The following is a 288,358-nucleotide window of genomic DNA, read 5'->3' on the forward strand; positions in this document are numbered from 1 at the left end:
CGTAGTGTCAACATGAGATGAATGCAGAGAGCTGGTGTGGTTATTCCAGCGGAAAGTACTGAACACTGTAGGGTGTAGGCGAAGAGTGGCGTGGGCAGAGCAAGTGACACCGGTATAAATCTGCCTGTGGCAACAGGCTTACCCAGCAGTCTTAACGCAGATTTCAACGGCCGCGGACCTAGACTTTCTCTCGCGCAGTGTTCGTGTGCTCAGCTGTAAATAATACAGTTATATGACATGAAAGGCAGGCTCAGATATCAGTTGCTCCCACTGGTCGCATGTTATGTTTCCTCCACACTCGGCGGCCGTTGTGGCCGAGTGGTTCTAGGCGCTTCAGTCCGGAACCGCATTGCTGCTACGGTCCGAATCCTGCCTCAGGCATGGATGTGTGTGATGACCTTAGGTTAGTTAGGTTTAAGTAATTCTAAGTCTAGGGGACTGATGACCTCAGATATTAAGTCCCATCGTGCTTAGAGCCATTTGAAGCACTTGAACCACCATACTCGACCTCTACGAGCAGTTCGGATTCTGTGCTCCATCCTAGATTAACTCGTGAGTTTCGCTCTCCCTTCTAGAATACAGCTCCTAGTTTCATGTCGACCTATCGTCGGCACATGTATTTTATTTTTGCACCGACAGTGACGATTCCCGGCGCTGTCACGCCTTTTTCGGATACTAAGCCTCATACTTTAACGCACGTCTTGCCATCATGTTCCTTTCTATTGTCTGTGTTTTCCATATGTCCCTTTTATTGCCGAATCTTTGAAGAACTTCACTCCGTATCATATCGGACATATATTTCACAAAGTCCATCAACAATGTTTTAGTTTAGTTCACTTTAGTTTTCCTGCAATAGTTTGGACACTTTCTAGCAGCATATGGGTTATGTAAGAATTTTTAGGAAAACCTATTTGAATGATTTGGCCAATGAATTCCTTAGTATATTCTCAGTTCGTTCTGGTTCTTAATTATAAACAACGAACCGCATAATGTAACGAGTTTTAACAAGTTCGTTCTCACTGCAGTTATGTTTAGCTTTTTTTGTATTGCTGTCAAACTTTTTTACGGCCTTCGTGGGTTGACACAGGTATAAACCTGCCTGTGGCAACAGGCTGACCCAGCAGTTTTGACGCAGAATCCAACGCCCGCGGAGCTAAACTTTCTCTCGCGCAGTGTTCGTGTGCTCAGCTGTAAATAATACAGTTATATGACATGAAAGACAGGCTCCGCAACACACCGTCATGTGGCTTGCGGAGTATGGATGTAGATGTAGATGTAGGTTGAAAATAATTGGGGGCAATTAACAAGTCGGTTTTTATTACACTACTGGCCATTAAATTTGCTACACCACGAAATTGACGTGCTACAGACGCGAAATTTAACCGACAGGAAGAAGATCCTGTGATATGCAAATTATTAGCTTTTCAGAGCATTCACACATGGTTGGCGCCGGTGGCGACACCCACAACATGCTGACAAGAGGAAAGTTTCCAGCCGATTTCTTATACACAAGCAACAGTTGACCGGCGTTGCCTGGTGACACGTTGTTATGATGCCTCGTGTAAGGAGGAGAAATGCGTACCATCACGTTTCCGACTTTGATAAAGGTCGGATTGTAGACTATCGCGATTGTGGTTTATCGTAGCGCGACATTCTTGCTCGCGTTGGTCGAGATCCAATGACTGTTAGCAGAATATGAAATCGGTGGGTCAGGAGGGTAATACGGAACGCCGTGCTGGAACCAAAAGACCTCGTATCACTAGCAGTCGAGATGACAGGCATCTTATCCTCATGGCTGTAAAGGATCGTGCAGCCACGTCTCGATTCCTGAGTCAACAGATGGGGGCGTTTTCAAGACAACAACCATCTACACGAACAGTTCGACGACGTTTGCAGAAGCATGGACTATCACCTCGGAGATCAAGGCTGCGGGTATCCTTGACGCTGCATCACAGATAGGAGTGCCTGCGATGGTGTACTCAACGACGAATCTGGGTGCACGAATGGCAAGTCATTTTTTCGGATGAATCCAGGATCTGTTTACAACATCATATGGTCGCATCCGTGTTTGGCGACATCGTGGTGAACGCACATTGGAAGCGTGTATTCGTCACTGGCCATACTGGCGTATCACTCGGCGCGATGGTATGGGATGCCATTGGTTACACGTCTCGGTTACCTCTTGTTCGCAATAGCGGCGCTTCGAACACTGGACGTTACATTTCAGATGTGTTTGACCCATGGTTCCACCCTTCATTCTATCCCTGGGAAGCCCTAAATTTCAGCAGGATAATGCATGACCGCATGTTGCAGGTCCTGTACGGGCCTTTCTGGATACAGTAAATGTCCGACTGCTGCCCTGTCCAGCACATTCTCCAGATGTCTCACCAATTGAAAACGTCTGGTCAATGGTGGCCGAGCAACTGGCTCGTCACAATAACCAGTCACTACTCTTGATGAACTGTGGTATCGTGTTGAAGCTGCATGGGCAGCTGTACCTGTACATTCCATCCAAGCTCTGTTTTACTCAATGCCCAGGCGTATCAAGGCCGTTGTTACGGCCAGAGGTGGCTGTTCAGGGTACTAATTTCTTACAGTCTATGCACCCAAATTGCGTGAAAATGTAATCACATGTCGGTTCTAGTATAATATATTTCTTCTTGGTGTAGCAATTTTAATGGGCAGTAGTTTACTTTTGCTTCAGTTTATTGTGTCACCAAACTTTCGTCAGTTAGTAAGGCTGTTTATCATATGGTCCTGTATGTCCTCATCGTCCCCTTTCACAAGTTTCCTCTTTTGGCTCCTTTCTTCTGCTTTTCCCGCATATCCCCCCTCTCCAATACCGTTCCGCTTTCCCCTTCCTAGCCCCCCCTCCCTTTTCTACCGGGAACTTTTCCATTCCTTGGCTCTTCCCTGGCAGGCAGCTAGTCTTTACCCGTTAGGGGTTCTAACATTTGGTTCAGTGTACGTGAGAACGTATCGCATTAAATTTAGTCCTTATTTATGAAGTGTCGTTTAAAATCATTTTTTGCACACATGATGTATTTCGAAAGGCCGTTGATGATTTTTCAGTGTCATAATATTTTCATTTCCTTCCACTCTATTTTATGGTCCGCAATGAAGAATGTTATGAATTACTACAGTAAACAACTTTCTTTTTGTACGCCATACGTGGCTCTGTTGCTGTTTACTTCTGTTTGATAAAGGTTTTGAAAAAAATTGTAAGGAGCTTAAGTTTGGAGGTTGACTTGTACCAATACTGTGTTAACTGCTTTATCCTTGATGATTGGAACTTGTAATAAAGACATTTTCTGCATACTGCTAGGGCACACCGTACCTAGTGTTTTCTTGCAGCAGCAGAGGATGCAGGCTACTAGTTATATGTTTGTTCTGTTACTATTCGTGGTTAAATTTGACTCTGTCGTATATATGATGCACATAATCTTCACATGGTTTATACGGTATTTCGTTTCGTCTGTCTGGTACTCATCATCCAGACCTAATATCGATGTAAACCCAACCTGACTGTAGCAGAAATGACTGCTACTCAGCCACATCCACATGCACGGTGTTGGTAGCATCAGTAAGCCTTTCGTCCATATAGGGAATGGGGACGGCCCGCGATATATTTGAATCTGATCGAGGGCACATTGTGATGGCCCGGAGGCTCAGTACCAGCATTTCAGTAACTGCACGACCTGTTGGGTGTTCGAGGGCACTCCTTTGGATGATGAGTACCAGACAGACGAAACGAAATACCGCATAAACCATGTGACGATTATGTGCATCGTATATATGACAGAGTCAATTTTAACCACGAATAGTAACAGAACAAACATATAACTAATAGTCTACATCCTCTGCTGCTGCAAAAAAACCCTAGGTACGGTGTGCCCTAGCAGTATGCAGAAAATGACCTTATTTCAAGTTCCAATCATCAATGATAAAGCAGTTAACACAGCATCGGTACAAGACATGTCTGCAGCACATGACGAAACCAAGATGAAAGCACGTCCAGACGTCGTGGAGTTGGGCGGCCGCCGCTTATTGCAGATGTCGGACGTCGTGGGTTGGGCAGACTGGAGAAAGAGGACAGGAGGTGAAATGTGGCAGAACTAATATCAGACTTCTATGCCGGGCAGAGTACATGTGTGGCTGAACACACAGTGCACCGAACACTCCTAACGATGGGTTTCTGATGGCCCTCCGCTGCCGACAACCCATGCCTATGCCAATTTTAACACCACGAGATCGACAACTAGGACTGAAAAGGGCACGTTACCATCGGCACTGAACGTTGGAACAAGGTCTTACGAATCACGATACCTTCTTCATCATGTCGATGAGAGGCGGAGAATCTGTCACCTTCGAGGGAAACGGCTCCTTAGCACCCGTACTGCGGAACGGAGACAAGTTGGTTGCAGCTCCATCATGCTCTGGGGAACATTGACGTGGGCATCCATGGGTCCAGTGCAGCTCGTGAAAGGCGTGACGGCCAAGAAGTATCGTACATTGGTTGCAGACCACGCACGCCCCTTCATGACGATCATGTTTCCCGACAGCAGCGGCATTATTCGTCAACACAATGCGCTTCGTGAAAAGACCAGGAGTGTGATGGAATGGTTCGAGGAAAACACTGGCGAGTTCCAGTTGAAGTGCACGCCCATCACTCGCCACGTCTGAACCCAATCGAACACTACTGGGATGTGATTGAACGTAGGGGGAAGTAGGTGACTTGTGTAAGTTTGCAGGTGGAGATAATCAACTACCAAATAATTATTAAAACTCATGGTGAACCTTTAGCTGTCTTTTATTTTGCACAATTCGCTACTAGTTTCGTTCAAATGACGATTATCAAGCTAAGCTGGCATAAACGGCAGAGTGTTATACCACAATTTGAACAAAAGAATTTTGTGCTTTTGAACCCACGACAGTACGTAATAATTTTTTTTACAATAATAACTGTGTACAATAGTTTTCGTGAAGAAGCAACGTCCACATCGACAGGTAGATGACTTGTGCGTGCAGATGTGGTGCCAATTCCCTCCAGCGACCTTCCAAGGCTTCACTGCTTCCATGCTATGACACGTAGCCGTTGTTATCTGTGCCAAAGGTGGACATACCATCTAGTAGGTACGTGGTCATTATGTTCCGGTTGATCAGGGTATATAAAGGTACGTAATGTTCTGTATGCTGCCATATGCATTCAAAAATTTTCTAACAGTTTATTCTCTCGCGCAGAATGATTTGAAAATTGATTCAAGTAACCTAAAAATAGTCATCAATTAAATAAAAAGTAAAGATTGCAACTTGAGTCGTTTTTCTGAAGTCTTGCTTCCATTATCAATAGCGTCAGAATTATCTTTCTCATGCAGTTGCCGTTACGAAAACGAAACTTATCTAACAGCTCCTCAGTTTTCTTTTCCATTCATCTGGGTATTATTTTTCTATATAAAAAGACTTGCACATGGCGTTTAGCCAAGCGAAATTATTACACTGAGCTGGCAGAAGTTGTGGGATACCGCCTCAATGGTGTCGGCCCTCCTTTTGTCATGCGTAGTAAAACTCGACGAACATGAAAGGTACTGGGGGTCACTTGCAGAAATACTGAATCATGCTGTCTCTTTAGACGCCCGTAATTGTGAAGGTATTGCCGCTGGCGGATTTTGTACACGAACTGACCTCGCCATCAGTATTCATGTCAGTCGATTTGGGCCATCCAAGCATTCACTAGAATTGTCCATAATGTTCCTCAGACCAATCGGTAACAGTGAGATGGCTCATTTTCATCCATAAAAATCCGATACAGTATATGAAGTGATCTCCAAGTAGCCGAACGTATTTGTTTACAGTCAATGATCGGATCACCTAGTATATTCCACATGAACACCGCCCACACAGCTATAGCGTCACCACCAGCTTGCACAGTGCATTGAAGACAGCCTGGGTCCAAGACATCGAAGATTCTGCGCCACGCTCGGACACTGCCAACTGAAATCGGGACTCAGCCTACCTACCAAGCTACAGTTTTCGTTTTCTAGAAAAAAATGGTTCAAATGGCTCTGATCACTATGGGACTTAACAGCTGTGGTCATCAGTCCCCTAGAACTTAGAACTAATTAAACCTAACTAACCTAAGGACATCACATACATCCATGCCCGAGGCAGGATTCGAACCTGCGACCGTAGCAGTCGCACAGCTCCTGACTGCGCGCCTAGAACCGTGAAACCACCGCGCTCGGCCGTTTTCTAGAGTCTAACCGGTATGATCAGAGTCCAGTAAAGGTGGCGATGTCATGCAAAGGCACTTGCTTCAGTCGTCTGCTGCCATAGTCCATTAACACCCGATTTCTTGCCACTGTCCTAAGAGATACGTTGTCCATACGGAATTCGATTCCTCGACTTCTCGGACTGCAGGAACGTGCTTTACTGCTAGACCTGACATTTTCTTGTGACCGACTTGGATGAATGAGATGTTGAAACGAATACGCGATGGTTCTCGTAGTTATCTGCGCTGCAAGGATTGTTGGAAAGTCTGATGATGAGTCTCGAGACTCATAGGCTCTACTCACCGATTAGAACAGTCCTTTGGAGCCACTTCCTCCTATAATTTCAGGAATTCAAAAGGCATGTTACTTAGCTGCAGATCTGCAAAAGCTCTGTTGTCCTGTAACTCAGGATCCCCTGTCTTCCTTATCATCTCCCTTTTCGTCTCTCACGTAGTCAGACAAATACTCCCCTGCAAATATTCCTTTCATGCACTCTTTCCTGCTGCCATGCTGTATCCAATCTCGTGTTTCATAGTTTTTCACCCAGCATGTTCATTCCTTGATTTGATGGGGCAATTTCTTCCGTGATATATCACGTATATGAAACAGAAAACAGTATTAACTTTAGGAGTGTGTGACAATAGTTAAGGATTTAATTTTTTAATTATAAAAGTGCGTATTAACTGCTTTGGTAGTTAGCGGGGAGGGAAGTTGTTGCTCATGGGTTTCTGGTACCCACAGCAGGCACCTACGAAACCGTAGAAGACACAGGTCACCTCCGTAGGCAGGTCATCACTCGAAAGTTTCGGAAAAGGCGATTTACCAGTACTCGACATCTGCCACAAAGTGGCGGCAGACATTATGGGATACGGTTGTCAGAATATTTGGGATTCGGAAAAAGGGATATTTTGTTGATTTGGCTTAAACTGGAGTGTTTGACGGGGTCAAACCGTGAAGGAGCAGAGAGCACAAGTTCTCCACATTCCAGCTTCAGGCGTCCGAGATTCAGCATTCTTTTGAGAGACAAGAGTCGAGAGTCAGCATCCGAAATTCGACATTCAACATTTGGCTCCAAGCATTCTGGTTAGGTTCTTGGAAGTGACGCAGGGCTTAGAGCCTTTTGAAGATTGTCTGGAGGACACCTTCTCATAAAGTTTTACTGACACAGGAGATTAGATGTGCCATGCTCTGCCAGATTTCATCACCACCTGTGACTTCGCCTACCTCGTCTCACACAACAGGTGTAAGTTTCGCATCGAAGTGATGTACGAGGATTGTACAGGATGATAAGCGCAATTTCTCGTATTGATTGCTCATTCATCTTTATGTGACCTCTGCTCTTTGAGGCTCTCATTCTTTTTATTCACAAAGCAATCATCACCGTCAAGTTAATTTCAAGATTTAAATTCAGTTAGCACACGTAGACACAATCCTTATCAATTTGTTTTATTGCGTTAGAGCATTTTCACTCCCTCAATTGCCAGTTACCCATTGATATGTGTGCACTCATTACTTTTAATGAGTTACTTGATTCTGTATTTGTTCTGAGAACTATTATCTGAACTCTTAATGTATGTGATTTATGACCCCTCGTTTGATTACAGTAGCTGTTGGTCCCCTCACTACTTAGAAATTTATTACTGTTTATCATGACACACAGCTACACTTCACATGCCAGGGCCACCCCTCCTTCCGTTTCCTTGCACACTGTCCATTTCCTAGTTCTGGACCATAGTGAGGGACTTGCACCTCGATCGGGGATACGCAGCCCTCGACAGCGACAATTTTGGTTGAATATAGCCTAACCCCTGTGGCGTCTTGAATAAAAAATGGCCAGCCTCCCAGGATCTAGCCAGTAAGTAATCTTTTGATTGATTCGGTAGGTAAATATGTTATATTCATCAAATTTTCCGCTGACATGCACGGAGTATCCCCTACAATGTCATGAGGTACATAAGTTTTCAGGTGATGATCACATTGACTAACAGTGTTCGTGAGCATAATTTAAATCTCTTGTATTAAACCAAGGGGCAATTAAATAGCTCATGGCATTGTTACGCAAAAGTAGGAAGTAATTAAATTTAAGCTGCTGAGCTCATTTTACAATTTATGTACTACTTGCAGTTTTGAATATCGGCGCTATTTGTGCAAGTTTTTGTTGTTCAGCATCGTTGATTTGCCAGTTCTGGAGGAGTTCTCTAGATATTTTGTGGTCAGTTTATTTGATAGGAAGATAGATTCGTAAGTAGATTTCAGGGGTTATAGTTGATCACAAATCAGAGTCAGACAAGACACTAGAGGGCTCTCTGAATTGATGGTCAATCCCGGTAAAAAAGGCATGGCAGTGGTCGGAGAGCAAGTCGCAATAGATGTGGAACCAGTTGTAACAAACCTTGTAGTAGAAGGCATATCGATGATGGAGAAAATTGTGAGAATACTCAGAACTTAGATACGATTATACCACACCCAGTGGACATGCCGGTCATAGTTATGGTATGTAATGAGGAGGAGGGTTGTGAGGTGACATCCATCACCGTCCCGTGAGAGAGACGTGTGACTTCACCAATTCTGTCCTGCTCAGAATTAGTGTTTGAAGGTGACGTTGGATCAGAAATCTCTACGAAGTTTCAAGCAGTTCAAGACTCCTCAGAACTGTTACAAAAGTAAATTGAAGAAGGCAATTCAAGATTAGATGCAAAGACAAAGGCTGGGTTTTCTGCCATCAAGCGATGCAAAAGTAAGTGAGGGAAACCGGGGAGACCGGGGAGAATTGGCAAATTCATGTGTATAGGCTTAATGACATAAATAAAATGCTAGGGCAATTCCCCATCCTCAAGAACCAAATGATGACCTGGCGCAAAGACAAGATGCAAGTGAAAGTCAGGTGAAAGAAACAGGGAAGTGGTTGGCAAGGCGGGAAGACAAGGTTCTTCAAAGGTGAGAACATATCGATCGTCAGTTGCGTGCAGCCAGTGAGAAATTAATTTCTCTAACCACGCTCTGGTCAGGAAATACATAAAGACCGGACATCGAAAGTGAAGGGAAACGAGTGTTACTCCGAAAGGCTAAGCTCCAGACGTGCAGGTACTTCTGACCTTCAAAGAACAGCAAGAGACCTTTAACGAACAGCAGAACGAGATGGATACACAATTAGCATCAGATATAGGAGCAGTACAGGTGTGAGGCAATGGAGGGGCGTGTTCTCTCATGAGTCCCAGCAACTGTGCATTAATTATGCGAGTGCGTTCAACAGAGATAGCACATGATGCACAGGGATCAGTAAATTGGTTCCCACTTTGTCAGAGGGAATCAAGGCTATCACTGGACAGTCGTCAGGCTTTGGTTGACAATAATTGTTAGCAAGCGTCGACCACGTGATTATGAACACTACTTAATAGCTCACAAATTTCAGACATTCGAAGATAACAGTATTTCGCCTCACCCCAAAACTTGGTTGGAACAATTTTATCGTTGTTTCTTGCCGTTGTGGTCGTTAATGCACTGGCTGCAATTTACTTGTGTTCTGTTAGAATCAGAAACCGCTGTGAGAATGCAGCCAGTTGTGCAGCAATATTCTACATGAAAATAGTTTCATGACGCCTTCCTCAGCATTTGCTGGTTGAAGGTAGTCCAAGAGACGGTAAGGATTGAAATTACTGTAGGGAGAGGTTTCGAAAGGTCTGGAACCCTATGGGTGCTGAAGTTCCTAGAACTACTGTTGAACAAGAACCAGTTTCTGAATTCATCACACAGTTCTGCTGAAATAATCTGCGTCTGTTACAAAAAGTTACCACAACATTTCCAACACTGGCGATCATATTGAGGTATTCAGATCCTCATGCAAGAACTGGAGTTCATGTAGTGGGGTGATCGTAGCTCGCAGCATCAGTATTAAAACAGGCACATTTCAGCAGGTCCTCAGAGATTGCATATACTGTTAGAAGGAATGAGCGGTCGTACATGAATGGAAAGGGGCAGCACAGCCTACAGCAAAATGATTGGAATGGGTTCCAACATCACAACAGGGACACACTGGATGAAAACAGAAGGGAGCTGCTGAGGCAGGGCAAAGAGATTGTGGAGAATCTGTCTCCTAATTCAAGATGTCAAGATCGAAACATCATGACAGTGTTCGGGGGAGGGGGGAGGGGGATTGAGGAGGTTAGAGGGCTTCAACAGGTCTAAGAGAATGTTTGCCTTTGGCTGACCTCAGGACGATAGAGGTAAATTTGTGGGAGTATGAAGATTTATGTGATATCCTATTAGAAGGAAAAGAAAGCACAACAATGTAACGAGTGCATCCTGGAGTGAATGTACTGATGAGAACAGTTCTCCCTGCGATTATTGATAGTGGTATCCAACTCTCGGCTATCAAGAAGGACAGAAGAAGTCGGTCTTTGCAGGCTAATAATAACTGGCCGATTTTGAACATTCATAAAACAAAAACACATAATGCATCTACTGGAAACTTTGTGGATGTAAGGCAACATGTTCAGCTTGGGTCTCTGTGGCAAGGGACGAAATTAGAATGCCATTTCTTGGTTGTATCGAAATTAGCCATTCCATTACTCTTTGGCATTAAGTTTTTAAGAGAGCATGATACATTCATGGATAACTGGGGCGGAAGACGCTTTTGTGAAAGCCAGGACATGAACACATTCAGTTTGAGGAACAAGTTCTATGGAAGGAAGTTAGTGTGCCTGTTTGATATTATATTATGACATGAAATAGCTACATGCTGAACCATGTGATCGATATGAAAATGGGAGAGAACTTCCGTCTGAAATATCAGGAGTTTCCATGGATGAAGTCAGGTAGAAGATGTGAGGAAAGGTCGCGGCAATACAGTTGCGGAGAAAAGGAAGAATTGATGGAGATTTTCAATGATCATTCATCTGTGTTATAACGAAGGTTTGGGGTTATTAGCGTTTTCTATAGAAACTGTAAGTGGTGGAACACCGTAGGAAATTTATTGCAAAAGGCTATAAGAAGTATTCGAGTGGCGGGCAAAAAAGTAAGGAGAGAGCTGATAAAATGGAAATTTCAGACATTATCAAGTAGGGAAATCGTGCTTATTACATCTCACAAGTGATCCACCAAGCTCAAGGGCTTGTATGCGAATTCTTTCTGCTTTAAAATAAAGGCCACTGTGTATTCAAGTTTTGTTTACACCAACGTTACTGAGATCGAGACCATAAAATTAGGTAAATAACGGAGTACACACCATTTTAGTAGCGTGAAACACTTTTGTCTTAGGCTTAAGCAACGAGCATTCCAAAATTAATTATATATGAATAAATACAAGTTCAGTGGTAAGAGAAGCTTGGTTCTGTGTCCCTTAGCATCTAGTGGTTTCTGAGCTCCGTAAATGTTGTGAATGGTGAATGTAGAAGGATGCAGCAAGTGGAGAATTGCCCCGAGTGTGAGGTATTGTAGAGTCTGTTGCCTGCTCGAATTATATAGTGAAAGTATGCTATAATGTGTCACTTTATGACTGTTTCAAATCACCATCTTTGCGGAGCCAGGCACCCTCCCATTCTTTTACATCGTATTCAGACTGTATATTACCTTTGGTTAATTCCTCATTAGTCCCAATGAATCTTCTCACGATGGTTTAAGATACCAAATCCAACAATTGGTATATCATTAGTAGTGAAGGTCATGTTACACATCTATGAGCAGAAACAAACACTATTTTTCCGCTGGGGATGCATGTACTTAACAAAAGATGTACTGGCTTCCGTCTGTTAACATGACTCAGATCCAGTCTATTCTATTGTTTCACGTACAGGTTTTTTACGTAATAAACGGTGGTGAAGAAGTGTATTCAGGGCTTTCGGGTTTTATGCAAGACGGCATTAAAGTGGACTGTGATGTTTTATAGCCATTAGGATATAGTGAAAAACAGAGCAAGCTGTACTTCACAGCATCGACGCTTGCGAAATCCTTAATGATTTGTAGTGCTATAATAATAATAATGTCGTATGGCTAGGGCCTCCCGTCGATTTGACGCCACTTCGGTGACTTGCGCGTCGATGGGGATGAAATGATGATATTTAACACAGCACAACACCGAGTCCCTGAGCGGCGAAAATCTCCGACCCAGCCGGGAATCGAACCCACGCCCTTAGGACAGACATTCTGTCGCGCTGACCACTCAGCTACCGGGGGCGGACTATGCTATGCTATTCCGTCTCCCAAAACATAATGGTAATACGCACAAAATACGTTCCATAATGTTACAACCAACGGTCATTGCTTAGAACCAGCATCTTACATATTTACTCAGACAGACAACCAATAACCACTGGCTTCTTCATAATACGTGGGTTTTCCGTTATTGTAGCACCAACGATGGTCTTTTGCTTGAAGAGAGGCCGTTTCTTCCATATATGCGATGTGGAACAGAAAGACTACACTCTGACATCCCGTGCTCTTTCCTGCAGTTTCAGCCATCGCGATGCTAGTCCAGTGTCATCATTTATGCTGTGTCTCGTTCGGTATTTCTCACTGTGCCATGAATTATGACTAGAAGAGTGCAGTAACACATAGGTCTGTCACTAGTGCATATTGGTCACCAATAAAAATCATGTGTGTAGAAAGCAATAGCTGTGAGCCGCGGGTGGTAGACGCGTGGTCTCAGGCGCCATGCCACGATTCACACGGCTCTCCCCGTCGGAGGTTCGAGTCCTCCCTCGTTCATGGGTGTCTGTATTGTCCTTAGCATAAGTTAGTAAGCCTAGGGACCGATGACTTCAGCAGTTTCGTCCCACAGGGGCATACCACAGATTTCCGAATTTTATGAGCATCAAAAACGTTTGGATTCTACCACTAAACTTCCAAATGCAAATTCATTTGAGCCAGAACAGCAACACGTAGGTATTGTGTTGCTGTTCTGTAATACTCAGAAATATTTACAGGTGAAATCGAAGGCCACAGACATTGATTTCACTCACATCCAGGCAGGCATGGAAAGAAAAACACATAACAGTATTGTCTTTTCTTAGCACGCGTTGTCTTTCTAGGCGGAAGATCCTAATAATGCACTCTTCTTACATGATGAAACGGTATGAGCCAGTAACTCACGTTTTTTTATACTTTCCGTCATTCAGCGTACAGTTCAGCGTAACTGTCTAGTGCAAATCAACACACGTTATGTTCACCGAAATGCATTGCATTTAGAGCCGAAGCACCCAGAAGCATTCTTACTGAATGTGAGTGACATTTCTTCTACTTAGACTGTTATTTATTTAACCCTTCATTTTTTCCGCAAACTGATTTGAGAAGCCACTGACTAGTAAGACGCTTAAAATTTGCCTAACGTCTACATTACCTCGATACGCGTTGGGTTACAAAGTGTTACCGTTTTTGATTTTTTCGCAGTTTTGATATTTGGTGTGTGCAAATAATGCTGGAAAGATTACATAAGTAACAGCCTAACTACAACAATGACACTTTCATTCAATAACCATTTGGCTGAGATAGCCTCTACAAAGCATATGTCTAGCACTTCCTCACTTCCACCTAATCGTAGAATTGTTACGAATCGAAACTCCTTGGTGCGTTGAGAATTCCGAACTACCTGTGTAACCACAACAAAGGTCAGCCCTCTTCGTAGTAACGTAGTATTGATTCAACTTCAGAATGCATTAGCTTGCAATTGTCAGTCATTGATGCAGATTGGAGAACCTATTTATTTGCAGTTACAAATACAAGTAGGCACTACAGTCATTCCATACAACAAACTGGAATTATCTGTGTAATTTAATACAGTAAATATATCTGCTACAATTAATATACCTGCCTCATACGAACTGGCACACAGAGGGGAATTTAGCACAATTTGTTTCAAGCTACAGAGTCCATATAAGACACAAAGCGGGTACAAGTAAGGACTTGCTTGTAACCTCTCCACAAAATAAATTCCGTTATCTCCCAACAGTAAAAACAGTATAATTATTTATTTCTTTCAGTGTAACCTCCAACAGAAAACTAATGTGACTAACATCTCAATGAAATTGCGACTCACTTATAACCTTTCAAAAAATGACCGTGAATTTAAACTGGTAAATTTTGGAAATATCTTACCTGAATTAGGTCGCCGAATAACGCGTATATATCTGCTCCTACAAGAAATTTTTTTTGCGCAGCTCAGTGCAATGCTGGCCGATAGATTTGTCTTATATAAAAGGAATGAACTGATTTTTCTTTTCAATAATCAGGATGACCAAGGATTGGAGAAATTTATGAATTCTTTAAATTGAAATGAATGATTGTCAAAAGTTACTTTTTATGAGAAAGACTATTATTAAGAGATTTTTTAAAGATTTACAGGGGACTTGATACAACAATACTACATATGCGCGAGGCTGCATTTACCTTATACACTCCTGGAAATTGAAATAAGAACACCGTGAATTCATTGTCCCAGGAAGGGGAAACTTTATTGGCACATTCCTGGGGTCAGATACATCACATGATCACACTGACAGAACCACAGGCACAAAGACACAGGCAACAGAGCATGCACAATGTCGGCACTAGTACAGTGTATATCCACCTTTCGCAGCAATGCAGGCTGCTATTCTCCCATGGAGACGGTCGTAGAGATGCTGGATGTAGTCCTGTGGAACGGCTTGCCATGCCATTTCCACCTGGCGCCTCAGTTGGACCAGCGTTCGTGGTGGACGTGCAGACCGCGTGAGACGACGCTTCATCCAGTCCCAAACATGCTCAATGGGGACAGATCCGGAGATCTTGCTGGCCAGGGTAGTTGACTTACACCTTCTAAAGCACGTTGGGTGGCACGGGATACATGCGGACGTGCATTGTCCTGTTGGAACAGCAAGTTCCCTTGCCGGTCTAGGAATGGTAGAACGATGGGTTCGATGACGGTTTGGATGTACCGTGCACTATTCAGTGTCCCCTCGACGATCACCAGAGGTGTACGGCCAGTGTAGGAGATCGCTCCCCACACCATGATGCCGGGTGTTGGACCTGTGTGCCTCGGTCTATGCAGTCCTGATTGTGGCGCTCACCTGCACGGCGCCAAACACGCATACGACCATCATTGGCACCAAGGCAGAAGTGACTCTCATCGCTGAAGACGACACGTCATCCATTCCTCCCTCCATTCACGCCTGTCACGACTCCACTGGAGGCGGGTTGCACGATGTTGGGGCGTGAGCGGAAGACGGCCTAACGGTGTGCGGGACCGTAGCCCAGCTTCATGGAAACGGTTGCGAATGGTCCTCGCCGATACCCCAGGAGCAACAGTGTCCCTAATTTGCTGGGAAATGGCGGTGCGGTCCCCTACGGCACTGCGTAGGATCCTACGGTCTTGGCGTGCATCCGTGCATCGCTGCGGTCCGGTCTCAGGTCGACGGGCACATGCACCTTCCGCCGACCACTGGCGACAACATCGATGTACTGTGGAGACCTCACGCCCCACGTGTTGAGCAATTCGGCAGTACGTCCACCCGGCCTCCCGCATGCCCACTATACGCCCTCGCTCTAAGTCCGTCAACTGCACATACGGTTCACGTCCACGCTATCGCGGCATGCTACCAGTGTTAAAGACTGCGATGGAGCTCCGTATGCCACGGCAAACTGGCTGACACTGACGGCGGCGGAGCACAAATGTTGCGCAGCTAGCGCCATTCGACGGCCAACACCGCGGTTCCTGGTGTGTCCGCTGTGCCGTGCGTGTGATCATTGCTTGTACAGCCCTCTCGCAGTGTCCGGAGCAAGTATGGTGGGTCTGACACACCGGTGTCAATGTGTTCTTTTTTCCATTTCCAGGAGTGTAGTATAACGCTCAGGCTCCGCCATCTCTCCACCACGACCGGCCCAGCCAACATGATACACCAGACTGCTCGCTAGCAACTACTTACTGCTACACAGTTCCTACTGCATACAACACTGCTCTCTGGTCTGAGATTCTCTTACAGCTTACATATCGCAGGCAGCGCGTGAGCAGTCCATCGAAATTACATCTGCTCGAGTGCGCTAGCAACGAATTTCTTAATCATGGAGTTCTTACACGCTTCTTGACTAACATGGACTCTAGTAAGTAACTGAGAATCATCATGTTTTTTCTGTATTTCCTCTGTAAGTATTTTGGGAAACTGAATTCCGCTTCAAAATGCAACAGTTACTTCCAGTATCGAAGATACTGTACCGTGAACAGCTGATGACATGTCACGTCATATAAACTTTTTAGTCCTCTGTTGTTCATCGTCGGCTGGTTTCCACGCGAAACAACTCACGTATCGGCAAATGAGTGACAGTAACAACGTTAAATTTAGCTGCAGTACGCTCGGCATTTATCAGCAGCTGGAACAGAATTATTCCGCTGAAACACGGAGTAAAGCAATCACCGCTGCTCAGCACTAGCGCTCTACGTCGCTGGTACATCAAAAACTGTAAAGTAGAGTTTTGTGGAAGCGAACTCCAGCTCTTCATTTGTTATTAAAAGGCCATGATGAAACAACGATGAGATGGATCACATCAGTTAATAATCAAGAAATAAAATCGTTAAAAACTTGCATTGTATTAGCTGTAACATGGCTTCGTTGCAGATATCGTATGTAATGACAGGTAATAAATGGTTGTACTAACTGTGTAATGATATTCAACAGCTGGATTAGCGTCTATGATGGTTTTAGGAACACTTAAATACTGCCATTAATAATCGTGTTTGACAATTGCAAAAAAATTATGTACTGCATGCCTGAATCAAGTGTTACATGCAGCATTCCGCTGACAGTTAAGGTCTAATCAACTTGTGTCACACATTTCTTAATAATTTTAATAATGTCTGTCATAACCGAGTTAGAACTCGGGAACTTGACTATCGTGGGAACTGCTCCCCAAACTATCCAGGAATGACATTAAACTACCTCACAGCTTCCCTTCCAAAGGTTTAATCTTGCGAGGGGTACACAACGATATCATTTTTCCTAACACTGGGACTTCAGAGTCGTACGGGAGACGTAAGGAGAAGTTCTGAATGTAATAGAAGGTGGTGGCACATATATGCTGTGAGAAGGATAAATTAATTTTTGCATAGCGAAGTTAATTACGAACATTACCCGAGAAATGCAAGGTCAGCGAGTCGAGCAGTAGCCTGTTAAACAGGTGCCGTCCATCGCAAACTCTAGCAACTGAGCGAGTTATTCATTCTCTCGTCCCGTATTTCTAGTTCAGATGAAATCACAGGAAGGGAAAAACCACAGTTTCATTTAATAAGGCTTAACCCAGGATATCACATTCTAAAATAAGTAATTCTTGCGCCGGCATGAATAATGATAGTAATTGTATAAAATCACATTAGAATTACTATGAAATACTATTGCCAATGGACTAAGATATCTTTATTGTTCATGCAGTAGAGGAACAAATTTGTGTCTTTGAAGTTACAGTCGTAGTTTCATAAAATTATTTTCTCACTGAGCGAAATGCTTCAAATCATTCTATTATTGTGATAACATGTGGATATCTCTAGATGCATATGATTTCTGAGCACTTACATTTTAATCAAATTCTCAATTGCTAACGTGTGTCTCCAGTTAATTTAAAAACTACTGGATGGTGAGGGAATAAACAGTTACAGGTGACAATCTGTCAAACGGTCTTTATTGACTGTAAAAGGTGAGTTTTCTGAGACGAGGAATGTGCTGGTTCTAATCGGATGTTGGTGTTTCAATGTAATGAATCCTCCGTCCAAACTAATTTCGTGGTCGTGACCTCACTCACATGACAGGAATATGAGATTTTAATCACCTTATGCTGTTGAGGTGCGCGAACATTTTGGCAGTTAGTGACGCTTATCCCTTGGAGGCAACTGAGGCAGTTGCCTTAAATTGCGATCTCGTGGGTTGGGATGCGCGCACATTGCCCTTTACAGCCTTTGAGCCATACAAGTCCTTCTCACTCTTAGTTCCAAGTACTATACAGCATCTATCTTTACTAGGAGCTTCAGTCGGGAACCGTGCGACTGCTACTGGTCGCAGGTTCGAATCCTGCCTCGGGCATGGATGCGTGTGCTGTCCTTAGGTTAGTAGCTCTAAGTTCTAGAGCATTGATGACCTCAGATTTTAGGTCCCGTAGTGCTCAGAGTCATATCTTTACTACATATAATAACACTGTGTCCATAAGTAAAATAAAAGATATATCTAGTAAATAAAGGTTGACTAAATACCACGGGACATTAGTCAGCTTCTGAGATTCTTGTAACTCTTCCTAACGAAGATATGACCAGCGACAGGTCGGTTTCGAACAGCTGCCAGTATTATTTATTCTGTAGTTAACCTCCTCTCAAGATCTGTTCAAAACTTAATAAAGCGTACCGCTCAAGCAAACATGACGTTATTAATAACGTAACAGAAAACTGACATCTCTCCTGCACTAGAACACCGCGCATGTGCCGATTTCTGTAGTTGACAATAGACAAACGGAAAATCAATGGATGTGCGCACTGGTCATTCACTGAATCACCTTCAGTTGAAGAATTGTGTGGGTACATTGTACATAATCGAAAATACAGATGATATTCATCTACGGTGAATGTGTAAGTCATCAGAACAGTGATGCCCGATGTGCATTTTCATAGTGTTTGCATCTTTTTAGTGCCATATGCTACATCTGGACGGTTACATTACCCTGAGTAACTACAATATGTGATAGTAAAGGAGAGCCGGCCGATATGGCTGAGCGGTTCTAGGCGCTTCAGACTGGAACCGCGCGAACGCTACGGTCGCAAGTACGTACCTGCCTCGGACATGGATGTGTGTGTGATGTACTCACGTTAGTTAGGTTTAAGTACTTCTAAGTTCTAGGGGGCCTGTTGACCTCAGATGTTAAATCCCATAGTGCTCAGAGCCATTTGAACCATTTTATCACATCGGATTCATTGATCGAACTCCAGCCGATAATGTCAGTTATTGATAAAACGTTATTTGGTGACCAAAAGATAAACTTTCTGTATGTTGGTCTTTTAACTATCTTGACGTGTCCGAACGCACTGAAACCGACTGTAAATAGGTGATCGTTTTTCATTGCGTTGCTTGCGAAGAGGAGCACAAACTCTTCTAGTAGAAGTCCTTTGAGCGATTGAAACCAAAGAAAGCGCATCAAAGTTTCAGACTGATTACAATCGATACATGAAACGAATTTGCAACTGAGAATATGGACTACCATCTGGTGTATAATGGAATGGCGACAATGAAAATTTGTGGCGGACCAGGACTTGAACGCGGATTTCCCGCTCATGGCGAGCCGTCACCCGGCCAAACCCAAACTTCCATATGTCGGCAACCACGCGTCTACAAGCTGCACTGATATATTCCTCGCGTATATCCTCGTACAAGGGAGAAAATTTAATTGAAAGTCGCTTGACCGCTGTTGGCGAGTAAACTCGATATTGCAGTGCCTGTGTTATTTAGAATAACGAAGCCACATTACGTCGTAACTCGGAACAACACAGGCACTGCAATATCGAATTGATTTACCGGCAAATGACAAGCGACTTTCAATTGAAATATGTCCCCCTTTCGAGGATATACACGCAGTGAAATATGAAACACGGAAGTTTGAATTTGGACGGGGACGATTCGGATAGCCTAATCTTAGGGCGACCGCTAGCGATAAGCGGGAAATCCGGGTTCGAGTCCTGACAGGGCACAACATTTCATTGTTTTCTTTCCATTAAACTGCTGGTGATAGTCCATAGCCACAACTGCAAATACTTTTCATGGGTTTCGTAGCGGATGTAGTCTCCGCAGTGCCAATTCCTTCGAACGTGCATGCGTATCTGAAGGAACTTTGCATCGTAATTCTAAATAACACAAGCACTGCGCTATCGTAATTACAGTCCTGTCCGTTCTGCATCCGGTTCACACACAACACGTAACTGACCCTGACTCTCCTTTACTAGCACACAATGTAGTTACCCAGTGTAACTTCTTAGACCGGCTCCCGATCAAACTTTTTTTTAGTCTTCAATCGTCAGTCTTATGGCTCGTTTGATGCGGCCTGCGACGGATTCCTTTTCTCTGCCAATCTCTTCATCTCAGGGCAGAGTACTAGTTGCACCCTTTGTCTTGAATTGTTTTTTTGCATGTAGTCCAAACTCTGCCAACCCTTTACGGTTTTCTACCTCTGCAGTTACCAGTAGTACCATAGGCGTTATTCCATGATGTCTTACCACGTATCCTGTCATCCTCTCTCTCCTCGTTCGTTACTTTATCGGTAAATCTAATTTTTAACGTATTTCTGCAGCACCACGTCTCAAATGCCTCGATTCTGCGTGCCCGCAGCACTTGAGACGTATGCAAATAGCACCAAGCACCATTCACTTACAAGTGGAGGCCACGACGTTTGAAAAACGAATTTATTCCGTACATTAGTAGTACTCCCCCCCCCCCCCCCCCCCATGAACCATGGACCTTGCCTTTGGTGGGGAGGCTTGCGTGCCTCAACGATACAGATAGCCGTACCGTAAGTGCAACCACAACGGAGAGGTACCTGTTGAGAGGACAGACAAACGTGTGGTTCCTGAGGAGGGGCAGTAGCCTTTTCAATAGTGACAGGAGCAACAGTCTGGATGATTGACTGACCTGGCCCTGTAACACTAACCAAAAAGGCCTTGCTGTTTCGGTACTGCGAACGGCTGAAAGCAAGGGGAAACTACAGCCTTAATTTTTCCCAAGGGCATGCAGCTTTACTGTATGATTAAATGATGATGGCGTCCTCTTGGGTAAAATATTCCGGAGGTAAAATAGTCCCCCATTCGAATCTCCGAGTGGGGACTACTAAGGAGGACGTCGTTATCAGGAGAAAGAAAACTGGCATTCTACGGATCGGAGAGTGGAATGTCAGATCCTTTAATCGGGCAGGTAGGTTAGAAAATTTAAAAAGGGAAATGGACAGCTGAAAGTTAGATATAGTGGGAATTAGTGAAGATCGGTGGCAAGAGGAACAAGACTTCTGGTCAGGTGAATACAGGGTTATAAATACAAAATCAGATGGGGGTAATGCAGGACTAGGTTTAGTAATGAATAAAAAAATAGGAGTACGGGTAAGCTACTACAAACAGCATAGTGAACGTATTATTGTGGACAAGATAGACACGAAGCCCATGCCTACTACAGTAATACAAGTTTATATGCCAACTAGCTCTGCAGATGACGAAGAAATTGAAGAAATGTATGATGAGATAAAAGAAATTATTCAGGTAGTGAAGGGAGACGAAAATTTGATAGTCGTGGGTGACTGGAATTCGACAGTAGGGAAAGGTAGAGAAGGAAACGTAGTAGGTGAATATGGATTGGGGCTAAGAAATGAAAGAGGAAGCCGTCAGGTAGAATTTTGCACAGAGCATAACTTAATCATAACTAACACTTGTTTCAAGAATAATAAAAGAAGGTTGTATAAATGGAAGAATCCTGGAGATACTAAAAGGTATCAGATTATATAATTGTAAGACAGAGATTTAGGAACCAGATTTTAAATTGTAGGGCATTTCCAGGGGCAGATGAGGACTCTCACCACAATCTATTGGTTATGAAGTGTAGATTAAAACTGAAGAAATTGCAAAAAGGTGGGAATTTAAGGAGATGGGACCTGGATAAACTGACTAAACCAGAGGTTGTACAGAGTTTCAGGGAGATCAAAAGGGAACAATTGACAGGAATGGGGGAAAGAAATACAGCAGAAGAAGAATGGGTAGCTCTGAGGGATGAAGTAGTGAAGGTAGCAGAGGATCAAGTTGGTAAAAAGACGAGGCCTAGTAGGAATCCTTGGGCAACAGAAGAAATATTGAATTTAATTGACGAAAGGAGAAAATATAAAAATGCAGTAAATGAAGCAGGCAAAAAGGGATACAAACATCTCAAAAATGAGATCGACAGGAAGTGCAAAACGGCTAAGCAGGGATGGCTAGAGGACAAATGTAAGGATGTATAGGTTTATGTCACTAGGCGTAAGATAGTTACAGCCTACAGGAAAATTAAAGAGACCCTTGGAGAAAAGAGAGCCACTTCTATGAATATCAAGAGCTCAGATGGAAACCCAGTTCTAAGCAAAGAGGGGAAAGCAGAAAGGTGGAAGGAGTATAAAGAGGGTCTATACAAGGGCGATGTACTTGAGGACAATATTATGGAAATGGAAGAGGATGTAGATTAAGATGAAATGGGAGATACAATACTGCGTGAAGAGTTTGACAGAGCACTGAAAGACCTGAGTCGAAACAAGGCTCCGGGAGTAGACAACATTCCATTAGAACTACTGACAGCCTTGGGACAGCCAGTCCGGATAAAACTCTACCATCAGGTGAGCAGGATGTACGAGACAGGTGAAATACCCTCAGACTTCAAGAAGAATATAATAATTCCAATCCCAAAGAAAGCAGGTGTTGACAGATGTGAAAGTTACAGAACTATAAATTTATTAAGTCACAACTGTAAAATACTAATGCGAATTCTTTACAGACGAGTGGAAAAACTGATAGAAGCCGACCTCTGGGAAGATCAATTTGGATTCCATAGAAATGTTGGAACACTTGAGGCAATACTGACCTTACGACGTATCTTAGAAGGAAGATTAAGGAAAGGCAAACCTACGTTTCTAGCATTTGTAGACTTATAGAAAGCTTTTGACAATGTTGACTGGAATACTCTCTTTCAATTTTTAAAGGTGGCAGGGGTAAAATACAGGGAGCGAAAGGCTATTTACACTTTGTACAGAAACCAGATGGCAGTTATAAGAGTCGAGGGGCATGAAACGGAAGCAGTGGTTGGGAAGGGAGTGAGACAGGGTTATTCAATCTGTATATTGATCAAGCAGTGAAGGAAACAAAAGAAAAATTTGGAGTAGATATTAAAATCCAGGGAGAAGAAATAAAAACTTTGAGGTTCACCGATGACATTGTAATTCTGTCAGAGACTGCAAAGGACTTGGAAGAGCAGTTGAACGGAATGGAAAGTGTCTTGAAAGGAGGGTATAAGATGAACATCAACAAAAGCAAAACGAGGATAATGGAATGTAGTCGAATTAAGTCGGGTGATGCTGAGGGAATTAGAGACACTTAAGGTAGTAAAGGAGTTTTGCTATTTGGGGAGAAAAATAACTGATGATGGTCGAAGTAGAGAGGATATAAAACGTAGACTGGCAATGGCAAGGAAAGCGTTTTAGAAGAAGAGAAATTTGTTAACATCAAGTATAGATTTAAGTGTCAGGAAGTCGTTTCTGAAAGTATTTGTATGGAGTGTAGCCATGTATGGAAGTGAAATATAGACAATAAATAGTATGGTCAAGAAGAGAATAGAAGCTTTTGAAATGTGGTGCTACAGAAGAATGTTGAAGATTAGGTGGGTAGATCGCGTAACTAATGAGGAGGTATTGAATAGGATTCGTTAGAAGAGAAGTTTGTGGCACAACTTGACTAGAAGAAGGGATCGTTTGGTAGGACATATCCTGAGGCATCAAGGGATCACAAATTTGGCATTGGAGGGCAGTGTGGAGGGAGACCAAGAGATGCATACACTAATCAGATTCAGAAGGATGTAGGTTGCAGTAGGTACTGGGAGATGAAGTAGCTTGCACAGGATAGATTAGCATGGAGAGCTGCATCAGACCAGTCTCAGGACTGAAGATCTCAACAACAACAACATTAGTAGTACTCCATGAGGACAACGAAATGTGTAAGCAGTAGCGCGTACTTTCCAAGCGTTGTTGAGAAGATCGAAAGATAATTTCGGTCGTCAAAAATATACCTGTGCGTGGCCATTTCTACTGTAAAGCGACAGCGGCCGAGAGGTTTCCAGTCCACTTGTAGCAGCGGTGGTCTTGCCTGTTAGCGCCCGAGTGTTTTCCTGTTTACCTCCCGCTGCGGCGAGTGTAACGCGTACGTGTCTCGGTAGTGCCATGGCACACTCGTACCTCACGTCCACAATTAAGATCACATTTCAAGCGGACTGTGCAAGACCTCTAGCACTTGAAATTGAACGTTTCATCCGAGAAGAACTGCATATTGCACCTCAAGACATAACAACTAGTGTCGTGTATATAAAACTGATCAAGAGGCGTACACTAATGTGTGTGCCGACCCACTCATGGATTTAAATTCAAGCATTCTGATGGACACATAGGGACAGTAACGATCGACCACGCTGGATCAGACACTCTGAGGATCTTCGAGCTGCCATTCGAAGTCCCGTCACATGTTGTGATGACAGCTTTCAAACCATAAGCCACCTGGCTGAAAAAAGGAATACGTTTGAGACATACCCCGACTTAAACGGAGTGCGACAAATTAAGATTGCACTGATAAAGCATGTGTCATCCTATCTAGTAATGAGAGGCTGCAGAGCCATCCTCATTTGTGATGGACAACCGCGTACTTGGGCCGGCTGTGCCCAGGAAGAACATGTCCGATCGGCCTGTATTCAACGCCGACTGACTCAGACACCGGTTGGTGAAGTTCCATCCCCAGCGACAACTACTTCATTTTCCATCACGTATGCAAAGGCCGCAACCGCAACCGCAACAGCTGTTCCTGCCCAGGATCGAAACACCATATTGCAGTCATGGTCAATGACAGTGTGGCGTACAATGTATCTCCCCCCACGACGTCATCGGCTGAATTACCTCAAGACGGTGATCAATTGTGCCACCAAGACGAGTCTAAAGGGAAGATGGAAGTAGAAACAGAAGTTGTCCCAACTTCTGCCTTCCAACCAATGTAGACCGCACCTTGACACAGAACAATATGTCTGTAAACAACAGTCCCCGCGAAAGCCCAAGAAACGGCGCTATACGGCATCCGATGATTGACTGTTTCAGATGTGTGACCTGGGCGAAGATCCGGCGTCGGATGACACACAGGGCTCTACCACCACGACCCGCCCATTCCGTCACGATGCTACGGTGAATACAGTTCCTGAGCCTCAGACTGTCAACACCACTTCTGCTACTGAACATGCGCCCGAGCGCTCTAATGACAGCACTAATCAACAGTTACCAATTGCTACATCTGATTCTTGGGCAGATGATGTCGAGGATGAACCACAGCGCCCAGGGGATGCAGAGGGCAGAGATGCTGCCTGGGCTCTACACAGCTCCGACCAGCCACAGTGCCGACGGCTGTATCGTCAGCCCCTGTGGGGCCGCCCCTGCCACCCACACATGACCTCCTAACACTTTGGGCCCAGAGCCTTTGCGCGCGAGTGTCTACCATAAAGACTGGCTGATTTTAACATATTTTAAACTATAACAACTCATGAAAGGTTTCAGTTATGGAAATAAAATTACTCTTATTGAAAAACATAGACTTTCTTGTTTAAAACCATACATAATACCCTTCTCTTGAATTAATACATACTTTTGACAGGCGTTATTATTCTAACATTGGTTCTGAAAAAAGGAAAAATTGGTGAAAGGTATATTCACTGTGTTTTCTAGAAGGAATTTTTTTTTTACAAAAAAATTGTAATTATGATGGATACAGTATGTCTTATCTACAGTAACCCCCTGTAACTAGTTTAGGATGCTATTTTGCTCTTCATGTGCTAAATTTTGAAGGACGGCATTTTGCAGAATGCTACTTTACATTCACTATACTGGTAGCTTGTGTCTTTTTGCCACACTTTTCCAGTCAGCTTTTTCCTCTCAGAGACACACTACACACTGTTTTTGTTTCTGTTTCTTACCTACTTCTGTCTCAATCTTTTCCAGGAAATTATTTCCAGTTGATAGCCTTGAGAGTCCATATGGACCAGGTCAGGGTTCAAGATCTTTGCTTTGTGCAAAATCTGCACAGATAACTGTCCTCAAGTGAGATGTTGTGAGGCGTTTTCCAGTAACCTTATTGTATCGTATGCAGGAATTTACAATCGCCATTAGTATAACATGGACTGCCAACTTTCTCCACAACTTCACAGTTCGATGTTCAAATGCGCCGCATGACAATAGCTGATCTGATAAGTCAACATCAAACTTGTTTTCATTGTAGTCCAATACACAGGCTGGTTTTGACTTCTCTCTTCCTCTCTTCCTCTCTGATCAGTGAAAGTGACCATCTCAGCAGTGTCCCTTGTACTTATCATATGCACATTTCTTTTGTCCTTCCAACACAGTGCTAACATATTTTCTTTACGCCTGAAAATAAGTTCACCTCGCTGAAGGTTCGGATCTTTTATAGCACGAGGCAATCCCTGCCGAGATTTTCTTGTTGTTCCCACAAGAGCAGTTTTTGCAGCTTCCAGTTCTGAAGCAAGTATTGGACTTCTGTAGAATCTGTCCTTAAACAAAGTGTAGCCTTTTCCTGACAGATTTGCAAGCAATGTCTTTACCAGAGTCACTGTGTCAGAACTTTCACCCCGCATAAACAGAGATATTCCAGATGTAACCTGTATCAGATTCGGATAACATGTACAGTTTCATGCAGTATTTATTTAGTTTTTGTGGCATACATACGACCTCGAAATTTACACATGCCTTCATCTATTGTAATTTTTTGAGATGTTGTATACGGATGCTGGAAATTAGCACACACATTATCTAGGAGGGGTCTCACCTTGTGCAGTAGGTCATAGCCAGTTTGTTCTTTCCTCTCAGATAAGGAATTATCACTAATGTTAAAGTTTCTCAAAATAGAAGGAAATCTGTCACGGCTCAAGGTGGTTGGACAGAAATTACATGACACAACAGTGTTCTTGGGCCAGTGCTCTCGTATACATGGCCTCACACTTGCACACATATGGGCTACAATTGCCAGAAACTTCCTTATTTCCAAAAGTGTAGCTCCTTTCCACTTTGATAATGAGCAGGTGAGTGAAAAGGAATTAGTGCTTCGTAATTTCCTGATGCATTGTTGAGCATACAGATTAGTTTGTTCCTCTATATGTTTTATCGTAATTTCTATCAGGAAAGATGAAAAAAAATTCTATAGGCCCACTGTTCAGGTCTAAACTGACAACACTGCATATTCCGGATTGTTCTGAGAATAGATCGATATCTGGTGCACGATCAGTAGTCGTCCAACCCTCCTCAGAATCGGTGCCACCCGCAGGTCTCGGCTTCATCCTCCCGTCAGTCTCGCTCGTTCTTCAGGCCTAATAGCGACGGGATTACTTGCTGCTGAAGTGCTTGGGCACCTGCTCTACTCTTCTGAATCTATCAGAAGAGTAGTATTTTTAAATAAAATCATAATTACGTACTGAGAGATTTTTCAGTGAAAATCTGAACAAAAATTATACATGTTTTGCTGTCTGAATTCTTTACCTGAACTGCCAGAAACTTCTTCTTGAACAGAGTCCATACCATCATCAGAGTCATTTACAATATCTTGTTCTGACAAATCACGTCACTTTCTACTAAATCACGATATAACACGCGAGCAATTTCTTCGTCCGTGAAGCCACGCTTCGCCATGTCGACGCTACTGAGAACGCGCGGGAAGAAATCGCCGCTCACAAGACCCGACAAATAAAAAGGGAAGCACACCCTTCCACAGCATGCCCGCACGATCTAGTGATCAATACTCGAACTACAGTCCATGCAGTCCCTCGCACACAAGCGGGAGCCGTTTTTTTTTCTGTCATCAGTCTACTGACTGGTTTGATGGGGGCGCCACGAATTCCTTTCCTGAGCTAACCTCTTCATCTCAGAGTAGCACTTGCAACCTACGTCCTCAATTATTTGCTTGACGTATTCCAATCTCTGTCTTCCTCTATAGTTTTTACCCTCTACAGTTCCCTCTAGTACCATGGAAGTCATTCCCTCATGTCTTAGCAGATGTCCTATCATCCTGTCCCTTCACCTTATCAGTGTTTTCCACATATTCCTTTCCTCTCCGATTCTGCGTAGAATCTCCTCATTCCTTACCTTATCAGTCCACCTAATTTTCAACATTCGTCTATAGCACCACATCTCAAATGCTTCGATTCTCTTCTGTTCCGGTTTTCCCACAGTCCATGTTTCACTACCATACAATGCTGTACTCCAGACAAACATCCTCAGAAATTTCTTCCTCAGATAAAGGCCGGTATTTGATATTAGTAGACTTCTCTTGGCCAGAAATGCCTTTTTGCCATAGCGAGTCTGCTTTTGATGTCCTCCTTGCTCCATCCGCCATTGGTTATTTTACTGCCTAGGTAGCACAATCCCTTAACTTCATTGACTTCGTGACCATCAATCCTGATGTTAAGTTTCTCGCTGTTCTCATTTCTACTACTGCTCATTACCTTCGTCTTTCTCCGATTTACTCTCAAACCATACTGTGTACTCATTAGGATGTTCATACCGTTCAGCAGATCATTTAATTCTTCTTCACTTTCACTCAGGATTGCAATGTCATCAGCGAATCGTATCATTGATATCCTTTCACCTTGTATTTTAATTCCACTCCTGAACCTTTCTTTTATTTCCATCATTGCTTCCTCGATGTACAGATTGAAGAGTAGGGACGAAAGGCTACAGCCTTGTCTTACTCCCTTCTTAATACGAACACTTCATTCTTGATTGTCCACTCTTATTAATCCCTCTTGGTTGTTGTACATATTGTATATGATCCGTCTCTCCCTATAGTTTACCCCTACTTTTTTCAGAATCTCGAACAGCTTGCACCATTTTATATTGTCGAACGCTTTTTCCAGGTCGACATATCCTATGAACGTGTCTTGATTTTTCTTTAGCCTTGCTTGCATTATTAGCCGTAACGTCAAAATTGCCTCTCTCGTGCCTTTACTTTTCCTAAAGCCAAACTGGTAGTCACCTAGCGCATTCTCAATTTTCTTTTCCATTCTTCTGTATATTATTCTTGAAAGCAGCTTCGATGCATGGGCTGCTAAGTTGATTGTGCGATAATTCTAGCACTTGTCAGCTCTTGCCGTCATCGGAATTGTGTGGATGATGCTTTTCCGACAGTCAGATAGTATGTCGCCAGACTCATATATGCTACACACCAACGTGAACAGTCGTTTTGTTGTCACTTCCCCTAATGATTTTAGAAATTCTGATGGAATGTTATCTATCCCTTCTGCCTTATTTGACCGTAAGTCCTCCAAAGCTCTTTTAAATTCCGATTCTAATACTGGATCCCCTATCTCTTCTAAATCTACTCCAGTTTCTTCTTCTATCACATCAGACAAATCTTCACCCTCATACAGGCTTTCAATGTATTCTTTCCACCTATCTGCTCTCTCCTCTGCATTTTACAGTGGAATTCCCGTTGCATTCTTAATGTTACCACCGTTGCTTTCAATGTCACCAAAGAAAGGAAGGGGAAGAACGAGAACACGCGCCGGTAAAATGACGGGCGCCGACTTTCTGGCAGGCCGCGCACGCACGTATTTTTACAGGCGTCGACGCCTAAGTGCTAAACAACCCGGATGCCGACCTGGCTGACCAAACATACCGTCTAGCAACGACTAACATCAGTAACATATGTGCCTAACATAACATAGCGATGCTACAGGATCTGCTCAATGCAGCAGACAACGACACTGCGCTCCTTCAAGAGGTGTATGTTTAAGACTTCAAGGAACCCTATGGCTACAAGACTTGGGTATCATATGCGTCGGCCAATGGCAGTGGTGTGACGATCCTCCTCCACGAAGGTATAACCGCAGAAGACTTCGAGAATGTCCGTGATGCTAGAGGCATGGCTCTTTACTATCCAAAGAGTGAAACATATTAACAACTATGCGCCGTCGGGGTCTGGTAAGCGTCGCGAACGTTCCATCTTTTTCGCTCATACAATCACGCCCCTCTTTCTAGGTCGTCAGGACGCCGTGATATTAGGAGGGAACATCAACTGTAGCCAAACCTAAGGATCAGTTACCACACCATTCTCCCTGCACAGAACTTGCGACAATTATAACTGATCTTCAAATGGTGGACTCGTGGGAACATGTTTGTGGCGATCGGCCCGGATTTACGCACTACACGAGTCATTCCCCCAGCCGCATCGACCGGACTTACATCTTTCGCCCCATAGCTGCAAGTACGAGAGCTGTTGAAGTTTGGCCCACAGCGTTTTCTGACCACGAGGCCTACATCTGCAACGTTACCCTCGGCCGCCTGAAGGTACGGCACAGCCGTGGTCTTTGAAAGTTGAACGTCGCCCACTTAGCCTCTCAGGAATGTCGGCGCCTTATACAGAACACTTTTGATTCCTGTAGTCGCCGGAGTGGCACCTACTCGTCTACTATGTCATGGTGGTTACTCTGCGCCAAACCAGCCCTCCGGAAGATCTTGATACCCTACGGTCAAGATGTAGCTGCATAGAAGAGACATACCATGGACTTTAATTATAGCATCTTAATGGAATGTACAACACTGCCGTCCTCACCTGCCAGGCAGGTGACGGTGAACTGTGCCAAGGCACAGATCCTCAGCTTTACACATTGTCACCTTGAGAGTTCGATCGTAAGAGTGCGCACTCAAGACAGAGTTGCTCAGGAGGAACCGTCCATGTACCACGTCATTGCCGAACGATGGCGCCGACGCAGGACACTGATCCAAGCAATCACGACGGAAGCCGGACGACGCCTTGATACCCAGCGGGATACAGGAGACGCCCTTCATGCTCAATACACTAGGTTGTACTCGGAACACCAACATCCCCCCCCCCCCCACAGGTGATCGCCGCAGTCTCTCAACTCACTTATGGCATGATCTCTCCGACAGCGGCAGCGGATTTGACTTCATATGTAACGGAGGAGGAAGTTATTGAAGCAATACAGGTAGGGGCTGCTCATAAGTCACCGGAACCTGATGGCCTTCCTCTGGAATTTTATCGCACATATCAGCAATTGCTGGCACCAGCATGGACTGCTATTTGCGGCAGTCTTATGTCTCTCACGGCGCAGGTCCCTGGGACATTCCTAGAAGGACTGATTGTGCTCATGCACAACCACCGAGGCGGATACAGGATCAGTGATTATCGCCCCTTGCCCTTACTCAACAGGGACATGAAGATTTTCACCCGGCTTCTGGCAGCAAAGCGATCGGTCCATTGAGTTATGTTGCAGAACCAGGCATCGTTAGAAGGTGAACAGAGTGTTCGTACTGCACTATGCCCATATCGAGATATGATGGCGCTAATCAACTATCGTCAAGTGCCAGGATTTTTGGCCTAACTCGACTGTAGCCAGGCCTTTGACAGAGTCGACCACACCTTTTTGATGGAGTTACTGCGACACATGGGGTAGCCGGACATCATACACTCCTGGAAATGGAAAAAAGAACACATTGACACCGGTGTGTCAGACCCACCATACTTGCTCCGGACACTGCGAGAGGGCTGTACAAGCAATGATCACACGCACGGCACAGCGGACACACCAGGAACCGCGGCGTTGGCCGTCGAATGGCGCTAGCTGCGCAACATTTGTGCTCCGCCGCCGTCAGTGTCAGCCAGTTTGCCGTGGCATACGGAGCTCCATCGCAGTCTTTAACACTGGTAGCATGCCGCGATAGCGTGGACGTGAACCGTATGTGCAGTTGACGGACTTTGAGCGAGGGCGTATAGTGGGCATGCGGGAGGCCGGGTAGACGTACCGCCGAATTGCTCAACACGTGGGGCGTTAGGTCTCCACAGTACATCGATGTTGTCGCCAGTGGTCGGCGGAAGGTGCACGTGCCCGTCGACCTGGAACCGGACCGCAGCGACGAAAGGATGCACGCCAAGACCGTAGGATCCTACGCAGTACCGTAGGGGACCGCACCGCCACTTCCCAGCAAATTAGGGATACTGTTGCTCCTGGGGTATCGGCGAGGACCATTCGCAACCGTCTCCATGAAGCTGGCCTACGGTCCCGCACACCGTTAGGCAGTCTTCCGCTTACGCCCCAACATCGTGCAGCCCGCACCAGTGGTGTCGCGACAGGCGTGAATGGAGGGACGAATGGAGACGTGTCTTCTTCAGCGATGAGAGTCGCTTCTGCCTTGGTGCCAATCATGGTCGTATGCGTGTTCGGCGCCGTGCAGGTGAGCGCCACAATCAGGACTGCATACGACCGAGGCACACAGGGCCAACACCCGGCATCATGGTGTGGGGAGCGATCTCCTACACTGGCCGTACACCTCTGGTGATCGTCGAGGGGACACTGAATAGTGCACGGTACATCCAAACCGTCATCGAACCCATCGTTCTACCATTCCTAGACCGGCAAGGGAACTTGCTGTTCCAACAGGACAATGCACGTCCGCATGTATCCCGTGCCACCCAACGTGCTCTACAAGGTGTAAGTCAACTACCCTGGCCAGCAAGATCTCCGGATCTGTCTCCCATTGAGCATGTTTGGGACTGGATGAAGCGTCGTCTCACGCGGTCTGCACGTCCAGCACGAACGCTGGTCCAACTGAGGCGCCAGGTGGAAATGGCATGGCAAACCGTTCCACAGGACTACATCCAGCATCTCTACGATCGTCTCCATGGGAGAATAGCAGCCTGCATTTTTGCGAAAGGTGGATATACACTGTACTAGCGCCGACATTGCGCATGCTCTGTTGCCTGTGTCTATGTGCCTGTGGTTCTGTCAGTGTGATCATGTGATGTATCTGACCCCAGGAATGTGTCAATAAAGTTTCCCCTTCTTGGGACAATGAATTCACGGTGTTCTTATTTCAATTTCCAGGAGTGCGGTAGTGATGCGTCTCCTACGCGGGGCGACGTCCAAGGTGTTATATAATGGCCGTCTCACGCCGCCGATACAGACCCAGCGCTCGGTGCGACAAGGCTGCCCTCTTTCGGCGATATTGTACGCCTGACTGTGATGTCCCTTGGTGGACATAATTTTTGCTGCACTGCCTATGCTGATGATCTGGTACTCCTTCTTCGCAATATGACAATATCCGTGCAGTACTGACGTGGGTGGAGACCTACGGTGCGGCATCAGGGAGCAATCTCAATGCCCACAAATCGCACGCCCTGTCTGTAGGCAGAGGTCTATCCGACGAAAGCGTCGCACCGCTACGAATCAGTGACACAATCCGCTGCCTTGGCATTGATTTCACGTCTGACATGAAGCCCTCGACAGCCCATCACTACAGGCGTTTATTGAATCAGATGAGAGCAGGAATAAATCTAGACCTCCTGCAACGGACGCAATATGCTAACGTCTATTTGGCGCCACGCATCTCCCATTTTGCACAGATACTCCCGATACCAACTACTCTGGTTCAACGCATGTTGGCGGTTTTGGGATCCTTTGTTAGTAGGGCATTCGTTACGAGTTCCAAACTGTCTCGAGGAGCGCAGGGGTTTAGGTCTTTGTCATGTTCAGAACAGAGCAAAGGGCCTGTTCGTCAGCTGTCACCTGCACCTGTTGCCACGTAGCCCGACATGCCTCACAAGTCTATTACTCGAGGCCTTAAACCTACATCACTCACACCCCCTGTAATGATATCGGACATTCCAATACCTTTCTTCTACATTATCCAGTTCTTGTTTGAATTAAGCTACATCCACACCGCTGCACTACCCACATGGTTGATGACGACGAAGGTGATATATACTGCCATCCAACTGAACAGGATGTAGAATGTGACTGAAAGCAAACACCCCACTACAAAGTCGTTTGATGTGTGGCAGCCTGTGCATACCACCACCCTTGACAATGTCGTGGAATCAGCGTGGTATATAACTGTTAATGGGAAGCAGTTGTGCCTGTCCTGATTACATCACATCCACATGGCCGCCTCACCCTTGTGTGCCACATGTCACATGACTGACACGGATGAACATCGTTTCGAATGCGAATTGGCAAAGGACGTTTGGTATTTGGTGCATCAGATATTGGCTTTTCTCACACGCATGACTCCCGACAGGACGACTACATGATCACTTGTTTTCCCAGATGGGATGTATTTTCCAAGAGCAAATACGAACTCTGTGACGTGGATTAGCGGCCACGCTGTTCACTACCTATTCGGCAATGGTGACAAGACAGTACCCGATTTTTGGTACTACCTCAACGAACGCCTTGTGCGATCGCCAAGAACCTAAATACCGACAATATTTTTCAGATTTTCTTTGGAGCTAATTTCATAACCCGGCTTGCAGCTGGATTATCCACGACATGAGAAGATAACCTTCGAACTTCTTTCCAGTTTCTCTTATTAATGAGATTGAACAAACAACGGAAACAACAAAGCAACCAGACGAAAGCCATCGGAAAATCCGCAACGGGCTATAGCATCGAGCCTCCTTCGGTCGCAACGGAACGACCTTTATTATTCTGATTATATCGCCGAAGAGGAACGGCATTCCTTTATCCATTTGGATAAAGAAAAAAATAATAAAAAGATAAATAACAAAAGTGGTCAAGATGACCAGCTGGGGAACTGCTGGCTGCGGTTCGATTGTCAGTCCTGCCAACACTCTTTTTCATTTTACTGTATTCTTCATGTCATGAACAGTAAAAAAAAAAGTTGTTAGCGTTCAAGCCCCGTAATCGCTGGATCAAGTCCCGTTCGTCAGCCTTTCCTTCTGTTTCTAACACAGTAATTTCCTTTGCTATTTATATTACAATTGATATAATTGGGAAAATACGTGAAATAGCGAGAACTTTTATAAAATTTACAATGTTATGTAGCAGTCCAAATTTTTACTATCACAAATAATATTATATTCATAACTATCTACTAGTAAACGACCAAACGTGTGAAGTGATGCTGAAAATGTATGCTTGTCCGTGACTTGAGAAATCCCTTATACCTGGAAGAAGCCCGAAATGACTTGTTACCTCCAGTTTTGACCGGCACAGACGGCTTTCGAAAGATGACAATTAATAGTCGCTTTCGACATTACGAATACAAGTTGCAGGATGGAAAGACAAAATTAAAAAGCACCAGCTGCTTTGAATAAATGCTATGTTTCCGCACACTCAAGGTCTTTTGAGGTTTTCCTTGGAGAAACAAACCTCGTTTCCATTTTCAAAAACGTATCTTTCAGACGATAATTTGGAAGCAAACCATGCATAACGCAGCCTGTCTCCATCCCCATGCCATTTGTGGAAAATCCAAAACTATCACATGCTTTTAGCGAACACAGGAACAAGCAAGTCGCGTAAGTGGCGTCCAGTAGAAAGACTTGCACCAGGCCACTGATCTACACGAAATTATTGCTATTATTGTTAATCATATACGTTATTAAGTTTCTACTGAACCCTCAGAACGGTACATACACTTGTTCGTCTTTTAGTTCCGCTTCATACTGACAAATAGACAGTAATTAAATTACAAACAGTGGAGGTCATATGATAAAACACGATTTAAATGAGTGGCCTAGAGTAGCGTACTCAATACATTTCCGTTTTCAGGTGGCGGCAGTTATTCCACTTGGAGTTCACCTAAACTAGACGAGAGGTATTCAGTGAATCTGGTACACGTTAGTATCTCGGCAACAGGTATATGAATTTGAGTATTAGATACATCTCGTACTAACAAGATGTTGCCTTTATAAAAATGTACTTCCCCTGCTGCTGTTGGCTAAGGCCGGCGGAGCACCAGCTAGTTGAGCGCAAACTACTTGTCTCGGGGAGCAAGTTACTCGTTTTTCTGCATGCTGGAGCTGCCTTCCAACTCGTTTTAATCTAATAATCGGAGTCTATATAAGCGGTGTCTGCTATTTTAGACACATGTGCACAATGAATGTGATACGTGCGTATCGATTGGAGCTGTCAATCGGCCGTGTAATTGTATCGATGAGACTAAAATCAGAGGTCGTACTCGTTCCGAGCATCAAAAAAAACCCTCTGCCGGTGCGCTTTAACAGTGAGCTATGCGGCGTCAGCGGGAGAGGTTCCCTGTAACGAGGTTTGATGGAATCACGTGCGGTGGACGCGGCCCCGACTCGGCAGTCGGAATTCGCCAGTTGTTTTGATGTACCGGAGAGCCTTCGTACCGGGACAATGAGCCGCCTGTATTCGACATGGAATGCACCACGAGAGTTTCCATCGTTACTGTGTTCTATCTGCCACGCTAACTGCATGTTGAAAATTTCGTTTGCTTGTGCTTTGAGAAATGTGGTGCGAGCTGTTTTTCATGCTCCGGTGTGTATTAACGTTCTTTCTGTTATGTGTTGTAGATACAGGAAGATTTATATGTAAGCAACGAAACGTCCTTAGTGTGGTGTTTGCCTAACGTTATCAGCTGATGGCTTGTGTTTACCGAGTGCTGGTTTCTTCGCTAACAGCAAAACGTGCTGGTGAACTATCTGCAACGGAATGGGTAATATAATTTCGGTTACCGAGTGCTGAAAAGGTGGCTATCGGCTCAAGGTACTCTGTGTGATCAGATATTCCTGTTCCATGTTTCCATGAATAATGTTTTAGGTTATACTCTGGGATGACAAGAGTAGGGGGACAGAGTATTTTCTGCGCCAAGTACCAGTATCCAAGATGGCGGCGATGACGTCATCCAAGATGGCTGCCGTAATGGCACCAGATGACGTCATCCAAGATATCGGATTTTGGCCTGAAGATAGGTGACTTGGACTACCTCCACTAACCTAAGTCATACGACTGCCACCCCTTCCTAGAAAATGGCGGGAAGAGGACTTGGCCTATTCTAGAAATAGGTCTTTATTTAGCATGCACTATTTATTTAAACTATTAGAGGCAGTACCACCAGCAAGTGTAGTCGCCATGGGGTCCAGAGTCCAACTGACTTGGTACACAGTACTGCCACCAGAGGGTGCTGTCGTCCATCCTGTAACATCATCCTAGATGGTGGTATGGGGAGGAAAAATGGCGGGAAATTGACTCAGCCTGCACTGGGATGCTGGAGAGAGGAAGAAGAGTGCTTTGTTTATTGACAAGCAATTTATTTAGGGATGGATTTTATGTCGTTGTTGTGGTCTTCAGTCCTGAGACTGGTTTCATGCAGCCCTCCATGCTACTATACCCTGTGCAAGCTTCTTCATCTCCCAGTACCTACTGCAACCTACATCCTTCTGAATCTGTTTAGTGTATTGATCTCTTGGTCTCCCTCTACGGTTTTTACCCTCCACGCTGCCATCCAATACTAAATTGGTGATCCCTTGATGCCTCAGAATATGCCCTACCAACCGGTCCCTTCTTCTAGTCAAGTGGTGTCACAAATTTCTCTTCTCCCTAATTCTATTCAATACCTCCTCAAAACTGCAGAAAGGTGGGAATTTAAGGAGATCGGACCTGGATAAACTGAAAGAACCAGAGGTTGTACAGAGTTTCAGGGAGAGCAGAAGGGAACAATTGCAGGAATGGGTGAAAGAAGTACAGTAGAAGAAGAATGGGTAGCTCTGGGGGATGAAGTAGTGAAGGCAGCAGAGAATGAAATAGTTAAAAAGATGAGGGCTAATAGAAATCCTTGCGCAACAGAATACATGTTGAATTTAATTGATAAAAGGAGAAAATATAAAAATGCAGTAAATGAAGCAGGCGAAAAGGAATACAAACGTCTCAAAAATAAGATCGACAGGAAGTGCTACATAGCTAACCAGGAAAGGCTAGAGGATAAATGTAAGGATGTAGAAGCTTATCTCACTAGGGGTCAGATAGATATGCCTACAGGAGAATTAAAGAGACCTTTGGAGAGAAGAGAACCACTTGTATGAATATCAAGAGCTCAGATGGAAACCCAGTTCTAAGCAAAGAAGGAAAAGCAGAAAGGGGGAAGGAGTATATAGAGGGTCTATACAAGATCGATGTACTTGAGGACAATATTATCAAAATGGAAGAGGATGTAGGGGAAGATGAAATGGGAGATACGATTCTGCGTGAGGAGTTTGACAGTCCACTGAAAGACCTGAGTCGAAACAAGGCCCCGGGAGTAGACATAACATTAGAGCTACTAACGGCCTTGAGAGAGCCAGTCCTGATAAAACTCTACCATCTGGTGAACAAGATATATGAGACGGGAGAAATACTCCCAGACTTCAAGAAGAATATAATAATTCCAATTCCAAAGAAATCAGTTGTTGACAGATGTGAAAATTACCGAACTATCTGTTTAATAAGTCAGAGTTGCAAAATACTAACGCAATTTCTTTGCAGACGAATGGAAAAACTGGTAGAAGCCGACCTCGGGGAAGATGAGTTTGGATTCCGTAGAAATATTGGAACACTTGAGGCAATATTGACCTCTCCCCAGTGTTATTCAATCTGTATGTTGAGCAAGCAGTAAAGGAATCAAAAGAAAAATTCGAAGTAGGTATTAAAATCCATGGAGAAGAAATAAAAACCTTAAGGTTCGCGGATGACATTGTAATTCTGTCAGAGACAGCATAGGACTTGGAAGAGCCGCTGAATGGAATGGGCAGAGTCTTGAAAGCAGGATATAAGATGAACATCAACAAAAAGCAAAACGAGGATAATGGAATGTAGTCGAATTAAGTCTGGTGATTCTGAGGGAATTAGATTAGGAAATGAGACACTTAAAGTAGTAAAGGAGTTTAGCTATCTGGGGAGCAAAATAACTGATGATGGTCGAAGTAGAGAGGTTATAAAATGTAGACTGGCAATGGAAAGGAAAGAGTTTCTGAAGAAGAGAAATTTGTTAACATCGAGTATAGATTTAAGTTTCGGGAAGTCGTTTCTATAAGTATATGTATGGCAGTGAAACATGGACGATAAATAGTATGGACAAGAAGAGAATAGAAGCTTTTGAAATGTGGTGCTACAGAAGAATGTTGAAGATCAGATGAGTAGATCACATAACTAATGAGGAGGTATTGAATGGAGTTGCGGAGATGAGGAGTGTGTGGCAGAACTTGACAAGAAGAAGGGACTGGTTGGTAGGACATGTTCTGAAGCGTCAAGGGATCACAAATTTATGATTACAGGGCAGCGTGGAGGGTAAAAATCGCTGATGAGGGAGACCAAGAGATGAATACACTAAGCAGATTCAGTAAGTACTGGGAGATGAAGAAGCTTGCACAGGATAGGGTAGCATGGACAGCTGCATCAAACTAGCCTCAGGACTGAATACCACAACAACAACACCTCCTTATTAGTTATGTGATCTACCCATCTAATATTCAGCATTCTTCTGTAGCACCACATTACGAAAGCTTCTATTCTCTTCTTGTCCAAACTATTTATCGCCCACGTTTCCCTTCCACACATGGCTACACTCCATACAAATACTTTCAGAAACTACTTCCTGACTCTTAAATCTATACTCGATGTTAACAAATTTCTCTTCTTCTGAAACAGTCTTCTTGCTATTCCCAGTCTACATTTGATATCAGCCATACTTCGACCTTCATTAGTTATTTTGCTCCCTACACAGCAAAACTCATTTACTACTTTAAGCGTCTCATTTCCTAATCTAATTCCCGCAGCACCACCCGATTTAATTCGACTACATTCCATTAACCTCTTTTCGCATTTGTTGATGTTCATCTTATATCCTCCTCTCAAGACACTATGCATGCCGTTTAGCTGCTCTTCCAGGTCCTTTGCTGCCTCTGACATTTATTACAATGATACACATGCTCCAACATGCTTGGGATCACACACGCAGCCTACAGACCTGCAAGCTACCTTTAAATTACCGAAATAATGCTTATATGACACACTGACAACATGCACACAACACTTAAATAGGTGTAAATAATGTAGTCTAGAAACATTCATTTCACAAAGAAATGCTATCGAACTATAATCAACCACAACTATCAGAGACTCTAAAGTGTGCACGTGCGTTGTAGGGCCAGCTGAACACCAGCCAGCGATGGAAGGCTAGCCATCTTCCAAAGGTATGTGAAGGTCATGTCTACAGATAGTTCTTGGAGCGTTATACAGACGTCACATCTGTATGTAAGCTACACTCTGCACCATGCACAAGTGTTCACCACCACTAGCGTGATCCCTCTCTCTACCTGTGGTCCAGCGATTTTCTGGTACCGCGCGCCGCGGAATTTGAACCCGCGCCAGACGTCATGGATGTCGAAGTCCCATAGAGGTCTCTGCACCATCGTGCCTTAAGCTGTGGCGGCGCTCGCCTCCTGGCCCACTTTCAGTGTGGGGGCGCCACAGTGGAACACGTGGTCCCAGCGGCCAATAGCGGCTCCCCCGATAGCGTACTTAAACGCCAGCCACTCGCTCAACCAGTCAGTCTAATCTCGCTTACGTCGGGTTACACCTCGCTTTGCGCTAGACCGCTTACTTCCTGGTTCGTGTACGAGTTTGTTTCCTTGTGACTCTGTTGTTCGGTCTTGCTGTATTCGTTCCATCCCAGGTCGGTCGTGTCCGTCCTCTTCCGTTGTGTTGTTGTTCGCGGACATCTCCACGGGTCCCGCCGCGCCTTCCGTCTTTGCTACCCCGTGATCGTCCTGGACGCAGTTACAACAGATCCACTGATGTGCAGACCATCAAACTACTGATAAATTACTGAAATAATGAATATGTAACACTCTTCCAACACGCACACAACGCTTAAACAGCAGGAAATAATGTAGTCCACAGACACTCATTGCACGTAAAAACGCATTCAGACTATCGTCAAAAATCAGACAATCAAATGGCGTGGGCACGTCGACGCCGCCGTGAGCCACCACTGGACGCAAGCCTGTGCGAGCCATCACTCTCACGCCGCTGTCACCTGCAGAAAGCAGGTGAAAGTTGTGTCTATTTTCGAGTATACAGTTGGAGTTATTCGAGTGCTATACTCACGCCGGTCCCATACACGGGATTCCTCTGGACAGCACATTAGTTTACTGTTGCTGACAGAATAGCAAAGGGTTCATTGTTCCTAGCAATCCTAACGGGACATGCGAACTGTGGTAACCGTACCCAGCGTGTGTGACACATCATCGCAAATTGTTCGTCCATCTGTCAATATGCAACCCAGAAACACTTCACCGCTAAAAGCTTTCGTCATGTCTGTGCATCATAAAAGCATTTTTGTTGTTTGGAAAGAGAGCACCGTCCAAGTGCAGACAGGGGGAAATCAGAACAATTATTCCAACATAATTTGAAGCACTGTCTTACAGAAGAGAAAAACAGAGCGAATATTCCGTATTCTACAGGTACAGGTTTGGAAATGTCCTAATTCCACAGCGACGGATGAGATGGCATTCCCATCAGAGATGGATGGTCTGCTTCAACTTGTCTTTGAACACTTGCTTCCTCAGAACTTTCTGTACATACCTTGCCTCCATCTTGTTCGAGTCATTTTGTAGACGTTCCTAGGTCCTGACACGAAGGTTGTCCTCTGAATGAATTGGGCGTTAAGACTGACTCATATCGAATGTACCTGCCACATTTCTGATGCCACAAGTGTGGAAGCACCGTCAGTTTTTTTTTCTTTCTGGAGACTAGACTTTCAGCGGCAAAACACTATTTTACACAGATCGCCATATTGCAATTTATACATGTGCCCTTATGCCAGCTGGAGTAACAAACTGATTTACATCGTGAAACGTCTAGTTTTCTGTGAGAGGCAATGGATCAGAACGTGTTAATGTCAGTTTGGAACCTGACAAAGACCTCGAAGTTGTGGCAGATAAACAAGATGTATGGCAGTGTACAAAGAGTGTTAGAGCAGAAAATAAAACAATGCTTCAACACAACGATACACGGTCGCAGGGATCGTCCCCATACGGTCATCCTCCCACAGTACATGTGATGAATCTTTAAACTAGTCTGTGCAGTTGATCAACACCGGTATATTTAATAGGATTGTCACATGTTCTCGATGCCGGCAGGCATGCGGTATTTGTTTTTGACATATGGGAGGAGACAGATGCAGTAAAAATCGAATGAAGTTACTCTTATAGTTAGTAATTTTTTTTCTAGTGAATGGAATAGAATAACGATGATAGAATGTTGGGGTGCTAGACGGGAGTGGGCCCTGAGGGACGTGGATCTATACTACCTGCTTGTAGTTTGGAGAAGAACCACAAGCCAGTTGCAAAATCCACATCCTTCCCCCAGTTTCCGTACTGTCTTTTATAATACCTCACGTTCCAGGAGCATGCTTCGTTTCCGTCGAATGGTCACAACATAGTTCTGCCACTGTGTCTCAGCTTCTACTGTTTCTACATGGGTTGCAGGATGTGGTAGATATACAGTAGCTGCAGGGATGGTAGTGTAGAGTCAGAGGGGGCAGTTGCAGGATGGGTAGGGGCTGCCTAAAATGAGGCGGGAATTTTACTGTAGCAGATAGGTACCAGAAAGCTCACTCTTTTCGAGATACGAGAGTGCTAAAAATATTATTCACTAGTGGCTGTAATCATTAAAAGACTTCTCCATAGGATCCAATGCAGGTATGTGCTTGAATGGGGGGACTCGATACCAAATCCCAGACCGCATTATAGCGTATAGCGTAGCACTAGAGACCTGAAAAACTAGTGTACATTTCTTATGACCTCAGTCATCACACCTTCTACTGTTTGTGATCCTTCCCAATCAACCATTGCTTATAGTCCAGTGGATATATCACTGACCCTCTGACATGCATCAAGGCAGAATACGTTACAAACACTGAAGAAATATCTTGTGATGGCGGCGTAAGGCAGTCCCAAATACCGGTTTCATACCATGCTCCTTACCTGAATCACTTTCAAAATTCAGCAATTTTATTACGAGGGCTCACCGTCGGTGACGTGTAACCGCACTGCTGATGTGATAATATACACTCCGGAGATCGCCTTTTATATTCAGTGTCATGGTATTTGCCTGGAAGAACCACATCATTCGTAGGTTATGCCATAAATGGATTTATAAATCCGGTATAGCTTTTAACTTGGATACTTGTGTGTACCTGTAGAACCAAGACCGCTTGTGATGGAAACATGATTGTATTTTTCCTTAACATACAGTATTAAATACGTATCACCAGCAATAGGGACTGCAAAATAGGTTCGCCTTATGCATCAGGCATATAAAGTATGTGTTTGTGTTCCAACATGCGAGAAGGAACTAACTATGTCCAGTCTTAAGGGAGGTTTGGATTTGATCTGAAGTACTGTATTAGCGTAGGGAAGAATATGTCAAGTCATAAGAATGGTATCGCTATTTCTATTTCGAGAACCACAGCCGTCAGCAGGGTGTATTTCGGATACTTTGCTCATTGTCGAATGTCGTTCAACTGAGGCCGCAATTGCAACGTTTAGTTGAAAGTAGAGAGATAAAATATATGTAAGGACTGGTTTTTTTCCTAAGACGATTCCGTCTATGCGCACTTGACAGGCAGCGCCGGTGACCTGTGGCAGGAATGACTCACGTTTCCGATTAGCTGCAGGAACCGTCTGAATGCAGAGACCTGTTGGAGTGTAGGAATGTAGCTGACTTAACTGTGTTGCCTTCTAGAAGGCAGAATAGTGAACTAATACTTACTAAGTGTTGGACAGCTTGTGTGATCGCGTCGAAATTGGAGAAGACTCAATATGGACGAGTGTTTAAGGTGGACCATTATTCCTTCCCATGTAAATTGTCCAGTTTCTGCACATTTCGCGCCTTTATTTAGTTGAGGGAGAATCGAATGTGGTGTGTGCATCGAGAAGGTGAAAAGACACGTTTGCTGGTTGTCTAGATATGAGAAAGATCTTATTTGACTTGCAATTGATTTGCAATCAGCTACATCGCTGACATCGGTATTCATGAGTGGAAATATCAGTTACCGCTAACTTTTTAGAGTTCTCACATAAAGGTATTCACTGACGAGATAAGTTTCAAGTTATTCAGAGGTTTACAGCACGCTCCACCTTGCTTAAGTTTTCTGTTTGTAAAGTAAAAATTTCCAGTCTGTATTTTTGGAATTATGTTGCACGAGCGATCAGTAAGATACTGCTGTGTGTTTGATATCGAGAAGTGCCGCGAAAATGGTATAATATTAAGGCAAACAATGCAGAAATACATGCGTTCTTGTAATCCCAGAGTCTGGAGATGGGTGTAAAAAAGCATGTGAGGAATCAGGTCCGAACCAGAGGTTTACAGAACGCTCCACCTCGCTTAAGTTTTCTGTTTGTAAAGTAATAATTTCCAGTCTGCATCTTTGGAATTATGTTGCACGAGCGATCAGTAAGATACTGCTGTGTGTGCCAAGGGGAAACCAGCCCAAATTTGTAGAACAATTCTAAGAGTGACATTGGTCCACTGAGGGCGCTTGGGTCATGTGTCAGGAGTGGATGACTTGTGTCCATTGGTTGCAGGAAAATATCTAGTGCTGCTAGGGTAAATATGGAGCTGTCTGTCTTCACAGTATATGTACGAATGATGTCAAAGGGGCGATTTTGTACGGCAAAGTATATGATCTGTATGTTTACTAACTCGACACGGTACAGGGTGATACATTGCTGGGTTGAAGATCGGTTTCACGCTCTAATATTCATGCTCCTGTCCTCAATGGGAGAGCAGTGTAATTGAGTAAGAATCTTTCTGGAATGAGATTTTCACTCTGCAGCTGAGTGTGCGCTGATATGAAACTTCCTGGCAGATTAAAACTATGTGCCCGACCGAGACTCGAACTCGGGACCTTTGCCTTTCCCGGGCAAGTGCTCTACCATCTGAGCTACCGAAGCACGACTCACGCCCGGTACTCACAGCTTTACTTCTGCCAGTATCCGTCTCCTACCTTCCAAACTTTACAGTTTCAAGAATCTTTCTGTATTTGATGATATGTATAGGCACTCTGCATTGTTAAATTGTCGGTGAAATATGGCGATCTGTGTAAAACAGTTTTTTGCCGCTGAAAGTCTCATCTGCAGACAGAAAGAAAAGGCAAACAGTGCTTCCACACTGGCTGCATCAGTAATTCGATAATGCCCGATTCATTCAGAAGACATCCTTTGTGTCAGGATATAGGAATGTCTATAAACTGATTAGGAACAAGATAGAGGCAAGTTACGTACAGAAAGTTCTGAGAAAGCAAGTGTTCAAAGACAAGTTGAAGCAGACCATCCATCTCTGGCGAGGATTCTGTCATTCATCCGCCACTGTGGCATTAGGACATCTCCAGACGAGTAGTTGTAGGATATGGAATATTCGCGCCATTTTTCTGTTGTGTAAGGCAGTTCTGTTCGCATAATTGTTCCGATTTCCCCCGTCTGCATTTAGACAGTGCTCTCTTTCCAAACAACAAGAATGCTTTTATGAATAACTTTCGTCAGCGTCAAAGGCATGATGAAGCCTTTTAGTGGTGAGAACGTTTAATGTTTCTGAGACATATATTGACTACAGAACAAACATTACACAGTGGTGTGTCGGTCATGCTGAGTATGCGAACATGGCTAGACAGAGATAGCATTTCCCGTTAGGATTGCTAGGAACAACGCACCCTGTGCTATTCTGTCAGCAACAGTAAACTAATGCGTGTCTCTTGAAGTTTTCCCGGCGTATCGAATATTCCACAAGATTTCGGGATTGCAGCCGGATCTCGTCGACTACTTTCCACGATAATTCGGCTGACAACCTTACAGCCATCTTCAGGAGAGTGTTTGACACTCGCCTGAAGATGGCTGTAAGGTTGTCAGCCGACATACCGTGGAAAGAAGTCAACGAGATCCGGCTGCAATCCCGAAATCTTGTGGAATAGTAAACTAATGTGCTGTCCGGAGGCGTCTCGTGTATGGGACTGGTGGGAGATGCCTTTGGAGTTTTGTGATGTCAGTATAACACTTAAAGAACTAACTGTAGACATGACTTTCATATGCCATCAGCAGTGGTGCGAGAGCAAATGGCTACCATTCTGGTACTGGCTTGTGTCCCACTGGCCCTGCAAACGGCATGCACGTCTTGGTGTGTCTGATAGTTGCAGCTGATTACAGTTCGAAAGGTTTTTTTTTGTGCAATCGATGTTTGTGGACTACACTATTTCCAGCTGTTTAAGCATTGTGAGCGTGTCGGTAGAGCGTTATATTTCGGTAATTTACGAGTAATCTGCAGTTCAGTATTCTGTGTGGCATGACCCCAAGCATGACAGAGCTTGTGTTTGGTATCAGTGTAATAAACAATCTATGTGAAATCCTTCCATAAATAAATTGCTCGAAAATAAATGAGGTACACTCCTTTCTCTCTCCAGCAGCCCAGCACAAGCTGAGTCGTTTTCTCATCCCTTTCCTCCTTAGACCACCATCTAGGATGATGTCACGGGAGCGATAACAGTGCCCTCTGGTGGCAGTACTGTGTAATATGTCAATTGGACTCCAGACGTTGCGGTGGACACACTGTTCCCACCATTTCCCACACCCCAGACAGCCATCTTGAATTGCATCACAGAATGGACGACAGCTTCCTGTGGTGGTGGTGGTACTGTGTACTAAGTCAGTTGGACTCCGAACCTCATGACGAGCACACTGTATCCTGCCATTTTCCCCCACCCCACACCACCATCTTTGATTACGTCACAGAAAGCTCAACAGTGGCCTCTGGTAGTAGTACTGTGTACTAGGTCAGCTCGACTCCAGAACCCCTGGCAACTACACTTGATAGTGGTACTGCCTCTAATTATTTAAATAAATACTACATGCAAAATAAAGACAGAGTCATCTTCCCGCCATTTTCTAGGAAGAGGTGGCGGTCGGATAGTTTAGGTTAATAAAGGCAGCCCAAATGACTTATTTTCCCGCCATTTTCTTAGGTCTGTAGAGTTAGCAATAGTGTGTAGCATTGTCGTGATGGAATTCGATCTTCCCGCCATTTTCAGGGGGAGGGGGGGTCTGATTAGTGGAGGTAGCCCAATTGACCTATTTTCCAGCCAAAATCCGCCATCTTTGATGATGTCATCAAATGACATCACGACCACCATCTTGGATGATATCATCACCGCCATCTTGGATAATGGTACTTGGTGCAGAACATGCTCTGTCCTCCTACTGATGAGTACATAAAGTTCAAATTTAAATGGTTAAATTTTAAGGGAATCGACAGTTGTCGGTTGTTCAATGTGTTTATTGATTTCAAACCGAAATTATCTTTACTCTTTTTACTCACATAACAACGCTGAAGGAAACTGGCCTACTAACCTGTAATTTATATTGGTTGGTAGCAGAGTTTGAATATTCACGTTGCGCCATAGATTCGGGCTGCTTTGGGGAATATTAAAGGACAGGTAGTACCCAAACTTTAAATCTTTTAGAGCCTGCATTTACAAATGTGTTTTTTTGTTGAACGTATCTTCCTTAAACGATGTTAATAAATGTTTTGTAGATCTATCGTCCAACGGCTTTCCATTCAAGGATCATCGTATTCAAGCTATACTGCTCTAAAGGCTGCAAAAGGTTAATTAGTTCCAAAGTAATTTCATCCACATTCACCAATCCGGACTCCCTGCCCCTTTCACACCTGTAATTTTTGCTAGATGGTTACATGCCTTGGTACTGAGCGTTCAAAGTTCCCTATTAGTTAAATACTTACGCTAGTTAAGTACTTCTATATTTTATGCATACTATAAGAAACTGTTACTGCCACTCGTGTGTTTTCAGTGTTCTCAACAATGACAACTAGGCCAGTACTCAGTTCGAAGTATTTATTCAAAGACAGCTTGCAGTGACAGCTCCGAATATGCGGAGGGGTGGAGGAGATGAGTGTGGTTGAATTGCGTCATCGGTTAAGTGGCGTGTTAGATAAACCGGTCACACGATCACAACTGAAGCCGTGGGAGAGGTGAGCACCGCTCGCACTATGTGTACTGTCCTGGTTAGTGTAGCTGGAGAGGGTGGTGAATTGTTAGAAGGCACTCAGCCATCTCGGTCTCAGTTACTGCGTCCACATGCGATGATGGACCACGTTGCCAACAGAGCTAGTGACCTTTGTCAGGTGTACAGAGATACCAGAGCAGTGTCACTGCAGTTATACAGGCCATGCACGGCGAAGTCATTTCTGCGCAAAGGCTATTAGCAACCTTGAAGTGGCGGGAAGGAAGCGAAGGTGATGGCGAGGTAACACTTACAGAGCAAGCAGTCGCCAATAGAGTAGATAATTCGTCAAGTCAATTTAATAAACTTCCGAACCCTATGCTGGCAGTAATTCAAGGTTATTAGTGTCCTATAGGTTAAAGACATTATACATATTAAAGAAGTGTTACGACCCATTCTTAGGTTGCAAAAATAAGCCCGTCTATTCAAGTATCAGATTAATTGGTTTAGCAAACGATTTATCCTTTAGCTGAGGGGTAAGTAAGAAGATTAGCTGTCTAAGTAATGATTGAAAAAGGGTCCCTTTTGTGTCTAAGAGGGCGTAGGTGGAAAGATATGGTTGGGGAATGCTTTTATAGGGTGCAGATTGAGAGAGATGGTTGAAGAATGCTGTATTAGGGTGCAGGATGAGCCTGAAGCATCAGCCGATTATGCTAAGCGAGAAAGAATGGCTATGTTAGCTTTATGTATGGATATTTATAGCAAGGGAACCTCCCCATCGCACCCCCCCCCATCAGATTTAGTTATAAGTTGGCACAGTGAATAGGTCTTGAAAACTAAACACAGATCAGTCGAGGAAGTAGGAAGAAGTTGTGTGGAACTATGAAAAAAATAAGCAAAATATACAAACTGAGTAGTCCATGCGCAAGATAGGCAACATCAAGGATAGTGTGAGCTCAGAAGCGTCGTGGTCCCGTAGTTAGCGCGAGCAGCTGCGGAACGCGAAGTTCTTGGTTCAAGTCTTCCCTCGAGTGAAAAGGTTAATTTTTTATTTTCAGATAATTATTAAAGTTCAGGCACTCACACACAATCAACTTCGCTCTCCAAAATTCCAGGACATGTTCAGATGTGCTTGGACATATGCAGTATTTGACTGTCTACACACGGAAAAATTTAAATACGTTAAAACATATGTTTTGACAGAGCACAGGGAAAACTGTGCAACTATGAAACTGTTGCATTCATTTGTTGTAGTTTATATGACAAACTCTTATGTTTTCATCACTTTTTTGGGAGTGATTATCACATCCACAAGAAAACCTAAATCGGCCAAGTGTATAAGTTAGGTCGGTCGACAACAGTCATCAGACGCACATGCCATCACCAGTGTCGTATAGAATGTATCAGACGTGTTTTCCTGTGGAAGAATCAGTTGACCTATGACCTTGGGATCAAATGTTTTCGGTTCCCATTCCAGAGGCACGTCCTTCCGTCTACTAATCCCACGTTATTGCGGTGCGGTCGAAAAACACAGACACTAAACTTTTTACAGTCAACAGACACGTCAGTGAACGAACTGACAGATCATAACTTTGCGAGAATAAAGAAAGTAAACTTTTCACTCAAGGGAAGACTTCAACCAAAGACCTCTCGTTCCGCAGCTGCTCACGCTAACCACGGGACCACGGCGCTTCTGAGCTCACATAATTATTGATGTTGCATATCTTGCGCATGGACTACTCAGTTTTTATATTTTGCATATTTTTTTCATAGTTCCACACAACTTCTTCCTGTTTTCTCGATTGATCTGTGTTCAGGTTTTCAAGGCCTATCCACTGTGTCAACTTATAACTAAATATGAGGGGGGGGGGGGGGGGATGGGGAAGTTCCCTTGTAAGGGGAGGCGGTGGTTATCACACTTCAAGGAATGCGTCTGCAAGATCGATCACAGGTCATGTTTACGGACCAACCTGAGACATTTGCTGACCTTTACCGTTTGATAGTCATTGTAGAAAAGTCAATTACAGCGATGAATTAAGGCAAAGTGTTTGCTCATCCGCAAAGATCAAGCAGGCTGATCGCAGTGGGAAACGAGGCGTATGTTTGCGGTGTGGGAGCGAGCGCTATTTTGTTAAGGGTTGTAAGGGACCTCATAGCAAACGGTACGGATAGCCGACACCACTCGTGAAGACAGAGGTCTCATTTGCCGCCTCGCGGTTGCCGTAAGATATTCGCAGTTAACACAGCTTCATTGCAACTTGTATCCGCCGCCGTGAGAACAGAACGGGTGTGCATACTGGTTGATTCCGATAGTTGTGTGTCATGGCTTGACTATGACTGGTAGGGTATTGCCGGCCTGCCGCCATTGCAAAATGGTAAGGAGGAGTTTCGTTCTATCGCAGGTGATGTGTTGGAGGTTCTAATGTCAGACCAAGGGCAAATTGAGGTTGTACAGTTTACGTGGCCATGGAAATTTTCGGTGGTTAACAACCTCATGGTGAATTGTGTTTGATTTTTTAGCTCACGTCACTGTGTTTTAGTGTTCTAAAGAAGAATTGCATTTTTAAATTTTGTCCTCAGGGCAAGGTAAAATTCTGTTGCCACTGGCTTTTCCCCAGTGATGGTCAAGCTGAGAGTTATGAGGGGAGACGGGATGTGAAACATTTGTCCGTGGGTAAGTCTAAGCGAATGTTCAATTTGTAGCAACAAATTCCTTAGGTTCTAACCGAGAAGTTGGGTGTAACGGACAAAATAAAATATATTTGACTGATCAGTTTCCAGTAGGGCAAGGCTACACTCCATACGAATACTTTCAGAAAAGACTTCCTCACACTTAAATCTATATTCGATGTTAACAAATTTCTCTTCTTCAGAAACGCTTTCCTTGCCATTGCCAGTCTACGTTTTATATCCTCTCTACTTCGAACATCATTAGTTATTTTACTTCCTAAATAGCAAAACTCTTTTACTACTTTAAGTGTCTCATTTCATAATCTAATTCCCTCAGCATTACCCGATTTAATTTGACTACATTCCATTATCCTCGTTTTGCTTTTGTTGATGTTCATCTTATATCCTCCTTTCAAGACACTGTCGATTCCGTTCAACTGCTCTTCCAAGTCCTTTGCCGTCTCTGACAGAATTGCAATGTCATCGGCGAACCTCAAAGTTTTTACGTCTTCTCCATGAATTTTAATACCTACTCCAAATTTTTCTTTTGTTTCATTTACTGCTTGCTCAATATATAGATTGAATAACATCGGGAAGACGCTACAACCCTGTCACACTCCTATCCCAACCACTACTTCCCTTTCATGCCCCTCAACTCTTATGACTGCCATCTGGTTTCTGTACAAATTGTAAATAGCCTTTCGCTCCCTGTATTTTACCCCTGCCACCTTTAGAATTTGAAAGAGAGTATTCCAGTCAACATTGTCAAAAGCTTTCTCTAAGTCTACAAATGCTAGAAACGTATATTTGCCTTTTCTTAATCTTCCTTCTAAGATACGTCGTAAGGTCAGTATTGCCTCGCGTGTTCCAGTGTTTCTACGGAATCCAAACTGATATTCCCCGAGGTCCTCATCTACCAGTTTTTCCATTCGTCTGTAAAGACTTCGCGTTAGTATTTTGCAGCTGTGACTTATTAAACTGATAGTTCGGTAATTTTCACATCTGTCAACACCTGCTTTCTTTGGGATTGGAATTATTATATTCTTCTTGAAGTCTGAGGGTATTTCGTCTGTCTCACACATCTTGCTCACCAGCTGGTAGAGTTTTGTCATGACTGGCTCTCCCAAGGCCGTCAGTAGTTCTAATGGAATGTTGTCTACTCCGGGGGCCTTGTTTCGACTCAGGTCTTTCAGTGCTCTGTCAAACTCTTCACGCAGTATCGTATCTCCCATTTCGTCTTCATCTACATCCTCTTCCATTTCCATAATATTGTCTTCAAGTACGTCGCCCTTGTATAAACCTTCTATATACTCCTTCCACCTTTCTGCCTTCCCTTCTTTGCTTAGAACTGGGTTGCCATCTGAGCTCTTGATATTCATACACGTGGTTCTCTTCTCTCCAAAGGTCTCTTTATTTTTCCTGTAGGCAGTATCTATCTTACCCCTAGTGAGACAAGCTTCTACATCCTTACATTTGTCCTCTAGCCATCCCTGCTTAGCCATTTTGCACTTCCTGTCGATCTCATTTTTGAGACGTTTGTATTCCTTTTTGCCTGCTTCATTTACTGTATTTTTATATTTTCTCCTTTCATCAATTAAATTCAATATTTCTTCTGTTACCCATGGATTTCTAGCAGCCCTCGTATTTTTACCTACTTTATCCTCTGCTGCCTTCACTACTTCATCCCACAGAGTTACCCATTCTTCTTCTACTGTGTTTCTTTCCCCCATTCCTGTCAATTGTTCCCTTATACTCTCCTTGAAACTCTGTACAACGTCTGGTTCTTTCAGCTTATCCAGATCTCATGTCCTTAAATTCCCTCTTTTTTGCAGTTTCTTCAGTTTTAACCTACAGGTCATAACCAATAGATTGTGGTCAGAGTTCACATCTGCCCCTGGAAATGACCTACAATTTAAAACCTGATTCCTAAATCTCTGTCTTACCATTATATAATCTATCTGATACCTTTTAGTATCTCCAGGATTCTTCCATGTATATAACCTTCTTTTATGATTCTTGATGGATGACAAAAATCCGGAATCGTGGTTGCCTGATGAGGAAGCAAGTGACAAAACTGTCCTCGATGTGGAAAGTCTGTCTCTAATAAGCCCTGCACACGCTGTAAGTGATAATGGTAGTAACAATGCAGAGAATGTTCCACATGGTCGACTGATTTACCCTATACCAGCGGGCCTCGTTCCTGGTACTGACTTGGCAGTCGCCTTCTACAGTATTTACAAGGGTTGTCCAGAAAGTAAGTCTGGTTGGTCGCGAAATGGAAACCACAGTGAAAACCAGAAACGTCTTATTTACAACAGTTAGGTACACCTTCAACCTACTTTCCTACATAGCCGCTCCAGCTTCGAGTTTCGTCGTAGTGTTGTATCAACTTTACAATATTCTCGTCATAAAATGCAGCCGCCTGTGATTTCAGTCAAATATCTGCACTGGTTTGCAGCTCATTGTCTGTGGGAAAATTTCGGCTTCATAACCACCGGTTCGTGAGAGCAGAGCCGAGAGTCGTGGGGGAGCAAATTACGGACTGCATTGTGGGTGATCAAACACTTCTCATCGGAAACGCTGAAGGAGCGTCTTCATTGCCCCTGCCGTGTACGGCCGAGAATTGGCACAATGAAGGACTTGCTCGACAGTTGCGTTATGTGGGTTGCATGACACAGGCGAAATCTCTTACCACATCCTCATACTTGGAGGGAGACGCTATTCCCTATGAATCGTTAAGTGCTCACTGTTCAATCAAAACTGAAAAGAGCGACGCGACACGATCGACCGGAATACTAGAGACACTGCCCAACACATCTGTCCGACAATTTACCGGATTTTCCCAGTGGTTACCCGAACACTTAGGGTGCGTCCTTCGTGATTTCCTTCTTCGTGAAATGACGCTGACTCAGACAAACGGCGAAACACTGTTGACAAAGATTGAATGCTGTTGCTGTTGTCGCCGGGAATGCAACCTAGCTGCCCACTGTCCGTTGCTCGCTGCCGTCTGCCTTTCCGTAAGTAAACAAGATGTCGTCAACCTCTCGATTCGAAAGCGGAACCATTGCATACAACGCTGTATCACATCCACTACAATGTGAAGCAGCGAGAGCGGTGAATCGCACACAAAGTTATCAATTACTATGGCAGGACAGAGCGCTAGAGCATGACTTGGGAGAAACAGTGCCACCGTCTAGGAAGAAACAAGCATACTGCAACTGAGGCTGCATGTTACCGTGCCTATTAGACCGCAGTCTCCGTAGCAAAGTATGTTGGAATAAATGGTCTCTAGCATGGGACCACTGCATTTCCGGACGTAGATTCAATAGACCTTTTTTGTTCTGTATCCTCTCATCTATTAATCTCTAGAGTTTGTACACGGCGGAAAAAGCTTACCCTGTATTTCTAGAGCGCTAGCAGATCCTGAATTGAGGTATTATTTGTACGAATTGAAGGCACTGGCTGTTATGTTTGCGTTAGAGTGGTTCAGATTACATCTGGAGCATCAAAAGTGTACGTTAAAAAGCAGTAATCAGGCACTTAGTTGGCTCCTGACATGGCCTCCTAAAACTGGCAGGATAGCTCGTTGGGCAGTATGTGTGTCAGACTTTCCATTTGACATAAAGTACATTAGAGGTACAAAGAACTGGGTGGCAAGTGAATTAAGCCATCTGTTTGAGCAAGGGGCCGAATAACTATCTCACGTCGATGTTGAGGCACTGGAAGCCATCGAGGATGAAGAAGATCTCCCTAGTTATGTGGCAGTGGCTAACTTAGCCGGAGCAGTGGCACTAGACGATAATTTTCCGGACATTGTGAAGGAACTCAAGGAAGGGCGACAGGTACAGGGATATTCTATCAAAACAGGGGCCTTGTGGTATCGAAACAGATATAACTGTAAGATCAGAATCTTTTTGATTCGCAGTGTGGCACTGGCGGTATTTAAATATTTCATTCAAACACTATCTGAAGTCCACCTGGGGGTGCATAAGATCAAAAGGTGAAAATCGGCGAACAATTGACGTGGTAGGGAATGATTACAGATATCAGGCAACTGGTGGGTGAACGCTAGCGGTATAAGCGGAGTAAGCACGACACGACCGTAAAAAAGAGACTGTTGCAGTCCACAAGGAAGTTCCATTCATTAAATAAGCTGTTTTTTTATTTTCTTGACTCCTTCCTGCGCAGCAGCAAAGGTGACAGAACTTTTTCTGGTGGTGGTGGACGCTTTCATGCGTTTTACGTTATTTATTCGGAGTAAAGGAACCACCACTGGAATAAGCGAGCGGCTGCTTTCACCGGTATTCGCAAATTTCGAGCGACCTCGAGTCCTGGTAAGTGACAATGCTAAGGGGTTTACTTCCATTGAATTCCTCAGATTTTGTTTTAATCAGGACGTTAAACAAGTGGGCACTTGAACATACCGTCCGAAGCCGTCGTTTTCTGAACATATTAATCGTAATCTGAAGTTGGTTCTCAATATGTATATCACTCCGGGAGTGTCTTTAGCCTTTAATATGGCCTGCCATGAGGCTCAAGACGTCGCCAATGCAGGGCCACATTAAAGAATATCATCCATCAAAGGGAGGCTCACAAGTACAATCCGGTAGACACGTAGTATCCTTGATGGTGGGTGACATGGTAATTGTCCGGAATGTCTGGAGCCAGAGCAAAAAGGAATAGGAGTTGACAGAAAACTTACTGATGCGGTATGTAGCTCCATATCCCTTTATCAGAGTTCTCTCCCCAGTCAATTTCTTGGTTAAGGACCTGCAGACACACGGGGCGCGTTAGAACTCATTTAAGTCAGATTAAGCTCAGTGGAAAGAAAAGGTGGGGGCGGTAAGGGAGTAATACCGGAAGTCCTTACACATTTACCCCCTCCCTTCCGGGCCCCGTCTCTGGGGAGGGGTGCGGGGGGAGGCTGATCCGAACGTATCGACTGGGGCTGTCAATCGGGCGTGTAGTTGTATCAACGCGGCTTTAAGTCAGAGATCGTACTCGTTCCGAGCGTAGGAAAAGACATCTGCCCGTCCGCTTTGAAGGAGGTTTGACGGAATCACTTGCGGTGGTCGCTGCCGCGCCTCGGCAGTCAGTATAAGGCAGTTGTTTAGCTGTACCGGAGAACGGAGAAAGCGGGACAGTCAGGCGCGTGTGTCCAACTGAGAGAGAACCACGAGTGTTTGAGTTGTTACTGTGTTCTGCTTCGATCCACTAAGTTAACTGCATGTTAAATATTTTGTTTGCTCGTGCTTTGAGAAGTGTGGCGGGTGCTGTCTTTCATTCTCCAGTGTGGGTTAACGTTCGTTCTATTACGTGATGTAGAAGCCGTAAGGTTTATATGTAACCAACTAACGTCCTGAGTGTCGTGCTTGCTTAACGTTATCAGCTGATCATTTGTGTTCACAGACAGTTTTCTACGCTGACTGCAAAACGCGCTGGTAAACCGTGTGGAACGGAATGTATAATATAATTTTGACTGCTGAGTGCTGAAAACGTGGCTGTAGGCTCGAGGATCACTAAGTGATCACGTATTCTTGTTTCATCATTTCCAATAACAAAGTTGTGGGCTATTCTCTTGGATGACAAGTACTAAAATCTCAAATTTAAGAAGTTAAATTTTAAAAGGAACAGACTGTTGTGTTATTTGCGTTCTTGAGCTCAAATTGAAAGATCATTCTCTTTAATGACAAAAAACATAAATTCTAGGGGCATCGACTGTTTTCGTATTGCTCAATGTGGTTGATAATTTCAAACTGACATTATCTTCTCCTTTTTCTTTCTTTTTTTGTGAGGTCCACCAGTTATGCTAAACACCATTTTTCTCAGTACGCAAACATATTTCGGCACCACTGTGACATCATCAGTGGCTTTTTGTTTTTATTTATTCTGCAATGTGAACATTTTTGTTAAATGATTTTAAAATTATGTGCATTTTTAGTTCAAACAATAGATCGTTTCTTTTTGTAAAATACCTTTCCATTTGGCGTTCATGAATTTTCTGGATCTCTTTTGTGTTAATTACTACAGGTAGCTTGACATCTGCAACCAAACGACGTTGATGAGGAAGTTTTTTGCTGGGAGTTAACCTATCTTCTAGAATGTAATTTAGTTTTTCGCGATGTTAGGTTGCGGGTGCCACTTCGCAAATTTGAATCTGTACCCTCCCCCCATGAACCACGGACTTTGCCGTTGGTGGGGAGGCTTGCGTGCCTCAGCGATACAGATGGCCGTGCCGTAGGTGCAACCACAACGGAGGGGTATCTGTTGAGAGGCCAGACAAACATGTGGTTCCTGAAGAGGGGCAGCAGCCTTTTCAGTAGTTGCACGGGCAGTCTTGATGATTGACTGATCTGGCCTTGCAACATTAACCAAAACGGCCTTGCTGTGCTGGTACTGCGAACGGCTGAAAGCAAGGGGGAACTACAGCCCTAATTTTTCACGAGGACATGCAGCTTTACTGTATGATTAAATGATTATGGCGTCCTCTTGGGTAAAATATTCCGGAGGTAAAATGGTACCCCATTCGGATCTCCGGGCGGGGACTACTCAGGAGGATGTCGTTATCAGGAGAAAGAAAACTGGCGTTCTACCGATCGGAGAGTGGAATGTCAGATCCCTTAATTGGGCAGGTAGGTTAAGAATTTGAAAAGGGAAATGGATAGGTTTAAGTTAGATATAGTGGGAATTAATGAAGTTCGATGGCAGGAGGAACAAGACTTTTGGTCAGGTGAATACAGGGTTATAAATACAAAATCAAATAGGGGTAATACAGGAGTAGGTTTAATAATGAATAAAATTTAGGAGTGCGGGTAAGCTACTACAAACAGCATAGTGAACCCATTATTGTGGCCAAGATAGGCACAAAGCCCATGCCTACTACAGTAGTACAAGTTTATATGCCAACTAGCTCTGCAGATGGTGAAGAAATTGATGAAATGTATGATGAGATAAAATAAATTATTCAGGTAGTGAAGGGAGACGAAAATTTAATAGTCATGGGTGACTGGAATTCGTCAGTAGGAAGAGGAAGTGAAGGAAACATAGTGGGTGAATATGTATTGGGGCTAAGAAATGAAAGAGGATGCCGTCTGGTAGAATTTTGCACAGATCATAACTTAATCATAACTAACACATGGTTCAAGAATCATAAAAGGAGGTTGTATACATGCAAGAATCCTGGAGATACTAAAAGCTATCAGATAGATTATATAAGGGTAAGACAGAGAGTTAGGAATCAGCTTTTAAATTGTAGGACATTTCCAGGGGCAGATGTGGACTCTGACAACAATCTATTGGTTATGAACTTTAGATAAAAACTGAAGAAACTGCAAAAAGTTGGGAATTTAAGGACATGGGATCAGGACAAGCTGAAAGAACCAGAGGTTGTACAGAGTTTCAAGGAGTGTATAAGGGAACAATTGACAGGAATGGGGGAAAGAAACACAGTAGAAGAAGAATGGGTAGCTCTGAGGGATGAGGTAGTGAAGGCAGCAGAGGATAAAGTAGGTAAAAATACGAGGGCTGCTAGAAATCCTGGGGTAACAGAAGAAATATTGAATTTAATTGATTAAAGGAGAAAATATATGAATGCAGTAAATGAAGCAGGCAAAAAGGAATATAAACGTCTCAAAAATGAGATCGACAGGAAGTGCAAAATGGCTAAGCAGGCATGGCTAGAGGACAAATGTAAGGATATAGAACTTATCTCACTAGGGGTAAGATAGATACTGCCTACAGGAAAATTAAAGAGACCTTTGGAGAGAAGAGAACCATGTGTATGAATATCAAGAGCTCAGATGGCAACCCAGTTCAAAGCAAAGAAGGGAAGGCAGGAAGGTGGAAGGAGTATATAGAGGGTTTATACAAGGGCGATGTACTTGAGGACAATACTATTGAAAGGGAAGAGGATGTAGATGAAGACGAAATTGGAGATAAGATACTGCGTGAAGAGTTTGACAGAGCGCGAATTCTTTACAGACGAATGGAAAAATTTGTAGATGCGGACCGCGGGGAAGATGAATTTGGATTCCGTAGAAATTTTGGAACACATGAGGCAATACTCACCTTACAACTTATCTTAGAAGAAAGATTAAGAAAAGGGAAACCTACGTTTCTAAACTTGGAGAAAGCTTTTGACAATGTTGACTGGAATACTCTCTTTCAAATTCTGATGGTGGCAGGGGTAAAGTACAGGAAGCGAAAGGCTATTTACAATTTGTACAGAAACCAGATGGCAGTCATAAGAGTCGAGGGGCATGGAAGGGAAGCAGTGGTTAGGATAGGAGTGAGACAGGGTTGTAGCGTCTTCCCTATGTTATTCAATCTGTATGTTGAGCAAGCAGTAAAGGAAACAAAACAAAAATTCACAGTAGGTATTAAAATTCATGGAGAAGAAGTAAAAACTTTGAGGTTCGCCGATGACATTGTAATTCTGTCAGAGACAGCAAAGGACCTGGAAGAGCAGTTATACGTAATGGACAGTGTCTTGAAAGGAGGATATAAGATGAACATCAACAAAAGCAAAACGAGGATAATGGAATGTAGTCAAATTAAATCGGGTAATGCTGAGGGAATTAGATTAGGAAATGAGACACTTAAAGTAGTAAAGGAGTTATGCTATTTAGGAAGTAAAATAACTGATGATGGTCGAAGTAGAGTGGATACAAAATGTAGACTGGCAATGGCAAGGAAAGTGTTTATGAAGAAGAGAAATTTGTTAACATCGAATATACACTCCTGGAAATGGAAAAAAGAACACATTGACACCGGTGTGTCAGACCCACCATACTTGCTCCGGACACTGCTAGAGTGCTGTACAAGCAATGATCACACGCACGGCACAGCGTACACACCAGGAACCGCGGTGTTGGCCGTCGAATGGCGCTAGCTGCGCAGCATTTGTGCACCGCCGCCGTCAGTGTCAGCCAGTTTGCTGTGGCATACGGAGCTCCATCGCAGTCTTTAACACTGGTAGCATGCCGCGGCAGTGTGGACGTGAACCGTATGTGCAGTTGACGGACTTTGAGCGAGGGCGTATAGTGGGCATGCGGGAGGCCGGGTGGACGTACCGCCGAATTGCTCAACACGTGGGGCTTGAGGTCTCCACAGTACATCGATGTTGTCGCCAGTGGTCGGCGGAAGGTGCACGTGCCCGTCGACCTGGGACCGGACCGCAGCGACGCACGGATGCACGCCAAGACCGTAGGATCCGACGCAGTGCCGTAGGGGACCGCACCGCCACTTCCCAGCAAATTAGGGACACTGTTGCTCCTGGGGTATCGGCGAGGACCATTCGCAACCGTCTCCATGAAGCTGGGCTACGGTCCCGCACACCGTTAGGCCGTCTTCCGCTCACGCCCCAACATCGTGCAGCCCGCCTCCAGTGGTGTCGCGACAGGCGTGAATGGAGGGACGAATGGAGACGTGTCGTCTTCAGCGATGAGAGTCGCTTCTGCCTTGGTGCCAATGATGGTCGATATGCGTGTTTGGCGCCGTGCAGGTGAGCGCCACAATAAGGACTGCATACGACCGAGGCACACAGGGCCAACACCCGGCATCATGGTGTGGAGAGCGATCTCCTACACTGGCCGTACACCTCTGGTGATCGTCGAGGGGACACTGAATAGTGCACGGTACATCCAAACCGTCATCGAACCCATCGTTCTACCATTCCTAGACCAGCAAGGGAACTTGCTGTTTCAACAGGACAATGCACGTCCGCATGTATCCCGTGCCACCCAACGTGCTCTAGAAGGTGTAAGTCAACTACCCTGGCCAGCAAGATCTGCGGATCTGTCCCCCATTGAGCATATTTGGGACTGGATGAAGCGTCGTCTCACGCGGTCTTCACGTCCAGTACGAATGCTGGTCCAACTGAGGCGCCAGGTGAAAATGGCATGGCAAGCCGTTCGACAGGACTACATCCAGCATCTCTACGATCGTCTCCATGGGGGAATAGCAGCCTGCATTGCTGCGAAAGGTGGATATACACTGCACTAGTGCCCTCATTGTGCATGCTCTGTTGCCTGTGTCTATGTGCCTGTGGTTCTGTCAGTGTGATCATGTGATGTATCTGACCCCAGGAATGTGTCAATAAAGTTTCCCCTTCCTGGGACAATCAATTCACGGTGTTCTTATTTCAATTTCCAGGAGTGTAGATTTAAGTGTGAGGAAGTCTTTTCTGAAAGTATTTGTATGGAGTGTAGCCATGTATGGAAGTGAAACACGGACGATAACTAGTTTGGACAAGAAGAGATTAGAAGCTTTTGAAATGTGGTGCTACAGAAGAATGCTGACGATAAGGTGGATAGATCACGTTACTAATGAGGAGGTATTGAATAGGATTGGGGAGAAGAGAAGTTTGTGGCACAACTTGACTAGAAGAAGGAATCGGTTGGTAGGACATTTTTTGAGGCATCAAGGGATCACAAATTTAGCATTGGAGGGCAGCGTGGAGGGTAAAAATCGTAGAGGGAGACCAAGAGATGAATACACTAAGCAGATTCAGAAGTATGTAGGTTGCAGTAGGTACTGGGAGATGAAGAAGCTTGCACAGGACAGAGTAGCATGGAGAGCTGCATCAAACCAGTCTCAGGACTGAAGACAACAACAACAACAACAACACCCTATGGCTTTAGCTCAAGAGGCCACTAAATGTGGCCACGAGGCGGTGCCACTCAGATTCCTCTCTGAGTATCTCATGAACTACAGGGGATTAGTTTCTCTAAGTAATTAACAACCTTCTAAGTAACTTGGTTAACTGTTTTTTTCTTTATTTGAGTAAAACAGATCATGATTTGGAATCACGATACAAGTAATCTTGTTGAATGCTCTGAGTACCAATGTATCTTCCTTAAAGGAGGTTAGTAAATGTTTTTTGACACTGTTTCCAAGCTATCCAACTCTAAAGGTGTTAAAATGGTCGTCAGTACCTAAGTAATTCCATCTATCTTACCAATCCCGATCTCGCCGCCCCCCTTCCTATCGGAATGATGACATGATCGATCAGTGCAGAGCATTCCTCGACGCGACATCGTGTGGGACATCATGAGATGCGACGATGAAGAAACGGCTACGGCACGCTACTTTGGTAGTGGGCTGCAAATGAAAATTTGGATTCAAAGGGGGAGGCGAGCTTGAGCACTCTGTGCACTTTAGTCTAACCGCTGCCCAAAGGTTGTGTAGATGGTTAACGCATCTAACAGAGAGAAAACCTGTGTTCTAATCCTGGCCTTGGTACAGATTTCCATTAGTCGCAATGAATTCTTTCAATGGTCGATTGCAGCAGAGATCGGAACTTATCCTTTCTGGACATAATAATTAGATTATTTTAGTTCTTATAATCTGTTTTACTAATCTAATCATCTTACTATACTGTTTAATTTTTAGTTCATGGGCCACAAGTTTTGTTATTCACCGGATTTGCAGATACGATACAAAGTACCCTTATAATCGCAAAATCATTTCAAGGCCAAATGTATGTAATACTGGTGTTCATATGGCTGTTGCACAGATATTTTTGCGTAGTAAGTTGAATGAATACTTGTTGTGAAGTTTAGGTGAAAAGCACGTGATTAGCTTCTAAGATTCTGTTAAGTGATCATTTAAAGATATTTTTTAACTTTTTTATTTTTTCGTCTTTTGTATCTCGATGTTGTTGTTCCTCAGTTCCTTCTATCTACTTCAGATACCTGATGAGGCAGTAGCCAAAATGGCATAATAAATGAATTTGTTCAGCGATCTAAAGATTTCGCTTACAAAATTTTCAGTGATTGCAGATTCCTGCAGGAAATTTAATGCCTATTTTAATAAAAGTTAGCAGCCTTGTCGCAATAAAGTAAAGGTCACCGAGTGAATATGGCTCGGAACAAAGGGCTGCCGAACCAATAAAACCTACGCGAGGTGTGGAAGTGCCAACTGAGACATATTCATGTATCTTATTTTCAGTGAGTTAATGTTAACACAAAATTTGAAAATGAATTCGTGAATATGGACTCGAAATTAGAAAATATGTTTTGATGGTATTAATAGTAAGTTTAACAGAACTGAAAGCTGTGGGAACGATCAGACGGAGAGACTGGAAATTAAACTCGTTAAAATGAACAAGAGTTTTGCTTCCGAGTTTTTATATAGTTGAAATGAATTTGAGGTGATGTGTGGAAGAGAATAATGTCCAAGTGACAGTCGAGAGAAAGAAATTGTCTGAACTACAAAGCTTAGTGCTGAAGTTGTGCCGATGTTATAGTACTAGGTGACACTTATTGAACTATACGAAAAAAACTTAAAGTAATTTATAAACTATGGCGTGCACACACTTCATTCAACATGTAAACGTCACTACAGATATTCGGATTTAGAATATGACATGTTCGATATGCCTGCCATTACTGCGATGATGTGGCACAGCGAAACTCTACATGACCCGGTGAGGTGTCGGAACATCGATGCTGCGAATTACCTCCTAAATGGCTGTTTTCACTCAGCAGTTGTTTTGCAGTTATTGCTGTAGACCTTGTCTATAGCATAGTCCCACAGAAGAAAAGGAGTCATATGTGTTCAGATCTATCAAGGTCCATGCCTGTGACCTCTTCGTAGCCCAGAAATGCGGTCCCAAAGGTGCTCCTCCAGAACATGAAACACTTTCCTAGTTTGACAGGGTCAAGCTCCGTCTTGCATGAACCACATATTGCCGAAATCAGGGGCCCTTTCTATAACGGGGATGGAGTCATCTTCCGAACCTTCACGTACCCGTTGTCTAGGAATAGCCGGCACGGTAGCTCAGCGTGTTCGGTCAGAGGGTTACGCGAACTCTGTAATAAAAGAAACTGAGTCAATCCATCAACAAAGAACATAAATGGATGTCTTACGACGTCCGCCCCGAGCAGATGCAACGAACAAAAGCGAATAAAATGAGATTTAAACAAAAAAAAGGTGTAGCGTCTTTGATTCATAACCAAAACGACTTCGGTCCCGGGTTCGATCCCCGCCACTGCCTAAATTTTGATGCATAATCAGCAATGGCGGCCGAAGACTTCCGGTTTAAGAAGTCAGCCTCATTCTGCCAACGGCCTTGTCAAAGAGGGCGAAGGAGCGGATAGAGGTTCAGGGCACTCTCTTGTCCTAGGGGTGGGAAATTGCCCCTAAAGGCGGAAGAATCAGCAATGATCAACGACATGAGGAAGCAGAAGGCAATGGAAACCACTAAATTAAAGACACGTAACGTGTATCCACAGGACATGTGGCCTGTAGTTGAAGAAGTGTCATGATGATCTTTCCATTGGCAAAAGATTCCGGAATAGTCCCCCATTCGGATCTCCGGGAGGGGACTGACAAGGGGGAGGTTACCATGAGAAAAAGGTTGAATAATCAACGAAAGGATAACGTTCTACGAGTCGGGGCGTGGAATGTCAGAATCTTGAGCGTGGTAGGAAAACTAGAAAATCTGAAAAGGGAAATGCAAAGGCTCAATATAGTAGTGGTCAGTAAAGTGAAGTGGAAGGAAGACAAGGATTTCTGGTCAGATGAGTATCGGGTAATATCAACAGCAGCAGAAAATGGTATAACAGGTGTAGGATTCGTTATGAATAAGAAGGTAGGGCAGAGGGTGTGTTACTGTGAACAGTTCAGTGACCGGGTTGTTCTAATCAGAATCGACAGCAGACTAACACCGACAACGATAGTTCAGGTATACATGCCGACGTCGCAAGCTGATGATGAACAGATAGAGAAAGTGTATAAGGATATTGAAAGGGTAATGCTGTATGTAAAGGGCGACGAAAATCTAGTAGTCATGGGCGACTGGAATGCATTTGTAGGGGAAGGAGTAGAAGAAAAGGTTATAGGAGAATATGGGCTTGGGACAAGGAATGAAAGAGGAGAAAGACTAATTAAGTTCTGTAACACGTTTGAGCTGGTAATAGCGAATACCCTGTTCAAGAATCACAAGAGGAGGAGGTATACTTGGAAAAGGCCGGGAGATACGGGAAGATTTCAATTAGATTACATCATGGTCAAACAGAGATTCCGAAATCAGATACTGGATTGTAAGGCGTACCGAGGAGCAGATATAAACTCAGATCACAATATAGTAGTGACGAAGAGTAGGCTGAAGTTCAAGACATTAGTCAGGAAGAATCAATACGCAAAGAAGTGGGATATGGAAGTTCTAAGGAATGATGAGATACGTTTGAAGTTCTCTAACGCTATAGATACAGCAATAAGGAGTAGCGCAGTAGGCAGCACAGTTGAAGAGGAATGGACATCTCTAAAAAGGGCCATCACATAAGTTCGGAAGAAAAACATAGGTACAGAGGAGGTAGCTGCGAAGAAACCATGGGTAACAGAGGAAATACTTCAGTTGATTGACGAAAGGAGGAAGTACAGACATGATCCGCGAAAATCAGGAATACAGAAATACAAGTCGCTGAGGAATGAAATAAATAGTAAGTGCAGGGAAGCTAAGACGAAATGGCTGCAGGAAAAATGTGAAGATATCGTAAAAGATATGATTGTCGGAAGGACAGACTCAGCATACAGGAAAGTCAAAACAACCTTTGGTGACATTAAAAGCAACGGTGGTAACATTAAGAGCGCAACGGGAATTCCACTGTTAAATGCAGAGGAGAGAGCAGATAGGTGGGAAGAATACATTAAAAGCCTCTATGAGGGTGAAGATTTGTCGGATGTGATAGAAGAAGAAAGAAGAGTAGATTTAGAAGAGATAGGGGATCCAGTATTAGAATCGGAATTTAAAAGAGCTTTGGAGGACTTATGGTCAAATAAGGCAGAAGGGATAGATAACATTCCAACATAATTTCTAAAATCATTAGGGGAAGTGGCAACAAAACGCTAATTCACGTTGGTTTGTAGAATATGTGAGTCTGGCGACATACCATCTGACTTTCGGAAAAGCAACATCCACACAATTCCGAAGATGGCAAGAGCTGACAAGTGCGAGAATTATCGTACAATCAGCTTAACAGCTCATGCATAGAAGCTGCTTACAAGAATAATATACAGAAGAATGGAAAAGAAAATTGAGAATGCGCTAGGTGACGATCAGTTTAGCTATAGGAAAGGTAAAGGTACGAGAGAGGCAATTCTGACGTTACGGCTTTTAATGGAAGCAAGGCTAAAGAAAAATCAAGACACGTTCATAGGATTTGTCGACCTGGAAAAAGCGTTCGACAATATAAAATGGTGCAAGCTGTTCGAGATTCTGAAAAAGTTGGGGTAAGCTATAGGGAGAGACGGGTCATATACAATATGTACAACAACCAAGAGGGAATAATAAGAGTGGACGATCAAGAACGAAGTGGTCGTATTAAGAAGGGTGTAAGACAAGACTGTAGCCTTTCGCCCCCATCTTCAATCTGTACATGAAGGAAGCAATGATGGAAATAAAAGAAAGATTCAGGAATGGAATTAAAATACAAGGTGAAAGGATATCAATGATACGATTCGCTGATAACATTGCTATCCTGAGTGAAAGTGAAGAAGAATTAAATGATCAGCTGAACGGAATGAACACTCTAATGAGTACACAGTATGGTTTGACAGTAAATCGGAGAAAGGCGAAGGTAATGAGCAGTAGTAGAAATGAGAACAGCGAGAAACTTAACATCAAGATTGATGGTCACTAAGTCAATGAAGTTAAGGGATTGTGCTACCTAGGCAGTAAAATAACCAATGACGGACGGGGCAAGGAGGACATCAAAAGCAGACCCGCTACGGCAAAAAAGGCGTTTCTGGCCAAGAGAAGTCTACTAATATCAAATACCGGCTTTAATTTGAGGAAGAAATTTTTGAGTCTGGAGTACAGCATTGTATGGTAGTGAAACATGGACTGTGGGAAAACCGCAACAGAAGAGAATCGCAGCATTTGAGATGTGGTGCTATAGACGAATGTTGAAAATTAGGTGGACTGATAAGGTAAGGAATGAGGAGGTTCTAAGCAGAATCGGAGAGGAAAGGAATATGTGGAAAACACTGATAAGGAGAAGGGACAGGATGATAGGACATCTGCTAAGACATGAGGGAATGACTTCCATGATACTAGAGGGGGCTGTAGAGGGGAAAAACTGTAGAGGAAGACAGAGATTGGAATACGTCAAGCAAATAAAGCAAATAATTGAGGACGTAGGTTGCAAGTGGTACTCTGAGATGAAGAGGTTAGCACAGGAAAGGAATTCGTGGCCGGTCGCAGCAAACCAGTCAGTAGACTGATGAGGAAAAAAAAAAAAAAAAACCTTCGGTAGACAACGTACCATCAACGAATGTCGTACCGATTAGCCCGTGCCTGGCCATTGCACGCCACATAGTCCCCCGTTGAGGGTGAAGAGACTTCTCTATCGCGAAATACGGATTCTCACTCCACAAAATGCGCCAATTGTGATTATTGACGAACCCATCCAAATGAAAGTAGGATTCGTCGCTAAAGCAAACTGTGCATGCGCATATTAATTTTAATCATACCCAAAGCGAACTGCGCAGTTTCTACGTCCTAACGCAAACTGTTCAGAAGTGACAACGATTTTATTTCATATACTTCAATAATTGTCGCCCTGTACCTATAACGTCCATGACAATACGGCGCTATCCAAAACCGACGTCGACGCAACTATAATGCACTACGAGCCAAAGACGGCAGGTCTGAGCGACGACTGCGGAGATGTGTAAGGGCAGTTATGTAACTGTTGAGCAATTAACTGACCAGGTGAACCAAGGGGCTACCGCCAGTCTCTCCTCAGTTACCGTTCGGCGAACGTTGCTCCGTATGGGACTCCACAACAGGCGGCTCTTTCAAACATGTACGGTGAATGTTGTTCATCGGCGACGAAGGATGAAATTTGTACGCCGATGCCGCAACTGCATCTCCAGTGAATGGCGACAAGCAGCCTCGTCGAATGAACCCCATTTTAAGCTAAGTTAGAAACGTGGTCATTGGCATGTTTGGTGAGGAACTTCTGAAAGTAAACACCATGCAATAATCATGGCAAGATCCTGGCCAGAGAAGGGAGCGTTATACTCTAGGAAATGTTTCCGTAGTATAACATGGGTGATTGCGTTATTCTATAAGGCATAATGGATCTATCTTTGGGGACCGTTTCAATCTCTCCATGCAGTTTGTTTGTCTTCGGCACCGTAGCATCTACCAGCAGAACAACGCAATGCATCACACAGTTCGCAGTTTATCTGTGTTTCTCGAAGAGCAACAGGATGAGTTTACCATTCTCCCCTAGGCATCATACTCCCAGTCGAGAATCTGTGGGACCACCTCGATCGCACTCTTCGAACCATGGATCCTCATGAAACCTAGAGCAACATTCCATGTCACTAGTCTCGGCTTGGCTCCACATCCATGTCGCCGCTTTCCGGTAGTTACTTAACCTACTCGAAGAAATGGAAATTTACGTACACGGAAGGCGGCAACCAGAATTACTGCTGAATGAACAAACTTGTTTTAACTTGATTGCTTACTTTGATGTATTCAGAAACCTAATAGTTTGAACATTGTCGAGCGCCTCAGCAGCTAAGCATGTGGTCTTGTTCGCCGGCCAACAGCGACGATGGTGCTTCTTCAGCAAGCTCCGTCACAGGAAAACAAAACCTTCATACAGGGAAACCACGAGGCGGTGCCGCTGAGATTCCTGTCTGAGTATCTCATCGGCTACAGGGGATTTTAATTAACAATAACATTTCTTGACTAACTTTTACACCATTGTGTATTATTTACTTTACCAAGATAGGAGCTCCCCATTATTACCTTAATACATTTCACACTGGTTTCAAGTATGGGTCTAATTCCTCATATTATTTTAATGTTCATATTTCATTTTCAGACGGCAATTTCTCCACACTAATTATTTATAATTAGTAACTGTGCATACTGCTTTTTAACTAAACCACGTACCGTGGCCATAGAGCCCTCTGCTGGCCGCAGTTATTTGTAGAAAAACTGGACGCATTCTGGCCGTAATCAGTACTTAATATGTACTTACATATACAGATTCTGACGTTGATATCTACATCAGAATATTTTATGGTATCCATTTTATGGTATGCATTTGTAAATTTAGAGAAAGCTTCTGAGAGTGTTGACTGGAATACTCTCTTTCAAATTCTGAAGGTGGCAGAGGTCAAATACAGGGAGAGAAATACTGTTTACAATTTGTACAGAAACCAGATGGCAGTTACAAGAGTCGAGGAGCATGAAAGGAAGGCATTGGTTGGGAAGGGAGTGAGACAGGGTTGTAGCCTATCTCCTATGTTATTCAATCTGTATATTGGGCAAGCAGTAAAGGAAACAAAAGAAAAATTCGGAGTAGGAATTAAAATCCATGGAGAAGAAATAACAACTTTGAGGTTCGCCGATGACATTGTAATTCTGCCAGAGCCAGCAAAGAACCTGGAAGAGCAGTTGAACGGAATGGGCAGTGTCTTGAAAGGAGAATATAAGATGAACATCAACAAAAGCAAAACGACGATATTGGATTGTAGTCGAACAAAATAGGATGATGTTTAGGGAATTAGAATAGGAAATGAGACACTTAAAGTAGTAGATGAGTTTTGCTATTTTGGGAGCAAAATAACTGATAATGGTCGAAGTAGAAAGGATATAAAATGTAGACTAGAAATGCAAGGAAAGCGTTTCTGAAGAAGAGAAATTTGTTAACATCGAGAATAGACTTAAATGTCAGGAAGTCGTTTCTGAATGTATTTGTGTGGTGTGTAGCCATGTATGGAAGAGAATCATGGACGATAGATAGTTTAGACATGATGAGAATAGAAGCTTTCGAAATGTGGTGCTATAGAAGAATGCTGAACATAAGTTGGGTAGACCACATAAGCAATGAGGAGATACTGAATAGAATTGGGGAGAAGAGAATTTTGTGACAGAACTTCATTAGAAGAAGGGTTCGGTTGGTAAGGCATGTTCTGAGGCATCAAGGGATCACGAATTTCGTATTGGAGGTCAGCGTGGATGGTAAAAATGGTAGAGGCAAACCAAGAGATGAATACACTAAGCATAGATAGAAGGATGTAGGTTGTAGTAGGTCCATACAGATGAAGAAGGTTGCACAGGATAGAGCAGCGTGGACAGTGGCATGAAACCAGTCTCTGAACTGAAGTTCATAACAACAGCAACAACATGCATGGCTAGTATGAAGGCTATTAATCACGTAAATATTTTTTATTATGTACCAGTAGGCCTTTTTCAGATTCTACATTAGCTGATTAAATTTGTGGTAAGTTCCTATGGGACCAATCTGTTGAGGTCATCGGTCCCTAGGCTTACACATCACTTGTTCTAACTTGAACTGACTTACGCTAAGGACAATACACACACACCCATGCTCGTGGGAGGACTCGAACTTCTACGGGGGGAACCGTGCGATCCGTGGCAAGGCGCCCGAGACCACGTGGTTACCCCACGCGGCTTGAGCTAGTTCAACTTATTTGGTTACACCACCGTTTTTCTATTTGTAACGGATATGAGGATGACAGTAGCCGAAACGAGTAATTGTGACATCGCTCTTGTCAAGACGTTAAAACCACGTTATGGTTTTAACGTCTTGACTAGAGCGATGTCGCTCATATTTTCCTTTTAGCCACATGTAGGGTAACAGCTTCTTCTGAAGAAGGCGCCCCTAGTTGGCGTTGAAAACTAGTTAAAGAATTTAAATTCTGTTTGGAACTGGTTGGCTGGAAGTTTTAACATTGTAATTAATTACTGTTGCTGAGCACAACCATGTTCAAAAAATTACCATGTACCGTTGCTCCTGAGAAGACCAGCGATGATACGAGTAAATATTTCGTATCATTATTCACGTGACAAACGCCCTTGATGATTGCATATTTTTGTTGCTAGGTGAGGTCGTGTCGGAGATATGAAGCTCAAATTTGTTTGTTTTTTTTTGTTGTTTTTTTTTAAGTTCAACGAAGGTCAAAAATGTGGCACGAAGGTCCATTTATAGAAGGTGTTACAAGTGATACCATTGGTATCATATGACTGAAGCGACCCCACCTAGCAACAAAAAACCAACGTCGTATTATGGCCCCCATTGTCATATGCAACTTTCTTCCCACAAACTTCTCAGATCCTATTATACTTTCGGAGTTATTCTTGTTGGCAATAGTTGGTCACTCACCCTCTTTATATATTTTATATGAAATTGTCATATATGTATGAAATGTCATACATAGCTGTTATTGTCTGTTGCAAAATCCACCTCATAGATAATTATGTTCCTAATTTAGACAAGTACTGTAAAGAAATTAGTCGTTTTGTTCGTATATAGCAAACAACCGTTATCATTCAAAAGTACGTGCGAGTCAGCTATACAGGTGTAACCCCACATGCAGCAGAGCTACGTATGACTCCCATTGCTGGAAATTGTCTGCTTGGGAACTATTATCACCAGATTTATTTATGAATTTTACGTGATTCTTATCTGCAGGGCAGAACAGCTACACCACTCACCTTGCTGAAGCTGTAAGTTCTTGTTGCCGTTTTACTGTGTTAATAAAGGAAATGCGATTTTCAAAAATGATTTCTACTAAGCACAGTGTTTGAACTTTTATTTTCTTTCACAAATGGTAAGTTACCTGTACATCGTTTAGAGCTCTAGGTTTGAATTTATTCTGCATTTATTTTAAAATTGGGAGTGTGCAGCTTGACGTGCCTTAATGGATTTTATGGCTTGTCACAATGTGCCGTTTTCGGTCGTGCTGTACATAGTGGCTTTGTTTCTTTGTGTGTTGTTAATGTACACACTGACTTTCGCACTTTTATCACTTTACTCTCACCCACTTCCGCACGTTTTCATACACAAAACGAAATGTGAGGAAACATATTTCACCCCACACACCGAAATTACCACACAGCTCACTAACTAAAATTTGAAAAAATAATGTGGTTGTTTTTTGTGGCTTTTATTTTAGTCCCACCTATTTCTTTCAGTATTTTAACGTGTGTTTAAAGCTGTAGGAAGAGACTGCCAAGCCGCTCCGCCTGCTTAGCAAGACATCTTCATTACGTGACCTCCTCGCTAAAATGAGTTGTCTACGGTTCTTTAATTGAACAAAGGACTCCCTTGCTTGAGTGATGTTGCTTCCCCCATCCAACAACATCTTTTGTAGCGCTTCTTTACGAATCGAAGATGGACCTACAAAGGGCAGTAATATGGGAATGCTTACATGGCAGAAAATGGCAGAAGTTGACATAAAAATGAAAGTAAAAATTTCCAGGATGCTTAATTTCGGAACTCGTCCTTTGCCAGTCTTGGAGTAAATGAGAATACGCGACCCTCTGTGTGAATAGACGCCCCTCTGCTGGACCAGGAGCGAAATGAATGGGAGAGGGGCGGCACAGAGGAGATTACCTCCAGCAGTGCTCTAGCGCTCCAGTGAGGAAGGCAAAAATAGGGCTTAGTGAATTCCAGGTAGTTTCAAACAGAAATATAGAGCAGCCAAAACGTATGGAATTCAGAACTGCATTTCTGTAGTGAACAATCCGAGAACGGGCATGTAACACAGGAGAAATCCAGTTGTAGATGAATGTGCTTAGCGCTCTGAAGTGAACGACTTTGGTATAGATTGAAATATTATGAACGAGGAATTTCGTCTCCAACATATTTTCACACCTACAAATATAATTCGGGATACATCAATATTCCATATTCAATCATTTCTTTCGTAAAAAGTTTATAGTTGTTACTTAGAATTAAAAATAAGTGTGCTTCTTGATTTTGGCTGTATTTTATTTGTTAGATCACTTTTTGTGATCTGCATGTCGTTGTCAGTTGTCATTTAGGAATTTCCCAAAGTAATGTCTCAATTTTATATGGCTCAGCTCGTAATTTGAGTCGGAAGACCGGCTATTTTATGTTCTTCGTAACGTGAACTCAAGAAAAAACGGATTGCAACCAACCAAATATAGTAAAACTGGGGTGAATAGAAACTGTTGTCAATATTAATAAAATCCGTAATTTTGTAAAGGAAGTAAGAAAATTAGAGTTATAAATTTATAATTACATTTTGGATCTAGCTTGTGGTTTTATAAAGTGAAAAAATAAAAACTTTGGGCTTCCTTTCACTCCATAGAGAGGTGTCAATGGAAACGACAATGTTTCTCTTAATTTGGCGTCAACAGAGATGTGTCAAACTTTTTTGGATCTAATAGAATCAGGAAAAAAATTATCTGGTACAACATACCTTTAACTCAATGCAAAGTCTAAATTGTTACATGAATTATGATTTTTTATTCTGTTCCCCAAAACAAATTGTTTTATTTCTGTTTACTTTATTGTCTGATGAATTTGGTTTCTTTGTTATTATATTAAGTTAGTGACATAAAATTTTTAAAAAAATATTGTCTTTAAATCTATGAGTCCTATCCGCAGAACCATCGATTCTTATCTCCTTGTAAAAAAAAAAAAATAGCTGTTCATCTAGTAACATAAACGTGTTTAATCGCATTAAAAACAACGACATTACCTTCCACTTAACAAATTTTAAGTGTGTACAAACTACATTACTGCTTACTATTTTGATATAATCACAACATTATCTCCTGGATTAAAGACAGTAGCCGGCCGTGGTGGTCTAGTGGTTCTAGGCGCGCAGTCCGGAACCGCGGGACTGCTACGGTCGCAGGTTCGAATCCTGTCTCGGGCATGGATGTGTGTGAAGTCCTTAGGTTAGTTAGGTTTAAGTAGTTCTAAGTTCTAGGGGACTGATGACCACAGAAGTCCCATAGTGCTCAGAGCCATTTGAACCATTAAAGACAGTGTCAGATCGTTCTGCATTTCTGTCAAATTCTTGACCTCCTTTTTCTGAAGAAATACTCAGGATTACTGTTTTTGTGCACGTCAGAAAGCACGATAACAAAATCCTATATTTTCAATCAGCCGAAACATAATTCACATTAACGTGTGCTTTAAAACTGAAATTTAGGTAATGAAATGGCATTTCGTATTTGCTTATGACGTGCTTATATTAAAACAAAACACATATATCGATACATCCGGCGTTTGTCATAGAATGAATAAAACATCAACAGACATTGTCGGCAGCTTTGAAATTCGTAATTTCTCTGTTAACTTGCGTTACTACCAGTCTAGACAAATAACTCTTTGACCGATACCCCTATTTTTGTTTAAACACGATTGAATAGACCTTTCGGGAAGTTTCGTTTCTATTCTCTCCATTGTTTCTATTCATCTCGTTTTACAGTATTCCCGTATAAGGTACAGAAAAATATGATCAGTGATAGTTGGATCATTATATCTGGTTTCCGTTGATCTGTTAAAACGTGGAGTTCTCGTCAGATTTTCATAGCATGTAATACCAAGGGGGGTTACTTTATGCCCAACTCCAAACAGAACAGATGCAGCCAATTGTTCTTATCTTCTATTAACAACATACGTTTTAAATAGGTACTGATGTATAAGTAGGGTCCAGAACCTGAAAATACCTGTCAGCACAATCTTAGTCATATCAGCGCATTTTCCGCAACGTGTATAGCAAGGAGAGCGGCAATTTATGACTACCACAAAAAAATCAAAAGATGAATCTGGTATAATCAGTCATTAAAAACAATAAATATTTCTTTCAAACTTTTAAAATATGAAGATCATGATTATATTACAATAATTAGAAAAGGTGGGCACAAAATACCCCCTCCCCGTTTGGTACTGGGAGTAGAGATGCACTATCACACAGGAACAATGGAATTCTGTTGCAATCATTTGAAAGAACATTTAAATGTACATAAACTTACGGTTAAATGTTTCGTCAGCTATGGCACCATTAAATACGGAGTACTCGGCTTGACAAAGACGTGGAATAAATTCTGCCGCTGAGTTACTAAAGAAACAAACCAGGCCTTCCCCTGAAAAACATAAATCGCCAGCGCTGAGATGAACTAACAGAGGAAAGGAATTGGTAGGAGCAGTCGCCAGTGGGCTTCAATAAACATCTTTTCAGATACTAGGTTATTGTTTCATCACGATTCCACAACACGTCTTCCAAAACACGGTTTATTCTCTTATCAACAGCGCTTTTAAAGGACAGTTGAATGCCTAGTCAAGGGATAAGTAAGTAGATTGCCAGGTGTAATACTAATTGTTGCAACGTATGCTTTTCTCTGAGTGGGTGAATATGGCCAGTAGCGCATCTGTGTAGTACAGAGATTTTCCTCTAACATATCAAAAGGTGTGTAGCAGGAACGACTGCCTACAAGTGCAGCCAAATGACTGTGTCATAAAAAACACCTTTTACTTTTCTGACGGTAGATTAAAACTATAGGCAAATTTACATATCATATGACATATCACATAAGACGATCTGATCAATATTGAAATTAATCGTCAATTAAACCATATCAAACTAATTTTCAGCATATCCTTGCCTAACCGGAACACTGTTGTTTTTTTGTAGCGAAGCAATTTTCCGATCACTGATTTAATTATTCCTAGTAATTTTGCAACATGGCGAACAAACACAGAGTCTGTTCGAGCTGTTACTTGTATTCCAGGCGACAGCTTCTTCGCGGTGGAGGGACACCATTCTGCTCTTTCCTTTTCGCCGGGTTGTCGTCACTCCACGCATCCAACCTCGGAGTGGTGAGACCAGACCTTGCGGGCCGGAACAAAACCGTCACTCTGATCAGGCTGGCTACGGCCTCCTCTTTTTCCCGACGGAGGCTTACTGTGTTTGCTATATCCTCTGTAACAAGATTCATGGGGACAGGCCCTCTCGCTCTAAGTTGTTAGCAGTTGTTAGTAGGAGTTTTGTCGGACAAGCCATTTGTATGTCATTGTGCTTGCTTACTGTTCTCAATAGCAGCCATAGGCCTCGTAACCCTGGTTAGTACTGTTTCACATTAAAGGTAGTGCAACCGAAGTCATTTGGATCGTGAGCCTTCAGAAATGCAACGGTTTGCCAGTCAATCGGTAGGCTCGAAAAGTTAGCCATCGTTAAGCAATAGCGCTTTTTGCTGTGTAATGGGACACCCGTTTCTAACATACCCTCTGTTATAGAAGTAGTCGATAGCAGGACTAATCCTGAATCTTGTATAGGTGAACCTTGTCGGCTGTTTCACCGAAAGAATTTAATTTGATTTTGTATACGATATATTAAACTTCAGACTAAAATGTATAAAAGGGAATTAATTTGTGACGCTCTGTATGGACGGTTAAAATTATTCTTCTTTTAGAAATACTTTAAAATACGAAATTTCTGGCACATTTAAAATTCCTATTTATAATTGCACAATCTAAAGCTAATTACTAAATTTATTTCTGGATTCATTTACTAAATAATGTTATATCTTGGTGATGATTCATCTTTTGTCAAGAAAGTTTGTAAACTCTTTTGCTTTGTAAACTCTTAGAAATAGTGTGACTACCGCGGAATGTAGGTGAGAATGGGCATGTCTCTGATGAAAACACACGCGTTTTTGATTGTGTCACGAATAATTTGTGTTGTGATAGAAGCGGAATTAGTAAAAAAAAGTGTGATATTGCAAAATGTGACAAAAAATAAAATTCAAGAAACATACAGCAAATATTAATCAGTCATTTAGTCATCAGCAGCCCACAATGTAAAATCAAAATTTCAACCGCAAGAATCTACCACTATATGCAATAACTGCAGCAAACAACAAGAAGAGAAAATGAAGATATCTTAAAAGTTTTTCCTTTGTATATCTTATGCCTCAAGCAGCTTTCAGAACTTGTACAGAGACAGAGAATTTTAATAGTGATGTGTGGGAGTGTAATATTACATCTGTCCCGGAGGTTTCAGTTTATTTTGTCTTGTCGATAGTAATCATTACGATTTATCTCTTAGCGTACACTCTCTGTGTGATGGACGGAAGAGTTAAGGGAACGCTCTTTTAAGTTGCATAATTATTCCCTTTGTCTTGTCCTCCAGCATGACGTTTTCTATGTCATATTTCTGCTATTCCTGCGTGTAGTACCCGATATTTTAATTGTGACAGGCAGTCTTACATTTTAGTGAGTGTGTTTATGGAAACATATGCAAGGTTTTATCAGACCTGATCGACTTCTGTAGAATTTCCTTTTTTCCGCCTGCAAACCTTTAATTAATAATCAGGAACCCTTGTTAGGAGAGATGAGGTCCGATACTGGCCACGGTCAAGACAGCAGAACATTAACAGGTAATGTTAAATGTACCTCTTAATAGGATATCGGAAGTCAGGCAGCAATTTTAATTTCTATCATCCCTATCACCAAGTCAGTTCTTTTACAAGTGAACCGATGGAATGCGCAACATCCACAATTGTAAAACCTGGTGTGATCAGATCTAGAGAAATGAAGAAAAAACATTACTATTGCGCTTGGCTCTGGCAGGTATCAGAGAGGCTAGTAATTATAAGCACCTGTGGATGGGATGCATGCTACTCGCTGAGCCTGAAAATGCCAAGTCAATAACGACTCTAGTTGGATACTTGTTGACTTGTTGACTTGTCGGACGATTCTCGTTTCAAATTGTATTGAGTGGATGGACGTGTACGGTCATGGAGACAACCTCATGAAACCATGGAACCCGCATGTCATCCGTGGACTGTTCAAGTTCGTGGAGGCTCTGTAATTGTGTGGGTCGTTAGCAGCTGGAGTGTTGTGGGACCCCTGATACGTCTAGATGCGACTCTGAGAGATGATAAGATACGTAAGCATCCTGTTTGATCCATTCATGTCCGACGGACTTGTGCAATTCCAGCAGGACAGTGCGACAACCCACACGTCCAGAATTGCTGCAGAGTGGCTCTGGGAACCATCTTCTGAATTTTAACACTTTCGCTGGCCACCAAACTCCTCAGACATGAAAAGTATTGAGCACATCTGGGATGCTTGCAACGTGCTGTTCAGAATAGATCTCCACCCCCTCGTACTCATACGGATTTATGGGCAGTCCTGCAAGATTCATGGTGTCAGTTTCCTCTAGCACTACTTCAGACATTAGTCGAGTCCATGGAACGTCGTGTTGCGTCACTTCTGCGTGCTCGTGGGTGCCCTACACGATATTAGGCAGTTGTGCCAGTTTCTTCTGATCTTTATTGTAAATGTCAAATCAAATGGTAGTAGCAGGAATTCGTGAATGCGTGTTACAGTTACGGTCATCTTCATGTGTGGTACATGTTTGTAACAACTAGCATGAAATCAAATTAAGTCTGTTGTAATACAAAGCAATGAGTAAAAGAAACTGATATTCAAAACGTTTAGTAAACATCAGTGATAGTGTCTCTTGTGGCAGTAACTGTTATTAATTAATATAACATACTAAGTTATAGATACACGAGTGGTGTCCGCTCTTTCTAACGTTTCCGAAAGAACAGAAACCACTCCTGTGTTTGATGCCAAGGCTAGACAAAGAAAATGTTCAGAAAACAAAAATTCCGACTCTCCCGCAATCAGGTAACGAAAGAATTCACTGGTGAGAAATGAAAATTTGTAGCAATCCGTGAGGCGAATCCGTTTCGTCTGCTTGCTAGACAGATGCGTTAACCATCTAGGCCATTACCTCGTTTTTCGTACTCTACCGACTTTTTCATTGTTCTGCCCCCTTTATTTGACTATTAAACTCATTACAGTTTCTCAGTATTTTGAAACACACATATATATAATGGATAAATAAAACTAGGCCACACCGCCAATTCCATGTAACCCCAAGGTAATAAAGGATGGCAGGAGGCCGAGTCCAAGATACAGGCGCGACATGTTTCGTTACCAATCGGGCGGGCGCCGGTCACGTCTGGAATGCACTAACTTAGGGGCTCCGTAGTAAAAACACTGTCAAGATGATTGGCAAAATGCACTCGATAACGGGAACAGCGCCCAATCTCCACATGTACGGTCTGCAAGTACTGCAAAAAATCAAGGAGAGAGAACCGACCGAGAATTTGTGGCAGCAAAACATTCCACCGTTGGGTAAAGAAAGCGTTCTGGGTCAGTAACCTGCGGTGGAACACGCAGAAAACACGTGAACACTCGTCACCCCAACAACTAGATGTACGCAGCGGCTATACAGCCGAGGCGGGGTCATCATCGTCGACACTACGTCAGACGGCGCAGACGGGAGAGTCTGCCAGTCTCATGACGTGGAGCCGCTGATTTGTTGGATACTTCCCACATGTCCCATAATACCAAGTATACTTGCTACGCTTTGGAAAGAAACTGTGATGTATGTGCCGCCAAATCTCAGCCCACCGCAACAGTGGGAACTTCTACGACGTTACAGGTGACACTGCGGAGGAAAAAGACACAGAAATCCTTTGCCCACGGTCGGCGCGTTCGTGGGAATACGAAGCGAGCATATCTAATTTCCACAATCAACACCAAGACGTGCACAAAGGCTGGCATGATGCTACCGATCACGACCGACGCAAAGAGGGGCCATTGCGCTAGGACGGCAACAAAAGGGTACGTAATGGAAGACTCGACACTGTACTAATACTTATACACCGTGATTCTGTAAACTGCCGCCACACAACAGCATAAGCTCGTAAGACCGAGTCCTCCTGCACGCGGTGGGCGAATAAGTGTCTGACAGAGTACTTTGAAGATGAACCCAGCAGCAGAAAACATCCGACTGCCGCTTGAATACAACGTACTTTCGTAATCGGAATCCATTCCGGATGCAACATAAGCTGCAACACGCTGCAAAGAATCGACGCGCTGTTGGGAGTTGTGACTGATCGTACGGGTATTTCACAAAACTTGATGAAAATTGACTCCCACTGTACTGCACGTTGACGTCTTAAAGGTGATCCCAAGATAGCGGAGACGTTGGACACACGACAGGGACACCCGAACTTACGGGGGTACACCGCGACCAATAGACAGCGCCGTGAAATTGGCCACATTCATCATAGTTCCATCCACTCTCCCATGGCCGTGATGGTGTCGAGGATCCGTGTGACCTCCTCCCGAGAACGAACCAGTAGCAGGTTACCTACGTATGAGCGACATCGGAAGGTGAGCGGAAAAGAGCACAGGTAGTCCCAGTCCTCAAAAAGGGTCGTCGAGCAGATGCGCAAAACTATAGACCTCTATCTCTGACGTCGATCTGTTGTACAATTTTAGAACATGTTTTTTGCTCGAGTATCATGTCGCTTTTGGAAACCGAGAATCTACTCTGTAGGAATCAACATGGATTCCGGAAACAGCGATCGTGTGAGACCCAACTCGTTTTATTTGTTCATGAGACCCAGAAATTATTAGATACAGGCACCCAAGTAGATGCTATTTTCCTAGACTTCCGGAAGGCGTTCGATACAGTTCCGTACTGTCGCCTGATAAACAAAGTAAGAGCTTACGGAATATCACACCAGCTGTGTGGCTGGATTGAAGAGTTTTTAGCAAACAGAACACAGCATGTTGTTATCAATGGAGAGACGTCTACTGACGTTAAAGTAACCTCTGGCGTGCCACAGGGGAGTGTTATGGGACCATTGCTTTTCATGATATATACCGGGTGTTACAAAAAGGTACGGCCAAACTTTCAGGAAACATTCGTCACACACAAATAAAGAAAATATGTTATGTGGACATGTGTGCGGAAACGCTTAATTGCCATGTTAGAGCTCATTTTAGTTTCGTCCACCTACGCTCAATGGAGCACGTTATCATGATTTCATACGGGATACTCTAGCTGTGCTACTAGAACACGTGCCTTTACAAGTACGACATAACACGTGGTTCATGCACGATTGAGCTCCTGCACATTTCAGTCGAAGTGTTCGTACGCTTCACAATAACAGATTCGGTGACCGACGGATTGGTAGAGGCGGACCAATTCCATGGCCTCCACGCTCTCCTGACCTCAACCCTTATGATTTTCATTTATTGGGGCATTTGAAAGCTCTTGTCTACGCAACCCCGGTACCAAATTTAAAGACTCTTCATGGTCGTATTGTGGACGGCTGTGATACAATACGCCATTCTCCAGGGCTGTATCCCCGCATCAGGGATTCCATGCGACGGAGGGTGGATGCACGTATCCTCGCTAACGGAGGACATTTCGAACATTTCCTGTAACAAACTGTTTGAAGTCACGGTGGTACGTTCTGTTGCTGTGTGTTTCCATTCCATGATTAATGTGATTTGAAGAGAAGTAATAAAATGAGCTCTGACATGGAAAGTAAGCGTTTCCGGACACATGTCCACATAACATATTTTGTTTCTTTGTGTGTGAGGAATGTTTCCTGAAAGTTTGGCCGTACCTTTTTGTAACACCCTGTATAAATGACCTAGTAGATAGTGTCGGAAGTTCCATGCGGCTTTTCGCGGATAATGCTGTAGTATACAGAGAAGTTGCAGCATTAGAAAATTGTAACCGGGCGAGGTGGCGCAGTGGTTAGAGACTGGACTCGCATTCGGGAGGACGACGGTTCAATCCCGCGTCCGGCCATCCTGATTTAGGTTTTCCGTGATTTTCCTAAATCACTCCAGGCAAATGCCGGGATGGTTCCTCTGAAAGGGCACGGCCGACTTCCTTCCCCATCCTTCCCTAATCCGATGAGACCGATGACCACGCGGTCTGGTCTCCTTCCCCAACCAACCAACCATTAGAAAATTGTAGCGAAATGCAGGAAGATCTGCAGCGGATAGGCACTTGGTGTAGGAAGTGGCAAATGACCCTTAACATAGACAAATGTAATGTATTGCGAATACATAGAAAGAAGGATCCTTTATTGAATGATTATATGATAGCGGAACAAACACTGGTAGCAGTTACTTCTGTTAAATATCTAGTACTATGAGTGCGGAACGATTTGAAATGGAATGATCATATAAAATTAATTGTTGGTAAGGCGGGTACCAGGTTGAGATACATTGGGAGAGTCCTTAGAAAATGTAGTCCATCAACAAAGGAGGTGGCTTACAAAACACTCGTTCGACCTATACTTGAGTATTGCTCATCAGTGTGGGATCCGAACCAGATCGGGTTGACGGAGGAGATAGAGAAGATCCAAAGAAGAGCGGCCCGTTTCGTCACAGGGTTATTTGGTAACGGTGATAGCGTTACGGAGATGTTTAGCAAACTCAAGTGGCAGACTCTGCAAGAGAGGCGCTCTGCATCGCTCCGTAGCTAGCTCGCCAGGTTTCGAGAGGGTGCGTTTCTGGATGAGGTATCAAATATACTGCTTCCCCCAACTTATACCTCCCGTGGAGATCACGAATGTAAAATTAGAGAGATTCGGGCGCGCACGGAGGCTTTCAGACAGTCGTTCTTCCGGCAAACCATACGCGACTGAACAGAAAAGGGAGGTAATGACAGTGGCACGTAAAGTGCCCTCCGCCACACACCGTTGGGTGGCTTGCGGAGTATGAATGTAGATGTAGATGTGAGTCCAGACAACTGCGCAGTGAGCAGGTCTATGGGCTGCTCCAGAACCCCTGCATGAAGATACGTGGATAGGGTCAGCCTTGCCGGATTGACCAATGGATCGGTAGTGCGCTCGTAACAAGCTCATTGACCTGGACCAAAGAACGAGCGCTGCTAAGAGTCGCCGAAGGCTCTGATGAACCGGGCAGGGAAGTCCATCCATTCTATGACAGGATACAGAAATACGCGCATTCAGAACCTATGTCTAAGATCTGCACACGAAGTCTGCACGTCTCTGCCAGCGCAGTCACATCACGACGGCCTCCAATGTTAACTGTGTCACGTGGCATGGTGGCTCAGTGAAGAGGATACGTGGTAAGACCGAGCGAGGTGGCGTAGTGGTTAGCACACTGAACTCGCATTGGGGAGGACGACGGTTCAATCCCGTCTCCTGGCATCCTGATTTAGGTGTTCCGTGATTTCCCTAAATCGTTTCAGGCAAATGCCAGGATGGTTCCTTTGAAAAGGCACGGCCGATTTCCTTTCCCATCCTTCCCTAACCCGAGCTTGAGCTCCGTCTCTAATGACCTCGTTGTCGACGGGACGTTAAACAGTAACCACCACCACACGTGGTAAGAGCGTCCGCTGCTCGCCGATAATAACCTCGCAAAAATCCTTTAATTAGTAATTAATAAGGTGATAAGGCAGTAGTGGGCAGTAGTAATTCCAGGAGTCGGTTTGTGAACGGGAGCAATAGTGCCATCGAAGGAAGCTTGTGGAATCGAAGTTGCGGAAGTGGTTCATTATACATCTCCGCACATCGTGCAGGCAGGAGATCACAAAACGTACGATCAAATTCAACGTGGATTCCTTCGATGCCTGACGCACCCATGAAGGTAGATGTAGTGACCTCCTCGGAGGCGAAAGGTTCCATTAATGTAATCCACTTCTCAAGTTTGATGGCGCGTGGAAAGTCCACGGCGGCAGGGTCGAAGTGCAGGACGACCACATCATTGTCACGTTAGACGAGCCGATAATGATCGACAGAGCTGTCAACTATGTCCGCTTGGCAGGTGACCAACTGTGCCCGGTGATCTTAGGGTTGTCTGCGGTGTCAGTGAACAGCCGGCCGAAGTGGCCGTGCGGTTCTAGGCCCTGTTGTCTGGAATCGCGAGACCGCTATGGTCGCAGGTTCGAATCCTGCCTCGGGCATTGATGTGTGGGATGTCCTTAGGTTAGTTAGGTTTAACTAGTTCTAAGTTGTAGGGGACTAATGACTTCAGCAGTTGAGTCCCACAGTGATCAGAGCCATTTTTGATAGTGAACAATATGATGCATAGAGGGATTCTCCCGCCTCACCACAACATGTCTACGGGCACGCACCATAGTCCGTTACAGTTTTAGGCGAGTAATCACTAGTCTTTTTTAATCATCAGTCTTCTGATTCGTTCGATGTATCCCGCCACGAAATTCTCTCCTGTACCGACGTCTTCGTTTCGGAGTAGGACTTGCAACCTAAGTCCTCAATTATCCGCTGTATGTATTCCAATCTCTGACTTCCTCTACAGTTTTTGCCCACTGCAGCTCCATCTAGCACCATGGAAGTCATCCCCTGATGTCTTAACAGATGACCTATCATCCTGTCCCTTCTTGTCAGTGTTTTCACATTATTCCTTTCCCCTTCAATCCTGCGCGGAACACCCTCATTCCTTATCTCATTAGTATACCTAATTTTCAACATTCGTCCATAGCAACACATCTCAAATGCTTCGATTCTCTCGTGTTCCAGATTCTCACAGTCCATGTTTCACTACTATAAAATGCTGTACTCCAAACGTACATTCTCAGAAATTTCGTCCTAAAATTAAGGCTTATGTTCGATACTAGTAGGCTTCTCTTAGCCTCGGATGCCCTTCTTGCCAGTGCTTGTCTGCTTTTGACGTCCTCCTTGCTCCGTCCATCATTGGCTATTTTGCTGCCTAGACAGCAGAATTCGTTAATTTCATCGACTTCGAGACCATCAATCCTGATGTTAAGTTTCTCACGGTTCTCATTTCTGCTACTTTTCGCTACTTTCGTCGTTTTTCGATTTACTAATTAGACAGTCTGCTCCTCTGCCTTGAATGATCATAGTTGCCTTCACGGCGCGTATATTACTACATGAGTGGTATCTATTCTTTTGGACATGTTGGAAACAACAGACAAGCTTTCTGTGTTTGATCCCGCGGCCGGAAAAGGAACATACTCAGAAAGAAGAAATTATTATCTTCGCTGCATTCGAGATGCCATTGGCGGCAAATGAAAATTAGTACAAAGCCGGGAGTTGAACCCAGATCCCCTGCTTAATAGGTAGATGCATTAACCATCTACGCCACCTTTACACGGTGGTTAAACACCTTGTATCTGGCTTAATACAAAAGTCCGATGGAAAAAAGTCTGTTTCAGCTGCTTGGTATTCTTTCAGAAACTGGGGCGTGAAGAAAATGCGTCGCTAATTCAGAACAACAAATATGAAGTCTTGTTGTGAAGGCACTGACCAATGTCCGCTTGGATACGGAAAATAGGTCAATTTTCAAGGGCGTCCATACCCAGAAGCGAGAGCGAGCTGCCACCACCCCCCCCCCCCCCTCCCACCTCCCCCTTCCCCTACCACCACTTGTTGCTCACACATTGAGGAAATACAGTGTAGTCAAGTGTTCTTCTTTCAAGAACATGAATTGAAAGTTTAATAAAGTTTAACATGCTACTTAGAAATCGACATTCGTCTTCCAAAATATTAAAAATACTCCATACTCCTACAAACTATGGCATATCTGCACTTGTAACTGTATGTCAGCCTCCATAAAAATGCGTTTAGTTGCAATACCTTATTTTGTTCTCCACTTAATGATATTTGATGTGATACCTTAGAACATTTAGCCTCAAGAAATGAAAGTGATAAGCTGTCAATAACCATGGTTTAGTGAAAATTGAATTTCTGTTTGAGTGGCCACTTTACACCCCCTTCCCCATCCACCCCCTCCTACGTGACCTGAGGCATTGCCCTAAAATGTCAGTATCGACTCTTAAACAAACAAAATTGATGACCATTTACATAAAGTATTAGGCCATTAATTATTATTTTGTGGTCTAATCTGTAAGTCTGCTTTATGAATTTTATACAGTCAAGTTATTCCCCTACTTTATAAATCAATATTACTGTGGAACCGATGGGCACTTAGAAAATTTTACTACTAACGGATTCGAAAGTGTGTAACAGATAGAGCAGGTTGAATAACGCTGAGTTACACATTGCCGAATCGGTGTGTAAATTGCGTTACGCAGATCGTGTTAACGCTGGGGTGGCCGTGCGTTTCTAGGCACTACAGTCTGAAACCTAGCGACCGCTACGGTAGCAGGTTCCAATCCTGCCTCGAGCATGGACGTGTGTGATGTCTTTAGGTTAGTTAGGTTTAATTAGTTCTAAGTTCTAGGCGACTGATGACCTCAGAAGTTAAGTCGGATAGTGCTCAGAGCCATTTGAACCATTTTAACACTTCTGCGAATGCTTTGTTGCATGGCGGCTTGAATATTGCGAAGGATCAGACGGAAGTATTTTTATATATCTTTTATGTATGCACAAAGAAATGAAAAGTGCTGTTACTGGCGCACGATCATAAATTATTATCGATATATTTGTGACCGTATATCTGAGAAATTTCAGGAGTATTGATCAACTGAATTGTAAACGTGAATTGTCTAAGCGTGTTTACTGACAGTACGATACCAGGACTTACGAGAAGAAACTTGACTCCTCTTCCTCGTAGAGTAATGAACAATGAAGAATTAGTTCCGGCCACACACGTGTCATTAACCACTGTCACATGTATAATTAAATTCGTTATCTCATTGAAGAATTTTAAAATATACGCCCATATACTTTGAAGTTTGTCATGCGTTATTCGCCAATCGCTTTTCTACATACATAGATAGGAATTTCAAGTATGGGCTGTTGCAATATGAACAGTTAGTGGTTGCAACCCATGTCCTGTCGAATGGTGAATGGCACATATCAGCTGTATTCTGCTCTTGTTGGACGTTTGTAAACATACAAATGCACTACGAGACTTTGGTTTTGGTAATGCGCTATGTGTCGGTACAGGGAATGCGGTCAAGTATTATTAATAAAAATAGTAATGGTATACCACTAATTACAACAGGCATATACAACCTGGCATCATGCCCTTAACTGTATAGTGAGGAAAATTGTGTTTGGTGATGAGAGCAAGATTTTTCCTCAGTAATATTCATGCAGAGTGAAACTTAGTGCCAGACAGGCACTCGAGCCTGCCACCTTCGCTCTTCGTAGGTAAGTGTCTGTCTGTTCCAACCGCACTCACGGTTCGCCTTCACAGCTTGAATTCCGGCAATAATTCATTTCCAATCTTCTGAACTACACAGAAGTTCTACAGCATCTCTTGCATGAATACCAGAAGGATAATGAGGAGACATGACTTAGCCACAGCCTGGTTGATACTTCCGAGAATTAATTTTCACTGTAAGTGGAGTGTGAGCTGTTTTTAGACATCTTCGCTGGTCAGTAGTAACAGAAGGTTTGCAGGAGAACTTATGTGAAGTCTGGAATGTAGGAGATGTGGTGCTGGTGGAAGCAAAGCTGTGATGGCGGGCCATGTGTCGGTAGAGTAATTGCCCGCGAAAGGCATAGATCACAGGTTGGAGACGCCGTCCGGCATTCAGATTCAGTAAGCGAACAGTTCGCTGTAGAGTGAAAACTCATTCATGAGTCTGTTTGAGAAAACTAGGGACGTGAATCAAACAAAGACACACAAGGTATCCAGTCGTCATCGTGTGGGGACGGGGGATGATAGTAAAATTGCTCGATCAGTATAGGCTGTTTCTTGAGAAGAATACCGAACGGTATAGGACGTATAGACAATTCTTTCGGCTCCTTCCGTAAACTTGCCACAAACTGACTCTTGCACAGACTTTCCGCTATCCTCTGTTTCAGGGTAGCTGACGGACATGTTCACTGATCGGTATTTAAAAGAGTCGGTGGGATAGCTTCTGACCTGGTCTGCACTGGCAGCAACACCTTGAGCCCAATTACAATAGCAACAACAGTTGAAAACATTGCTGTACTATCTGGCAAGATTACATCCGCCACTTCTATAATCGCTGTTAATCACGATGACAGGACAGCATAGCATCTAGAAGGAGCTACTACAAAGTACTGAATTTGTTGTGCAAGAAAATCTGTCCAAATGAGCGTGATCCTCCGGTTTTGGCCATATGCAAAATGCAGTCTGTATAGCATGTGTAAAAAAGTTCATCAGTATCAGACAACTGCTTCATAATCATTTTTATATTCGATTGACGTTTATACTGTAGTGCTGCAATTGCTGCTTTTATTATGACAGTGCTACTTGGAGACACGGCGTAAATACCGTCCAGTATGGAAAAAGACGGGTCGAGCAATATCGCGCACCGGGAAGTGTGTGGACGGAGGAGAATCATCGTCTATTCTGGATCGTAGCCATGAGTCACGTGGTTAATGAGCGACCTTCAGACTACTTACACCACGCAGCTTTGTGACGTGTCGCTACCATAAACAGGCTAGAAGTCTCTCCATAAATACATGCAAGTAAGTGACGAGAGGCAGTTGTTCGCTTACGGCCTGTGGCTGTCGACATAACTGCCACATAAGTCACAGCTCCCGCTGCTGTTACGGCCCGCTCTATGTCGACCGAACGGTTGACATCTGTCAGCCTTCTACTCTTTCGCATGGCTTGTCAGCGTGGAAAAAAGTTACTAGTGCACAATTCAGCCAAATATATTTCACCATCTCGCAGAGCTCAGAACAGAGAATTCCCCGTGAACTGTCAGTTATTTCAGAAGGGCACATTATATTTCGATAAATTGTCAGTCATAAGACTGTTATTGACAGCACAATGACAGTTTCATACATGTGCGTTGAGGGTATTCTATTTGTAACAGCTTTCGCATCGGTGCAATGTTTAAAATCCACGTGAAAAAGTATATAAATAAACAAAATTACACTGCTCATTGGAGCAACTCATAAGCGTGCGCAACATACACAGCTACAAAATCATAAATTACAAAACCATAGCTACACAAAAACACATCAAAAAAAGTTTTGCATCACCTCAGTTCCGAGAGATCCGGAACCTGTACAGAAAATTGGAATAGAGATCAACATAAACATCATTTCCGTCTTTTTTATTGCTCATGAAAACCACACGTTGCATGTTGCACCACCATACGGCGACACCTTCAGAGGTGATGATCCAGACTGATGTACACACCGGTACATCTAATACCCAGTAGTGCGCCTCCTGAACTGATGTATGCCTGTATTCGTCGTGGCATACTATTCACAAGTTCATCAAGGCACTGTTGGTCCAGATTGTCCCACTCCATAACGGCGTGGATTCCTCAGAGTGTTTAGTGGGTCACGTCGTCCAGCGCTTTTCAATCCATCACAAGCATGTTCGATAGAGTACAGGTCTGGAGAACATGCTGACCACTCTAGTCGACCGATGTCGTCATCCTGAAGGAGGTCATTCATTAGATGTGCACGATGGGGGCGCGAATTGTCGTTCATGAAGACGAATGTCTCACCAATATGCTGTCAATATGGTTGGAACATCAGATGACCTCCACCTTGCAGCACTCGCTGGACAGTGTGTATAAGGCGTTCAGCCTGACCATGTTGCCTCCAAACACGTACCCGACGATTGTCTGGTCGAAGGCATATGCGACACTCGTCGGTGATGCCAATGCTGAGCGGTCCATTCGGTATGTTGTTGGGCCGATTTGTACCGCGCTGCTTGGTGTGGTTGCAAAGATGAACCTCGCCGCCGGCCGGTGTGACTGACAGGTTCTAGGCGCTTCAGTCTGGAATCGCGCGACCGCTACGGTCGCAGGCTCGAATCCTGCCTCGGCCACCGATGTGTGTACTTAGTTTAGTTAGGTTTAAGTATTTCTAAGTTCTAGGTGACTGATGACCTCAGAAGTTAAGTCCCATAGTGCTCAGAGCCGTTTGAACTATTTTTGAACTACAGACAACACGAGCCGTGTACCAACTCCCTGGTGCAATGACTGGAACTGATCGTCTGCCGGACCCCCTCCGTCTAATAGACGTTGCTCATGCGTGGTTGTTTACATCTTTGGGCAGGTTTAGTGACATCTCTGAACAGTCAAAGGGACTGTGTCTGAGATACAATACCCAGAGTCAACATCTATCTTCAGGAGTTCTAAGAACCTGGGTGATGCAAAACTTTTTTTGATGTGTATATAATCCCCTTTTGTGACCAAACCCTACTATTATAAAGGTTTATACAAAAGGAACATACGTAATAATTAAGATCTAGTGGAAAATTACTTGCTGAGCAGAGATGTAATGAACTTGTTAGAGACACCAAATGATACTTAGTCTTTGCCCTTATTGTATGAATATCAGATTGGTCTAGCTTTGGATGGTTTGACTCGAGTTCTGTCTGAAAAGATATTGATTTCTGTACCAAGCCGTACATAAAACTGGAAAAAAAACTGTGGGAAGAAAGCAAGTGAAGAATCGTGATCTGAGGTTTTCCCGGCGTGTAGAAATCTTGAAAATTTCTCGGGTATTCAGCCAGGTAGCGTTGTCCAAAAGGCGCGATATTTCGGCAAGCCGACTTCTTGCCATCTTCAGGCGTTCTTGGTGTCTGATTCAACTCTGATGGATGCCGGCTTTATATCATCTCCAACCACCTCTCGAAGCCTCCGTCTGGGCATTTCCGAGCGGCCCGCGGTTTGTGATGGGGGAAGGGCGGCGCTGGGTGGTGGGGGAAGCGCGGCGCCTCGCAACAGATCTTGGGCCGCCGTCCTTCGGCGGCTTCGGCCGCTTGCGGCACGCTGCCGTCGTGATGACAATGCTTCTTATTATTCGTCTTCTTCAGGTGTCTTGACAGGAGCGTATTTCCTTGTAGACTGTCGTTGTGTTTTAATCATACTCAAAGCTGGATGCAAGGCTTTGCTTCACTGGTAACAGCTGTCTTTATTTATTAGTTCGTCGTGTAGCCAGATCTCCACTGCCTCTTTGAGGAGGCAATCCCTGAAGGTGTTCAACTAATGTAACACCTTAGTGCCATTGTAGTTCATGCCATGTCCATGTGAGATGCAGTGCTCTGCGTCGGCGGATTTGGTCGGCTGTGCGTTGTCTGTTGCTGATAACGAAAATTTTAGTTCTACCTTTACTGATATCATTAAGTAGAAATAAATGCTCCATATCGAGGACACGGGCTCGATAAGGTGACGCGGAAGCACCATCAGCTCAAGGGCAACACTTTTTCTGCATGCCGCCACGAGAATGACGACTTACGTATAGGGACATAAATTACACTGTGTATAGTCCATCTGTCAAATTAATCTATTGCAGGAACATCGTGAAAATGGGCTTGTTCGCTGCAAGAGTAATAAAGGTAGGACATTTTAAATACATACATCACTCACGCTGAATACACAAAATTTGCACTCGGAAAGAATTTAAATGTACTGTAGTTGATGGACACTACATCAAAATATATCAAAATGGTCGTTGGACATTGAGAAGCAAAACAGTTCAATAACATATTTCCGAATATTTTAGACGCGTAATTAGTAAACCACGTGGCCTACAAATTGGAGTACTGAAATCTGAACATCATGATATACTGACGGAAACAATTCGCAGCTGCAAGAAGGAGTTCTGCGACATAAGCGTAAGTTAGTAGACGTTTTTCTACTTGTGAAAGACGTCTACTCAGATTTCACACCAGTTGAATAAGAGTGCCGTTACTAACGCCAGCAGGCCGTTGTGGCCGAGCGGTTCTAGGCACTACAGTCTCGAACCGCTACGGTCGCAGGTTCGAATCCGGCCTCGGGCATGGATGTTTGTGATGTCCTTAGGTTAGTTAGGTTTCAGTAGTTCTAGAAGTTAAGTCCCACATTGCTCAGAGCCATTACTAACGCCACTATGAAAATGCAAATCAGGTCTGCTGTAAATAAACACTGTAACGGTCGTAAGTGTTAGCTGCCTTTAAGATTGGACGTGGTGAGTTGATGTTAGTCAAGAGTGGCTTTAAGGCGACAAAGGTGCCACTATTAACATCTCACCGAGTTTGAACGAGGTCGTGGAATAGGGTAACGAGAAGCTGGATGTTCTTTTTGCGATATTGGAGAAAAATGTAGCCACTGTAGATGACTGCTGGCAGCGGTGGTCATGAGAACGTACGGTCGCAAGGAGACGGGTCTCCGTACGGCCATATAGCAGTCCAAGAGCGAAGGCAATCGTCCTCGGGGTATGGCTCTGGCGCACCGTACTGCATCTGCAGCAGTATTTTGACCTTCGGTTGGGATCACTGTGACACAAAGAACTGTTGCAAATCGGTTATTTCAAGGACAGTTCCGAGCCAGATTTCCTGTGGCGCGCCTTCCGGTGACCTCACACCACCGCCATTTGCTACTTCAGTGGTGTCAAGCGAGAGTTCATTGGAGGACAGGGTGGAGGTCTGTTCTGTTTTCTGATGAAAGGTGGTTCTGCCTTCGAGCCAGTGATGACCGTCTCTCGATCAGAAGGCTACCTGAGGGCCTGCAATTAACCTATATGCCTACTAGACACACTGGACCTACACCTACATTTCTGGACTGCGTTGTGATTTCGTATGACATCACGAGCACTCTCGTGCTTAATCCACGCACCCTGACTGCCAAATAGTGTATCTATCTCTTGATCCGACCTGTCGTGCTGCCATTTATGAACCGCATTCGCCCACATACTACTGGTGTAATCCAATGTGGCCGGCGGGAGTGGCCGAGCGGTTCTAGGCGCTTCAGTCTGGAACCGCGAGACCGCTACGGTAGCAGGTTCGAATCCCGTCTCGGGCATGGATGTGTGTGATGCCCTCAGGTTAGTTAGGTTTAAGTAGTTCTACGTTCTAGGGGACTGATGACCTAATGTTATGTCCCATAGTGCTCAGAGCCGTTTGAACCATTTTTTTTTAATCCAACGTGCTCCACAGGGTGTCCACATGTTGACTCACTCTGCTCTACTGCCAGAGCCGTCTCCAATCCAGCGTGCATGGGACACCATCGGACGACAACTCCAGCGTCAACTACAACCAGCATTAACCGTCGCCGTATTGAATGGACCAACCACTACAGGCATGGAAATCAATCGCACTGACTGACATCCGGCATCCGTATAACATAGTGCATTCGCGTTTGTATGCTTGCATTCAAAGTTCTGGTGGTTACACCAGCTATTAATGAACCAGAATTTTACATTTTCTTTGGCTTACATTACTCTGGGATCATGCAGTGTTGATCAAGTACGTAAGATACCTAGAAACATATATTCCCAAGATTTCATTACTCTACATTAAATTGTTTTGCGATTTTTTTTCCGTCCCTGGGTTGCTTGTTAAGAAGTACTAGGGTGAGTCAAAAGCAAACCTCAAATTTGTAATAACAAATCGAAATTTCTCACCGTTATCCTGTAAGTTAGTAATCGTGCTACAAACAGCGTTCAGAATGGGCTGTAGGCGGCAGCATAGTGCAGATGCATACATACTGACGCAGTATCAGTATAAAGATGGCCGACACACTTGCGACTTGCACCAGGGTAGAACAGCGTTCAGTAATTCGTTTTATGCGTAGTGAAGGTGTGAAACCAATTGAAACTCATCGACGAATGAAGGTTCAGCACGGTGATGCACGTTTGTCACAGCAGCAAGTCTACGAATGGAGTAGGAAGTTCCTAAATGGTGTGACTTCAGTGGAAGATGCTCCTCGTCTAGGTCAGGCACAAAGAGTTGTGACTCCACAGAACATTGCAGCAGTTGAAGCTATAGTGAAAGAAAACCGCCGAGTCACACTGAATGACACTGGAGCATGTTTACAGAGTAGTCATGGGTCAGCACACCACATTGGGCATGATGTGCTCCAGTTTCACAAAGTGTCTGCAAGATGGATGTCACGGTAGCTGACTCCTGAGATGATGATGCTTGTGAAGAACTATTTCGGCGCTTTGAACGAGAAGGTGATGGCTTCCTTGCAAGAATCGTTACTGGGGACGAATCCTGAGTTCACTTCCACTAACCGGAAACGAAGAAAGCGAGCATGGAATGGCGCCTTTCCTCGTCACCAAAACCAAAGAAGTTTCGATCAGAACCATCAGCAGGGAAGCTTATGCTGACTCTCTTTTGGGACGAAAAAGGCGTCATTTTGGAGCATTACATGCCTAGAGGCACCCCTATTACCAGTGCATCATCAACAGATCTCCTAAGAAAATCATCTGTGGCCTGCAATCAAATCAAAGCGACGTGGATTGCTCTCAGCAGGTGTTCTTTTGCAATATGACCATGCAAGGCCCCAAACTGCCCGTACAACTGTTGCAACAATCACAGACCTGCATTTTGAGTGTCTTCCTCATCCACCATACTCACCAGATCTTGCCCCAAGTGATTTCCATATGTTTGGACCACTCAAAGACGCAATGGGAGGAAAGAAGTTCCGTTCTGATGAAGAGGTGCGCCACGCCGTGCATGAGTGGTTGCGCGGACTACCAAAATAATTTTTTCTAAAGGAATTTATGCTTTTTGTAAGCTCTGGAGGACTTCCATTGAGCGTGACAGAGATTTTGTTGACAAGTAATCCCTATTTTTGCCGCTTCTGCACAATAAATAATATTTAAAAAAATATTGAAGGTTTTCATTTTACTCACCCTCGTATAAAGGTAAGATTGCCTCTTACCGCCACAATAGTCTGGTATGCTGATAATGTACCTTACTTTACGGGATCACGCCCAGAGGACCGTGATTAGCTACACGGTTCCTGTTCCATTGGGTTGTTTTGTGCCTTCTGTCGCCAATGACATTCTTAGCTGATCTGCAGCCTGTCCTCAAGCATTCCATGTCTGCCTAGTGATGTTCTTGATCAGAGAGTAAACTCCATTGATTGTAAAAGCCTTCGGTGTTTATCCATCCAAGCAACATGTCCTGCCCGTAAGAGTCGCTTACTTTTCTTCAGGCGTGCAATATTTGGACTGTTGTAGATTTAATCCTCCTCAGAATTATGCCAGATGCTTCAGTGATCTTATTTTGCACCTTAAATCTTCTCACACGAAAAGGAGAAGTCCATTTAAGTCTCTATGTCGGATGCTCCAAGATTCGCAACCATACGGCCCTGCGGATTCGATCATTGTTTTGTAGAGCTGAAATTTGAAATACCTTAAGCGTGTGCGTGATTTAAAAGCCGACTAAGACAAAAGTATGATCGATTTGGGGCTAGGATATTGGCTTTGATTTCTGCCTCAAACGATGCGTCTCTTGTAAAACTATAAACGCTTTAGTACGATCGGGTTCCGACTATCAGAGGCAACAGTTTCTCTTTTGAATAGGCATGAGTCCTGCTCATCACCAGATACTCGGTCTTCTATTGAATCACTTCCAACCAGTTCTTCCTTAGATCTGGACAATAGGGCCACATCTGCGGAAAATCCGAGATGTGTAATTTCCTCACGCTCTTCCTCGATCACTCGAAGTTCTCTCATTCTTTTCGAATTCCAGGTTGATGAATATTGGTAAAAGGCACATTTCAGTGCATGAAAGTTTAAGAGAAACCGGAAGCGGAGCCTCCTCCCAGGAGGCCAATTCCTCATCCAAGTCATGGGAGGTGAGCAACCTCACAGAGTTGGTGGTGGCATACGTGGGTGAAGAATGGCGTGGACTGGTGCAGTGGCTGTGAGGGCCGTGTAGTATCTCTGAAAAGTGGCTGCTAACGGGCTCTGGTGAAGCTGTGATAGGCCTATCTACACATCAGTGAATTAAGAGCCAGCTTTCAACGAGGGAACTTACCTCGAAAAATCTCGCGGAATAAGGATTGGAGGTAAACAACTGAAGAAGATGGAGCGTTCAAGTGCTTGGGAAGTGTGAGAGAGGAAAATGGGAAAATGAGAAAGAGATCAGCGAACGTGATAGGCAGGCAGAAACATTCCTGAGAGGAGACTTGTTTGGAATAAAGATGTCGTACAGAAAGGCAAAGAGGTAACAAACGTTACTTCATCCCATTACTGATCCTTCCATATGATACATCTGCATTTATATTCAGCAAGCCACCCAACGGTGTGTGATGGAAGGCACTTTACGTGCCACTGTCATAACCTCCCTTTCCTGTTCCAGTCGCGTATGGTTCGCGGGAAGAACGACTGCCGGAAAGCCTCCGTGCGCGCTCGAATCTCTCTAATTTTACATTCGTGATCTCCTCGGGAGCTATAAGTAGGGGGAAGCAATATATTCGATACTTGATCCAGAAACGCACCCTCTCGAAACTTGGACAGCAAACTACACCGCGATGCAGAGCGCCTCTCTTACAGAGTCTGCCACTTGAGTTTGCTAAACATCTCCGTAACGCTATCACGGTTACCAAATAACGCTGTGACGAAATGCGCCGCTCTTCTTTGTATACACGGGTAATGAAGAAAAGACACGTAAGCAGATCACAGGCAGGTGAAATGTAGTTCTTCGGAAGTAGGATACGAGCATCAAGATGAGAGGATCAGGAATTAATGGGTTAAGGAAATACTGAAATAGGAACCCTTGCAGATCCGGATAGAAACATCAGTGTAAAGATAGTATGGGAACTTAAAAAAATGGAAAACCAGAGGATTTCCAAGGAGAAACACGAAATGAATCTGCCAGGGAAACGACCAAGACGAAGACCCAGGGATCGTAGACGGCTGAAAGATATGGAGTAGTCTGTTGAAGAAAGAGGCGAAGACAGTACCATAATGAACTCAGAATGATGATGGGAAAACAGGACAATATGGTGAAGGTTATGTTCCAAACATATCCAGCCTTGGGTTTGAAAATGATTATGATGATGGTGATGAAAATGTTGAATGGAATGGACAGGATATGTAACGCGAACAATGATTATACTCAGCTTTCCTTAAGTGGCACATGTTTTTTGTGCAGATTTTGACGACAGAGGTTGCAAGTTTAGTATACCGGTAGCGAAAGTATTCCAAACTTGATCTGCGTCACAGCCTGTTATTCGGGCTTTTCTTATTGGTTTCCTTCGGGAAAATATCTTGAGCCGTTTGGTGCCATTAAATGACATTCGTGGTGTGTGATCCGCTGGTTATTTAACTATAACGAAACCCTTGCTGGGGAAATTTTAAGTACAGTTGCTGTGTATCTGAGTTTCATGTTATTATGTTGAGTAGGGTTTAGCTGATCTCTTCCTAGTGCGTTAAGTGTTAATGCATGCAGCTGACCTCAGCTTTATACACTACAGTTTGATTCCTATGAGACTTAATAAAACTTCAAACTTTATGCTATTCTGTATAGTATTAATACCACTTCTCTTCTCGATGGCCATCTAAAAGTATCTGGCCCTGTCTTTGTTAAGAGGTATTAAAATTTGATTATAAACTCTGGCAGTGCTTACAATCCATTGGTTTTGTGTAGAGTTCCCTATTCCAGATATAAGAGTGAGTGGGAGATGAATATTGCTTACATATAGGCTGCTACAAGATTTTAATAATTGCATGCGACTGAGTGTTTTGCTGGATTATTAATTACTTTGATAACTGTCCCTGGACTTACTGTATGTAAATTAGTTTGGTTTTTGATGTCCCTTTCTTGGTTGGTAGTGGGCTGTGCAGTGTGTGTTATTATGCGTAATGGGGTTCAGATTGGGGATTTGTGTAGATGTGTGGCTCATCCTGGCGGCACCAGTACCACATAGCCAAGAGCAATGTTTCTGGCGCCAGGGTAAACAGCCGTGCCGTTCGGAAAGGCACAACTTTAATTGTGAAGGTTGTTTTCCATTTGAATTATTGCACTGAGACAAATTTAAAAACAAATGTGTAATGAAAGGAGCAACTAGCGTGAAAATTAGCTCAGCTCACCACACCATTTTCCTGTAGAAGTTAAGATCTACATTTACATGGACACTCTGCAAATCACATTTACGTGTCTGGCAGAGGGTTCATGGAACTACCTTCATAATTCCCTATTATTGCAATCTCGTATAGCGCTCGGAAAGAACGAACGCATATATTTTTCCGAACATGCTTGGCTTTCCCTTATTTTATCATGGTGATGGTTTCTCTCTTGGTAGGTCGGCGTCAACAAAATAATTTCGCATTCGGAGGAGAAAGTTGAAAAATGGAATTTTGTGAGAAGATTGCTGCGCAAAGAAACACGCCTTTGTTTTAATTACGTCCAGCCCAAATCCTGTTTCTTTTCAGTGACACTCTCTCCACTATTTTGTGGTGATACAAAACTTGCTGCCCTTCTTTGAACTTTTTCCATGTACTCCGTCAAACCTATCCGCTAAGGATCCCACACCGCCCAGCAGTATTCTAAAAGATGACGGACAAGCGTAATGTAGGCAGTTTCTTTAGTAGATCTGTTACATTTCCTACATGACCTGTTAATAAATAGTAGCCTTCCGCACAACATTTTCTATGTGGTTCTTCAAATTTAAGTTGTTCGTAATTGTAACTCTAAGTATTTAGTTGAATTTACGGCCTTTAGATTTGACTGATTTATCGTGTAGCCGAAGTTTAATTGATAACTTCACACTTTTCGTTATTTAGGGTCAATTGCCAATTTTCGCGCCGGCCGCGGTGGCCATGCGTTTTTGGCGCTGCAGTTCGGAACCGCGGGGCTACTACTGTCGCAGGTTCGAATCCTGCCTCGGGCGTTGGTGTGTGTTATGTCCTTAGGTTAGTTAGGTTTAAGTAGTTCTAAGTTCTAGGTGACTTATGACCTAAGATGTTGAGTCCCATAGTGCTCAGAGCCATTTGAACCAATTTTCGCATCATACAGATATATTTTCTAAATCTTTTTCGATTTGTTTTTATCTTCTGATGACCTTACTAGTCGATAAACGACAGCGTTTGGTTTGTTGTTCTATTATCCTAGCGTTCGGTTATGGTAATTCAATTCCCGAGCCTCATTTTGTACTTCAGTACTGCTGACAATTCTACTCAAATGTAGAATATCCCATGGTCTACGCCTTTTTTCCATACCTTACTGTGTAGTACTTTGTTACCATCTAATTTAGCAATTTTTCACTCTGGAAATCACAACTTTAATTCCCTGGCTGGTACAAAATAATATTATTACTACTGAAACCATCTTCTTCTTCTCCGCCACCTCTTCCTCCTCATCCTCTTCAGATAATAGGCGAAATAGCCTGGTACGGTACCCACCGCTGTCGGGTCTTCCTCTGTCTCTTCTTCCTTGGCACTGCAGTTTCTAGCCTTTGAAGGGAGTCTGTCCCTCTCCATTCTTTCTAGCTGATCGTTCCATTTTCTCCTTTAACCTAGAACTTCAAAATTTAACAAAAAAATTTTAGTTATTTTCTAATATCTTTATTTCTTAGTCTATTGTGGAACTAATAACTCTCTCAGGAATTCCATTTATTGTGCATAAATACGGCTTTCTTGCTTTCACTAACCACCCAGGTCTCGCTTTCATAGAGCAGTGTGGGAACTGCAACTGTTTTGTAGAAATTTATTTGAGCATCCTTCCTAATTTTGTTTTTAGGTTTCTGTAAATTTTTCCACTTATCTGGCTGAATTTAGTAAGCTTTCATTCTCTATCTTTACTGTAACCAAACTTCACTTCATATCCTAGGTGTCTGAAGTGACTTACTTGCTCCAAATCTTCTGATTTACAACTATTTTGGTTCCGATGGATTCTCCCCCCCCCCCCCCCCTCGTAAAGGCCGTTGTCTTAGCTTTTTCTGTTAAGATCTCCATGTAAAGTTTAGCACTTATTTGTTTCATAAGTAAATTTCTTTTGATTTCACCTACGTAAACATTAAACAGAGTTAGGTATATACAGCAGCCTTGTCGTACTCCTTCTTAGTTGGTATCTCATTAGTCATTATTCCGTTGAGATTTAGAGTAACAGCCGTGTTCTGATAGAAACTTTTTATCGAATTTATTAAATGATTAGATATCAGCGATTCGTCATTATCACCCAAAATTTCTGTACATTGACAAGCTTCTTCGAAATCAATGGCAGAAGTGGGTGGTTCTTATTATATTCTAAGGGTTTCTGTGTTATCTAGTGTAAAATAATAACTGAATCTATCTTACAGTGTCCTTTCCTAAAACCCATTTCCTCCTCACGCAGTACTACTGTCATCATGTTTTTAAGTCTTGTGTTTAAATTTTAGCATATCTTGTATGGTGAATCTAGTAAACTTATTCTTCTGTAGTTACTGCATAAGAACTGATACCACTCTAGCAATCTTCCAGTCTTTGGTATAATCTTGGTCTTAGAACAAGTGTTTAAGAGACGTAGTAGTCGTAGATAAAGCATCATTCCTTTGTATTTTACCAGTTCAGCGTTAATGCCATCCGTTCCTGTCGTACCATCTTTTTCCTGCCACCTTTCTGTTAAAGCAGATGCTGTTTTGTCAGACTATTTCATCTAATACCTCCTTTTCTAATGTTTCAGTATCAGTTTCTTGTGCTCTATGATCACACCATAATCCTTTGTAATAATGATTCCTTTGTAACAATGTACCCATTGTTCTTCTCCAATATTGTTGACTTGCTTCTTCTATTTTTCTGGCTTGTTTAATGCATTTAAAACATTAAAGGCCATTTTCTGTCTCCCATAAATATATCCCCATGTTCTTGGTCTTTCCCTCACTACACATTAAGTAATATTGCTTCTCTCCTTAGAGGACTGCATCTTTTCATCTGTGGGATTGATTAAGTGTTTTATATACGAATCCTATTTTTCTTTAACCGCATTTCTTATAGTCTCATTCCAAAGTTTTAGGCTCTTGCACTTCTTATTTTTTCCTGTGTACCGAGAGCTTCTCCTGCAACTCTGTACATCACATTCTTTAAATTTTGCCATTCTTTTTCTATATTATCTTCAGTCTGTAAGTGTTCTAACTCTTTGTTTAATCCGGTTTGGTAAAGATGTTTGATGCTGCTCTATTCAAGAAAGAACATACACGCTTTGATTCTGCTGCTTGCTTAGTTATTTCTCGTTTCCGTCCATATCACGAAAAGGTCTGTTTTGGAGATTACTAGGCAATGAAGTGATATTCTGACTTTTCTTCTGTAAGCTCTTGTATCCCTTACATGAGCCGCTAACTTATTAGTTACTAAACTGTAGTCAGTTATTGATCCACGGTCACTACTGGCACAAGTCCACTTATGTGTATGTTTTACTACAAAAATGAGTTTGTTACTTTTAGAATATTATAAGTGCCAAATTGTCATACAATTTTTCAGTTTTCATTACACTCCGTTTTTCCGAAGGGACCTGTAATATTCGTTACCGAAATATTTCCGATTCTGGCATTGAAATCATACATCATCATAATATGGTTAATAGCACAGTATTTGTTCCAAGTCTTCTTTAGTTCTTCACGGAAATTTGTCGTAGATTCATTCTCCTTTTCCTTTTTCTGGTCCTCAGTTTGTCTTACTGTGAGTATTCTTTCGGTAATGTATGTGCAATCTTTAATCCCTTTTTCCCATCTATTATGCAAAAGTAATGCAACACCTTTTTTGCTCGTTCGTTTTTTTTCGTCTCCACTACAGAACGCACAGTAATTTCGTATATATTTATTATCCCTCATTTCATTTTCGTTGCTGTGACTGCTACAATATCGATATTAACATCATTTATTACCTTTGCTAGTTCGATGCCTTTTCATGAAATTACTCTAACATTCCAGGTTGCTACTTTGATATATCCGTTGATCCCTTTTCGTTCGACCTTCTTCATAGCTCTGTCACTAGTCTTTGGGACCATCGTGTCTCCGAGGCTTTTTGGGGTAACGGTAGTAATGTGTGTTTTCCGAGATTAAGTTAGCAACCACCCGCTCAGTCTCCATTCTATAAGGACCAGGATTTTCTTTAGGGGTTATCTCCCTTATCCGATATGTTCTGGTTATTTAAAGACGCCGAGCAACTCGCTTTCGTACTCTTCCGTTGCCCACAGTACGTACATCCGTTGCACGCCATGCATTGGGTAGGGTTCACGTAACTCATGTCTTCCTGGACGTTGGAGTAGAGTCTGTTCAACTATTCAAGGTCGAATTCATTCATCAAATTTCAGCGGACGTTTCTCAGAGTTATCGTGATGAATAGGTGTCGGCAGCCTGAACAGATTCTTGGATCATTTGCCAATCTTTGACCATTGGAAACAGAAAAGGAAAGTGAAAGACACACAGGGTCTCGAAACCTAATACCTTCGGGGATACAAAAAAAGATAGGATGAATTCCTTCTTAACTCATGCAATATTTTACATGTTCCTATGGGAGATACTCTAAACGCTCTGTCTGAAAATACATCTAAAAAGTCAGTAGTGAAACTTCTGTTAATCATGTGGAGGAATATCCCAGGCGAAGGAACATTTAACCGAAGAATATGACACTGTTTTAATACTGAACTTTCGCTTTAATGCCACGCGTGTAATCTCTGTCTTTTATGTCATGATAAATTTCATACAGCAGTTCCCTTAAGAAATTTGGACTACTTGTAGACTGTCATATTTCTACTTTAGCCAAGGAAGTATAGTGTATTTATATCGCTGTATGGCGTATCGATTCATTAGGAGGTGAGCGTCATTCATCAGCCGGAAGACCAGACATGAAATCACAGTACTGTCAATGCGCATTAGACTCAGGGATAGTTTTGCAGTATCAATAAAGCATACCAACGTCAGCAGCTTGTAATACCCATATTATACCTGGTGTTCGGATATTCGCGTCACAAACTTCCAGGATTTGTAGAGGAGAATAAGTACATTATGCCCATCTTCAGAAGAATATTATTTCCGCTGTACAACGGTTCCACTTTACATGTTTAACTCATCTACTTCTGCTTGATGAATTGAATTAGGCGTGACGCTTTACAGTTACTAGGTAACAAATAGAAACGTAACGTAACAAAACCTCCACTTATCACTTCAGCACATCTGCTTGCACGTGTTTACATTATTACAAAATAAAAAATAACCCAGCGTACTGTACGCACACAACGTTAATACGAACCCATTTGCTTATGTAATAAATGGATGTTTCGTTACATTTCGTTTTGAATTATTACCTACTAATTGTACTGCGTCACGACTAATTCAATTCCTCAACCAGAAGTTGACGAGTTAGGTACTTGAATAGAAACGGTACGTTTCTGGACATGAGTTCCTATTCAAAATATTAAGTACTCACTGTGATCTACAAGTTCTACAACTTTATAACGGGAATTGAAGAACACTCGTCTTTCAAACAACTAGAAGACGTACTATTAAATTCTACACCAAAAATTTGCTTAATTTAAGGTGATAGGAAATATCCGCTAAAATTTCAGCATTTCAGTCAGTACTGCCACCATACACGGTATTTCTGAACAAACCATATTCCTAGAACGACAAAGAACTCATATTAATAAAGGTTTTCCTGCTTTTAAATGTGTTACAAACGAGAAATTGGGTTCAGCCTATGCTTGAAAACATACGTTTTGCAGTATTTATTGCTGAATCCAACATTCAGTTGCAAGGAATCAATGTTTCAAAACAGAGTTAAGTGAGTTATCGTGTACTTCGATTTATGCAAAATCTCTTGTACTGTACCAGTCGACACTCAGTAAATAATAGCTGTAGGTTTTCAGTACTGCACTTCATTCTGATCTACGCCGTGAAAACAAACGACGGCTGCTACATATTATTTCACAGAGACGGAGAGATTCCAATGGGTGTTTTGCTAAAAATAGTTCTTCTCTCTCTCACTCTCTACCCGTTTGGGCTCTGAGTGGTATGTTTGTGTGTGTGTGTGTGTGTGTGTGTGTGTGTGTGTGTGTGTGTGTGTGAATGTGCATATGATCGTAGGAATGTGATACGAAGCAAGTCTTTCATTTCAGCGTTCGTTGATGTTTACAGAATTGTTATCTGTCAAATAGCTGCTGAAGTCTGTGCTGTTAATGTAACGAAAATAAAATAAAATTATCTAGATTTTCAACCAAGCCCTCAACATTTTCCATCTTATTAACACTGCACAGAGAAATAAGTTACTGGAGCGGAGGTGAAATGTTTTTAACTGGTCTGGATGTTTCGCATTTCCAGGTCAAGTACCCAGTAGGAGACTGAGAGAAAAGGCGAGTTTGGCCCTCCCGGAGGCCCTGCCAACGGCTTCCGGCAGGTCCTTCGTCTTCTTAACGACAGCACGACGTTCGAAGTGGGGCGTTACGAAATCCACCAATAGCACTTCGTCGCTTGTGGCGAGAATACAAGTGGAGTATGCTACAAATAGGTGTGTGCGGAAGTTATTTGTTTCTTCGTGACATCCCTCTACGTCACGATCACACAGGACGGACTTTCAATTTTTCTTCACATAATTAAGTTGCAAAAGAGCCCGCACTTCCTGAAAGAAATCAGTGTCCGCCTTTGCCTATTTTTCATTTTCATTTAATTTCTGTTTTGTGTACTAAGACTGTATCACTAGGCTATAGAGTAGTAGATTGTACCGCTATCCATACGGGACAGGGGAATCAAATCACAATAAAGAAAAAAAGACATGAACTAAAACTCCATGCAAATGCACGTGTTTTTTTATTATATTACCTCTCAAATTAAATATGACCAGTGATGAAGAAAATGGATTTACAATGTAGTTCGAACGGGAGACGAACCGTCGTCTAATACTCCTTCCTTATACGAAGCCCGAACGCTAATCACTTGACCAGTTTGAACTCTAACGTCCGACACCTAAGGACAGTTACAGAAGTATATAATAGACTCGGAACCCTCTCTTGAGGTTTCCTCGGAATTGCCAGTGTAGTGCACCTCACTACTTGCATATTATGTGGTTTCAATGGCGAACTAAAGGTGTACAAAGTACAAAGTGTTGTGGACTCCCTTGTCAGTTAGACAGCGAATCACGGCGCAGTCTCGGTACAATATTATGAAGAATGTAATAGCTACACAGTAGAAGACTTACAGTCTCCTGTAGTCGGAATTTTTGACTGATTTGATTGTGTGATGGTTACGATACTGATCATTAACGTCAGGTAAATTATTTCAAATACTTTTATGTAAAGTAATCGGTTAGTTATTCTTTGGCTATAATAAAATTTCCTCGGGTGTTGAAATTTTAGTAGTCATGGGCTGCTCTGCTAGAATCCTCATTTAGTCAAATACCAGTTTATTAGAACTTACTACATACTGAATGCAGCACTACCAGGGATTTATTTTAGTCTCCCTCCGTCGGTGTTTTCATCCGGGTCAGTCAATGGTGCCGCGGGGGATTAGCCGAGTGGTCTCAGGCGCTGCAGTCATGGACTGTGCGGCAGGTACCGGCGAAGGTTCGAGTTCTCCCTCGGGCATAAGTGTGTCTGTTCGTCCTTAGGATAATTTAAGTAGTGTGCAAGCGTAGGGACTGATAACCTTAGCAGTTAAGTCCCATAAGATTTCACACACATTTGAAATTTTTTTTCAGTCTATGGTCTTCGGTGCTTCTGGTGCTTTTGGGAGGTAGTAGAGGTAGTAGAGTGGACTGTTGTCGGTCAATTAAGAAGTATAATTCAAGACCTCCTACAGCAATATCGCCACACTGGCAATTTATTAGCTGAGGCAGAGTCTGAGAGAAGGTGCTTGGGCGGCGACGAAGCGGTGACTCCAGTCAGCTACGGCCAGCAGTGTGTACGTTGCTCTGATCGCGGGTAGCACGGCTGTGGCCTCAATTGAATTGACCTGAGCAAACTTGCTGGCTCCCTGGCTCTTGGTAGGCTGCCCAATTAGCGGTCTCAAGTACAGTAGAACTCCGCTTATCAGAATGACTCGAGATCAGACCCTATCAAGACAAACGAATATCCGAATAATTGGATACCTTTTGAACACATGTTTTTTTTTCTTAAAATAAAAGGTAAATTTATCTACAAATACTACTACAATATTAATTTCGCAACTGTAAAGCAATGTTTAGATTCTGTAGATTTCTGTACTTACATACCGTGTCAGTTCTTGAGCGTACTGGTCAGAGGCTGTTGTTTTCTTGTTCTCAATGCTGTTCGTGCAGCCATGTCTCGCAACCGCCTGATAGTGAATAGATGTATATGGTCACTCTCAGTCTACCGCTCCATCAACAGTACCACAGCGTCAACACAACTCATGTAAACGCCTGCCAGCTGACTCTCGCACATCTGGTTCAGTGACAACGTTATCCTCCTGGCAGTCAGTTTCGCCTCTCACACTCTCAATGATTTCATCTTCACTGAGAAATTGGAACCCAGAAGCTCAAGAATAACTAGCAAGCCACGCCCCTACGTGCTCTGCTAAGAATCACAAGCAAGCCACAGGCCTATATCCTTTGCACAGCAATCGTAACGTCAAGGGAATTTCAAAACAATCTTTCATTTGTTCTCAAGTGATATTTCGGTCTCCACCGCTTCTCTTTCTTTCTCTTCCTTTTCACTTATTCTGTCAACCTTCCTCTTTCTGGACCTCAATCTAGGTTAAAAAAAAAAACCTCTCCATTTGTCCCAAACGCTTTTTCATGTAGTTTTCAAGAAATTCTATGCTTCTGCCACCACGTAAGACCAGCCCTTTAAACTCAATTTTTGGTGATGAGCCACAATACATGCTTCATATCTATCTTCTGTCAAAACCTTCCTAAAAAGTAATCTTTTTTTTAACGACACTTCATAGTTTCGGTAACCGATTGATCTATTGACTGCAGCAAACGCTTTACGTTTATCGGTAGGAAGAGTGCTTGGAAACGTCCATAATCTCTATCACGAAGGCTTTATGTGGGTTGGTGGTTACATTGCCCAGAATTCTGCTTACCGTCCCTACGGCATTTTGGTATTTTCTATTCTCAGGTACGAAAACTGAATCGTACCATTCGCTAAAAAGTAGCCAACCAGGTCTATCGCTCATTCTTGTAAAAGATGGAAAGTTTTTATAACACTTTCGGAAGTCCGCGGGTTTCTCGATTTTCCTGTTAACAGAGCGGCATTTATGGTTTCCTAGAGTTAGCACAGTTCAGCATAGTATCACGGTCTCCACTAACCTTACGGCCTTTTTAGAAGCTAAAGTCCTTTTAGATGAAGTATTCCAAATAAGGTCTGTCTCATTTGCTTTGTACAAAAATTCAGGGTCATAAGATTCTGCTTCACTTTTTAAATGTTCAATAACATTTTCTGGTGATTGGCCTCTGATGAAAGTTTTTCAGCACTTACATCCATCTCACGTACACCGTGAATTGCCTTGAAATTCCGTAGCCAACTATAGCTGAACGGAAAACTAGCTGTCGATTTTCTTGGCTAAAGGCTTCTCTTGTTTGCAAACAATCCGTCCTGGAACAGGCTTTGCCAATACTGGCTGCTGCAGAGACCACTTCGGTCGGGCTTTTCAAGCTCTTTGTTTTCTGCTATTTTCATTGCTTTTATCAATGAACTCTCATCTTCACTCTCAATAACAAAGTTTAAAAGTGAGCATTTGTTTTTTCTACATATGAAATTGTTGATGTCCCCACACATCTCAGCTAAGTGCTTACCATTCGCGCCTCTAACTGAGCAAAGAAATTTATTTGTGTCTGCCAGCAATAAGACAATGCGTTTGCTTTTTGAAGACATATGTCGCAAAATAAATCACAGAACACGAACAAAGCAGAACAAAAGTCGTGGAAGATGGAACGTATAGTGGCAATTCATTGTATATTCCAAGGTCACGCTACTAGACTTATGTAGGCCGCAGTGAATGACAGTAACCGCAGACAAGACAATGCACGGTATTGTGCATACAACAGTGGACATACTCTATTCCTTTTTGACTTTGCGGTTTTGTCTTTTAACACATTCACTGGGAACTGATTTTAGAAAACGTACAATGGAGTGTGCACTGCAATAACTATGGATCAATACCAGCAATTTTAGTCACAACGTACACATTTCTTTTTACTCAAAGTGATCAGCATAATTGGTGATCCGAATAGTTGGGGTTCTGGTAACTGGATTTCTGTTGTGCCTACTGGATGGGTACAATGCGTTGTATTTCTACTTAAAAGGTCTGGTCGCTGGAGCTTAGATCAGTCTGCAGCAGCGACTGGTCGTGGCATAGATGAGCAAGCATATGCAAGCACATGTCACCGCAGTTAGCGTATAACGGTATGCGGCAGAGGACGGTGCGTTGGTCCTATCAGCACATTGAGCTGCTGAGCAACCAGAAAGTCGCTGGTAGCTTGTTGATGTTTAGGACGACGATTGTAGTGTACACGTTGCATATCTATCGGCTGCACCCATGAACGTCGGCAGCTGATCCACCATAAAGCTAGTCCATTTTGGGAAGATGCAGCTAACTATATTTGCCTTGTGGTTCTTATCACACCCCGTCAGAATAGTACAGTAAGCTAGATATTATTAATTACTTATTCTCCAAGGGGTTGCGACCAGAAGGTCATCAGCAAAGACAACATCACAGTACTTGTGTAGTTAAAAGCTGCTCACAATCTACAGTCACAATCAGGAGTGATGAGCAACACACGACATACGCTTCGCTCATTAACTGCAGGCATCTAAACATCATCAGTTCACTGCATATGCGGTTTTGCTTCACGCAGTACGAGTATTAACATTCCTGGCAGAGCTACACTCAACACACGTTCATCCAGTTTAATCTTCGAACTGTGTCTCTGCCAGCTATGGCATGTCATGCTACTGCTCCCGATTCTTGAGCGGGTAGGTGGGCAGGGGGGGGGGGGTGTTAGTGGGAGGGGGGTTAGTGGCATGGTGGCATTGCACACTATAGGCTACCAAGTATAGTGGTAATTATATCATTCTCCACAATTTATTGAGTTGGCATTTGGGCAAACTCAGTAGTGCTGTATTCAAAAGCTGGTCATCTTCATCCTGGACAGTTTCCAGCCTGTGGCCGGGTCTCTATGAAACGTAGGCCTCTCCATCGTCTTCTGTCTTACCATCATCTCCTCGTCTTCACCTTGGTCCAGTCCCACGATTTATTGAGTTAGCATTTGGGCAAACTCAGTAGTGCTGTATTCAAAAGCTGGTCATCATCATCCTGGACAGTTTCCAGCCTGTGGCCGGGTCTGTATAAAACATAGTTGTCTCCATCGTCTTCTGTCTTGCCATCATCTCCCCGTCTTCACCTTGGTCCAGTCTTCTCTTTTCTTCTGGACTCATTCCTCTACTCCTTTCAGCCATCTGTCTTTCGGTCTTCCTCTTGGTCTCTTTCCTTCCAGTATCATCTCGTTTATCCTCCTGTGCATCCTCTTCTTCTCCAGTCTCTTAACGTGTCCATACCATCTCAGCCTTGATTTCTCTATCTCCTCTTGTAATTGTTCCACCTTCATTAACTCTCTGATCCTCTCATTTCTTTACCTGTCTATCTTTGTCACTCCAATTGTGTTTCTCAAAAATTTCATCTCACTGGCTTGTACATTGCTTTTCTCTCTTCCTAAGCCAGGCTTATGATGCATATGTCAGGATCGGGACGTATTATGATCACTGATTTTAGGTTCATCCTTGCTCCATATCAGGCTTCTGACACTCTTCGGAAAGCTTCTGCTTTTCTCCCCCGCTCGTCTATTTCTCTGTCATTTTTTCCATCTTCCTGTATCATGATTCCTAGGTCCTTGAAACTCTCCTCTCTCCTCAATCGCTCCCCATCCATTGTTATTCCAGTAATTCCTCTCTCTCCTTCTTTCTTGTTGTGATAATCATCTCAGTCTAACTTATACTAAATTTCATCCCATATTCTTGTAATGTTCGTTCCCATACGTCCAACTGCTCTTATTCTTAATCCTCCCTATTCCCCCTAATAATCAGATCATCTGCAAACACCAGAGTTTTCATCTTCCTTTCACCAATTACTTGTGCTACTGTACTCATTGTACTGTACTCACTGTATTCAACAGCTGGTAATCTCTGATAAATTACTCGCATAGTATAACATGGCGTTTCGAGTAAAAGTTCGTTCCACCCCACTGACTTTACAAACACTTCGAAATCTCTACTGACAACCGCAATAAAAGGTAAGGTAGACTAATTTTCCCGTATGCTGTGTCTGCAGGTAGACCTTCCCATAAGAACCAAACTGAAGAGGTGCTTTAACTTTTACGTCGGGTCCTCACAATTATCCTTGCGCTGCGCCTCCTTTTACCGGACCACGCTCTGTCAGTCGTAATGCTGTATGAAAATATTTGGCAGTCACCAGCCGCAGCTATTTCCGAACACGCTATCTGGCTTCCTCTCGCTACAACTGCGGCTAAGTCCTGACAGGCTCACTGAATTAAACTCAAGTATCTTTGCTACATATACTCCGACCATTATGCTGCTTTCATTAATCTTACTGTAGTAAAATACACCAGTTAACGTGTGTTCCACAAAACTACTTTCCTGAACTATAATGCACAGTTGTTTGATTCGTTTAATTACCAACTTGAGCATGTACATTGTTCTCGCAACACATTGCACACCTCGGAGCGTTGAAATTCGTTCTTCAGATTCAAACTCGTGATGTAAAATTAAAAGAGAATTTTGGGCAGTTCCAAACACACTGGCACTGATCAGATGGGTAGTACTGAAAAGGTTCTTTACGAAATTTCGTAGATTCAAGGAAGATAACTGACAGAAGGAGTGATGATAGTACCATAAATGTACAGAACTTGAGAGAGAATTAAACTGACGCTACTGGTGCCGTAATAAATAAAGTATCTGTACGTAAAAAGTATTTATGACGTCGCGCGTAAGGAGAAATGGTAACAGTAACAAATAATTCAAAGCAGTTTGAACCTCTGGTAACAAGAAAGGTTGGTGATATGGAGCAAGAGTGTCTAAAGACGAACAGTGTGCTTAGGTAGAGTGTATACGGCTATTTTAATGAAATAAATTAAGTACAGTCTGCACATAAAAAGAAGGTGAGGAATATTCTTTAGAGAAGTCTATGGATCAAACAAAGCAATGGATAAGTCAACAATTAGAAGAAGCTAAGGATCTATAATTGAATGGGTACATGTGTAAAAGGAGGATTGTCGGCAGAAGAAGAGCTGAAGTTACGTAAGTTCATGATATACAATCCGACTACGCATTCTCAGTTTTGTTCGTCAAATTAAGGCCTATGTGTGATGTTACAGACTTTTCTTCGACTGGAATACCCTTTTGCCATTCTTGGTCTGCTTTTTATGTCATCCTTGCTCCGTCCGCCGTTGGTTATTTCACTGCCTAGGTATCAGAATTCCTTAACTTCATCTACTTCGTGACCATCAATTCTGATGTTAAGTTTCTCGCTGTTCTCATTACTACTACTTCTAAATACATCGGTCTTTCTTCTATTTACCCTCAATACGTATTGTGTACTCATTAGACTGTTCATTCCGTTCAGCATATCATGTAATTCTTCTTCACTTTCACTTGGAATGGCAATGCCATCAACAAACGGTATCATTGATATCCTTTCACCTTGAATTTGAATTCCACTCCTGAGTCTTTCTGTTATTTCCATCATTGCTTCAACGTACAGATTGAACAGTCTTACACCCTTTTTAATAAGATCACTTCGTTCTAAGTCGTCCACTCTTATTACTCCCTCTTGGCTCTAATACATATTGTGTATGACCCGTCTCTCAAATACCTTACCCCTACTTTTTCAGAATTTCGAACATCTTGCACCATTTTACACTGTCGAACGCTTTTTCCAGGTCGATAAATCCTATGAACGTGTCTTGATTGTTCTTTAGTCTGGCTTCCAGTATTAACCGCAACGTCAGAATTGCCTCTCTCGTGCCTTTACCTTTCCTAAAGCCAAACTGATCGTCATCTAGGGCATTATCAAATTTTCTTTTCCATTCTTCTGTATATTATTCTTGCAAGCAACTTGGATGCATTAGCTGTTAACCTGATTGTGCGGTAATTCTCGCACTTGTCAGCTCTGCCGGCCGTTGTGGCGGAGCCGTTCTAGGCGCTACAGTCTGGAACCGTGCGAGCGCTATGGTCGCAGGTTCAAATCCTGCCTCGGGCATGGATGTGTGTGATGTCTTTCGGTTTGTTAGGTTTAAATAGTTCTAAGTTCTAGGGGACTGATGATCTCAGCAGTTAAGTGCCATAGTGATCAGAGGCATTTGAACCAGTTTTTGTCAGCTCTTGCCGTCTTCGGAACTGTCTGGATGATGCTTTTCCGGAAGTCAGATGGTATGTCGCCTGAGTTATACACTCAACACTCCAGCGTGAATAGACGTTTTGTTGCCACGTCTCCCAATGATTTTAGAAATTCTGATGGAATGTTGTCTATCCCTACTGCCTTATTTGATCTTAAGTCCTCCAAATAACTATTAAATTCTTATTCAAGCACTTGATCCCTATCTTTTCTAAATCGACCCATGTTTCTTCTTCTAGCACACCAGACAAATCTTCCCCATCTTAGAGTCTTTCAATGTATCCTTTCCACCTATCCGCTCTCTCCTCTGCATTTAAGAGTGGAATTCCCGTTCCACTGTAAATGTTATCACCCTTGCTTTTAATGTCACCGAAGGCTGTTATGACTTTCCTGTATGCTGAGTCTGTCCTTGCGACAATCATTTCTTTTTCGGTGTCTTCACATTATTCCTGCAGCCGTTTAGTCTTGGCTTCCCGGCACTTCCTATTTATGTCATTTCTCAGCGACTTATATTTCTCTAATCCTGAGTTTCCGGTAACATTTTTGTACTTCCTCCTTTCATCGATCAACTGATCTTTAGTTACCCATGGTTTCTTCGCAGTTAAGTTCTTTGTACCTATGTTTTCCTTCCCAACTTCTGTGATGGCCGTTTTTAGAGACGTCCATTCCTCTTCAACTGCTTACAGAGCTATTCCTTATTGCTGTATCGATAGCCTTACAGAACTTTCTTGATTACCTCGATCAATTATTTCGGGTAGAAAAAGGTGGGGCAAATGGAGGGACTTAACAAGAGAGAGCGAATAATAGTGGACATTCTTGTCAACCAGTTAGAAGAAACTCGGGTCTGAACCGAGGGCAAGTATTCAAACTGGTTCAAATGGCTGTGAGCACTATGGGACTTAACATCTGAGGTCATCAGTCCTCTAGAACGTAGAACTGCTTAAACCTGAATAACCTAAGGACGTCACACACATCCATGCATGAGGCAGAATTCGAACCTGCGACCGCAGCAGTCACCCGATTCCAGACTGAAGTACCCAGAACCACTCGGCCACAACGACCGGCGGGCAAGTATTAATTATTTCCAGTCAGAGAGGCTACCGATGACTTATGAAGGGGTGCCAGACGAAATAAAAAGAACAAATAAAGGAAGGATCTGGGTCAAAAGGGTTATAATCTGAACCCATATAACAAAGGGGAGTTAGTGGGATATTAACAGAAATAGGTTAACTAGGTGCGATTGGAGAAATGCTCTTGGCTTAGACAGATAGATTGGAAGGGGCTATTACAGAAGAAATCGTTGAACGTAGTATGTCTACCGTGGTGGAATGTGACGGCAAGTAGGTGAAATGCTTGTATTACCTCGATCCAGGCGGCGACGGCTGTATTAAATCATGGCAGATGTAATGTTCTCCTAGAGAGTAGGATAACTAGAGAACTTCCACGACGCTGGATATGAAGGATTGTATTGTTTATGATAACTCAAGTTTACTGTCAAATATCTGTGGACGATAATGAAATAATTGTAGTTGGGCCGCCATTGAGGTAATAATAACAGCCAAGGAACCTAGATAGGGCATCAGTAGATTATATGAATGTGGCAGCAATTCTTTAATACTTGATCACAGTGTGTGAAGGAAGTATATTTATTGCTGGAGACGCTGATGTTGACCAATTTGAATATGTCTGTAATGAGAATGTAGACTTATTAACTATATGGGGAAAGTATCTCTGGTGTTACATAAGACGTGAGTGATTATGTTAATTCATCTGAAAGTCGTTTATTATAAATGGACTTTACACTACTTAATATCGTGTGAGACAACCTTTATACTGTCGTAGGGCAGAAAATCGGATTGGTATGAACTCAAGAAGTAGTTGGAAGTCTCCTGCAGAAATACTGCGCCACGCTGCTTCTATGGCCACCCGTATCTTCGAAGACGCTGCTGGTGCAGGATTTTGTGCACAAACTGATCTTTTCGTTGTGTCACATCAGTGTTCAATGCTACTTATTTCGACGATTTGGGCGGCCAAATCATTCGCTGTAACTGTCCAGAATGTCCTTCAAACTGGTCGTGAACAATTGTGGCCCGGTGACATAGTACACTGTTGTGCGTAAAAACTGTATCATTTTCAGGGAACACGAAGTCCATGAAAGGCTGAAAATGGTCTCCAAGTAGCTGAACACAACAACGATCCGGTCAATTCCATGTAAACAGAGCTCACACTATTACGGAGCCACCACCAGCTAGCGAAGTGCGTTATTGACAAATTGCACCACAGTCGAACTCTACCATCAGCTCTTACCGAGTGAAATCGGGACTCATTTGAACAGGTCACGTTTTCCCATCCGTTCACCTCCCAACCGACTTGATCACAAACTCAGAAAAGGCACTGCAGGCGATGTTTTGCCTGTTAGCAAATTCACTAGCGTCAATCGTCTGCTGCCATAGCCCATTACCACCACATGGATACATTCGTCGTAAGTCAAACACTGATTTCTGCTACCACTGGCAACTCTAAGCAGACGCCTCTGGCACTCAGTCGTTTAGTGAAAGCCGTCGCCCACTACCTTTTCAGTGGTGAGAGATAACTCCTGAAATTTGGCATTCTCGGCACATTCTTGGCACTGTGGATCTCGGAATACTGAATTTTCTAACGATTTCTGAAATGGTATGTCCCGTACATCTAGCTCCAACTACCTTTCGGCGTTCACGCTCTGTTAATTCCAGTCGTGCGACCATACTCAAGCCGTAAGCCCTTTCACACAATCACTTGAGTAAAATGACAGCTCCGCCAATGCACTGCCCTTTTATACCTTATGCCCCTATTGCCACGTGGCAATAGTTAGGTTAATTCGTCTTGCAAATATCACGAATCATATGGAAGCTGAGCCCCTCACAACAACCAACCACAATGTTGAACAGGCTTAAGGTCATTTCATTTTTTTTATTATTTTTACTAATGAACCATCTTGTTGTTAGTGTAATTCAAGTATTACCGTTAATCAACTAACAGTCTGTCATTTCTAATATTTTTCGTATTATTTTTACTAATTAACCATCTTGTTATTACTGTAAAACAAGTAACCCCGTTAATCAGTTAACTGTGTGTCTGATGATGCAGAAACTGTTAAGATCTAAGAGAATCGTTTTTTCAGCAACTGACAAGAAGATTAGGATTAAACCTATTCTTAAAAGGCGTTACTGTAGGTTTAATCACGTAGTTATTTGTCGAGATTTACTGTTAAATGAGTATATTATTCTTGAAAGAGTGGTTTGTGGTATGGAGGACATCCGTGAGCGTATAGTGTTTCTAGTTGAGCATTTGGAAGCATTTTAAACTACGGTAGATATGGAATTGAAGTTGGAATACAGGGGTAGAGTTAACCTTATTTTCATAGTTATTGTTACTATATGAAAACAAAATAATGGATATAGCTCATTTAATTAGTTCAAATGTTCGAATCTGTGTGAAACCTTATGCTAAGGTCATGAGTCCCTAAGCTTACACACTACTAAACTAAGGACCAACACACACACACACACACACACACACACACACACACACACACACACACACACACACACACACGCCCGACGGAGGGGACTCGAACCTGCGCCGGGACAAGCCGCACAGTCCATGACTGGAGCGCCTGAAACCACTCGGCTAAACCCACGCGGCATTTAATTAGTCTAAGATGGCTACTAGACGTCCAGTTGTTTGTCTGTTAGAGCAGAAGTTTATGATGATGCATGTCTTTGGACTATACGTCAATTAACTATACGTGAGTTAACTATATATTCGCCGTTGTTTTAATGTCACTACACTATATAACTTACAGTACCTGAAGGCAGACGAATTTTAAATGTAGATATTATTATGAAACTAGTTACTTTAACTTAAAGTTAGGTTGTGTTATATAAAACTTAATTTGGTAGAGAATAGCTATTTAATGTCGTCATGGATCAGTGGGTGTCACACAAATAAGAAACAAAGTAATAGGTATACTTTATGAGTAATCAAAATGTCCTTGAAGGCCGCCGCCTTGCCCGAAGGCAGATAATCATGAATGCTGTGTGTGTGTGTGTGTGTGTGTGTGTGTGTGTGTGTGTGAGTGTGTGTGGCCTATGCTAAACAGTTATAAGATGTGAAGAGAGAAAGATGTTTTTTCTGTAATTAAGATAATTATAATGTTGTAACGTTAAATGTAGCATCACGCAGCAGATCACAAAGAGAACACTGCTTGATTGTAAGGGATACGATGAATTAATGAACGTACTGATGAGAGAATTCACTCATGTTAATATGCAACTTCTGCAACCTGATTATTCAGCCGTTCACAACTAAGTGCCTGACAGAGCAGTCATCGAACCACCTCCAGGCTATTTCTCTACCACTCCACTCTCGATCAGCGCACGGGATAAACGAATAATTGAATCTATCTATGGTAGCTCTCATTTCTCTTCTTTTATTTTGATGATCATTCTTCCCTATCTAAGTTGGTGCCAACAAAATATTATCACACATTTAGGAGAAAGTTGGTGATTGAAATTTCATGACGACATCCTGTGGCAATGAAAGACGCCTTTGTTTTAATGACTGCCACCACAATTCGCGTGTCACATGCGTGGCGCTCTCTCCCCTGTTTCGCCACAGTATAAAACAAGCTGCTCTTCTTTGAAAGTTGTCGATGTCCTGCGTCGATCATGTCTGATGCGTACCCCAACCACGCACAGCAACACTCCAGAAGAGGACGTACAAACATAGTGTAGTCAGTCTCTTTAGTAAACCTGTTGCATTTTCTCAGTGTTGTGCAAGTAAGCCGTGGTCTTTGGTTCGCTTTACCCCCAGAATTATCCGCGTGATCGTTCAAACTTATTGGATATTATAAGAAACTAAATTATAGGTGAATAGAATTTTGTGGTTGAATAATACAATATAACTGACACTGCCTGCAGTTCGTTAAACCGACTTTAGCAGATCAGTGTAGATTTCTTCGTCTGAATAGAAAGGTGTGTAACGGATGCTTATGCGCACATCAAGTTTAGTTCCTACATATGTGGACAAGTTGTCAGAGTTTTAGTTATTAATATTCATTATTAGGAGGTCAAACAGTCTATAGGTTTAGGGGAATTCTGTGTGTTTTGATGACGGAACTGACAACGCTGCAGAAGTCTTTTTCTTGTATAAGACGCGATGTTTGCTATGGGGTCAGTGGGACTGCACTGAATGCCCCTCCAGAGCTTGCGCCCCAACAGCAAGACGACTGTCCGCTGGCAGCCAAGGAATACAGTACAGCCTCGACTGAAGAAAGTTACATGCCTCTTATCAATGTTATACGTTCGTTTCTTATTTGGATTGTATAACGAACGGATCTATGTACCAGGCCAACAGTTATGTTACAGTTTAAATGAATCGAGACCTGAAGCTAGGAAGGGAAAAACGGTGCATTCGCTGCATAATACTATAAGGGATATAACATCTCGCAACCAGATTTTATGAGTATGATATTATTATTGTGTGATGGTTAAAGCACTCATGATTAACGTCAGGCAAGTTGTTTCAAGTGATTAAAGTTTATGAAAGGTGATTGAGTAGTTATCCTTTGGTTTTTATAAAAGTTTGGTGGAAATTTTAGCAGTTGCGTGCTTGAACGAACTCTTACTCGAAACCCCATGAAGTTAAATTTGCATAATTTATCACAGCTTTCTAGGTACTGAATATGCGAACACAGAGGGATTTACTGAAGACTCCTACTGTCGACTCCTACTGTTTCCGGAAAGTAGGATGATAAACTCTCCACCACTCACCATGTATAACTGAAGACATCCTGATGGCAAAATCGCTACAACCCCTCTGCAATGATGAAATTTGTCTCGTAATGTAACTCTCTTTCCAACCATGCTGCGCTTCACACCAATCTCCATATACACTCCTGGAAATTGAAATAAGAACACCGTGAATTCATTGTCCCAGGAAGGGGAAACTTTATTGACACATTCCTGGGGTCAGATACATCACATGATCACACTGACAGAACCACACACACATAGACACAGGCAACAGAGCATGCACAATGTCGGCACTAGTACAGTGTATATCCACCTTTAGCAGCAATGCAGGCTGCTATTCTCCCATGGAGACGATCGTAGAGATGCTGGATGTAGTCCTGTGGAACGGCTTGTCATGTCATTTCCACCTGGCGCCTCAGTTGGACCAGCGTTCGTGCTGGACGTGCAGACCGCGTGAGACGACGCTTCATCCAGTCCCAAACATGCTCAATGGGGGACAGATCCGGAGATCTTGCTGGCCAGGGTAGTTGACTTACACCTTCTAAAGCACGTTGGGTGGCACGGGATACATGCGGACGTGCATTGTCCTGTTGGAACAGCAAGTTCCCTTGCCGGTCTAGGAATGGTAGAACGATGGGTTCGATGACGGTTTGGATGTACCGTGCACTATTCAGTGTCCCCTCGACGATCACGAGAGGTGTACGGCCAGTGTAGGAGATCGCTCCCCACACCATGATGCCGGGTGTTGGCCCTGTGTGCCTCGGTCGTATGCAGTCCTGATTGTGGAGCTCACCTGCACGGCGCCAAACACGCATACGACCATCATTGGCACCAAGGCAGAAGCGACTCTCATCGCTGAAGACGACACGTCTCCATTCGTCCCTCCATTCACGCCTGTCGCGACACCACTGGAGGTGGGCTGCACGATGTTGGGGCGTGAGCGGAAGACGGCCTAACGGTGTGCGGGACCGTAGCCCAGCTTCATGGAGACGGTTGCGAATGGTCCTCGCCGATACCCCAGGAGCAACAGTGTCCCTAATCTGCTGGGCAGTGGCGGTGCGGTCCCCTACGGCACTGCGTAGGATCCTACGGTCTTGGCGTGCATCCGTGCGTCGCTGCGGTCTGGTCCCAGGTCGACGGGCACGTGCACCTTCCACCGACCACTGGCGACAACATCGATGTACTGTGGAGACCTCACGCCCCACGTGTTGAGCAATTCGGCGGTACGTCCACCCGACCTCCCGCATGCCCACTATACGCCCTCGCTCAAAGTCCGTCAACTGCACATACGGTTCACGTCCACGCTGTCGCGGCATGCTACCAGTGTTAAAGACTGCGATGGAGCTCCGTATGCCACGGCAAACTGGCTGACACTGACGGCGGCGGTGCACAAATGCTGCGCAGCTAACGCCATTCGACGGCCAACACCGCGGTTCCTGGTGTGTCTGCTGTGCCGTGCGTGTGATCATTGCTTGTACAGCCCTCTCGCAGTGTCCGGAGCAAGTATGGTGGGTCTGACACACCGGTGTCAATGTGTTCTTTTTTCCATTTCCAGGAGTGTATCTCCCTCCGTCGTTTTGCGTCTCCCTGTCTTTTAGTCGCTATCTGTGCTTTCAAAGGGCCAAATAGTCATAATCATCATTCCACTTCCATGACAATAACCGTTTTCATGTTTCACCACGACACAGTAGTATAACTCGGATTATCGGTAGTGATTATATTATAACTGTGTAAACTTGCCACAAAAATGTATCTATAAAGGAAAATACCGAATATATTGTTTTCTAAAACTTTCTCCTCGTGCAACGTGAGCTTCAGGTATCTTATTCAACTGCTCAGCAATACCGACCGTTAGTTGGCCCCGTGTTGAGCATGTGAACAGTGTCCTGAAACAATGTTTGAAACTTGATGAACTACTGAATTTAAAATAATGAAAAGTGATTTACTTAAGTGCACAAGTAACAAACTGTGTCCTCTGAGAAAATTATTTAGCTGGAACTTAATACCGAAGTACGTTAAGAAAAGTTGTTTTACATTAAGTACAACTTCTGACTTGAAATGTCCACAGAAATAAAACGCTGCTCTACTCACAAAAAATAGCTGTTTGGGAGCCTACACCGCTCTTATTCACTACTCGTGCAGCGCCCTCGTTCATCTTTGTTGCAATGCTGTAAATATTTTTTATTTATAATGTCAGAAAAGATATAATCATCAATATCGTCCAACGAAGTTTTTGTAGAAAACATTTATTGTCACTTGTCTCATTTAAGAATCATAAATATGGTTCATCAGTCTCTTTTCTAAAATCACGATTAGTCCTCTGTCTTTACGTATTTTAAAACATATTTCCCGGTTTTGAGCCCGTCGGCTGAAGAGCAGTTTTATCACTGCCAATGGCACGTTAATGGGGAATTGCAGAAAGTATAAAGCACGTTAATGGGGAATTGCACAAAGGGTAAAGTACGTCCCTAACTTACCCCTCATTCAACTGGTGGATGAACTACAGTCCATTATCTCTATTCTGTACCTCATGCTTCTGTAGCCTGAAGGAGTACTGAAAGTCAATTTATTATTGTCGCTAGTAGATGCATGTCCCCTAAAACTGCCATTTCAGTTACATAGAACTTGTCACGTATTTCACAGTAATTTCTGTAGATACCCAAATGAGATAACTAAGATGTACTCCGATTTCTTGATAATTGCTCTGCTTTCATTCACGTGGTAACAGGTTGAAAGTCACACTTCCTTTATCGCTTTGATTGTAATTAACACGTTCAAATCGAAATTTCCGTGCTTCACTAAATTCTTGGCGTATATTGTGGTTGACACTACGGATTAACAGTAGTTATCATTATAATAGTGATTTTAGAAAAGGCGCTTTTGTGCTTTAGGCCACGTCATTTTGAAAAATAAACCAGCATTTAAAGGACTGTTTCAAAGATAGGCGCAATGTAACTTAAATTGTGCTTTTAGTTAAAAAATTACGTGGTCTAGAGCCCGTAAAACATTTTATTGAAGCTGACACCGGCAGTGAAAGCCTTCACACTAACTTCGCACACTTCTGTAGGAATCGTGTTCTGCACTGCGAAACACGTGTTCGTCCACGTCAGGTAGTCTTTCTGAGTGAGACTGCGGGTGACAGGAGCTACCAGCTGATAACGTTTCTTTTCAGATTGCATGCGGTGTTAAGTGTGTCGTTCAGCTTACAATACACCTGTCTGACGCGTGACGCGATTGTCTAAACATCTGTAACTTCATATGCTGATAACCCAGAACATTATGACAACCTACCTGCCGGCCGCTGCGGCCGAGCGGTTCTAGGCGCTTCAGTCTGGAACCGCGCTGCTGCTATAGTCGCAGATTCGAATCCTGCCTCGAGCATGGATGTGTGTGATGTCATTAGATAGGTTTATGTAGTTCTAAGTCTAGCGGACTGATGATGTTAAGTCCCATAGTGCTTAGAGCCATCTGAACCATTTGAACAACCTACCTAATAGGCGATTTGTCCACCTTTGGCACGGATAAGAGCAGCGATTCGTCTTGTCGTCGGAGCGGTGAGGCCTTGGTAGGTCACTGCAGGCAGTTGGCACCATATCTTCTCACTTAATTCCGTAAATTCAGGGGAGGGGTTCGATAAGCTCTGACGCTACATTGAATCAAATCCCAGATGGATTGGATTCGCATCTAGCGAGATGAGGGACCAGCAAATCAACTGGAACTCACCAATGTGCTCCTCGAACCACTCGATCGCACTACTGCCGGTGTTACATGGCGCATTATCTTGTTGTAAACTGCTACTCCCATCGGCAAAGAAGACTGGCACGAAGGGATTTACGTATCTGTAAGCAACGTTTGTGTGCAGTCACTTCTCGCCCTGTACCACTGCTATCGCCTGGATGGGTTTGCATAGATAACAGGTCGCTGGTCATAATGTTTTGGGTGATCGGTTTGCGTACACCACAAATCACCATACTATGTGTGGTGGACGGTAACCAGTACCTCGACTGGTCGGTTCCTTTCCTGTTACATTCTCAAATAGAGAGAGTGGAAAACGACTGTGTGCATGCCGCCATGCGAGCCCTAATCTCTTTACGCGAAATATACGTTGGCGGCAGTAGAATCTTTCTGCAGTCAGCCCCAAATTCCGGTTCAGCCCCAAATTCCGGTTCTCAAAATTTCTTCAATATTTCTCCTCGAAAAAAATGTCGTCTTGCCTCCAGTGATTACCATTTGCGGTCCTGAAGCGTCTCCGTAATACCCGCGTCCTGTTAGAACCTATAGGTAAACAATCTAGCAGTCCAGCCCTGAATTGCTCCGATATCTTCCTTTAATTAATGTTTGAGACATTGGGATCCGTATCATATGAAATTACAGTGGGCCGCACTAGTGTCCTATTTGCGGTCTCCCTTACAATTAACTGCACTTTCCTATAATTCTCCCAACAAACAGACCATTCACCTTCCCTACTACAATAGTTATGTTATAACTCGATTGCGTATTGCTTTGCAACGTTCCTCGCAGGTGTTTTATCGACGTGACTGTTTCAAGCAGGACACTACTAATGCTGTACTCGAATATGGGTTTTTTCCTGCTTCAACTTAGCTGCCAAGTATGACAACTATTAGAAATTTTCTCTCAGTCATGTTGTATCCTTCTACAGTCAGTCAGCGACGACACCTTCCCATATTACATAGTATCACCAAACAACCGCAGATTGCTGCTTACCCTGCCCACCATATCATTTATGAATTTAGAAAATAACAGCGGTCCTGTCACACTTTCGTGGAGCTCTCTTGACGAAACTCTTGTCTCTGATGAATATTTGCTGTGGTAAAGTATCAAGTTTTTCATTTACATCTTCGAATGATTTGAGAAATTTTCATTGTTTATGTTGTTAATATCCCATGTACTTCCTAATCCTTTATACAGACTAAATTCGGAATGATATGTATAGAATGACATATACACGAGACAGTTAAATGTAGCACGTCTTGCAACGTCAAGTATGGCAATTCGATTGTTTGACTTGTAATTGGGTCTACTGCAGGCACATATGAATTATGGCTCCATCTTTGCTCACAAAAATTTTATGTGATACTTTTGCTGAATTTGGTTGTACGATAATGTGAACTTTACATTGGTCCTATTTTTGTTCCTTACACCGTTTAGCTTCATCCATACAGTTTTCTTGTCATTGACAGCTAGACAGTAATTTTAAACCGTTTTTCTGTCAATTCTGCTGTTTTGCTGAATCTCATAATCATTCATCCCTTTTATAATGAAGCTGGTAACTTCAGCAAATAATATGGTATCAGCTGTTGAAAACTGTTGTGGTAGGTCATTAATAAAAAGCAGGAATAACAATGGTCCTAAACCGAGCCCTGGGGCACCCCACAATTAACTCTTTTGTATTCTGAATGGTACACATTTCCTTCCTGAGAAATTTCTGCTGTTTCCTATCAGTTAACTATGACTTGAATCACACATAGAAATACCATGGACGTCATAATTATACAGTTTTAACAGCAGTAGGTTATGGTTTATAAGATCAAACGCTTCAGAAGGTCCAAAAACAGCCCACAGATCAGTTCCTTTGCCTTAATAGCTTTGTAAACAATTTCTACGAAACTGAAAAGAGCCGTTTGTGTAGATTTGTCTTTTCTGAGACCATTCTGTGCATTTACAAGAATTTTATTTCTGTTTAGGAAGTCTGGCGATCTGTCATGCATTATTCCTTTAATTATTTTCGAAAACACTGATAATAATGATAGTGGTATGAAATTTTTAATGTCAAACTTGTCACCACTTTTACACACTGATATTACTGTTAACTGCTAAAGTTTGCTTTGAAATGCACCAGTTTAAAGGAGTCGGTGATTATATCCACAAGTTGAGAGACAACGTTATCATTACTATATTTAAAAATTTTGTCAGGGGTACGATCAGATCAGCAGGTCATTTTACTCTTTAGTTTGCTGATAGCTGTCTGTACTTCTTTGGGTGGTACAGGATACAGGTACATTGTCCTTTCATTTCCCGGAATGATTACCTTTGTCTTTGGATTATATTTAGTGTTGATCAAGTTTTGGGCTACATTAATATAGTGATCATTAAATATATTAGCCATTAGAAGTGGATCATCAACAATTTCATTTCTGTGTTTTATGATGAGTTTGTTACTTGCATTTTCATGTTTGTCTGTATGATTATTAACAACTTCCTACATAGATTTCATTACGTTGTTCCCCTTTCTTATTTATGAAACATTGTGCTTTTTTGCGGAAACTATAGCTTCCCTGTGCTTTTTCCTATTACACTTTACATATGGTTTCAAGATAGTGTTTTACTTTTCTCACTTACAAAGAATTCTAAGACTTTCTGATGACACTTTAATTTAACTTGTGACCCATGACTTTGATTTTTTGTTCATTTTCATTCTCTTTAGAGGGAATGAAATATCAAAGCAGTATTTATAATTTGACAACAACTTGTAAAATTTTATATCTTTAAAACTATTGCTTTCTATGTCCCAGTTTACATTTTTTAACATTAGATTAAAGAGAGTAATGCTGTTATGATTAATTAATCTCTCAATATATCTCCTGTTGTCACTTTCCTCATGATATTTCTCTAGAGTCAATTTAACAGCCTGAGGATCATTGAATCCCATATCAGTTACCTCAAATTCAAAGCCACATTTTTATTTGTCAATGAATATTTGGTCTATAGTACTTTCACTTTTGCTGTCACTTCTGGTGGTATCTTATACAAACATGAAGGGCTACTCGTTTTCTATTATCGCGGAATAGGATAGATAGGGTTATTCGTTGCTACGAGATCTTCTAGTGAAATTTATATCACCAGTTTTCTCCTCTGATTGCGAAAACATTCTGTTGGCATCCACCGACATAGGAAGGAATGATCATAACGATAAAATAAGAGAAATCAGGGCTCACACGAAAAAATTTAAGTGCTTGTTTTCCCCGCGTGCCGTTCGAGAGTGGAACAGTGGAGAGACAACATGAAGGTGGTTCATTGAAACCTCTTCCAGTAACTTTATTGTGAATAGGAGACTAATCACGTGGATGTAGATGTTCATATTGTTAGTTTTTAGTTAGATTAACAAGTTTCTGTCCTTTTCTACAGTTGTTCTTGAAATAAACATTTAAACCCCCACCCCAAGCATAATTTAATATTTTGACTGACTAGATAGTTCAGAAGATTTTCCAAATTTTCAGACGACAGTTCAAAATTGCCAGATGAGGGCCTATACATACATGCTATTGTAATTTTACTATCTGCTAGTTCACACAAACAATATTCAGAACCTTTTACAATACAGCAGACATTTTTAAACGTGATTTCCTTTGATTTAATGTTTGTTCTTACATGTATACATGTTCCACCCCCTCTGTATGTCTCCCTGCAAAAGTTGATGACCAAATGGAAGTCTGGAATCCCAACTGCATATTTTTGTATTTTTTATAGCCAGTGTTCAGTTACACATAAGATAGAAATCTTCTTCAATGAACCATTCAAAAGGATCTCTAGCTCATATAGCTTACCGGTTAATACCTGTACATTATGATATAGGAGAGTTAAAGAGTTATTCATTTCTATGAGAGGTATTTTGCTTGCCCATTTAGTTCTTTCAAGAATAGGCTCTAGTCTTCTTTTCGTTTCTAATATGATTTTTATCTCCTGGGAGTCTTGGACTTCTTCTTGGTTGTTTTCTCCGGCAGTTGATCTGGCCATAAAAATCATTCATATGTTTTGATACTAACTTCTGCCTAGTGCTTCGTCGTGATTTGTTGTTTTTTAACTTCTGCCCACCCTGGTACGGCTTCCTCTTCAGTCTTTTTGCATGGTGATGTTGTCTTCTGTGCTAGTTCCCTGCCATTTGTTCGTTCAACTGAAGGCTTATTTACTGTCAAATTTTTCGTTTCTTCTTCTGTTATTTTCGTAAACTATGGTGATATTGTCTTCTGTGTTGTTTCCTTGTTATTTGTTCTTTCCCTAGTACGCATAGTTGCTGTTGATTTTTTGGTTTCGTCTTCTGTTATGTTCCCATATTGTAAGCATACATTTCGGTGAGTGACTGATCTGCCTGTTGCAAGCAGTTAACAGAGATCAGTGATGGTGTGGTGGGCTGAATCATGGCTGAATACTGAGGGTTTCTGCATAGTTTTCCTTTCCCTTTCAGCACCTAATGTATCCCATGCTCCTTATAATCAGTCCTCCTTACAAACAGATTAATATCCAGTACATTAGCGTGGCTGGAGTTGGCAACATATTCCATCAAGAACGTGCTCATTTTGTATATTTTGCCGTTACAGTACGCCTTGTCAAATCTGTAGGGTACTGTTCACTGAATCACTTTAGTGTTCGTAGTTTTTGTGAGTATTATGTTCACAGTGCGTTGGTAGTCCTTGATATCTGATTCTACATCATTTGTTCCCGCCAGAACAAAACGTAGTCAAATTTACTAAAGTAATTTACCTTTTCTTCAATATTATTAACAACATATTTCAATTTTGCGTTTGCTTTGACAACGGACATCGCAAAATACCTTGATGGAAGTGTCTGATTTAATAATCTAGTGCAGTGTCGTCCATGAAAACCAGGTTGAAATAAAATATTGTGTCTTGTATCGGCACGCTTTCTTGTAACTCTTGTTATTTATTTTACAGGAGTTAATAAACACACTACTTTCTGATGATGCAAGAGCACTTTGTTTACTTTTTGAGTTTTCGTAATTTATCGTAGATAAAACATCACAGACGTTGTTGTGCACTGAATTTACAAGGCTTTCACACTTTTTGTGGTTTACAAGACTCTGTGAACTGTTTATGCACGTATCTTTTGACACCTTATCCTAATAACTCAACTTTTATTTCGTCATTTCCTGCTTCAACATCAGCTCACGTTATTCTGATGTACCGGGTGATCAAAAAGTCAGTATAAATTTTAAAACTTAAACCACGGAATAATATAGATAGAGAGGTAAAAATTTACACATTTGCTTGGAATAACATGAGGTTTTATAAGAACAATAAAAGTTCACAAAATGTCCGACATATGGCGCTGGATAGCAAAACGTCAGTGACTGCGCATGACAATCGTGTATAAAAGGAGCTGCAATGAGAGAGAGAGAGAGAGAGAGAGAGAGAGAGAGACAGAGAGACAGAGAGAGAATCAGATGCTCCAGCAGTCGCATATTCTTGACGTTACCTGAATAGGCGCTTTTAGTGAAGCTGTATTACCAGAATGGGGAATGTGCTAGTTCAGCGTTACGATCCTATCGCCATAGGAAGGGGATTCGAACGGGTAAAGGTCCGCTGACAAATGCAACCATGGCGAGAATTATTTCGAAGTTCGAAGCCACTGCATGTTTAGACTATAGACCCTGTAGTGGCCGACCGAGCACAAGGCGTAATGCTGTTGAGACAGTTCAGAAAGAAATGGAGGCTGCAGCGGGTTCGTCTATGCTCGGGGAAGTCAGCGCTCGTGCAGTCGCACGTCGCACCGGCATTCCATACACTACTGTTTGGTTGGCACTTAAGCGTACTCTCCGATGCTATCCATGCAAATTCCATCGGTATCATGAACTGTTTCCTGGCAATTAAGTGAAGCGGAGGGCTTTTGCGGTGTGGGCGTTTCAAAAGATGGCGGAAGATGACGATTGATTGAGTAACATATTGTGAACCGACGAAGCTCATTTCACGCTCCGAGGGTCTGTCAACGCCCACAACTGCAGAATTTGGGCTACCGAAAATCCTAGAACTGTCGTGGAAACTCCATTGCACGACGAGAAAGTCCCGGTATGGGTTGGATTTACCACATCTACCGTTATCGGGCCTCTTTTCTTCGAGGTTATGCGTGATTCTGGTTTTGTAACTGCTACCGTGATGGGTGAGAGGTACGCCGATATGATATAGACTCGCTTCATCCCCAGCCTGGCTGATAAACACCTGCTGGAACGTACGATGTTTATGCAGGATGACGCTCCGCCCCATATTGCTAGACGCGTGAAAGATCTCTTGCGCGCGTCGTTCGGTGATGATCGTGTGCTCAGCCGCCACTTTCGTCATCCTTGGCCTCCCAGGTCCCCAGACCTCGGTCGGTGCGATTATTGGCTTTGTGTTACCTGAATTCGCAAGTGAATCGTGATCGACCGACATCTCTAGGGATGCTGAAAGACAACATCCGACGCAAATGCCTCACCGTAACCCCGGACGTACTCTACAGTGCTGTTCACAATATTATTCCTTGACTACAGCTATTGTTGAGGAATGATGGTGGAGATATTGAGCATTTCCTGTAAAGAATATCATCTTTGCTTTGTCTTACTTTGTTATGCTAATTATTGCTATTCTGATCAGATGAAGCAGCGAATGTGGTCGTAGTGAATAGAACTGGAGGGAGGTCCTGTGTTTCAGATGCGTCAGGTGCCTGAATATCAGTGGTGGATTGATCGTCATATTTACCCCGTGAGATGGGGGACTGTGTGCCGTCCCGTGATGGCTGGAGTGGCCGATTCGTCCTTGGTGTCGTCCATCGAGGGCGGGAATACTTCATAATCACTTTTGGCACACAGGAGAACCCTTCCAGGAAGGCAAATGGTAGGGATTGTGAGAGGTGCCCAAACCGTGGGCATACATGGGTTCTTCTGAGGCTGGGAGTTTGGAGCTCTCTGACGGATATGAGCCAGCACACTTGACACACCGAAAAGGCAGTGAACATTAATTGCTGGTGTGGCGCAAAAGTTAACACCTGATACAGATGGAGGGGCCATTCATATGATTGAATATACACCTTGGAGCACAGAAGATACCTAATTTAGGAAATGCAGTCGACGTTCTCTCTCCTACTAAATGACACTACGTGGGTGTGCATAGTGATTAATTTCAAGGTCCCGGGGTTCCTCTTGCAGTATTGGTGGACCAAAGGCTCCAGGAACTTGAGACAGAGTAATTCATCTCTGGCGTCTGTTTCTATAACTTCGCAATGAAGGTCTTTGATGACGATTTTTGTTTTTCTGTCGCCAGAAGCCTGATGAGTGTAGTAGTCCATAGCCCTGGACTTCACGAAGTTGAAGACTTGGAGATAATCCTCCATGGTGTGAAGCATATACCATAGAGATCACATCAAGTAGTCTCTCTGGTATATGGACTGCAGTTAGCCCACAATAAGGTGTTGCAGTTCGTTGTTCAGTTTAATGTAGTTCGTATGACTGTAAACAACGATAGGAGGGATCCTCTCCTTCTTAGGTGGTGGTGGCAGTGGATTCTGAGAAATGGCGTCGGGAGGTGGACCCACATCCTGGTCCGTGGCAGCAACAGGTGATGCTGCACCAGGTGTGAACGCATCGCAATCTGAATTACAGCCCATGTGATGAGCGGAAGTACAACACCTTTTAGCCTGTCTGTCATGGGGGCGACACATGTCCTGTTGGGCCAATGAGTTAGTGAAGACAAAGCAGCGCCCATTTGGGTGTCAACATCATGGTTCGCTGGGGGTCGACATGGCTTGACTGTCAGTATGTGAGACGTCTATCACCAGGCGGCCATGGGAATCATAGGAGGGTGAAAAGGAAGATCAATCCCTCATGATAGGCTTTGTACAGGGTTCACATGAATTGCTATCAATGTCAGTGGTTATCAATGACTTGTAGTGGGAGGCACGATGTGATTGGTACTTAACCCATTGGGTTGTAGCAGTGCCAGTGTAGCTGGCAACTTGCTGGGACGCCCATCGAGCGGCCAGGGGCACATTGCCGGGGGAGGGGGCGGTGGAAGAGTCGCCTAGCCGTGGATTCCAATCCTTGGCCCTATTCGTGCTTAGGCCCAGCCCAACTGTCGTAGCGCATTGTCAGACTATACGTAAGAATGCGTCGCCTGTATATACCTGGTACAACAAGACACATATGAAATAACAGTGCTGCCTCAGAAGGTGGACGAAAATCAACATCAACTCAGCACTATAACTACACAACACTGAGCAATACTCCTGACCGTAATGAACAATGCACATGTACTCGCAAGTAAACATTGTCAGGGCTCCAGCTTGACTAACGTCTCTATGATTTTTCTTCTTTGGAGCAATTTATAGAATCTGGGAGGGGCGGAAATCAAAGGATGAGGTGGATCAAGGATAAGTAGGTGTCACGGATAGTGGAAGAATGCAGTCCCCATATCCATCCAGATAGGAGTTTCAGGAGGCTGAGTCTATTGTGGGCTTTATGTTGGATCGCAAGGAGATGGGGAGTCCAGGTAAAGTGATGGTTAAGTGTGAGGCCAAGGTATTTCAGGGAAGCAGTGAGGTGCATACGACGACCAGAAATGGTGAGGTAAAACTCGTGGAGCTGGAAAGAGTGGCTGGTACAACGTATGATGAGTGCCTGGTTCTTGGAAGTGTTGATGCGAAGGAGCCACTGGTTGCAACAGGCAGTGAAATGGTCGTGTTGGGTTTGAAGGTTACGTTGATGCCATAGAAGGGTAGGATAAAGAGGCAAGAAGGTGGTGTCATCAAAAAATTGGAGGAGATGAACAAGCAAGAGAGGTTTGGGCATATTGGCAGTCTACAGGAAATAGAAGAGTGGGGAAAGGCCAGAGCTTTGGGGCTCGCTGATGGTGCGATAGAAAGTACTGAAGTTGGTTTTGGGGACAGTGACATAGGATGGACGATGGGAGAGGAAGGATGCAACATGAGACACGAAATTTGTGGGGAGAACATAAGCCTAGCGTTTGAAGAGGAGCCCGACATGGTTGGAGGCATTCTGGAGGTCAAGACAAACAAAAATAGCACAGTGACATCAGCTAATTGGAGAGACAGGAGATTGGCTAGGCTAAGGACCTGGTCATCATCGAAGAAGGAGGGCCAGAAGCTACACTGGCTAAGGGGAAAAAGGTGGTACTGGTTAAGGTGCTGATGAATATGGTGGTAGTGGATGGACTCAAAGATCTTACTGAACACAGGGGTGAGGCAGATGGGATAACAGGAAGAAGTGTCAGAGGGCGTTGTTGGATTTAGGGAACAGCAGGACATGGGAACTCTTCCATAGGTGAGGATAAAAGCTGGTGGAGAGAAGAATGTTGTACAGGGTAGCAAGAGCAGCCAGGAAGGACAGGGGGGATTCCTTGAGGTGGCAATAGATGATACCGTCATGACCAGAAGCGGCGTTGCATTTGAGGAATGTATATATCTGGCGCCAGTCCCGGTGTTTCTTTGCTGTGAGTAGATTGCAGATGGTGTAATTGGTCGAGGAGTGTATTCTGGCCATAGAGGTTGAGCAAGGAGCAGTAGAGGCTGCAGGATTAATGGAGAAGAAAAATGGCCTGTGGAGAAACCTTAGGGTGGTGAGGGTGGATGAGTTTGGTAGGAACGTGGGGCTCCACAGCATCAGTCATGTTTTCTGGAGGAAGGAAGAGACATGGGTGAAATCAGTGGGATGGTGAAAGTTAAGGGGTGTGTTCCGACCTGTGAGGCATCCTAGTGGACATGGTCCTCAGAGGGCAGCAGGGTAGGGGGCAGGATGGGGGCCATGTGCCAAGGAGATGGTGTGAAGGATGGGGAGATTTCACTACCAAAGCGATTGAAGATGTCCATAATGTTGTGACCAAGGAGGTTGAGGGAAGCAAGGATGACATCTGGGGTATAGTTACATTCAGGACGGGGGTGGTGTGGGAGAACTTAAATAAATATTCGACGGCTGGACCATAAACACACTCTAATACATATTATTAAATACATAAACAAATGAGGTAAACATATACCGCAATAACAGGAGCAAAAGTAGGTGAGTAGCCTACTGACTCTATGCTTTCCAAAGCACAGTAAATATTGGAACAATTTTTTCATGAATAGTATATAACGGATATCAGAAAGACATAGAAAAATTAATATACACTCCTGGAAATGGAAAAAAGAACACATTGACACCGGTGTGTCAGACCCACCATACTTGCTCCGGACACTGCGAGAGGGCTGTACAAGCAATGATCACATTCACGGCACAGCGGACACACCAGGAACCGCGGTGTTGGCCGTCGAATGGCGATAGCTGCGCAGCATTTGTGCACCGCCGCCGTCAGTGTCAGCCAGTTTGCCGTGGCATACGGAGATCCATCGCAGTCTTTCACAGTGGTAGCATGACGCGACAGCGTGGACGTGAACCGTATGTGCAGTTGACGAACTTTGAGCGAGGGCGTATAGTGGGCATGCGGGAGGCCGGGTGGACGTACCGCCGAATTGCTCAACTCGTGGGGCGTGAGGTCTCCACAGTACATCGATGTTGTCGCCAGTGGTCGGCGGAAGGTGCACGTGCCCATCGACCTGGGACCGGACCCCAGCGACGCACGGATGGACGCCAAGACCGTAGGATCCTACGCAGTGCCGTAGGGGACCGCTACGGTCCCGCACGCCGTTAGGCCGTCTTCCGCTCACGCCCCAACATCGTGCAGCCCGCCTCCAGTGGTGTCGCGACAGGCGTGAATGGAGGGACGAATGGAGACGTGTCGTCTTCAGCGATGAGAGTCGCTTCTGCCTTGGTGCCAATGATGGTCGTATGCATGTTTGGCGCCGTGCAGGTGAGCGCCACAATCAGGACTGCATACGACCGAGGCACACAGGGCCAACACCCGGCATCATGGTGTGGGGAGCGATCTCCTACACTGGTCGTACACCTCTGGTGATCGTCGAGGGGACACTGAATAGTGCACGGTACATCCAAACCGTCATCGAACCCATCGTTCTACCATTCCTAGACCGGCAAAGGAACTTGCTGTTCCAACAGGACAATGCACGTCCGCATGTATCCCGTGCCACCCAACGTGCTCTAGAAGGTGTAAGTCAACTACCCTGGCCAGCAAGATCTCCGGATCTGTCCCCCATTGAGCATGTTTGGGACTGGATGAAGCGTCGTCTCACGCGGTCTGCACGTCCAGCACGAACGCTGGTCCAACTGAGGCGCCAGGTGGAAATGGCATGGCAAGCCGTTCCACACGACTACATCCAGCATCTCTACGATCGTCTCCATGGGAGAATAGCAGCCTGCATTGCTGCGAAAGGTGGATATACACTGTACTAGTGCCGACATTGTGCATGCTCTGTTGCCTGTGTCTATGTGCCTGTGGTTCTGTCAGTGTGATCATGTGATGTATCTGACCCCAGGAATGTGTCAATAAAGTTTCCCCTTCCTGGGACAATGAATTCACGGTGCTCTTATTTCAATTTCCAGGAGTGTATTAATAATTATGTTGCTACCGGTTTCTCGTTTAACTGTGGAGTACTTATGGCCTGACGTGATCAATACTAATTAGCCATTGTGAATACTCATGTATTCTTCAAGTTACATGCCTCTAATTCATAACAATTTAGGTTTACACTAATAGGTTTCTAAAGACACGTCAATCGCCAAAATCGAATGAACAGTTTAGATTTTGGACTATTAGCTGCTGGTTTTTACTTGTATAATTTACAGTCAGATACCAAAATTTAAACTAACAAAGATATTGAAAATCAGATTACACCATCAAAATTGTTATGCAAGTAATGGTAATGTAGAAAAATGGGCTTGGGTAGCTCAGTTGGAAGAGCACTTGCCTGCGAAAGGCAAAGGTCTCGAGTTTGAGTCTCGGTCCGGCACACAGTTTTAATCTGCCAACCTTAGCGGTTGCGAAGCAACTCGAATCGCTTGATACAGGCAAGTCTTCAGGTCCAGATTGTATACCGATTAGGTTCCTTTCAGATTACGCTGATACTATAGCTCCCTACTTAGCATTCATATACAACCGCTCGCTCACCGATAGATCTGTACCTACAGATTGGAAAATTGCGCAGGTCGCACCAGTGTTCAAGAAGGGTAGAAGGAGTAATCCATTTAACTACAGACCTATATCATTGACGTTGGTTTGCAGTAGGGTTTTGGAGCATATACTGTATTCAAACTTTATGAATCACCTCGAAGGGAACGATCTATTGACACGTAATCAGCATGGCTTCAGAAAACATCAATCTTGTGCAACGCAGCTAGCTCATTATTCGCACGAAGTAATGGCCGCTATCGACAGGGGATCTCAAGTTGATTCCGTATTTCTAGATTTCCGGAAGCTTTTGACACCGTTCCTCACAAGCGACTTCTAATCAAGCTGCGGAGCTATGGGGTATCGTCTCAGTTGTGCGACTGGATTCGTGATTTCCTGTCAGGAAGGTCGAAGTTCGTAGTAATAGAGGGCAAATCATCGAGTAAAACTGAAGTGATATCAGGTATTCCCCGGGGAAGCGTCCTGGGACCTCTACTGTTTCTGATCTATATAAATGACCTGGGTGACAATCTGAGCAGTTCTCTTAGACTGTTCGCAGATGATGCTGTAATTTACCGTCTAGTAAGGTCATCCGAAGACCAGTATCAGTTGCAAAGCGATTTAGAAAAGATTGCTGTATGGTGTGTCAGGTGGCAGTTGACGCTAAATAACGAAAAGTGTGAGATGATCCACATGAGTTCCAAAAGAAATCCGTTGGAATTCGATTACTCGATAAATAGTACAATTCTCAAGGCTGTCAATTCAACTAAGTACCTGGATGTTAAAATTACGAACAACTTCAGTTGGAAGGACCACATAGATAATATTGTCGGGAAGGAGAGCCAAAGGTTGCGTTTCATTGGCAGGACACTTAGAAGATGCAACAAGTCCACTAAAGAGACAGCTTACACTACACTCGTTCGTCCTCTGTTAGAATATTGCTGCGCGGTGTGGGATCCTTACCAGGTGGGATTGACGGAGGACATCGAAAGGGTGCAAAAAAGGGCAGCTCGTTTTGTATTATCACGTTATAGGGGAGAGAGTGTGGCAGATATGATACACGAGTTGGGATGGAAGTCATTACAGTATAGACGTTTTTCGTCGCGGCGAGACCTTTTTACGAAATTTCAGTCACCAACTTTCGCTTCGGAATGCGAAAATATTTTGTTGAGCCCAACCTACATAGGTAGGAATGATCATCAGAATAAAATAAGAGAAATCAGAGCTCGAACAGAAAAGTTTAGGTGTTCGTTTTTCCCGCTCGCTCTTTGGGAGTGGAATAGTAGAGGGATAGTATGATTGTGGTTCGATGAACCCTCTGCCAAGCACTTAAATGTGAATTGCAGAGTAGTCATGTAGATGTAGATGAAGTTTCAGTGGTAATGTACATGTTTCCTTTTAACGTATCATGATTGCTCTGGGTATTATTAATTTCTACATTAACTCTAGTATGTCTGAATTTCTACATCAACTCTGATATGTCTGCCATTATGGATTCACGAAGTCTGCCATCTTTGGCACTCCTGGAATACAAATTCCTTCATCGACCAAAGCACATTCCTCATTACAGCATCAACATGGAATTTCCAGCCGCACAGTTGGACTGGCTCACGTGCTGGGGCTACGCCTCTTGCTCCAGGTAACGTTCGGCTCCACACGGTTGCTAACGGACCCTGGCTTGCTGAACAGCCCGTATGGCCACACCGCCAACTCCGAACTTAGAATATTTCCAGGGCGCCACAACGCGCCCAATACTGCACAAGGGGTGGTGTCCAAGAGGGGATCAAAGGTAAGTGGGATGGGTTCATTGGAGGAGGGGGTGAGCTGAGGTCTCCGATTGGGTGCTTGGGAGGTTTTTTATGGGTGTGGCCTGGAAGGAGGGGTGGGGGTCTCGATGGATTGGGGGGTCGTGGGAGGCAGGTCCATCTTGTGAGACAGCAGCACTGTCAACGAAGATAGGGTGCAGTCGGTGGTGACTGGCGGGAGAAGCAGGAGTGGTTGCTGCAAGGCAGATGGGGAGTGGACGGTCTTCCCCCCAGGAGAGGGGCAGGAGCAGGAGCAGGTACAGGAGCTGGAGCAGGGGTAGAAGCAGGGGCCAGGGCAGGAGCAGGAGCAACATACAAGTGGGGATACATCGATGGGGAGGAGGTAGAAATGGGGAAGACTGTGAGGAGGACATGTGGAGTAGACGGGTTTGGCCAGAGTAGACACTCCACGAGGAAACAGTGGGTGTGGAGGAAGTGGTGGTTTAAATGATGGTGGTAGTGGGGGCATCAATGATGGAATGCTTTGTCCAATGGCGACAGGAGTCGTCAAATTGAGAGAAGGACTAATATGAGCCGGAAGGGGGAGGGGGTGTCGACGAGGACCGGGTGGAGGCGGCGAGCACTGGCGGCAAGTGGACAGATGGACCGACAGCAATTTCGGCTGCGGCGATGGCAATGGGCGGCCGACGGACGGACGGCAGCTGCGGCGGCGAGCATCGGGCGGCGGCTGGTGGTAGGACGGACGGACGGCAGCTGCAAAACGTATATATCTCCCAGCACTATGGGACTTAACAGCGACAGCTGCAGACGGCAGATGGTGGGTGGGCTGTTCCCAAACTGTTGATTGCATCCTGAGAGTAGCCCAGGCGGCGAAATCTTCCGGTTTGGAGGTGAGGGGATGCAGCCCAGCATTGTAGAGGTACGAAACGCAAGTGAACGTTGCAAGCCAACATCCAGTGAAAACCAAGAGCAAAGCGCCGCACTCGTCGACATCCGTAGAACGAATGACGCTGCAGGCTGCGGCGCAAGGCAGTCCCGGAATTGTAACGTCCGAAGTTAGAGAGCGTAGCGTTATCGCTTCCCCGACTTATGATTAAAAAAAAAGTTTGTGAATTAAGATTTTATAATAATGGAGCCACATGACTGTCGTGCGATCAAGATTTTATTGTGCGTCTAAAATGGTTATGTTTACAATCCGTGTTTGGACTATTGCAATGTATATCTGTAAGAGGCTGTTATCAACATGTATTACAAAGATATGTTAAGCATTTACCCTAGTAAATATCCAACTTTCCTTTACCTGTAATACTTCTTGTAAAGCAAAGATCATGTGGCTCACACAGTGGTGATACTTTGTTGCGATCTCTGCCACAGTTCTAAACTGGTTAATATGGCTCTGAGCACTACGGTCCTTAGTCCCCTAGAACTTAGAACTACTGAAACCAAACTAACCGAAGGTCATCACACATATCCATGTCCGAGGCAGGATTCGAATCTGCGACCGTAGCAGTCGCGCGGTTCCGGACTGAAGCGCCTAGGACCGCTCGGCCACCGCGGCCGACTGACATAAGTTAATGTTAGCTGATGAACAGAAGTGACGAATACAAATGACAGGAACATAACTGCTGTAAATTCGCATACTGTATGTTAATGGCTTTTCACTGTGCACAGTGTCAGCCATATTATGTAAATTCGATATGTACTCGTATTCTGTAATACAAAACTGGTCTATAAGATCAGAACACGTTTTTTCGACGATGACTTGTCACAGATAGGTTTGGCGTTATTTTAACATGAAAACAAAGTTTTCATATGTGTAAAAACCGCTTATTTTTATGCCCTGCACTGTATGATAAAAACGCTTTATTAATTTTCAGTTCAAGTTGCGCTTGAGAATTGCTATAAAGCCAAAATCGTGTTTGCATAGAACAAATGAACAGTTAACAGAAAGATTCCTAAAACTTTTTCCAAAACAAATTTATGAAGGGGATTTCCAAAGTCCTGATGAATCCATGCCACGTGAAGGTGCTGCGCTGCGCCAGGAAGAAAGAGAACCGACACGATGTAACACCTCAGTGCATCATTTTCGCTCCGTTAGCCGTTTGTTAACCTAATACTTCCCCTTGGCCTATTTTTCTCAAGGGTTCTCAATGTAATACAATTACGCGAAGCCGAGAGCGTTCATGTACTAAGTAAATAGTCAGATATGCAGGAAGGCGGACTTACATCATCGAACCATGTTACGTGAGATCGTTTCTGCGCCTGACGTCTGCCATCAACAGGAAAGATATATATGCGTAACTTAAGAGTGTTGTCGCTCCCATAACTGTTCAAATGTTATCACATTCAGACAACTACCATAGAGAGAAACACAACAGAAAATGAGGAACGGACAGCTAAAGAAGTTATGAAATTGAAATAGGCCGCTCCTTACAATCTGATGACATCACTAAAAGGCTGGGAAATACCAATAGGAATGTACCCTTCACTACTGAGTGCTCACTGTTCTTGACATGTTTTGACACATATTTTCGGCATGCGCATATTTTTAGGTCTCAGAGATTAAGAAGTATTTCACACTGAAAACACCGTGTTTCATCATCTGTTACGATGAAATCTGGATCCCTGTCAGCCAAAGCTTTCTTGTTTCTGCAGTATTCCATTCTGCAGTCGTTTCGATCGTCTGTAACTGAGATGGACACAGTGCAAAAACAGACATTCTTTTTGTAAAAAAAAGGCCCGTATTAGGCTGTCCTGTTATCCTTTAATACCCGAATGGGTTCATTGCTTTTCAGCATTTTAATCCATTCCTATTGGTATTTAAGCACTGTACCTGATGCCTTACAGAATTACTGTCTTTAATATGTTTTCATATGTGGGGCCACAGCCTCCTAGAATATTATGAAAGAAAACGCCTTCTTTTTCTCCAAATATTCATACAGAGTTCACATAGTTCAAATGGCTCTGAGCACTATGAGAATTAACTTCTGAGATCATCAGTCCCCTAGAACTTACAACTATTTAAACCCAACTACCCTAAGAACATCACACACATCCATGCCCGAGGCAGGATTCGAACCTGCGACTGTAGCGGTCGCGCCGTTCCAGACTGAAGCGCCTAGAACCGCTCGGCCAGTCCAGCCGGCTCATTCAGAGTGCACAGTAATTATTCCCAGCTGTTTTAGGGATTCAAGTGACTCCTCTGTTAACGAAGTAGGCGCGCAACGATAATTTCGAAGAATTTAAGCCACTTTTCGAACATTTTCTTCGGCTCGAACTGTCGATGATGGTATTGCACATACGTACATCATCATCAAAGCTCCCTATACCATCACGAAACCTTGCATACCACTTACAAACGTTTCTAAGATTCACTGTTTAACTGTCACAAACAGCCTCTATCATTTCAAAAGCGTCCGTGGAGGTTTTACCCAATTTTACGAAACTTTAAGAACAGAATTACAAAGCATACTGTTAAACTTTACGTTATTACAGGTAATCTATGATGCCAGAACTGTTAAATTTAAATTAGAAGGTTGTCGAAATACCACACTATTTAATTTATATATCCGCTCGCAGATGGAATTGGTATTTACAGGAATATAGAATTAGTCACCTTTCCTGTGGCACGGACTGTGTTATACTTTTTTTCTATCATGACTAGTGGTAACCTGTAAGAAAGAACGGCATCTTTTGGAACAGTTGCAATAGTTGTAAAATACGAAAACAAATCCACGAAACGAGATTCCGATAAAATTATGAAGTATAGCTTTCTGTGTATTACCCAGAGAGAAGAAGCTGATTACACTTATATCCAGTAACTTATAGATTTGAAGGTTATTTATGTGTTTACCGGTTGTACATATACTCGTAAATGTGGAGCATAAAGTTTTTGTTTAGCAGACTGTGATTCGAAAGTGTAAACTAAATTTTCCACGAACAGTTTAAGGCGATCTGATTTTTCAGGCAGTCTAGCGCAACACGATTTATTTTCCCTAAGTTTGTCTGAAGTGTTTGTATTCCGTAATGCTGTTATAAATATTCGAGAGGACTGTTGAAAGTTAAACCTGTTATAGTGCCAAACTGGTATATCTGCGTCGAGGTACTTATCATCGCACTACATCGTGTTACGGGGCGCTTGGGGGGCAGCCAAAGCAGTGTTCAAACACCGTAAGTGCACAGGAACAGGGCAACAGCGACAAACTTGGTTCATAGAGGTAATGGATGCTGGGTTAAGTGCCGCGCACGGAAATCGAGTTACCCGGACTTGCACTCCATCACTTTTCCATAGCCCGACTCTGCTCTCAGTGTGGCACGGGAGATCGATGATGACGGGTATAGGGTGAGTGACAGCAGAGCGAGTGGTGTCAATAAAGAAAATCGACAGGAGCAATGTTTCTTAGGCTAAGGAAATAAAAATTTCACTGTGATCATCCCCATGCTGTTGGACGTGTCACTGCATACTTACGGTGCATAGACAACACTTATTTCTTGTTGCTGTATTGACGTCTAAAGACAAATCAACTGATTAAATTCAACAAAATACTAACACTATTGGCCTTTGGGGATTGTATTGTGACATAACGTATTCTGTCGTGATGTATATGACATGCTCTACATGTTCTCTTTTGTAAAATTTACATTTAAGTTTCAGATATTTTCTGGAAGATCAGCTAAACCGTAGGAATAAACACTGTTCTATACCGAGCTTGAGCAGACAGCTAATGATTTTTTCTCCAAAAACAACAATAAGCTATGATTTTATTTTAGAATGCACTTAATACCCTATTACAAATAAATATCCGAATTTGAGTAGGACACTTATTGTTTCTCGGAGTCCTGCCAGCCACCGGTCTATGTGAAATTCTGTTAGTCGAACACACAACATCGTAATAGCTAAACCCTGAACACTTCTGAAGGCATCTGCATTTTCCTCCTAACTCTCTTATTATATGTACTTAATATTATTACTATTATTTGCAGGATTAGTAATAATACTCTAGTTGTGTTCGTTTCTAGTCAGTATTTCTGTACCATCCAGCCTTCGATAACTAAAAACCTAGTTTGAAATCAACGTTTCACTTCTGTTGAAACCTTCAGAATTACTAATTATAATTTCATCATTATTCAGATTAACTGTTACACAAACATTTGGTACGTACAAAATCAAGATACAATGTAGAAGTGTTAGTGGAAAAAAAAATTATCAGGTTAAATAAATAGGTAAGTATTTCTTATTTACATTATTACTGAATCGTCTATCAGGTATATTAATTAGATATGAGGCATAAAAGTGAGAACTATGTCCCAGTAAAACTTCTACACATTCAGTTACTTCGTGTGCCACGCGGGATTAGCCGAATGGTCTGGGGCGCTGCAGTCATGGACTGTGCGGCCTGTCCCGGCGGAGGTTCGAGTCCTCCCTCGAGCATGGGTGTGTGTGTGTGTGTGTCCTTAGGATAATTTAGGTTAAGTAGTGTGTAAACTTAGGGACTGATGGCCTTAGCAGTTAAGTCCCACAAGATTTCACAGATATCTGAACATTTTTTTGAAGTTAGTTCGTGTACGCAAGCTGCCTTCCAAAATTTCAGCTAAGGAACTGCGGTAATGGTACAGATGTGTGGCCTTTCGACCATTTACCCAATTCTGTGCCTTATGTGGCTTCTACATTTCGATATAAGCATACATGAAATAGTTAGACTGTTATCTGACCTTCTGCGACAAGTTAAAATCCGGGTTGTGAAATAGTGACGCTTCAAGAACCCTAACGAGAGAAAAGTTATTAATGACCTTTATAAGTAATGGACACCTAGAGGATAATTTCATACACAGAATCATCAAGGAATGTCGTTTACATGTGAAGGAAGGGCTTATTTCAATAGTGGTACAAGTCAATTTTTGTTCATTGTGAGATACAGAATCCTTAAGTTAAATGAGCGCTGAAAAATCCGCATTGAGATACTAGAAATATTCAAAGATATGGCTTCTTTCTAGAGATGAACCTTTCTTTCTGTTTGTTTGGATCATTAATTGCAGAAGTATTATAGGCAGAAAATGGTGGCAATGGACTGGTACCACTATTGAAATAAGCCCCTCATATACACGACGCAGCAGATGTTTTAATTCCCGGAACACCACTTACCTGTCACATGGCAGAAGAACCATCTCTCCTCTGTCCTGTACTAAAATAGTACCGACAACCATCAGGAAAACGTCCACTCATGGAAACAGCGTCGACATCATTGTGTGTGGGAATATGCAAGTGGTATGACAACAGTAACTGAATTACAGTCCACTCGTTTAATGCCATCGAAACCCATTGAAGTGATATATTGTCTTCGGAGTGCTACTGGCGTCAATCAACTAGCTGTCCGTTGTTTAGCCACACAGATGGGATTACGGGTCGAGCGTCGCGAAGCAGTACAATGGAGTTAACTACCCGAGAATATTTCAATCCCACCGAAACGCTCAGTACCTTTGAAATGAAGAACCTTCGTTTAGGTGTATACACCGAGGACGGAGCACATTCAATTAAAGCAGATTTCTTTCTAATCTACAACACAGCTTGGGGAACTTCCTCAATTTTGCTATATAAATTAAGCTTTATACGTTTCATCAGTAACATGTCGCATCAGGAGGGCTTCAGCAACACATTTTAATGCGTCAAGCGATTTTGGTGGGTCACCTTTCATTCATCTTCATTTTTAGCTGCTATTTAATGTAATTAAACTTACAGAGAACGCGCAGAGACGCTTTTCGTGTTGCATAAAGCTATGACATTGATTGCAAGGAGCGATTCCATTTCATTTTCTGTACCCTACTACAATTAACCTAGTGCACACAGTTATGATTTCTTTGGGTGAACTTTTGAAGCTACGCCATGCTGCAGTTCATGAGATGGTACATTCAGAGTGAGACGCTGACGAAATTGGACCCTTGCTGATAAGAGGCGAGGTGTTCTGAAAATAGGCTGGTGTCCGGCGCAGGTAGAGGCAGATGGCGTCATACGCATTGTCGGCATGAAAGTGAAGCAGGCAGTCCTCGCTCAACTTCCAAAAAAACTTGGATTGTGTCTTCTGAGGCGGTACGTCTGGTCTTAAGTTAAATCAGTAAGTGGATCGAAACAGCATATCCAGACATTCTGGGATGATGATGGAATTGAAACAGAGGATGACACGCTTAAAGCTGAAATACTAAACACCTTTTTCCAAAGCTGTTACACAGAGGAAGACCGCACTGCAGTTCCTTCTCTAAATCCTCGCACAAACGGAAAAAAGGCCGACATCGAAATATGTGTCCAAGGAATAGAAAAGCAACTGAAATGACTGAACAGAGGAAAGTCCACCAGACCTGCCGGGATACCAATTCGATTCTGCACAGAGTAAGCGAAAGAACTTGCCCCCCCCCACCAGCCCTTCTGACAACCGTGTACCGCAAGTCTATAGGGGAAAGGAAGGTTCCAAATGATTGGAAAAGAACACAGGTAGTCCCAGTCTTCGAGCAGATGCGCAAAACTGTAAGCCTGTATCTCTGACATCGATATGTTGTAGAATTCTAGAACATGTATTTTGCTCGCGTATCATGTTATTTCTGGAAACCCAGAATCTACTCGGTAGGAATCAACATGGATTCCGGAAACAGCAATCGTGTGAGACCCAGATCTCTTTATTTGTTCATGAGACCGAGAAAATATTAGATACAGGCTTCCAGGTAGATACCATTTTCCTTGACTTCCGGAAGGCGTTCGATAGAGTTCCGCACTGTCGCCTGATAAACAAAGTAAGAGCCTACGGAATATCGGACCAGCTGTGTGGCTAGATTGAAGATTTTTTAGCAAACAGAACACAGCATGTTGTTTTCAATGGAGAGGCATCTACAGACGTTGAAGTAACCTCTGGCGTGCCACAGGGGAGTGTTATGGGACTATTGCTTTTCACAATATATATGACCCAGTAGATAGTGTCGGAAGTTCCTTGCGGCTTTTCGCGGATCATTCTGTAGTATACAGAGAAGTTGGATCATTAGAAAATTGTAGCTAAATGCACGAAGATCTGCAGCGAACAGGCACTTGGTGCAGGGAGTGGCAACTGACCCTTATCGTCGACAAATGTAATGTATTGCGAATACATAGAAAGAAAGATCCTTTATTATATGATCATATGATAGCGGAACTAACACTGGTAGCAGTTACTGCTGTAAAATAACTGGGAGTATGCGTACGGAACGATTTGAAGTGGAATGATCTTATAAATTTAATTGTTGGTAAGGCGGTTGCCAGGTTGATATTTATTGGGAGAGTCCTTAGAAAATGTAGTCCATCAACAAAGGAGGTGGCTTACAAAACACTCGTTCGACCTATACTTGAGTATTGCTCATCAGTGTGGGATCCGTACCAGGTCGGGTTGACTGAGAAGATAGGGAAATCCACAGAATAGCGGGGCGTTTCGTAACAGGGTTATTTGGTAAGCGTGACAGCGTTACGGATATGTTTAGCAAACTCCAGTGGCAGACTCTGCAAGAGAGGCGCTCTGCATCCCCGTGTAGTTTGTTGTCCAGGTGTCGAGAGGGTGCGTTTCTGGATGAGGTATCGAATATACTGCTTCCCCCTACTTACACCTCCCGAGGAGATCACGAATGCGAAACTAGAGAGATTCGAGCGCGTACTGAGGCTTTCCGGCAGTCGTTCTTCCCGCGAACCATACGCGACTGGAACAGGAAAGGGAGGTAATGACAGTGGCACGTAAAGTGCCCTCCGCCACACACCGTTGGGTGGCTTGCGGAGTATAAATGTAGCTGCAGATGTACGGGACTGCACCGGCGACTCACAGCCCCCACAGTTCACAGCAGAGCGCTTCTAGATGCGCGCTTGATGGCAGCCATTCACGCCATCAGCACTCTGCTTACGCTACACTAGTGTGTGTAGTGACAGTAACTAGCAGCACCCTCAGTAAGGAGGAAGGGAATGTAGCGATTCAACACCATTTTCGGTTTAGCCTTCCGATCTTCGACAGTGCAGTCATAGTTGCATGGATAACTTTAATTTCTCTTTGAAACCACATTTGCAGTTTTACTGATGCATAGGCAGTTTGCAGCAAATTGATTAGGAAGGGGTCGTGATGTTTAGCGAATTAAGATTCATCACCAATTAACTTAGCTAACCATTATTTTAATTACCTTAGTATCATCGTAATCCATGTCTTTACTGTATATCAAGTACAGTCATGATATTTCATTTGTACGTCCACTTAAATTGTTGGGTGGCTTGCGGAGTATAAATGTAGCTGCAGATGTACGGAACTGCACCGGCGACTCACTGCCCCCACAGTTCACAGCAGAGCGCTTCTAGATGCGCGCTTGATGGCAGCCATTCACGCCATCAGCGCTCTGCTTACGCTACACTAGTGTGTATAGTGACAGTAACTAGCAGCACCCTCAGTAAGGAGGAAGGGAATGTAGCGATTCAACACCATTTTCGGTTTAGCCTTCCGATCTTCGACAGTGCAGTCATAGTTGCATGGATAACTTTAATTTCTCCTTGAAACCACATTTGCAGTTTTACTGATGCATAGGCAGTTTGCAGCAAATTGATTAGGAAGGGGTCGTGATGTTTAGCGAATTAAGATTCATCACCAATTAACTTAGCTAACCATTATTTTAATTATCTTAGTATCATCGTAATCCATGTCTTTACTGTATATCAAGTACAGTCATGATATTTCATTTGTACGTCCACTTAAATTGTTGGGTGGCTTGCGGAGTATAAATGTAGCTGCAGATGTACGGAACTGCACCGGCGACTCACAGCCCCCACAGTTCACAGCAGAGCGCTTCTAGATGCGCGCTTGATGGCAGCCATTCACGCCATCAGCGCTCTGCTTACGCTACACTAGTGTGTGTAGTGACAGTAACTAGCAGCACCCTCAGTAAGGAGGAAGGGAATGTAGCGATTCAACACCATTTTCGGTTTAGCCTTCCGATCTTCGACAGTGCAGTCATAGTTGCATGGATAACTTTAATTTCTCTTTGAAACCACATTTGCAGTTTTACTGATGCATAGGCAGTTTGCAGCAAATTGATTAGGAAGGGGTCGTGATGTTTAGCGAATTAAGATTCATCACCAATTAACTTAGCTAACCATTATTTTAATTATCTTAGTATCATCGTAATCCATGTCTTTACTGTATATCAAGTACAGTCATGATATTTCATTTGTACGTCCACTTAAATTTTTGTAATAGCTTAACGCTTCACTCAAATCAAGCTTTTGATTCACGTCGTTAGTAAGTCCTCTGCCATGATCAGTGTTTTTGACTGATAACTTATGAATATCCCAACTTAAGTAACACTGATAGTGCCGCAATCTGCTAAAGTGTTACTTTAATCAACTGGATGCATTTAATCCAGCACTGATTCTTAAGGGTGGAACTGTCACAGTTACTTTGGTCACAGATTATTTTTCATGACGCCGAGGCTTCACCAAATATCGGTGAAGTGCTGTAGAAGTGACCTCAATGGACACCCTCAGACTAATTAAATCAATAAATTAGTGATCTGTGAATATAGCGTAGTAAAATATAGTCAAAAATTTCGATTGAATCTCTCAGGACAATGCTATTTTGTCTTCTTCGTGAAATGACTGAGCACTATGGAACTAAACTAAGGTCATAATTCCCCTACAACCTAGAACTACACTCCTGGAAATGGAAAAAAGAACACATTGACACCGGTGTGTCAGACCCACCATACTTGCTCCGGGCACTACGAGAGGGCTGTACAAGCAATGATCACACGCACGGCACAGCGGACACACCAGGAACCGCGGTGTTGGCCGTCGAATGGCGCTAGCTGCGCAGCATTTGCGCACCGTCGTCAGTGTCAGCCAGTTTGCCGTGGCATACGGAGATCCATCGCAGTCTTTAACACTGGTAGCATGTCGCGACAGCGTGGACGTGAACCGTATGTGCAGTTGACGGACTTTGAGCGAGGGCGTATAGTGGGAATGCGGGAGGCCGGGTGGACGTACCGCCGAATTGCTCAACACGTGGGGCGTGAGGTCTCCATAGAACATCGATGTTGTCGCCAGTGGTCGGCGGAAGTTGCACGTGCCCGTCGACCTGGGACCGGACCGCAGCGATGCACGGATACACGCCAAGACCGTAGGATACTACGCAGTGCCGTAGGGGACCGCACCGCCACTTCCCAGCAAATTAGGGACACTGTTGCTCCTGGGGTATCGGCGACGACCATTCGCAACCGTCTCCATGAAGCTGGGCTACGGTCCCGCACACCGTTAGGCCGTCTTCCGCTCACGCCCCAACATCGTGCAGCCCGCCTCCAGTGGTGTCGTGACAGGCGTGAATGGAGGGACGAATGGAGAAGTGTCGTCTTCAGCGATGAGAGTCGCTTCTGCCTTGGTGCCAATGATGGTCGTATGCGTGTTTGGCGCCGTGCAGGTGAGCACCACAATCAGGACTGCATACGACCGAGGCACACAGGGCCAACACCCGGCATCATGGTGTGGGGAGCGATCTCCTACACTGGCCGTACACCTCTGGTGATCGTCGAGGGGACACTGAATAGTGCACGGTACATCCAAACCGTCATCGAACCCATCGTTCTACCATTCCTAGACCGGCAAGGGAACTTGCTGTTCCAACAGGACAATGCACGTCCGCATGTATCCCGTGCCACCCAACGTGCTCTAGAAGGTGTAAGTCAACTACCCTGGCCAGCAAGATCTCCGGATCTGTCCCCCATTGAGCATGTTTGGGACTGGATGAAGCGTCGTCTCACGCGGTCTGCACGTCCAGCACGAACGCTGGTCCAACTGAGGCGCCAGGTGGAAATGGCATGGCAAGCAGTTCCACAGGACTACATCCAGCATCTCTACGATCGTCTCCATGGGAGAATAGCAGCCTGCATTGCTGCGAAAGGTGGATATACACTGTACTAGTGCCGACATTGTGCATGCTCTGTTGCCTGTGTCTATGTGCCTGTGGTTCTGTCAGTGTGATCATGTGATGTATCTGACCCCAGGAATGTGTCAATAAAGTTTCCCCTTCCTGGGACAATGAAATCACGGTGTTCTTATTTCAATTTCCAGGAGTGTACTTAAACCCAACTAACCTGAGGACATTACACACACCCATGCCCGAGGCAGGATTCGAACCTGCTACCGTAGCGGTCGCGCGGTTCCACACTGTAGCGCCAAGAACTGATCGGCCACTCCGGCGGGCTTTCTTCGTGAAATATTGCTCCTTCTGGGTACTTACCATATGAACGTTTTCGAACAAGCTTAATCTAACACTATGTATGTTTCATTTCAAAGATTTTCTAATTTAATCCAGATAGTAGCTTCACGCTTTAGGAAGTACCTAGCTATTTCTTTCTACAAATATGCATTTGAAAATGTTTCACCTTTATACAACATTAGAAATGAAAAATCTCTGTCTTAGAGAGACACACACACACACACACACACACACACACACACACACACACACACAGAGAGAGAGAGAGAGAGAGAGAGAGAGAGAGAGAGAGAGAGAGAGAGAGAGAGAGAGAGAGAGAAAGAGAGAGAGAGACAGTGAATGCTCTTCTCTTGCATTAGCTTCTTATTTTTAATAAAGTAAAACATCTTTTGACTGACGCTGTACACATATACACATATATTCGTAATTAATTTGGCCGTTGTCTGTGATTATCGTCGCTATAGATATTGTCGCATTGTACAATGGTTCACTGATAAACGTCCACGATTAAGCCTTATTCGTTCCTCTTCCTGATGTAAATCGTTGTTGTAATTACCAGTGTCTACCGGCTTTCGGTACTGCTTACCATAGTCTGCACTCACCCGGGACCTGTATATTAGGATCTGTTATATTAGATCACTCTTGAAATTTCCAGTCTCAAACATGTCTTCCACTACAGCTGGTTTATCCTTTTTCCTCTTACCACGATTTACTTTTCATTCCTGTGTTATCTTTTACACCGTTATCTCAGTAGTGCTTATCTATCAACAATTGCACAATATCTCCTTTATTCGGGATTTATTTCTTCCTCCTTCCCCTCACTGTTAACAGCCACTCTCAATGTCTTCCTTTAGCACCACGTTTAATGCAGATACAACAGGAATTTAGTTTTTATACTGCCCACCGAAAGTAGAACATGGGTACGCAACTGGTGGCAACATTCCTGAAATCGCTGAATTCGCCCTCTTACTGCTGGTAGGCCCGAGAAACTGCTGTGTTTACTACAAACAAAAGCGGCCCTTGCTACGGCTGTTGCTCGATTTAATACAAATGCTGTTTGCACGGCGCTACGAACAGCACAGCAGGCCGAGCGGCGAGGTCTCCCGCCGAGTCGAATTAGCTGGGTTTCCCCCATGTTTTAGAAGAACCAGTGCCTTTTGCACTCTGTCTTCTCCTCTTTTCTTTTGTGTTTCGGAGCTTTAACTTTTTGGTAATTATTTTGGGGTCTCCTTCCTAATGAGTGATGTAGGTAAGATATTTTTGTGAGGTGCTTAGATGGTGGTGTTTGTAAGGAGGTTGAACTTTGTTAGATCTAGATCCTAAAGATTCGGTTGATGGTTGTTTTTGGTGTTTTAATTTGGGGGTGGATTTCCCTGCCAAGGGTGTTGATGAGTTGGTATCGTGATGTGCGTGCAGCCTCATAAAAGTTGATTGATTTTTGTTGGATGATATGATAGATGGTGGGTTGTCCTAACATGTTTCGGATTTCTTCATTGTTGGTATAGCGGTTTGCTTCAGCTATGATGCGAAATGCTTTGTTTTGTAACGTTTCGATTTTTGTTAAATTTGTGTCAGCGGCCATACTCCATGCCTCCGATCCGTATAGTATAACCGGTAGGATAATTGCCTTCCATGTCTTGATTTTCGTTGCTGTCGTGAGACCCCTTCCTTTTAACAGGGGGTACAGCTGGAAGAGGCGTGCAGCGCCCTTGTTGCACGCCTCATTTAAATGCTGTTTGAATGTCAGGTGTTTATCCAATTTTAGGCCTAGGTACTGGACTGTCTCTCTCCACGGTAGATTTTGGTTGTTTACTGTTAAGTTCCTAAGTGGCTGTTTGCGTTTGGTTGTGAATATTATTGCCTGGCACTTGTCAGGGTTTATCTTCGTTTTCCAGATGTTGCACCATTTGATCATATCTTCTAAGTGTCGTTGCAGGCTGGCCACTATGTAATTTAAATTTCTGCCGCTGTGATATAGCGCTGTGTCATCTGCATACAGCGCTATATTTCCTCTTGGTGCTTTAGGTACATCGTTAGTATATAAGAGGTATAGGAGGGGACCAAGCACAGAACCCTGTGGTACCCCTGCTTCTATTGTTTTCGGTGCACTTTCAGCGCCTTCTATTGTTGAGTAAAACTTCCTGTTTGTGAGGAAGGATCTAATAATTTTTACTATGTGGGTTGGGATGTTTACTTGGAACATTTTGTAGAGCAAGCCGCCATGCCAAACTCGATCAAACGCCTTCTCAATATCTAGAAATATTGCAGCTGTGCTATGTCCTTGGGATTTCTCTGTACAGATGTGCTCTATCAGGCGAATGGCCTGATGTATGGTGCTATGTCCAGCACGAAAACCGAATTGCTCGGGGCAGAGGATGTTGTTTGTTTGGAGGTAGTGCAACAATGGGATCTGTATCAAGATTTCTAGGATTTTAGAGAGGTGGTTTAACAGGGAGATTGGCCGGTAGTTTTGTGGGAATAGATGGTTTTTATTGGGTTTAGGGATTGAGATGATTTTTGCAACCTTCCAGGCTGAAGGGAAATAGTTTATATTTAGGCAGTTGTTTAGTATGGCTGTGAGATGTGATATAGCGGGTTCAGGAAGGTTTTTGAGGAAGGGAGGTTTGATACTGTCGGGACCAGGGGCTTTGGAGTTGCCGATTCGCCTGATAAGAGCGCCAACTGCACGTTCGCTGACTGGGGTGAAGAAGGTGTCTTGTCTCTGTCGAAGTTTTCTGTTGAGATAGCGGCGGACCCTTCTTTCGTTCCTCTCTACTTCCTCTTCGTCTTCATCCGCTATGTTTTCTCTGAATTGGCGCTCGAGCGTGCTTGACATGGCGTCTGCCTTTTCCTCTGGCGAGTACACGATACCATTTTCTCCGTGTAGAGGATTGATGGCCTTCCGGGGTTGCCTTCTGGCTCTAATTTTGCTCCAGAGGTGGTCCGGGTTTGTGTTTGCCTCCTGCAGGCTTCTTTCCCAGCGGGAATTTCTGAGCATTTGCAGTCTCTGCCGTATTTCTCTGGCCATCCTTTCCATGTTTCTCCTGTCTTGAGGATCTCGAAATCGTTGCCAGAGCTTTCGGATTCTCTTCTTGTCCGCAATGAGCTGGGCCAGGTCAGGTGGTAAATCGCCTCTTCCTTGCTCATGTGTGATCTTTATCGTTGCGATTTTGCTACATGAGGACACTATATGGGTGAATTCTTGAATAGCTTGGTCGATGTCCTTTTTACGGGGCATCTCTGGAGCAATGTTAGGTATGTGGTGGGCGATGAGCGTCTTGTAGCGCTCCCAGTTGGTATGGTATGTAACTCTCCTTCTCGTCTCCGGACCATCCCGATCGTCCTCGAATCTAAGGATAACCGGGTTATGATCCGAGTCAAGGGCATTCACTACTTCAGTTGTTATGGCCAGAGAGATGTTCTTGTGTAGGTAGACGTCCAGTATATCTGGCCGGCATCTGGAGTCGTAGTGGAAGTGAGTGGGCTCTTCTGGAGCGACTATTTCAATGTCTGGATCATTGTCCAGGTATCTTAAGAGTGTTCTACCACTGGTGTTCGTGGTGCGGCAACCCCAGGCTCTGTGCTTTGAGTTTAGGTCCCCCCCTATAATGACTCTGTGGTTTCCGTTTAATAAGGCGTCTAGATCTATGGTAGGGATGTTATGGTGAGGTGGATTGTATGCAGCGATGAGATGGGTGACGTGGCCTTCTATGTGGAGTTCGATTCCGGTTGCTTCTACGACTTGGAGCTGAGGCAGAGTTATTCTTTGATGGCATATCCTCTGTTTTACAAGGATTGCTGTCCCACCACCTGGGTGGTTTGGCCGGTCTGTTCTGTGTGTGACGTAGTTACGGATCTGGAAATTTTGGTTTGGGGTCAGATGGGTTTCATTAATGAGAGCTATGTCCACTCCATGTTCCTCCAAGAAGAGTTCCAGCTCGTGTCGTTGTTGGTAAATGCCATTGGCGTTCCAAATGGTTATTTGTGGGTGTTTGCTTCTATCCTCCACTGCAGAAGATTGGCAAGATGGTGGTGAAAAGCAGGGTGAATTTTGTCATCATGTCTGGGGCGGCCATGATCTGTGTGAAGGCGTCTTTTAGTTTGCCAAATATGACTCTGAAGTTTATTTTGGTTAGTGACTTGAGGAAGTCCCAGATTTGTTCCAAGATTTGCTTTGGTTCAGCATCTTGTGTCTGTTCTTGTGTCTGCTCACAGGTTTGTGGGGTGGATTGAGTTTCTTGTTCTGGGGTGGAGTTTGCTGTGCTCCCGTTTTCGTCTGTTTGCTCGGTCGGTTGCTCAGGTGTGGTGGTATTCGCCTGAAGAGTGGTTGTTTCCGTCGTTTCTGCCGTGTTACTGGTTGGGAGAGCAGCTTCTTCTTTTGCCTGATGTTGGGTGGATTTTCTTTGCTCTTGATTTGGGTTTGGGGGTAGTATTGTGGCTTTCGTCTGTGTAGTGCAGGTTTGCAGGGGTAGGGGAAGAACTGATGACGATGATGTGCTTTGAGCTATTGGTGGGGGGGCCATTTTCACATTTGCTTTCGCTTGCTGCTTCACGACTTCTGGTCTTGATTGTGGGCGCGATTGTGGGTGGGGTCTGATGGTGGGTGTGCAGATTGAGGTGGAAGCCTTTACTATTTGCGCCATCGTTTTAACTCCTTGGGGTGAAGTTTCATGAGCTTCGGTTTGTGTCCCTGGCGGGTTTTCTTCTACTCTGGGTGGCAGAGGGCGGTATCTCTCCTCTGCTAGGCTTGGAGGCATAGGTGGGGTTTGGGGTCTGTAGTTGCTTATCCCCTGGTGAGCGATGGTTGGTGGTCTTTGCTGTCTTGAGGTGGGGACTTGGTGTTCCCTTGCAGTAGCTGCTGTACGTTGGGCTCGCGCATCGGCGATTTTGAGTCTAACTGGACATCCCCTGAATGAAGCTGGATGGTTTCCAGAGCAGTTTGCACAGACTAGTGGGTCACTAGGCTTCCTTGTGCAGGCGCTGGAGAGATGGGGACCGGCGCATTTTACACATCTTGGTGTTAGATCACATTGTTTTGCGCCATGGCCAAACCTCTGGCAGAGATAACATTGGGTAGGGCCACTTGGTTTCCGAAATCTTTCGACTGAAACCGTCATGTGCAGTAGTCTGTCGAGTTTAAAGATTTTCTGTGCATCTGCAGTGTTTGGCAGGTTTATTTGAAAATTTGCCATTTTATTTCGGGGTTGTGGGATGACGTCGCCCGTTTCTGTGGTGATGGTGACTGGTTTTGCCATCTGGTATACCTCCTTGACTGGGAAGCCTTTGGCAATAAGTGCTTCTTTAACTTCTTCTGTAGTCCAGTGGGGTGTGAGGCGTTTGATGACTACTTTTAGTGTGCCTCTCGGGTCATCGCTGTAAGTGAAAAATTCAAACTTTCGTTTTCGGAATTCTTGTTTTAGATAGAGAAAGTCTTCTGCGTTGGTCGCCTGGTAGACTATATGGTCCCCTTTGTACGTTGTGCTAAGAGCACCAGTTAGTTTGCTCTGAATTTGTCCTATTAGGGTGGTGTACCCTTTAGTTTCATATACCGTTATTGGTGGAACTCTTCTTCCTCGTTTTTGTAGTGGGCGTGAGGTTTGTGTGGTTCCTGTCCTTGTGTTTGGTGAAGACGGCATGGATGGAGATTTTACCAACTGTTCAGGGGCGCTTGCTGGTTGTGTGGCTTGCAAACTTATTTCTTTTGGTTTAAGTGGTGCGCTCACTTTGGTGGTAATGACAGCTGTCTCTTTCGATTGCTTAGTTTGTGGCTGGGTTGCCTGCTGATTTGCCTTCGTGGGTGCACCTGTTGGCCCGTGGGTCGATTCTTTTGGTGTTATGCTAGCGCTACCGGTCCTTGATGGTTGTCTTGAGTCTGTAGTCGTGTTCTTTTGCGCTGCCTGCTCTGGTGCCGGCTTTGGTATGCCAGTGGCGCTTGATGATTCTTCTGAGTTGTATTTTAGGAGCCTGCGACTGCGTCGTGGGACCTTATACAGCGGTGAGTCGTGGGTCTCACCCTTTGAAGCCGAGTCGGCGTCGGTATCAATGACGAGACTGCGCGATGACTGACTATTTCCAGCGGCAGAATCGTCGTCTGATGATGATGATGAGAGTGGTGATGGCGGTGGTGATTGGCAGGGTGCAGGGAGTGGTTTGGGGTTTATTTCTCGCTGATCAGCGGATGGAGGTGGATCCTGCGGGTGTACCATGGTGGGGCATCCGCGTGATGTTGCTTTCCTAAAGAATTTGGGTCCCTATATTCCGACAATTTTGTGCTGGTCGGTTTTCCCTACTCAGGGCGGGCGCGGGATACCGCTAACCGCTGCGTGGCTTAATCAGTCAGCCACGGAGCGCAACGGGTCCCTGGACCGCTATTTACCCTATCGCCTGCAGCACAAAATTCTCGGAAAGAAGTTGGCACGCCTTAAATATTTATGGACGACTCGACTCGACGCGCTAAAACTGATATTAGCGGCGGCTCGTCTGGCTCCGAGGGAGCAAAACAAACGAGTAGCGGTCATGGCTCGCCAGCTGTTTACACGGGCACTGTGCCGTGCTATCGCCAACAGGGGAACCGTCCCAGCACGGGCGAAGCGCATCCAGCCGGTTGTCCACTGTGAACTGCAAACACGGGCTGGCCGTCAACAGACAGCCCTGTGTGGCCGGGTTTCCACTGGCGGAGGGACGGCTGCCTCATTCCTGCCAATAATGGAAGGTACGTTTAAATTTATAAGCGAATTGTGTCATAAAACAAAAACCACATAATATACAAATAAATTACCTTCACTCAAAGCAAACTCCGTTGATAATGGTCTACCTTCAGGAACGTTTACGAGCACAGAGGGTAAGAGTAGGCGAGCACGCCGGACTAAACTTTACAAGCAGTTATACCCAATACATTTTAGTTTTGATCGGCGTTGAATGTGTTTGTAGTGTAGAGTGAAATAAGAGATACAGTTTTTCTTATGCATGATCATACGACCGCTAAGAGAGTGAAAATCCTTCTTCAAAAAATTGATTTCAATTGTCTGATTTTTTAAAAATTTGAACAAAATTCGTATGGTCTTTTAACGTATGCTACAACGGCGCACCCAGATTTGTCGAAGAAGCTGTTTGTTTCGAAATGCCCTCTCACCCACTATTTTGTTTTTCATTTCGACATTTGACGAGCAGAGAAACCTATAGCATCGTCAGTACCAAAATCAGTCATATATGGTGAAGCGGCATTCCAAACAATTAGTCCTCTCATGAAACGGCTAATGTTCGATGATGTAATTGGTGCGCAAAATCAAAGGGCGTTCAGCACACTTCTTCACCAAAGAAATCTGCACTTCCATATATAGGGTGTCACATTTGTCCTGACCACCCTAAATAATTGTTTGCTCAGATGCAAATTACAAGGGGACATGAAGCAGCATGATTGCCTTCGTTGTAGCAGCTTTCTTTTTTACAAAGATATGGACAGTGGTATGGGTTTTTTAAATGACACCCTGTATTTATTAATCGGTAATTCATTTCCCCGCCTAAAGACATATTCAAAAAATGTACTACAGCGTACCATTCACTGAAACACAACGTTATTAGAATGAGATTTTCACTCTGCAGCGGAGTGTGCGCTGATATGAAACTTCCTGGCAGATTAAAACTGTGTGCCCGACCGAGACTCGAACTCGGGACCTTTGCCTTTCGCGGCCAAGTGCTCTACCATCTGAGCTACCGAAGCACGACTCACGCCCGGTACTCACAGCTTCACTTCTGCCAGTATCCGTCTCCTACCTTCCAAACTTTACAGAAGCTCTCCTGCGAAACTTGCTGAACTAGCACTCCTGAAAGAAAGGATATTGCGGAGACATGGCTTAGCCACAGCCTGGGGGATGTTTCCAGAATGAGATTTTCACTCTGCAGCGGAGTGTGCGCTGATATGAAACTTCCTGGCAGATTAAAACTGTGTGCCCGACCGAGACTCGAACTCGGGACCTTTGCCTTTCGCGGCCAAGTGCTCTACCATCTGAGCTAGCGAAGCACGACTCACGCCCGGTACTCACAGCTTCACTTCTGCCAGTATCCGTCTCCTACCTTCCCAACTTTACAGAAGCTCTCCTGCGAAACTTGCAGAACTAGCACTCCTGAAAGAAAGGATATTGCGGAGACATGGCTTAGCCACAGCCTGGGGGATGTTTCCAGAATGAGATTTTCACTCTGCAGCGGAGTGTGCGCTGATATGAAACTTCCTGGCAGATTAAAACTGTGCGCCCGACCGAGACTCGAACTCGGGACCTTTGCCTTTCGCGGGCAAGTGCTCTACCATCTGAGCTACCGAAGCACGACTCACGCCCGGTACTCACAGCTTCACTTCTGCTAGTATCCGTCTCCTACCTTCCAAACCTTACAGAAGCTCTCCTGCGAAACTTGCAGAACTAGCACTCCTGAAAGAAAGGATATTGCGGAGACATGGCTTAGCCACAGCCTGGGGGATGTTTCCAGAATGAGATTTTCACTCTGCAGCGGAGACGGATACGGAGACGGTTAGAAGCAGAATGCTTATGTGGTGTCAACACGATGGATGACCAACACATCAAGCCTTACCTGCACGTCGTGTTCTGAACCGAGGGTATCCTGCCAGATGGATTGGTGAAGGAGAAATAGTTATTTGTCCTGCTAGGTCTCCTGATTTAAATCCTCTGGACTTTCTTTGGGGAAGCATTAAAGACGTTGTCTATCGCGATATTCCGCAGCTTCTGAGGACATGCAGGAACTTATCGTGCGTGCTTGTAATTTTCTTCAGCAGGCAACCCTATAAGCAGTAAATAATTCTTTCATTGAACGAGTGCACCAGTGTATCGGAGTCCAGGGTCACCACTCTGAGCACCATCTACTCCCGGGTAATGGAGCAGCAGAGTCAGAGTAAATTCTGTGTTATGTTTTCACTTGGTTTTCATTTGTTTTCTGACAACTCCAGCAAGTGAACAAGTTTGTGATCCCAGTCAATGTTCCGTTATGTAATTAATAATGTTTGTTTTCAGTAAATGGTGCGCTGTGATGCATTTTTGAATAGGTTTTTATCAGGGGAAGTTAATTATCGAATAAAAAATACAGGGTGCCATTTAAAATAGTCACACCGCTGTTCATATCTTTGTAATAAACAAAGCTACAACGAAGGCAGTCATGCTGAATGAAGTTCCCCTTTAGGGTGGTCAAGGTAAATGGGACACCCCATATGTATAGGTGAGTCGCAAACTATTTCCACTCCGAAAGTATGATAGTAGCTGAAAAGTTTGTGGGACAAATGTTGCATGGAACAATAGGGCCATAATATGACGATTTTATGTTGCTAGGTAGGGTCGCGACAGAGATATGAAGGACTCAATCCATGATAAAAGGATCGCAGCACTGCATTGATACCAATGGTAATCACTTCGAACACCTTCTGTAAATAGACGTTCATGTCACCTTTGTGATCTTCGCTGACCTTCAAAGACTTTACTGTTACAGATCATTGGATTCTCCTCGATAGCCGCTGTCAGAAAATAAATACCAAACTAAAGCATCCCATTTAAATAACAAAGTTGAGCTTCATATGTATGAAGCAACCCCATCTAGCAACAAATAAACCAACGTCATGTTATGGCCCCCGCTGTCCCATGCAACTTTAGTCGCACAAACGTTGCAGCTCCTATCATAGTTCCGGAGTTATACTTGGTGGCAATAGTCAGTGACTGACCCTGTAAACAGTTGGAATTGAAGTGGACATGTATCAGGCATGCATATAGCAATATAGCTATATTTCTAGATTATTTCTGATACATGGGTCTTTGGAATATCACTTCAGCATGCATGATTGGAGTTGTTATTAACGAGGCTACGAGATTTCGAAAAAGAGATTTTTCGACAAATCTGAGTGTACCGTACTAACACACATTAAAACCCGCATAACTTTTTTTTATATATCTGTTGCCGTTTTAACAGTGTTCATTTAGAAATATTAAACGCAATTATTTTCAGGGGTTGTTCGCTACAATAAAAACTACCTGAGAAATTAAACTACAATTGAGTAGCATATAAGATTAATATCATTGTCAGTCTACTACAGCACGTACAGAAGCATGGCCCTTAACATTTCTGTCAATAGACTGTCACGTAAGCTCATGTAAACAATGGTAACGAATACAGCACTGTTTACTTGCTTAACGAATTAGACACGTTTACCTGCATCAGCTTCTGAAGAGCGTTCGGGATATTTGCCTAAGTCGTTATTATCTGCATCATCGTCAGATTGCCATAAATAGTCCCTTAAAACATTTTCCTAGAGTAAACATTGCACACGTTACTGCTACTGGTAGCTAAGTCACTAACCACTCATTACAGGCGCGCAACCTGACAAAGCTGCCGTTAGTGAGAAACTGAAAGTAGAAACGGATCTGCCATTTCTCAGTTTGTCGCGAACTATCAACCAATATGAGTAAAGCACATCACGTACCGTCTTTTACAAGCAACAAATGTCTTTCTCCTCGACTTCCCTTAGTACTATGTACATCGGAGAATTTCAATATTTTCAATTCCATATCCAGGTGAGACTGGACATTGATGACTAGATCATGCGGGCTCACCAAATTGAGGAAATTTTGATTCCTACAGTTCACCCGCTGTTAGAAATGGACTACTTCTTCGCGTCATGCAGTCGGCTTATAGCCTGTCCTATCTTCACAAAAGCTACATTTTCCTTAGTCTTCTACCATTCTCTTTCCTATAGGTCTCCATTCGATTTAGTTATCTCGTTTCCATTCTTACATTCATGCATAATATATTTAATTATTTCCTTTTTCTAGAATTCTTTATTTGATCTCTCAGAGTACACCCCTTCACTTACTTCAAAAATTTCATTTCAGCTGACTGTATCCTCCCTTGGTCTTTCGTAGTTATTTCCCTGTTCTCACTTCAATATGCGACCATAGTTCTTGCGATTACTTTGTAGAGTTTCTTCTTCGTCTCTTTCTTAGTTTTACTGTTTAATGTTTTACGTACAGTGTCCCATATCATTTGAAACTTATTTAACTTATTGCAGATATATTATTATACACGTAACATGCATCACATCCTAATAGCTGAAAGTGAGATACTTATTAACTGATTTTAGATTAAGTATATTTTACAATGTACTGGGTATTTTTCTTTACAGGTCATAACAGTAATTTTCTTTTCTGGTATTTTCAAGTCATAGAGTTTACCTGATTAGCCAAGATAATAGAAAACAAATTGTAAATGTCCTTCATCTTTTGGAAAACTATTTACTAATTAGAAAAGAGAAAACAGTATTTAAATGGTCCCAGCTATTCTCTATGGGCTTAACATTGGGTGACGTGGCGGGTAAATCGGGCTGCGACACGGTTCCTGAGTGTTGGTCTGTACCAAAACGTATGCGTGGAGCCCTGTGAACATGGGTGTTGACGTCCAGGGAGCGTTGACAGCGTAGTAGACGTACAACTTGATCACCAAGGACGTTGAATAAAACGTCATGATTAATTTTCATATTTATATGAATCGTACAAAAAACTGTAGACAGTCACTGACATGAACTACACCCTCGACACACCATCACCTCACTGCACTGTCAGTACACTCGACACTTTCATCATTTGAAACGGCGCAAAATCGCGACTGGTCAAACTACACCACATTCCCTCAATCTGCTGCTGCATTCTTCCTGTCCGACTCCAAATGTTTATTGTAGACAGTTTCTTGAACAATGTTTTTTGGGTACTGGTTGGGAATGACCTGCATTCACTGACTACAGAAATTTCTGTTTGTTTTCATACCAATTGTCAATGACAACGCTTGACACTCGTCTGCGTCTGTGTGCGGGCCTTGGCGGCTACTGGACGGACCGACAGACTCCACCCGCCTGCACAGGCCGAGTGTGGACTGGCAGGTGGCTGTCGGAGAAAGCAGGAAGAAGTCTGCCGCTAAAGCGACGCTCGTAGACTATGGACTTGACAGCTATAAAATCACCCCTCACAGACAAATGGGTCGACGCACAGCCGCTTGGCTGGGGGGAGATCGGAAGACTGGTCGGCCTGTGTATGGGGCCCTGCCTTTCTACGACCATTGTCAATGCATCGTGTCATGTAGCTCTGAGTAAACTTACGGACGTGTTACATAGACTGCGTTGATGCACTAATAAATGCTAGAGCTTTATTCAAGTTATGCTCTTAGGCACTACGAAACAAGATAACTCTTTTTTGCCATTCTGTCAACCCGCTCCATCGACTTTTAGTCTTCAGTCTTGTGATTGGTTTTATTGGAGCCCATTATGAGTTCCTCTTTTCTACCTACCTCTTCATCTTACAGTTTGTTGTTGTTGTTGTCTTCAGTCCTGAGACTGGTTTGATGCAGCTCTCCATGCTACTCTATCCTGTGCAAGCTGCTTCATCTCCCAGTACCTACTGCAACCTACATCCTTCTGAATCTGCTTAGTGTACTCATCTCTCGGTCTCCCTCTACGATTTTTACCCTCCACGCTGCCCTCCAATGCTAAATTTGTGATCCCTTGATGCCTCAAAACATGTCCTACCAACCGATCCCTTCTTCTAGTCAAGTTGTGCCACAAACTTCTCTTCTCCCCAATCCTATTCAATACCTCCTCATTAGTTACGTGATCTACCCACCTTATCTTCAGTATTCTTCTGTAGCACCACATTTCGAAAGCTTCTATTCTCTTCTTGTCCAAACTAGTTATCGTCCATGTTTCACTTCCATACATGGCTACACTCCAAACAAATACTTTCAGAAACGACTTCCTGATACATAAATCTATATTCGATGTTAACAAATTTCTCTTCTTCAGAAACGCTTCCCTTGCCATTGCCAGTCTACATTTTATATCCTCTCTACTTCGACCATCATCAGTTATTTTACTTCCTAAATAGCAAAACTCCTTTACTACTTTAAGTGTCTCATTTCCTAATCTAATTCCCAAGTATCACCCGATTTAATTTGACTACATTCCATTATCCTCGTTTTGCTTTTGTTAATGTTCATCTTATATCCTCCCTTCAAGACACTGTCCATTCCGCTCAACTGCTCTTCCAAGTCCTTTGCCGTCTCTGACAGAATTACAATGTCATCGGCGAACCTCAAAGTTTTTACTTCGTCTCCATGAATTTTAATACCTACTCAAAATTTTTCTTTTGTTTCCTTTACTGCTTGCTCAATATACAGATTGAATAACATCGGGGAGAGGCTACAACCCTGTCTCACTCCTTTCCCAACCACTGCTTCCCTTTCATGCCCCTCGACTCTTATTGCTGCCATCTGGTTTCTGTACAAATTATAAATAGCCTTTCGCTCCCTGTATTTTACCCCTGCCACCTTTAGAATTTGAAAAAGAGTATTCCAGTCAACATTGTCAAAAGCTTTCTCTAAGTCTACAAAAGCTAGAAACGTAGGTTTGCCTTTTCTTAATCTTTCTTCTAGGATAAGTCGTAAGGTCAGTATTGCCTCACGTGTTCCAACATTTCTACGGAATCCAAACTGATCCTCCCCGAGGTCTGCATCTACCAGTTTTTCCATTCGTCTGTAAAGAATTCGCGTTAGTATTTTGCAGCCGTGGCTTATTAAACTGATAGTTTGGTAATTTTCACATCTGTCAGCACCTGCTTTCTTTGGGATTGGAATTATTATATTCTTCTTGAAGTCTGAGGGTATTTCGCCTGTCTCATACATCTTGCTCACCAGCTGGTAGAGTTTTGTCCTCACTGGCTCTCCCAAGGCCGTCAGTAGTTCTAATGGAATGTTGTCTACTCCGGGGGCCTTGTTTCGACTCAGGTCTTTCAGTGCTCTGTCAAACTCTTCACGCAGTATCGTATCTCCCATTTCGTCTTCATCTACATCCTCTTCTATTTCCATAATATTGTCCTCAAGTACATCGCCCTTGTATAAACCTTCTATATACTCCTTCCACCTTTCTGCCTTCCCTTCTTTGCTTAGAACTGGGCTGCCATCTGAGCTCTTGATATTCATACACGTGGTTCTCTTCTCTCCAAAGGTCTCTTTAATTTTCCTGTAGGCAGTATCTATCTTACCCCTAGTGAGATAAGCTTCTACATCCTTACATTTGTCCTGTAGCCAACCCTGTTTAGCCATTTTGCACTTCCTGTCGATCTCATTTTTGAGACGTTTGTATTCCTTTTTGCCTGCTTCATTTACTGCATTTTTATATTTTCTCCTTTCATCAATTAAATTCAATATTTCTTCTGTTACCCAAGGATTTCTAGCAGCCCTCGTCTTTGTACCTACTTTATCCTCTGCTGCCTTCACTACTACATCCCTCAGAGCCACCCATTCTTCTTCTACTGAATTTCTTTCCCCTATTCCTGTCAATTGTTCCCTTATGCTCTCTCTGAAACTCTGTACAACCTCTGGTTCTTTCAGTTTATCCAGGTCCCATGTCCTTAATTTCCCACATTTTTGCAGTTTCTTCAGTTTTAATCTACAGGTCATAACCAATAGATTGTGGTCAGAGTTCACATCTGCCCCTGGAAATGTCTTACAACTTAAAACCTGGTTCCTAAATCTCTGTCTTACCATTATATAATCTATCTGATACCTTTTAGTATCTCCAGGGTTCTTCCACGTATACAACCTTCTTTCATGATTCTTAAACAAAGTGTTAGCTATGATTAAGTTGTGCTCTGTGCAAAATTCTACTAGGCGGCTTCCTCTTTCATTTCTTAGCCCCAATCCATATTCACCTACTATGTTTCCTTCTCTCCCTTTTCCTACACTCGAATTCCAGTCACCCATTACTATTAAATTTTCGTCTCCCTTCACTATCTGAATAATTTCTTTTATTTCATCGTACATTTCTTCAATCAATCCTACAATGTTAGTTCAATTATTTGATCTATGTAGACTAATCTTTGTCCTGCCATGCACTTTGTCTCTACTCTACAGCTCTCCCGATAATAGCGGTAGAAAGGGAAGAAAATGATAGGCGCCGTCCGCGGTGATCTCGCGGTTCTAGGCGCGCAGTCCGGAACCGTGCGAATGCTACGGTCGCAGGTTCGAATCCTGCCTCGGGCATGGATGTCTGTGATGTCCTTAGGTTAGTTAGGTTTAAGTAGTTCTAAGTTCTAGTGGCTAATGACCACAGCAGTTGAGTCCCATAGTGCTCAGGGCTATTTGAACCATTTGAAAATGATAGTCTTTTAACATTCGTTCCAACTTCAGGATCATTAGAGATGGAAAACAATCTCACATTTTTTCAAGAACGGGGAAGGTTATCATCAGTGCCCTTGAGAAACAGTCATCAAAGAGTTTGCCTAAGCAACTTACGGAATTGTGAAAAACCTACATCTGAATGCCGGAAGTGGTTCTGAACAGCTGTTCATCCAGAATGGATGTGGAGAATGCTAATCTCTGCCGAACCTCGTTCAATTAGTACTATGAAGATAACTTTTTCTTAGCACAGGTCTTATCATCCTCTCTCTTCTTCAGGAAAGCGTTTTCTACCTGTGTCGTTCGTCGCCTATTCTTAGGAAAACCTTGTCATCCTTTAAGGATCCACCTGATTTTCAGCATTCTTCAGTACCATCACATCTCCTACTCTTCGACTCTTTTCTGTTCCAGTTTTCCTTCTTTTACTGTTCCTCTACCACACAGTGCTTTGCTCCAAGTGTACATGTACACAAATTCTCCCTCAAAATAAGACATATGAGGGATACAAATAGACTTTGGTACAGCAATTCCCTCTTTGCCTCTTCTAGTCTCTTTTTATGTCCTGGTTGCTTTATCCACCTTATTTTTCTTCTGGTGGAGCAGAACTAACGTTAACTTCAGCCTTAGCCTTATTTAGGCCCCACCTATTTTCTTTGATCTTTCTTCACTTTGCTCCCAGTGCATATTCCGTATTCATTGCATTTTCCATTCCATTTAGCAGATCCTAAATTCTAACTTTCGTGGTGCCAGGGCTAGCAGTGTATTTAACACTAAATTCTTCTCAAATCTTCATATGGAAATGATGCTTTATGCCCCCCCCCCCACCTTTTCTAACTCCTATTTTTACTGTTGCACATAGATTAAGAAGAAACGTGAACTGACTAATCGACCCTGCATGTGGAGTAGAAAAGAGTTTTGCACCTGCAATAATTTAATTGGATAGAAATTACGGGAAGTTTCATTAACGTAGTGAGAAATGAAAGGGTTGCGCTACCGATTAACGGAATGAAAGTTCTGTCCAAAATAACAATTTGATTTATTATGACTAAACTCAAAATAATAAACAAAACACACGAAACATTTACAGTACCTCAAATTGGATACTCGAACAAATGCTGTGAAGGTGAAGTTGTCCATAAACTAGATTGTGACATTTATGACCAAGTGGTATGTGGAACCAATTCCTTGCAACTCAAATCTTAAGAGAAACACCCAGCCAGCTCAACATTAATTGCTGCCACGGTAGTGATAACTCAGACAATGAACACCCAGGACAGAACGAAGTTATAAAAGACGAGCAGGCGCCCTCTGCTGAGCTCTGATTATCACAGTGCAAATTCCCTAATCTGCCGGTGCTTCGGACATACATTACCAAGCTGTCTTCTTAACTGCAAGGACACGATCTGGCGTACCGGAAGCGATGGCTGGTTGCTTCGACGTCCCGTCGTGGTGATGATAATGTCGCGAGTACAGCCTGAAACAAATTGTCCTGGTCTGGTTGTTCCAGTTCCTCTCAATACAAATGCGCCTCTGAAGGAGACGAAGAAGGCTCGCCACACAATCACTGACGGTACAGTGATTGGTTTTAACGAGCGAAGTGACATAGTAAGTCCGATACAGTCAACTTTAGCCAAAACTGTCCAAGACAGACAACATAGGCCGCTTGTACGCAGAACGCTCAATTGCCAACTGTACTCGTAAAGTTACGTTGAAGTCGAAACTTCAGCAACTTCGTTAAACAGTTACAATCAAATAAAATTATATTAGACAGCCAACCGAAGGCAGGCTGTCCAGAGCAACCGGAGCTCAGTCTTGTAACCTACCCTGTCCGAAAGGCGAGAGCCGACTACCACAAGACCACCCATACAAACCGAACACAGAACATTCCCACCCCCACAACAGTGGCCGTGGTTAAACATTCCAATCAGTAACTCGAAAACCGACGGAAAATTCCACTCTATTGTCGAAGCACTACCATTCCACCAATGGAGATTCATGGCGCCAATTTGTCCGCCGATTTTGCTACGACACGGAGCTATGCCCTGAGCAAGCCAATCACAGTTACGATTCTGCAGAAAACGCGGGAATTTGCGCGCCAAGACTGCCTGGGAACACAAGTCATTCCCAACACCTCGCTGGTAGCCCGCCAGAAAGTGTTTTCGGTAAGTTTCTGCGAAGTAACGGAATCTCTAGCCCAGCCGCTCCTTCAGGCCCCTGCAGGCGTGTCTCCGCCGCTATTATGTCAATGTCGGCGTCTGGAAAGCATTCACTCGACTCTCTCACACTCGTCGGCTTAACCCCTTCAAGATCAGCAGAGCCCACCTGTCACCGGACCACCCGGGTGACGAGAGATGCTGCGTGGGAAGTCCGCACGTGAATGAATAGCAACTTTTCACCGCATGCAATTACAGAGGAAAATCGAATTACTCAGAGTAAGATAGAAACATGACAGGGGGCTTCTACTACCTCTCAAACTAAACCTCTCCTGGGATAGAAATGACATCCTGTTGCACCGATTCCGTACAACCTGAAAGTCTCCCAAAGTTGAAAACAAGAAGCACACTTATTTAAAATGTTTACTAACATACAATTTCATTGAATAAACCTGAGCTGATGCTCGAATCAAAAAAAGGAATGGCCGGACGGAGTGGTCACGCGGTTAGAAATGCCATGTCACTGACTGCGCGGGCCCTCACACCGGAGGTTTGAGTCCTCCTTCAGGCATGGATGTGTGTGTGTTGTTCTCAGCATAAGTTACTTTAAGTTAGTTTAAATAGTGTGTAAGTCTAGGGACAGATGACCTTAGCAGTTTGGTCACTTAGAAATTACACACATTTGAAGATTTTTGAAAAAGGAATGAAAATACGCCTGAAAATGTTAGCATCTTCTTCAAGAACCCAGATTCAAACAACAAAATTTGTTAATTCCTTGCAAGAACGTACCTAAAACCATGTCCAGCACTTTATATGAAAATATTTCTATATTCAATAAACACATCGAAAACTCCCAAAGTCCGGAAGTGTCATGCTGAGCAGGACCTGTCCCCAGACGCAAGATGTCAGAGGCAGATGGTGATGGCAGGGAGTTGCTGACATAGTGGCAAATGGTGGACCTGGTGGAAGCAGCGGTGGCGACTTCAGAGATAAACATGAGTCTTAAGTGAGTAGAAGAACAGACAGTTGTGACCAGAGCACAGTCATAAATCCTGGCTGAACGGATGACTACAGCTTTTTTTACTGGATGGTTCCCTTGTCGGTGGATGCATATTGTATTCCTCTCGGAGCACAAAGCTGGAAGATGCATGCATCGATCGCTGGCTTGGTGTGGCCTCAAGTATCACCCTCTGACAGCCCATCGGCTGACTTGTTGTTACAATTCGAAGGTCGGCTACTAGTACTGCAGAGTCGCATGTGTTTAAATACTGCAGTACATGGACAGTCAGCGGTTGGTGCTTTTTGGGGGTATGCGACAGCATTGATTCACTCCCCTCCCCACCAGGACAAAGGTGTAGAAGAAGCGGCAGGTGGTAGAGTCCTTGACAACATCCATACACTCTGACCCGAGGGAGAAGAGTGGATCGATGTCCATTAGCACAACTACTTGGGGCTCTGGGAACCATTGGCACGCCTTCTCCAAGGAGGAGGTCGCTGGCTGCAGGTGCCAAAGAAGGTTCTGTAACACATGCTGGAGGCTGATTGTTACTCAGTCACGTGGCGTCTTTTCTCAGATGAAGCTGATTGATGTGCCTCCAGTGCCTGGACGCATTGACACATTCAATCTCAATACACTGGGCGGCCCAGAAGGTGGTGAATAGTGACTGAGGTACACCTTGACCTACCACTAGTGTACACATTGGCCTAGATAGGATACCATGTAGCTTAATAACGGCCCAAAGGGTTGGAGTAGGGAGTTGTTCGAAGCACAGCTAAGACTGCGGGGAACAACCATGTAGGAATTCTGTGGGAGAAAGAAGTCATGGGATTTGTTCCAGGAGGAAGATAAAAATAAGAACAACTGGGATCTAAAATCTCAACGAAAAGTTCAGCAAGACCATTAGATACCGAATGGATGGAAGATACGTGTATCAAGGAAAATTCCGTTAGCACTCCAAACCTCTTTGCATTCTAAATATGTGAGTTACAGGACATTGCTAGTCACAATGGTTACAGTATTCCTTTCATGAAAACCTTAATGCCAATGTCTGAACAATGGAGTGAGGAGTAATGCTGGATCTGGCGTCGATCACTGTCAACCTCGAGGACACAATTAAGGGCCTGGCAAAACTGATGGACAATAAAGATGTATCCAAAGGAAAATATCTGCACACCAGGGAAGCTTGATGCCATTGGCAGGTCGTGCGTACTGAGATACTAATAGACATGGCTGCAATATATATTATGTTGTGCCAGCTGGTTGTTAAGGTGGACCATCCCCATCCCTTGGTTGGAGCATCAATGGGGGAGCCAGCAGTGACCACCTGTGGGTGGCCATTGCCCCTTAGAACATCAGGATTAGTTTGACAGCAGATAGTGTGTGACTCCAGAAGGACTGGAGTTCAGGATCCTCCAGTGGTTTCTGGTTTGCTAGCCATCCATAAATAACACACTTCAATGCTTCTCTGAGAACTGGAACCTGAGCCACGTGCCGATTCAAAAGGGTTGAATCCAATAGCAGTTTATGACAGTCTCTTATGCTACTGTGTCTAGGTGAAAGCAAAACGTTGACGGCAATATCGAATGCAAGATCCACATCCGTAATCAGGCGGGAAAAAAATCTACGTTAGTCTCTTGACCTGACAATTTGAGTATGTTGTAAGCACAGCTGGACAAGAAGAGAGCCCATCACTGTAGGGGCAAGCTGTTACTGGAGGCACTGTTGTCAAAACCAAAAAAGGAGGTGAAGCAATTTTTTTATCGACAGGTGGAGCTGCCATACAATTAGTCATGACATTCCTTGGTGCCTAAAATTATCGCCAGGACTTCATTTTCAGTTTGTCTGTAGTTATTGAGGACATGGCTGAACGTCTTGAATACAAACAAAATACGGTATTCTGCACTGTTGACGATATAAAACAGCACAGTCTGTAATTGGATGCTTACACTTCCAGGAGCATTGGCCTGGATGGATGGTGGACGACAGGACACACTGGCTTAAGGAGAGAGTGCTTCAAGCTGTGGAAACCCCTATTGCGTTCATCTGACCACTTACAAGGGACCTTCTTTCTAGGAAGTCACGCACAGGCACTGCCATTGCATGTGGGATAAAACGGCGTTACAAACAGATCTGTCCCAAAATTTACTTCAGTTAGACATCATTACTGAGAACCGCCAACTTCTGGGCCACTCTGACGTGATTAGGCATAGGGCCCTTTCTTGCGTTACTAAAGTATGGCTTACATAATCAGATTGCTGGACAAAGAATTGACACATATCAATTTTTCAGTGCAACTTTACGTTCTGGAATACCGAAAACAAAGCGTCAGATAGTAGTGATTGGAACATTAGCAGCTTTCTCTGTAAGCAAGACATTGTCAATTTAATTTGCAGTGCCAGAGAAAGGCTAATGATTTTTTCCAAATACACTCAAAAATGACCCACACACTTGCAATTCCGAACGGTAAGCAGCTGTAACGAAAAAGGCCAAAGGGTGTGTTAGTCATCAACAGTTCCTTAGATGCATCATTGAGTGGTAGTTGGAGATGGAGGTCTTTAAGGTCGACATTCACAAACATCTTCCCCCTGCGAGGTGTATCATAATATCCTCCATTTTCAGTAAGGGGTCCAAGTCCACAACTACCTGCGAATAGATGGTAGCCTTACAATCACTACAGATGCACAGCACCCCATTCGATTTTTACAACAAGACAATGGGTGTGGCCAATCCACTGTTTGAAACCAGTGAAAGGTCCCTCTCCTCTGAGAGGCAGTGACGTTCTTCACAGAGCCAGTCCCAGAGTACAGACTTTGTAAAGCTTAGAAATGGCATGAGGCAGCATGGTGATATGAAATTCAAAGTCGTTGACCCCATAACGGTGGCCGAGAATAAAATGGGGAATTTCTCAGTAAAACTTCTGTCTTGATGCTGCTAACTCACTACATGAACTTCCAGTGCTGCATCATAAACTGCGAGTCCCAGAGTGTGAAATAGGACCAACACAAACAGGTTACATGCACCGTAGGGTTGAAACTATCAGGATTCGAGTTGTGCTGGAGGTAGCCCCATACTATACACTTCTGTGGAAAACCCCATTGGCAGAAATCACATTGCAGCTAAAACTACAGGGAGGTCAGGGGAAATGACAGAGGCGCCACTACCTGGTCGTATGTGTTCCAGTAGATAATTGTGACTGCCAAAACCCGCGTCTATCTACAAGATGACATGAACTGAGCTGCACGTCTAGTCCCATCCAGGTCATGGAAGATGTGAGGATAGGGTCAATATACTGCAACATCCGCCTTGTCGCGTTCGGCCTAGCACAGAACCTGTCTGTGCTGCTCAGCCTGTGTATAGTCCAATGACATAGACGTGGGGGGATACTTCAGTCCTATGTCCCATTTGTGACATGCTGCCCACTTTGTCTGACAGAAATGGCACTGCTGGTAAGGATGGTGAACGAAGAACTGTGTGCAGGAGAATGGGATGCTGACGATGGCCAGTGGGTGGGTTTATCCTGTTTGGGAAAGTGATGCTGGGGTGGGTAGCCAGGCGGAGCAGGTCACCAGGCACACGATGTAGTTGGGTCATTCATAGCTGTCGACGACAAGGATATTGTAGCGTAAGAAAGAAGTGTAAGTAGGCTGTATAGGTTTTTATGTTGGTAACGCCACGTAACTCTCAATATGAAAAATACTGACTATGCCACGTCCAGTCTGTGGCTGGTTTGCATTGCTGGAATATTTGCTATTGTAGTGTTGAGCAGTTGGATGTGAACAGTGCGTAGCGTTGCGCAGTTGGAGGTGAGCCGCAAGCAGTGTTGGATGTGGGAAGAGAGATGGCAGAATTTTGAGAACGGATGATCTGGACGTGTGTCCATCAGAGAGAGTAAATTTGTAATACTGAATATCATGAACTGATATATATATATATATATATATATATATATATATATATATATATATATATATATATGATGACTTTTGAACAATATTAAGATAAATACATTGTTCTCTATAAAAATCTTTCATTTGATAACTATGCCTATCATTAGTTAGTACCTTCAGTAGTTAGAATTTTTTATTCAGCTGACAGTATTGGTGCATGCTGTATTGCAGTAGTTTGAGTAACGAAGATTTTTGTGAGGTAAGTGATTCATGAAAGGTATAGCTTACTGATAGTCAGGGCCATTCTTTTGTAGGCATTTTTGAAAGTCAGATTGTGTTGTGCTAAAAATATAGTGTGTCAGTTTAGTATTGATCAGAATAAGGAAAGAGAATAATGTCTGAATACGTTCTGTTTTACTCAGCTGTTTGAAAATCAAATAATGTAGAGGTTTATCAGAAGAGCAATTCATTAATTTATCAAAGTGGATGTTTCATATGGCGACCCTGCTACAGAAAGACATAATTGATTTGGCTATTAAAAATATAAATTATGCTGCAGACAAAAGGAGAAAACTACAGGGTAAATCAAATGCAGAGAAACTATACAAGGTGATACAAAGAGGTACAGCCAAAATTTCAGGAAACATTCCTCACATACAAAGAAAGATAAGATGTTATATGGACACATGTCCAGAAATAGTTACTTTCCATGTTAGAGCTCATTTTATTACTTTTCTTCAAATCACATTAATCACGGAATGGAAACACACAGCAACAGAAAGTACCAGCGTGACTTCAAACACTTTGTTACAGGAAACGTTCAAAATGTATTGCGTTAGCGAGGATACATGCATCCACCCTCCGTCGCATGGAACCCTGATGCGCGGATGCCGCACTGGAGAATGGAATATTGTATCACAGCCATCCACAATACGAGCACGAAGAGTCTCTATATTTGGTACCGGGGTTGCGTAGACAAGAGCTTCCAAATGCCCCCATAAATGAAAGTCAAGAGGGTTGAGGTCAGGAGAAAGTGGAGGGAACGGAATTGGTCCTCTTCTACAAATCCATCGCTCAACGAATCTGTTGTTGAGAAGCGTACTAACACTTCGACTGAAATGTGCAGGAGCTCCACCGCGCATGAACCACATGTTGTGTCGTACTTGTAAATGCACATGTTCTAGCAGCACAGGTAGAGCATCCCGTATGAAATCATGATAACGTGCTCCTTTGAGCGTAGGTGGAAGAACATGGGGCCCAATTAAGACATCACCAACAATGCCCGCCAAAACTTTCACAGAAAATCTGTGTTGATGATGTGATTGCACAATTGCATGTGGATTCTCGTCAGCCCACACATGTTGAATGTGAAAATTTACAATTTGATCACGTTGGAATGAAGCCTCATTAGTAAAGAGACCATTTGCACTGAAATGAGGATTGACACATTGTTGGATGAACCATTCGCAGAAGTGTACCCGTGGAGGCCAATCTGCTGCTGATAGTGTCTGCGCACGCTGTAGATGGTACGGAAATAACTGGTTCTCCCGTAGCACTCTCCATACAGTGACGTGGTGAGCGTTACCTTGTACAGCAGCAACTTCTCTGAAGCTGACATTAGGGTTATCGTCAACTGCACGAAGCATTGCCTCATCCATTGCCGGTGTCCTCGTCGTTCTAGGTCTTCCCCAGTCGCGAGTCACAGGCTTGAATGTTCCGTGCTCCCTAAGACGCCGATCAATTGCTTCGAACGTCTTCTTGTCGGGACACCTTCGTTCTGGAAATCTGTCTCGATACAAACGTACCGCCCCATGGCTATTGCCCCGTGCTAATCCATTCCTCAAATGAGCATCTGCCAACTCCGCATTTGTAAACTTTGCACTGACTGCAAAACTACGTTCGTGATGAACACTAACCTGTTGATGCTACGTACTGTAGAGCAATGAGTCGCATGTCAACACAAGTACCGAAGTCAACTTTAACGTCCTTCAATTGGGCCAACTGGTGGTGAATCGAGGAAGTACAGTACATACTGACGAAACTAAAATGAGCTCTAACATGGAAATTAAGCGTTTCCGGACACTTGTCCACATAACATCTTTTCTTTATTTCTGTGTGAGGAATGTTTCCTGAAAGTTTGACCGTACCTTTTTGTAACACCCTGTATATTAATCAGAAAGTTCTCATTAAAGCTCATTCATTGTCACATAAGAAAAACACTTGAATCACAAAATCTTTCTGATTTTCAATGGACCTTACAGAATCCGACGTATACCACATGATAATTGCGTTGAAGTTGAAACTCTGCGTACTAGGTAGAGTAAAGGTTTACACCATATTTCACATGTAAAACCGTTTATTGAGAGATAATCTGCTTTTTAACTTAGTGTTTCCCATAAAGTTTTTCATTTCACGTTGTTAGTATGCTTTGTCAGACTTACTAACTGTTAACGTGCAACAATGTTTCAAGTTAACTATCCAGTCGAGAACCAAGAGAGCTTATTTAAACAGTAATTACGAATGCATTGTTATAGTAAACAGACGACACAGTCTTGTTATTTGTACATTCTTGCTTGTTAGTTGCACGATTACGTAATGAATATACGGCCTACACACTTAGAACATATACTGCGAATGAGATTTTAATGCAACATTCTTTATTTGAAGTAGTTTCTGTGAGATTAAAGATGACTTAGCATTTGGTTTCTTTGACAGCTACACGATAATATCACGACGCTACTAATGTGTGACAATCTACATTGTTGCTTTTGCTGTGTATCTGTTTTATATCTGCGCAGTTTTTCTGTATAATTCTGGCAAGTGAAACATGTTTTAATAATAACTTTGTGGTATAGCTACAATGAGACGGCCTTTTCCGTAGCAGAACAATATGTTACAGCAAAGAACTTACTACCATCATGGCAATAAGTAACAACTACGATATCTATACGCAAAGCATTTCACTTTTGTTAATCATGAGGTAAGTAAATTGACTGCTGCAGAACTTAGCTTACGGAGGACGATATCTAGTGCAAACTGCTGTCTTAAATATTTAGGTAAGAAAGCTAAGTGACCTTGATGTAATGTGTTCTGGGCGCCCAGCCTACGCCAGTTGCCTGGAGAAAAAGGCATTACGTGGAGAAAAAAAGAGGCTATTAACCTCGCTGTTGACATTCTTTCGTAGAAAGCATCGCAAATACGACACGCTCATTACTTGTACACATATGATTACACTTTGGAGCTCGTACTTTGTGATACTTACTGAAACACTAATGAATTGATGGGAAATATACTTACATCTGCACACCTGATTATGACAAGTGTCTTTCTACGAAAGTTGAGAGAATTTCTACTGACTCATAAAACGCCATATGGCTAGTGAATTATGTTTTTATGCTTTTCTTTGTACATAGTTGGTTATTTCATTTCATATCTTGTTTCCAGCTGTGTTTCAGCATTGGATTTATATAATAAAATTAAATGCATTTGCTAATGTGAACACTTTCTGTCAACAGATCTATTGAACAATAGTTTTATGATCCACATTCTTCAAAAAAGTAGCACTTGGAAAGGAAAGAACAATAAGAAGGAACTAAAAACAGGAACTGCATGCATAATTTGCTTTTCAAGTACTTGGTAACTTTTTGTAGAATAAGTTGTTGTGGTGCACCACTTTAGTGACATAGGCATTAAGATGTGAATAGACATTTCCCTTATCTGCATTGTTGTTTTTAGTACTATTTTTTCTGCTTGTGGGTTTGTCATGTTTAGATATATTATTTCATTTGCTGCTGTTGTTTGACAGGCATAGTGGTACTGAATTTCTCGTTGTATTACTCTGTTAAGCCAGTTTTACTACTGATTTATTTTTCTTGTTTGCTACACATTGCCTTATATTAGTTGTAATATTGCTTTTCCATTGCTAATTTGGATATGCTGCTGCTTGCTTTGCCAACTTGCGTTTTTTTCATTGCTGTTAGTGTTAATTTTTATTTTTCTGCTGCATTGCGCCGACCTTTATTATATACAGTGTGAGTCACCTAACGTTACCGCTGGATATATTTCGTAAACCACATCAAATACTGACGAACCGATTCCACAGACCGAACATGAGGAGAGGGGCTAGTGTAATTGTTTAATACAAACCATACAAAAATGCACGGAAGTCTGTTTTTAACACAAACCTACGTTTTTTTTAAATGGAACCACGTTAGGTTTGTTAGTACATCTGAACATATAAACAAATACGTAATCAGGGCCGTTTGGTGCATTGTAAAATGTTAATTACATCCGGAGATATTGTAACCTAAACTTGACGATTGAAACCTCCGACGTTCAGTTGTGTGTTGTAACAAACACGGGCCACGGTCGGCGAGCAGCATCTGCAGGGACATGTTTACGATGACGACCGTGTTTACGAGTGTGGCTGTAGAGCACTGTTGTGGTTTGGTCTAGCTGTCTCAGTGTCCGCATCTAGCGCTTGCTGCTATTGTTATTCTGCATTTGTCTCATCACGCAGACCAACTGTAGTACACCGTTTTACCAGACGTCTGTGACAGTGTTGTAGGAACTGTGACCATGGTGTATTCGAACTCTGAAAGAGCGCAGATGACATCTATGGCGAGTGTCGACGTATAGCAGCTGAAGCCTGCAGGATGTATGCAGAACGGTGCCCGGACAGAGAGCATCCAACGTGCCGCACATTGCAAAACATCTACCGCCAACTGTAAGCAACAGTATGGTCGTAGCAAGCAAACGGGTCGGTAACAGGCCCGTCGCAGGAGAAGCGGGTGCAGTTGATGTGTTAGCTGCTGTTGCCATGAACCCACACATGAGTACACGGGACATTTCGAGAGCCGGTGCACTGAGTCAATGCGCATACGGCATCGTCCCCGCTTTCACCCGTTTCACGTGTCGCTACATCAGCAATTACATGGTCATGACTTTAATCATCGAGTGCAATTCTGTCAATGGGAATTAACGGAGAATGCGTTGCAGTTCTACCTGTTTACCGATGAAGCGGGTTTCATAAACCACGGGGCAGTGAATCTACGGAACATGCATTACTGGTCCGTGGACAATCCTCGCTGGCTCAAACAGGTAGAGCGACAGCGACCGCGGACTGTAAATTTATGGTGTGGAATCATTGGCGACCACCTCATTGGTCCTCACTACATTTCAGGGGCCCAGACAGCTGCAACATACATCGCGTTTCTACATAATGATCTGCCAATGTTACTCAAAAATGTCCCACTGGAAACACGTCGACGTATGTGGTATCAGCATGATGGTGCACCTGCACATTCCGCAATTAACACTAGGCTGACCCTTGACAGGATGTTCGACGGGCGTTTCATAGGACGAGGAGGACGCATAAATTCGCTAGCCCGTTCTCCTGATCTTACACCTCTGGACTTCTTTCTGTGGGGTACCTTAAAGGAGGATGTGTACCGTGTTGTGCCTGCAACCCCAGATGATATGAAACAACGTATTGTGGCAGCCTGCTACACCAGATGTACTGCGGCGTGTACGACATTCATTACGCCAGAGATTGCAATTGTGTGCAGCAAATGATGGCCACCACATTGAACATCTATTGGCCTGACATGTCGGGATACACTCTATTCCACTCCGTAATTGAAAACGGAAACCACGTGTGTACGTGCACCTCACCCCTCATGGTAATGTACATGTGCGTCAGTGAAAAAGACCAATAAAAAGGTGGTAGCATGTAGACGTAATGTGCTGTTCCAGTCTCTTCTGAACCTAAGGTCCATCATCGTTCCCTTTGAATCACTACGTAATTCGGTGCTCTCCGATACACACGATCGAACGGCGGAGGACTGGTGCTCAAGCCTTAACTTAAGGTTACAGTATCTCCGGATGTAATTAACATTTATCAATGCAACAAACGGCACTGATTACGTATTTCTTTATATTTTCAGATGTGCTAACAAAGCCAACGAGGTTCCATTTTAAAAAAACGTAGGTTTGTGTTAAAAAAAACATACTTCCGTGAATTTTTGTATGGTTTGCATTAACCAATTACACTAGCCCCTATCCTCACGTTCGGTCTGTGGAACCGTTTCGTCAGTATTTGATGTGGTTTACGAAATATATCCAGCGGTAATATTAGGTGACTCACCCTGTGCATCTGAGCGCAGTAGATTTAAGTTAGCATAAGAGGGGGTAGACTATATAAGAAACAATCAAGATTAATGAAAGAATGCATTGTGAAGTTAAATGAAAAAGATTTGAGCCAAAATGAGTATTGTACAATGAGAGATAATTATTCTGAAAGGGGATATGAAAAGACAGTAGGCTTTAATGACAAAAGGTTGGGATAGGATTTTTTTTTTTTTTTTTTTTTTTTTTTTTTTTTTTTTTTTTTTTTTTTTTGCGGGAACAAATGTTGAAATCAAAGGAAAGATCTGTGGAATGATGATTTGGGTTGGACAGCAGCACCAAATGTTACGCTGAAAACGAACCCTGTCCACTCCTTTTGTGTTAGTCCGCTATGTGTTTGTGTACCCTTGCTTATTTGTGTTTTTCCTGTCTTTATGTGTTTAGCTAATAAGATTTATGTTGTAGAATTTTTCTAATACTAAGATACATTCACTATGATGAGGAATACTGTTACCCCAAATATAATTTGCATTAATAATATGTTATTTACTTTGTAAAGGTGTTTGCACATTATTTATTCAGTTCTGCTTTAATGCTCATGTGTGAAGCTAATGGATCGAAAACTATTCTCATTATTTTATTTATTCACTTATCTCATAATTCCTGGAACACTGATGTACATGATGATATCTATTCTTTTGTAAAGCCTGTATTACTAAAAATGTTATCTGTATTATTGTGTTTTTAGTGATGTTTTCTGTACCTTTGTAATTGTATTCTCATGTTATAAAATTGTAATTGACACCAGTTCATCAAGTTAAGTAACTATTAAGCATTCATTACAGTGCACACATTTCTGCTGGTCATAGTATATGCACAATATGTGAGAAGGTGGGACTGTTACTGTATCCACGTGTGTTGATAATTGAACAAGGGGCTGGTTAACAGCATTGCTGGTTCTAAGGATATTTAAAAAAAAATGGTAAGTGCATAAATGGTGGTTCATGAACTTGCTATATTATCCACAAGACTCTCTGATGGTGATTGTGCACCAGCACAATCGCAACAGATGGTGGCTAGCTATCTCTACAAGCACTACAGTGGGTCTGCACCTTTGATGGCCCACCAATAGCATTATCTCTACAAGGACTCCAGTGGGTCCGCACCTTTGATGGCCCACCAGTACCATATTCTCTACCAGGACGACAGTGGGTCTGCTCTGTGACAACCTACATACCAATATTCTTCAAACTTTCGACCGACTCTGCCGTGGGTTTGCTCTGTTGTGGCCTGTCTGCATGTCAATCCATTGGAAGGACAACACTACATCTTCAAGTCTGCATGGAAATCAACTACTTCCGTGTGCATTTTCTTTTACTGCTATGACTTTGAGAAAAAAAGAAAATTGCAATTACAATCGTGATCAATGACCAGGACTGTCTTTATCAGAACAGTTTTTGCTTTTGACCAAGATTGCATCAATAAGTGTGTGCATTTGATATCTTTGTTATCGTAATTATAAAAAATTTTATCAAGTCATTATTGGCCACTGGCCAAAACAATTTGTAAAATTTTTGTGGGGTGCATGGGAGCTATGTAAGTAGGCTATTTAGGTTTTTATGTTGGTAACGCCACGTAGCTCTATATGAAAATCACCGACAGTGCTGTGTGCAGCCTGTGGCTGGTTTGCATTGTTGTAATATTTGGTATTGTAGCGTTGGGCAGTTGGATGTGAACAGCACGTAGCGTTGCGCAGTTGGAGGTGAGCCACCAGCAGTGGTGGATGTGAGAAGAGAGATTGCAGAATTTTGATAGAGGATGATCTGGACGTGTGTCCATCAGAAAGAGTAAATCTGTAATACTGAATATCATGAACTGATATATATATATATATATATATATATATATATATATATATATATGATGACTTTTGAACAATATTAAGGTAAATACATTGTTCCCTATCACAATCTGTCATTTGATAACTATGCCTATCAGTAGTTAGTGCCTTCAGTAGTTAGAATTTTTTATTCAGCTGGCAGTATTGGTGCACGCTGTATTGCAGTAGTATGGGTAACGAAGATATTTGTGAGGTAAGTGATTCATGAAAGGTATAGGTTATTATTAGTCAAGGCCATTCTTTAGTAGGGATTTTTGAAAGTCAGATTGCATTACACTAAAAATATTGTGTGTCAGTTTAGTGTTGATCAGAATAAGGAAAGAGAGTAATGTCTGAGTACTTTCAGTTTTTCTCAGCTGTTTGAAAATCAAATAACGTAGAGGTTTATCAGCACAGTAATTAATTAATTTTTCCAACGGGATGTTTCAGAAGGAAGCAACGTCCAATGTGGCAAAGTAAGTCGCGTAACCGGTGGTAACAACGCAACGCGACAGCATCGCTTGGATAGCAACTCAATCGTAACACAGCAACAGAGATAGGTACGGAGCTCGACGCACGGCGAGACAGCGGGACATTATTCCACCCAAAAGTACATTAAAGTAATAGAACAGAGTTTTATATAGTCCATGTTACTTATAAGCGATTGGAAAACAGAAGTATAATGAGAGAAACAAATGTTAGCGAGAATATGGTTCAGGAGGAATCTGAGTTGTCAGTGATGGCTGATGTATTCCGCTAGCAAACTCGAAAGAAGAGCCTGTTGTCACGGTGAATGACATCGTAGGCAACGAGGGCAGGAAGTAGTAATAAAAACTTTAGATACCAAAGAAAATGTTGCTGAGTCAGACATTACGACAGTGATTAAGAAAAGTATGATGATGTAAAATGAATCTAACAAAATTAAAGGCTCAGAGTTTAATATGCGAGCCATGTTTTCAGCTATGATGAGTAAACTAGAGGAAAGTTCTAGGGAAACTAAACAACTAAACTAAAAGCTAAAAACGGCTAACAATAAAATTAAATATATTATTGCTGTATATAACAACGAAAACAGTAAAAATCAAGTCTATTATCTGAAAGTTTGTACTTCACATGCTTTTTGGGCAAAGGGGAAACTTCATCCTAAAACTTCTGTGAAACAGTTACGAGGTCTGTTACCAAAAAAATGAAACGAGAAATGAGAAATAGGGTGTGTTATAAGTAGAATGGAAGGAGATGTTCTTTCATGGGGAATGAGAGCTGGTGTATCATATCAAATGTATGGCTTATCCAACTCTACTTAACGCAATGTTACAAACTGCATCTTCCAGGCGAGAAACTTCTTACGCAATGTATATGATAACTGTAAAGATTATTTTCAAAGTTTCTGCAAAAATAACTAGTTTTTAGATAACCTACTTTATTGCTGTAGTATTTGTCAAACTGCCAGTAAGCGTTCAGGAAAAATTACTAGGGATATCGAAAAAGAAAAAAAGAATATGTTTTAAAGGCTTAAGGCCAGGCGGATGTAATTTCTGGGATGGAAACATCAAATAATAACTGCTGAGCAGTTAACTGGAAATTGAGGTAAAGCGATAACTGGACGGAACAAAACAGAAACCATAATGATCAGAGGCAACATTATAGAAATCAGAATGAGAGAGAGGACGAGAGGCATGGCAACGGGTTCAACGACATGGTAGAGGAGGTTGGAACCAAGAAGCTAACAATAATCATGGTAACAGGGGATGTAAATAACAAAACGAGAGATGTAATGATAACAGGAAAAAAAGAAACCACGAAAGTGAAGACTAGGAAATGGAAACTGGGAAGGAGTTCGAATGAGGTCCTAACTAAAGCTCAGATACATGACAGACAATTAACTGAAGAAGTGGATAAGGAAAGTCCTGGAGATATTACAGAAGTGCTTTTTTGAAAAAGATGAAATAGATAGCAAAGATGAATACCAACTGGTTGTAGATGTTGAAGTTAGTGGTATTAAAGTAACTGCTGTTGTTGATAGAGGAAGCGATTTACGTGCTAAACAGAGAGGCTCGTTAGAAGTGAGGTACCAATATTGCCGTTACAGTTATATGTGCAGTAGGAGGAAAGGTCAGAAAATAGAGAATCAAGTGTAATTAGAGGTATATGTCCAAGGAATTTTATGACAGGATGACCACGCAACAAACATGGGTTTAGGAAAGGGCAGTGTGACTAACAGTCGATGGAAATAACATTTGGTAACAGTTAATTCCAAAGAGAAAGTGCAGGATAAATACGCCCTAAAAATAACACGTGAGTGATTTCATTGCGACGTAGGCAAAGGGGAAGGTATTCCACAGCGAAAATGGAATCAGAATTAGAGTGACATTGGTTCAGGGAAGGTAGATGAAAGAAATTTTACTACATTTTTGGAGGACCATATATGATTAGCAGGGTGCCACGCCCTTATTTATTGGAAGTGGCACACCCAGAGTCTCATGCAGCACAGGGCATATACAATGTAGTCGATATTTAGAGATTCCATGGTAATTAAAGGAAAGCCTGAGTACCAGTTACAAAATAGAATATCTCTCTACGTAAATAATAAAGTATGTAAGTTATGAATGAGACAGACATGACCATTAAATACACTATGAATACTAGTTCTATTAAACTGCTGATAGAGAAAGTAGTTCTAAGTATTTTGAAATAACGTATGTCCAGTTTATGTGTTTGTAAACAAAAGGCAGGGGTTGAATGAACCTTGAGAGGACATGACGTGTTGACTTATTGTGACATCAGCAAGGCCAGTAAATGGATCGCGAGGGCAGCGAGAGGCTAATGAGATGTGCAGGGCACAGCTAGCAGATGAAACAGCCCAACCAGGTGAATACGTGACGTGGCCTGCGCGAAGTAAGGAGAGACACGTGACGATCACAACAGTGGCAAACAATGCAACTCAACGACGTATAGAAAAACAAACGTAAATCTAAATAATTTAATACCAATAGTTAACAGATGTTATTAAAGAATCTGTACACTAAAAAATAACTTTAAGTAAAAGAGAATAATTTTTCAAAAATTAATAGACTGTCATGTAACTTCTGAGTTGTTTATTACCTATTAATTATTTGAAAACAGTTCACTAATTCATGAGCATAGCAGTTAATTATGTTTTGAATTTTGGACACTTGGACAGAACCTGTAGATTAAGCTAGAAGAAACAATGTAATTTATTATTATTTGGCTCGAGAATATATTTCTTTGTTAAATGTATCCATACTTGATGTTAGGAACACAGTATATTCTGAGCATACCTACCCATATGAAGTGCACTGCTAACCAAGCCTAATGAACAATGAGCAACCAGAGATGCTGTTGGCATACGCAATCATCAAGCAGCGCCAACACGTCCCTGGGACCAAACATTTCGATCGGTGAATAATAGTGCTGCTCGCCAAATGATTGTGTCATTACAGTGATTATCAAACAACGACCTTGAGTCGTAAGTATTTCGTAAATTTCAATGGTGATCAGTGAAACACCATAGCAGTGTAAAAAGAAAAACAAATCAGGCATGGTTTTATGAAATGTGTTGTGTATTTTGTAAAGCTGATGTATTTACCAAAACTCTGGAAAATTATGGTGCACTGGACGCCAGTGGGACAGCCAATTAGCTGCCTCAAAATGTGAGCCAAATTTTTGTATAAATTTTTTTAGATTTCTGAACAAGTCAAAGAAATTGTACTATTATGATATTTGCTAAGGAAATCTTACGTGCTTCATAAATGTTTCAAAAGCTAATGTTAATTTATCCTTGTTAGTATAACTCAAGTGTTTTTTTATAATATATGTTATTTTGAAAGGCTTTGATAGTTAAAATTTAGCAGAGCATGGTTGTCAAAACAAACAGATTACGTAAGTACTTATAATCGGAAGCTAGGAAAACTTTTCCAGTGGTGCAAATTTAATACGACTTCTTAAACCAGTAGATTTTGCATCTTAAAGATTTCTTTCAAACTATCAAAACTATATATGAAGAGAAAAAGAGTATTTAAAGTAACTGGCATAAAATAAAATAACATATGCTGTAAAGGCTGCTTCTAAGAACTGAGATACTGCATTTCTAATGTTTCAAAAATTCTGATTTCTGATTCACAATTTTGAAACGAAACTAGGAAGGGTATGTGTGGGGTACACTTTGCATTCAGATAAGAGCGCATTTTATTTCATTTCCTATATACCTGTTCACAGGAAGTGAATGTATGAGCCCTGCAGAACATACAGAATACGAGGCGAGCAATAGGTTCACAGGCTGGCTAGCAGAGCGGTTGGCCATTCGGCGCTTTCAGAGCCGGTTGGACGAGGTGCCACTGCAGAAATCGCTCGTGACGCAGCAGAGAGATATATAGGGAAAGTACTTTTATTCTGGAGCGAATCATGTAACTGTTATTACTAAATATTTGCTGACAAAAGTTGCCCCTTGCCATTTAGACGTTAGAAGGACTCTACGGGTCATGAATTCTGGGTCATAAATGATACCTTTCAGAAATTTTACATTGTCAGGAAACGTTTTCATTAATAAATAAGTAAATCAATCAATAACTCTGACCTAACCGAAGATGAACAGTCTTATACGAACTGTACTGACTGCACGCTCAATTTACAAGACTGTGTGCCGTAGCCGACAGCCGTCGATAGGATGTATTTCGATACAGTGATTAAGTGAACCATGCTCTCGTACCAGTAACAGTTAGTGTATAATTTTTGTCAACAAGTTCATTTTGCGGTATTTCTTAACTTTCAGAATCAGACGGCGCTGCTATGGCTCTGCAAGTGGACATAGGACTACGAGAGTATGTCCACATAACGCGTAGGAAGAATTTCTAGGTGGCAGTTCACTAAGTCAGTTTAATTATCGCAGAACGTTGGTAGGGAAGTGTGGCCAGTTATACTGTACGACCGTTATACCACCATCTGCTGTCTCACCGGCCAAATTGAAATGTTTCTGAAGGATTAGTACAAGTGAAGGGTTCTTGGAAGTCCCCTACGGGAGCGATACGCAAAGAAACCGAAACTCCTTATTTTTTCTTTAAATTTTGTACGTAAGATCTCGCCTGTTATTTTGCGGCTGTGAGAAATGTCCAATTTAGTACACCCACGTGTCCTCTCAATATAATTCAAAAGAACCTATGACCTACTGAGTTGCCCTTCTTTTCATATGTTCATTGCCCTGTTTTTCCTGTTTTGCATGGATCCCACACACTTCAGCAATATTCTAAGGCAGGATTTGTAAGAAGACTAGTTTCTAGACTGACTGAATTCTCATTGTCCTACCAACGAACCGAAGACTGATACCTGCCTTAGCAATGGCGGAACCTATATTCTGTACATGCACAGAATTTTTGTGCAGTTAAAATGGATTATCAATTTTTCGATCATTTGGAAATGTTATGAAGATTGAGCATTGAACAGTTGCTTTCAGATTTTATGCACAGGATGTTCGGAAATGTCAGTTTCAAACTTCTAGGAATTTTATAGGAGAATATTTTGAAAGGAACCCACATACGGAAACATACCTATTCCGTTCTACGAAGGTTCCAGTTCAGACGTGTAACGCGTCCTCGTCTGCTTAGGGAACGAGAAAAGGTTCAGAAGTGCCTGTGCTGGTATGCAGTAAGGTAGAGAGGATGATGTGTACAACGTCAGACGATCACCTGATGTCCCTTCACGTATGCCTTGCTGTGATACAGTAAACACGATTCGGGACATATTTTCGGAATACGCAGCCTTGTGTATGGTGAAGTTTGATGTAACGGAAGAGCTGCTAGTCGGCTGTGTCACGAACGTTTTCCGCAATGTTTATAGAAGAGGCTGTGTATGTAAGGATAATTGGTCATTTTATTTTACATGATTTATCATCAAATGTACAATTCAGTGTAACAACTGAAAATTATATATTCTCTTTTCTCTGTGAAGTACTGGAGAGATTAAACAAAAGGTTCCGAACGCAACGCATCTTCTTTTACTCCACTGAGGCGTTTCATTGTGTTTATCACAAAATATTGCTTCAGAAGTTGGACCATCATGGAATACGTGGAGTAACTTACAGTTGGTTCACCTTTTACTTTAACAACAGACCGCAGAAGGTCTTTATCCACATTGTTGGAATGGCTACGATGTGTGGTGTGGGTGGGCCATGGTCAAATGGAGGGTGCCCTGGGGTCAGTGTTGGGGCCCTACTGTTATTTATATAAGTGATATTCCCTCTAGTATTACTGTTATTTGTAACATATTTCTGTTTGCTGATGACACTAGATTGGTAGTAAGAGATGTGTGCAACACGGGCACTGTTTCAAATAGTGCAGTTCAGGTCATATGTTCATGGCCTGAAGAAAATAAATTAAGGCTAAATCACAATAAGACATACGTTTTTCATTTTGTAACATAAAATTCAACAAAAGACGACGTTTTAATTTCACAGAACGAGCATGTGATTAGTGAAACTGAGCAGTTCAAATTTATGCTGTTCAGATACTAAACTGTCGTGGAAAGCCCACGCTCAAGATCATGTTCAAAGACTTAATGCTGCCATTTTTACTATTCAAACGGCGTCTGAAATAATGATAGTTATTCCCATTCTCAAAGGATATTTTTGGCTCAGAAACGGGCGGTTAGGGGATTAAGTGGTTTAAGTTCGCGAACCTCTTGTCGACACCTGATCATTAATCTCGGTATTCTGACATTGGCCTCTTAATATATATATTCTTTATGTCGTTTCTTGTTAACATCATCACCTTATTCCCAAGAATTAACAGCTTTCACTCTTAAAACTAGGCAGTCTACATTTGGATAGCATTTCCTTGACTCTTGTGCGGAGAAGTGTGCAGTACACAGCTGCATCCGTTTTCAATAAGCTACCACAAGAATACTTTAAACTTAACGCTTTCAAATAGAAACTGAAGAGTTTTCTGGTGGGTCACTCCTTGTATTCTGTTGAGGAGTTCCTTGAAAAATTCCTGTGTTATATTGTTGATGGCGCTTACATGAACGTATGGCTTGTATTTTTTGGGTTCATAAACATTCTACTTCAATTGTTAATACGTTTATGTTCTAATTTCATGTCCTGATAGGTTTCATGACCTTGGATAGTTACTCCTCAATTTGGTCCTACAGAACTAGACGTGTAAAATGAAAAATAAAAAAAAACAATGTAGCACGGCACCGCAAAAGCATTTTGCCCACTTTACCCAGCGGCTCCGAAAAACAGTTACCTGCATCTGGAGGTGGCAGGACTACGCTGCTCCACGGCAATGCTGCGCGTCCGAATTTGAAGAAGGCGTACTGAAACTGTTGAATAAAACCGTCAAAGAGTACTCAAACAGTTTTGAGTGCAATGGGTAGTCGCAGTATCGTCTGAGACGTTCTGCGTGAACAACAGTTACATAGCTACCACTTACAGAGGGTACACGCTATGGGTCTAGCCGATTTTCCACAATACGTTGCCTACAGATGTGGTTACTGCAGCATCATCATGCCCCTATTGCTCGTACAGTTCTGTTCACGGATAAATGTAAGATCGTTAGCGACTGTGTTCTGAATTCGCGAAACAGCCACACCTGAGCAGACGAAAACCCTTGTGCCACGAATGTTAAGGGATTTCAGCACCTGTTTGGTATTAACGAGTGGGCAGGTATTCTAGACGATCATATGACTGGGTCAAACCTGCTTCCACTCAAGCAGTTGGTCCTGCACACTTGATTTTGCTACGAAACGTAGTATACCCGTTCTTGGATGGTGTGCCGCTGGGTGTCTGTCAGGGACTACTTCCTGTGGGCAAAGTATAATTTACGAGATTCCTGTAGAGACAGTGGATGATCTACTGGCACGAGTTCTGACCGCTGCACAAGGAACTGCAGAGACACCGTGTTGGATGGGCAGTGTGTATCAGAACATGCTTGGTACGTTCAGTGTCTGCAAGAAAGTTGGTGGTCGCCACATCGAGGCGCTATTGTAAAGCAACAAAGCTGTTCTGTACGTGCAGTATGCTGGGTTGTTGTTTGTTTTGGGATAATGTTAACACTTAATGTTCAAGTGGTAATACGAAAAATTGTTTTTAAGTCATAAATGGATGTTTCTTACTGCTACCTTTCGAATTATCACCTGATAGCCTAATTCAGTTCCTCAAATGTAGCCTCTCCCCGATGTTATTCAACCTGTATATTGAGCAAGCAGCAAAGGAAACAAAAGAAAAATTTGGAGTAGGTATTAAAATCCAGGGAGAAGAAATAAAAACTTTGAGGTTCGCCGATGACACTGTAATTCTGTCAGAGACACCAAAGGACTTGGAAGAGCAGTTGAACGGAATAGACAGTGTCTTGAAAGGAGGGTATAAGACGAACATCAACAAAGGCAAAACGAGGATAATGGGATGCAGTCGAATTAAGTCGGGTGATGCTGAGGGAATTAGATTAGGAAGTGAGACACTTAAAGTAGTAAAGGAGTTTTGCTATTTATGGAGCAAAATAACTGATGATGGTCGAAGCAGAGAGGATATAAAATGTAGACTGGCAATGGCAAGGAAAGCGTTTCTGAAGAAAAGAAATTTGTTAACATCGAGTATGGATTTAAGTGTCAGGAAGTCGGTTCTGAAAGTATTTGTGTGGAGTGTAGCCATAGATGGAAGTGAAACATGGACAATAAGTAGTTTGGACAAGAAGAGAATACAAGCTTTCGAAATGTGGTGCTACAGATGACTTTTGAAGATTAGTTGGGTGTATCAGGTAACTAAAGAGGAGGTATTGAGTAGGATTGGGGAGAAGAGAAGTTTGTGGCACAACTTGACTAGAAGAAGGAATCGGTTGGTAGGACACGTCTTGAGGCATAAAGGGATCACAAGTTTAGCATTGGAGGGCAGCGTGGAGGGTAAAAATCGTAGAGGAAGACCAAGAGATGAATGCACTAAGCAGATTCAGAAGGATGTAGGTTGCAGTAGGTACTGGGAGATGAAGGAGCTTGCACAGGACAGATTAGCATGGAGAGCTGCATCAAACCAGCCTCAGGACTGAAGACCACAACAACACAACAAGTGGAAGTGTATGAGTTAAACATATGAACTGAAAGAGTGGTATAACGGATACGGTACGTTTCCGGACGTGAGTTCTTGTTTAGAATACAGGTCCTGGAAGTCTGTAACGGGAATTTCCGAAAACCCTGTAGGTATATTTTGCTTAGTCAAATAGGGTAAGATATGATACAAGAAAAGGAGAGCATGTGGGTCTTTCTCCTCGTGGCAGGCATTACCTGACACTGATCCACGTTTAAATGTTTCCTTACTCTCTGCCTAACGAGGAGAAAGGTCGGTGTTGTGCAGAGCTCAGCGCGCCACCGCAAGTTGGGCGCGCAGCAGGCCGGCTGCCCCCGGCGTCTCACACCCGGCGACGCCGGCTCGGCAGGCGCAGCATGACAGGAATTTCATTCACGAGGCCCCGTGCGCTGCCAATCGACGCCGTGGCATTTCATTTCCGCTCCCGTCCTCTCCTCGAGCGCGCCATTAAAAGAGGCTTCTCCGCTACTGATCTAAGCTACATCAAGTATTCGACTCTTCCATTTATTACTTAATAAACAATGCAAGTGGCACAGTTTCTTACTGAACAAGGCGAGGACGGCAACACTGAATGCAAAACATGCTGTGACATTAAAAATATAACCCGACGAACCATGGGTAACTTCTCTCTGTCCGACGCAGTTTGAAATGCCTTGGCTATCAGGACGGAGCGGATTAGGTTGTGGAAAGGGGACAAAATATCTTGCTGTCAGTTACATTCAACACACATTATTACATAAAAATTTAATCGACCTCCTTTGGTTAACTTTAGATCAGCTGAAGGCCACACTCAAAATCAAAGTCACAAGGTCTAAGCAAGAAATTGAAATACTAGTTTCTTCTGGAGGTTTCACCCAAGAATATCTTATGAGTCTTCAATCTAAACAGACTGAAGGCCTTAGCAATATAATTTTAATGGAACTAGGCTGGTGGCCGCATATTAAGCAATAAGAACATTTCACGCAAAATTCTGCTGAAGGCCCCATACACAAGCATAACAATCTTATGCCTTAAGTGCAAGATAAGAACATTAATTTAAGAGACGTTGACCCTCAACTGAAGACCACATAAAATGGTTCAAATGGCTCTGAGCACTATGGGACTTAACTTCTGAAGTCATCAGTTCCCAGAAACTTAGAACTACTTATACCTAACTAACCTAAGGTCATCACACATCCATGCCTGAGGCAGGATTCGAACCTGCGACAGTAGCGGTCGCGCGGTTCCAGACTGTAGCGCCTAGAACAACTCGGTCAATCCGGTCGGCACTGAAGGCCACACATGAAACAAATAACTAAAACCCAATCTGGGAAATTACTATGTAACACACAAGGAAAGGCGCTCAGAAGTTTCCAAGGGTTGGCCTGGGATTGTAACACTAACGCCCGTTTAGGTGAGACAGGCAGCCTGTCCAACGACTTCTTAATCTGAATATATATGAAGATAGTAACTGTTCTCGAAGAACAGATGCCACTGATGACAGTGAAGCTTCTCTAGAATAAGCGATAGTTAATTGGAACCCGCAGTTGCTGATTGGTGTTGTTGATATACCTCGACGGGAACAGCTGACATGTGTGCCCTGATCGGCACTCGAGCCTGGCACCTCCTGCTTACATGGCAGACGCTGTATTCATCTGGGCCACCGAGGACACAGATGTCGGCAGCTGAAGGTTCCAATTAATCATCATTTATTCTAGATACGCTGCACGGTCATCAACGGTATCCGTTCTTTCGGGAACAGTTACTATCTTCATATACTGTGTGTTAGAAAAAGGTACGGCCAAACTTTCAGGAAACATTCCTCACACACAAAGAAAGAAAAGATGTTATGTGGACATGTGTCCGGAAACACTTACTTTCCATCTTAGACCTCATTTTATTACTTCTCTCCAAATCACATTAATCACGGAATGGAAATACACAGCAACAGAACGTACCAGCGTGACTTCAAACACTTTGTTACAGGAAATGTTCAAAATGTCCTCCGCTAGCGAGGATACATGCATCCACCCTCCGTCGCGTGGAATCCCTGATGCGCTGATGCAGCCCTGGAGAATGGCGTATTGTATCACAGCCATCCACAATACGAGCACGAAAGGTCTCTACATTTGATACCGGGGATGCGTAGATAAGAGCTTTCAAATCAAAGTCAAGAGGGTTGAGGTCAGGAGAGCGTGGAGGCCATGGAATTGGTCCGCCTCTACCAATCCATCGGTGACCAAATCTATTGTTGTGAAGCGTACCAACACTTCGACTGAAATGTGCAGGAGCTCCATCGTGCATGAACCACATGTGTCGTACTTGTAAAGGCACATGTTCTAGAAGCACAGGTAGAGTATCCCGTATGAAATCATGATAACGTTCTCCATTGAGCGTAGGTGGAAGAACATGGGGCCCAATCAACACATCACCAAGAATGCCTGCCCAAACGTTCACAGAAAATCTGTGTTGATGACTTGATTGCACAATTGCGTGCAGATTCTCGTCAGCCCACACATGTTGATTGTGAAAATTTACAATTTGATCACGTTGGAATGAAGCCTCATCCGTAAAGAGAACATTTGCACTGAAATGAGGATTGGATGAACCATTCGCAGAAATGTACCCGTGGAGGCCAATCAGCCGCTGATAGTGCCTGCACACATAACATATGTAGAGTTGTGAACAGTTGGGAATGTGGGTCTCACGGGAAGAGTGCAAGGGATAAGTCCCTGCAGTCGCGCTATTCATCTGTGTCCTCGTTATCTCAGATGGATAGAGCGTCTGCCATGTAAGCAGGAGATCCCGGGTTTGAGTCCCGGTCGGGGCACACATTTTCAGCTGTCCCCATCGAGTTATATCAACAACATCTGTCGTCAGCTGAGGGTTTCAATTAATTATCATTTATCTTAATATGAAGGCAACCCAACCGACAGACAGCCGACCGACCGATCCAGAAAATCAGTTCCGCTCCACGCAACCTGCAAAACGACCACAAGACTTCAATACAACGACACACAGAATATTGGCGCCCACAACGACCAACAATACCTCAGCTGTCGAACTATACGCCGCGTTGGACAGCCACAATACGACGAGAAAAATACACTGCCGAAAATTACGTCAACGACCAGGGCAGGCAGCCGGAACGTCAACGGCCACAAGGCAGAAGATACCACGGGTCAACTTCAATAACAGGGAATAACGGTTGGAAGCTTGGCCGACTTGAATACACACACATTGTTGCTCGTGGGAATGTCCCAAAAGCGACAACCAGGATCAAACGAAGAAATGTAAACAGTTTAGGCTCAATAGTAGGTTAAGTGAGGACTCAACTCTCATGTCCAAGATGGGTGGGCGATGAATTTAGTAACACTCGCAAGCAGTACCTCACACTCCAACCGATCTTGCACACAGCCAGCGGCCCGGGCAGAGTACGCGCGACAGAGACTTCCTTGCTGTTCCACACAAACCGGCGGCTGATCACATACCGATGAGCCGGAAACTATATCCGCCACACCAAAGATAGTACATCAATACACGCTGATGCTGCCACTCGCGGAGAGGACAGCAACATCGTCACGAAAACTGCAGGAGAAATAAAACCATAGAACTGCAACTAAGGTTTATACCAAGACAAGCATGACTCAAGCCAGCCACGAGCTAACCTCACCCCCTCAAATTCAACGCCGGGAGTGTATGGGGGGGGGGGGGGGGGAGAATCAACCCGGGCTACCTGAAATTAACTTGGCTAAGGTGGACCTGGTACAGCTTACCATAGCAGTTATTCACCAAACGATTTCTTTTTTTTTTTTTTTTGTCATCAGTCTACTGACTGGTTTGATGCGGCCCGCCACGAATTCCTTTCCTGCGCTAACCTCTTCATCTCAGAGTAGCACTTGCAACCTACGTCCCCAATTATTTGCTTGACGTTTTCCAATCTCTGTCTTCCTCTACAATTTTTGCCCTCTAGAGCTCCTTCTAGTACAATGGAAGTCAATCCCTCATGTCTTAGCAGATGTCCTATCATCCTGTCCCTTCTCCTTATCAGTGTTTTCTACTTATTCCTTTCCTCTCCGATTCTGCGTAGAACCTCCTCATTCCTTACCTTATCAGTCCACCTAATTTTTAACATTCGTCTATAGCACCACATCTCAAATGCTACGATTCTCTTCTGTTCCGATTTTCCCACAGTCCATGTACTCCAGACGTACATCCTCAGAAATTTCTTCCTCAAATTAAGGCCGGTATTTGATATTAGTAGACTTCTCTTGGCCAGAAATGTCTTTTTTGCCATAGCGAGTCTGCTTTTGATGTCTTCCTTGCTCCGTCAGTCATTGGTTATTTTACTGCCTAGGTAGCAGAATTCCTTAACTTCATTGACTTCGTGACCATCAATCCTGATGTTAAGTTTCTCGCTGTTATCATTTCTACTACTTCTCATTAGCTTCGTTATTCTCCGATTTACTCTCAAACCATACTGTGTACTCATTAGACTGTTCATTCCGTTCAGCAGATCATTTAATTCTTCTTCACTTTCACTCAGAATAGCAATGTCATCAGCGAATCGTATCATTGATATCCTTTCACTATGTATTTCAATTCCAATCCTGAACCTTTCTTTTATTTCCATCATTGCTTCCTCGATGTGCAGATTGAATAGTAGGGGCGAAGGGCTACAGCCTTGTCTTACACCCTTCTTATCACGAGCACTTCCTTCTTGATCGTCCACTCTTATTATTCCCTCTTGGTTGTTGTACATATTGTATATGACCCGTCTCTCCCTATAGCTTACCCCTACTTTTTTCAGAATCTTGAAGATCTTGCACCATTTTATATTGTCGATCGCTTTTTCCAGGTCGACAAATCCTATGAACGTGTCTTGATTTTTCTTTAGCCTTGCTTCCATTATTAGCCGTAACGTCAGAATCGACTCTCTCGTGCCTTTACTTTCCTAAAGCCAAACTGATCGTCACCTAGCGCATTCTCGATTTTCTTTTCCATTCTTCTGTATATTATTCTCGTAAGCAGCTTCGATGCATGAGCTGTTAATCTGATTGTGCGATAATTCTGGCACTTGTCAGCTCTTGCCGTCTTCGGAATTGTGTGGATGATGCTTTTCCGAAAGTCAGATGGTATGTCGCCAGACTCATATATTCTACACACCAACGTGAATAGTCGTTTTGTTGCCACTTCCCATAATGATTTTAGAAATTCTGATGGAACGTTATCCTCTCCCTTCTGCCTTATTTGACCGTAAGTCCTCCAAAGCTCTTTTAAATTCCGATTCTAATACTGGATCCCCTATCTCTTCTAAATCGACTCCTGTTTCTTCTTCTATCACATCAAACAAATCGTCACCCTCATAGAGGCTTTCAATATATTCTTTCCACCTATCTGCTCTCTCCTCTGCATTTAACAGTGGAATACCCGTTGCACTCATAATGTTACCACCGTTGCTTTTAATGTCACCAAAGGTTGTTTTGACTTTCCTGTATGCTGAGTCTGTCCTTCCGACTTATCATATCTTTTTCGATGTCTTCACATTTTTCCTGCAGCCATTTCGTCTTAGCTTCCCTGCAGTTTCTGTTTATTTCATTCCTCAGCGACTTGTATTTCTGCATTCCTGATTTTCGCGGAACATGTTTGTACTTCCTCCTTTCATCAATCAACTGAAGTATTTCTTCTGTTACCCATGGTTTCTTCGCAGCTACCTTCTTTGTACCTATGTTTTCCTTCCCAACTTCTGGGATGGCCCTTTTTAGAGATGTCCATTCCTCTTCAACTGTGCTGTCTACTGCGCTACTCCTTATTGCTGTATCTATAGCGTTAGAGAACTTCAAACGTATCTCGTCATTCCTTAGAACTTCCGTATCCCACTTCTTTGCGTATTGATTCTTCCTAACTAATGTCTTGAACTTCAGCCTACTCTTCATCACTACTATATTGTGATCTGAGTCTATATATGCTCCTGGGTACGCCTTACAATACAGTATCTGATTTCGGAATCTCTGTCTGACCATGATGTAATCTAATTGAAATCTTCCCGTATCTCCCGGCCTTTTCCAAGTATACCTGCACCTCTTGTGATTCTTGAACAGGGTATTCGCTATTTCTAGCTGAAACTTGTTACAGAACTCAATTATTCTTTCTCCTCTTTCATTCCTTGTTCCAATCCCATATTCTCCTATAACCTTTTCTTCTACTCCTTCCCCAACAACTGCATTCCAGTCGCCCATGACTATTAGATTTTCGTCCCCCTTTACATACTGCATTACCCTTTCAATATCCTCATACACTTTCTCTATCTGTTCATCTTCAGCTCGCGACGTCGGCATGTATACCTGAACTATCGTTGTCGGTGTTGGTCTGCTGTCGATTCTGATTAGAACCCGGTCACTGAACTGTTCACAGTAACACACCCTCTGCCCTACCTTCCTATTCATAACGAATCCTACACCTGTTATACCATTTTCTGATGCTGTTGATATTACCCGATACTCATCTGACCAGAAATCCTTGTCTTCCTTCCACTTCACTTCACTGACCCCCAATAAATCTAGATTGAGCCTTTGCATTCCCCTTTTCAGATTTTCTAGTTTTCCTACCACGTTCAAGCTTCTGACATTCCACGCCCCGACTTGTAGAGCATTATCGTTTCGTTGATTATTCAATCTTTTTCTCATGGTAACCTCCCCCTTGGCAGTCACCTCCCGGAGATCCGAATGGGACACTATTCCGGAATCTTTTACCAATGGAGAGATCATCATGACACTTCTTCAACTACAGGCCACATGTCCTGTGAATACACGTTACGTGTCTTGAATGCAGTGGTTTCCATTGCCTTCTGCATCCTCATGTCGTTGATCATTGCTGATTCTTCCACCTTTAGGGGCAATTTCCCACCCCTAGGACAATAGAGTGCCCTGAACCTCTATCCGCTCCTCTGCCCTCTTTGACGAGGCCGTTGGCAGAATGAGTCTGACGTCTTATGCCGGAAGTCTTCGGCCGCCAATACTGATTATTTATCAAAATGTAGGCAGTGGCTGGGATCGAACTCGGTACTGGAGACGTTTTGATTATGAATCAAAGACGCTACCCTTTTTTTTAATCTCATTTTGTTCGCTTTCGTTCGTTGCATCTGCTGGGGGTGGACGTCGTAAGACATCTTTTTACGTTCGTTGTTGAGCGATTAACTCAGTTTTTTATTACAGAGGGCAAATAACTCTCTCACCGAACACGCTGAGCTACCGTGCCGGCTGTCCTAGACCACGGGTTCTTCTCCAAAAGATTTACTGGGCCTAAAAGACGCACGGTGGTGCAAGGCTCCAGAAAACGAGCAGTAAATTTCCTCAGATTCCGGACACGCACCTGCCTACCGGGGAAATTATGGACATAGACCTAATCTCATAGCATCTACCTAAATGCTCCCAAATTACGAATGTAACGCTCAGTTTGTTTATTATGGGCCCTGAGTATATTACGCCTGGCACAGTTCCAGTTTTCCTTGATGACGTGAGGACTAATATCCACTGGAATTAGATCTGGAATTCCCCACAAGTTCGAAAGAGAGGAATTAACCGGGTAGTAAAGGTTTAAAGAGTAGGGAGAAGCTTTCAAATCTTCATGACTGGTGGCATTAAAGGCAAAATTAAGGCAAGGTAGACTAGAATCCCGTTTACTAGCCGTTTTCTGATGATAAATAATCAACATGAAGTTAAGATTTCAGTTAACTCTCTCCGCAATGATCCCTGAGGGTAATACGGCGTAGTCGGGATACGCTTGACACCGTTCTGAAAGCAGAAGGCCTTGAAAGGAGCCGAAAGAAAGGCTAGAGCATTATCACTAAAAAGGTGCTTAGGTAGGCAAAAACACTGAACACATTAGTTACATGAGAAATATTTGTGGTAGCGGTGAGATTATTGCTCGGATGGAACCAATTAAATCCGGAGAAGGCATCGATAATAACTAGCACATATCGAAGACCTTTTTAGTACGAGGCAAAAGTCCTCGTTAATCAGTATAGAGTTTGTGCATAGGGCAGTGAGCGGACGATTTGGATGGGATTCGGTTAATGAAAAGGGGAGTTAGAATTCAAGGTTTATTTCCCGAAAACAATTAATTAACTGTAATAAATTACACTGTGGCTTACAAATTACAGTGACACAAACAAATCAAGCTGCTTACAAGATGAGGTAATAAACATTTTATATACCACAGGTAAACATAAAGACTTGAAAACTGTTTACAATTTGATACATTAACAAATAATCGTTATGCATTAAACTACATACTTTCATCTAATACAGTTAAAATTTTAAATGTGAAGCACAAACGTATAATCTACAACTAAATTTTCAGTTGAAGTTACTGCTTCCTATACCTTCTTTAAAAGAGTGATAAAATTTTCAGCAGGTATCTCAGTTAAAAATGCCCTAAAGTCCTTAACACAACAACCCGTACATGACAATATATGTACGGCAAGGCCCAACATCAACAACACAAAATAAATTCAAACTTTCGCCAACATGGGCCGCTAACCGGTCGAAACATGTTACGACTACAGCAGGGGGCAAAAAACTTACATAGGTAATAACACAGGCCACCTAGCAGTCTTGCCGAAATCGATTTACATGAAGGAATAAGAAGGGGGGGGGGGGGGGTGGAGGGGTTAACACAATAAATACCATACGCAAGTGCACTTGCCAAACTTACTACTAAAAATAGTGTAAAAAAAAGCTCTCAATGAAAAACCGGGACAGACCCGACAATATGGCACCTGAGCCTTAGTAGCCAAAATAAGGTTAACATATACCAAGATCTGACATCTTAGGGCTAACTGGCACAACAAATAAATAAGAGTAAACAATAAGCAAATGCCAGTGCCCAAGAATTTAAATGGGATTAAGCACACACGAGGCTAAAATCAATCGCTAGCACCTTGGACATCGTCTTACGCTTAATTGACACTACAGATAAATAAAGGTAAAAGGATAAATGACAGTGCCCAGCATTTTAAATAAAATGAGTAAGCACAAGGCTAAAAGCAATTGCTAGCAACTTAACAAGCACACATAAATACACTCCTGGAAATAGAAATAAGAACACCGTGAATTCATTGTCCCAGGAAGGGGAAACTTTATTGACACATTCCTGGGGTCAGATACATCACATGATCACACTGACAGAACCACAGGCACATAGACATAGGCAACAGAGCATGCACAATAAAGGCACTAGTACAATGTATATCCACCTTTCGCAGCAATGCAGGCTGCTATTCTCCCATGGAGACGATCGTACAGATGCTGGATGTAGTCCTGTGGAACGGCTTGCCATGCCATTTCCACCTGGCGCCTCAGTTGGACCAGCGTTCATGCTGGACGTGCAGACCACGTGAGACGACGCTTCATTCAGTCCCAAACATGCTCAATGGGGGACAGATCCGGAGATCTTGCTGGCCAGGGTAGTTGACTTACACCTTCTAGAGCACGTTGGGTGGCACGGGATACATGCGGACGTGCATTGTCCTGTTGGAACATCAAGTTCCCTTGCCGGTCTAGGAATGGTAGAACGATGGGTTCGATGACGGTTTGGATGTACCGTGCACTATTCAGTCTCCCCTCGACGATCACCAGAGGTGTGCGGCAAGTGTAGGAGATCGCTCCCCACACCATGATGCCGGGTGTTGGCCCTGTGTGCCTCGGTCGTATGCAGTCCTGATTGTGGCGCTCATCTGCACGGCGCCAAACACGCATACGACCATCATTGGCACCAAGGCAAAAGCGACTCTCATCGCTGAAGACGACACGTCTCCATTCGTCCCTCCATTCACGCCTGTCGCGACACCACTGGAGGCGGGCTGCACGGTGTTGGGGCGTGAGCGGAAGACGGCCTAACGGTGTGCGGGACCGTAGCCCAACTTCATGGAGACGGTTGCGAATGGTCGTCGCCGATACCCCAGGAGCAACAGTGTCCCTAATTTGCTGGGAAGTGGCGGTGTGGTCCCCTACGGCACTGCGTAGGATCCTACGGTCTTGGCGTGCATCCGTGCGTCGCTGCGGTCGACGGGCACGTGCACCTTCCGCCGACCACTGGCGACAACATCGATGTACTGTGGAGACCTCACGCCCCACATGTTGAGAAATTCGGCGGTACGTCCACACGGCCTCCCGCATGCCCACTATACGCCCTCGCTCAAAGTCCGTCAACTGCACATACGGTTCACGTCCACGCTGTCGCGACATGCTACCAGTGTTAAAGACTGCGATGGATCTCCGTATGCCACGGCAAACTGGCTGACACTGACGACGGCGGTGCACAAAAGCTGCGCAGCTAGCGCTATTCGACGGCCAACACCGCGGTTCCTGGTGTGTCTGCTGTGCCGTGCGTGTGATCATTGCTTGTACAGCCCTCTCGCAGTGTCCGGAGCAAGTATGGTGGGTCTCACACACCGGTGTCAATGTGTTCTTTTTTCCACTTCCAGGAGTGTAGAAATACAAGTCGCTATCGATAGTGCCGGATACGCAACGCGCCAGAGAAATGGCACAGACAGGACTCACGCTCAGAACTCAACAAACCCTATTGAAGAGCATTCTTGGGTTTGGCTACACTACACAAGCTACAGTGGGATAACATCTCTCTCACATCACGGTCCATGGAGGGCCAAGTTAAATGCTCCTTGATTTTCTGGTGAGTCTTATAAGTTCCTAAGTGGCCACCCACCGGGTGCACTAAAGCTACAGGCAAACAGATCTTGCACCCCTTAGCATCCTCTACCCTCTTACAAAGACTATCAAGAGTGATACTATTCCGACAGCTCTTCCGCCAACAGGCGTTGCTTGATCGGGCCACAAATGTGGTCCTGATCCTGGTGCTTAGCGACGTCATCGAACAAGAGGGGAATTTCACCCGCCACAATACAATTAATACTGTCTCCCTCTATGTCCCGGGTTCGCTCACTAGGAGTAGATTCGGCGAACATCCGACTGAGGACATCCGCAAGGATATTTTCAGAGGCTCTCATGTGTCTAGCATGAAACTGAAACGCCGAAATGCAAACCGGCCACCTGCCAATACGGCCAGTTTTACGCGGTCTAGCCAACACCCAGCTGAATGCCTGATTGTTGGTTTCTAGCTGAAAACCCCGATGCTCACGACAGAGGCGGTACTTCTCCAATGCGCACAACACGGCCAACTCCTCAGACTCGTAGATGGAGTACTTAAGTTCGGCACCATTTAACCGACGAAAATGGTTTAACTGGCTCTGAGCACTATGGAACTTAACATCTGAGATCGTCAGTCCCCTAGAACTCAGAACTACTTAAACCTAACTAACCAAAGGACATTACACACATCCATGACCGAGACAGGATTCGAACCTGCGATCGAAGCGGTCGCGCGGTTCCAGACTGAAGCGCCTAGAACGGCTCGGCCACACCGGTCGGCTTATCCGACAAGACGCCTAAGCTAATGGCTGCCTCTGCCCTTCGAACTCCTGGAGGAGAACAGCTGAAATACCAGCATTAGATGTGTGAATTTGGACAATAAACCTTTTATTAAAATCTGGTACTCCGAGAACGGGAGGAATGTATATGGCTGACTTAAGTGCTCGAACGCAGCCTCTTGAGAGGGTCCCAATGCAAAACGCACGCCCTTTCGCCGTAATTCGTTTCCGGGTGCACCCAACTGAGCAAAATTTGGGACAAAACGCCTAATATAGCTCGCCATGTCTATGAACCTAGCAATTTCACGCTTATCAGTAGACGGAGGCAAAACTAGTAAGGCCTGAGTTCGCTCTTGGTCGATGCAAATACTCTGACCAGTCATTACGTGACCTAATAAGGACACCTCCTGCCTGGCTAAAGTCATCTTACTAGGTTTAACAGTCAACCCTGCTCCGTGTAATCTCAAAAGAACTTGCAGGGTAGGATCGGAATGGTCCTGAAACGAACTGCTATACCTAAGTCGTCCAAATAATTATACACATGGACTAACTGCAAGTCGCCAAGAATATTATACAGCAAACGAGTGCTAACAGTCGCACCGCTCGCTAGACCAAAGGGAACTCTGTTAAACTCAAACAAATTTTAATGAGTACAAAATGCGGTAACATGTTTACACTCTTCAGCTAATGGAATTTGATAATAGGCCTGGTTCAAATCAAGAACAGTAAACCAATTAGCGCCGGAAAACCCAGTGAAAGAATTATGCTTATCAGGCAGGAGCACCAATTCGAGGACAACCTTAGCGTTCAAACGGTGGTAGTCAACCACAGATCTGAAATCGAGCCCCTGACCCTTAGCAACAAGGAATATGAGAGAAGCTTAAGCAGATGTAAAAGGCCTAATCACTCCTTGTTGGAATATTTGCAATGTTTTAGCCTTGAGTATGTTCATCTTAGGGGGTGAGACGATATTGGGGCAGCCTGATCGGAATATCGCCGAACAGGTGGATATGATAATTAAGAATATTAGTAACCCCCAAGTTATCACTAAGAAGCTGAGGAAAGCTGTGTAACAAATCCCGTAATTGAGAAGCCTGATGTTGCAAGAGATGGGTAAGATCAAACTCATTAGCCACCGCCTCAACGGGCAATGCGCCGATATTTCGATGCACAATACGTTTAGCGCACTCACAGAAACCAAACTTCTCTACAGAAGAGAACTTAAAAAAAAGTGTGCCCAGATAATCCAAGGCTAACTCAGTCTTATTGATGAAATTACACCCTAAAATTAGACCAGCCGGCAGTTCCTTAACCAAAGCTGATGACATAGGCCAGGAAAAAGCCCCCATCGATATAATCCCTCGGACACAACCGTGCAGAGGCAACAGTTGGCCATTAGCCACCCTACATCTCTGCACCGAAGAAGGGACCGACTGAAGTTTAGTAAGATGCCAAAATTCCAAAAAACCCTCCAAGTCAGTTACAAAAAGGAGCTACCAGAATCCAAAAGAGCACAAATCGGTTCGCCATCTACTCGTGAACAAACGTAAGGCAAGGGCGGTGAATAGCGAGCGACAAAACGCGTACGCCAGGCTCTAAAAGCTCGATCTCGAGGTCGCTGCCCAGCCCGGCGTTATTTATTGGCTCTGGGTGCGCAAGACTGAATGCATGAGCGCACCAAATGAGCCGTACTGTCACACCTTAAATAACGCCGGGGTTCCCTTCTAATGACTTCAGTGGATGTAGGGACTTGGGAACCAGCACTGATGGCTTGCCCCTGAACCTCGTGACGTACTTCATTCTCAAGTGGCAATGCCAGTTCTGCTACAACCGCGTCACGGAACTCTTCCCAGGTTGATGGGTGCTTGTGGAAGACAAAATGCGACTTATCCATTGCGCGGATTCCCCTAAGTACAATAGACACCAAAGCTTGTTCAGGCAAATCAATTAACAAGGCCAATAAGGCCGTCTCAACGCTATCGACATACTGATGTGAGTGCTCCTTATTGCTCTGCACTTCCCAGATGCGGTCAACTTCTGCCTAATCATGAGCTACCTCAACTTCTGTAAGGAGAACCCTTCTGCCATAGGTCGCGAGAGGAGGTTCTGTAACTCACCTCTAGCCATCGGGTACAACAGCGAAAAAAGTAATTGGTACGGAAAGCGAAAGGCAGCCACATGTAGTTCAGGGCGAACTGAATCGTGAATTTACTTTCAAAATCTTTTCTTAAGGAATTTACTTGCGATTCATCAAGAAAATTAACACATTTAATCACACTAGGTGACCGTGGAAACAGTTGCCAGGGAGTAACTGCAGGAAATGAAATTACCTTTAACAAATGGGAACTTTATTCATAAAGCCTTTTCAAACAAAGATTTAAAATTTATAAGCAGAAAAGCAGCCTCGAAATATAATTACAATTTTATTTTGAGGCAGAAAGAACAATATTGACAGTATGAGCCTTCAGGCTGAGAAGCTTGCTGCTCCCTTTCAACACTGCGGTAGTCACGACCGCTCACAACAACCTCTGAAAGACTACACTGGTGCAAATCTGCAACACACCAGATTACTTTAAACTAAAAATTGTAACAACTCACACAAACACGTTAAGAGGGATGGAAATGGTACAAACACTCACACTAAGAAATTATTTGCCACCGAAAGTGCAATTTGTTTTTAAATGGACTCTTTCAGGGGAAAGGTGGCAACTTCATAAAAATAACTATTTAAATAAAACCCATAAAATTTAGACTTAAATAAAATGTACGACATGCTCTACATTACACATATACCGCCTCGCAAGATAACAGGCAAGAGAAAAATATATTTCAGGAATTCGGCCTTTACACGTTAATTCTGTAAATTTGTTAACACCGAATCCGACAAATATGACAGACATAGCTATTAACGTACGGCAGACCGACAGACACACACTAACTGCCTAACAAATGCAGACGAAAGACAGGCGAGCAAGTTGGGGACGAGAGACTGACCAAGAAAACAAGTAGAATTTAACAAGAAAATGGAACAACATATCAGCAATCACTTAACTTCTAATAAATGGCGATGTCTGGCGAAGACCTGGCGCAGCACCCTCAAAACGCTCTCCCGAACCGTCCGCTGCCAGCCGCTTCAACGGACGCAGGAAGGCGCGCCGATCTCACGGCGTCGCAGCTCCCGACGGCCAGACCGATGTCGTGGGTTGACTCTTGTTGCTCTCGCGTCGGCTGCGAAGCCACTACTCCTCGCTATGCGGCGCGGCCCACTGGCTCCCATGTGGCGATCTCGCATGCGCCGACGCTCAAGACGGACAAGGCATCTTCTGTCTCAGTGCACGACCGACCAACCGATCGATCCAACCGGCCTTAAAGGTCGATCTGAACGACAGACATCCTGGCACTCCAGACGGCAGACCGGCATTGACTAAGCGATAGACTCGGTCGGACCCACCCCTGCAGAGGAAACATGTCCTCAGGCTACCCGACATCCCTGCCCTGGGAAGAGACCGACATACCGAGCAATCCCACCGCCAATGTCCATTGCCTGAACAAACTCGAGCAGACTGGCGGCCTAACACATACTAGCACTCCGTACGACAGACAGACACTGACTGTCCCACACTGACCTGGCTGACCAACTGACCAGACTCGCCGAGACTGACACACTGCCTATACTCGCCGAGACTGACAGACTACCATTGGCGAGTTATTTTTTTCTTTATTGATTTTCAATTCCCCCGAACGGGGCGTGCTGGCAGCAGCTTAGTACGCTGCTCTACAGCCTACAGACTTTTTTTAAAAACGGAAGAAGAAAAGAAACAAGAAAAACAGGCGATAAAACGGTGACTTACTGTGTAAAGTGGCGGAAAAATGCGGAAAGTTAAAACAGAAAGCAAAAGGGGTTGGCAATGTTAATGAAATACACAAGAATCTGACAAGTGACATTGTAGACACACAATTAAAAAACATGACGACTGTCTGGTTTCTGTTCACAAGAGATAAAAAATCACGACCAGCGTTAGTATGATGGCCGTTCGCAACACTTTCCAAAAGACACAACATGGAACACTCACTGTAAAACACTGCATGAAAATGGCGGCACAAAGGTGACACTCCTGAGCCTAAGGCAGAGGAGGAAGGAGAGGAAAAAACGAAAGGGGGAGAACCAAGGAGGGAGAGGACTCATAAGGGGGAAGAGGGGCATGGCAGAAGCGAGAGGGAATGAGAAGAGGCAGAGGAGGGAAAGCAAAAGGACTTGGGGGAGAGAAGGGGGCAGAGAGAGGAGAGGTGCGGAAAAAAGAGGATGGAAAGGGGGGGAGAGGGAGCCTGGAAAAAGGTCAGAGGAAAGGAGGGGGAGTGAGGATCAGAGTTGATAGTAGGGATAAATGGAGGGAGAGAGGGCATCATCCGGGAGGGGGAGTTGATGGAAGCTACCTTGGGAAAGGAGATGAAGAGTGTAGAGATGGAGGGTAGGGAGGACACAACGATGAAGACATGGCAGGGGGCGGGGATGGGAGAGACCTGACGAACTTATAGCGCCCCTTAAATGCACGTGAACAGGCGACCTTTCCCATTTTCCACCAAAGGAGACACCAAAGCTGCGATGCCACAGCGGCGCCAACGCCAGAAACCGAGGGCGACTGCTACCTTCAACCATAAATATAATACACTGGCCCTAACGTCAGTTTCGTGGCTCCAATATCCCTGGGCTAAAGTCACGTGAATGTTGGCAAAACATGGTTGATTCGCATTGCGCTTATGGCTGTACTCAGCGTTTTGTCGGGGGAAATGGCATTACATTTCACGTGTAAGTGTTTCTATGATAGTGTAGATGCATTTATTGAAATCTGCTGAAGTGACTATTATATGTTTTCTACAGTTGAAATAGAATATCAAGTAAATTCAAGTGTTGAAAGTGGTGCCTGTAAAGTCAGACTCATATTACATTATGTGACTATTATATGTTTTTTTACAGTTGAAATAGAGTATCAAGTAAATTAAAGTGTTGAAAGTGATGCCTGTAAAGTCAGACTCATATTACATTTTGTAAAGTATCTGTAATATTTCGGTTACAGAAGTAAGTATAACCGTTTCTCGTTCCAACTCATAGGTTCCCTAAGGATGAAAACCGAACGCAGCTTTGGATACAGACCCTGAAACGGAAAAACTTTAAGCCATCTGCACATACGCGCCGTTTTGTATATACAAGTGAGATTATAATACGGTAAGAGCACCTATAGTCGACAAATGAAGAGAATTTTTTTCTACCTTCTAATACTATTAAATAAATGTAGGCTCCAAAATTATTTTCTGAAACTTCAAAGTCTCACCCTTCATCTAAAATATCATTTTTTTAAACTGATAGTTTAAATTTTTGTAAAAATAGTAGTAACTGAACCTTTGAACTGCACCTACAATTAATACTCTAAAATGGACCTGCTCCTAAAGTCGACAAATTTGGCACCTATAGTTGAAATAATTTCCATTTTCTTTTATAAGTGATTAGAGCTTTTATAAGTGACTAGAGCGAATCCAGTGTATAAAGTTTTGACACGAACCCACTCTTACTGTTTAAAAGAATTTTAACGACATTTTATTTTAATAGATAGTTTATAGTAATTTCGTCCCGCTGTCCAACAGAGAGGCGTTCGATGTATTTGTTAGATCTTAAAAATCGTACTGCGAGCCAATCCTGGTCAAACGTAGTTCTGGCATAGTTTTTCGCAAATAAAAAAGTAATTTCATTTTTTTTATGGAAGCGTTTGGCAGTCAATTGAGAAATGTGGATAAAATATGATGCAAACATAGGATGGCAGACCGCTGATTTGAAATCCCGCCACATTTTGCAAACAGTCACGTGGTTTATTATGGAGCCGCACCAGCCCTATAGCTTCTGCACAGCATGGCCAGTGTACTAGTATCTATGGTCGAAGACTGCTACACACTACCCGCTGCGGTGCGCTCTTCAAAACAGCAAATTTTACCAAGGCTCAGGAACCAACAACCATAATAGTTTCGCAACATGTTCAAGTCATTCCACAACTAATTCAGTAATATCTCGGAAGAAATACGCCAGAGGATTAGGCAACTTGGCAAATATTTTGTCTAACTTGACAGAGGATGTAACAGTACCATCGCCGGGCACGCTGTCACCCTCTCTCTGACACAGCAAGTCCCGCTCTTCAGTCCTCTTCACATCCAATCCTAAACACGTAAGCTTAAACTGTAATGCGCTAACCAAAGCTCCCAGCTCAACTGTTAGTTTTTTACGATGATCTTCCAAGGCCAACATGCCCAAATCTGCTATCCGATTAGTTAAATGCACTAACTACGACCGCACCCTATCCAGCTGACTGTCAATAGGTTTGATTCCTTCCAAAACACAAATAGTATCTTCAAGGCCTCTGATAGCCTTAAACAAAAATTCAATGGCCGCACCTGTCTCACCCACCACCGCCGGCGTGACGTCAACCGGATGAAGAACGGCAGCCCGCAAACTGACCACTAACTCCAGAACACTGCCCTCAGTAGGTTGGCGCCTTTTTACCAACTCGTAAACAAGATGGTCCTTCTTGAACAGGCCGATCCCTGGACACCGTCTGACCGCTATTAGAATACACCTGAAACAATTAACAACCAAAACAATATAGTGCCATAGAACAGAAAAATGGGTGAAACTGACAGTAACTGGAATGGAAAGCACAAATGTAACAACGTTCTGCTACCAGTGATGTGCCTGGGCTAGCACGACACAGCAGATTTGATTGTGGAAAGGGGCAAAAATAAGTTGCTGTCAGTAGCACTCAACACACAAAATTTATTCATCAACACACAGTATTACAAGCATGCAAAACACTCAAAACTTTTATCAGACTCCTTTAACTTTACATCGGCTGAAGGCCATACTCAAAGACACAAGGCCTAAGCAAGAAATAGAAATACAGGGTTCTTCTGAGGGTTTCACCCAAGAATATTTTCTAAATCTTCAATCTAAAAAGGCTGAAGGCCTTACAAATTTAATTTTGATGGAACTAGGCTGGAGGCCGTATTTTAAGCAATAAGAAGGTTTTCAATCAAAAGGCAGAGGGCCTTATCTTAAAACATTTCACGCAAAATTCGGCTGAAGAGCCCATACAAAAGCATAACAATGCCTTAAGGGCAAGACAAGAACCTTAATGTAAGAGATATTAAAACTCGGCTGAAGGCCGCACGTCAACTAATAATTTGACGGCTTAAGCCGTAGAAAGAATAGTTTCATTTATAAAAGGCAGGAGGCCGTATCTTAAAATATTTCATATAAAACTCGGCTGAAGGCCCCTATAAAAAATACTCTCAGGCCCTAAGGGCACGACAAGAACATTAATTTAAGAGATATTAAGACTCGGCTGACAGCTGCACATCAACAAATAATTTATCTGCTTAAGCCCTAGAAAGAATAGTTTCATTTATAAAAGGCAGAACCCCTTACCTTGAAATATTTCAGATAAAATTCGGTAGAAGGCCCCCCATAAGGAATAATCTCTTGCCTTAAGGAATATTGATGCTCGGCTGAAGGCCACACATCAACCAAATAACTAAAACCCAATCATGGAAATAACTATGTAACACATAAGGAAAGGCGCTCAGAAGTTTCCAAGGGTTGGCCTGGGATTGTAACACTAACGCCCGTTTAGGTGACACAGGCAGCCTGTCCAACGACTTCTTAATATGAAGGCAAATCAGTTCCGCTCCACGCAACCAGCAAAACGACCACAAGGCTTCAATACAACGACACACAGAATATTGGCGCCCACACCGGCCAACAATACCTCAGCTGTCGAACTACACGCCACGCTGGAGAGCAACAACACGACGAGGAAAGTACACTGCCGAAAATTACGTCAACGACCAGGGCAATTAATCGGAACGTCAACGGCTACAAGGCAGAAGATATCACTGGTCATCTACAATAACAGAGAATAAATTACGTTAAACTCCGCAGGAAGACGGGTGGAATCTTCGTCGACTTGAATACACACACGTTGTTGCTCTCGGGAATGTCTCGAAAGCGACAACCAGAATCAAACGATGAAATTTAAAGAGCTGAGACTCGATAGTAGGTTAAGTAGGGACTCAACTTTCGTGTGCAAGATCGGTGGGCGGCGAACTTCGTAGCACTCGCAAACAGAACCTCACACTCCAACCGCACGTGCACACCGCGAGCGACTCCGGGCAGAGTACACGCGACGGAGACTTCCTTGTTGCTCCATGCCAAATGAGCGACTGGTCACACACCGCACAGCCGGAAACTATATCCGCCACACCAGAGATTGTACAGCAGTACTAGTATCGACACACGCTGCTGCTGCCACACACGGAGAGGACAGCAACATTATCACAATAACCGGGGTAGAAATAGAACCGCCGGTCGGAGTGGCCGAGCAGTTCTAGGCGCTACAGTCTGGAACTGCGCGACCGCTACGGTCGCAGGTTCGAATTCTGCCTCGGGCATGGATGTGTGTGATGTCCTTAGGTTAGTTAGGTACAAGTTCTAAGGGGACTGATGACCTGAGATGTTGAATCCCACAGTGCTCAGATCCATAGAAATAGATCCACAGGACTGCAACCAAGGCTTACCCCAAAAAAAGCATGACTCGACTCAGCCAGGGCTCACATTTGTTTCAATTTCAGTTTAGAAACAGTCAATGAACCAAGCAGCCATATTTAAAACTTTGTTATTATTCGATAATGTTATGAGTTTTTGCGTACAAAATCCGGAAGTATTACTTTTGAGCAAGCCCTCGTATTAAATTGGAGAAAGGATACTTTGATTGACCATGTATTACAGCGTGGATGGTTCAAATGGCTCTGAGCACTATGGGACGCAACTGCTGTGGTCATTAGTCCCCTAGAACTTAGAACTACTTAAACCTAACTAACCTAAGGACATCACACACATCCATGCCCGAGGCAGGATTCGAACCTGCGACCGTAGCAGTCGCACGGTTCCGGACTGCGCGCCTAGAACCGCGAGACCACCGCGGCCGGCTACAGCGTGGATGACTGATGAAGACAACCTCCAAGGGACATTAGAAGGAAAGAATAACAGACGACGTCTAAAACTAAAACATAATGCGGAGTTTACTAAAGAAAATGTTTGTAGAAGTGACACCGTGTTAAAGAGACTAATGGAAGGTCGCATACGATGGAAAATGGCTACTGGATACGTAAACCCCAGAATAGAACATGGCGGTCGGCTGCGCATCAACTAGTGTCAGCGTGCGAACCATTTAACGAAACATCCTCGATATAGGCTTCCGGAGATCAAGACCCACTCTTGCACCCTTGATGACTGCATGAAACAAAACTCTACGCCTCACCTTGGCCCGTGAACATCGGCATTGCACTGCTGATTACTGGAAACGTGTTGCCTGGTCGGACGAGTCTCGTTTTAAATTGTGTCAAGAGCATGAATCCATTGACCCTACATGTCGCAGGAGACTGTTCAAGCAGATGGAGGCTCTGTAATGGTGTGGGGCGTGTGAAGTTGGAGCGATATGGGACCCTTGATACATGTAGATGCAACTCTGGAAAGTGACACGTACATATGCATCATTTCTGATACCTGCATCCAGTCATGCCCATTGCGCATTTCGACGGACTTGAGAAATTCCAACAGGACAATGCGGCACTCCACACGTCCAAAATTGCTACAGAGTGGCTTCAAGAACACTCTTCTCAATTTAAACTCTTCCACATGACCATATCTAGGATGCCTTGCGTCGTCCTGTTCAGAAGAAATCTGCATCCTCTCGCACTCTTAAGGATTTATGGACATATCTGCAGGATTCATAGTGCCAGTTCCCTCCAGCACTACGTCAGACATCAGTCGAGTCCATGCGACGTTGTGCTGCGGCATTTTGCTTGTTCGCGGGGTCCCTACAGGATATTACGCAGGTGTATCAGTTTCTTTGACTCTTCAGTGTATCTCTTTCCCGTACCGTCAGTCGCATCTGAACACCGAGCACTGTACACATACATATATACGGCCTGTGTCTCGTAAGAGTCGTTCAGAAATTTCTCTGGTGTTTCCGCTGATATCTGCAGTTTCTTTTCTGCGTTGTCGCCCAAACGCTTATCCCCCGACACGTCTTTCGTGCGACACCCTGTGTCAGGACAGAACGCCGGTTTTTTCCGCACTACAAACAACATGAAGTTCAAATGGGAATTTTACCTCTCCACTAAACAGGTCTCTCGCAAATTGATCTTTTGCGATATTCATATTAATGAGGACAGTAAAACATGAAGAATAAACAGAAATCCAGTAGCGAATTAGCACCCTGCATGCTTAAAGGTATGAGTCAATTTGGGCCAGGGCAGTGTTATCGCTGTTAGAGTACTGTCCTTGTTAATACGAGGATTATCTAGAAAGTAAGAGACTTTCAGAAATTAGACATTAACAATGCGAATAAACAAACTTTTATTCTGTGTTGTTGTTGTGGTCTTCAGTCCTGAGACTGGTTTGATGCAGCTCTCCATGCTACTCTATCCTGTGCAAGCTTCTTCATCTCCCAGTACCTACTGCAACCTACATCCTTCTGAATCTGCTAGGTGTATTCATCTCTTGGTCTCCTCTACGATTTTTACCCTCCACGCTGCCCTCCAATACTAAATTGGTGATCCCTTGATGCCTCAGAACATGTCCTACCAAACGATCCCTTGTTCTAGTCAAGTTGTGCCACAAACTTCTATTCTCCCCAATCCTTTTCAATACTTCCTCATTAGTTATGTGATCTACCCATCTAATCTTCAGCATTCTTCTGTAGCACCACATTTCGAAAGCTTCTATTCTCTTCTTGTCCAAACTATTTATCGTCCATGATTCACTTCCATACATGGCTATACACCATACAAATACTTTCAGAACCGAATTCCTGACACTTAAATCTATACTCGATGTTAACAAATTTCTCTTTTTCAGAAACGCTTTCCTTGCCATTGCCAGTTTACATTTTATATCCTCTCTACTTCGACCATCATCAGTTATTTGGCTCCCCAAATAGCAAAACTCCTTCACTACTTTAAGTATCTCGTTTCCTAATCTAATAACCTCAACATCACCCGACTTAATTCGACTACATTCCATTACCCTCATTTGCTTTTATTGATTTCATCTTATAACCTCCCTTCAAGACACTATACATTCCGTTCAACTGCTCTTCCATGTCCTTTGCTGTCTCTGACAGAATTACAATGTCATCGGCGAACCTCAAAGTTTTTATTTCTTCTCCATCGATTTTAATACCTACTCCTAATTTTTCTTTTGTTTCCTTCACTGCTTGCTCAATATACAGATTGAATAACATCGGGGAGAGGCTACAACCCTGTCTCACTCCCTTCCCAACCACTGATTCCCTTTCATGCCCTTTCAACTCTTATAACTTTTCCAGAATGAGATTTTCACTCTGCAGCGGAGTGTGCGCTGATATGAAACTTCCTGGCAGATTAAAACTGTGTGCCCGACCGAGACTCGAACTCGGGACTTTTGCCTTTCGCGGGCAAGTGCTCTACCATTTGCCAGGAAGTTTCATATCAGCGCACACTCTGCTGCAGAGTGAAAATCTCATTCTGGAAACATCCCCTAGGCTGTGGCTAAGCCATGTCTCCGCAATATCCTTTCTTTCAGGAGTGCTAGTTCTGCAGGTTCGCAGGAGAGCTTCTGTAAAGTTTGGAAGGTAGGAGACGGATACTGGCAGAAGTAAAGCTGTGAGTACCGGACGTGGGTCGTACTTCGGTGGCTCAGATGGTAGAGCACTTGCCCGCGAAAGGCAAAGGTCCCGAGTTCGAGTCTCGGTCGGGCACACACTTCTAATCTGCCAGGAAGTTTCTTAAAACTTTTGTTTCTATACAAATTTTAAATAGCCTTTTGCTCCCTATATTTTACCCCGGCCACCTCCAGAATTTGAAAGACAGTATTCCAGTCAACATTGTCAAAAGCTTTCTCTAAGTCTACAAATGCTAGAAACGTAGATTTGCCTTTCCTTAATCTAGCTTATAAGATAAGCCGTAGGGTCAGTATTGCCTCAGGTGTTCCGATATTTCTACGGAATCCAAACTGATCTACCCCAAGGTCGGCATCTACCAGTTTTTCCATTCGTCTGTAAAGAATTCGCGTTAGTATTTTGCAGCTGTGACTTATTAAACTGATACTTCGGTAATTTTCACATCTGTCAACACCTGCTTTCTTTGGGATTGGAATTATTATATTATTCTTGAAGTCTGAGGGTATTTCAGCTGTCTCATACATCTTTCTCACCAGATGCTAGAGTTTTGTCAGGACTGGCTCTCCCAAGGCCGTCAGTAGTTCTAATGGAATGTTGTCTACTCCCGGAGCCTTGTTTCGACTCAGGCCTTTCAGTGCTCTGTGAAACTCTTCACGCAGTATCATGTATCCCATTTCATCTTCATCTACATCCTCTTCCATTTGCATAATATTGTCCTCAATAACGTCGCCCTTGTAAAGACCCTTTATATACTCCTTCCACCTTTCTGCTTTCCCTTCTTTGCTTAGAAATGGGTTTCCATCTGAGCTCTTGATATTCATACAAGTGGCTCTGTTTTCTCCAATGGTCTCTTTAATTTCCCTGTAGGCAGTATCTACCTTACCCCTAGTGAGATAAGCCTCTACATCCTTGCAATTATCCTCTAGCCATCCCTTCTTAGTCATTTTGCATTTTTGAGACGTTTGAATTCCTTTTTGCCTAGTTCATTTACTCATTTTTATATTTTCTTCTTTCATCAATTAAATTCAATATTTCTTCGGTTACCCAAGGATTCCTACTAGCCCTCATCTTTTTACCTACTTGATTCTCTGATACCTTCACTACTTCATCCCTCAAAGCTACCCATTCCTATTCTATTGTATTTCTTTCCCCCATTCCTGCCATTTGTTCCCTTACGCTCTCCCTGAAACTCTATACAACCTCTGATTTAGTCAGTTTATCCAGGTCCCACCTCCTTAAATTCCCACCTTTTTGCTGTTTCTTCAGTTTAAATCTACAGTTCATAACCAATAGATTGTGGTCAGAGTCCATATCTGTCCCTGGAAATGTCTTACAATTTAAAACCTGGTTCCTAAATCTCTGTCTTACCATTATATAATCTATCTGAAATCTGTCAGTATCTTCAGGTTTCTTCCATTTATACAACCGTCTTTTATGATTCTTGAACCAAGTGTTAGCTATGATTAAGTTGTGTTCTGTGCAAAATTCTACCAGACGGCTTCCTCTTTCATTTCTTGCCCCCAATCCATACTCACCTATTATGTTTCCTTCTCTCCATTTTCCTACTAACGAATTCTAGTCACCCATGACTATTAAATTTTCGTCTCCCTTTACTATCTGAATAATTTCTTTTATTTCATCATTCATTTCCTCAATTTCTTCGTCATTTGCAGAGCAAGTTGGCATATAAACTTGTACTACTGTAGTAGGCGTGGGCTTCGTGTCTATCCCGGCCACAATAGTGCGTTCACTATGCTGTTTGTAGTAGCTTACCCGCATTCCTATTTTTTTATTCATTATTAAACCTAGTCCTGCATTACACCTATTTGACTTTGTATTTATAACCCTGTATTCGCCTGACCAAAAGTCTTGTTCCTCCTGCCACCGAACTTCACTAATTCCCATTATATCTAACTTTAACCTGTCCATTTCCCTTTTTAAATTTTCTAACCTACCTGCCCGATTAAGAGATCTGATATTCCACGCTCCTATCCCTAGAACGCCAGTTTTCTTTTTCCTGATAACGACGTCCTCTTGAGTAGTCCCCGCCCGGAGATCCGAATGAGGGACTATTTTACCTCCGGAATATTTTACCATTAACCATACAGTAAAGATGCATGCCGTCGGGAAAAATTACGGCTGTAGTTTCCTCTTGCTTTCAACCGTTCGCAGTACCAACACAGCAAGGCCGTTTCGGTTAGTGTTACAAGGTCAGATCAGGCAATCATCCAGACTGTTGCCCCTGCAACTGCTGAAAAGGCTGATGCCCCTCTTCAGAAACCACGCGTTTATCTGTCCTCTCAACAGATACCCCTCCGTTGTGGTTGCACCTACGGTACAGCTATCTGTATCGCTGAGGCACGCAAGCCTGCCCACCAACGGCAAGGTCCATGGTTCATGGGGGGAGGAAATTTTATTCTATGCTTTTTAAATGTACACACTTGAGCTACTTTTCTACATAATAGCCATTCAGAGTAAGGCCATTATCACATCGTGGCACAAGTTTTTCCAATTCAGTCTCTGTAGAAATCTGCCGTCTGCTATTGCGACAATTGGTTTACACCGTCACGCAGTTTGGTGTCAGTATCAGAGCGCTGAGTAGAGAGCCATGCCTTCATTTCTGGGTAAAGATGTTAGCCGCTCAGCACCATATGCTGGATATACAGTGGATGATCAAAGGTTTCCCATCCGAAACCCTATAGGAGCTCTCGGGTACGACTGTCCGTGTGTGGACGTATGTGTCGCGAAAGAAAAACAAAACTTTTGCGCTAAGTTTCACCCATCTCTTGTTTTGTATCGTCCGCCATAACTTTGTCAGTGTTTAACGACACCTCTCCGAGTTAACTGTTGTGCCACGTTCAAAGAAATCGACGAGAACCACTGCCTCAGATCCCAAAACACTCTGTTGACTGCATTAGCAAACATTTTCTTCTTGGGGTAATTTGTGTGTCCCCATTCCATAAACTGGCTTTTTGATTCACATCTAACGGTCTTGTACCAGTTACGATACGATCCATAAATTTATTACCATTTTTCTCGTAATCTTGGAAGATCAATGCTGCAGCTAACCTCTGTTTTCTGTGGTATTCCGTTATTTTTCGTAGTTTTCCGTAGGATTTTGGTAAAACATGTTGCACAAAATTTGTGGTAACTTAGCACCTCCGCCACAGTTTCATGCATCAAAATTTAATGTGCCAAACTCCACAAAATAATTGCAAAATGTTGCGAAAGTTCCGTAATCGTGAAATGAGCATTTTCATGAATTTGTATCTTTGCTTTCCATCACCAGTTCATTAGTCACAAAGCTAGGCCTACCACTGCGGTCCTGAAAGTAAACACCGGTACAGCCATTTTTAAAATCACAGCACCATTGACGTACTCGGCTTTCTCTCATTATTCAGTTTCCGTACACATCACAAAGTTCGCGATAAATTTCAATTGGTTAGCAGTTTTTGGCCAATAAAAACTTAATCACAGAACGCACCTCACAAGTGGCGGGATTTTGTGTTGCAGCGCACATTTTAACACGTCACAGAAAGCAAAGGGGCAGAGACAAAAGCACACGGTGCTACCGCTGGATACGTACTAAGAGTAGGAACGTTATGGCAGCAAGAACGCGCCTGTAGCTCCAGCCATCGCCGCGATAGACCGTAACATTTGTTACATTCTGGATAGCCCTCGTACATATCGATAAAACACACATCACGCTAGATTAATGTAGTAGCACTCTGTCGAATAGGCATGTGATAATGCACTTAAAAATCATTTTAAATGTAAAGGATAACCAAGCAAGCGACGCTTTCAGTAGACATTGGGGGTCGCGTAAAGGACGTGATGAGCACTGTGTATTTGGGCTTGTTTCAGTTACACGATATAAAAATGGAATCACAAATTGCTTGGTGACTGTTAGGAGAGATACCGTTTGAACAGGTAGTAGTATTGACCAAATGAAAGAAAAAAAGTTCGTTGAATACTTTCTCCTTAGTGCTTAGCTGAAAACCTATGAGCGCTTGTTCATCTTCGCTACAGTGAAATAAGTCTTTTTCCAGTACAATTGCTCGTAGTTTTTAAGACATGCATTTTGGAGCTCTTGTTACTACAATTTTTCTGGATTTAGAACATACTACCACTTCTGAAAGTTTGTGGGTGGAGTTCTGGTTCACGCTGTACGTGCCGCAAAGGAGTGGACTAGAGTTTGGACAATACCTGTAAAGGCTATCCAGGGAGGCTACCCAGTGAGGCTATCCAATGTGGAAGGACATTAAAACTATATGATTGCACTAGGAATTAATGGATGTTTTTATGTTGTTTCCCTGCCTACTTTAATACTTTGCGATCCAATAACCGTTCCTAAGGGTACCTTTTAAAGCTTCGGCGATCGTATATCGTCTCGATAGTTTTTAGCTTCACCATTCTCCGTCTAATACATTTTACCAGCTGTGTGACTACTCTCACACTGTTTGCTCATTGGGCACTCGTAGATAAGTATCTACTTTTTCTCTGAACAACTAGTTCTAAAATGGTAGTGCCTTTCTGATAGCTATTTTCTTCGGTGCCAGTATACTTTCAAAACGAAATGCTTTCATGTTCTGTGTCAGCATCAATAGAATGTCCGGATTTATTATCACATTAAACTACATTACTGAAATTTTCTGACGAATCGATGTTGTTTCTCTGGTACTGATGACAGTAATCGTGTCTTTTGTTAGTGTTTTGTTTTCTTCATCATCTGATTCCTCCAAATATTGTAGGTGCTGTGAGTAACTACATTGATATTCTATTCATTTAACTGAAATAACCAAAGGAGATAAAAATTATAACATGTGAAGAAGGCAGAGTGATTCCCAGTTGAGTAAACAAGTGTAATGGTAATACATGCTTCATTGCAAGGAAGCTAGATCGGTGGATATGTAACCCACATTCTAGTCTGGTAATACAAAGCAATCACATACTGCACTGTTAGTAAAATCTGCATTATAGGGCAGGAATGCTTTCATGCATCTACTTCATGGTGGCAGTCTAGCATCCCCGCTGTTAGTAACCACATCTCGCAGAAATGAGAAGTGCATTTGTGACGTGTTATCGTAATTTGGTTGTAATGGTAACTGCCGAGGAAGGAGAGCAAATGCATTTAGCACTGATTGGTGCAATTAGCACACTCTGAGTGTTTCTCCTGAGTGAAATTCGTTAATGACTTTTCGAGTAACTTTACTGCACAAAGTGTACAAGTAAGTGGATAACGAAGAGTTAACAAGGTGGCTAGCACTTGCTTTATCAGTACATTAATTAAGCAGATGGAATAACTGCAACTGATGGAGCAGGTGGAAATCAGAAACAAGGTATCTGCGTAGGATTCATTCAACGATTGCTACTAGGTAGCATAGGCTCCACCACAACGAAGGATCACATAAGTGGAGTTGAAGAGATGTTTGAGAAAACCAGTTTGGTGGGCTAGAGATGAAACTCTGATTGTTAGCGAAATCTTTTTAGGTCAAGGGAAATGAAACTGATTCCTGTAGTCTGAGGAGCTGATGCCCACCACTATGTTTTGGATGGAAGTCACACTCGACGAACAGAAGGGGTTGGTTTGGGTACTGAAAGCAGTAAGTAATAGTAATAACAATAATAATCAGAGGAATTAGAAGATGATACATTAAATCATCGACCCTATACCGTCATACATTAGCTTAACACGACTTGTGAACGTCTTTGGTGGACAGTTGTGAGACTTATCTATTGGTTCTTCCGACACTGACTAAATAATATATTCTTACGTTGTTTCTTACAACTGTGAAGATTTCTTCTGGGTCTTCTACACACCTAGGACTGTACCACGATTTCTTCATCTTATACGACAGTGTTAATAGTTATAAATAAGTGAAGAACAATCTTCCTCTCATCAAAATCGTGTCATTGGCTTATCACTCATTACTCATTTGCTAGCAACAATTAAAATTTCTACATCAATAAAACATTAGCTATGCGGCCCGTTTCCACACTGGTAACATTAAGTACCTACAGCGGGACGATTTATGTAGCTGAGCGATTTTACTCGTGAATGAATTTCACAGAACAAGGTTAACTAATTGAATATCATCGCTTTCATATAAATAAGGCGATGTAAGCAGTGCGTGGCAGGAAAGCTGTATACAGATAATAATGTTAATAATAAAGATTAATGTTAATAATAAAGATATTAATGTTTGTGTTACATATTGAGTTTGCTTTTGGAGTGACATCCCATGGCAATAACTGGAGTAATATGGTAGCAACGAATGTAAATATTACATGCGAATCATGGCTGTATGGGCATGGCAGTGATTCAGTACGTATTGGACGCTGGCTGCGGTGGCATAAACAAATGAAAAAAGGAAAAACCACGCTTGATGTACATGTTTAGCTCGTGTTATCGTGTTACAGTGCTCTTCTTGTGGAGCTTAGTAAGCAGTGCGATGCATTGCTGAGACTCAGTGTCACAACTCTTTATCGTGTGTGGTAGACATCGCCGTGTCACCCAAAGAAATGCATCTGCTGTGTTGCTGCAGGAAAGTACTGTGTGTATACGAAGTTACTGAAGTAGTTTCTCGGAAAACTTTTACTTGTTGCAAAACACCACATGGGTTTTCGCTATTAAATTGTTTTCAAACGATTGCGACGAAACTATTTCTTAAAAATATTTGATTATTACTAACTGTGTCACGTCACAGCCTGGTAAATGAGGAATGCGTAGTTTTTGGGTTCCATGATGACTAGTTTCCGCCAACTTTCCGAAAATGTTTTGCAGTTGACAGGAAATCGAAATTCAAAGCCGGAGAATGTTTGTACACGATGTAGAAACTGAATAAGAACTGATACTTTTCACGTGTTAAAGTTAACGGTGCCGAACAAAATTGCTGGATACAGCACCGAAGGCCAGACATAATTGAATACCGGTATAAGCTAGCGAGAGTAGAGTTCGTCAGAGATGTTAAGACCATTGATTCAGTAGATATCGAAACAAATATACAACACCCAACAAACAAACCAAATCGAAACGAGAAACTAAAGTACAAGCTGAAAGTAACCTGTATACTAATTACCTTAAGAAAGTAACTTTATTTTGACAAACCAAGTAAATTTATTCCACTACTTCTGACCATTCAGCTGAAAACAGCTTGGTACAGTACTATAGAAAACATGTTGCACTGCATTTGTTGAATTGGTTATGTAAATGAAAAGTTGAACTCTGTAAGATCTTTGAATTTCATGTAAATTCTACACAAACAAAATGAACTCATGCCATCTTTACAAGTAGACATAACTTTTCTCTCATTCTGTCTGTAATTTGTAAGACATTGTGTGTATTGCCTAGATTTGTGTTATTTTCAAGTCATACTGGACGAGTTATGGCATGTGATGGCGTGTGAGATCAGTTCGATGGAATTTATACGTTTAATAAGAAGGAAAGTTCTTTACAGTGAGCATAGTGTCACCACTTGTAGTTTGCAGACCGAATTGACGATGGACAAAATAATGCCACAACATGATAACCACAGTGCTAAGGAATACATTTCAGGAAAGTAACAGGATCCATGGGCTAAAGTACTGGGTGGTTTTCTACCTAAGCCTCTGCAGATGGAAACTATATACTGTATGGGTACCTAACTCCATAGCAATGATGTTCAGACATTGCACAGCAGAATTTTCCCTGCTACATTGATAGTGCTATGACTTTTTGTCAGGTGCCAGTACTGGTTCTACGACCTAGGCTTGAAACCAAAGCTTCAATGTGCATTGAAGTTGCAGACAGTGAACATGTGTGTGGACAAGCTGAGCCAGACTTTACTCGTAGCGATATTTTGTCAGAAAAACAGCAACAATGCTGCTGTTCATTGCTAGTATCAATGTCTTAAGGGAATGCAGAGAGGTCCTCTTTCTGCGCCGGCGTTGAAGGACATGATTAGGAAGTTCGAATTAACTGATGATTAGGGGAATTCTTTATCAAACGCATAATACACAAATACTGACTTTATTCGTATTTTATTCTGACCGGCTTCAGTAATAAACCATTATTACGGTATTGTACAAAATACAAAACGATGATCATGACTTAAAAGATCACAAGATTTTTTCTATTGTAAAAACAGAAAAATTACTTACATCGAAAAATTAATCTGCAGCCCAGATGTCAAAACTAAAAGTGTCGTTCATTTCGAACATTAAATCTGCCGATATGATGTATGTGTGCAGAGCAACCAACTGAAGAAAACCAACATTAGACATACACTGGAATTAAAGTGCCAGAACTCACATTAAACAATTCTAAGATCAAACGCTAAACAGATAATACATTCTTAGCAAGGATGATAACACAGTCATACATCTCTTAACAAAATATCTTCAAGAAGACAAGGAAAAAATTGGAACCCACAGTTTTTATTTTTTATTTTAAATAATAACTCTATCAAGATTGGAGAGAATTATCTTTTAGATGAAATACAAAGAAATTTTAAGAATGACATAAACACAATTCTGCAAATATCCAGTTCATGACAACATATGTAACTGTCAGGTATTAATTAAATTCAATGAAGAGAGTACTGTCTAGTAGCACAATATCCATTAGACCCCTTATCTGAAACATCTTATGCAAAGGTAATAAGAAACTTTCACAGTAACAATCATGCAAAAAGATAAGATCAGATCTGCCAAGGTAGTGGGCTACTCCATGGCATAATCAGTATCACAGTCTTTCTGAAGCGGGATATTAATATCATATCAAATTAAAATGTGTATCCATTTACATAATTGTAAGTAAGAACTATGAATAATACAAACAATGATAGACACTAACATTCAATAATAAAACAGCACATGGAACCGAAACAGATTGAAAACACATGGGATGTCAGTGGCATTCAGAAGAAACAACAAAGTTTAACAAAGGCTAAGATCAGACAAAAGAACCTCAGACAAATTCAGCAATGCTGGAATATGCTGACTGACATTTAACTCCCGTTAGGTCTAATAGATAGAATAAGCAAACAGAAACTTCCAAACAAGGTACACAGAACACAGGACAGTTCCGAAGAATGACAGTATACATTCCACTTTTGCAGAACGCCTAATGAATAATAACCATAACGCTACTACTATTGTGACTGATATACAAGTGAAACAAAGCAACAATTTTACCTAAAACTAACAATGGAAGAAAATTATTAAATACAAAAGCTATAGCATAAGGGGAAAATGTAATAAATGAAAACATGACACTAAGCAACAACACACTCTTTACCCCTCTAACAGAACTGACACAAGACTCAGAACAGGAGAAAAACACACACACACACACACACACACACACACACACACACACACACAAACACGAATACACACGAGAAACCACTAGTCCATCACACACAGAGACATAAATAAGGAATAGAAGAGGTCATAACTCCCGCTACAATTTTAAAGCACTTCTCACAATATGCGATAAATTCTTGCGACGCACGTGAACAGCAAGTTGGCGTAATCTTTTGATTTACAAACAAAACGCAAATGCTATGCTTTTCTGTTCTTAAAACTAACGGCAAGCCGCCCAGACAATATGAGTACATGACAAACTACAAAATGACCTAGTACACCCTAAAACTGTGTACACAAAACTGCTGCAATTCTGATAGTGTAACGCTGACATACATAAGTCCTCTTTTTTATTTTTATTTACTAACATCGAATCCTGCACTTGCAAATGACATGCAGTATGCCGAAGAAAAGCCAAAAAAGAAGCACAAAGAAACTATGCCGGAAACAGAGACAGAAAACGTAAAAAAAGCCATGCTGTGATGTAAAGTATATAGCATATTATGAAACGATTTGTCAAACATAAGTTTTTTGGAGCCAAACAGTACACATCTAATAATGTTTTACAACTTTTGGAAGTATGATATTTTTGTTGTTTTAGAAATAAAGAACTCTCTGGTGATGGTGATAATGTGGCTGAAACTAGTTTGGGAAAAAATAAACAAAAAACAAACGTATTTTTCTGAGAATCCCATAAAGTTGTTCAAACAATTGCCATAACTTTTATGCCATGAGTGACTTACTAACAATTCCATTTGTCACAGAAATTTATTTTCCTAATAAAAATATAAAAATATTACTACAATGTAGTCAACAAGATTAGGGAAGTAATGTAGTGTAATTAATCAATTCATGCTGACATAGAAAGCTTGAAAGTAGAGGACCTACTCACAGATCAATAAAAATTTTTGAAGTAACCTCAATCACCCTATTTGTCATTAATCAATAACTCAACATACCACTGTCTAATACACTCACAAAATGTAACATTTATTAATTTTATAAGGGTCAGTGATAAGGTATGACTATCTATGAAGTTAATCAAATGAGTATCAACATCATAAACATATTAGCTGTGATGTACCTCACAACATATCATGAAACAAAATGTATAACATGTAACCATAAAAACATGGGGATTATAAGCAATTTCTATAATTTTTATTCCATGAACACCTGTAGTTGAATGCCATCTGTCACCCATTTTGGGGGAAGTGCAACTTCGATAAAGGAACATCTTGACATAATGCTTCAGAAATGATGTACTAACAGCATTTCAAATCAACAAAAGGTATACATTGACACAGTCATTCATGAGAACTTTAAAGGATACTGCACTTGTCACAATGCTTACACCAGAAACTTGAGTTGGCTGCTGGAGAGGCGAACGGCCAATTGTACCATAAATTGTAGAAGAATTTACTGTTGCTATGTCTGAGAATGTTGGAACAGATGTGCAATCATAAAGCAGTGCAGGTGCTCTGTCATAGCAGCTGAACATTCTGTGTCCCACTATTCGAAAACTGCTGCAAACAGCTGTGAAATGTTAACTCTGTTGCAAAGTTTGTAACATGGTATGTAAACTGGTACACAATTGACAAAAGTTACCCTTTCATATGGAAATTAAAATGTGCGTTTTTTCAATACTTTATTCGTTATTTCTCTTCTGAATACCATTAAAAGTGTTGTCACAATGCTCATTTGTCCTACCATGACTCGTTTTTAATGGCGACCCTCTCAAGTAGCACAAGTTCAATTATAACGATCGTGTACTTTATGAAGAGCAGATATCTTTAAGAACTATAACAGTAACCAAAGTCGTTAGTAGTTTGTGAACATGCCAGTTTGATCACCATTAGAAATTATAGAACATCTCTCATGTACAGTAAATTGACAGCAGAAGTGGCTGAATCGCAAAAGCACTCTTAAGTGAGAGGAAGAAAACTGAATGACAATCTGATTTCTTTATTTGTCATGTTTTGTACAATCAATCGAGAAATTGCTACTTGGTTGAGCATGAGTTTGTGCAGAGGTTAGAGAATTAAGTTAGAATATTTAAAAATAGAAAAATTAAAAAAATACTAATGAAATGTGACACAATCTGTGAGACATGAACTGAATAAATGGTGGAACAGAGAGGAAAGTACTTACATACTGTGAGAAACTTACATGCAATAGAAATAGTGTTCTTTATTGACAAAGTTCCACCACCAGTTTTGAAATTTTCATAATTCGCCATCAAATGGCTTGCATGCATTTATAAAACAACTTACACTTTAGTTTCTAGTGAGTTACTTTAGGGTAAACAATAGTCCCAATTACAAATGTGTAACCAAAATGGCTGCTTTACAGATTTATGTTAGAATTCAACTTAAGTGAAATGTATATCTGGCATGTTCGTTTTTGCGATCTTCTTCCAGTGAAATATATTCTGAACCATCTTTATATTTTTTTGATCAGATATGTTGGTTTGCATCCTAAAGCACTTTCGTTTGGTCATCAAACTAATTTCACTATGCATCACGTATTTTGATTCACAATACACGAGGACTAATACAGAATTTACAAAGGACAGGGGTGTCAATATGCGGACATTTTGTGGGAAAGGGGCGTAAATTACCGTGGTGTTAAACTGAAAAGTATTTTACATTAAATGTAGGACATTAAATGTAGGCAGAAAACGACAAACACAGGGAATTTTGTGATGTACAGCATTAAGAACTTGTTTTATATTAAGCTAGAAAAAGAAATGTTCGCAGGAAACTGTGAAATCCTTATATGCTATTTGAACATTGATGATAACAGTACATTAGTGTTTATTAGTATTCAATGACATGAATAATGTTGAAAATTGTAGGTACATAAAGTGTTATAAGATCAGTTACTTGGTCTGCAGACAGGTGTACAAATATCATTTATATTGGAGTATAGAAAGGATTTTCTGTAAGTTTTTCAGGAAAGAAGTGTTAGCCAACACAGTGCACCCATTAAGAATATTATCAGCGGAAGTATTTGTGTGCATGTTTTTCTATTTCTTCTAACAGATTCAGAGTGGCTCCTTGTTCTGCTGAATGTAATGTTTTCACGTTGCTCTCAGTGTTTCTCACTGAGTGGTTTTGTTCTGCCGTGTGAGCTTCAATGTAGATAATTTCAAATTTCCAGGTCTTAAGGCATCTAAGTTCTCTTTCACTCTAATCTCTAAACTTGCGCTTGTTTGACCGCTGTTGAATATAGAACCTGAATCACATTGGATCTTGTACATTCCTAATTTATTGTTAGGCTGCAACAGCAGTGTATTTAGGTTTGGCTATTGCAGTAGGCTCATTTGTTTTGAATTCAAAGTTGTGTTAACTGCTCGTCTGTGAAACATAAACTTCTGTTCCCATTTTGTTATATAGTTTGTTTGTTATCACAGGGTCATATCCATTATTATTACCAGCTGTTTTAATTAAACTGATTTCACTTTGTTACTGTGTGGGACTTATTGGTACTGCTAACATTCAGTGAACTATGTCTCTGAAATATGACATTTCTGTTGTCTGGGATAGCATGAGCAGTTGTCAATGCTGACATTGGTGTTGTTGATGCTAAATTGATGTTTATGGCTAATTTCAAAAATTTTAAAATAAATGAAAATTTATACTCTTATTTGTTTCATAGTCAACTGTGAATTTAGTATTTTCATGCATTTTGGTGAGGCCTATTGCCAAATCATCAATTTCAGTGTTTGTATCACCAAAAAGGAGGATTGTATCATTAACATATCTCTTGCAGTATATTATTTTCATTTGTAATTTGTTGATTAGCTGAAGTATTTTGTTCTATATGACTGATGTAAATGTGATCTAAAATCCCAACTAAGCTACTTCCCATTGCCAAGTCATCATGTTTTTGGAAAAATGCTATTAAAGCTAATATAATTGTGCTCCTGGATGAGTATCAATATCTATAGGAGTTCACAGATCTATGGAATAGCTATTTTTTGCAAATGGACTTTTCATAATGTTAATTGTCTAACAAATGTTTGTCTATAGATTTACTAGCTATGATCAAAATCTAGCTGTAGGTTGGATGTGGATGTCTTTAATGGACACTAGGATTTCATATAGTTTGTGTATGGTATAGTTATTTTCAAAGGTACGATATCAGTCAATGACATCTTTCACCTAACAGCTTGTAAAAAATGCAAGGCCATTTCCAGAGCTATCTATCAAGACAAAAGGACAGCTTTCTTTGTGAATCTTTGTTTGTGCACATAGGTTTGGTGCTGAAGGACTCATTGTTATAGAGCTGTGCACTTCACATGTGCTCAATAACCCATTACAGTTATTTATAAGTTTACAGAGTTTACTTTGGAATTTTACTGTGGGATCAGACCTTATATCAGTAGTATTGTTGCTATGGAAAAAAATGTAATGTTTTCTCTATGTGTTTCTTATTATTTAATACACTAATAGAACTTTCTTTATCAGTATCTACTATGAGTGCTTTACTTCCAGATAATTTGATGTTTATGCACGTTCAGTGACACCAATTTCTTGATGCACTTGACATTATTTGACATTTTCACTAGGTTAATTTTTTTCATCTTGATATCAGATGAGTTTTTCATTACCTGGTGAGTTAAGCTTCATAGAAATTTGTCAAATAACGGCATAGATGGAAACTGGATATTACATGAAGTAAATTGTTGACAATATCAGCAACTAGCCTCAAATTGGTTTTATATTACTTTATTCAGAAAGTACCATCACTAATTTCGAATTTTTGATGATACATTCCTGGATGGTTTTAAATGCTTTCATCAAAACAAAAGACAAATTGGTTTCCTGTGAGTTGTCCAGGGATAAGCAATGGTTTAGTTATAAACAAGCAACAAAAGTGGTTGTGTTACAGATTTGTATTGGGATATCACTTACATGAAATAGCCATTTGGAGCTTTTTCTGTAGTTTCCTTGCAGTGAAGTACATTCTGAAGGATGTTCGTATATTCACAATCATGTACACTAGTTTGCATTGTGAAACACAATCATGTGATCATACAACGAATTTTCAAGAGAACAAATATAGAATTCAGAAAGCATATGATTGTCAAAGATATTGCAATACACTGATACAAAGTTATGGGAATTTTGAAATATGAGATGTAAGTTACTGTAATGTTAGAATGAAAAAGTGTAGGGCATTAAATACAGATAACAATAACTACATGGCAGTATGTCAATTATACCACTACAAACATATTCCGTATAAATGAATGACAACAAGAATGTGTGTGTAATCTTTATGTGCTGTTTGAATTTTTATAATAATAATACATTAGAAATGATTAGTATCTAATAACATGAATAATACTTACTAATGTTGTTACTGTTGTTGTCTTCAGTCCTGAGAGTGATTTGATGCTGCTATCCAAGCTACTCTATCCTGTTCAAGCTTCTTCATCTCCCAGTACTCACTGCAACCTACATCCTTCTGAATCTGCTTAGTGTATTCATCTCTTGGTCTCCCTCTACGACTTTTACCCTCCACACTGCCCTCCAAAGCTAAATTTTTTATCCCTTGATGTGTCAGAACATGTCCTACCAACCAGTCCCTTCTTCTTGTCAAGTTGTGCCACAAACTTCTCTTCTCCTCAATCCTGTTCAATACTTCCTCATTAGTTATGTGATTTACCCATCTAACCTTCACCATTCCTCTGTAGCACCACATTTCGAAAGCTTCTAATATCTTCTTGTCCAAACTATTTATTGTCCATGTTTCACTTCCACACATGGCTACACTCCATTCAAATACTTTCAGAAACGTCTTCCTGACAGTTAAATCTATACTCTATGTTAACAATTTATCTTCTTAAGAAACGCTTTCCTTGGCATTGTCAGTCTACTTTTTATGTCTTCTCTACTTCAGCCATCATCAGTTATTTTGCTCCCCAAACAACAAAACTCCTTTACTACTTTAAGTGTCTCATTTCCTAATCTAATACCCTCAGCATCACCCGACTTAATTCGTCTATATTCCATTATCCTCGTTTTGCTTCAGTTGATGTTCATCTTCTATCCTTCTTTCAAGACACTGTCCATTCTGTTCAACTGCTCTTCCAGGTCCTTTGCTTCCACTCCATGGATTTTAATGCCCCCTCCGAATTTTTTTTCTGTATCCTTTGCTGCTTGCTCAATATACAGATTGACTAACGTGTGTCACACGCTGCAACCATGTCTCACTCCATTCCCAACCGCTGCTTCATGCACCACGACTCTGATAACTGCCATATGGTTTCTGTACAAGTTGTAAATACCCTCTCCCTCCCTGTGATTTACCCCTGCCACCTTCAGAATTTGAAAGACAGTATTCCAGTCAACATTGGCAAAAGCTATCTCTAAATCTACAAATGCTATAAATGTAGGTCTGCCTTTTCTTAATATATTTCCTAACATAAGTTGTAGTGTCAGTATTGCCTCACATGTTCCAACATTTCTGCGGAATCCAAACTGATCATCGCCGAGGTCTGCTTCTACCAGTTTTTCCATTCATCTGTAAAGAATACGCGTTAGTATTTTGCAGCGATGACTTATTAAACTGATAGTTCGGTAATTTTCACATCCGTGAACATCTGCTTTCTTTGGGATTGAAATTATTATATTCTTCTTGAAGTCTGTGGGTATTTCGCCTGTCTCATACATCTTGCTCACCAGATGGTAGAGTTTTGTCAGGACTGGCTCTCCCAAGGCTGTCAGTAGTTCTAATGGAATGTTGTCTACTCCCGGAGCCTTGTTACGACTCAGGTCTTTCAGTGCTCTGTCAAACTCTTCACACAGTATCGTATCACCCATTTCATCTTCATCTACATCCTCTTCCATTTCCATAACATTGTCCTCAAGTACATCACCCTTGTATAGACCCTTTATATACTCCTTCCACCTTTCGGCTTTCCCTTCTTTGCTTAGAACTGGGTTTCCATCTGAGCTCTTGATATTCATACAAGTGGCTCTGTTTGCCACAAAGGTCTCTTTAATTTTCCTGTAGGCAGTATCTATCCTACCGCGAGTGAGATAAGCCTCTACATCCTTGCAATTATCCTCTAGCCGTCCCTTCTTAGTCATTTTGCATTTCCTGTCGATCTCATTTTTGACACATTTGTATTCCTGTTAGCCTGGTTCATTTACTGCATTTTTATATTTTCTCCTTTCATCAATTAAATTCAATATTTCTTCTGTTACCCAAGGATTTCATCTAGCCCCTGTCTTTTTACCTACTTGATCCTCTGCTGCCTTCACTACTACATCCCTCAGAGCTACCCATTCTTCTTCTACAGTATTTCTTTCCCCCATTCCTGTCAATTGTTCCCTTATGCTCTCCCTGAAACTCTTTACAACCTCTGGTTTACTCAGTTTATCCAGGTCCCATCTCCTTAAATTCCCACCTTTTTGCAGTTTCTTCAGTTTTAATCTACAGTTCATAACCAATAGATTGTGGTGACAGTCCCAATCTGCTCCTGGAAATGTCTTACAATTTAAAACCTGGTTCCTAAATCTTGGTCTTACTATTATATAATCTATTTGATACCTTCTAGTATTTCCAGGATTCTTCCATGTGTACAACTTATTTTATGATTCTTGAACAAAGTGTTAGCTATAATAAAGTTATGCTCTGTGCAAAATTTTACCAGACAGCTTCCTCTTTCATTTCTCTTTCCCAATCCATATTCACTTACTATGTTTCCTTCTCTCTCTTTTCCTACTCTCGAATTCCAGTCACTCATTACTATTAAATTTTCGTCTCCCTTGACTACCTGAATAATTTCTTTTATCTCATCATACATTTCATCAATTTCTTCATCAGCTGCAGAGCTAGTTGGCATATAAACTTGTACTACTATAGTAGGCATGGGCTTTGTGTCTATCTTGGCCACAATATTGCATTCACTATGCTATTTGTAGTAGCTTACCCGCACTCCTATTATTTTATTCATTATTAAACCTACTACTGTATGACCCCTATTTTATTTTGTATTTATAACTTTGTATTCACCTGACCAAAAATCTTGTTCCTCCTGCCACCGAACTTCACTAGTTCCCACTATACCTAACTTCAACCTATCCATTTCCGTTTTTTAAATTTTCTAACCTACCTGTCCGATTAAGGGATCTGACATTCCACGCCCCAATCCATAGAACGCCAGTTTTCTTTCTCCTGATAACGGCATCCTCTTGAGTAGTGCCCACCAAGATATACGTTACTAATTTACCTCCGGAGTATTTTACCCAAGAGGACGCCATCATCATTTAACCATACAGTAAAGCTGCATGCCCTCGGGAAAAATATGACTGCACAAGTTGACTTTGGGATCAGGGCTGGAATTACTACAGACGCTAAAGTCTCCATTTTCATTGATGGAATACATAAGTTCCATGTGTGGAGTACTAATACTATAATGAAAGTGGGGTCAAACTGATTAGTGCACCTCAGGAATTGGTAAAGCCACGAGAAGGACTGTACTCAAAGCATTCAAATCGAAGATAAAAGGTAATAGAATTTTGTCAAATGAATACATGGCTGGAGACTGTGGATGAAATACCTTATTCACACTGTACACCAACGAGCAACATATTAGTTTTTAAGTTACTTTATTAAAAAAGTACCGTTACCAGTTACAGAGTTTTTATAACTAATCATTATAGGCATTCTTCATACAATGATTTCCTATGAATGTACCTAGAATAAACAGTAATTCACAATCACAAGCATGTAACAAGAATGACTGTGACACAGATGTATGCTAGAATGCAACACACTTTAAGTGATCATATTACACATTGGTTTTTACAGTTTTCTTGCGTGAAGTACAGTCTCAACTATGTTTGCGTGTTGACAATCACTACATAGGGTGGAATTGTAAAACACTTCCGCTTGGTTATAAACCAAATTTTCATTAAGCGTAAGTTATTCTGATTCACAGCATATGATAATCAATAGAGAGTTTCCAAATTACGTGAGTGTCAAACATACTGGTACACAATGATACAAAAAATGACATTTTTGAGAAAGAATGTCAAATCAAACACCTTTTGGCTTTATTCAGATTGCACACCTATACCTCTAATACGCTGATAACGGTAGCTAACAAATTTAAACTTTTTTTCGGCATCTGGTCTGTAAATGTGTGGATCTACCTAATTTTGGGCGTTGAATACACTGGTGAAATCAGTTTTTCTCTATGGCAACACATTTCCTAGAATCACAGCAGAATAAAAAAATGGTTACAGCGAAAATTGACACAATTAAGACAAACCAAAATAAACGTTCAGAACGTTTGAAATCAATAATATTTTATATTTATATATGGTCATGACGCCAATAAAAGGCCGAAACTAGTTCAGAAGATATTTTAAGATTTAATCGTCTTTCGTTTTCAAAAATTCGGCGATGGAGCTCTTCTTTTGTTTGCCGTTTCATCACTCTCCCTAACTAGACACTAGCAGTAGTCAACCATTATCTAACGTTTCCAGTGGCCTTGGTAACGCTGTTCCATGGTATGAATGTCTTGGTGAAAGCATTCACCATGCTAATCGCTTATGGCTTCCAAATTTTCCGCAAATAAATCAGGGTGAGAATGTAAAATGTGAATTTTAAGCGACAGTTTACACCCCATGTTCTTATAGTTGTCCAACAGATAATTCGCAATGGTAACATAGTTTTTGTCTTTTCTGTTACCCAAAAAGTCTTCTACAATTGCTTTAGAAGAAGACCAAGCAGCCAGTAGGATATATGTGAGTTTGGTAATAAAGTTTGGATCCTTCAACAATTTTCTTATTTGTGGTAATACAAATATACCCTTTTTCAGCTTTCCCTTACTTAATTTGGAAAACTTTTCTTTTAAGTGATTGAAGGCCTCACCTTCTTGATCCAGAGCTTTTACAAAGTTCTTGATATGCCCCTACTTGATATGAAGAGGTGGCAGTATGATTTATCGGGTTCAAGCAAAGGGCTGTTGTTCACATTTACATTTCCAGGAACATATGACTTGCTTATGGCCACGTCTAGACAGTAGAGTGGTTCTTGGTGTCATGACTGTCCCTAAGCCACAAAAAGCAGCAGTATTTCATGAACCAGCCTGTAAACCAGTAAGGAGTGCAACAAGTTTTAATCATAGTAAAGCTGCCATACATGATCCTTATTATTGATTGCCTCTAGCAGCAAATCCATGGTTTCATTAGTTTCTTTCATGTCTACAGCGGAAGCCCAAGCTACCGATGGAAGCGCATTGCCATAATGCAGTAGTACAGCTTCCAAGCTGGTTTTCCTGGAGTCAATAAGTAGTCGCCACTCCTGTGGATTATGTTGTACACCTATCTGCCACATCAGATTATTCACATCTCTACATACACACAATGAATTCTGCATTTTGAAATATTGAGCGAAGGAAGCACCTCGTGATCTGAAACTTCAAATTTTTGCCCCTTGAGCTAGAAGGTAACATTGTTGCAGTCTCAACACCAGGAATTCAGTTTGCTGTTTTGAAAGTTCTAGATCGCAAGCGAAATCTTTCAATTCCTTTTGATTTAAACAGCTGAAGCGAAGTGCCGTGATACTGAGGGCAGTACTCTATGTTCAATAATTTCTGATTCACTTGACCTCGTGTCTGGTTCCGTGGCTTTCAAGTAACAGAAAGGAGCTGGCAACCCTTCATCATGGGGCACTGAAAATGAAATGAAGATACATTTTAAAACTTTATTTTATGTCTAATTTAGCTTGAATGTCCCAAAATATTTGTAAGACGTAACAGGCTGAATAATGATCATTAGGCTCACACCACACCATTGTAACAGCGAATGGTAGGGCTCGGCGTTTTTCTTTCAACCACTGAGTACAGGTTATGCAGGCAATATGAGTTGTCAAATTATTATCTTGATCACCAACAGGACAATCAAAACACAGTTAAATGCCTTCTTAACCAAATCAGTGATTGGTTTTCTTTTGGCTTTTGGAGTGAATTTCCCACACATATAACGGAAGTTGTCGGGGTGGTTTGGACAGCAATGAGATTTATTAGTCGCCGTTTTTCTTAGTGTAAGTTTTAAACACATAAAGTTAGCACTATCCTTTACAGGAAGCACTCACTAAGGATCTCTTTCATACCACTGGATTACCATATCAACAATTTACTGACGATTTGTAGATCTTGTAGCTCTCTTTTGTAAATCAAAAACAAACAATAAAAAATAAAACATGAGAACAGCAAAAAGCGAAATACAGACTACGAAAAATAAAAAAAAATTTTAAAACTCAAAAATGATATGTGCTAGAACATTTTGAAAGGTATATTCGGATTCTGCACACCAAAATTCATACTAGTTGGTGTATCAGATTCCAGATGCGAAAGGGCTGTTGGTTAGTGTAATACCTGACATAATAGAGCCATGTGCGGCTCGTTTTCATTCCGTTTATTGTTTGTCATCTTCTTTATCGTGTTGCCGCCTCGTTTTCTTATTCCATGTACTGGCGTCTCTAACTTTCTGCCTTAATGGGTCAGGAGTTCACTACACTCAGCTGGCGGCTACACGGGTAGCGGAGGCTGTGTGGCGTGGACTGGGCGGTTTTTTAGGTTAGAAGGCCTCGGGAAAGTGCGGGATGGGCTGCAATGTCAAAGGGTGCTTGGCAATTACAGGACGTGCTTGGATCAAGGAACAGTCGGAATTATAGTTGTAAATTGTTGTAGTTGCGCTGGAAAAGTCCCTGAGCTTCAAGCGCTAATAGAAAGCACAGAAGCTGATATCGTTATAGGTACAAAAAGCTGGCTAAAGCCTGAAATAAGTTCTGCATAAATTTTTACGAAGTCTCAGACGGTGTTCAGGAAAGATAGATTAGGCAGAATTGGTGGTGGAGTGTTTGTGTCTGTCAGTAGTGGTTTATCTTGTAGTGAAGTCGAAGTAGATACTCTGTGCGAATTGGTGTGGGTGGAGGTTATACTTAACAGCCGAATTAAGTTAATAATTGGCTCCTTCTACCGACACCCAGACTCCGATGATACAGTTGCGGAACAGTTCAGAGAAAGTTTGAGTCTCGTAACAAATAAATACCCCACTCATACGGTTATAGTTGGTGGGGACTTCCAACCTACCCTCGCTATGTTGGCAAAAATACTTGTTCAAAACCGGTGGTAGGCAGAAAACGTCTTCCGAGATTGTCCTAAATGCATTCTCCGAAAATTATTTCGAGCAGTTAGTCCACGAACCCACGCGAATTGTAAATGGTTGCGAAAACACACTTGACCTCTTGGCCACAAACAATCCAGAGCTGATAGAGAACATCATGACTGATACAGGGATTAGTGATCACAAGGTCATTGTAGCTAGGCTCAATACCATTTCTTCCAAATCCATCAGAAACAAACGCAAAATAATTTTATTTAAAAAAGCGGAGAAAGTGCCACTAGAAGCCTTCCTAAAAGACAATTTCCATTCCTTCCGAACTGACTATGCGAATGTAGACGAGATGTGGCTCAAATTCAAAGATATAGTAGCAACAGCAATTGAGAGATTCATACCTCATAAATTGGTAAGAGATGGAACAGATCCCCCGTTGTACACAAAAAATGTCCGAACGCTGTTGCAGAGGCAACGGAAAAAGCATGCGAAGTTCAGAAGAACGCGAAATCCCGAAGATGGGCTAAAATTTACAGACGCGCGAAATTTGGCACGTACTTCGATGCGAGATGCCTTTAATAGGTTCCACAACGAAACATTGTCTCGAAATTTGGTAGAAAATCCGAAGAAATTCTGGTCGTATGTAAAGTACACAAGCGGCAAGACGCAGTCAATACCTTCGCTGCGCAGTGCCGATGGTACTGTTATCGACGACTCTGCCGCTAAAGCGGAGTTATTGAACGCAGTTTTCTGAAATTCCTTCACCAGGGAAGACGAATGGAATATTCCAGAATTTGAAACACGAACATCTGCTAGCATGAGTTTCTTAGAAGTAGATACCTTAGGGGTTGCGAAGCAACTCAAATCGCTTGATACGGGCAAGTCTTCAGGTCCAGATTGTATACCGATTAGGTTCCTTTCAGATTACGCTGATACTATAGCTCCCTACTTAGCACTCATATACAACCGCTCGCTCACCGATAGATCTGTACCTACAGATTGGAAAATTGCGCAGGTCGCACCAGTGTTCAAGAAGGGTAGTAGGAGTAATCCTTTTAACTACAGACCTATATCATTGACGTCGGTTTGCAGTAGGGTTTTGGAGCATATACTGTATTCAAACATTATGAATCACCTCGAAGGGAACGATCTATTGACACGTAATCAGCATGGCTTCAGAAAACATCGCTCTTGTGCAACGCAGCTAGCTCTTTATTCACATGAAGTAATGGCCGCTATCGACAGGGGATCTCAAGTTGATTCCGTATTTCTAGATTTCCGGAAAGCTTTTGACACCGTTCCTCACAAGCGACTTCTAATCAAGCTGCGGAGCTATGGGGTATCGTCTCAGTTGTGCGACTGGATTCGTGATTTCCTGTCAGGAAGGTCGCAGTTCGTAGTAATAGACGGCAAATCATCGAGTAAAACTGAAGTGATATCAGGTGTTCCCCAGGGAAGCGTCCTGGGACCTCTACTGTTCCTGATCTATATAAATGACCTGGGTGACAATCTGAGCAGTTCTGTTAGACTGTTCGCAGATGATGCTGTAATTTACCGTCTAGTAAGGTCATCTGAAGACCATTATCAGCTGCAAAGCGATTTAGAAAAGATTGCTGTATGGTGTGTCAGGTGGCAGTTGACGCTAAATAACGAAAAGTGTGAGATGATCCACATGAGTTCCAAAAGAAATCCGTTGGAATTCGATTACTCGATAAATACTACAATTCTCAAGGCTGTCAATTCAACTAAGTACCTGGGTGTTAAAATTACGAACAACTTCAGTTGGAAGGACCACATTGATAATATTGTCGGGAAGGCGAGCCAAAGGTGGCGTTTCATTGGCAGGACACTTAGAAGATGCAACAAGTCCACTAAAGAGACAGCTTACACTACACTCGTTCGTCCTCTGTTAGAATATTGCTGCACGGTGTGGGATCCTTACCAGGTGGGATTGACGGAGGACATCGAAAGGGTGCAAAAAAGGGCAGCTCGTTTTGTATTATCGCGTTGTAGGGGAGAGAGTGTGGCAGATATGATACACGAGTTGGGATGGAAGCCATTACAGCATAGACGTTTTTCGTCGCGGCGAGACCTTTTTACGAAATTTCAGTCACCAACTTTCTCTTCCGAATGCGATAATATTTTGTTGAGCCCAACCTACGTAGGTAGGAATGATCATCAAAATAAAATAAGAGAAATCAGAGCTCGAACAGAAAGGTTTAGGTGTTCGTTTCTCCCGCTCGCTGTTCGGGAGTGGAATAGTATTGAGACAGTATGATTGTGGTTCGATGAACCCTCTGCCAAGCACTTAAATGTGAATTGCAGAGTAGTCATGTAGATGTAGATGTAACTGCCCATGAATGGCAGCGCTTATCGATAACTGCTCTGCCGTACTATCTATGGAGCGACAGATAGTATTTCTGGGTCGTCGTGTATCTGAAAATCAGTCACGGACGGACCAGCATTGGAGTCGGTGGGGCACAGAGCAGCAGTCCAGACGCTGAGGCAGTGAAGTAGGGGACGGAACGCCAGTGAGGTGCGGATAGCCAGTGCTCGCCGGCCGCTGCCGACACACATGACCTGTCCGACTGTTGGTCGGTCGGTCGTTCGGTTGGTCGTCTCATCGGGCGATGTGTATTTGGTCTTCTGACCGCACTGGGCGTCGTCACTTGGTCTTCTTGCCGGACATGGATCTGTTCCTTCTTTGTGCAGAGATGTCGTGGCCATTGGGCAAGAGTTACTTCTGCATGGATGGGTCCGAGCCAGGGTGTCCAAGTCGTCGTGTCTCCAAATTCCGAACGGACATAGAGTTGAATTGGGTGGGAGCTGCAGTCAGCTTCCGACAGCCAAGACGCGCCCGACCGTTGCCGACACATACAATTTGAGGAGGAACGCCTGTTGGTTCGTCGTTCGGTCGGTCGTCTCGTCGGACGACGTGTATTTGGTCGCCGACCGCTTGTGGAAATTCTGTGTGTGGAATTGATTCGTCCTTGTGGTTCCACAGTGATTACTTTTACGATTGTTCGAGTCCTTGTGCAAGTGTGTTTTCATGGAACCGTGATTACCACTGAGCAGATAAATTCTGTCTGTGTGCTGGAGTAGGCAGTTGGTCGGGTAGGACAGAGGGAATTGATTATGTTGTTGGTTGGTTCTTCAGCCATCCCTACGTCGTGTTGCCACCCGATTGTTTGGTGTTACACAAGGGTCTCTGCCTCACCTATACTGTGGTTGGAGTTTTCTCCCCAGGCTGGAGCATGGAACACTGCTGAGCACCACTGTTTGTTGTTTGTGATGGTCATATTATTTTGGTGCAGGTACTGTGCCAGGCCTTCAGCCATGTATTAATATTGTCTCTTCTATATTTAGTATATGGCCTTCAACCGCACTTCATAACAGCTTTAAGATTAGGCCTTCAGCTGTGTTTCATTTAAAATTCTTGTTGCTCTGTATTTAGGCCTTCATTTGCATTTGCTTCAGAGTCTGTGGCTTTAATATGTAAATCCCTGCCCATAAGGTTTCGCTTCAATTATCTTGAATTCTTGAACAGACCTTCAGCCATGTTCTGTAAATCTCTATCTTATGATGGTCTTTAATTATTCTTGAGTATTCGTTTGGGCCTGCAGTTGACAAGATACTTCAAGTTTTCTTAAGACGTTATTCTGTTGTACTGTGTAAAGGCGTAACTTTTATTATGTAACAGACATTTTTATTGGGCATTCAGCCAAAGCATTAACTTGCATTTTACTTAATATGGCTTTTACCTTGAATATGTAAATTCTTGCCTTCCAAGGAATTTCCTTAGCTGATCTGAAATATTATTTCGGCCTTTAGCCAAGGAAATACTGTAATTTCACTGTAAACCGTGGTGTTTTGAAAGCTATCATTTAAACTGTGGAGACGTTACTTAGGCTCTCTGCTGTGGACTGATCTTTGATGTTTTAAACAGAAAACTGTGCATCAGTCTGAGGAACAAAGTTGTGAGTGTGTTCCTGTATAACTAACAGTAATTGACCTTGGTCCCTTTCCACAAACTGATCCGCTCTGTCCTGTGAAACTGTATTTCAATAATATCATAGTGTATTATTTGATATCCGCTTTTTCAATTAACCATCTAATTATGATGATACCAACTGCCATACTGGACATTGTATGGTACACTCTGAGACATGTTTTCTGGTGTTTTTTCTATTGCACATCATACTATCCTTTGTCCTCATTGATGGATACATGACTTACGCATGTATTTGGCTGTTCTGACTGAAACGAGTGTATTTCCAATATATTCCACATACATCACAGTTCATTTCTATAGACTTACTTTATAGCTTCTCGTTTAGTATATTACCCAGCCGCACATCTGCTTACCTGCAGACTTATCACTTTCATGATAATAATGGTTATGCAGCTTTCCATACTTTGCAATACTCACTGCCTAATTATTAAATTCATAGTTCGGTTCATTATAAATGTTGTCTAAATAAGTTGTATCTTATGAGCTTGTGACTGATAAATTGCATTCATGAATCTTTATAATCTCACTTTATTAGTTAATATATGGAACATAATGATACAAATATTTAGGGGGTTGACCTCCAGTAAGTGGTTTATATTTTGCTGATATATAAGAAAATGCAATCAGATGTTTTATCATCAGTCTGTACTCATCGGGATATGACGGTATTGTTTTACTCCAATTGTTTCAAGGGTATTCCATTACTATTACATTGTGATTATGCATAACATGCAATATTGACCACCGTATAGTAGGTTCTTATTATTTGGTTCTATGACTTATATACCTTGTTCTCTAATTTATATTAATTCAGTGTGTAACTGTTCTCTTACTTTATTCCTTAATTTATCTGTAACTTTGTTGTAAATTCCTGTACAGTTCGGTATTGTTGTTATTACATATTGTCTCAGTATATAAGATTTGAGCTACCCAATTCTTATTATCTGTTGCGTTCTATTACCATTGATGCCTGTACACAAGGGCCTGAAGATGGCATAATATATTGGTGAAACTGGTGGTACTATAAAATAAGTTTAGAAATTGGATGGTTGAAAAGTCTTTGATTTGATATTCTGTACTGGACAGCAGAGTCCCACAACCATCTCTGAAGATGGACACGCACAGACTTTTTCACAAAGGAAATGTAATCTACTGTTTTGTTAAACTGTAGTAGTTTATAATAATGTAAGGCACTAATTATAGGGAGATAACACTAAATGCAAAGGATTTTGTGAAAAATAACATAACAGACTTACTTTACAAAATGATAGGGAAACTGGGTGAAATTCTTATGTGGCATTTCAATTCATATTTCATGTAATGTGCAATAACGACTAGGTATATACGGTATTATAATATCAGGTACTTGTTCTGGAGATAGGTCTGCAAACATTATTTATATCGGAATACCGGTATGAGAAGTACTTTCACAAAGTTTTTCAGTAAAGTAGCCTTAATAAATTTAGTCTGCTCATTAAGGACATTAACAGGGGAAATGTTTTTGAGTATGTATATTTCTGTGTCCTCTAACACATTTACAGTGGTTTCTTATTCTGCTAAACACAGTATTTTCATGCTTCTATGAATGTTTCTCATTTTATGGTTTTCTGTTGCAGTGTGTGCTGTTAATGTAGATTTGTTCCAGTTTGCACGCCTTAAGGCATCAAGGTGTTCTTTGTACCTAGTTTCTAAACTTCTGTGGGACTGACCAGTTCAGAATTTATGGCACCAATACGATTGTAACTTAAATATCCATGATTTACTTTATGCTTCCATGGTAAGATTTATATCATGTTCCACTTTTTGCTGAGGGAGGAAATAGAAACATAGACCAAGAGACACACAACACACAAACTTCTCATGATGATTTGAAGCAGACTGAGCTGGGTAACACGCCATTCTTGGAGAAACTTCAATGAACTACTTTCCATACTCCAATACAAATAATCCACCCATTTGCCGATCTACTAACTAATCATTAATATTGCATGCACCTACCATAGTAAGCCTACCCCCATGAACCATGGACCTTGCCGTTGGTGGGGAGGCTTGCATGCCTCAGCGATACAGATGGCCGTACTGTAGGTGCAACCACAACGGAGGGGTATCTGTTGAGAGGCCATCCAAACGTGTGGTTCCTGAAGAGAGGCAGCAGCCTTTTCAGTAATTGCAGGGCCAACAGTCTGGGTGATTGACTGATCTGGTCTTGTAACACTAACCAAAACGGACTTGCTGTGGTGGTACTGCAAATGACTAAAAACTAGGGGAAACTACAGTGTAAATAAGGTATTTCATCCAGTCTCCAACCATGTCTTCATTTGACAAAATTATATTACATTTTATCTTCGATTGGAATGCTTTGAGTACAGTCCTTCTCGTGGCTTTACCAACTCCCGAGATGCACTAATAAGTTTGACCCCACTTTCATTACAGTATTAGTACTCCACACATGGAAGTTATGGATTCCATCAATGAAAAATGGAGACTTTCGTGTCTGTAGTAACTGCAGCTCTGATCCCAAAGTCAACTTGTACAGTCATATTTTATACTAATGTATGATGTAAATACTGAAAACAGAACTTTTTTATAGTTCGAAATCTCTTTTCGAAAGAACTGGATGATGTTATAGACAACTGTCATCATATACAATTACAAGGTCTTGCGAATGTTCATTTGATTATATTTTGCAGAAGGAATGTTACTTATTTGATCACTAACTCAGCCTCAGGAGAGGGTGACCTTAAAAACAAAATTACAGCAGAAACATTTGTGTAAATATCAGTAAAGGAAGTTGAGATACAAAATATTGAAACAACCAGAAATTACACAAGGTGACCAACAACACCACTTTCAAAGGTTACCAAAATTACAGCATGATAAACAATACTAAATGCAACCATACAACATCCCTGGTACATGTATCAAATAAGCTGTCACATAATTATTGCTCCAAAGAAAAGGAAGGCAAACTGAAAATTACATAACGTAACTAGTCACATCTAAAACAACTAACCATTATTAGTCCAAGAACACTAATGAAGTATAATTAAGACAAGCAGATAGTGACAGAACAAAACAAAATAGAACGAGATGTGGATTTTAAATCCATGTGATGTATCTAACACAATTTATAGTAATGTTTCATGATTAATATTTACTTAAAACGTTAGAAAATTTGTACCGAAATTATGTGCTATCTACTTTCAGATAACAGATGATGTCTGCTTAACAAAATAAGGCTACTGTAATGAATAAAGCAATCTGACTTAGCAGTGTTTTTGGAATCGTAATTACATAACTTACAATTTTTTTGTTGTGTATGAAACCTGTTTCAGTAAACTTCAATGCAGTAGCTACACTGTCCAGAAGCCACTCTGCCAGCTTAGCAAAACAAATTAAGTAAAGTTTTCCAATACTTTAGACTACTGGAAGTTTTTGCATGAAATATGTGTGTGTAAAGGAATTTTTGCTCCAATACCGAAACTGCTCTTAGCGTCGGTACTATTTTCCAAGTCATGGATGATTTCGTATTCCAACTTACATTTTAGTGCTAGTGACTCAACGGATGCGTGTGGATTACAGTGGCATGTGTTAATTATGATATTGGTCTGCTGGGTTAATGTTTCTTTTCAAAAAGTAATTTAAATTACTGTGGGTACTGCACACCAGGTTTTTTTGCTCATACCCAAAAGAATTGTGGAATTATCCTAATGAGCCGGTCTTCCAAAGAACTCATTGACCTATTACTGTCTATAGATGTTGTAGGTCACAATTTATGGTAGTGTAATATTACTGAGACATCATCATTCCAAATGTGAGCCTGATACAAGAATCCCATACCACAATTTTAGAACTGTGGTGTTGAATCAGCACAATTAGTAAGTGGTAAGCAGTAGTGTACCATTGTCACAAACGTGTAATGTGTATAAAAATGAAATTTGCATAATTCATAATTATTGGTTAGAATCAAAGAGCTTTTTAGGTGCCACAGGTAACTATGGCTTGATAATTGCCGATGATATCCCACTCTAGAAGGCCTCTGAAACATGGTGAACAATGCACACCTTTCTGTACAATGCTGAAGGGAGTGATACCCATAGACATCTTTTTTCCATGTAGTATTCACTGAAAGAAAATATTGATTTTGGTTTGAGGGGCGCTCAACGGTGTGGTTGTCAGCGCTTTTACAAATTCCCAATCTGCATACTTTCCTGTCTCGCCATTTCCTGAGAGATAACGAAATGCACAATGATGAAGACAACACGAACACTCTGCCTCTAGATGGATAAAATGTCTGACCCAGCCAGGAATCGAAACTGGGATGCTGTGATACAGAGGCAGCAACTCTAACTTCCAGAACACAATCTGTGAGCATTACTGAGCGAATGTTACATTTTCTTCTGACAGATGGAACAGGAGAAATTAGTATTTAATGTCCCATTCGACAACAAGGTCATTGAGAATGGAACACAAGCTCCAATTAGGGAAGATTGGATAAGGAAATCGGTCATGCCCTTCAATGGAACCATCCTATCACTGGCTTGAAGCGATCTAGGGAAATGACAGAAAACCTAAATCAGGGTGGTCAGACATGGGTTTCACCTGTTGTCCTATCGAATGCGAGTCCAGTGCACTAACCACTATGTCTTCTCGCTCGGCTGTTCTGACTGAGTCAGTATTATCCACAAGTAGACAATGATGGAATATATGTACATGGATGGTAGAACTAGAATCATGACACATATGTGGAATATACCACACAGAGTTCAACTGATACAGATCAGTCTGATTGCTCTTTTATAGGCTAAGAATATTCTTGGTAAATGAATAGAGTTGACCCAAAATTCAACACCAAATAAAATAATGAGTGATGGAAAGGAAGTCAAACACTTCACGTTTCAGTCCCACAGATGGTGGCGATTATTCTTACAGCAGAGGAGGCAAAACACTGTTTCTGGACAGGACCTTGAACATCAAACTTATGACAATATCCTCCATCCTTCGGTACTAACAATTTAAGATAGTCAACTTCGCCATCTGTTTTACGCATTGAGAAGTTAAAATTTCACTTTTAGTAATTTCCCTCTCATAAACTGTAAAAATTGTGTTCTTCTGCAGCGGTCCATTGATCTGACCTCTGAGAACAACTTCATGCTGTTATAGACTCTCTTACTGCAGTCCAAGTATTTTACAGTAACACTTGTATCACCTACACAGAAATTTTTTGTTTGTTTGGGATATTTATGTTTAGCAGCTGATCATTCATCATAGCAATAAAATCAACGAACTTAATACAGAGCTTTGGAATCCTCCACTATTTTCGACTAGGGCTACATTCTGGTCTTTCCCCTGTTTGTTCGTACTGATAGAATACCTTCTGCTGTCTACATTCTTGAGCGTATTGTCTAATCCCATATTATTCAAATTTAACCAAAAGTTTTACAAAATGTGTACCACAGTATTGTCTGTGATAATAATATATTTTATTGTGCAACTGGTTTCGGTCTTAAACCACCTTCAATGGTAGTAGTGCAGCACATGAAAGTGGACCATATGACCATGAGAAACGAAATAATATCAAAGTAGAAAAATCCGCTGAATCAATGGAAATACTCGCAAAACGTATCACAGATTTATGACATGTCATACATGCTTTGACATACATTATTACTGAAAACGATCAATGCCAATTAAAATGAAAATTCGTAGCAAGATTACAAATGGTGGCCCTCTGACAAGAGGATAACATGTGATGTATAGCAAACAAGTCAAGGAAATCCAATGTCAAAGTCGACAATCTTGATCAGATTCATAGAATTTGCCACTGAACACTTCAGTAGTAATCAAATTACAAAACTAGAGTTTTAACAATTCTACACTGATTGATATTATATAAAAAACATAAATAAATACATATGAAGTAAAAGAGTAACAGGTATGATGAATATAATAACATACATTACTTTACAATACAATCAAAATGGTAAGCATGTAAAATAAAAGATACAAAGCAATCATGGAATTATAATCAGTCAAGTCATATCTGACAGTGGTACACATTAAGGTAAATTAATATGAAGGAAGTAAATTTTTTAGGACTGAAGGAAAACAAATGGAATGTAAAATAAATTCATGAAAAATCTCGAATTGTATGCATATCTCACAGTCTAACCTTTTTTTGTGAAAAACATAGTTCACATCTCAACTGTTCCTCATTAGTTTTAAAAATATGTCATCCAGTGTCTACACAATTATAAAATGTAATTGAAATTCCATTTATCATAGACAAAAATTCAAAAGTGAAACTAAAACATAAGTGTAAAAAAATTTTACAATGTTACACATCAGTTAGAAAAATATGTCATTCATGGTCTACACAATCACAAAATGTGATTTAAAGTCCGATTAGTAGAGAGATATGATATGATAAAAATTCAAAGTAAAACTTATGTGTAAAACACACCTGCAGATTAAGAAACAAGAAAGTAGATAATGAGAAGTGGGAAGGGGCACAGATGGAATAAAAAAGAGGTGTAGTTGAGAAGTGTAGTTTAAGAAGGTTTACTCAAATGTTTGAAACTGTCAACGAAATTAATTAAGAAACTTTTGTTTGTCAATTCCACCTGATCTTGAAGACTTTTTGAGGATGAACAATCCCATTTCCAAAACGCTCTGTAAGGTTCAGAAACATATCTTTTCCAGCTCTATACAAAATCTCCATCTGATGAGCAATTCTATCGACTTTATTGTGTTGTGTGACCTTAAGCATGTACTAAATGCAGAGGTACTACTTTTATAGGGATGTTCATTAAATCTTAACTTCCTCCTTGTTTTAATTGAGAGAGAGAGTCTGTTATAGAGAGGAATAACAATTAAGTTGACAGTCTTATTTTAAAACAGTGCTCAGTTTTAGAGATCATATATAAATTTAACCGTTATTGCAGTTTCGAGTGAGTGGGTCTGAATGGATGAAAAAGGTCTCAAGTATAATTTATGTCCTATTGTTAGTGACAAGAATCTGGAGAGTATAAAGATGTCCCAAGACCAAACTGGGAATTCCTCAGCTAAAAAAAAAGAGCAGTTTTTCGTAAGGTGGCTACATTCATATAACAGCCCATACAAGAAAGCGAGATGTCTAAAATAAACAATTTTGAATTTCATATGGTAAAAAGGATTAATTCTCAGCTAGGTTTAATTCTGAAAGTTGCTAAAAGATATTCTCTTGTTGTCAGGGACACTGCTATTACATTACTTAAACATATGAATTATTTTAAGCCCATAAGGTTACAAGATTAGATGGTTATCCCAGAGACTTTGTCAAAAGAACCCTCAAAGATAAAGTTATATTGTATTTCTGTTTACTGAAAAGGATAATAAGACACTCTCGGTAAAAAATCCTAAATCACCAAAGCTTCAGTGCCAACTCACAAAAATGTCATTCTGTTAAGACCGATTGATAATTTTATTAATAGCCCAGGTTATTTTGTTTATGAGAAACTTATCTATATCAATAATAAAAATGCAGAAATGCATCAAAATACATTATGCACTTTAATGTGGTTTACTTATATACTAATGTACCCGTTGAAGAATCTATTGGGTAAGTCAGATAGAATTATTTACAATATATAAAGTTTATGTAGCCCACAGAGTATTGAATTTATTGAGCTATTAATCATTGTTTTGTCCCATAATTAATTTTTTAAATGATGAATATTTCAAGCAACAAAGAGAGCTTCCAATGGGTTTTTGTTTAGCTGGCACTCTTGCCAGTATCTTCGTTTACAATATTGAGTATAAATTATTAAATAATAAGTCTTCACTGCTAAATAAAATTTTATGTTACAGATGGTTTGTTGATGACACCATCATGTTAACAAAATGGGGTCACAATGATGTTCGAAGACTATTCCGTATTTTAATGGCATGCACCCATTCTTACAGTTCGGAGTCATAATTGAAAAAACAATGAAACAGTTTTTTTTTTAGATTTAAGACTGGAAAAGTATGATAGCATATATTAGTATAATATAGAGAAAGCCTACAACCACTGATACCATAATCAGTAACCAGTCATGCTTGTCCATCACATAGTAACACACCTTTTTTAACTCTATGCCCGGCAGAGTTCTATGATTGCCATTGTCTGATCAAAGCATAAATAAATAACTGAATATCGGAAAATGCATTGCCACCAGGAACTGTCATGACCCTGAATTAGTACAGTAACTATATTTCGGAAAAATCACTTCCGAAAAGATGAAAGATAGGACAAATTTGAGATTTGCTACAATTCCATGTTGTGGAAAAGTATCTGATTAAATGAAATAGAGCAGAGTCCGGCTAATCCGAATGACAGTAGTCCAAACATTCAGTTAATCTGAACATGAAAAGTGTTAATCTAAGTATGGAAAATTGTGCTGTAAACTGATGTACATACACACTAATTTAATTTACACAGTACAGTAAACATGTGTTAGGATAACTGACAAAAAGACATTAGGTTTAAACAATGCATAATAATGAAAGAAAATCTGTCAAACTTACTAAAATAGTGCTGACATTTTGTCCGTATACCTTAGGTAACAAAACTCAACCATTGTTTCTTGGTGTAATGAAGACAGTCTGTTATATCACGCATAGCTGCGCCATCGTCCCATAAACATCAAATCAGCCAGTGTAGCATCGGGCTGTTGCTCCATATAACATAGCACGAGGTCAAGGTCTTCTGCTGTATCACTGTGTCACACCAGCTCTGCTTTGCCGCTTTCAGGCTCATTGTCACTTCCGTCACATCAGTCCACTTCTTCCTGGTCTTGAGTCACAGCAGCAACTAAATCAGCGTCAGTAGAGTTCTTCACACATTCCCCATCTGCTGACATCCACTCATCTACGTCTCCTTTACTAGCTTCTTCACATCCAGGGATTATCTGTGTCATTTGTCGTAGATTTTTCTCTTCCTTTTCAACTAGGATGTCCTGAAATTCAAGAGATGTCCACAGTTATCTACACGATTTTCGCAAAGTATTTTCTGAAATATTCTGCCATGTCTCAGCGCTGCAATAAACAACATCCTTCATATACGTCTTTGTTATTTTGTCCACTAACGGAATGCTATAATCTTGGATCAACAATCTTAAAAATTGTTTTCTGTGAATCAGTTTTAATCTTTGCAGTACGCCCTGGACCATCGGCTGTAGAGTGCTATGGTGAGATGGCGCGTTATCAATCAAAACGACTGCATGGGGAGACCAATGATTTTCCTTAGAAAATCGTAGAACAGAAGGAACAGACTGGCTGTGAAACCATTCTTTGAACAGCTTACCGTCTATCCATGCTTTCTTCTGGCTGAGATAATATGCTGGCAAGGACTTTGTGTAGCAGTTTATAAAAGCTCTGGTTGTAGCAGATTCGCCAATCAGCATTAAAGGCAGCTTCTGATAACCAGCAGCATTGATGTACGCTAGTAAAGTCATACGATCTTTGCACATTTTAAAACGAAGAGCACTATCTACTGCTTTTGATGATAGGCTACTTGTTGTTAATGCCCTAAAATTAAGGCCATTCTTGTCAGAGTTATAAATTTGCTGGGCAGAATACTTTCCCTCTATTACCAAAAATGGCTCAAATGGCTCTGATGGGGACTGATGACCTTAGCTGTTTAGTCCCCCTTAAACATCCCAACAACAACAACATCAAATGGCTCTGAGTACTATGAGACTTAACCTCTTTGGTCATCAGTCCTGTAGAACTTAGAACTACTTAAACCTAATTAACCTAAGGACATCACACACATCTGCCCGAGGCAGGATTCGAACCTGCGACTATAGGGATCACGTGGTTCCAGCCTGTAGGGCCTAGAACCCTTCAGACACTCTGGCCGTACACTCTCTTACAATTTTTTCAAACTCACCCTAGAACTCCTTCGCTGAATCAAGGCCAAAGGAAAGATTCTCTCTGGTAATTGTTAGCTGACGGATTCCATAACGTTTTTTGAATCCATCCAATCAAACCATGCTCGCACTAAAAGATTCATCACCATTCATTCACTTATTCAGGTAAACAGCCTTCTCCTGAACCAGTGCTCTGCTCATAGGAGTTCCCCTTTCTTTTACCTGCATAAACCAGAGGAGAAGAACTTCATCGACTTTATAGTACTGGGAATGTTTCAAAGTCTACCGAATTTGTAATGTTTTTCGCAAAGACGTTGCACATGACTGTTCAAGCTTCACGCAGTTCTTCTTCCATTCACAAATGGTTGATTTACCAACACCCAGTTCTGGTGCCATTTTAGATACATTCTCGCCATTGTCTATCCGCTTCAAAGCATTAGGTTTTTCTTTAAGAGTTACTCATGACGAAAATACGTACACCACTATATCTGAACCAATACATTACAACTGTTACACGTAAATACCCATTACCTTCAACATATCATTTATAACTGCTCGTAATCACATCTAAGTACCCATTACCTTCAACATATCTTTTATAACTCGCACACAAAAGAATAAACTGTATTTTTGTTGATGCACATTTCCTGAAGCAAAACAGCGAATGTGGTAGAAAATTATCTGGAATAATACACTTCTTTCTCAAAAATATTTTTGAAAACACTAGTAGCAAAGAATATCACCGATAATTGCCTACATTAGCTCATTCATCCATTTTATAAATCGATTCCACCAGCGAATATTTCAGTCTGTAAGGAATATGATCCCATTAGAATGACACATTCCCGAGCTGACTAACAGCAGTGCTAAAATATGGCGCAGTGGTCAGCAGGATGCAGCTTGAAATTTCGTCATACCAATAGTAGTTTTTACTCTTTTGTGATTTAATAACTGATTATATCTCCCTTTAAGTGTTTCTTGTATCTTGCATGTAATACAGTGGTCTCCAAACATGGATTTTCAGGAGTTCTGCGTATTCACGGTGCCAATAAAATTTTGGTTTAAACTTCGTCGTTACTGACAGGAAACGACATATTTCACAAGTCTAGTGCATCATTAATGTTTTTATTCTGCTAAAAACTGTAATGGGATCAGATTGGTGGGATAGTTTTTTCAGCATTCTATGGTTTACTTCGTAGCTGAATATCTAAACATACCAAATAACACCAGAAGATACAAAGGGAACTTGTCCATCTTCTGTGAGCTTATTTTAGTGGCGCCTCTCCTCATAAAAACGAATGTTTGGTTTTAGAGTTGAGAAAGAGTGTGTCTGCTGTCCTCATGTCTGACCTATGCGTTAACAGGTAATGTTGCTAATGCGTCACTATGTCAGTCACTTCCACACGTCCCAAGGAAAACACGTCAAGTGCGCTAAAACAGGCTTAGAATTTTTTTGCAAATGTTAGGGAAATATTGGGAAAGACGAGAGAACATTGCTTATTACAAAAGTGCCAAGAAAATAAATTAAAAATATCTGTACAGGTGACAGCAAATATCCAATTTGTTCTTCAGGATGGAGGAGAAGACAGTTGTGGATCACATATGAGACAAATTCGAAAGTGTTATAGAAAGTGCGCTAGGTTCGTTAGCGCCATTGTAGTCAGTGGGGGATGTGAAGAAATGACAATCGTTCAAAGAAAATTTTAGAGACATAATCCAATATAGCGAAAACCGTCGAACAGTCTCAGTTGACACTTCCTCCTCCTTGAGAAATAAAAGGTTAACAAGACCAAAACAAGTACAAAGTAGTTGACGCAAGTTCTGTAAATTTTAAAGCATGATTCTATCTGCAGAGTTATCAATAACACCCTAGAGACTTAGGATTCTGTGTAAAATCATTTAATTAGAAGGCAGTGAATTAAAGGATGAGATACTAAAGTATACACGAAATTATACCACCAGAATAGAAAACAAAATCTTTCCTACTATAGGTCACCACACAGCGCAAGAAGCTGAGTGGCGGACATAAAGCGACAGAAAGTTAAAAAACTGTAGGCTCCGCTCGACAAAGTAATGTTCACTAGATATCGTAGGTTACCTGCTGGATTGCATACCGACAATTCGGACACCAGGAGAAGTTAATACGACCGTAAGGTACTTAGTTTACAGCTATCTTGGTCCACCAATTCTAACATTTTCTTCCATGATCTGGGATTCTTAATACGTTAGAGTAACAGAACCAGCGTTTTTAGTTTCAGTACTCGTCGCGGAAGTGGTTCAGAAATTGTCACACAAGTCCAAAGGACAATCTGATAGAAAGAAACTCTGTGTACTGAAAGTCTGAATTCATAAAATCTAAAGAGTCTGCTTTGAAGTACGAGTTAAAAACGTAAGATTTTTCTGAATTTATTCGTCATTAAGTAACCACGAAAAAAGAAGAAAAAAGCAATTCCTACACGCACTATCCCTAAATGGAACAAGTGATTGTGGTACAGTTTGTAACCTGTGCTACGTTGTACTGGTGTAGATGCACAGTGCAGAGTGCGATGACAGAGGAAGGCATTTCTAATAGACTGTGGACGCCGGCTGTCGCAACATTCGGGGATAGCCATTGGTTCTAGCCTATTTGCAACAGGAAATTGGACGCCTCACAGCGGTGACCTTACTGTGCACAACTGCGGCCATTTTCACAGATCCACACAACACACGTGGCTGAAATGGAACGTATGGCTGTGTTATAACCGCACAGCAGGCCCAAAATGACGCTTCGTGTATTGACTTGAATACTGTTTCCACAAGTTAGCCTGAGAAGTGGCAGTAGTTTCTATAATATTTTTTGTTTATGAGATCTCCTTAGCAACCCGAGCTAATGTTACAGGTAGATGACGTCACTGGCTTTTTGCTGAGCACATGGGCGTCTTCCTTTTTTGAGACACTGTTTCTCCAAGTCTAGATGTGCTGAACGAGGTAATACGCACAAGTGAATCTGCATTTGCTACGATTGCTAATATTTAAGTGACATGTTTTGGGAAAAATTTTCATTTCGGGAGACATACTACAGAAATGCTATTCACGGTTAACAAAACATCATCGAGGACGCTTTTTCACGATTATTATGCATGTGTGTACCCTGTTAATTACACGAAATACGGAGATTACCTGTGGTCAAAATGGTTTAATGCAACAATAAAGCGTTCTGCGTCATACTTACATCCAAGCAATTTTTGTATCAAGATGTAAAAGAGCCTCACAGCTGTCATTAAAATTTAACTGAAGTACCATAACTGTTCATATTCTAACCCATAATATTATGTTACACAGAACTCGTTTTTGTTCACTTTTCCCTGAACCTCCACATTTACTCTGAATGACTAGAAAAACACTCAGTATCCCTATTCTTACATTAACTCCACATTTGTAAGATGTGAAGCACGCACATATGCACTGCAGCTAGGGTTTTTTTCCACAAAATCTCTTTAGCATAGCAGTGCAGTGCAAAATCAGTGCGATCCATTTAAGATGAACATGCAGCAAAATGATCCTTTGTTAGTACTATTCCCGACCAAGGCAGATCTTTGTTGCATAGGTAAGGATTTACATCAGGACTGTCGCAAAACAATGCAGTCACAGATGCTACGTCAGTGAGCACACTGTTTTTCAGAAAATTCTGTTCAATTCTACATTCAGAACGTTGAGTAGGCACATTCCATTTTTAGAAATTGGCAAAGTTATTACCACAAGTGCACTACAAGCGAAAGCTTATACATTAGAAGAGGCATGGGCAACATTTGGTGACCTGCAGACATACTTAACACTTGGCTTCATAAACGGCTGGACTAGCATACACACATGAGACCTTGAAACATGTACTAAACGTTGGTGTGAAGGAAATATTATAAATAAGGAAGGGCTCGGTGACAGAAAATGAAAAAAGAAAGTATTTATTGTGATATTGCAACTTTTAGAATGAAATTTAGTGGATTTCTTTTAGTACTCATGTGAATAAATAAACACTTTTCTTTATTCAGGGTCAATTGCCATTTTTCTTACCATGCAGATATCTTATCTAAATCATTTTGCAATTCGTTTGGTCATCTGAAGACTTTAGAAGACGGTAAATGACAGCATCATCTGCAAACAATCTAAGGCGGCTACTAAGATTGTCTCCTATATCGTTTATATAGATCAGGAACGATGAAGGGCCTATAACACTTCCTTTTGCAACGCCGGATATTACCTCTGTCTTACTCGATGACTTTTCGTCTATTATTACGAACTGTGACCTTTTAGACAGAAAAACACGAATCCAGTCACACAACTGAGGCTATATTTCACAGGCACACAGTTTGGTTAGAAGAGGCCGGTGAGGAAGGGTGCCAAAAGCCATCTGGAAATCTAAAAATATGGTATCAATTTGTCATCCCCTGTCGATAGCACTCATTACTTCATGAGTATAAGGAGCTAGTTGTGTTACACAAGAACGATATTTTCTAAATCCGTGCTGCCTATGTGTTAATAAATCGTTTTCTTCGAGGTACATCATAATGTTCGAATACAATATATGTTCCAAAACCCTACTGGAAATAGAAGTTAGCGATATGGGCCTGTAATTCAACGGATTACTCCTACTTCCCATCTTGGGGTATTGGTGTGACTTGAGCCATTTTCCAGTCTTTAGGTACAAAACGCTCTGTGAGCGAGTGGTTGTATATAATTGCTAAATATGGAGCTATTGTATCAGCATACTCTGAGAGGAACCTGACTGGTACACAATCTGGACCAGTAGTTTTGTCTTTATTAAGTGATTTACCTATGTGTTTCTCACTTGACACTTGTTCTTGATTAGAGTTCAGGAATATTTACTTTGTCTTCTTTGGTGAAAGAGTTTCGGAAAACCGTGTTCAGTAACTCTGCTTTAGTGTCACTGTCACCAGTGACTTCACCGTTGTTATGGCCTAGTTAAGGTATTTATTGCGTCTTGTCAGTGGTGTGCTTTATGTACGACCAGAATATCTTTCGTTTTTCTGTCAAATTTCAAGACAGAGTTTCGTTATTAAAATTATTAAAAGCACCTCGCACTGAAGTACGCGCTATATTTCAAAGTTCTGTTAATCTTAGCCAGTCTTGAGGATTTTGAGTTTTTTAAATTGGCTTGCATTTTTCGCTGCTTCAGCAACAGCGATTTGACCCGTTTTGTGTACCATTGGGATCAGTACCATCACTTATTAATTAATGTGGTGTATACGAGGGTCACTCCAAAAGAAATGCACACTATTTATGTAAAAATACAGTTTTCATTCTGAATGTGTGAAAGTTTTGCAGTGTGTGGATACATCCTTCCCGCTTGTTTTAAAACTTAGTTCAATCTATTCCCGTGAGTGGCGTCGTTACAGAATGTCTTCAAGGTGGCTGCTACAGTTGACGTTTGTCAGAAGCAACGTGCAGTCATAGAATTCCTGTGCTGTGAAAATGAGACAGTGGGAAACGTCCAAAAGAGGTTGAAAAAGGTGTATGGAGATACTGCTGTCGATCGCAGTACAGTTAGTCGGTGGGCAATCAGTTTACGTGATGAAAGCGGGCACGGCAATATTGAGGATTGTCCTCGCAGCGGCAGGCCTCGTACTGCACGCACACCAGACAATGTGCAGAAAGTCAACGAATTGGTAACTGCTGACAGATGCATCCCAGTGAAGGAATTGTCATGCTGCTCTGGGATAGGGGAAGGAAGTGTTTGAAGAATACTGAAAGTGTTGGCGGTAAAAAATGTTTGTGCCAGGTGGGTTCCCAGGATGTTGACTGTGGCTCACATAGAAACAAGAAAAACGGTATGCAGCGAACTTCTGGAACAGCACGAGAATGGTAGAGACGAATTTGTGACAGGTGATGAGACATTGCTCCATCATTTTTCACGAGAGACGAAGAAACAATCAATGAGGTGACATCATGCAAATTCACCCAAGAAAAAAATTCAAAACCGTTTCTTCTGCAGGAGAAGTTATGGCTGCGATGTTTTTCAATTCCGAAGGACTCTTGCTTGTGGACATCATGGCAAGTGCAAGCACCATAAATTCTGATGCATACGTGACAACACTGAAGACACTTCAAGCTCCACTGACTCGTGTTCGTCCACATCAGCCAAAGAAAGATGTTTCGCTGTTGCACGACAATGCACGACCACATGTCATTAAAAAAACCATGGAAGCGGTCGCAAAACTCGGATGGACAACACTGAAACACCTGCCTTATAGTCCTGACCTGGCTCCATTTGCCTATCATCTTTTTCTGAAACTGAAAGACTCTCTTCATGGAACAAGGTTTGAAGATGATGACTCCCTTGTGCACACTGCCAAACAGTGGCTCCGACAGGTTGGTCCAGAGTTTTACCATGCCGGTATACAGGCGCTGGTTCCAAGACGGCGTAAGGCAGTTGAGAGGGCTGGAAATAATGTGGACCAATGAAAATATTGTTCCTAAAGGATGTATCTACAAACTGTAAATCTTTCAAACATGTAGAATAAAAGATGGATTTAAAATAAAAGTTGTGTGAATTTTTTTGGAGTGACCCTCATATCTCTCAAATGCTGCCGATACTATGTCTTTGAAATGAAACCACAACTTTTCTGTTTACATAATCAGATCGGAAGGAATGAAGACCGTCTCTTAAAAGGGCCTTAAGAGCATTTTTATCACACTTTTTAAAATAGATATATTTCGTGATTATTTTTTATTGTTGTGGGTGTTACGGCACTCAGCCTAGCTGCAATTGGCTTGTGGCCGATAATCCCTGTATTCGTTGCGATACTCACTATTTGTCCAGCATTATTTGTTGCTAAGAAGTCAAGTATACTTTCGCAACCATTTACGCTTTGAGTGGGCCCATGAACTAATTCTCCAAAACAATTGTCTGAGAAAGTATTCAGTACAATTTCGGATGACGTTTTGTGCCTGCTGACAGGTTTAAACGTATAATTTTTCCGGGATATCAAAGGTAGATTGAAGTCACCACCAACTATAAGCGTATGAGTGAGGTACCTATTAGAAATGAGACTCAAGTTTTCTCTGAACTGTTTAGCAACTAGGGGGGATCGGTAAAACGATCCTATTAATACTTAGTCCGTTGGCCAGTATAAGATCAACCCATACTATTTCGCAGGTAATTCAATTCCACTACAAGGCAAAATACTTCTAACGGCAATAAATACTCCACCACTCACTGTATTAATTTATCCTTTCTGAACACTGTTAGATAGTTTGAAAATATTCCAGCTTTATACAGCTTTCCGTACCTATAGCTATTTGAGCTTCAGTGCTTTCTATTAGAGCTCTCATTCCTTCCCAACGCAGCTATGACAATTTACAACTTCTACACAAATCGTTTCTACGACTAATTTACTGTATTTTACCTGTCCCCTTTCAGACAGACGCCCTTTCTGTGGTTCCCTGGAACCCTCCAACCCTTTTATTTTAGTGTAAATCTAAATGTAGTATTACAAACTACGCTCTATTTCCCAGAACTGAATAGCTAACGAGTACTATAAGAATGTAGGACCTACCACACAGTCTAATATATGTCATTTTTAGATACAAAATGACTCATTTTTGAGATATTCTTCATCGATCTTAGAAGTTCTTTTCCAGGTGAAAATTTGCTGATCAGAAGAGACACTCTTAGATCTATAAAAACAATGACATGTAAGAGATACAAGAAAAATGGACTAAATTCCTAATTGATTTATGTAAAAATGGTTAACAACTCAGACATTATATAGTAATAGGATGACCAGAGTGGGTGACATGGTTGGGGTTGTAGGGCATAGCTGGATAGAAGAAGATGGCTGTTTTTAGCAATCTTCCTCTTTATTGTTGGTTCTCCCAATACATTTTCCGGTAGCTCAGCCTCACCACTTTTGTCGTGGCAGAGACGTGCTGATGCGCGCAGCCCGGGGAATGCTTCGTCAGCGGCTGCGCAGGCGGTTGGACGTTAGCAGCATAAGGTCTGGCCTCGCTCGCCTCCTGCAGATGCTGTGGCTCATGACGACACTGGGAGTCGCCGGTGCAGCAGTGGGCAACGCCCTCCGCCGGCCGGTCTTCGGGGACAGCGTCACTGATGACGACGACTTAACAGCGACTGAAAGCCCAATCGGTCGAACCGAATGCCGACCCCTACCTCTGATGCCCTTAACTAGTACAGACCGCTGCTGAATCCGCTAGTTATGCGGTGCCGTGTTTATTAGAATGTTCTCGATGAGTTGGCTAATTCAACCGCGCCACACACGGCCCGCGCCGGCGTAATTCTGCTAACGCTGCGTTCCGGCTGTTGATGGCTGCGGAGCACGTAAACACATACCGATGCTCGTTGAAAACCTGTGTCACATGCATAACGGCCAGGCCAGCCTTCGTCCGCAATCTGCTGTGAGGCTGGTGCATCCCGCACTGAAACACACTAAACCACAATTTCGCACCATATTTTCTAAAAACAACCCCTTGTCCTCTACAATTCCTCCCTCATACGAAAAGAATTCGTCCCCAAATTCAAGTGAAAAGTCAAATAACTATAGTTCTGTTCAAAAACACCACAAAATGCGATTTATTCAATATTTACACTGTGTTCATTCACTTCTGTCCTCAGTCTAATCTTTGTTCATAAGCATTACTCAGTGTTCTGCTGCAGTGCCTCACAACTGTTCAATGATTTTGTCTGGACCCTTAGGTTAAAGGGCGGGGCGGGATTTGGGCTACCTTCCTCTTGAGCTTATAGTACACTAATTCTATGACAAGGATAAAAATACAGGTGGCGGTGGTTGATGATACAGTAACTAGTAAGCATTGCTTATACTCATTACAGTACTCATGCACCCATTGAAAATGATGTTCCATAGTTACACGTCCATTCTGAGTTGCTTGAATCCGGTCCAAAGAGGCGAGCAAAGTTGGGTCTAATGTGCTACTCAAACAATTGAGATTTTCTCCGTGACACATTGCACCGGTTGGTCGGGTACATAACCCAATGTGGGTGTTATGTTCATGATTGTAGCTCCAGTAATCACGGCTGGTAAACGGAAAGTCCTCCGTGAAATGTAACACTGTGTGCCGTTAATTAACAGTCCCTGCCCCTGCAATTCTATTCTTTGCGTACTCCCTTGCTTACCGTGCTCGTAACAAACGCAAATATCGACTGTGTTTTCCATTACTGAAAATACTCAATGTGGACCCACTTTCTGAAAGAACTGCACCGTGCCTGCAATAATTTCGTTAGGACACTCCGTAAATGGTGCTTGAGAGCAGAATAGAGAATACTCACAAGATTTGGGAACAATGTGTAACAATTTCGAGGGGCAGATGCTAACTGAACCTGTCCGACAATGCAGTAAGTCTTGTGCAGTGAGGAATGCATGAGATTGTCTGTAACGCGCCACTATCAGTATTTCCCATACGGTTAATTGTACGAATTTCTGATAAATTTCGACTTCACTGGATACATATGCAAGGCGTAACATTCAAATTTTCAATTCTTACTTGTTAATGGTATTATGATATGAATTCTCAGCAAGGTACCCATATGTGTACCGGTAACAGTGGCCATTTTGTAGTACAGAGATAAGTGTTCGTCTGTTAATGTCATCAGTAGCTCCAGGGATGTGGGCAATTCTAATTGAACTTTCCGTAATCCTTCCCTAAGTTATTCTGAAGGTAACAGTACCAGGGCTAGGTGCCCACGCACTGCATGCAACAAAGCCTCCTGTAGTTCCGTGGTTTCTATGCGTGCTTCAGTAATACTATCAACAGGAAAACGGAGCAGCTTAGCGATTATCAGCTGTGAATCGATGTTATCCAACTGATACTTGATGATACCCAAGTCGTGATTGGTTGTGTTAGTTGTGGCTTTAATGTGGGGCATCAAGGTCACGGCCAAATCTCGCAATTGGGGCGTATTATTAACTACACCTTTCTCCAAACTCTGTAATTGGGTTGTGTGAAGATCTAGCATTCCCTGGTTGCTATTCACATTATCCTGCACATATAGTAACATTTCATTAATACTTTTAATATCTTCTGAGTCAGTGGTCCCAAAAACAGTTTTTTAGGATACAGCCACCTGCATCTAACCATCCTCTTTTCTTACAGATATGCTGGATTAACACTGCAGTTTCCCACAACTCAGCTTGTCAGCGTGCAAAAGCTGATTGTAGTAGCTGATATTCCCTCTGTGTGTCATTAAACCTTGACTGATTAGCCACCATAGAATGGAGTTCATTTAATGTATCCTTCAATTTACATATTTCGTCTTCAACCTCGCAAATATTACATGCCACCCTTAAGGTCCATTGACGTCTGGACATAATTACGTCCGATTGTCGCGAGAACAAAACTCCACTTGATACAGGATGTGCCTTCAAGGATTTAGCTAAGCTCCAACAGCCAAACAGAATAACTATGCTGAGAGGTAGTGCACACCTGCCCTCTTCCCTCTTCAGCGCAACCCATGATGCTGGAACTACTACTCTTACCAGAACGTCACACCTCCTAAGAGCATAATAGCATGTCTGATCGCTTCCATAATGAACTTGGTTCTCTTGTTTATCTACTCTTTTCTTATTCTTTATCTTAGATTCATCTTCCTCTCCACTGGAAATTACTGCAGACAATAAAGAAATTCCCCAAAATTCCCCTTGGAAAGCCTAATTCAGCTCATATGCACAATAGCAGGGCGAGTTGGAAGCTGTAATTTTAGATTCACTGCCGATGTCATCTCCATCAACTGGAAAGGACCTTGATAATGGGATACAAATTTTTTCGTTTTGCCCTTTGTCACATACGGATTAGTCATCATCACCCATTGTCCTACATGATATTTGGGTAAAGCCACCTTTCTACTGTGAACTTTCTCCTGTCTCTCTAACGCTTTAGTGTTCGTTTTTTTCACCTGCCGCCAGATTGTTTTCAACTTTGTGGATCAATTCTTAACAGCTGAAATATGGGTTCTTGGTGAGGTCTTGAGCAATTCAAACGGAGATGGCATCTACTGACTGCACACTACTTCATACACAGACAATACTGTAATTTTATACACTTTTGAGTTTTACGCCACAGTTACAAACGCCAATAGGGTAGCCCAATTGTTGCAAGATAATACAAACTGTTTGCTGAAATCTGGAAAACCCAAAACCAGACTAGATGTTAGCAAATTTTTTAACATTTGAAAAGCCTCTTTGCACTCTGCTGCCCAGTGAAATTTTGCTCTCATCTTCAACAACTGCGTAAGGGGCCTAGCAATTTCTGCAAATTTTGTAATATTCCTCCTAAAATTTGGCGAGACCTAAATAAGACTGTAACTCTTTTACTTTTGTAAGTGTCGGAAAATTCATTACCGCCTCTGCAAGTTTTGGATCTGTGTGGACACCCTCCTGCCCTATAATATGACCTAAATAAAAGACTTTTTGCAACAGAAAAAATTACATTTTTCCATATGAAGGATTCAACGTGCTGCTTTCAGACGATCGAAAACTTCGCGCAAATGGCGCACATGTTCTTACACGTCCTTTGAGAAAACAATTATGTAGTCCAAATATACCATACACTGATAAGGTTTCAGCACTTGTAACACGCCATCTAGCAACTTTTGGAAGGTTGCTGGAGCATTTTTGAGTCCGAAAGGCATTCGCCGATACTGAAAATGACCTGTAGGTGTTGAAAAAGCTGTCTTTGGTCAGTCTTCTGCGGCGACCTCCAACTGGTGGTACCCGCTTCGAAGATCCAAGGTCGTGAAGTACTGACACTGACCCAAATTATCCAGAATTTCAATGATATTGAGCATTGGGTATGCCTCCCATACAGTTTATGATTCAGGAAACGATAATCACAACAAAAACGATATGACTTGCCCCCATTAGGTGATTTTTTTACCCACTATTACGATAGGAGCGAACCAGGGACAACTACTGGTTTCTATCATCAAATCCCTATGTTGTTGATTAATAAATTCTTCCATGACAGGCTGTAAACGTTTTGCAACATATGGACGTTTATACACTCATGCATCATTCCCAGTGGGGATGTAATGCTGAACTAATGGTGTGGCAGGCAGTGGCCTATGAGAATTAAGTAACTCTTTATATTCCATCAAAAACGTTCTCCATGACTTCTCTGCCCTACCCTTCTAAATGTGCTACTTTACCCTTTAGTGCAGACCAGCTAACAGACTCTTCCGGCATTTAGATGTAGATATTAATTTATTAGGATACAAGGCTGTTAGATACTAAAACAACGTAAAATATTCAGATATTTTCAGACCTGTTAACCAGGTGAGCCTAAGTTACAATGAAAAAGAGACGTGAGGTCCATTGTTTAATTTGTTGAATAAAATTCATTCTACATGTATTCATTCTCATTAGGGACAAATGTTCAAATAATAACATTCTGTATTTTTGAAGAAAATTGGCAACCAGTATTGTCATCAGATGAGGCAACTGATTCCATAAAACATAAAAATACCTTTTTATTACAGTTATAAATAATGATTTAGTAAGATGTAGACCATACTTTTTTATGTTTTACGGAACTCTAAGATTGCAGTATAAAAAAATTTAAGATTACAATGTAAAGAAAAATGTATGCTACACTCTAAAAGTTTAATTATCACATTCATCAACCTCATTTGTTAATAAAAAATCTATATAAATTGAGCCTTGGTTATAATCCTAATTCAAAGGAAGAAACAGACTTTAAATGCTGTGAATGCGTACACACAAGAACAACTTATTAGTGATCAAATTTTTTAAAACAGCTCTACACATTGTACAAGAAGAATGATCTAATAAACATTTATCAACACATTATTTATGACAAATTTGATTATATTTTGCTTTAACACATTGAACACCTTGCTCAGTTAAGTGTACAGATTAATTTGCTTCTAAGGAATCGATTATTGCATAAGTTGTTATTATTTTCTTGATCAATATTTCAGATAGTTTTTTATGTATATAATGTTATCCCAAATAACTTTATCTTTAAATTCTAAAATAAATCTTCAGACATTATGTATTTTGTAAACATTACCCAAATTTAATTTGTCCTGAAATGCTATTATAAAATCTTCAAACAAATGTTGATCCCAAGTTATAGTATCACAGCCTAATTTGTCTTCAAATTATCTCATTAAATTTTCAGACAATTCTTTTATCAACTGATATGTAAGCCGAATTTAATCTATCTTGAAATTTACTCATAAAGTATTCAGATGGTTCCTGACAATATGAATATTTGCCAAAATTATTTCGTCTTGAAAATCTCTTTCAAAAGCGTCATATAATGCTTGATTTGTTAATATACTTATAGAATGTACTTTATCTTGAAACTGTCTCCTAAAAGCAGCAGTTAATGTTTTGTTCCTTAACATGTCATTCTAGCTTACATTATCCTGAAATTCTCTAAAGTAATCTTTAAGTAATATATGATTCCTTGGTATACTGAACCAGTCTATTTGATCTTGAAATACTGTTATCAAATTTTTGTCAGTTTGAGTTGTAATAGGATATAAAATTTAATTTTATCTTGACATTCTCTTATAAGATCTACAGTTATATTTTTGTATCACATAATATCCCAATATAATTGATCTTTATATTCTCTCATGAAATGTTTCATCAAGTTTTATTATGATGTCATATTCCAGTATTATTTATTGTGAAATTCTCTCCAAAACTCTAGAGATAAGGTTTTTATCTCAATACAATATTCAAACTAATTTTATCTTAAACATCTGTAATGAAATTTTCAGATAATGTTCCTTTTCATATTAATATAAGTTTACTATGTAGTTTGCCTTAAAAGTCTCTCATATAATCTACACATATGCATTACGTCCTGATATATATTTGCAATCAAATTCACTATATGGAACATTTGCTCTAATGTAATCAACTGTTTTACTTCTGTATGTTTCAGCTGTTGTACAATACAAGTTATATAATTCCTTAAAATGCCAATTTTCGTAATGAATTAAAGCAAAAAGGTTTTATTGCTACAATTTAGAATATGCTGTATTTCCTAATTCTTTTGCTTTATCTTTTATATCTGTTAGTGTACATTTCTGCCCTTCACTGTTGTTCTGATTCCCATGTTCGCTAAGATCAATAAGTTGTTGATTTCTCTGTTCAGAATAACCTTTTAATCTCTGTTATTTTGCCCACTCTTACTTTAAGATTCCATTTATATACATAAAAGTTCTTCAGGGTTGAAGATACTATAAAAGCATAAAATATTATTAGTTTTACACAAATTTTTTATGACAAAACTTTCATTAATTGTTTGGTATATAAATGGAGCCAGTTCCAAGTAACTCAAATTTTGCTTACAGTTCAGGAGTATCTATAATGAACACATTTGAATGTATTCAGAATAATTTAAGAAGGTTTTATAAAACAACAAGCAGATGTGTGTCATTGCGTGTAAAGTTGCTGCCCACTGTTCAAAGCCAAATATGTCGAGAAATATTGGAATATGAAGATACTAATGATGGAATTTTTAAACATGTAGATATTGATGACAAATTAAAATATGAGGATGTTTTAAACCTCATTGATTTGTAGAGGTTAAGAGATAATGAAAAATTAGCAATATTTATAAGTAATTCTGGTTTATTTTAATTTATTTTATCATCTAAGAAAGAATAGGCTGAAAAATTTAAAAAATCGGTAAATAGTGTAGTTTTAATTTCGATTACAAAACATATTTAATACAAACTATGAATGAATATACAGCATAAAGATAAAGAAAAAGAACAACTAGTCACTGACCTTGGATCTAAATTAAAAACATAACAAGAAAAACAACAACTTGCTAAGTTACTAGAAAAAGAATAATCAAAAATATAGAACTATGGCAGGGTAAGTAATGTTTTCAAGAAATGGAAGTGAATGATATTACCTACATCATCACCACAGATAAACTACAAGACGATCATTTCTTTAAAGTAGGTGAAACAACAATCAAGTTACTCTTACACAGAATTGGGTATATGTAATCCTGTTAAACATCCAGGTGATAAATATTATTATGTGCATATCGAAGACTTTATCATCTTTTAAGTGCTTCAGGATTGAGGAACACAAAAAAATATACAACATGAAATTTGGTGGCATAAGTTACTACAGAGATAGTTTTGTAGATGAAGAAAAAAATTCATTACTATCTCATTGATTGAAATTATTCTGGGTATTATACTGCATCATTGCTAAAAATTAACTACAATAATAAACTAAAACCGACGTTTTGGCCGAATTGCGATGGCCTTCCTCAGGGCATGGTTGGATTTGCACAGAGATAGGTGCTTACATTTATTGCAGACTATTGATGTCTGATGTCGCTGTTGTAAAAAATGTAATTAGCCCTCTAATGAGATTGGCTACTCATGACATAAGGGAAGATGGAAACAGAGAGGCTACTCATGGATGTCCATATCAACAATGATTGGTAACTGTCTGCCATTCAGCGTTTGGCTTCCGGTCGGCAAGTTTTCTCCTGGTGTGCGCAGAAGTGGACTGATAGTTGCTCTACAACTGTTTGTGCAGATACATCCGTGTCCCTTGTAGCTTCTGCCCTGTTAACGTTTATGGCCCGTTGGACTGGAATGGCCATCAGGCAGGACGCTGGGAGTTTGTAGCCATCTTCTCTGTTGCTGTTGTCAGGTTGTTTGATAATTTCGATAGCCTCCTGTATTTTGCATTCTGACATCCACGATTCTTTCGCCAGCACTCGGGCCTCCTGGCACCTGAGGAAGGCCATTGCAATTCGGCCAAAACGTTGGTTTTAGTTTATTATTGTTGTCAGATTTTAGCAATGATGCGGCATAATACACAGAAGAAATTTTATCACTATGACACTGGTCAAGGAAGCCTATGTTCTTATAAAACATGATCTGAATAGAATGAGATTTTCACTCTGGATCGGAGTGTGCGATGATATGAACCTTCCTGACGGACTGAAACTGTGTGCCAGACCGCGACTCCAACTCAGGACCTTTGCCTTTTGTGGGCAAGTGCTCTGAGCAGAGAGGATGGGGCGTGAGTCGTGCTTGGGTAGCTCAGTTGGTAGAGCCGTTGCCTTCGAATTGCCTGGGTCCCGAGTTCAAGTCTCGGTCTGGCACACAGTTTTAATCAGCCAGTAAATTTCATATCTGTGCACACTCCACCACAGACTGAAAATATCATTCTGGAAGCATCTCATAGGCTGTGGCTAAGCCATGTCTCCATAATATCCTTTCTTTCAGGAGTGCTGGTTCTGCAAGGGTCACAGGAGAGCTTCAGTTAAGTTTGGAAGATAGGAGACGAGGTACTGGCAGAAGTAAAGCTGTGAGGATGGGGCGTGAGTCGTGCTTGGGTAGCTCAGTTGGTAGAGCACTTGCCCGAAAATGCAATCATCCCCAGTCCGAGTCTTGGTTCAGGACACAATTTTAATCTGCCACTAAGATTCATGATCTCGATAGTGAATAAATTAAAATAAGTAAATAAGTGATATGGCAATAAGCTATACCAGGAGAATATATTCACCCTGCTGTCATTACTCAGAAACAAACAACTAAAAAAGTGAAACAATTAAAGAAATTCTACTACAGAATATGACAGGAGAAGGAATATCTACACTTAATTAATTTATGCAGAATTATCAGAAAAATAGTGTGGTCAATGACTTATCCAAAGTTCTTCTGGAATCAATGGGATACAAAACAAAGGAGAAGATAAATATATGATATGTGATACTGAGTATTTTAAGATTAAGCTTTACCTGCAAATTAGATTCTTAACATATTCATAAACAATGAATACTTCGTCACAGTTCAGATCATATACATAATTCAGAGACTTCTCAGTTAACTAATGTGTTTATACAGAAACATCATCGTTAGGAACACAAGAGGGTAAAGGAAAATTGAAGTAAAACTTCATTTCAATATACAAAAAGCAGCACTTATACACAATAGACAATGTCTAAAGTACTAAAACAATGTTTAGAAATAGATTCGATTTCGTCATCTCAGATTTAAAATTCTGAAATAATTCAAAATATACTTTTCTCATTAAAGAAAGCACATTCAACAAATCAATGTTATAATCAATACCATACAAGCTTAGATTTTGAGCTATGAACTCCACTTATATAAGCAAGAAATGTGTGGTATCCCTATAAAATGAAATATCCTTATTTCCCCAACTAATAAATGGGTAATCAAACCCAAATCATTTGACATATACTTGACCATTGTTTTTATCGACATAATATGTGCATATTTTTAGTTTTGTAGTTCATACTAACAAAAATTTCATGTAACGTATACAGATTATTTGTTTTGTAGTTCATACCCATAAAACTTTCCCTTAATATGTTTGAATTGGTATGTGATTGGAACAGAATATGTAACATCTTCATTTTCAATTAATTCTGTAGGTCAATTAGCTGTATATCTTTTTTCAAATATTCCTTTCAGTTATTCCTAGTTGATCACCAATATTATATTTGTTAAGAACAGGTAACACAATATGAGGATAAATTTCTTTAAATGCTTTTCCCATTGGTTTTATTTGCATCATTTGGTTTCATGTTTATAGACCTATGTGTTGTGTTGCTGTATTAATCAAATAATTTTGAAGCAACGTCCATCCACTTATAATTACTTTGAATGGAAATCTTTTCTACATTTTTACTTTAAATATTCTAGTAAACCTTCCAACAGCAGATGTTTTTATTTCAATATACAATGAATAATGATTAACATTTTTGTTTTTTGTACTTTCAGAAAATCTTCATTGAAAAATTCTTTTCCATTTTTAGGTAGCAAATTTCCTTGAGTTCTCACTCTAAATATCTTTTCAAAAGCATCAGCTACATTTTTGCATTTTTCATGTTTAGTTGGTATAGCCCAAGCACATTTAAAAAATACTTGAATGAGAGTTAATAAATATTTCTAGCAGTTATTTATTATTGACATTGCTTTTAATTTTCCAGAGTTTGCTGGAACTAAATCAGCTTGCAATAAATCATTTATTTCTAAAGAGACAACACTTCTTCTTTAAAAAAATTCTCATTGGTTTATCTAGTTCATAATTATTTCTTCATGAATATTTCTCACACCTTCAGCTACAAAATGTTTTTAACAAATTTATTCTTTTTAATGTTGCATATTGAATGGAAGCCTTGAATTCTCTGTCTTCCACTGTCAATCGTTACTCTTTAAGGAAGATATGTCTCAGTAAACTGTTTGCACTTTTGGCTCCAAATATGATCATTCCTTTATACAGCTTCAAAATTTAATTGTTGTTCCAATTTATTATTGTCGTTTGACAATACAATATGTACAACATACATGAGTAATGCACCTGAAACCTGGAAAGTTTTGGCAGACTAATATAGTGCTATAAATATTTTATCTCTCATTTTCACTTCATTAGATGGATTATTAAGTTGTGTGGGATATAAAATTTGTAATTCATCAATATTAAGTCTTTTGATCTCTAGTTGTAAATCAGTAGGTGATTTGTCACCATTTACACTATCAAATGTGTATTTGAGTATTTCATAACCAGTAATAAAATCAAATTTCACTTCATATTTGTCAGAGATTCTTTTTGAAGATCACTTGTTTGACTTAGGTATGGTGTTAAACCTACCTCTGAGAAATAATCAGCAAATCCGTTTTTGTAAAGTAATTTGTTAGCTGTTCATTGTGGATTTTTTTGGTAACAGAATTCTTGAATTGAGTTAAAATACTTCATTATTCAGGTTGGTAACAAGATTACTTAATTCCTTTTCTAAATATAGTTTTGTGAACTACATCTTTTCTTCATTTGAGTCTTTTACATCCTCTAATGCTCTACCAACAAAATCAATATAATTTTTTCTTATTTTAGAAATGTCTGTTTAATTCCTTTAGAAATAGTTTAATACATTTTCGGTTTTTGGATCTAATTAAAATTCTAATTCATTTTCTGTTTTTCAAAAAAAATTATTTCACTTTTAAACTGTTTGTTCATTTTATTTCTAAAAATGTGTATTTGTTACTTGAATTATTGAATTCATAACCACCTGATAATAGTTTTTGAATGAATATACACAAATGACCACAAGTGCCTCATCAAATTGTGATATTTGCAGTCCATTATAGTATAGATCACTTGATCCAAGATATATAATCAGTTCTTTAGGAATCCTTCCTCCTAATAAACCAAGAGAAATTTCTTACCATTATCTGATCCAGTGAGTACAAATGTGGCCTGAAGTACCTAAATTTACTATTCCACACTCGACAGGTAACTCATCACTCATGAATATGTCACAAAGGTTTCAGTTTTTAACTGTTTAGCAAGTTTCTCTATACTGAAGTTACTCGACGCATTAGGACACTTCTCAATTATTTTTACAACACGTTTTTAAACCATGCACCTTTCCTTCCCATTTCTAAATCATGTCTTCTTTTCTTCAAGTTCTTAGTCACCTCTCTTTTTGTTCGTGTCTGCATTTCCTACAAATACAGTACCACCTGCTGGTGAACCAACTGCACCAACAGTAGGTAAAAATGGTACATTGTTTCTAATGCTGCCAGTAGTATTGGTAGAAAACCACCTTCACTTTACATTAGTCCATCTCCTGTTTTATCTTAAAAAAGTTTCAGAACTCTTTAGTGTAATAGGTATACTTAATGATAATTGAATATTGCTGTTATTTTCCATGTCTCTTTGTTTTGAGCATCAGTTAAAACTGTCAGTACCATGTAACAGGCCCTTATTGACTTTAGCTTTAAATCATTTTGGTTTAGTTCTACCATTTGGTAACTTTGTACAATGAGTGTCTAAGTATTCATTTATATACACAGAAATTATTATCCCCTTCCATTTTCATAGTCTATTAAGTCACTATGTTCTTTCTTTTTCCAAAAATATTTTTTACAACAAGTATACTTAATAATATTGTTATATTATCGCCACTTTTCTCGTCACTGTGACAGGTTCATGAAACTTCAATTGTATCTCTTTCTTTTTTTCAGCACCAATTAAAAAATTATCAATACACTGTAACACACCATTATTGACTACAATTTTAAAAGTTTTTGGTTTAGTTCTACCACTTCGTAGATTTGTATATTTAATGATGAAGTTATTCATTAATATAAAATAAAAATACAGTTATACATAATCCCCATCACTTTTCATCAGCATCAATATCAACAACAAGTTTTTTTTTCCCGTATGTTATTCCTCCAGCAACTGTTTCATCTAATATTCCCCAAGCGATGCATCACGACCATGAATTCTCTCTTTTGCAACTAGTTGAAATTCTTTATTGGCTTGATGCCTTCTCTCTAATCATTATTATCTCTATATACAATTTACCGTTTGATCTAAAAGCCAGTATAAATTTAAAACTTAATAAATCGTGGAATAATGTAGATAGAGAGGTAAAAATTGGCACACATGCTTGCAATTCATAGCTTTTTATTAGAAACAAAAAAAAATACAAAATTTCAAAAAAGTCTAGCTGTTTACACTTCATCTGATCAGAATAGCAATAATTATCATAACAAAGTAAGACAAAGCAAAGACAATGTTCTTTATAGGAAATGCTTGTAAGTCCACCATCATTCCTCAAGAATAGCAGTAGTCGAGGAATCATGTTGTGAACAGCACTGTAAAGCATGTCCGGAGCTATGGTGAGGCATTGGCGTCTGATGTTGTGTTTCAGCATCACTAGAGATGTCAGTCGATCATGATACACTTGTGACTTGAGGTAACCCAAAGCAAATAATTGCACGGACGCCTTTGACGCCAAGCACGATGGAAGTGGCAGTTGAGCACACAATCATCACCAAATGATGCGGGCAAGAGATATTTCATGCATCTAGCAATACTTTATTTCTCTTTTTGGTTCTAATAAAACCCTATGTCATTCCAAGTTGTGTGTCAATTTTTACCTCTCTATCTATACTATTCTGTGCTTTATTAAGTTTTCAAATTTATACTGACTTTTTGATCACCCGTTATGTAGTTTAAAAGCTTCATCTCGTAACATTTATTCTTGCCTCACATGGTAATCTAATTTCGAACTTGGTCCACTATAATTATAACTTGAAAGATTCATTTCAAATGGTAATTTATTATCTACTGTGTTTACTATTCCTTTCCCATACTCTTCACTTTCCCAAAATGTATGTGGTAAATTATTCAGATACATAATTAAAGTAGTATACCTTTTGGACTGTTGGTGATGAAGTCACTTCATTTCCTGGTTAATTATATTTGCTATTCTGAGTTTTTCATTGTGATTGTTTTTGTTATCAGCCATCTCTTCACCATGAATGACCATAAACATATCGATTAAGTTACGCACATCATTCATACAGATATACTCAACTGGTTTTTCAGTATTTTCCTTAATAAATCCTTTACCCAATTTGTCAGGACTTTCTGTTTTGCCTGAATATTTTTTTCTGGCATATTATTTTCATTAGTATGTCATATTTGCCACCTTATTTTGTTTAAGGTTTATTGCTCTTAGTCTTATTATTTTAAAATACTGCATTTGTTAATATAAGTATATCTTCATATATGCGTATAAAAACCTTCAACATATCCATCAGAGTCTACATAATTTAAGTCAAGATTTTCATTAATTCATAACTTGCTTTATAATGTTTTTCAGTGATTAAGATGTGGTCATTGATAAATTTAATTTCAGAATCCTCAATACACTGTCACCATATTCGAAGCATAAACCAAAACTTTTATGTTTGAAAGTAACAATAACCTTTACTATTTTTGGACCAGTACAGGGATTTGGAGGTAAAAGGTTTTTCTACTGCCCATTTTTTGTTTTTCCTCTTCTCTAACCTTTTCACCATTCCTTCAAGTTGTTCCTGTCCTTCAGTTGAAGGAATTCCAATACACCAAATTTATTAAATATACGTTTCTCAAATGACGATTCTTGTGGTGTTGATGGGATAGGAATCATGTCATCATAATTTTCTATACAATATGGTACCATCTGTTTCACAACCTCTGTATTTTCTTTATTGGCTTTCAATATGTTATACCTAATTCTATTCCTTGTTTTCCTAGTTCTATTGCATAAATAACAGGTTGATCTCTAATATTTTTTCATATTTAGTTTTTGCTTGTTTTTTCCAGTATTTAAATCCTTCCTGTAAATCTTCAGTTTCTCTTTTATTTCGCTTAGCTTCTTTAATAGGCTGAAGATTGTATTTGGTAAACATTTAGATAATGTAAAAGCATTCCTGTTTGAAGCTTATGTCCATGTCTACATTATAAAAGTTTTGATTTGGGCTCTATATTTACCATAATTTGATTTAAATGTGATGTCCGAATATATATTAATCCAAAATTACCATTCCAGTATTTATGACACGTATTTCTAAATTCATCATACCTTAAATCAAACCAAATAAATGTAAGATAAATATTTTTTAGATTACTGCCTCTTGTCTAACAATATTTAAAAATTGAGATTATCTGTGACCTATAGTTTTGGAATTTTTGAATTTGTGTGAGCTAAATAAAACTGATAAATTTCATTCTGTCTACATCTAATAAAATATGCTGTTACTATGTCTTAACTTTCCAATTTAAAATCATCAACATTGCAAGCAAATTACTTTTAGAATCATCAGATGGTATCACTTCATCATTGCTACTCATAAATGTACTGTAGTTATTTTAGAATCCCATTTCTCTTCTATATTACATTTTCAATAAATTGTTTTTTCTTTGATTTACACTTTTAAATATATATATAAATGATCAGTTTTATACTAATTTAAGCATGCTGGTGTGAATATATAATTAGGAATCATTAGTGTTATTTTACAAAATCCTCTGGGTTCAGTAATGGCACATGTAATAGAATTATTTAGTAATTTATCATGTTTATTTTTTGACTTCTTTCTTCGAATTCTTATATTTGGATCCCAAACTGTCTTCATTTAATTACCAATAAATTAGGAGAATAATACAAGTGAGTGTTAATTCATCAGTGCTCAAAAAAGACTAATTTAAAATAGTAGCATTGGTTGGATCTCATAGCACATTTTTAACTCCAAGTAACTCATCACAAATTAATTAGTTTTACTGGGATAATGCAATAATAATAATTCTTACCAGCCAATAGATCTTGAAAATTTATTTACACAATGATGTGTAATATTTCTTATTAAAGCACATGACTGTTTAAATACAGTAATAATTGAGAGCAATGTTAAGTTATCTATGGATATGACCTGAAAGAAAGTATTGGAAGTGAGTTACGATTTAATCAACTATTGAAGCTAATAAAAAGACTATTACTAATAATTTACCTACAACCATTTCATTTAATGTTTTATCTAGAACTGGACATCCATTTATTTCGTCATTAGTTTAATTGTGTTTGACATCATATGCCACTGACACAATAAGCTTTGAAGGCCATGTACTAAGGAATAGTAAAATAAGAAACAAGAAAATGAAGTACTACCCCCACTGGGAATATTAGGTGGTTATTTCAAAGATTATAAGGCAGTAATTTTGAAAGGTGATATTACTGTAATTTGTACATGGAGTAACAGTGCTGGAGATGCTCTACTAAGGTGGGCTGACCACAATGAAGCTGGTGTTAAAATTAAAGATATGTTGCCAAAAGAGGGTAAAAGTGTTGTGGAATCTATGAAAATACACATACATGATGTTAAATATGAGCCTGGTTGTGAACAAGTGCAAAGAAAAAATATCCAGAAAAATCCATAAATTCCGATATCATTTTTTGAACAACAAAATTCACAGGTAGCTGGATTGATGATAAGAAAAAGTTTGAGCTAGATATCACAATCACAAATCAATGGAATTTGATATGCCATATTTCACATTTATTAGGTTTCAAAGTAATCGAAAACATAATCAGTTGCCTGATTGAACATTATATGATGATTTAATGCAGCATACATTATTTTTGAAAAATGGAAGAAATGAAGTATTTCTTCAAGAAATGTGCAATTATATCGAACAAAAATTATTTGAGAGCTTACAATGCATTTCATGAATTGGAATGTGTTACACAATTGATATGAGTTGCTGATGAAAGTCCATATAATGTAATAACGCACTATCCTATCTATGTGATTAATATATGTAGAAAAAATATAATAGCTACACATAAAGCAATGAATTTATGTGCTTCTTTTAATGAGAAAATACCAGATGAGACCCTGGCCTTTTTAGTTATGTATGGAAAGTTTCACTTATAACGCAAACCATAGAAAACTAAGTGAAAAATTGTAACTCTGATCCTTCTAGGAAGTTTTCTAACTTAATTTCGATATATGATATTTTACAGGTATTGTATGAAATCCTTGTGTGCATCAAATTCATGTTGTTTTATAATTACATAAAAAGGGACTGACTACAAAAAATTGTTGACCTAATATTACCCCTTTATTACATACTTTTATTTGAAGCTCGTTATTAAACAACTCTCCCTTCATTACAATAAATTACTCGAGTGTTATGGCTTGACCTTTGTAAAGTTTGTTAAATATCTCAGACCACTCTTCAGTATTCTCCATTTCATCAGGCTTGAACATAAATGAATGGAGTCCTTCATTAGTGGGTTTACCAAAATTCCATATATTATTATGAAAATAGCTAGATCTATATATTTCGTTCATTAAGATAAGAACTGTGTTATTTCTAACAATTACCACACCACTCTGTAGAATTTTGACAATATCACACAATCGATCTTTTTGGCCACACAATGTATGACTGTCAAATTGTCGTTAAGACGAAAATAATGTTTATATAAATACCCAAATGGAAGAAGCCTTCATTTAGAGTTGACTTTCCTTTATGCTTAGTTACACTACCTCTTACTGTTCAAGGTGGAATTTTCATGATAATATGTACTCACATTCTGCTCATTCGTGGAATCTATCCATTCTGTTGAGTTGTATCAAGACTAAAAAGAAAATCAGCAGTATTGTAGTATATATCATCTAATTCTTCACTGATTGTTTCAACTGGGACACTAAAAGAAATTGGCTGATTATCCAGATGATCATCAGTATCCAAATCTCTCCTGCCTTCTTCATCAACAGCATTTCATCTTCAAGCCACTCTGTAATAACTGGATTCAATTTGCAATCACTTACACTGACTTCTGTCTTTACATGTAATATGGCATACAATTATGATCTATGTAAGGAATAATAGTATATTAAATTGAATTCGGTTTATAATACAAAACTTATGTTCATGTGAAAGTATTTTGGCATTGACAAACACACTTACCTTGAAGTTAGTGCTGGGAGATAGCTTTTAGAGTGGTTCTTACCTCTCAATGAAGAGTGTAATTATGCCAAACACTTCACTGTTATCAGTAACTTATCTTTATTAACACATAATGTTGGTAATACATAAATAAAGTATCGGGATGGAATGTTCTCTGAGGTGGGTAAAATACGCTATGTTACGAGTAGAACCACAAAAGTTATAAAGTAATGTAACTACACTACTGGCCATTAAAATTGCTTCACCAAGAAGAAATGCAGGTGATAAATTGGTATTCATTGGACAAATATATTATGCAAGAACTGACATGTACTTACAGTTTCCAACAATTTGGGTGCATAGATCCTGAGAAATCAGTACCCAGAACAACCACCTCTGGCCGTAGTAACGGCCTTGATAAGCCTGGGCATTTAATCAGACAGAGCTGGGATGGCGTGTACAGGTACAGCTGACCATGCAGCTTCAACACGATACTACAGTTCATGATGAGCAGTGACTGGCGTATTGTGACGAGCCAGTTGCTCGGTCACCAAAGACCAGAAGTTTCCAGTTGGTTCAAAAATGGCTCTGAGCACTATGGGACTTAACTACTGTGGTCATCAGTCCCCTAGAACTTAGAACTACTTAAACCTAACTAACCTAAGGACATCACACACATCCATGCCCGAGGCAGGATTCGAACCTGCGACCGCAGCAGTCCCGCGGTTCCGGACTGCGCGCCTAGAACCGCTAGACCACCGCGGCCGGCCTTCCAGTTGGTGAGAGATCTGGAGAATGTGCTGGCCAGGGCAGCAGTCAAACATTTTCTGAATCCAGAAAGGACCGTACAGAACCTGCAACATGCTTTCGTGAATTATCCTGCTAAAATGTAGGGTTTCGCAGAGATCGAATGAAAGGTAGAGCCACGGGTCGTAACATATCTGAAGTGTAACGTCTATTGGTCAAAGTGCCGTCATTGCAAACAAGAGATGCCCGAGACGCGTAACCAATGGCACCCCATACCATCACTCCGGGTGATACGCCAGTATGGCGATGACGAATACACGCTTCTGATGTGCGTTCATCGCGATGTCACCAAACACGGATGCGACTATCATGATGTTGTATGCAGAACCTGGATTCATCCGAAAAAAATGACGTTCTGCCATTCGTGCACCCAGGCTCGTCAAGGGCAACTGCAGCCATGGTCTCCGAGCTGATAGTCCATGCTGCTGCAAACGTCGTCGAACTGTTCGTGCAGATGGTTGTTGTCCTGCAAACGTCCCCATCAGTTGACTCAGGTATCGGATGTGGCTGCACGATCCGTTACAGCCATGCATATAAGATGCCTGTCATCTCGACTGCTAATGATACGAGGCCATTGGGATCCAGCACGGCGTTACGAAGTACCCTCCTGAACCCCCCCCCCCCCCCCCCTCTCCGACTCCATATTCTGGTAACAGTCATTGGATCTCGACCAACGCGAGCAGCATTGTCGCGATGCGATAAACCGCAATCGCGATAGGCTACAATCCGACCTTCATCAAAGCCGGAAACGTGATGGTGCGCATTTCTCCTCCTTACACGAGGCATCACAACAACGTTTCACGAGGCAACGCCGGTCAACTGCTGTTTGTGTATGAGAAATCGGTTGGAAACTTTACTCATGTCAGCACGTTGTAGGTGACACCACCGGCGCCAACCTTGTGTGAATGCTCTGAAAAGCTAATCATTTGCATATCACAGCATCTTCTTCCTCTCGGTTAAATTTCGCGGCATCTTCGTGGTGTAGCAATTTTAATGGCCAGTAGTGTAATTTCTTTTTCAGCAATACTCCTGCTGAAGAACATAATTTTCTTTCCAAGGATAATAGATAATACAGGACATCAACATTAATTTTAAAAAATGAGATAATTTCTCGAGAAAATGAAAGCTTGTCAGTCCTAAAAGACCCCAATTATACCTCTAAGGGTTAAACTCGGGGACGGCCTCTTGACATGACGTGACAGAAGCGCTGCTAGTCCACAGTGTGAAACTGTAGTGTCCGTGACGTTAATGTCGATGAAATAACGCACCAATATAAATGGCACCCCTTACTCAACAGACCACGCTTCCGAATTTGCCTCAAAACACACGTTTGTAAGAGTAAATTCGTTTTATTTACACCCCTTCTTCAGATGCCCACATTTATTTACGCGTCGTGAGCATTGTTTCTTTATTTATATCTTATAATAGCTGCCTTCAAAGCTTCCGCTGCAAAACTCTGTAACACCATCAGCAGAGAACAGTATTTATTACTCGTAAATGAATGTGAATATCTGACAACAGGATACCAGGTGTCGGGAAATGTCATCAAGGAATAATAGATACATGTAAAAAGAACTGGTTGGAGCTAGTTCATCATAAATTACCTTCATTTACAACAGCTGCACTGTTCTAATACGTCCACGACAAACAAGAATTAGGTGAGATAGGTAATTCCAGTCTACCAACAATGCGTGAAGTAAGCAAAAATTTCACTCGTCTCCTTCGAGTGCGAACAAAAGCATGCGGGACTGAAATCAATCGCGGGCCCTCGCCCATCCGTGCATTAGAAGATCAAACAAATAACGATACAGAGCGTACGAGAGTTGGTAACAGTTCGAAAAACTCATGCCAGGCCATGGAACTTAGTGTCAGTGTAAGCCTTTCTGTTCAAAGCAATACATTTTTTTTCGAAATCGTGTCTAAATTACTGAAAGCATTGACTTGTAAATGTCTGCAGACACACTTTACCTCGAATATCACCTCTCCTTCGTTATGGTAATGCTGCCTCTCTCTCTCTCTCTCTCTCTCTCTCTCTCTATCTCCCTATCTCTCTCTCTCTCTCTCTCTCTCTCTCTCTCTCTCTCTCTCTCTCTCTCTCTCCCTGCGTGTGTGTGTGTGTGTGTGTATGTGTGTGTTGGTGCTTACGGGTGCCCAACGCAGAGGTTATCAGCCATCTGACACAAATTAAAAGAAACGAATGGAGACAAAATTAGTAATATGGCGTCGTAAACGCAAAGACAGCGGGAGAGGACTGAAGATACAAGAGACTAAAACACAAGTAAAATGAGAAAAGAGCTAAAAGGAAGCCACAGGATATTATCACTGGCCAGCCACTTATGTAAAATATGAGCGACCCAGTCACCCTGCGAGCGAATTAAAACCGTCTCCTCAAAATGTTACTAAAAACACCTTGAAACTCGAACCACATTCCTTTCATTGTTACCTAATAGACTGTAGATCAGCCAACAAGTCAGCCGTGGCCCGCTGCTCAAAAAAAAAAAAAAACTGTCTAATAAAACTTGCCGCACAGTGACCTGTATGCCACAGGCACCATAGATTGGAGGGTCCTCCCGCCGGAGCAAGACGACATGCGTCACAGCCCTGTGGCCTGTGAGGAGAACCTCGTCCCGTGGCTGGAAAGAAGTACACCACACCAGTGTTCTTTCCTTGACTACACTGATCTTAGCCACTCATCCTCTCACTGACGCAAGACTCTTGAGCTCAACATTGAGGTGATAGCATGCAGGAGGATGGCACACTGAAATGCATGCGGATCGAAAGAAACCTTCTTGGCTGCTACATTTGCCCTTTCCTTCCCAAAAATGCCGATATGCCATGGTACCCAGTTGAAATCTACCTCCTTCCCCAATCGTTGCAGTTGGAGGAGGACATCCAGGGTGGTCTGAACTACTTTAACTTTTGGGTACAAATGCTACGAGTGAAGGGCACTTAGAGGATTGCCACTCTACGGTTTCTTCAACATAGAAAAGAAGGAATCAGTTGGTGCCGGGTGAGGAGAATACGGAACGTGAAGAAAATTAAACAGCACGAAGAAGATGAGCAAGTGAACGTGCAAAACCAGCTGGGGCGTCGTGGTACAAAAAGTACCAGTCGGACAGCTCCCTGTGATGCAGCGTCTTCGCAGCCTACCGTAACCTCGCCAGGAGATTTTGGATGAATCCTTTTGTGACCTTCGTCCACTACAAGCATAATCTGAACCCCTACACCCAACCCCCCAAAATGAACTCACTATCAACTTACCATAAAATGATTGGATTTTCACTTTTTTCTGTGCTGTTGAATGCTCGTGTTTTCATTTCTTGCTTTCCGCCTTCATATTGGGGTCATGCTCATCCACCCATCTCTCTGCGATTAAGAGTATAAAAAGGTCATCCCGACTTTGCTATATAATACCTGCAACATTTCCACTTTAGCCCCGTTCGGCGGACTTTTTTCGTAAATGCGAAGATCCCCAGAACATAATTGGAGGTGATCTTTATCACATTCCAACTGTCCGCCCCCGGTAGCCGAGTGGTCAGCGCTGCAAAATGTCAATCGTAAGGGCCCGGGTTCGATTCCCGGCTGGGTCGGAGATTTTCTCCGCTCAGGGACTGGTTGTTTTGTTGTCCTAATTTCCACCATTTCAGTCCTATCGACGCGCAACTCGCCGAAGTGGCGTCAAATCGAAAGACTTGCATCTGGCGAACGGTCTACCAGAAGGGAGGACGTAGTCACATGGCATTTATTTATGTTCCAATTGCCATGTAAAATTTTGATTGCTGATCCGTGGCTGATTTTATGTTTTCGAAGCCATGATAAACACAATGTAATAATTCTTACCGTCTTTAATATTTGCATACTGAAGAGCCAAAGAAACTGGTGCACCTGCCCCCCCCCCTCCCCCACTCGCTAGCACGCAGATGTGTCGCAACACGACATCGCACGGACTCTGACAATGTCTGAAGTAGTGCAGGGGAGAATTGACTCCATACGTCCTGCAGGACTGTCCATAAATCCGTGAGAATACGAGAGGGTGGAGATCTCTCCTGAACAGCACATTGCAAGGCATCCAAGTTGTGCTCTGTAATGTTAATGTTTGACGGCCAGCGGTAGGGTCTAAACTCAAAAGGGTGTTCCTGGAGCCTCTCTGTAGAAATTCTGTACGTGTGGGGTGTCGCGTTGTTCTTCTGGAGTTGCCCAAGTCTGTGGGAATGCACAATGGACATGAAGGTGTGGAGGTGATCAGACAGGATGCTTACATATGTGTCACCTGAAACAGTCGTATCCAGACGTATTAGGGGTCCCATATCACTCTAACTTCACTCACCCAACACCATTACAGAGTCTCTCGTAGCTTGAACAGACCTCTGCTGACATGCTTGGTCCATGGATTTATGAGGTTGTCACATCCATCCGCTTAATACAATTTGAAACGATACTCGTCCGACTAGACAACATGTTTCCACTCATCAACAATCCGGTGTCGATGTTGGAGAGCCCAGGCAAGACGTAATGCTTTGTGTCGTGTAGTTATCAAGGATACACGAGTGGTCCTTCGGCTCCGAACGCCCATATCGATAATGTTTCGTTGAATGGTTCGCACGGTGATACTTGTTGATGGCCCAGCACTGAAATCTGCAACAATTTTCGGAAGGGTTGCACTTCTGTCACGTTGGTCCCGTTCTTGCATGGTATTTTTCCAGCCCAAGCGATGTCGGAGATTTGGTTTTTCAAGGGATTCCTTATATTCACAATACAATCGTGAAATAATCGTACGGGAATATCCTCACTTCATCGCAACCTAGGAGATAATGTGTGACATTGCCCGTGGGTCCACTGTACCACTACGTTCAAACACACTTGATAACGTGCCAAGGTAGCAGCAGCAACCAATCTAACAATTGCACCAGACACTTGTTGTCTTATATAGGAGTTGTCGACCAGAGCGCCGTACTCTGCCTGTTTACATTGAAACGTGCTCTTGGAAAAATTGTGAATGAGTGTGCCGGAAAACCTCTACGTTATTTGGTTTTTAAACAGCTGAGCAAAACTGAACGTACTCAGACATTTCTCTCTTTACTTATTCTGATCAACACTAAACTGACACACAATATTTTTAGCGCAACGCAATCTGACTTTCAATAATCCCCACAAAAGAATGGCCCTGACTAACAATAACTTATACTTTTCATGAATCACATACCTCACAAAAATCTTCGTTACTCAAACTACTGCAATACAGCGAGCGCCAATACTGCCGGCTAAATAAAATATTCTAACTATTGAAGGCACTAACTACTGATAGGCTTAGTTAGCAAATGAAAGATTTTGGTAGAGAACAAACATGTATTTACCTTAATAGTGTTCAAAAGTCATAATACGTATATCAGATCGTGATATCCAGTCTTACAAATGTCCTTTTTCTGACGGATACATGTGCAGATCGTCCGCACTCAAAATTCTGTCATCTCACTCCCCACATCCACCACTGCTGGCGGTTCACCTCCAATTCCACAACACTACGCGCTGTTCACATCCAACTGAACAACACTACAACATTGAATATTCCAACAATGTCAACCAGCCACAGACTGTACACAGCACAGCCAGTGATTTTCATACAAAGCGCTACGTAGCGTTACCAACAAAAAAACCTAAACAGCCTACTTATAACATATCTCTGTATTTGAATACGCATGCTTACTCCAGTTTCTTTGGCGCTTCAGTGTATAAAGCAGCACTCTCAGGCATATGCGGCTGAAGAGTGATGTGGTGGTCCATGGACAACACCTATGAATTTTTTCAAACAGATAATGTTTGATCCGTTTTAAAATCATACATTAGTAGGGGGATTAGTTGAATTACTTTGTTGCATTTGTTAACATGTAATGATATGGCATACTATTTTCTATATTACACTTACGTCATTGCACCTGTTAACTTGTAATGAGATGATACTCCACTTTGTACAGTACATATGCATTTACGCCATGTTAACTCTTTAAGGATGTCTAGAAACTATGGTACACTTATTATCTTGTAAATTTGCATGTGTTGCTTTATTTGTGTTTTTGAACATGAATGTTTCAAATGTAATCTTGATGTTCTGCAACAATATCTTAACATGTTTAGTCTTAAGTGGTAACTAAACAATATTATACAGTCTAGTAAATGCAATCACTGATGGAATTGGGGAGCCTGGTGGCATCTTTTACATGTTGACAGAGTAAGTACATCGAAAGTTATTATATCTGTGGAATTCATTTACAAACTAAATTGAATATTCAAGCAAAGTCTTTTACAGGAAATCATCACACATATGGAAAACCAATTTTTAAGAATTCCGAGACTTTTTTCAGATTTTATATGATTTTGCTATGTGACTCTTCACGATTCTTATTATCAAATGGAGGACAATATACTGATCATGACAATTTTATGTTATGATGCAAGTACACACAATTACGATTACTATCCCTTTTTGGATTTAAAATTAAAAATAGTTCATAGAGCTCATTGAAATTTACAACTGTAATTAAATGTTATGTTATGGCCTCTCGACTCTACAGTTTCACAGTTACTTCCATATTAAAAAGTCGCTTTGTTGAAATGTCATATGCAGTTGCATGGACAACGAAAGAAGGATATTATCATGGAGACTGCCGACGTCCACTTAACGCCTACACAAGGGTAGCAAACACAGACACTCCCCTCCCATTCGTGACACCCTTCGATCGTATCAGCACTGTTTACGGATGTATGTGCTTGTTCTACCGTACACAATAACCACACGGAAAGCTCACGTCTTCAAATAAAAAAATCGGTGCTTGAGTTTCTTCGGTACGTGGTTACTGTAGAATTTCTGTGAAACGTTCCAGTAACAATATTTCAATAAAGTACCATTATTTCTTGAGTGAAATGTAGTAAACCCGAATTTTGATGAAGGAGGGAGTGTCCGTAGATGGGGGAAGGGAAGAGTTAGGGCATAAATACTATCGACTACGAGGTCATTAGAAACGGACCACAGATGCAGACTAGGGAAGAATGATGAAGGAATTGGGAGTTTTACTTTTCAAATATACCATCCTGGAATCTGCCTTAAGAGGTTTAGGCAAACTATGATAAACCTACATTTCGATGGCCAGGAGGTATATGAACCGCCATTCTCCATAATGGGAGACCATCGTGTTTGCTGGTGCATGACATATATTTTCCTTTTTGTATTAGTTGTTTGTTACGCATGGAGGTACAATAAGGGCAGTTGTCACGACGCCACGAAGCCGCTATCCACCATATCAGGCGAATGTATTGCGAATACATAGAAAGAACGATCCTTTATTGTATGATTATATGATAGCGGAGCAAACACTGGTAGCAGTTACTTCTGTAAAATATCTGGGAGTATGCGTGCGGAACGATTTGAAGTGGAATGATCATATACAATTAATTATTGGCAAGGCGGGTGCCAGGCTGAGATTCATTGGGAGAGCCCTTAGAAAATGTAGTCCATCAACAAAGGAGGTTGCTTACAAAACACTCGTTCGACCTATACTTGAGTATTGCTCGTCAGTGTGTGATCCGTACCAGATCGGGTTGACGGAGGAGATAGAGAAAATCCAACGAAGAGCGGGGCGTTTCGTCATAGGGTTATTTGGTAACAGTGATAGCGTTACGGGGATGTTTAGCAAACTCAAGTGGCAGACTCTGCAAGAGAGGCGCTCTGCATCGCGGTGTAGCTTGCTCGCCATGTTTCGAGAGACTGCGTTTCTGGATGAGGGATCGAATATATTGCTTCCCCCTACTTATACCTCCCGAGGAGATCACGAATGTAAAATTGGAGAGATTCGAGCGCGCACGGAGGCTTTCAGACAGACGTTCTTCCCGCGAACCATACGGGACTGGAACAGAAAAGGGAGGTAATGACAGTGGCACGTAAAGTGCCCTCCACCACACACCGTTGGGTGGCTTGCGGAGTATAAATGTAGATGTAGATGTAGATGCATGTCAGCAGGGCCCAACGTTAGCTCCTGGTGGAAGTTTTTTGATAAAAAAGTGCCAACTTGCATTATTTATATGTGTCCTAGTCGTTATCGATCTAGTCAAGGCGTAATGGAATCACATTTAATTCGTAAGTGGAATCGTTCAAGCTATATATCTGTTTTTATGCATGAATTTTAGTTTACTTTTACTATTGTGGATTTATTTCTATAATTGAAGTTTAGACTTCCTATCAGTCAACGTGTCAAATCTGTCTAGTGAACGCTGTATGAAGGAAAGATTGAAAACTAATGAAACATGGCAAAATATGCTCTCAGTATTTTCGGGAAATGGACACTGACCGATCAACACTTTCGTCACCTCGTATTAAGAAAAATTCTTGATTATGAAAGCAGCCTTTTCATATCACATACATCTGTTCTTAGTTATCCGAAGCGTGTAACAAGAAAGTTGCATTAACGAACTGAAATGTTCTGTATTAGTGGATGACATAGGCACGTAGGAGCAGAAAATCGTACCTTCTTGATGTTGTATTACTTAGTAAAGCACTTGAAATTTACTATTTAAACAACTATTGCGTGCACACGACAGAAATTAAGAACAAGAAGCAATCGTCTGCTAATGTTTTGGACGCCGCCGGTTTCAAAGCATAGTATAGTGTAAGTCTGTAGCTCCATCCTTAGTATACCTCCATGTGGCCTTCAAATTAAAACATCTGCTCCAGTATAAGATTTTGTTTCTTCAATAACTAGTAATATCTGCTAATAATAAAAACTAAAATTTCATAAGGTTTGACAACACAATTTCTTCCTCCTTAAAAACTGAGAAAAATGTTAATTCTCGCAAACCCTTTTTGTTATGTAAACGAGAGAAAATATTTCATGGTGTTCTTGGTCGCCATTGTTATTGCTTCAAATTAACAAGAATATGTTGTTGTTGTTGTTGTCTTCAGTCCTGAGACTGGTTTGATGCAGCTCTCCATGCTACTCTATCCTGTGCAAGCTGCTTCATCTCCCAGTACCTACTGCAACCTACATCCTTCTGAATCTGCTTAGTGTACTCATCTCTCGGTCTCCTTCTACGATTTTTACCCTCCACGCTGCCCTCCAATGATAAATTTGTGATCCCTTGATGCCTCCAAACATGTCCTACCAACCGATCCCTTCTTCTAGTCAAGTTGTGCCACAAACTTCTCTTCTCCCCAATCCTATTCAATACCTCCTCATTAGTTACGTGATCTATCCACCTTATCTTCAGTATTCTTCTGTAGCACCACATTTCGAAAGCTTCTATTCTCTTCTTGTCCAAACTAGTTATCGTCCATGTTTCACTTCCATACATGGCTACACTCCAAACAAATACTTTCAGAAACGACTTCCTGATACATAAATCTATATTCGATGTTAACAAATTTCTCTTCTTCAGAAATGCTTTCCTTGCCATTGCCAGTCTACATTTTATATCCTCTCTACTTCGACCATCATCAGTTAATTTACTTCCTAAATAGCAAAACTCCTTTACTACTTTAAGTGTCTCATTTCCTAATCTAATTCCCTCAGCATCACCCGATTTAATTTGACTACATTCCATTATCCTCGTTTTGCTTTTGTTAATGTTCATCTTATATCCTCCTTTCAAGACACTGTCCATTCCGTTCAACTGCTCTTCCAATTCCTTTGCCGTCTCTGACAGAATTACAATGTCATCGGCGAACCTCAAAGTTTTTACTTCGTCTCCATGAATTTTAATACCTACTCCGAATTTTTCTTTTGTTTCCTTTACTGCTTGCTCAATATACAGATTGAATAACATCGGGGAGAGGCTACAACCCTGTCTCACTCCTTTCCCAACCACTGCTTCCCTTTCATGCCCCTCGACTCTTATTACTGCCATCTGGTTTCTGTACAAATTATTAATAGCCTTTCGCTCCCTGTATTTTACCCCTGCCACCTTTAGAATTTAGAAAAGATTATTCCAGTCAACATTGTCAAAAGCTTTCTCTAAGTCTACAAATGCTAGAAACGTAGGTTTGCCTTTTCTTAATCTTTCTTCTAAGATAAGTCGTAAGGTCAGTATTGCCTCACGTGTTCCAACATTTCGACGGAATCCAAACTGATCCTCCCCGAGGTCTGCATCTACCAGTTTTTCCATTCGTCTGTAAAGAATTCACGTTAGTATTTTGCAGCCGTGGCTTATTAAACTGATAGTTCGGTAATTTTCACATCTGTCAGCACCTGCTTTCTTTTGGATTGGAATTATTATATTCTTCTTGAAGTCTGAGGGTATTTCGCCTGTCTCATACATCTTGCTCACCAGCTGGTAGAGTTTTGTCATGACTGGCTCTCCCAAGGCCGTCAGTAGTTCTAATGGAATGTTATCTACTCCGGGGGCCTTGTTTCGACTCAGGTCTTTCAGTGCTCTGTCAAACTCTTCACGCAGTATCGTATCTCCCATTTCGTCTTCATCTACATCCTCTTCTATTTCCATAATATTGTCCTCAAGTACATCGCCCTTGTATAAACCTTCTATATACTCCTTCCACCTTTCTGCCTTCCCTTCTTTGCTTAGAACTGGGTTGCCATCTGAGCTCTTGATATTCATACACGTGGTTCTCTTCTCTCCAAAGGTCTCTTTAATTTTCCTGTAGGCAGTACCCTAGTGAGATAAGCTTCTACATCCTTACATTTGTCCTCTAGCCATCCCTGTTTAGCCATTTTGCACTTCCTGTCGATCTCATTTTTGAGACGTTTGTATTCCTTTTTGCCTGCTTCATTTACTGCATTTTTATATTTTCTCCTTTCATCAATTAAATTCAATATTTCTTCTGTTACCCAAGGATTTCTAGCAGCCCTCGTCTTTGTACCTACTTTATCCTCTGCTGCCTTCACTACTACATCCCTCAGAGCTACCCATTCTTCTTCTACTGTATTTCTTTCCCCTATTCCTGTAAATTGTTCCCTTATGCTCTCTCTGGAAGTCTGTACAACCTCTGGTTCTTTCAGTTTATCCAGGTCCCATGTCCTTAATTTCCCACATTTTTGCAGTTTCTTCAGTTTTAATCTACAGGTCATAACCAATAGATTGTGGTCAGAGTCCACATCTGCCCCTGGAAATGTCTTACAACTTAAAACCTGGTTCCTAAATCTCTGTCTTACCATTATATAATCTATCTGATACCTTTTAGTATCTCCAGGGTTCTTCCACGTATACAACCTTCTTTCATGATTCTTAAACCAAGTGTTATCTATGATTAAGTTGTGCTCTGTGCGAAATTCTACTAGGCGGCTTCCTCTTTCATTTCTTAGCCCCAATCCATATTCACCTACTATGTTTCCTTCTCTCCCTTTTTCTACACTCGAATTACAGTCACCCATTACTATTAAATTTTCGTCTCCCTTCACTATCTGAATAATTTCTTTTATTTCATCGTACATTTCTTCAATTTCTTCATCATCTGCAGAGATAGTTGGCATATAAACTTGTACTACTGTAGTAGGTGTGGGCTTCGTATCTATCTTGGCCACAATAATGCGTTCACTATGCTGTTTGTAGTAGCTTACCCGCATTCCTATTTTCCTATTCATTATTAAACCTACTCCTGCATTACCCCTATTTGATTTTGTGTTTATAACCCTGTAGTCACCTGACCAGAAGTCTTGTTCCTCCTGCCACCGAACATCACTAATTCCCACTATATCTAACTTTAACCTATCCATTTCCCTTTTTAAATTTTCTAACCTACCTGCCCGATTAAGGGATCTGACATTCCACGCTCCGATCCGTAGAACGCCAGTTTTCTTTCTCCTGATAACGACATCCTCCTGAGTAGTCCCCGCCCGGAGATCCGAATGGGGGACTATTTTACCTCCGGAATATTTTACCCAAGAGGATGCCAGCATCATTTAATCATACAGTAAAGCTGCATGTCCTCGGGAAAAATTACGGCTGTAGTTTCCCCTTGCTTTCAGCCGTTCGCAGTACCAGCACAGCAAGGCCGTTTTGGTTAATGTTGCAAGGCCAGATCAGTCAATCATCCAGACTGTTGCCCCTGCAACTACTGAAAAGGCTGCTGCCCCTCTTCAGGAACCACACGTTTGTCTGGCCTCTCAACAGATACCTCTCCGTTGTGGTTGCACCTACGTTACGGCCATCTGTATCGCTGAGGCACGCAAGCGTCCCCACCAACGGCAAGGTCCATGGTTCATGGGGGGAACAAGAATATAACACAGAAAAATGTAAGAACATAAATGTTAGCACAGAATTAAGGGCATGAAAGACAGCCCTGAGGGCCAAGATAACAGCTGAAAACATATTGCCTGCACGGAGTTGCCTACTGAAGATGAAAGGTAGCACGTGGTCTAAACCTTAATTTCAAATCACTGCGGCATTTTGCCCTTAAGAGATAAGCCCTCTTCGTACTAAACAGAGACATTAAATTGGCTGACTTCAAGTAGGAAGGGGGTAATTGAGGGAAAATAGGAGCAACAGTCGTGTATGGATGGTGGCGGACTGATTCAGGGCAGGCAACAATGTTGTTGTTGTTGTTGTTTCCCGACCTCTGTCCGAAGACTTGTTTGATGCGACTCAGTGCTCTTGGCTACTCTGTGAAAGACTATTCACATCTTTTTCATCTGTGCATAACAGGTACTGGTAAATTTCATGCAATTGTAAGTACTGACAAAAAAATACATTCCTTATGCGGACTAGGACGCATGCGTGCTAACTTCAAAGGTAAGGTCCAATGTTTGATCTCATACGACACCAGTTGAACGTTTTACAATCATTCTGTTTCACAGTGAAGAGTACTGGCATCTTCGGGAGAAGAGAAAATAAGACTGGATAAAATGCTACGTATTCCTAATAGATAAAATGGCGGACTGCTGATATTCAATTTGGTTCCGCTATTTCACCGACAATTTCTTCCATACAATAATTATTTTAATCGGCTTGTAGAGTTAGACTGACATCGTCCGCTTATGCTTGCGCCAGCGAGCTGACGCTATGTGTGGTAACACTGGCGCATAAAGATTCTGTCGCGAGCAGGCAAGGAGTGGAAGAAAATACACAGCTTATGCCCGTTTTGTAGAAGTATCGCCTTCATTAGACTGTTCTTGACCTCGAATCTTGTGGTCGTAGTGCATTAGTCTTGATACAGGCGGGATGATACACATGGTTATTGAGCCGTGGTGGCTCGGGTTCGATCTATCGAATGTACCGCATATAATAGTATCGCTGTATCGCGGAGGAAAGAGAAAAGTGGCGGCCTCTCGTGGGGTAAGTCGGCGATGCACCTGTGACAGTGGAGTATTTTGGAGGGCGTGCAGAAACAATGAGATAGACACTAGTCCGCGGAGCATGAAGCCGTGTCTGCCGACGCCGTGTGTGGTGGCGAGAGTGAAGTTTGCCACCTTACCTGATTGTGTTTGGGCGTTTGCGGCGGACTTGGTGGGTAGAGGCGCCGATTCTGGTGGGAAAATGCTGCTTCCTTGTTTATGATGGATTTACCGTTTGCTTCTAGTGACTACATTCGCGTTTCTATGTCTCTGTGACTGATGTGATGCCGTTGTGGGCACAGTTAGTTTGGATATAAGCAGCATTTTGTTCTCAGTGTCCATCGTTCTGGCGATTACTGAGTGTGCTTGCCGTTGTGGTGTATTTGTTGAGCAGTGTGCTTTGGACACTTGACCTTACTATTAGAAGTCCATTGCGTAAGGCCGCGTTTGTCCTGTGAGGACCTGTGTCCTGCATTTAAAAACTTAGTTGTCAGTCACTGAATCGCTCAAATGCATTCATACCTCTCTGCTTAAGTGTTATTGTTTTACGCCTCTCTGAATGGGAAAACGATAAAGGGCCTTACTATTACTGACTTTCTTGTGTGCCACTGACTTGCTTGTGGTTTTCAGCCACGTAATTTCTGCGTTTATTGTAGCGAATCGATGTTTGTTTCTGATTAATGTTTCCCTGTGACATTGAGTGTTAATCTTGTAACGAGCACTGTTTTAGATATTTTAATCAGTCTGTTGAAGATCCTATTTGTGCCTCGCAAGTGGAGAAGGGAGGCGGTTTATTGGCCATGATGATGTGTTGATAGATCCATTTCACGAGTCCAGGCCAGTCACCCGGAGATTTAGAAGTTGTATGTTGTGTTAATACTTCTTATTTTAAGCGTAGTGGGCTCATGCAGGAAGTTTATGCGGTTTTGCGCAGATTGAGCGGTATGTTCAGATGACTGTGAATTCAGGGCGATGCCGGCCGCGGTGATATCGCGGTTCTAGGCGCTCAGTCCGAAACCGCGCGACTGCTACGGTCGCAGGTTCGCATCCTGCCTCGGGCATGGATGTGTGTGATGTCCTTAGGTTAGTTAGGTTCTAGGGGACTGATGACGTAATATGTTAAGTTCCATAGTGCTCAGAGCCATTTGAACCAATTGAGAGTATTAAGTGGTATCCTCTCAGGTGCTGGAAGTAGTGGATAGACAGCTGTTTCGGATACGTTGTATATGCAAATAATTTATGTCCTTATTACGTTGGTGAGTTGCTTGCCCTTTGTGTCACAGGTGATGCTAATTTCATTAATTTCGCCACCGGTCTTCGCAGAGACTGCGGTAGGAACCGACCCACTGTGGCAAGCAGTTACGTAGTCGCGCCCGCCCACTGTAGCGGGCGATGTTTACTAGCCCGACGTCTTCCTGTACTTGGCGGCGGTAGCGTATTGACTGGTTTCTTACGACTTGCAGTCTGGGAAACAGTGCCTTTGGTGTACACGTGGAAGACTTGCGTTTTGCTTCCAGTAACTCGGAGTGGCTCTGTGTGGGTAATGAGAACGACTAATGTTGTTGGTGGCTCTGGCCGAAAGTGGTTCATTTGCTAAACAGAAGGTGTATATGCATTTCTTTCCCATTTCAAGTTGTGTTGATTATGTGGGGAAAATGCCATGAACAGACATTTATTTAAGTAGTAAACAACTGAATGCTATTTGTGAGATGAAGTTTATTGTCTTCCTAAACATATTAACGATTATTTTCAGTAGTTCACTTATGCAGTTAGGCGATTTACAAGGTCTGTTGTGTTGTTTCCTTTTATAAGTATTATCAATGTTATTAATAAAGATGTGTGTTGTAAAAAAGTAAACAGTGACTGAAGTGTCTCAAATCCCTTTGGTCCACACCTTCCGTCATTCACCTAGAATGGTATTATCAAACCGTGAAAGCCGATTTCACTTATATGTTACGAACAGTAAATAATCACGAATCGGTTCTAGGCCTTATAAATATAGAAGACCTACAGAAACACAGATGGTTGCTTCAGACGCTGAAAAGATGAGTCGTCAATGGTGAGTGAGCTAATTCATCACGGAATTACCTCATATGGCTATAAATCAATAAACTGCTAAACAAAATATTCTTCAACCACTTACCCACAGCTCGTACAAATGACTTAGAATCTGCAGTAAGTTGCAAGATAGGACATAAGACCTTTGTCGTTCAACTTTGTGAATAAAAGCAGTAAAAACTTGGGAAAATGTTTTAGGAGCGTGCGTGTCAGTGAGTAAATCATTGAAAAGGGCTGTAATTGTCTCAACAAAAGGAGACCGAAACTGAACACAATTTTCCATGCGAAGCCCTTCCCAGTCTGGTGACATATTGCACGGATATTCCATTTCATCGGACATGAACTGCGCTATTTCTTATGTCGAACGGCAAGGCTATTTTCATTTTTTATTGTTATTTCATTCCATACCGTCCCAGGTTGGCGGGAAGTGGGAGATTGGGGGGGGGGGGGGAGGTGCAGTGGGCTCGCAGTGGTGCAAATAACCCTCTTTTCAACCTATAAACGTAATGCTAACACAGATCCTAAAAACAAAGTCACAAAAAACAAGGATAAACAAGTAGTATGAATTTAAAAACAATTTAAAAGGTGACATAAGTGAGAGAAATACAAAAAATAAAATGTCACCTTCATGAATCTTTTAAAAAACAATGATAAAAATCTTGACAGACAGTACAGTTAAGAACACATGAGAAACACGTGAACAAGAAAACAACTGGAAAACACTGGAAAAACACTGACCATTGAAAAATGGAGTAACGCGAAATTTCATTATAATGGGAAAGGACCAGCCCAGAGACAAGAGGAGAGTGGACTGGGGGAGAAATGGGGAGTGGTGGTGACGAGGATATCAAACTGGGAAGAGGTGGCGACAAAGACTTCGGTGGCTGATGGGGCAATTAGAGAGGGGCAATTGGTATTGGGAAAACGGAATCTTGGGGCACTCCTGCAGTGGTATGGAAGGGATGGGGACTAGTATTGTTAACAGTGACGTAGGATGGGGCAATAAGAAACAGCACAGTAGGCAGTACAGTTGAAGAGGAATGTACATCTCTAAAAAGGGCCATCACAGAAGTTGGGAAGGAAGACATAGGTACAAAGAAGGTAGCTGCGAAGAAACCATGGGTAACAGAAGAAATACTTCAGTTGATTGATGAAAGGAGGAAGTACAAACATGTTCCGGGAAAATCAGGAATACAGAAATACAAGTCGCTGAGGAATGAAATAAATAGGAAGTGCAGGGAAGCTAAGACGAAATGGCTGCAGGAAAAATGTGAAGACATCGAAAAAGATATGATTGTCGGAAGGACAGACTCAGCATACAGGAAAGTCAAAACAACCTTTGGTGACATTAAAAGCAACGGTGGTAACATTAAGACTGCAACGGGAATTCAACTGTTAAATGCAGAGGAGAGAGCAGATAGGTGGAAAGAATATATTGAAAGCCTCTATGAGGGTGACGATTTGTTTGATGTGATAGAAGAAGAAACAGGAGTCGTTTTAGAAGAGATAGGGGATCCAGTATTAGAATCGGAATTTAAAAGAGCTTTGGAGGACTTACGGTCAAATAAGGCAGAAGGGATAGATAACGTTCCATCAGAATTTCTAAAATCATTAGGGGAAGTGGCAACAAAACGACTATTCACGTTGGTGTGTAGAATATATGAGTCTGGCGACATACCATCTGGCTTTCGGAAAAGCATAATCCACACAATTCCGAAGACGGCAAGAGCTGACAAGCGCCAGAATTATCGCACAATCAGATTAACAGCTCATGCATCGAAGCTGCTTACGAGAATGATATACAGAAGAATGGAAAAGAAAATCGAGAATGCGCTAGGTGACGATCAGTTTGGCTTTAGGAAAAGTAAACGCACGAGAGAGGCAATTCTGACGTTACGGCTAATAATGGAAGCAAGGCTAAAGAAAAATCAAGACACGTTCATAGGATTTGTCGACCTGGAAAAAGCGTTCGACAATATAAAATCGTGCAAGCTGTTCAAGATTCTGAAAAAAGTAGGGGTAAGCTATAGGGAGAGACGGGTCATATACAATATGTACAACAACCAAGAGGGAATAATAAGAGTGGGCGATCAAGAACAAAGTGCTAGTATTAAGAATGGTGTAAGACAAGGCTGTAGCCTTTCGTCCCTACTCTTCAATCTGTACATCGAGGAAGCAATGATGAAAACAAAAGAAAGGTTCAGGAGTGGAATTAAAATACAAGGTGAAAGGATATCAATGATACGATTCGCTGATAACATTGCTATCCTGAGTGAAAGTGAAGAAGAATTAAATGATCTGCTGAATGAGTACACAG

This window comes from Schistocerca gregaria, chromosome 3 (genome assembly GCF_023897955.1).
Source record: "Schistocerca gregaria isolate iqSchGreg1 chromosome 3, iqSchGreg1.2, whole genome shotgun sequence".
Classification (NCBI taxonomy): domain Eukaryota; kingdom Metazoa; phylum Arthropoda; class Insecta; order Orthoptera; family Acrididae; genus Schistocerca; species Schistocerca gregaria.